The 202,943-nt window shown below is 40.8% G+C and overlaps 2 protein-coding genes, 1 long non-coding RNA gene and 2 pseudogenes across 8 annotated transcripts; 2 read left to right on the forward strand and 3 right to left on the reverse strand.

The window, feature by feature from the left end:
- Window positions 1-55,617: 55,617 nt before the first annotated feature.
- On the reverse strand, window positions 55,618-57,104 carry LOC103889849 (uncharacterized). The gene is made up of 2 exons (XR_654212.3): window positions 56,718-57,104; window positions 55,618-56,394 (listed from the first exon to the last, which is right to left on the reverse strand). It is a non-coding gene; the product is annotated as an uncharacterized LOC103889849 (long non-coding RNA).
- Window positions 57,105-57,397: 293 nt separating this feature from the next.
- Window positions 57,398-159,787, forward strand: FBXO11 (F-box protein 11). 5 transcript variants are annotated; one of them, XM_002812048.6, is made up of 23 exons: window positions 57,398-58,213; window positions 123,740-123,867; window positions 124,009-124,090; window positions 124,504-124,648; window positions 127,462-127,591; window positions 128,625-128,708; window positions 128,784-128,916; window positions 130,433-130,539; window positions 130,623-130,734; window positions 130,825-130,931; window positions 131,017-131,154; window positions 143,296-143,513; window positions 144,352-144,437; window positions 146,213-146,307; window positions 147,598-147,720; window positions 147,809-147,894; window positions 152,839-152,915; window positions 153,333-153,476; window positions 156,288-156,398; window positions 157,011-157,118; window positions 157,450-157,558; window positions 158,285-158,383; window positions 158,465-159,787. In XM_002812048.6, exons 1-23 carry the CDS (start codon window positions 57,985-57,987, stop codon window positions 158,592-158,594), a joined length of 2,781 nt encoding a protein of 926 aa, XP_002812094.1. In that variant the 5' UTR covers window positions 57,398-57,984; the 3' UTR covers window positions 158,595-159,787. The 5 variants fall into 5 exon arrangements, with proteins under 5 accessions (XP_002812094.1, XP_054404184.1, XP_009235601.1 ...); XM_054548209.2 differs by having other exon boundaries at window positions 57,981-58,213; window positions 124,507-124,648; XM_054548210.1 differs by lacking the exon at window positions 57,398-58,213 and adding an exon at window positions 58,347-58,593.
- On the reverse strand, window positions 79,248-81,226 carry LOC100459964 (ubiquitin-ribosomal protein eS31 fusion protein-like; annotated as a pseudogene).
- Window positions 111,968-112,039, forward strand: LOC112132159 (U6 spliceosomal RNA; annotated as a pseudogene).
- MSH6 (mutS homolog 6) lies at window positions 159,754-184,946 on the reverse strand. 2 transcript variants are annotated; one of them, XM_002812046.6, is made up of 10 exons: window positions 184,250-184,946; window positions 175,449-175,645; window positions 170,554-170,723; window positions 165,496-168,040; window positions 162,974-163,239; window positions 161,639-161,756; window positions 160,960-161,049; window positions 160,334-160,488; window positions 160,039-160,238; window positions 159,754-159,924 (listed from the first exon to the last, which is right to left on the reverse strand). In XM_002812046.6, exons 1-10 carry the CDS (start codon window positions 184,513-184,515, stop codon window positions 159,843-159,845), a joined length of 4,089 nt encoding a protein of 1,362 aa, XP_002812092.3. In that variant the 5' UTR covers window positions 184,516-184,946; the 3' UTR covers window positions 159,754-159,842. The 2 variants fall into 2 exon arrangements, with proteins under 2 accessions (XP_002812092.3, XP_054404183.1); XM_054548208.1 differs by having other exon boundaries at window positions 184,273-184,460.
- Between the last annotated feature and the right edge of the window lie 17,997 nt (window positions 184,947-202,943).

Genomic DNA, 202,943 nt, shown 5'->3' on the forward strand with positions numbered 1-202,943 from the left:
TTATTATTGCTAAGTAAAGACTTACTACTGCCATTTTGTTATTTGTTTTCTGGTTGTGTTGTGGTCTTCTCTTCTTTGTTTCTTTCCTTCCTGTCTTAAGGGTGATTTCCTCTGGTGATATGATATAGTTTCTTGCTTTTTATTTTTTGTGTATCCATTGTATGTTTTTTGGTTTGAGATTACCATGAGGTGTGCAAATTCTATCTTATAACCCATTATTTTAACCTGATAACAACTTAAAACTATTTGCATAAACAAAAGGAAAACTAATAAATACCCTATGCCTTAACTTCCTTTCTCCACTTTTTAACATTTTGTTGTTTCTATTTGTATCTTATTGTATTGACTATGTCTTAAAAAGTTGTTGAAGTTATTATTTTTGATTGGTTCATCATTTAGTCTTTCTACTTAGGATACTGTTACAATGTTATAATATTCTGTGTTTTTCTGTGTACTTACTGTTACCAGTAAGTTTTATACCTTCAGGTGATTATTTATTTCTCATTAATGGCCTTTTTAGGTGATTATTTATTGCTCATTAATGGCCTTTTCTTTCTGACTGAAGTACTCCATTTATCATTTCTTGCAAGACAAGTCTGGTATTGCTAAAATCCCTCAGCTTTTGTTTGTCTTGGAAAATCTTTATTTCTCCTTCATGTTTGAAGGATACTTTCACTGGATAGGGTAAAAGTTTTTTTCCTTCAGCACTTTAAATAGGTCATGCCCCTCTTTCCTGGCCTGTAAGGTTTCCACTGAAAAGTCTGCTGCCAGACATAATGAAGCACCATTGTATGTTATTTGTTTCTTTTCTCTTGCTGCTTTTAGGATTCTTTCTTTATCCTTGACCTTTGGGAGTTTGATCATTAAATGCCTTGAGGTAGTCGCTTTGGGTTAAATCTGCCTGGTGTTCTATAACCTTTTGTACTTGGATATTGATATCTTTCTCTAGGTTTGGGAAGTTACCGCTTTGAATGAACTTTCTACCCCTATCTCTTTCTCTACCTCCTCTTTAAGGCCAATAACACTTAGATTCGCCCTTTTGAGGCTATTTTCTATATTCTGTAGGCATGCTTCATTGTTGTTTATTCTTTTTCCTTTTGTCTCCTCTGATGATGTATTTTCATGGTGTTTTTTTTTTTCACTTTTATTTTAGGTTTGGGGTATATGTGAAAGTTTGTTACATAGGTGAACTCGAATCATGGGGGCTTGTTTTACAGATTATTTCATCACCCAGGTATTAAGCCCATTGCCCAATAATAATATTTTCTCCTTCTTTCCTGCCTCTCACCCTCCACTCTCAAGTAGACCCCAGAGTCTGTTGTTCCCTTTGTGTTCATGAGTTCTCATCATTTAGCTCCCACTTATAAGTGAGGACATGCAGTATTGGATTTTCTGTTCCTGTGTTAGTCTGCTAAAGCTAATAGCCTCCGGATCCATCCATGTTCCCACAAAAGACATGATCTCATTCTTTGCTATGGCTGCATAGTATTCCATGGTGTTTATAGACCACATTTTCTTTATCCACACTGTCACTGATGGACATTTAGGTTGATTCCATATCTTTGCTATTGTCAATAGTGCTGCAATGAACATTCGTGTGCATGTGTCTTTAGAATGATTTATATTCTTCTGGTATGTACCCATTAATGGGATTGCTGGATTGGATGGTAGTTCTGCTTTTAGCTCTTTGAAAAATCACCATACTGCTTTCTGCAATGGTTGAACTAATTTACACTCCCACCAACAGTGTGTAAGTGTTCCCTTTTCTCTGCAATCTCACCAGCATCTGTTATTTCTTGACTTTTTAATAATAGCCATTCTGACTGGTGTGAGATAGTATCCCAATGTGGTTTTCTTTTTTATTTGTTTGTTTCTTTTGAGATGGAGTCTGACTCTGTTGCCCAGGCTGGAGTGCAATGGCATGATCTCAGCTCACAGCAACTTCTGCCTCCCTGGTTCAAGCAATTCTCCTACCTCAGCCTCCCGAGTAGCTGGGACTACAGGCATGCATGACCATGCCTGGCTAATTTTTGTATTTTTAGTAGAGATGGGGTTTTACCATGTTAACCAGGCTGGTCTCAAACTCCTGACCTCAAATGATCCACCTGCCTCAGCCTCCCAAAGTGCTGGGATTACAGGCATGAGCCACCACACCCTGCCCCATTGTGGTTTTGATTTGCATTTTTCTAATTATCAGTGATATTGAACTTTTTTTCATGTTTTTGGCTGCAGGTATGTCTTTTTTTGAAAAGTGTCTGTTCATGTCCTTTGCCCACTTTTTAATGGTGTGGTTTGTTTTTCTCTTATAAATTTATTTAAGTTGCTTACAGATGCTGGATATCAGGCTGGGTGCAGTGGCTCACACCTGTAATCCCAGCATGTTAGGAGGCCGAAGTGGGCAGATCACTTGAGGTCAGGAGTTGGAGACCAGCCTGGCCAACATAGTGAAACCCTGTCTCTACTAAAAATACAAAAGTTAGCTGGGCATGGTGGTGGGCACCTGTAATCCCAGCACGTTGGGAGGCTGAAGTGGGCAGATCACTTGAGGTCAGGAGTTGGAGACCAGCCTGGCCAACATAGTGAAATCCTGTCTCTGCTAAAAGTACAAAAGTTAGCTGAGCATGGTGGTGAGCACCTGTAATCCCAGCTACTTGGGAAGCTGAGGCAGAAGAATCACTTGAACACAGGAGGCGGAGGTTGCAGTGAGCCAAGATCCTGCCACTGCACTCCAGCCTGGGTAACAGAGCAAGAGTCTATCTAAAAAGAAAAAAAAAAAAGAGCTGGATATTAGACCTTTGTCAAATGTATAGTTTGCAAATATTTTCTCCCATTCTGTAGGTTTTCCGTTTACTATGTTAATAGTTTCTTTTGCTGTGCAGGAGCCCTTAAGTTTAATTAGATCCCATTTGTCCATTTTTGCTTTCATTGCAATTGCTTTTGGTGTCTTTGTCATGAGATTTTTGCCCATTCCTATGTCCAAGATGGTATTGCCTAAGTTGTCTTCCAGGGTTTTTATATCTTGGGGTTCTACATTTAAGTCTTTAATCCACCTTCAGTTGATTTTTGTATATGGTGTAAGGAAGGAGTCTAGCTTCAATTTTCTGCATATGACTAGCCAGTTATCCCAGCACCATTTATTGAATAGGGAGTCTTTTTTCCATTGCTTGTTTTTGTCACTTTGTTGAAGATCAGAGGGGCATAGGTATGTGGCCTTATTTCTGGGCTTTCTATTCTGTTCCATTGGTCTATGTGCCTGTTTTTGTAGCAGTACCATGCTGTTTTGGTTACTGTAGCCCTGTTGTATAGTTTAAAGTCAGGTAACATAATGCTTCCAGCTTTGTTCTTTTTGCTTAGGATTGCCTTGGCTATTCAGGCTCTTTTTTGATTCTCTGTAAAAAAAAAAAAAAAAAAAAAAAAAAAAAAAAAAATTTTTTTTTTGAGACAGAGTTTCACTCTTATTGCCCAGGCTGGAGTTCAATGGCACGATCTCGGCTCACCGCAACCTCTGCCTCCTGGGTTCAAGCGATTCTCCTGTCTCAGCTCCTGAGTAGCCGGGATTATAGGCATGTGCCACCACGCTCAGCTAATTTTGTATTTTTAGTAGGGGTTTCTTCATGTTGGTCAGGCTGGTCTCGAGCTCCCGACCTCAGGGGATCTGCCCGCCTCAGCCTCCCAAAGTGCAGGGATTACAGGTGTAAGCCACCAAGCCCGGCCATTCCCTGTAAATTTTAAAATAGTTTTTTTCTAGTTCTGTGAAGAATATCATTGGTAGTTTGATAGGAATAGTATTGAATCTGTAGATTACTTTGGGCAGTATGACCATTTTAATGATATTGGTTCTTCCTATCCATGAGCATGGGATGTTTCTGTGTCTTCACTGTTTTGATGCTAGCACTCCCTTGGCTGCTCCAGCTGGTGTCTCAGTATGTTACATGTCCCTCAAGTCCACTGTCTCTTGGCCTGGTTCAGCACTAGGACTCACCTGAGTTGCAGCCATTATGGCCTAGAATGCCTTTCAAATTTACTTGGGGACACAGAGCACTGTAGTCCTCAGTGGCAAGATTTGCAGACACTCAAGTTCAGACACTGGGATTGAGGAGTCCCCTCTGGCTAGGGCTGGTTTAAATGTTACCTCCATGAGCAGGTGCCAGCTGAGTTTGGTCCGGTTTTCCTTTCTGCTCTAACAGGACAGCATTGAGTTCGATGCCTCACAATTGCTGTGTTCTTCCTCCACCAGTGCCCAGGATGCTCTCCAACCAGGCTGTCTCTGCCGGGCATGGGGGAAGAGTGGTGTCAGTGATTTGGGACTGTTTTTTCTATCTTCAGTACCTCTGTCAGCAATATGAAGTTAAAACCAGGTACTATGAGTGCTCACCTGATTTTTGGTTCTTATGAAAGTATTTTTTCTGTGTTGGTAGTTGTTAACTTGGTGTCCTTGTTGGGGGGATGATCGGTGGAGGCTTCTATTTTGCCATCTTGCTCCATCCTTTATCCTATTTTTTGATATTCTTAATTGATCTAATAGATAGCTACTTGTTCCAAAATAACAACACCAACAATGTGTTGGGTGATTATAGCTTATGAATAAGTGAAATGAATGACAACAATATTATAAGAGATAGGAAGGCAGAATTGGGAATATTCTATTATAAGGAATATTATACCTATTCGACCTGTGAAGCAGTACAATGTTATTTGAAAGCTGACTTAGATTAATTGTAAATGTATATTGCAAACTCCAGGGCAACCACTAAAGAAAATTTTTAAGAAATGTAATTGATGTGCTAGAAGGAAAGAGAAAATGGAATCACATAAAATACCCAATTAAACAGAAAAGACAGAAAAGGAGGGGAAGACAAAAGGGAAACCAAAAAACAAATGCAATGAATAGAAAACTGTTAAAAAATATGGTAGATATTATTCCAACTATACCAATAATCACTTTACATATGAATGGTCTAAACACATCAATTAAAAGACAGGCTGACAGAGTGAATTAAAACCATATCTTGTCTACATGAAGCACACTTTAAATACAAAGATGCAGACAGATTTAAAGGGATGGAGAAAGATACACTATGGTAATATTAATGAAAAGAAAGTTGGCATAGCTATATTAATTTCAGACAAAGCAGATTTTGCAACAAGGGAAATAACACGGAAGAGGGGCATTACATAATGATAAAGGTGTCAATTCTCCAGGAAGACCTAACAATCCTTAATGTGAATGCACCTTGCAAGACAGCATCAAAATACATGAGACAAAAACTAAAACAACTGCAAGGAGAAATAGATGAACCGATTATTGTAGTGGGAGACTTGAACACTATTCTGTCAGTAATTGATGTATCAGGTAGGCAGAAAATCAGTAAAGATATAGTTGAATAGAACAACACCATCAGTTAACTGCTCTTAATTTATATTTATAAAAAATTACATCTAACAACAGCATAATAGATATTGTTTTCAAGCTCATGTGGAACAGTCACCAAGATAGACCACATTCAGGGCCATGAAACACACGCTACCAAATTTCAAAGAATATAAGTCTTACAAAATATGCCCTCAAGCCACAGTGGAATTAAACTAGAAATCAATAAAAGAAAGATAGGTGGAAATCCAAAAATATTTCTAGATTAAACAAAACATTTTAAAATAGCATGTGGGTCAAATACGTCTCAAAAAAATTAAAAATATTATGAATTAAATGAAAGTACAACTTATCAAAATTTGTGGGATGCAGCAAAAGCAATGTTAAGAGGAAAATTTATAACACTGAATTTATACATTAAAAAAGAAGAAAGGTCTAAAATCAATAATCTAAGTTCCCACTTCAAGGCAGTAGGGAAAAAAAGGGCAATATAAACCTAAAGCAAACAAAAGACAAAAATAATAACAATTAGAGCAGAAATCAATGAAATTAAAGACATGAAAACAATAGAGCAAATAAAAAAAGCTGATTCTTTGAAAAGATTAATATTTGCCTTTGGAATATTTCTTTTTAAGCTCTTCTGTCTTTTTGCCAAAGGATAGTTTACATATCATAAATGTACCATTGTGAGTGTACAGTTATATCAGCACTTTCAATAGAATTTTGTGGTGGTAGAAATATTCTATGCAAAGTATAATCAGTAATACTAGCCACATGTGGCTAATGAGCACTGAAAATGTAGTTAGTGTAGCCTAGGAAATATATTTTTTACTTGTACGTTTTTTATTGAGATAAAATTCATAGAACATTGGCTGGGCACGGTGGCTTACACCTGTATTCCTAGCACTTTGAGAGGCTGAGGTGGGTGGATCACTTGAGCTCAGGAGTTTGAGACCAGCCTGGGCAACATGGTGAAACCCAATCTCTACCAAAAATACTGAAAAAAATTACCTAGACATGGTAGCACGTGCCTGTAGTTCCAGCTACTGGGGAGGCTGAGGTGGGAGAATTGCTTGAGCCTAGGAGGCAGAGGTTGCAGTAAGCCAAGATCATGCCATTGCACTCCAGCCTAGGTGACAGACTGTGACCCCGTCCCCCCAAAAAAATTCATATAACATAAAATGTATAATTTCAATCATTTTAAAGTGTGCAATTGAATGGCATTTATTGCATTCCCAATGCTGAGTAACCATCACCTCTGTCTTAGTCTGTTTTCTGTTGCGTATAACAGAATACCTGAAACTGAGTAATTTGTAAAGAAAAAGAATTTATTTCTTACAGTTATGAAAGATGAGAAGTCCATGGTGAAGGGTGTGCATCTGGTGAGAGTCTTCGTGCTTGTTGGGACTCTCTGAAGAGTTACAAGGTGGTGCAGGGTATCACACTGCAAGGTGGCTGAGCATGCTAACATACTAGATCAGGTCTCTCTTTCTCTTCCTATAAAGCCACTAGTTCCTCTCCCATGATAACCTATTAATTCATTAAAGCATACATAGATTAACCCATTTATGGGCAGAGCTCTCATGATCCAATCACCCCTTAAAGGCCTCACCTGTCAATACTGCCAAGTTGGGAATTAAATTCCAACATAAGTTTCGGAGAGGACAAATATCCAAACCATGGTAGTCTTTATCTTGTTCCAAAACTTTTTTTTTTTTTTTTTTTTTTTGAGACGGTGTCTCGCTCTGTCGCCCAGGCTGGAGTGCAGTGGCGCGATCTCGGCTCACTGCAAGCTCCGCCTCCCAGGTTCACGCCATTCTCCTGCCTCAGCCTCCGGATTAGCTGGGACTACAGGCGCCCACCACCACACCCGGCTAATTTTTTTTGTATTTTTAGTAGAGACGGGGTTTCACGTGTTAGCCAGTATGGTCTCGATCTCCTGACCTCGTGATCTGCCCGCCTCAAAACATTTTCATCACCTTAAAAGGAAACCCTGCACCCAAAAAGCAGCCACTCTCCATTCCTTCCTTCCCGTAGTCCCTGTACCACTAATCTGCTTCCTGTCTCTTGATTTGCCTATTTTGGATATTTTATATAAATGGAATCATACAAGATGTGACCTTTTGTGACTGACATCTTCCGCTTAGCATAATGTTTTTAAGGTTCGTCCATGTTATCACACGTCAGTACTCTGTTCTTTTTTACAGCCGAACAGTATTCTATTATATGGATATACCTCATTTTGTTTATCCATTCGTCAGTTGAACATTTGGGTCATTTCCACCTTTTTGGCTGTTGTAAACAGTGCTGCTATGAACATATATGTACAACTTTTATTTAAATGCTTGTTTTCAATTCTTTTGGATATACTATATGTATAGGAGTGAAATTCCTGGGTCAATATGGTAATTTTATGTTTAACTTTTTGAAGAACTGCCAAACTGTTTTCCACAGTGATTGTACCAGTTTACATTTCCAGCAATCTACAAGAATTCTAAGTTCTCCACATCCTCACCAACACTTGTCATTTTCCTTTAAAAAAAAAAATTATAGTCTTCCTAGTGGGTGTGAAGTAGTATCTCATTGCGGTTCTGATTTTCATTTCCCTGATGACTAATATGGGCAACTTTCATGTGCTTTTGGCCATTTTTAATGTCTTTGGAGAAATGTCTGTTTGGCTTTTTGCCCATTTTGGAATTGGGTTGTTTGTCTTTTTGTTGTTGAATTTTAAGAGTTTGTTATATCTCCTAATTACTACACCTTATCAGATACATGATTTGCAAATATTTTCTCCCATTGTTTGTTGTCTTCTCACTCTTGATGGTGTCCTTTGAGGCACAAAAGTTTTACATTTATGATGCCCAATTTATTTGTTTTTTCTTTTATTGCTTGTGCTTTGGAATCATATCTAAAACTCCATTGCCAAATCAAGAGTCATGAAGATTTACACCTATATTTTCTTCTAAGGGCTTTATGGTTTTCACCTTTACATTTAGGTCTTTTATCCATTTTTGAGTTCATTTCTGAATATAGTATTAAGTAAGAGTTCGACTTCATTTACTCATAGGTGGCTATCCAATTGTCCCAGAACCATTTGTTGAAGAAACTGTTCTTTCTTCATTGAATGGTCCTGGCATTTTTGTTGAAAATTAATCAGTTTATTTCTGAACACTCAATTCTCTTCCACTGGTCTATATGTATATTCTTATGCCAAGTACCACACTGTTTTGATTGCTGTGGCTTTCTAGTAATATAATTTTAATAAATTTATTTGGTTTGTTTTTTTTTGTTTTTTTGTTTGTTTGTTTGTTTTTTAGACGGAGTCTTGCTCTTGTCTCCCAGGCTGGAGTGCAATGGCACGTTCTTGGCTCACTGCAACCTCCACCTCCTGGGTTCAAGTGATTCTCCTGCATCAGCCTCCCAGGTGGCTGGGATTATAGGCGACTGCCACCACACCCGGCTAATTTTTGTATTTTTAGTAGACACAGGGTTTCACCGTGTTGGCCAGGCTTGGTCTGGAACTCCTGGCCTCATGATCCACCTGCTTCGGCCTCCCAAAGTGGTGGGATTACAGGCATGAGCCACTGCACCCAGCCAATTTTAATAAATTTAAATAACCACATGTGGCTAGTGGCTACCATTACTGAACAACACAGAATTAGATGATTTTAGTTAATTTAGACAGTTATAAAACCATCATCACAATTCAGGTTTAGAATACTTTCGTTATGAAGTCCTTTTAGCTTTTAATTTCTGTTAATACTTCTTTCCATTCTCATAATTCTTAGTATTGTTCCAATTAGGGTTTGACCATTATCCAGTCTCTATATGTACCTATAACTTTAAAATTCTTATCAGAATTCATTACATTTTAGATTAAATTTGCTCGCTCTTTTTCCTTTGGGCTATTGGCTGAAATCAGGTCAAAGAGAAAATGAGAATTTTGCTTGAGAATTGGGGTTCAGATAGAGAAGAAATTAGGGAGTAAAGGGTATATCCTAGGTAACAGAGAGGACATTAGGGGCACAATGGACACAACCAAGCCCACTCTTTCAGGTCCAGAAGGAAAAGCGTTCTTTTTTTTTTTTTTTTTTTTTTTTGAGACGGAGTCTGGCTCTGTCGCCCAGGCTAGAGTGCAGTGGCGCGATCTCGGCTCACTGCAAGCTCCGCCTCCCAGGTTCACGCCATTTTCCTGCCTCAGCCTCCCGAATAGCTGGGACTACAGGCGCCCGCCACCACGCCCGGCTAATTTTTTGGTATTTTTAGTAGAGACAGGGTTTCACTGTGTTAGCCAGTATGGTCTGGATCTCTGACCTCGTGATCCACCCGCCTCGGCCTCCCAAAGTGCTGGGATTACAGGCGTGAGCCACCGCGCCCGGCCTGGAGGAGAGTTCTTAGGGCCAAACCTTTTCTAGTCAGAGCTCTTTTAGTAAATGTTGAGTTTTGCGGGGAGAAAATGTTCAGTATTTCAGATTTCTTCTCCTTCCTCCTGCTCCCTTCTAAGATAACAAATGGCATGCAGAGCTGGAGTATAACTTGCATGACCACATGGCAGCGGAGGCATTACTGGGATCCATGCGATGTCCTTTGTTTGGTTTTTGTTATCGTTTGGTTTTTTTTGAGACAGAGTCTCACTCTGTCGCCCAGGCTGGAGTGCAGTGGTATGATCTCAGCTCTCTGCAACCTCTGCCTCCCAGGTTCAAGTGATTCTCGTGTCTCAGCCTCTCAAGTAGCTGGAGCCACAGGTGTGCACCACCATGCCTGGCTAATTTTTGTGTTTTTAGTACAGACAGGGTTTCGTCATATTGCCCAAGCTGGTCTCAAACTCCTGGGCTCAAGCGATCCACCCGCCTTGGCCTCCCAAAGTGCTAGGATCACAGGCATGAGCCACCGCGCCCGGCCGCGATGTCCTTTGGCTCCTTGTGGTCTTGGTTGTAGAGTGACTAGACCAGACAGTTTCCTGTACTGGAGATAATAGGAAAGGGAAAACTAATCCTATCTGACTCTTGGGACTGATACGCTGACAACTACAACTGGGGCTCCAGGTCCCAAACATGTGCTCTTGGTCCCACCTGCTGGGGCTCTTTTTATTCTACCCTCCATTCTTCTTAAATACAATTCTCCCAACCCCTCTCTTTCCCCACCCCACTCCCTACCTCCCCAAACACTGGCACTGGTGTTCTCTGGACTCCTTACTGTAAGGCAGCAAGCTTTGGGTAGAAGTATTCTTTGCATTATGGAAAAAATAGTATGGTGTAAGAGTCCTTCAGTGCCATTGATGTGTAAAGTAATTTCAAAAAATCTTTTTTTTTTTTTTTTTTTTAAATGACACAAGGCTTTTACCACAATTTTCTTGCTGGAGGAAAAAAGGCCGAGTAATGACTTAGGGGGAAAAAAGCAGGTATCTATTATTTTCCTTAGGCTGTGAAACTCACTGCTGCAGTGGATAGGAAGTCCCATGGCAGTAAGATTTACAGAATAAAGAAATACATCTGACAGTATTTCCAAAATGTCTCCTCTGTTTCATTCTCTCTTCCCCATATACTCTATAAATGAGGGGCTTCATGTACCTTGTTTACTGCTGCACCTTAGCTCCTACAGCAGTGCCTGGCACATGGAAAGGGCATCCCTGTTTCCTGGGTTGGGGTATGGATGGGGCACAACCTCACCCCACATCAGTTCAGAGTGACTTTAGGAAGTCAATTATGCTGCTACTAAACAATTATAAAACCAAGCGGGAATTTGTTTCTAACCACCTATGTCTTATGTTTGCTCATGCCACTATTTTCTCAGAGTTCAGAATTAACTGCTTCATCTAGTTATTGATCAATGCTATGTACTAATACAAATAATCCTTCAATCTCTGTTCTTACTAAGAGGAACTACTGCACAGATAATTCAAAACATCAGATAAATTTGTACCCGATATGCATATTCCTTTTAGGTTGAAGAATTTCTAGCCCTAAGGTTAATTTTAACCAGTTGGACTTGGTCTTGCAAATTACATGTGTTCAATACCTCTGCTGCCTAGAGAAAAATTTCCCCAAACTGAACTGCTATGAGTATTCATAATTTTCTGATTCTCAAAGTAATATGAATTTACTATAGAAAATCTGAGAATTGCTTATAACAAAAATTTTTGTTTTTGCTGAGTGGAGTGATAGATGTATGCATATTTGGAGAAGTAAATTGTACTCCATTAAGAAAGGAAGATCCAGCTGGGTACGGTGGCTCACACCTGTAATCCCAGCACTTTGGAAGGCCAAGGCAGGCAAGTCACTGCACTCCAGCCTGGGCAACAGAGCAAGACTGTCTGGCGTGGTGGCGTGCACCTACAATCCCAGCTACTCAAGAGGCTGAGGCAGGAGAATCACTTGAACCTTGGAGGCTGAGGTTGCAGTGAGCTGAGACCATACTACTGCACTCCAGCCTGGGCAACAGAGCAAGACTGTCTGGAATAGAGGAAGCCAGAAACCAGCCTGTCTAGGTGCTGCCCAAAAGAAGGAAAACAAAGGGAAAGCCTTGTTTGGCTTGTAGCTTGAAAGAATTGAGAGATGAGACACAACTGAAGGAAATATAGGAATTTCCCTGGACTGGAAAATATTCCTCTGTCTTTCTTACAAAACCTTCAGTAAAAAAAGCATCATTTGGGGGCTGGGAGCAGTGGCTCACACCTGTAATCCCAGCACTTTGGGAGGCCGAGGCGGGCGGATCACCTGAGGTCAGGATTGCCTGGCCAACATGGTGAAACCCTGTCTCTACTAAAAATACAAAAATTAGCCAGTGTGGTGGCAGGCGCCTGTGGTCCCAGCTACTTGGGAGGCTGAGGCAGGAGAATCGCTTGAGCCCAGGAGGTGGAGGTTGTAGTAAGCCAAGATCAGGCCACTGCAAGCTCTGCCTCCCGGGTTCACTCCAGCCTGGGCAACAGAGCGAGACTCCATCTCAAAAAATAAAAAATAAAAAAAAGAGGCAGGATAGAAGCCCAGCTGATGTGATGGAAATATGGTTTTCATTCTAGATTTATTTTGATCCTGTGCTCATTTTTTTCTTTGCGAGAGGAGAAAAAGGAAAGGCATAAAACCTCTCTTGGCACTATGTGTGTTGTATTTAGTCCATGGCCAAAGAGAGTTTTATGGGAAAGTTTGCTTGTGCCAGCAAAGCATTTTCTTTTCCTCCATCCATAGTTTTAAAAACAAAAACAAAAACATTAACTAAAACAAAGTCTGCCACCTCCTCCAAAAAAAAAAAGAAAAAGAAGAAAACCTACAGAAGTACTTGCACTAATATGAAACTTTTCCTAGTTTAGTCTTTCCCAAAAATTAATGCATAGGACTGATTGCAGTTATGAAACATTGAGAACTCTGGCTTTTCAGTAACTTAGTGTCCTGTTCAGACATCCTTGGAAGAAAGCCAAACGGGACTGAAATAATCTTTTGCAAAGCTAAAAGATGATTATCTCCTTTGGCTTTACTATTTGACTCTCTAAATATCTAGCTTTCAAAAAAGCTAGAATAAACCAGTTTAGATGGTGACAGATTTTTCCTTCTTCTTAAAGTTATGGTAAATTATGTTCATATATTCACATACAGTCTCATATTTGAGATTAACTGCAGCCTTGGTAGATGGTTATTTTAATGGTGCAAAGGGAGCTCTACTGCCCTTGGATGACTTCCCTATCTACTATCTAAAACCTGAGAGTTTCTACTGGAGTTTTGCCTTTTAACAAGATTTTCCTGGGATAAAATGCAATACTCTCAAAGGTTAATACTAACTATTGTTACCTCTGCATGAATGGCTTTACCAGGCATTCTCTCCAGGGCTATTGGGTTTTTTTTTTTCTTCTTCTTCTTCTTCTTCTTGTTCTTTATTTTTGCTTCCATCTCCCTTTCCTGGTACCCAGGGCTAGCTTTGACAGTAAGAAATTACACATTCTGCTGGGAGCCAGCCTCAACTTAGGGGATCACAAAGGAAGAAGAAAGCAGCTGGGAAGAAGCACAGAGCCTGTGACACAACCAGAAAATAGGCACAATGGCAGTCTGCTCTACACCCCTGCAAAACACACCTGTGTTTTATGCCGTCTTTCTTCTTCCAACATGATAAATTGATTTTTCTCAGCAAGGATAACGTTGGGGTAAGGAAAGAAAACCATATTTTGGAATGGAAAAGGCTGGGAAAATGAGAGACAAGGAAATATCTCTTGGCTGGAGACACACACTCAGGGTTCCTTAAGACTGGGAAGTCATCTTGCATTGCCTTTGCAGAGGGAGCCAAAGGCTTCCAAAGATTGTGTTGAGCCTCATCCTGGCCCAGCTGCTCAGCCCACCCTGGGCCTTGTAAATCAGGCAGAGGCACAGCTCAACTTCTGCCACTGTGAGTGTTTTTACTACACATCACTCTCTCTGAACTTTTTTTTTTTTTTTTTTTTTTGAAATGGAGTCTTGCACTGTTGCCCAGGCTGGAGTGCAGTGGCGTGATCTTGGCTCACTGCAAGCTCCACCCCCCGGGTTCATGCCATTCTCCTGCCTCAGCCCCCCGAGTAGCTGGGACTACAGGCGCCCGCCACCACGCCCGGCTAATTTTTTATATTTTTAGTAGACATGGGGTTTCACCGCATTAGCCAGGATGGTCTCGATCTCCTGAACTCGTGATTGCCTGCCTCAGCCTCCCAAAGTGCTGGGATGACAGGCGTGAGCCACTGCACTCGGCCCACTCTCTCTCAACTTCTATGAAACAATTGATGTTCTATAAGAAACAATTGATATCTAATTGGATCTTTCCTAGAAAACCAAGATTACAAGGTTTTTATATACTGGCTGGGCACAGTGGCTCACACCTGTAATCCCAGCACTTTGGGAGACCTAGGTAGGCAGATCTCTTGAGGTCAGGAGTTTGAGACCAGCCTGGCCAACATGGTGAAACCTCATCTCTACTAAAAACACAATAATTAGCTGGGTGTGGTGGCAGGTGCCTGTAATCCCAGCTACTCGGGAGGCTGACGCAGGAGAATTGCTTGAACCTGGGAGGCGGAGGTTGCTATGAGTGGATCGTGCAACTGCACTTCAGCCTGGGCAACAGAGCAAGACTCTGTTTCAAAAAAAAAAAAAATGATTTTTATATACTAAGGATAAGAGTCTTTGGTTAAATATAAAATACATTTGGTCTTCTCCTGAAACCAAATATTAATTAACAAACATCTCAAGCTTTTCTTTTTGAAAAACTGAAGTCATGAGTCTTTTTTTGTTTTGTTTTTTTTTTTTTTAGACAGTCTTGCTCTGTTAACCAGGCTGGATTGCAATGACACAAACTCAGCTCACAGCCGCCTCTGCTTCCCAGACTGAAGCAATCTTCCCTCCTTGGCCTCCTGAGTAGCTGGGACTACACATGTGTGCCACCATGCCCAGCTAATGTTTAAATTTTTTGTAGAGATGAGGTCTCATTATGACGCTCAGGCTGGTCTCAAACTCCTGGGCTCAAGCAATCCTCCCACCTCAGCCTTCCAAAGTGCTGGGATTTCAGGTGTGAACCACCATGCCCAGCCAAAGTCATAATTCTTGAAAGGCTGAATTATGAACATAGCGTTGATATACTTTGCATGTATGTTTGAAAACTCTTTGGATCCATATAAAATAGATGATCACAGTGCTTTGTGCATAGCAGGTATTCACTTGAGATTAATTGATTAAACATGTTTATTGACTCCATTCCCTCTTGCTGTGCTACATGTTTCTGAAGGGAAGTGAGACCACTACCCAGAGCTCAATTACACTGTCAGCTTTACCAGAGACACAAACTCCCAAAAGGGTCAAATCAAATTACAAAGACTAGAAAGGATTATGCGAATTTTTAATGTTTTGGATTTTTTTTATTTGGTTTGGTTTGGTATTTTGTTTTGTTTTGTTGTTGTTGTTGTGTGTTTTTTTTTTTAATCTTCTCCTCTACCCCTCACAGCCTACATGCATGTGGAAACACTTCAGGTGAGTGAGGGCTGGATTTTTTATCTCTATTATTTTATGACCTCACTGCCTGATCTCCTTTAGGTTCAGCCTGATTTCTTCAAGTGCTTGAAACTATGATCACTTTTTTCTTTTTTGGAATGGAGTCTCACTCTGTCACGCAGGCTGGAGTACAATGGCATGATCTCGACTCTCTACAACTTCTGCCTCCAGGATCAAGCAATTATCCTTCCTCAGCCTCCTGGTAGCTGGTATTACAGGTGTGCGCCACCACGCCCTACTAATTTTTGTATTTTTAGTAGAGATGGGGTTTCACCATGTTGGCCAGGCTGGTCTTGAACTCCTGACCTCAGGTGATCTGCCTGCCTTGGCCTCCCAAAGTGCTGGGATTACAGGCGTGAGCCACTGCGCACAGCCAATGATCACTTTTTAAAAAACCAACTAACTCTTTTAAAAATACTAAAATTCTTAACTTTCTTACTTGTTCTAAAGAAGCAATATCAAAACTAATGCCTGAATAATTTTTTAGAAGGTCCCAGTTTCTGTGAGGAGTAAGTATGGCCCTGACCCTCACTTAAGGTGGCAGAGAACATGTCTTTTCCCTCTACCTTCCCTGGAAGCATTCTTCTATCCCCTGTCTTGACCCAGCATTGCAAGGTAAAAGCTGACACCAGAAGAGAAGACTAGAGGGCACAGGAAAAACAGAAAGCAAACATACTAATGCATGTCACTATACGCATGAACATCACATGGCCATATGTGGCTTTTTATTTCTGAGAATTTAATCTCAGAACTAATCAGGGATGCCCATCCTCAACATCCTCATCTTGGAATGGGAAAGAAAATTCCTTCAGTTCAAGTAGATCCCTAGTGAACTGTCCTGAAAAGTTTGGCAAAGTACAACTCCTTTCTGGGAACAATTTGAAAATACAATATCTTGATACAAAGCAAAGTTGTTTAGATTATGTTGTGATAAAGCTAAAGTAGGGCTCAATCTCCATTTAGGCCAGGAGTCACCAAACTTGTTCTGTAAAGGGTCATTTCATCTTCACTGATGAACTCTACCTTTGCAGTGTGAAAGCAGCCATGGACAATATATAAATGAATAGACATAGCTGAGTCCCAACAAAACTTTACCTATAAAGATTACAAAGATGGAAGGGGGCTTGGGTTTAGCCTACGGGCCATAGTTTACTGACCCCTGATTTAGACTATAATGATAATGATAAATATAATAATCATAATAAATATAACAATAATGAGTATTTCCCTCATTTAGTTATTACAATGAACTCCCATGAAGTAAATCCTCATATAAATGGATGATATTGAAAATAATTAACAATTGATATGACCAATCAGAACACACAAAGCATAGATGTATACGGTTGAAAATCAAACTGCTGTGAAGACCCCAAGTTATAGATTTTGGAACTGGGGCTTAGAATAGGGGCGTAAATTAACCTAGATATACAAACAGTACACATAGTCGAGCTGGGCGTTTCATGCATGCAGTCTAACTCTAGAGCCCATATTCTCAGCCACCTGATACATGCTGCTGTAGGCCAGAGAGACTTTGCTCCAGATGCATGTGTAAGCCCCTACCAGCTGTTCAATCACAAGCATGTCTTGCTAAGAGCAATCTGTTCACACTATTTCCAAAAATATTCAAAACACAGGTGAGCCATGATAGTTTAGAAATATTGGGCAACCCACTTGGGTCCCCTTCCACACTGTGGAAGCTTTGTTCTTTCGCTCTTTGCAATAAATCTTGCTGCTGCTCACTCTTTAAAAAAAAAAAAAAAAAGAAATATTTCAGTACGTTAATACTTACATTGAACATAAATTGACAGAAAATGTGAATTCCTTTGGCTTTCTCTAACTTGAGTTTTTCTCCTTCTCTATCCCTAATGGCTTATTCCCACACTTTCTTCTCTGCTCAGGTCTCTGCTCAAATGTCTTACTGTGAGGGCTTCCTGACTACCAACAGATTAATAAAATAGCACCCACTGCCCTGCCCTTCTTATCTCTCTTTCTCTCTTGCCTTGCTTTATTTTCATCCATAGCATGTAACAGCATCTGTTATACATCAGGTCCTTGAATAATTTCTTTCAATGTCATTTCATTGCAACATTAATGAGAAAAAAAAATGCTTCCCAGCCTGGGTCATTGTATGCAATTTGCAGGTTCTCCCCATGTCTGTGTGGGTTTTCTCCAGGTACTCTGGTTTCCTTTCACATCCCAAAGATGTGCATGTTAGGTTCATTGATATGTTTAAATTGTCCCAGTCTGAGTGAGTGAGCGTGTGTGTGTGTGTGTGTGTGTGTGTGTGTGTGTGTGTGTGTGCTGCGAAAGAATGAGGCCCTGTCCAAGGCTGGTTCCTACCATGTCTCCTGAGCTGCCATGATGGACTCCAGCCACCAGCAACCTTGAACTGGAATAATTGAGTAAATGTCTTACTTCTTCTTATTCTTTCTTAAGTGTATTTATAGCTCACATTTATTTCAATCTTTGACATCAGAAGTGTTTTGGTCCTTATGTAAAAGTTTGGGCAGAGCACGGTGGCTCACGCCTATAATTGCAGCACTTTGGAAGGCTGAGGAGGGAGGATCACTTAAGCCTAGAAGTTTGAGACCAGCCTGGGCAACATAGTGAGACACCATCTCTATTTTGTAAACATTTATTTTTATATAAATAAAAAATGAAAGTTTGGTGATGTTTTTGTAACCAGAAATATGCCATGGGAACTTAACTGATGCACACTACTGTTTACATCAATTAGCCTATAGTAAAATTGATTTTGTTATATATCATTTTGCTTAAAGTTGCAGTTTCCAAGAACACATGGACACATTAAGTAAAGACTTACTGTACCATGTTTTGAATTTATTTATTGCTTGTCTCCACTAACTAGAATATGAGCTCCACAAAGTTAAGAGCTTTGTCTTGTCAGTTACTATATCCTTTAGGACCCGGAACAGCAATTGGTAAATGACTGAATGAATATTGTTTACAGTAGAAAGGCCATATGGTACACTAATTAAAACACTGAATTTAGAATCAGAGGTGGGTTGGAATCCCAGCTCTGCCACTGACTAGTTGTGTGATCTTGGGCAGGTTAACCACTCGAAGCTTCAGAGGCTGCAGTGAGGCCCTGGCATAGGAACATGCTCATCATGGGCATGTTCACACAGCAAAGCAGCCAGCGTGACTGCAGCACAGAGTAGGAAGGGTGTGGAAGGAGATGAGAGAGGTGAGTACTGAGAGGCAGATTGTATAGGTCCTGTGGGCTATTTTAAGGACTGAGAGTTTTTCTCAGAGTGACAGGAGAAGCCAATTGGAGAATGTCAAACAGATAAATAAAGTGATTTGTTTTGACTATTATAAAGACTGCATAAGGGTAAGGGCAGAGGCAGAGAGATTAGGAGGCCACTGCAATAATCTGGGTGAGAGATAATGGTGTCTTGGGCCAGGCTGGCAGCAGTGGAGGTGGTGAAAGACTGTCAGATTCAGGATATATTTTGAAGACAGCCAACAAAATTTGCTGATGGTTTGAGTGTAGAATGGAGAAGAGAAGAGTCAACAATGATGCCAAAGATTTGGGGGAGGATTGTGGGAGAAGCAGGTGTGGTGTGGGGGAATCAGGAATTTGGTTTTGGTTAAGTTGGAGAAGCCTATTCAATTCTCAAAATTCTCAGCCTGCTTGCTATTAGATGTTCAAGTAGAAATGTCAAGTTGGCAGTTGGATAGAAGATTATGGCATTTATGCAAGAGGTACAGGGTAGAGATATAAACTTTAATATGGTCAACAGATAGATCAGAAGTTTCTATCCTGGCTGCTCTTAAAAATCTAACACCTAAGGAACTTTTTCTTAAGAAAAAAAAAAGAGAGAGAGAGAGAGAAAAAAAAAAGCCTGAACAACAACCCAGATCAATGGAATCAGAATTTATTTGGGTAGGGACTACCAGAATTCTCAACAAATTACTGAGTGTTTAGATTCAGGAAGATGAAGAGAAACTATAAAGGAATTAGAAAAGAAACAGCCATAAAATAGGAGGAAACCAGAAGAGCAAGATGTCCCCGAACTCGCGTGCAAAGAGTATTTCAAGAAGACAGTAATAAACTGTGTCAGATGCTACTGATGGGCCAAGTAAGATAAGGACTAAAAAATGACTACCAAACTTAGCAAAATGTAAATAACTGTTTTCCTTGACAACTCCTCTTGGGATAGGGTCAAGAGAGATTTTACATTGATGGGTGTTATCAAGTTTATTTATACTAAAAAGAATATCTCAGCCTGGTGTGGTGGCTCATGCCTATAATCCCAGCACTTTGGGAGGCCAAGGTGGGCAGATCACTTGAGTCCAGCAGTTTGAGACCAGCCTGGGCAACATGGTGAAGCCCTGTCGCTACAAAAATACAAAAATTAGCTGGGCGTGATGGTGCACACCTATAGTCCGAGCTACTTGGGAGCCTGAGACGGGAGGATCACCTGAGCCCTGGGATGTTGAGGCTACAGTGAGCTAAGACCACTGCACTCCAGCCTCGATGACAGAGCAAGAACCTGTCTCAAAAATAATAATAATAATAATAGTAACATCTTGTAATTTAAAATAGCATCTTTGGACATCAGAGCTCATTAGAAGTTGTTTGTCCTGCTGTGTCTTGTGACAACATCACCTATAACTCAATATTCAGGAAAAGGTCAGTTGGAGATTTGGTCCCAGCCTGAGTCTGCTGCAAATGACATGGTCCGGCATTTTCTGCTATGAGCTAGAATGAAGAGGGAATCTTTGAACTTTATTACCAAGGAGATGGGATGATAAATCCATCCAGCCACTCCAAGAAGCCAAGTTAAAGTAAGGTAGAAGAGGACTACATACAAATAGGACAAACCAAAGCAGACACTAAGAAAACAGAACCCCTCCTTGTTTTTTATTTGAGAAAATGCCCTGTCTCTTCCCTGGAACAATAACAAACAAATGTTTAACTTATATAATGCTTTAAAGATTAGCAAACTTGAGGCCAAGTGTGGTGGCTCACACCTATAATCCCAGCACTTTCAGAGACCCAGGCAGGAGGATCACTTGAGTTCAGGAGTTCAAGACCAGCCTGGGCAACATAGTGAGAACCCCATCTCTACAGTGAATTTTTTTTTTAATTAGCTGAGCTTGGTGGCACGCACCTATAGTCCCAGATACTCGGGAGGCTGAGGCAGGAGGACCAGTTGAGCCTGGGAGGTTGAGGCTGCAGTGAGCCATGATCATGCCACCACACTCAGAGACCCAGTCTCTTAAAAAAAAAAAAAAAAGATTAACCAACTTGATTTTGCCAGACCCTGCAACAAAGGGAATTTGAAGACTTGAGCTGTCCATTGAGAACGATCTGCTGCTTAAGTTCAAGTTCAAGTTCATGTCCTCCAGATGTTTCCCCCATCCTCCAGGGTCACTGCCTTCTTGTCAAACTTGAATCTGCCCTCAATTTATTAATGGATCTGGCTGGAGGCATCCACTTTTTACCAAGAGCCTTTCTACAACCCACACTAATGGACTAATGCTTTCCCCTACCTCACTCTACTCTCAAGGGATAGAAGCACTGATGAAGAGCAAAGACAGAATCAAGTGTACATGCAGAACATATGGTAACCATATAAGGGGATGATGTCAAAATTCTCAGCCTCCTTGCTCTTCAGTAGCTTCTTCCCCTTTACCTCGTCTGGAAGGTATATAATGAAGAGGCACCTAGCGGTGCCTCCTGACTCTAGAGTAAGATTTAAGGGAGGATATATAGGCTTCTCCATAGGGTCAAGAGGTTTTCAAAGGCTGTGTTGTCTCATCCAGCTACCAAAACAAGAGACAAAATTGTGACCTGGAGTTGAAACTCCAGTGAGTGATAAAGAGGGGAAGTTTCCTAAAGCAGAAGTTCTCAGTCTGGGGGCTATCTGTGTGCTGTGTACTGAATTTTGTGTCCTCCCAAAATTCAGACGTTGAAGCCCTAATCCCCATTGTGGTTGTATTCGGAGGTGGGGCTTTGGGAGGTGATTAGAGTTAGATTAGTTCATGAAGGTGAAGCCTTTCTGATGGGATTAGTACCCATACAAGAAGAGACACAAGAGCTCTCTACCAATTATGCTAGCTCTCCTTCTCTCTTTCTCTCAGTTTCTCTCTCCACCATCTGGGTTACTTCAGGAAGATGGCTGTCTGCAAACCAGGAGGAGGTCCCTCAAGTACTAAATCTGCTGGCACCCTGATCTTGGGCTTCCCAGCCTCTAGGACTGTGAGAAATCTTTGCTGTTTAAGCAATCCCATCTATGGTATTTTGTTACAGCAGCCCAAACTGACTAAGACACTGTGGATACCTTGCATGCCTGGGAGGCTTGCACATCCTTGGACATTACAAGTAATATTTTTCTGAAAAGGGGCCATAACTCTCATCAGAGAGTCAAAAGACCAAATCTATGACTCCCAAAAGATTATATACCACTGACAGAGTGGCCCTTGTGTTCTTATCCTGTAGGACCACAAGAAACTTGAGGACTGGGGATCCTAGTCCTAGCCTTCATTCCCTACTTGCATGACCAACATCTAAGAGTACTAACAAATATGATGAAATAAGAAAGATTCAAGAGGATACACATATTTTCTTTGTCCAATGTTGCTAATATCCACCTGAGAGTTTATTATCCATAATAAAATGTGGAATCCAGTCTGTACACCATGATCCTTAGCATGCACTTGTACCGTTTCCTATAAGCTTTTAATAATATCAGCCTTAGATTCCAAGAAACCTAAATCACTGGGCCTAACACTACCACCGATTTTCTCCCCACTTCCCCTCCAGTATTATGGTGTATTCCAAAGCCAAATATAATTTTTTAGTGGCTCGTTGTGATTAATTTCTGTTCCACTGAGCCTATCCATAGAACAGGCAATGCAACTTTGGAAAAAAGGATAGTCTAACTTATTTTTGCATCATATAGACTGTACAGCAAAGGTCAAGGGACCAATATGAGTATTACTGGGGCACTGAGGGAAAACATTTTCAGAAGAGATCAAGAAAAATGTAACTCAACATGAATGAACCTTGAAAACATTATGCTAAGTGAAAGAAACCAAACATGAAAGACCATACATTGTATGATTCCATTTACATGAAATGTCAAGAATAGGCAAATCCAAAGAAACAAAAGTAGATGAGTGGTTGCCAGGGGATAAGGGAAGAGAGAAAGAGGAGTCACTGCTAATGGACATGGGCTCTCTTTTTGGGGTAATGAAGATGTTTTGAAATTAGATAGTGGTAGTGGTATACAACTCTGTGACTGTACTAAAAACCACTGAGTTGTACATTTTTAAAGGCTGAATTTTATCATATATGAAATATATCTCAGTTTTTAAAAAGAGGAAAAAAGATATGATTCAAAAAAGGATTCCTCACTGTTACAGCTCAGTCACTTATTTGGCAATTAATTTGGGGGGCACAGTCTTGAGATAGTTCTATGTATAGGTCCATGCTGCTTAAACTCCCTGACTCCACCCCAGCCAATGGATATTATTTTACTGGCTTTTCCATTTACAAAACTACACACACACACACACACACACACACACACACACACACACACACATATATGTATACTTTTTAAAATTCAGAAAATACAAGAAGATAAAGCTGGGCACAGTGGTATGTGTCTGTAGTCCCAGCTACTTGGGAGGCTGATACAGGAGGACTGCTTGAGTCCAGGGGTTCCAGCTTGGGTGACACCATATTTTTAAATAACAAACAACAACCAAAAAAACCCACAAAAACAAAAACAAAAACAAAACAAAACAAAAAGTCCAAGAGGATATAAGGAATAAAATAACTTGAAAAACCGCCACCCAAAGAAGACTACTATTAACATTTTGGTTTATATTTTTTCAGGTTATTTTTCTATGCATATGTAACAGGGAAAATATTTTTGAACTATATTAATGTGATTTTCTCTGTTGCTCTTCCTTGTATGTTACCACCTCTCATTCTGTATGAAGCATCCTTTTTTCTTACAGCAGAAATGCAGAGTGGAAAAAGAGCCAATATTCAGATTTTACTTCAAGAATAAGATTTCTGAGCAAACATTAAGAGTTGTGAGTGCTTTGCAGATGCTGCTGCCCAAAGTCCCCTGGCACCAGCCAACTGAGTTCTTTGACATTGTGGTCAATGGCAAGTCCTTGGGCTGTGTCTCCTTTGAGCTGTTTGCAGACAAATTTCCAAAGACAACAGAAACTTTTGTGCTCTGAGTACTGGAGAGAAAGGATTTGGTTATAAGGGTTTCTGCTTTCATGGAATTATTCCAGGGTTTCTGTGCCAGGGTGGTGACTTCATACACCATAATGGCACTGGTAGCAAGTCCATCTACAGGAGAAATTTGATGACGAGAACTTCATCCTGAAACATACAAGTCCTAGCCTCTTGTCCATGGCAACTGCTGGACCCAATACAAATGGTTCCCAGTTTTTAATCTACACTGCCAAGACTGAGTGGTTGGATGGCAACATGTGGTCTTGGAAAGGTAAAGGAGGGCATAAATTTCATGGAAGCCACGGAGCACTTTGGGTCCAGGAATGGCAAGACCAGAAAGAAGATCACCATTACTGACTATGGACAACTCTAATAAAGTTGACCTGTGTTTTATCATAACCACCAGACCATTCTTTCTGTAGCTCAGGAGAGCACCCCTCCACCCCATTTGCTTGTAAAATCCTATAATCTTTGTGCTGTCACTGCAGTTCTTTGAGTTTCATATTTATCTTATTCCCTTCCATGTCTAGCTGGATTACAGAGTTAAGTTTATGATTATGATATAAAAACTAACAAAAAAAAGAAATTCTGAAAGCTAAACTTTGAGAACAGAGAAAATAATGTTTAAAATGACTTTATTTCCCATTAACATAAGAAGAGGAAGAACCAATCAACTAAATCATAGTTTTACTAAAAGCCAGGAGTAGAGAAATCGCAAGATGTAGGAAGTGTACTGTGCCAGTAGGTTGTAGCTTTTGGCTTATGGGATTATGGTGAAAAAGAAGGAAATCCAGAAAGGGGAACCAGATAGACACATATATTCTGACTTCCACTTTCTGGACTGAATACCTGAAAGGGGAAATCATGTTGGAAAGATTAAGGGGTACGTTAAAAGGCAAAGGAGACTTTGCCTCACTCCCTAAAAGAAATCCGGGAGGAAACTGGATCTCAGGAAGATCCCAGGCCAGAATGAGGGTGGGGTTAGAAGTGACAAAGCAACAGTGGGAGAGGCTAGACAGATGAGGCTGAATAGCAATCCTAAACTGGCTCCCAGTTTACTTGGGAGACTGAGGCAGTGTGGTAGAAGGGACCCCTCCAGGGGAATCTAAAAGTAGGCCAGACTGGGCGTGGTGGCTCACGCCTGTAATCCCAGCACTTTGGAAGGCCGAGGAGGGCAGATCACTTGAGGTCAGGAGTTTGAGACAGCCTGGTCAACATGGTGAAACCCCATCCGTATTAAAAATACAAAATTAGACAGGTGTGGTGGCAGGTGCCTGTTATCCCAGCTACTTGGGAGGCTGAGGCAGGAGAATCGCTTGAGTCCAGGAGGCGGAGGTTGCAGTGAGCCGAGACTGTGCCATTGCACTCCAGCCTGGGCAACAGAGCAAGACTCCGTCTCAAAAAATAAAAATAAAAAATAAAGATTAGCCCAGCCTCAGTTGGGAAGCAGCTAGTGCACATCGACCAGATTAACCTCCCACCGTGAAAACCAGCTCTGCCACCACCCCCACCCCTCAACAACCCCCACCTCCCTGACTCCAAGGCCAGGAGGACTGGTAAGTACCCCCAGGCATAGAAGCCAGCTTGGGAAAGAGGAGGAGGAGGGGTGAGAGAGCCTTGTTAGGGAATTGAATTTTGAATTGACTGAATATTTACCCAATAGAGATCTTTTAAATCAAAATAGACTGTTAAATCAACAGAGATTATTTAATCTAGAGGAGACTCAGATAACTTTAATTAGAAGGGTGGGAGAAGATTAGATCAGTTAAGAAAAATGAAGAACCCATATGTCCTTGCTTCTGAGTAGATTAGAGAATAGTCTGTGTTCCCACTACTGATAATATAAATATTTTTAGCAAAATGAAATAAATGAAATGAATAAAAATTCATAAGTATTTTTAGCATACACACTTTTGTAACTTGTTTTTCACTTTACAATATTGTTTCATTTTTTTGTTTGAGTATATTGTCTTTCTCTCAACTAGGCTATAAATATCTGGAGGACTAGGGCTGTGTTTTACCTTTCTTTGAATCTATGTCAGTGCTTGAGCACAAAGCAGACACTCCATATCACCGCCATATAAGACATTTCTAGTGCTTTCTCTATACACGTGCAATTAAATGACAGCAACAACAGTAAAACAAAAACAAAAACAAAACAAAACAAGAAAACCTTGAAGCAAGCAGAAGATAGTTTGGTAGAAAGGGCCAATGCAACAGGTACCCAGTTCTCATCCTGATCAGTCACTGACTTTAGGCAAGCCACCCACTTCTCTTGCTGTCTCATTTTCTCCACCTGTAAATTGGAAATAGTGTCCTCACTACCTTACTTGCATTTCATGGAACTCAAGGAAAAGTACACAAAATCACTTAGAAGAGAATGCAAAATTATCAAATACAAAGTTTAACCCCAATATAATTTCACTAGTGACCCCTGACTAGAATGCTGACGTGCCTGAGATCTGGCTTTTTTTGCGGCTTCCCTCCTTGCACAATCTTCCTTCCCAGTCTGCTACTACAGCATCCCCCACTCCCACCCAACTACCACCATCAGCTCTCTCTGACTGCCCCAGCCAGACCCTAATCAATGATCTCTCAGTAAATACTTGTTTTTAGTAAACAACTGAAAGAGTTTTATTTAGTTGACATGTGACTACTTCCTGGACACTGATGGAAAAATGTTATTTAAAGACAGGAAACCAATAAGGGCATTTTACATTCAAACAGTGATTAAAGATCTTTATTCTTTTCCACTTCACCAATTAGCAGGGCTTGCAGGTCATGATAGAAAACAAACAAATAAAAATAGGGATTTTCTCTACATACCAGTAGTCTTCATTTATGATGTAAGCAAGCTGTGTAGCTGGAAGACCACCAGGTAAACACTGCACCTTGATAACTGACCAGGCGCCCTCTCTGTCATGTTCTGTGACATGTGGAAAATGGTGCTAAAGCCTCAATAAAACCCAGAGCCTGGCTGGGCGTGATGGCTTATGCCTGTAATCCCAGCACTTTGAGAGGCCAAGGCAGGGATCACTTGAGCCCAGGAGTTCAAGACCAGCCTGGACAACATAGTGAGACCTTGTCTCTACTAGAAATCAGAAAAATTAGTTGGGTATGGTAGTGCACACCTGTGGTCCCAGCTACTCAGGAGGCTGAGGCAGGAGAATCACTTGAGCCCAGGAGGTCGAGATCGCACCACTGTACTCCAGCCTGAGTACAGTGTAACAGAGCAAGACCTTGTCTCAAAAAAGAAAAAGAAACAAAAAAGCCTGCCTCCAGTGGTTTTACAGTCTAAAGTAAGCATGATTGCTTTTGTTGTTTTCAATCAAATTCGAATTTAAGTATCATTTACTGTTTAAATCAATCTCTGAGAAGTATCTTCTTAAAAAAATAGAAATACTTTTTAATGTTGAGCAATTATTCATTCACTTAGGAAACATTAAATGAGTATTTATCATGTACCAAGATGTGTGCTAGACACTGGGATACCAAAATAAACCAAGTTCAGATTAGAAGGGCAAATAGATATGTCAAACCAATCTGTTTAGTTGTTTTTTTTGTTGTTGTTGTTGTTTTGAGACAGAGTCTTGCTCTCTTGCCCAGGCTGGAGTGCAGTGGTAAGATCTCGGCTCACTGCCACCTCCATTCCTGGGTTCAAGCGATTTTCCTGCCTCAGTCTCCCAAGTAGCTGGGATTACAGGCATGTACCACCACGCCCAGCTAACTTTTTGTATTTTCAGTAGAGATGGGATTTTGCCATGTTGCCCAGGCTGGTCTCAAACTCCTGAGCTCAGGCAATCCACCCGCCTTGGCCTCCGGAAGTGTTAGGATTACAGGCCTGAGCCACCGCCACGTGGCCACAAACCAGTCATTGATCTTCACTGTAGTAAATGCGGTAATAGATAGATGTTCACTGGCACAGAGGAAGGAGGGAGTAATTCAGCTTGAGTGCTTCAGGAAAGGTTTCATGGAGGAGGCCCTTGAGTGAGATGTTTTCATTAATTCACTCATTCCAAAAATATTTACTGCACTGTCTGTGTCAGGAGTACAGTAGTGAATAAAACATGAAAATCCCTGCTCTCATGAAATTTATGATCTTGTGTAAACAATAAAGAAGATAAGTGGCCAGGTGCGGTGGCTCACGCCTGTAATCCCAGCACTTTGGGAGGCTGAGACAGGAGGATGGCTTCAGCCCAGGAGTTCAAGACTAGCCTGGGCAACATGGCAAAACTCCAACTCTACAAAAAAATACAAAAAAAAAAAAAAAAAATAGCTAGGCGTGATGAAGCAGGCCTGTAATCCCAGCTACTTGGAAGGCTGAGGTAGGAGAATCACCTGAGCCCACAAAATTGAGGCTGCAGTGAGACCCTGAAAAAAAAAAAGCAGGGTGCGGTGGCTCACACCTGTAATCCCAGCACTTTGGGAGGCTGAGGTGGGTGGATGACCTGAGGTCAGAAGTTCAAGACCAGCCTGGATAACATAGTGAAACCCTGTCTCTACTAAAACTACAAAAAATTAGCTGAGCCTGGTGGCAGCTCCCTGTAATCCCAGCTACTAGGGAGGCTGAGGCAGGAGACTCACTTGAACCCGGGAGGCAGAGGTTGCAGTAAGCCAAGATCATGCCATTGTTCTCCAGCCTGGGCAACAAGAGTGAAACTCTGTCTCAAAAAAAGAAAAAGAAAAGAAATATTAGGTATAATGTCACTAGTACATGATATGCACTCAATAAATGGTAGATATCATTATTAATTTGATGTGTCATAGAAAGAGAACTAGAGGACAACTTTAAGGAAGTGAGATTTATAGTCTAAACTGGGACCTACAATCATAGGATGTAGCAATAACTTAAACAAGAGAAGGAAGAGGATAAATGGGGCGTTCACTGAAAGGGGATGGAGAATGACTTGAAGGGCCCCGCAAGTATCAGCAAGATATCTCTCGTAATAGGTACTATATAAATGCACACATGGATGATGAGATGTATTGATATGTTAATTTTGCAAAACATGCGTGAAAACTCATTGGGGTTGCAGGCATGATCCATTTGCAGCCCATGAACTAAGATCTTAAATCATTAAACAGAAAGATACTTCAGAGCAAATGAATCATGTTTCTGTGATATTAGAGCTTCTTTCATTATACTGCAGCTGGCCAGGCACAGTGGCTCACACCTATAATCCTAACACTTTGGGAAGCTGAGGCAAGGGCAGATCGCTTGAGCCCAGGAGTTTGAGACCAGCCTGGGCAACATGGCAAAACCTTATCTCTACAGAAAATAGAAAAATGAGCTGGGAATGGTGGTGCACGCCTGTAGTCTCAGCTACTCAGGAGGCTGAGGTTGGGAGACTGCTTGAGCCCTGGATGTCAAGGCTGCAGCGAGCCATGATCAGGCCATTGCACTCTAGCCTCGGTGACAGAGAGAGACTCTGTCCGTCCCCACCAAAAAAAGCATATGCAAGCTTATTAAACCAGAGATCATCATGCTGTACTGATATTTGACTTAAAATATTCCTACCCTGCTCAGAATCACCAGGCAGGACACAGGTTGTGCAGTAAAACGAACTACCAGTTTTCACCCCCAAACTATGTCTACACCAGTGGGCCGAAGGTTAAGTTTACTGTTGTTCTGTGGCTTACTGGCTGGGTGATCTTAGCCCAAGCTCTTAACTTTATAGAGCCTCAGTCTTTTCTTCTATAAAACGAAATTAATAATATATTGACTCATTTGACAGCTGGAGACTAAATTATTTACCTTTTGGTTCCTTTCAGTAAATTTTTTTTTTTTTTTTGAGATGGAGTTTCATTCTTGTCACCCAGGCTGGAGCGCAATGGCGCAATCTTGGCTCACTGCAACCTCTGCCACCCGGGTTCAAGCAATTCTCTTGCTTCAGCCTACCGAGTAGCTGGGATTATAGGCATGTACCACCAAGCCCAGCTAATTTTGTATTTTTAGTAGAGACGGGGTTTCTCCATGTTGGTCAAGCTGGTCTCGAACTCCCAACCTCAGGTGATCCACCTGCCTTGGCTTCCTAAAGTGCTGGGATTAAAGGCGTGAGCCACCACGCCCGGCCCCTTTCAGTTAATTTCAATTAAGAAAATAAACAAAACCCTGACCAGTGATCTGGCCTGCATGATCCTCTAATTACCATTATTTTAAAATAAAATTGTTTTTTTTTTCCAAGACTGTATCTTGTTCTGTCTCCCAGGCTGGAGTGCAGTTGCACGAACATGGCTCACAGCAGCCTCAACTTCCTGGGCTCAAGCAATCCTCCTGCCTCAGCCTCCATAGTAGCTGGGACCATAGGCATGTGCCACCACACCCAGGTAATAATTTTTATTTTTTGTAGAGATGGGGGTTCTCGCCATGTTGTCCAGGCTGTTCTTAAACTTGGCCTCAAGCAATCCTCTTCCATCTCAAAGTGCTGGGGTTACAGGTGTGAGTGACCACGCCCCACATATTTTATTCTATTATAGATGTAAGATATACTCATTTAGAAAATATGGAAAATACTGAAAAGAAGAAGTATGGTCACATGGAGTGGAGAATCAACTCCATACTCCAAGAAACTCACTATTAAAATTTTGAAGTATTTGATCTTTGCCTTTCTATAATTATTTTATTTATCTTTGATTTTATTTTATTTTATTTAGACAGAGCCTTGCTCTGTCACCCAGGCTGAAGTGCAGTGGCACAATCTTGTCTCACTGCAACCTCTGCCTCCCAGGTTCAAGTGATCCTCCTGCCTCAGCCTCCTGAGTAGCTGGGACTACAGTCACCCACCACCATGCTGAGCTAATTTTTGTATTTTTAGCAGAGACAAGGTTTCTCCATGTTGGCCAGGCTGGTCTCAGACTCCTGACATCAGGTGATCTGCCCACCTTGGCCACCCAAAGTGCTGGGATTACAGGTATGAGCCACCATGCCTGGCCTTCTTTCTATAATTATTACATTTTAAGTTTCCAAAGTTTTTGCCACCACAAACTTTCAGCTCTCAGCCTGTCATAAAAATAACCTGAAAACACTAGAATATATTAAAATTCTATAACACATATTTCTTCTTCAGTACACAAAACAAAAACCTCATAGTCCACCAACAATATATGATTAAGATTCTTGAGGATGTGCTTCAGGAATGTTCGTTGAATACTTAAAAATAAAAATCAGCATTCCACTTTTAAAGAATAGCTGGCTGTGACTCCTCTGCAGTTTTTGCTTTATGGTCCCTTCTGATTCTTAGCTGTAATTAATTTACTGGAAAGATTTTATGGGACTGAATTAACAATGCAAACACACAGTCATACGATAAAAGTCTGTTTTGTTATTTTTCATGTCTCCATATTTTTTTAAATCATAACTATTTTTCAAAAAGGCTATCAGATAAGGATCAAATTATATTACAAGGTAGCTATAAAACCCCTCTTTAACAACAATAAAAACATTCTCAAGATCATCCGACAGCCTGCAAATGAACTTTAAGGAATATTTGACAAAATAAAAATTCTAGTCCAGCAAAATATTGTCCCTTAAATATTGTTTAAAAATGTCTGGGTGTGGTGGCTCACACCTGTAATCTCAGCACTTTGGGAGGCCGAGGTGGGTGGATCATCCGAGGTCCGGAGTTCGAGACCAGCCTGACCAACATGGAGAAACCCAATCTCTACTAAAAATACAAAAATTAGCTGGGCATGGTGGTGCATGCCTGTAATCCCAGCTACTCGGTAGGCTGAGGCAAGAGAATTGCTTGAACCCAGGAGACAGAGGTTGCAGTGAGCCAAGATTGCACCATTGTAATCCAGCCTGGGCAACAAGAGCAAAACTCCATCTCAAAAACAAAAAACACTGTTAAAAAGGAACTAGAGCTCTAATAGTGAATTAACAAACAACTATTGAGGGCCAGATATGGTGGCTCATGCCTGTAATCCCAGCACTCTGGGAGGCTGAGGCAGGCAGATTACCTGAGGTCAGGAGTTTGAGACCAGCCTGGCCAACATGGTGAAACCCAATCTCTACTAAAAGTACAAAAATTAGCTGGACGTGGTGGCTTATGCCTGTAATCCCAGCTACTTGAGAAGCTGAGGCATGAGAATCGCTTGAACCCAGGAGGCAGAGGTTACAGTGAGCCAAGATTGCGCCACTGCACTCCAGCCTGGGCAACAGAGTGAGACTCTGCCTCAAAAGGAAAAAAAAAAAAAAAAAAGGCTATTGAGCATTTCCCAGCTGTTGTGTTTTCCCCTTCACAATATTTTTGTTGTGATGGGGAAAGGTACACCTAGTTAATGACTTCTGTGCCTGTTGTTTTGCCCATATTCTCCAGAAAACCCTTTCAAGACCATTCTTTGGAATCAGGTTTTACATGTGCACTGCAAGTGAAAGTTTGTCAATTGTCACCAGCCGGGAACCCTTCTGTGAAAGGCAGGTTGAGAGAAAAGAGCACTGGACTAGGGTCTTGGGTCTTAATTCTGACCCTGTCACTTTTTAGCTTAGTGTCTCTTGGCAATTCACTTAGACTAAATGAGCTTTCATTTTCTTGTCTGTAAAATGAAGATAATAATTGACTTGCCTACCTTGCTGAGTTGTATGGAACAAATAATGCAAGTGAAAAGTGCTTTACAAACTGTAAAGTGCTAAGTAACTACCAAGTACTTTTATTTTTATTTTTTTTTTTTTTGAGATGGAGTCTCACTCTGTTGCCCAGGCTGGGTTGCAGTGGCATGATCTCGGCTCATTGCAACCTCCACCTCCCAGGTTCAAGCAATTCTCATGCTTTAGCCTCCCAGGTAGCTGGGATTACAGGTGCACACCACCATGCCTGGCTAATTTTTGTATTTTTAGTAGAGATTGGGTTTCACCATGTTGGCCAGGATGGTCTCAAACTCCTGACCTCAGGTGATCTGCCAGCCTCGGCCTCCCAAAGTGCTGAGATTACAGGCGTGAGGCACCACACCCAGCCTATTTTTACTTTTTTTATTGTAGCAAAATATTTTTAACATAAAATTCACCATTTTAGCCATTTTTAGGTATACAGTCCTGTGGTATTAAGTACTGTCATATTGTGGTGCAATCATCACCAGTATCCATCTCTATAGCTTTTTCATCTTCCCAAACTGTAAATTCATTAAACAATAACTTTCTATTCCTCCCTCTTCCTATCCCCTGGAAACCACCATTCTACTTTCTGTCTCTAAGAATTTGACTGCTCTAGGTACGTCATATAAGTGGACTCATACAGTATTTGTCCTTTTGTGTCTGACTTATTTCACTTAGCAAAATATATTCACAGTTCACCCATGTTGTAGCATATGTCAGAATATCCTTTCTCTTTAAGGCTGAAAAATATTCCATTAACTATATATACCATACTTTGTCCATTCATCTGTCAATGGGATATTGGCATTGTTTTCCCCTTTTGACTATTGTGAATAATGCTGCTATGAACATTGACGTACCAATATCTGTTCAAGTCACTACTTTCAATTGTTTTGGGTACATACCCAGTAGTCAAATTTCTGGATCATATGGTAATTCCATGTTTAATTTTTTGAGAAACTGCCATACTGTTTTCCACAACAGTTGCACCATTTTACAATCCCATCAATGCATCCCACAAGGTGTCCTATTTCTCCAAATCCTTGCCAACAGTTGTTATTTTCTGGTTTCAATTTCGTTTTTGTTTTAATAACAACCATCCTAATAGTTGTGAAGTGGTATCTCATTGTAATTTTGACTTGCATTTCTCTAATAATTAGTAATATTGAATGTCTTTTCATGTGCTTATTGGCCATTGGTTTTTCTTCTTGGAGAAATTTCTATTAAGACCTTTGCCTATTTTTAAATTGAGTTGGTTTTGTTGTTGCTGAGCTGTAGGTATTCTTTATATATTATGGATATTAATCCATTATCTGACAGATGATTTGCAAATATTTTCTCCCATTACATGTGTTGCCAAGTATTTTTATTTTTATTCATGTACCAGATCCTAAAAAAATTATACTCAACTCTTCACTATGGAGCTTTATGAACTAAGAATACCCCTTGAACAGGCTTCCTCTATGGTATCACGTAAACATGATACCACAGTTTAAAGTCCAGTTAAGAAATCATTGGCAGCTGGGTGCTGTGGTTCCCGCCTGTAATCCCAGCACTTTGGGAGGCTGAGGCAGGAGGATCACTTGAGGTCAGGAGTTTGAGAACAGCCTGGCCAACATGGTGAAACCCTGTCTCTACTAAAAATACAAAAATTAGCCGGGCATGGTGGTGCATGCCTGTAGTCCCAGCTACTTAGGAGGCTGAGGCACAAGAAACAGAGAATTGCTTGAACCTGGGAGGCAGAGGTTGCTGTGAGCTGAGATAGTGCACTCCAGCTTTGGCAATAGAAGGAGGCTCTGCCTAAAACAAAAAACCAAAAAAAAAAAAAAGAAAGAAAGAAAAGAAAAGAAATCATTGGCAAAATTTCTTCTTCAGGGTTAAATAATAAGAAAAAAATATTTCAAACTTCCCCTATTTACAATTTGTCTCAGTAAGATATTTAATTTAGTAGCAAACTAGAAAGTGGTTTTTCTCTACCTCCTGACATAAAAATTATGTAGATTAACAGATTTGACAACAGAAAGCTAAAGCTGAATATGCCCAAGGGGAGAATGTAGAGACATTTTTAAAAAATAACATTTCCTGCTTGTGCCTATCCATTCATCATACACAAATGAAAAGGCAACAAGCCATGTCCTAGCAGAGAATAAATGCCCTCTCCAGTGGCAAACTGTTAAAGTGCATAAATGGAAAAAACATTTTAAAAAATATTGAGTACCTACAGGTCTTTCATTCATTCCTTTATTTTACAAACATGATGGGCTTTGTGTTAGACAGGCCCTGGAGACACAAAAATGAGTAAGCAGTTCCTGCCTTCAAGGAGCTCTCACTCTGGAGGGAAAAAGGACTAAATAGTTGCAGCACAATATGGTGAGTACTAAGGAGCTCTAATGAATGCTTCCATCATGGATAATTCACAGCTAAGTGCTGTGAAGATTACCTCTGAGTATCATGCCAATTGCTAACATGTAGGGGCTTATAAAATCCATTATGAATATAAAACCTCATAAAATATTAATTACTGTTATTACAGTCTCAGTACTCTTTTAGTACTAAGAGACAAGGTACATAAACCACCTAAGATTTTGTGTCAGAAATTTTTTAAATTTGTTTTCATTATAAAAGTAATGCATTCTTTTTATTTTTTTATTTAAAATAAAAATTAACTTATTTAATGCAAATTTAAATTTTCTTTCTTTTTTTTTTTTTTTTGCTTTGAGACAGGCTGTCACTCTGTCGCCCAGGCTGAAGTGCAGTGGCGCAATCAGCTCACGGCAACCTCAACCTCTCAGGCTCAAGAGATCCTCCCAAGTAGCTGGAACTACAGGTGTGCACCACCACACCTGGCTAGTTTTTGTATTTGTTGTAGAGATGGGGTTTCACCATTTTGCCCAGGCTGGTCTTGAACTTCTGAGCTGAAGTGATTCTCCTGCCTTGGCCTCCCAAAGTACTTTTATTGCAGAAGGTGTAAACAATACAGAATTCCCCAGAGGCAACCATCATTGACAGTTTGCTATATTCTATGTCATCTAAGATGCCATTGACTGTAAGACGCATCCTAAATTCAAGGGTGCTGAAAAGTAGAGAACAAAAAGGACTTTTGTAAGCATTTGAAGTCTTGAATCTGTATGAGCAAAAAGTAGAGGCAATGAAGTAGGCCTGAGCAAACTGTACAGGGGAATCAGCAAGAAAAGAAGATTCTATTCATTTTCATGCTAATGTTTTGTACTTCCAGGCGTACTTCTAAGTATATGGAACGATGAGGTAACCATTCCAGAAAGCTCTGGCTCTTAGAAGATACTGTTTATATTCCCAAAGTTGTACTTAGTACCTTATGAGTAAGTTATAGAATATGATCCTCACCTTTTGGAAGATTTGTTCTGTATTACTCAAATGAACCTTTTCCTGGAAGAAGATAAATCTCTAGTTTCTGAAACATTGGTCAATATATATATTGGTCCCACGTGGGCTGAAAAGATATGAAAGAGCATGAGGCTTTCTTTTCTTTCATTGTCCTATATTTATTTTCTCCACTAAAATCCCAGGGGTTTTAAGGAATAAAAATGTTGGGATGCAACCTGTCCAACTATTAAGTCTCATTGTTTCAGAAGCATTATGTATAGCATAGTATAACAGGAAGACCTGGCGGGCCATGGTGGCTCATGCCTGTAATCCCAGAACTTTGGGAGGCCAAGGCGGGCGGATCACCAGGTCAAGAGATTGAGACCATCCTGGCCAACATGGTGAAACCCTGTCTCTACGAAAAATACAAAAATTTGCTGGGTGTGGTGTCATGCGCCTGTAGTCCCAGCTACTTGGGAGGCTGAGGCAGGAGAATCGCTTGAACCCGGGAGGCAAAGGTTGCAGTGAGCCGAGATTGTGCCACTGCACTCCATTCCTGGCGACAGAGTGAGACTCGGTCTCAAAAAAAAAAAGAAATTAATGCCTGTAATCCCAGCACTTTGGGAGGCCAATAAGGGCGGACCACTAGGTCAGGAGATCGAGACCATCCTGACTAACACAGTGAAACCCCGTCTCTACTAAAAACACGAAAAATTAGCCGGCCTAGTGGCGGGAGCCTGTAGTCCCAGCTACTCGAAAGGCTGAGGCAGGAGAATGGCTTGAACCCGGGAGGCGGAGCTTGCAGTGAGCCGGGATCGTGCCACTGCACTCCAGCCTGGGCGACAGAGTGAGACTCCGTCTCAAAAAAAAAAAAAAACAGGAAGACCTGTGTTTGGAGAGATCTAGGTTCTACTCTTAGTTCTACCACTAATTAGATGTGTAATTTTAGATAAATCACTTAACCTCTCTAGACCTCTGTTTCTCATCTGTAATTAATCTAGTCCGTAGGTTATAATGAAGATCAAAAGGAATCATATGTATGGAAGCACTTCAAAAAATGTAGCACATGCATATTATAAGGTATTATTAATACTTATATTTATTATTGGTCTGCAATGCCACTCTTAGACTTCAGCAAGAGGGGCGCCTGCCCTGAGCCTTGTACTTCAGAAGGCCCTGCATAGCACAAACACAAATGCCCAAAAATTGATTAAACATCTGTCAATATGTTCCTAGGAGACATGGCCTCAACTCTGACAATAGCAATGACATTCTTTGAAGTGATTCAGTGATTATATATAATATTTTCTAGATATGCCTCAAAATAGATCAATTTGTTTAAACACATATCAAACATAATTTCATAGCCACTCTTGGTTAACAATGGAGATGTCATTTAAATGCTGTTAGAGCAGTTAGGTTTAACTTAAACAAGATAGTGAGCTGCACTAGGACAGTTGTGTGAAACAATAGAGGATCTTCAAAAAAACTAAGGAATTGTGGTCTATGGTGGGAACTACTTTTGATTTTGGGCTAACCACAGCTATTTGGTACGGACTATTGCTTGCTATTAATAATGTTAGCAAAAGCTTACAAAATACACAGACTACTTAAGTTTGCCTAGTTCGCTTTTTAAATCACTTAAAATACTTTTTATTGCATTTGGCTGTTCTATGAAATGAAAGAAAAACATAAAAGAACAAAAGAAAAGCACAATTTTTAAAAAGTAAAGTACTTTTTAAATTTTGAAAGAAAATGATTTTTCTAAATAGAAAGATACTAAAAGAAGCATAAACAATGAAATATTCCACAAAATAGAAACAAGAAAACAAAAATGATTGCATGATTATAAAGTTCACGTACAAATCTGTATATATGTATTATATATACATATTATTTTCTGTTCTTTCCAGATAGCAGTATAGTCTCCTTAAAGAGAGATTTGAACAAAATGAAGCACATATTATTATCTCTATTTTTCTTTATGATATCCCAGCATTGGAAAAATTGAAAGAACAACTTAATACTATATAAATAGATATTGCTTTAAGGGCTGGCAAAAAAAAAATCACAATATAAGTAATAGAATTAATGTGATAAAATTAAAAATTTATAATATTTTCTATGACAATTATCATTATTACAGTCCTATTACAATGTCTGAATATGATATGTAAAATTCATGGTTCATTTCCAAATGTAAGTATTGATTTAGACATTCTATTAACAATGCCTGTTGCTACTGCCTCCACAGAATAAAATATTTCCAATTCCATTGAAATTCATTTTTAAATCAAGAAATAACCATAAAAATGGGCAACCAGCAGCCCTCAGGGCTACGTTGTCTATTAGCCATTCTTTTATTTCTTTACTTTCTTAATAAACTGGCTTTTACTTTAAAAAAAATTCATTTTGAAAACATCTAATATTAAGGATTATTTTTTGGAGACAAGATCTCACTATGCTGCCCAGAGTGGCCTCAAACTCATGGACTCAAGTGATCCTCTCACCCCAGTCTCTGAATAGCTGAGATTATGGACACACACCACTGTGCCCAGCTTCAGTATTTTTTCTTTCTTTCTTTCATTTTTTAGATGGAGTCTTGCTCTGTCACTCAGGCTAGAGTGCAGTGGTGCAATCTCGGCTTACTGCAACCTCCACTACCCAGGTTCGAGTGATTCTCCTGCCTCAGCCTCCTGAGTAGCTGGGATTACAGGCACGTGTCACCACGCCCAGCTTATTTTTGTATTTTTAGTAGAGAGGGGGTTTCCCTATGTTGGCGGGGCTAGTCTCAAACTCCTGACCTCAGGTGATCTGCCCACCTCAGCCTTCCAAAGTGCTGGGATTACAGGTGTGAGCCACCATGCCCAGCCCAGCTTCAGCAGTTTTTTATGTGAAAATATTATTAAGGAAAATTTTTAAGAGTTTTTCTTTGCTAGAAATGTATATTGATATGCTCATAGATAAAATTACAAGATATCTAGGATTTACTTCAAAGTAATTGAGAAGGCTGGGCGCAGTGGCTCATGTCTGTAATCCCAGCACTTTGGGAGGCCAAGGCAGGTAGATCACTTGAGGTCAGGAGTTCAAGACCAGCCTGGCCAACATAGTGAAACCCCATCTCTACTAAAAATACAAACATTAGCGGGGTGTGGTGGCGCATGCCTGTAATCCCAGCTACTCAGGAGGCTGAGGTGGGAGAATCACTTGAACCCAGGAAGGAGGGATGCAGTGAGCCAAGATGGCACCACTGCACTCCAGCCTGGACAACAGAGTGAGACTGTGCCTCAATTAAAAAAAAAAAAAGTAATTGGGTAGAGAAACTTGGGGAATATAAATGAAGCAACATTGACCATGAGTTAATAATTATTGGAGCTGGATGGTAAGTACATAGGAGTTCTTTATACTCCATTATATACATTTGTGAATGTTTGAAATTTCCCATAATAAAATGTTAAACAAAAATTTAAGAAGCATATGGAAGAGGAAAAAAATATTCTCCTCTACCCTCACAGGTTCTGTAACTGGAGACTGCCAATGAAACTGCCAAAAGGCAGATTAACAGGTGAAAAGACCTACAGACTTCATCTGATGTTAACAGTTTAATTTTTACATGCATGGAGGGCTTCATAGAAAAGAAGTGAAGGCCTAAAGAAGTGATTATAACCTGGGGCTTGTATATCATTTTAACAAAGAGTAATAAATTGTGAAAAGGGGTTTGTCTTCTAAGAGCTGTTAATTGTGAGAAGGAAAATATATGGGGGAAACTAATGGAGGATAAGGGTTATTTTAGTAAAGTTTGTGCAGATCCATTTTAGTGCTTTCTATCTCCAGTGATGTTATTCTCCTGCTGGTATGGAAAAAGGGATGGAGAATACCTTCACAAAGGGAAATTTATGCCCTATTTTAGGAAGATAGGAGGACAAACAACTCTTTTTGTGTTTGCTGCTTCTTAATTGCCTTCAGCTCAAAATAAATCCTTATGCCAAAGTAGCACGTTTTTGGTGGCATATTCTAATCCCCTTCAAGTACACTGATTCAAGAAAAGTTGTTTATTTTGCTATTATTGTCAACTGAACACAAAGTACATGAAAGTCTGAATTATAACAATATGATTATTTTGCTAAAAAAAGAAAATACAACATTTTATTATGTAATTAATATATAATTTATGAATTATGTGCATATTTATCTTATTAGTCATCCAACATTACCAGTCCATCAATGGAACACCCAAATGCACAAAAATAACTAAGTCCAATTATTTTTGCTGTCTAGCTGACTTTCAATTATATGAAAACCATTGCTTTACACATATTTTTTAAAATTTTGAGACCAGGCGCAGTGGCTCACGCCTATAATCCCAGCACTTTGGAAGACCGAGGCAGGCAGATTACCTGAGGTCAGGAGTTCAAGACCAGCCTGGCCAACATAGTAAAACCCCATCTCTACTAAAAATATAAAAATTAGCTGGGCATGGTGGTGGGTGCCTGTAATCCCAGCTACTCAGAATGCTGAGGCAGGAGAATCGCTTGAACCCTGGAGGCGGACGTTGCAGTGAGCCAAGACCACACCACTTCATTCCAGCCTGGGCAACAAGAGTGAGACTCTGTCTCAAAAAGAAAAAAAAAAAAAGATTTTGTCATCATAAAGGTATACTTGACAATTTGTCAAGGAAGGTGGATAGAACGTATTTATTTAATAGTTTGTTAGCTTCATTTATAATCTTAATGATTTAGACCTATTGTACATAGCCCTCTACTTGAACTCTTGTCCTGGGTACAGCAAATGTTAGGGACATGCATGTTATTCTCAGATTTTCCATTTTATTCTTAATTTTAACAACTAAGAATGTTTGGGTGAGGATTCCCAGTATAATAATTTTATTTAACTTAAATTTGTCTTCCCCAAAATATTTTAGAAAAACATTGTATAATTTTACTGGGTATTAGATCCATATCTGAGATATCTGGATCTCAGATATCTCTGAATATTTTACCCTCAGCAGGAATCATGTATATTCATGATTGTGTTGATACTGTACCCCCTTTTTACCCCCAAAACAGCCATCATCTCTTTAGCAAGAATAGATGAGATCAAGTTACAATCCTTTCAGGGAAGACAATAGGGGTGATTCGAGATAACTGGTCATCCACATCAAGAATGTTTTGTAAAGTGCTAGGAGTGGTGGCTCAAACCTATAATCCCAACACTTTGGGAGGCTGAGGCGAGAGAATTGTTTGAGGCTAGGAATTTGAACCCAGCCTGTGCAACATGGTAAGTCCCTGTCTCTACAAAAAAAATTAAAAATTAGTTGGGCAACGTGGTGCATGCCTATAGTCCTAGCTACTCAGGAGGCTGAGGTGGGAGGACCCCTTGAGCTCAGGAGGTCATGGCTACATTGACCTGTGATCTCGCCACTGCACTCCAGTCTGGACAACAGAGCAAGACACTGTCTGAGAAAACAAACAAACAAACAAAAAGAATGTTCTGTAGATAATTTTGTTTATAATCCCGGCCTCATGTTCAATACAAACATTAGGAAACATTAGGCCTTAGGGACCGGGCGCGGTGGCTCACACCTGTAATCCCAGCACTTTGGGAGGCCCAGGTGGGTGGATCACGAGGTCAGGAGATCGAGACCATCCTGGCTAACACAGTGAAACCCCGTCTCTACTAAAAATACAAAAAAAATTAGCCGGGTGTGGTGGCGGGCACCTGTAGTCCCAGCTGCTGGGGAGGCTGAGGCAGGAGAATAGCGTGAACCCGGGAGGCGGAGCTTGTAGTGAGCCCAGATCGTGCCACTGCACTCCAGCCTGGGCGACAGAGCGAGACTATCTCAAAAAACAAACAAACAAACAAAAATTAGGCCTTAGGACATTAATGTAGAGACAGAGTTGGAGATCCCTTATCTTCTGTATGATGGAGACGTTTAGAATCATATTTCCTTTGCATGTGATCCGCAAATTAGAAAATGCAAGGGTATACAGAGGCCAAGGTAATTATCTGGACAACAGTTTATCCAGATAACCAATGAGCAACTAGTTAGTTTGTTTTACCTAAACTATCCATATATTCATACCCCTAAAACCCTTTTTCTGCTGCGTGATGACTAAAATCTCCATGAGAGGCAACATTTTCTGACTCTTGAAAAAACTAGTTATTTCCAGTAAAGTACATTAATATTGCATATCTCCAGTTCCAAGATACTTTTGATCATAGCATTGGCCAAAAATGTAGTAATCACTTTTTTAGGAGAAAAATAAAAAGACTCTACAGTTAATTCTAATTTCAGGAACACCGAAATGTGAAAAAAAAGTATGTACTAAAAGTCTTAGAATTGAGAAAACACTAAAAATATTTAAGTATGCATTAGAGTTATGAAAGTTATTCTTATGAAGGCCTTAGGGAGTGACAGGAGTCAGAGAAAGGTATACATGTGGGTCATTATGTAGGGATAGTATGGTGGCCCTCAGCTCTGGTCACAAAGATGTAGCATTCAAGCTCAAGGACATGGGGGAAGAATACTAAAAGCAGAGAAAGGAAGCTTGAAGGCAGCCCATGGGTCATGCAGGGGTGGGGCACAAAGATACATGACATCAGGAAACTGGTCTAGGTCTGGCTCTGACCCCAAATCATCATAAATAACCAGAAACCTACAAGAAGTTACTAGGGTGGGCTCTCAAACGTCTGAAACTTTTCCTGGCTTATTGTTAACATAACAGGCAAAAGCACATGACCTTTCAGTTAGCCTGCTTGAGAAATAGGGCTGAGTGTTCCACCTCCTTGAAAACTTTAAATTATATTTAATCCCATTTTAGTGTAATGTTAAAATATTTTTAATTCTATGTGTTAAGAAATGCAAAATGTTTTGAGACTAAATATCGGAGGGTATAGTCATTAGGTGTTACTGTGTTAGCCCAATAATTGGCTCCTTTCCTGTAATGGATGAATCTGCTTCAGAATGGAAAAAATAAATTAAACAGAAAACAAATTCTCTACATAAAGGTCATATGAGCTTTTTGTAAAGAGGAATGAGGTATTACAAGAAGTTTACTGAGTACCTGGTATTTAGTTCTGGTGGCTTGCTTCACTCTGTAAATGCCAATAACTAGTGTTTGTAAGTCTGAACTATTATAATGGCCACTTTCATGTAATAATCACATCCTTATTCTCTAACTGGAATAAACACCATAAAAATTGTGGGTGCTATGTGACTAAATAAGTGAAACAAATATCTTTTAACAGTTTGGGAGTAAGAACAGTGTTTGAAGATGAGAACAGGAAAAAAAAAGAGGCATTTTGGCTGGGCACGGTGGCTCATGCTTGTTAATTCCAGCAATTTGGGAGGACAAGGTAGAAGGATTCCTTGAGGCCAAGAGTTCAAGACCAGCCTGGGCAACATAGTGAGACCTTGTCTCTGCAAAAAAACAAAAATAAAAAAATTAGCCAGTCATGGTGGTGTGTGCCTGTAGTCCCAGCTGCTCAGGAGGCAAAGGTTCAAGGATCACTTGAGCCCAGCAGGTTGAGGCTGCAGTGAGCAGTGATCACACCACTGCACTCCAGCCTAAGAAACAGGGCAAGATTCTGTCTCCAAAACAAACAAACAAAAAACACCAGAAAGGAAAGGCAGCATTTTGAATATTTTTGGCAGTTTTGATTCTGCCTTCAGAATTCACTTTGGAATCTACTTTCAAAGACTTAACTGGATACAAACGGTTATAAAACATCTTCAATGTGTCTCTGGATGTCTCTTTCCAAGCCCCTTTCTAGGTAGAGAGGCCAGACTGTCCTTGGGTTGAGAAACACTTTGGGTTTTATGTATCATTCTATTCTGAAGCTTTGAGTAAGATGATATCAGATAGTAACCAAAGGAACTGCCTCCATTCACTGAGCTCACACTATGCACCAGGCACTGTGCTGGGCATCATGGAACCAAAGACAACTTAAAAAGTCCTTGCTTTTCAGAAGCTTTAATGTGATGGTTGGGGAGAAGTCAGTGGTTGGGGTCAGATGAGTAAACAAATCATTAGGCTATCAGGTATTGATTACCAGCAGGGAGTACAAAACAGAATTACTTAAATCAGTTTGCAGTGTGTGTCTTGGAGGTGGAAGATGGGATGGCAGTGGTACACAGGAAGGCCTTCCTGCAAAGGAAAAGTCAGAATTTAAAGTCTTAACTAAGGAATAGAAATTAGCAAGATGAAATGTGGCAAAGGAGTATGGAAGAGCCTTTTTGGCAGGAGGAACAGAATAAAATAGGCAGAAATTGGCAAGTCTTCAGATGGGGGCTGAGGCAAAAAGAGAAAGAGGAATCTCATAGATGGGCAGGTAGAAGCTGTGAAGGGATGAATAGAGCAGTCAAAATCATATTTAATCAGGTTTCATCAGACAGCTTCTGTTAACTCAATTTTGGGGAAGGTTCCTTCCTCTCATTAATTGGTCCCTTTGTCCTAACACATGTCATGACTTCTAACCTGGCCTCAGTAAAGAACAAGTCAATAACTAACCTCACTTTTCTGGGTTTGGCTTTTTGGCAAGTCACTGTCTTTCTAGCTTTCTTCCTGTACTCCATTCCTGATATTCATTCCTGTTCAACGGCTCCATTCAGTGCATTTTGTTGCTTGTTTGGCCAGTGGTCCAGGTAGCTAACAACTAGTTAAACTTAGTTTATACTTGTTGATCTTTCTTTGCTAGAAAGACTACAGTTACTCAAAATAAGCACGCTCTTAGTTTTTGGGGTTAAAAAAATGATTTTAAAAAAATTGCTAAGAACCAAGGGCTAAGGGCCAAGAAAGCCAATAATAATGATAATAGCTACATAGTGGACATTTGTTGGTTGTTTCCTCAGTGTATTAGTCCTGCCTTCTCTTCTCCATGGCACTTTTATTTCATTCCGGGAATCCACTCCTCCCCACACAGCCCATGTGCTTCCAGGGAAGCTGACCCATTCCCTGGTTCGTTAAATCTAACCATCATATTCCATCTTCCTATGCACGACTTTTGGTTCCAGGGGAGGCATGTGATTTAACCAAGTAAATGTCAGGATATTTTGGGACCAAGTTATTCTCTCTAGATATGGACAAGGGAACGTGAACTTCTATGGAGCTGTTGGCAGCCATCTTGTGATCATGAGGATTGCTGGCTTTAGAATAAAGCTGTTGCTACAGAAGGCAGAGTGGAGATGGAAGGAAATTGAGTCCTTAGTGATAAGGCTGAGTTCTTAAGGACGTAAGACTTAAAGAATCTGAATTCTTAGTAACATAAACTAACACCAAAGTGTACACTACCTCTTGATTTTTCAATTTTATGAACCAACATATTCTCTTATTGTTTAAGCCAGTTCAAGTTCTACTTTTTCTGTTACTTGGAATATAAAATATTTTATGCTATATAGTTACTATTTGTTGAGAGCCTACTATGTGCTAGGCATTGTAATGAGTGTTCTACAAAGAATAATTCTCACAACCATTTTGGTGTTTTTTGGCTTTATTTTTTTTTTTTTTTTCAGTCAAGGTCTTGCTCTATTGCCCAGGCTGGAGAGTGCAGTGGCACGATCATAACTCACTGCAGCCTTGAACTCCCAGGCTCAAATGATCCTCCCACCTCAGTCTCCTAAAGTGCTAGGATTACAGGCATGAGCTGTCAGGCCCCAATTGTGGCAAAATACACACAACATTACATTTTCCATTTTAATAATTTTTAAGTGTACAATTCTGTGGCATTAAGTACATTCACAATGTTGTAGAACCATCACTACTATTTCCAATCACAATCATATTTTGAGGTAGGTATAATTATCCTCATTTTACTAAAAAGGAACTTCCTCAGAGAAGTGCATTGCCCAAGTCAGACCACCAGTTAGTAGCATAGTCTGATTTAAACCCAAGTCTGCCTGCAAAGCCCATGTTTTTCTGCTTCATTATAGTGCCAAATTAAATTATCAAGCAAGGAAACAGGAAATCTTGATCAAGTTACCAGCTCAGGGTCCACAACGTAGAGATTAGGATCTTGGGAGGAGCAGATACAGCAAATAGGAAACAAGGTAAGGAATAAAAAGTGATCAGAATCCAAGTCATCAAAGGTAGGACACGAGAGGCTGGAGTCAGGGGGAGAAGGGAAACCATTTAAGTTCATGAAGTAGTGTTAGAAAGGGGCCTCATCAGTGGCGGCTTCAAGAATATCTGGTTGTACTTGTTCACCCTACTCTGGTTTGTAGGTGAACAATTGTTGCCCTGCCTGCTTACTTCCCCAAAGGATCCTGACCTGAAGTCTAATAACAAACTATATTTTAAAACAAAAATACCCTCAATTTTATGTTAAGCATTCATTAAAATAAGTCACTTAATAAAGTTGATCTGTATCAAGAGGGAGACACATCCTGTGGTGGGGCCTGGTCCTTTAAATGTGGTCTGTAATGACTAGAGAGCTCCATTTCCTTCTTGTTAGGACAAGATGGATCCAAATAGAGTTTCCCCACCTCCCTCACTGTCCCCACACCCACCCCAAATCACAAGCTTCTGGGCTAAAAGCTATCCGTCTTTGATGAGTATCTCATAATTATTTACTTTTTAACTAAAGCTATTAGAACTCTAGAAGGTGTTTAATCTGTTGATCTGTTTGTTTTCAAAAGTCTGACTCCTTTCATTTGTGATTCTCGGTAAGTAGCAGCTTAAAGGGTTTTACTTAGACAAAAAGATCAGTTCCCTAATTTTCAATTTCCGTAAGTGTAAATTTCTACAGTGTCAGAGGCTGTCTTGAAGTGGGGGAGGGGAAGTTATGAGAATGGATTGGGTAAGACACCTTGATGTTTTCACACCCCAAAACCTGGAACTCTATACCAAGGCCTCTTCTCCAGCTATGTACAAAAACTACTAATATTTTCTCAAAAATTATTTTATATATAAATATATGTACTGACCTTAATGATTCACTCACTGTCCACTGAATAGCTAGGAGACAGAGACAAAAATCCTATGGAGCTGCCGGGCATGGTGGTTCACGCCTGTAATCCCAGCACTTTGGGAGGCTGAGGTGGGCAGATCACCTGAGGTTGAGAGTTCGAGACCAACCTGACCAACATGGAGAAACCCCATCTCTACTAAAAATACAAAATTAGCTGGCCGTGGTGGTGTGTGCCTGTAATCCCAGCTACTTGGGAGGCTGAGGCAGGAGAGTCACTTGAACCCAGGAGGCGGAGGTTGCAGTGAGCCGAGATCATGCCATTGCACTCCAGCGTGGCCAACAAGAGCAAAACTCTGTCTCAAAAAAAAAAAAAAAAACCCTATGGAGCTGATGCCATTTGACATGGTTGCCACATGTATGTGGCTAATCAGCCTTCTCCTCTAGAGTAGCATTTGGGGATTGAATGTCCATCATATGTGTAAACAGTCTCTTCAGTAATATAGTTTTTCTGGAAAACAAAACATAGAAATCTTAAATTTTTTTCTCCTTATCTTTTCAGTTTTCACCCTTTCCTTCCTCTCCATGACCACCACTCCTTGCAGTAGCCTATCTTGTTTGGAGCCATGGGAGATAAGGGCTGTGCCATGCTGCACAGCAGGTAGCCCAAACTAAGCAATAGGATAAAAGAGAAGCTGAGAATGGACTGACTCAATTCACGCAGGAGTCTTGGGAAAAGAAGTGATCTGGCACTCCTTCAAACCAATATTCTTTAAATAGCTGAGGGCAGAGAGAAATTCATTTTCTATTAATATAAAATATATAGCTCTTTATGGTCAAAATAAAGAATTTATTATGTGCACTGAATATCACAGTATTTCCACTTATTTGGAATTATCTTTCATTTAACATTTGTCTCATCACTGATCACTCGAATAGCAATAGTTACTCACTCACCAAGCAGAGAGGTAAATTATACTTTCAAAATCTTGCTCAAAAATCTACTTACAAGTTCTTTTTTTCCTCGAGTTTTTATGCCCTAAAAACAGTTCCAACTTTTCCAAAGTACTTATTCTTTCTTCATTTTTCTTTTGGGAATTTCTGAGCCAGACAATCTCATGTAGACATGTTCTGGCTTTAAAATGTAGAAAATAACCAACTGTCCCCCAAAATAGTGTTACAATTTTGGGGTAGAATTCCAAACACAAATCCTACCACCACCTCTTTTTCTAACCAGTTTTCCTGAGGGAGCATGCACACCTGTATCTATACCCCAATGAGAGAACTCCAGTACCATTTTATTAGTAAGCAGTCAAACAACCAAATTTAAAGTGAAGCTTGGGTCATGGCTGGGTACAGGCTAGAAAGCCAACGTGAGGCCTCTTACTTTTCCAACCCCAAAACAAAATCTTAGGACCCCTCCAAGCGTGCCAGAACTCAGAGTGACAGTGAGGATAAGATAAGAACAAGATTCAAGTGGAGAGGTATCAAGAGCTGAGCACAAGTCCACCTACCTGACCAGGTATCAGGATGAGGTTGGCCTGCCAGACCCCTGTAGTTGGGAACAGAAAGGGGAGAGGAGGAAGACTGGAGCTTCTCACCAGAGGTGCCCATCTGCCTCTTCCCCTGTGACCCCCACTGCCTCTCTATTTACCTACTACGAGGGGGGAAATGTGCAAAACAGCCTGTTGCTCCTAGGAGTATGAGATGAAAAAGCAGGCATTAGATCCTGTCCGAGATGAAAGTGAGTGCCTTTCAATGTCATGATCCCTTTCTCTAGTGAACTGTCCCCAGTGTCTCTGACCAGACTAGTCACTTCTTCCACGTGGAGGATTTAATAAGAGGGTAGATAGAGGGGCAGAAGGTTAGGTGGGGGTTCCCTTCTTTATGAGCTCTGGCAGAAATGCAGGGAGAAAAGCTGAATACCCACCAGCCCCCCACTCTCCAGACCCTCTTATTCTGTCTTTAACAAATGGGCTAAATAATCAAACCTTTGTTCAACTAAGACTGTCCAACTAAGAGAGATTAGCAGTTCCCTCGGTTATTGCCATTGCTCCACTGTAACTTCCTGAGACCAATGAGATGCACAGTTAAGCTGTTCTTCCCAAGATTTTCTTATGGATCAGGATAGGTCATTAATCAACTTAACTTCAAGACCATACTGCATCCTAGGCCAAATATTCACTCCCTAGTCTATTTTCCATCAGAAATTATGTCATCATATTGTCCAAAATTGGTCAACAGAGATTACTTTTGAAAGTCCAAATAAAACAACAGAGTGGCTGAAAATGGAACAATGTGAAGCCCTTCCCATTATTAAATTCCTGGGGAAATTCAAGTCCAAAATGAATTCCTCTTCCTATTGTCAACTGAACTCCAAAGACCTTAAAGCCCAAGATACTATTCTCTCTAGTTTCCTGATATTTTCAGTACCTGTCAGAGGGCTCTCCCTCAAAGGCCTTGGGATTCGGAGTCCTTCAGCAGCCACTGCATCTTCTTCCATTACAATGGGTGTAGCACTTTTAGTACCTTCAAAATTGAAGTAATCCACCAAAATCTCTCATGTCTCAAAAATGCAGAAGCAGATGTGACTCCTATAGTAACAGCATTGTAAAACAAAATGATGTTCCTAGAACCCAGTGTTTAAACCCTTGTTGCTGTCACCTATCAAAGACTTCAGCAGGCTTAGTGTTCTCTTGGGTAAGAAGAATAATGTAGAGGAAACAAAAATGGAGAGAGAACATCTTCTTGGTTTCCTTATTGCCATGATGCCTTTTAGAACATGTCCATTTTCCAACTGCTACATGTGAATTTAAATTTAGTTGGGATAAATTTCTCATCAAGAGGTTAATTGTGACACTATGTTTTCAATAAGGACATAGCTGACTTCCTATGAAACATGTTCAAATGTATTTTTGTAAAAAATACAAAAAGTAGCCTGGCGTGCTGGCATACACCTGTAATCCTAGCTACTCAGGAGGCAGAGGCTGCAGTGAGCTGAGATCGTGCCACTGCACTGCAGCCTGGGTGACAGAGTGAGACTCGGTCTCAAAAAAATAAAATAAAATAAAATAATTAACCGGGTGTGGTGGCACGCACCTATATTCCTGACTACTCAGGAGGCTAAGGCAGGAGAATCACTTGAACCAAGGAGGTAGAGGCTGCAGTGAGCCGACGTCGCATCACTGCACTCCAGCCTGGGTGACAGAGCAAGACTCCATTTCAAAAAAAAAAAGCATACCTGCTTCCTCACATACAATGTCCATGTAATCTTAAAATTCATTAAGGCTTGGGAGATTGCAGTGAGCCAAGACCACGCCACTGCACTCTAGCCTGGGTAACAGAGTGAGACTTCGTTTAGAAAAAACAAATCATCAAAGCCTGAAATGACACCACCACCACCACCAACAACAGTAACAATAATGGCCAGCAGTTTACTGAGCCCTGACTATGCACCAAACACTGTTCTAAGCACTTTATAGGTATTAATTTGCTTGATCCTCACAGCAATCCCACAAAATGAGGACTATTATCACCTCCATTTTACAGATGCAGAAATAAGCACAGAGAGGTTAAGGAACTTGCCCAAGGTAAGTGGCAAAGCTCCCTGTTGGTTTTCCACTCTCACATCTGCCCAAACTTCTGTCACCTACCAATCCTTTCCTAATATAACATGCTTTTATTGTTTTGGCCTAGTCTTCTCTCAACACTTAGAAATTGGTTCTGCTCAAACTGAAGGAGATAGAGACACAAAAAACCCTTCAAAAAAATCAATGAATCCAGGAGCTGGTTTTTTGAAAACATCAACAAAATTGATAGACCGCTAGCATGACTAATAAAGAGAGAAGAATCAAATAGACGCAATAAAAAATGATAAAGGGGATATCACCACTGATCCCACAGAAATACAAAGTACCATCAGAGAATACTATAAATACCTCTACACAAATAAACTAGAAAATCTAGAAGAAATGAATAAATTCCTGGACACACACACCCTCCGAAGACTAAACCAGGAAGAAGTTGGATCCCTGAATAGACCAATAACAGGCTCTGAAAATGAGGCAATAATGAATAGCCTACCAACCAAAAAAATTCCAGGACCAGACGGATTCACAGCCGAATTCTACCAGAGGTACAAGGAAGAGCTGGTACCATTCCTTCTGAAACTATTCCAATCAATGGAAAAAGAGGGAATCCTCCCTAACTCATTTTATGAGGCCAGCATCATCCTGATACCAAAGCCTGGCAGAGATACAAAAAAAAAAAGAGAATTTTATCCCTGATGAACATCAATGCAAAAATCCTCAATAAAATACTGGCAAACCGAATCCAGCAGCACATCAAAAAGCTTATCCACCATGATCAAGTGGGCTTCATCCCTGGGATGCAAGGCTGGTTCAACATATGCAAATCAATAAATGTAATCCAGCATATAAACAGAACCAAAGACAAAAACCACATGATTATCTCAATAGATGCAGAGAAGGCCTTCGACAAAATTCAACAGCCCTTCATGCTAAAAACTCTCAATAAATTAGGTATTGATGGGACGTATCTCAAAATAATAAGAGCTACTTATGACAAACCCACAGCCAATATCATACTGAATGGGCAAAAACCGGAAGCATTCCCTTTGAAAACCAGCACAAGACAGGGATGCCCTCTCTCACCACTCCTATTCAACATAGTGTTGGAAGTTCTGGCCAGGGCAATCAGGCAGGAGAAATAAATAAAGGGTATTCAATTAGGAAAAGAGGAAGTCAAATTGTCCCTGTTTGCAGATGACATGATTATATATTTAGAAAACCCCATCGTCTCAGCCCAATATCTCCTCAAGCTGATAAGCAACTTCAGCAAAGTCTTAGGATACAAAATCAATGTGCAAAAATCACAAGCATTCCTATACACCAATAACAGACAAACAGCCAAATCATGAGTGAACTCCCATTCACAATTGCTTCAAAGAGAATAAAATACCTAGGAATCCAACTTACAAGGGATGTGAAGGACCTCTTCAAGGAGAACTACAAATCACTGCTCAACGAAATAAAAGAGGACACAAACAAATGGAAGAACATTCCATGCTCATGGATAGGAAGAATCAATATCGTGAAAATGGCCATACTGCCCAAGGTAATTTATAGATTCAATGCCATCCCCATCAAGCTACCAATGACTTTCTTCACACAATTGGAAAAAACTACTTTAAAGTTCATATGGAACCAAAAAAGAGCCCACATTGCCCAGACAATCCTAAGCCAAAAGAACAAAGCTGGAGGCATCGTGCTACCTGACTTCAAACTATACTACAAGGCTACAGTAACCAAAACAGCATGGTACTGGTACCAAAACAGAGATATAGAGCAATGGAACAGAACAGAGCCCTCAGAAATAATACCACACATCTACAACCATCTGATCTTTGACAAACCTGACAAAAACAAGAAATGGGGAAAGGATTCCCTATTTAATAAATGGTGCTGGCAAAACTGGCTAGCCATATGTAGAAAGCTGAAACTGGATCCCTTCCTAACACCTTATACACAAATTAATTCAAGATGGATTAAAGACTTAAATGTTAGACCTAACACCATAAAAACCCTAGAAGAAAACCTAGGCAATACCATTCAGGACATAGGCATGGGCAAGGACTTCATGACTAAAACACCAAAAGCAATGGCAACAAGAGCCAACATTGACAGATGGGATCTAATTAAACTAAAGAGCTTCTGCACAGCAAAAGAAACTACCATCAGAGTGAACAGGCAACCTACAGAATGGGAGAAAATTTTTGCAATCTACCCATCTGACAAAGGGCTAATATCCAGAAAGTACAAAGAACTTAAACAAATTTACAAGAAAAAATCAAACAACTCCATCAAAAAGTGGGCAAAGGATATGAACAGACACTTCTCAAAAGAAGACATTTATGCAGCCAACAGACACATGAAAAAATGCTCATCATCACTGGCCATCAGAGAAATGCAAATCAAAACCACAATGAGATACCATCTCACACCAGTTAGAATGGCGATCATTAAAAAGTCAGGAAACAACAGATGCTGGAGAGGATGTGGAGAAATAGGAACACTTTTACACTGTTAGTGGGAGTGTAAACTAGTTCAACCATTGTGGAAGTCAGTGTGGCGATTCCTCAAGGATCTAGAACCAGAAATACCGTTTGACCCAGCCATCCCATTACTGGGTGCATACCCAAAGGATTATAAATCATGCTGCTATACAGACACATGCACACATATGTTTATTGTGGCACTATTCACAATAGCAAAGACTTGGAACCAACCCAAATGCCCACCAATGATAGACTGGATTAAGAAAATGTGGCACATATACACCATGGAATACTATGCAGCCATAAAACAGGATGAGTTCATGTCCTTTGTAGGGACATGGATAAAGCTGGAAACCATCATTCTCAGCTAACTATTGCAAGGACAGAAAACCAAACACTGCATGTTCTCACTCACAGGTGGCAATTGAACAATGAGAATGCTTGGACACAGGAAGGGGAACATCACACACACTGGGGCCTGTCATGGGATGGGGGGAAGGGGGAGGGACAACATTAGGAGATATACCTAATGTAAATGACAAGTTAATGGGTGCAGCACACCAACACAGCACATGTATACATATGTAACAAACCTGCACATTGTGCACATGTACCCTAGAACTTAAAGTATAATAAAAAAAAGAAATTGGTTCTGCTCTTAAAAAACAAAAATAAAGATTTACCACTGTCTATCACAGTCCAGCCTAAAACTTGAACAAAATTAATTTCTTTTAACAGTGCTCTGTATTACTTCACAGAGAAAGGTATTAAAGTCAGATTCTATAATTTTTTAAAGATAACTTCTGGGTATCATTGGATTGTGTGCTTATGAGGTTTTCCCACACATACATTAAATTTAAATCCTTAGTTCCGAGTTAATTTTCACTACCTAACTGATAAAAAATTATCTGGGCATGTACTGAAGAATGAATTTTTGCAGCTTAGTGAGATAAGTCATTCATACTTTAACAAGAATATTTTAAACAGAGCTGGTTATTCCTGCAGGGAAACCATATTCAGATCAAACTAATTTCTTAAATGACATAAAAGGAGTGAGCAGCTTTGAGGTGTCTTATGTAACTGACTAAGTGCTGACGGCTTGGGACTAGATGATAGAATGACAGAGGAAAGGGAAGCTGAATCTTTGAAATGGTAAAATTATAATTTAAGAATCACAGTAAATATCACCTGCCAGCTATTAAAATGATTAAAGAGCTTATTTTTTCCACACTGCTATTGTGATAGGTTTTATAAACAAATAATTTTAAGTACACTAACCTTTTAAGCACCAGTAATTAGCTGAGAAAAACAAACACAAATGTTCTTGAAGAGAGAGCAAACCCTGAGGGAATTCAGTCCTCTGAAATTATGCTAAGTATTACTGAAATAATTCTAGGTGGCTCCCACCCCTAAAAGAAATCCTTTTAAATTTTTCTCCTGTTTTCTAACATATATAACTTTTATGACAGCTAATTGACAGAATTATTTACTAATATAGGTGGATCTGCCTAAGGATAAAACCTTCCAGGATATTTTGGGTTCTCACCAGAACTCAAAATATTGTCTACAATGCTTCTAAATGGAAAGGGCCCTGGATTGGCAGACAGTGGCTTTGCTACCAAATAGTTATGGTTTTGTCACCTCCCTTCTTTGGAGTTTAGTTTCCTAGTCTGTTGAATACAGAAATGAGATTTAATGATCTCCAAGGTCGGTCCTGACAACTCTTAAGTTCCACAATTGAGTTTGAACACTTTTACACAAAGATGACTTCAACATTTAATCCCTGAAACAAACTAAACATATGTAGAAACCAGTAATGTAGGGATAGGATATTTTTTAATATCTCCCAATAGGTGTTCCATTATTGTTAAACTGGGTTCTCTCTTGAGCATTTCATCAGCTATCATGGCTCCAAGAAAGGGAGCAGAAGAAATGCCAAATCTCAAAAATGAAGAGGATACAGTACATAAGGAAAGTTCCTGACATATGGGAAGGAGAAAAATCTATTCCTTAAAAACCCTGGGGCATGATGGAAAGAAGAAAAGGGTACAAGGAAGAGGTAATCAGACCCAGTGTGCTTACTTTCCATCCCCTCTCAGGGTGGAAACTAGAATTGAAGGTATGTAGTTCACATATGCACAGAGACATAGGGAAATCTAAGAAAGTTGGAGATAGTGGTTTGCTTCCCTGGACATGTCTGTGAAACACTAAGACCTCTAGGAGTTCTACTTTCAGCCTGCCAGCATGTTCAATATGACACAGGGAGAAAAATGCAACATTGTTGGACAGTGGCTCAACAACTAGTAAGCCCAAAGCTAGGCTCCTGGCTCATCAAGGCCTACATATGGTATTCGGGGAATCCAGAAGTACCCACGTGTCTCAGTGAGAACCATGAGGATCAAGGGAGACTTGGGGTCAGTACAAAGAGGTTATAGTGTATAGGGCAAATGGCTCATGTATGGATTTCAGCAAAAGAAATCAGCCTCAAAAGTACAGAAATGACCAGTTTTATCAGTAATAAATGATAAATGACATCAGACAATACTAGCCACTCCATGCCAGAAGACAACATAAGGACTGGCATTAGTGGCTTAGATGCCCTTGTAAACCTCCCTATCCCTCAGGGATGCTACCACACCCTACCAGTTACTCTGTGAATTTGAAAAAGGTGCTCCCTTTCTCAAGACACTTTACTACCATCTATCAGGAAATTGTCATAATATACTAATTTTGCTAAAACAAGGCATTTTACTGCCATATGTCACAGAATTGTTGCAATAAACTTAGAAATCTAGGGTATATAAAAGATACCCCTTATACCACATATAACAACCCTAAACCCCGCCCCTCCCATTAATATATTAGAAGGAGAGTTGGGGAAATAAAAGGTGAAAGCAGTTATGTTTTTTAAAAAATTGAGATGATGTGGGGACTCGAAGTTAAAATTACAGAAAATAAACAAGCTACATTTTCTTTACATCTGAATTAATGTAAGTAAACCTTCAACTCTGCCACAAACTCTTTATGCCCAATATTTTCCTTTTATTAGTATTTCCCATAACACCTTATATACATATTAATGCACACACACAAGGAGCCAAAAAGTACTTGTTAAATAAAAAAGTAAATTTTTAGAAAAATCAGAAATGATGCACACACTTATATGTATAATGTAATTTTCCTGTACTTTTACTTTTCCCCTGTTTATTTCAACAAACCTAAAATTGTACCCATTTGCACCTAGCTAACAACCATAAAAATTTGGAGTTCTCCAGCTGTTTTGTAACAGCTGTCCTCCTCAAATTTTTTTTGAGAAACAAACATAGACCTACGTTTCTCCATTTTTCTGGACTAAGGAGAGATCATCTCAAAATCACAGAACTCTTAAAAATTGAAAACAGGATCATGTAGTCTAAAATAAGTTCTTATTTAAACTTGGGAGGTGAGGGGGGCGGGGCTGACGTCTAGAAAGGTGAAGTACTTTTTGCCTGTAGTCACACACCAAGTCTGGGACTCAACACACAGGCTCGCCTCTGTGCGTCTCTCCCTCCTTCCAAAATACACTTTCCTCCCTCTCAAAAGCTTTATCACGCTTTGTAGTTGCTTAATTATCGATGTCAAACCTAGACAGCAACTGATGACACTGAGAGACATCGCCCAAAGTTCTGAAAACCAGGTAATCAGATAAACTGCCAGTTTTACCACATCCAAAAAATGCAAAACAAAAGAGAGAATGGGGAGAATCGAGAATACATTTTCAGTCATCGTAACAGCCGCAAGGGAATAAAAACAAGTTTCCCTTGGAGAGAGATTATGTTGGAGGCATCAGGTATAAAGGTAATTCCTCTTGAGGGTTTTTCTTTTCCTTGCAGTTTGTGGGACCTAAAAAAAAAATTAAAAAGTAAATCACATAAACAATCACAACATCAACACATTTACTTCTCTCCTCTCACATATTATTTTCCCACACATTGCATACACTTCTTCAAAGAACAAATCAAATTGGCCAAAGGTCAAAGCCTTTTCAAGGTTTAGATGATATACGATTAGGCACCGACTCCAAACTTCGGTTACCAAGCCCAAAGCTCGGAGAAGGAAATCTCCAGGGTTTGCAAATACCCTCAGCTTGGCTAAAGGGCACGAAATCTCTAGCGCTCCCTACAGCTCAGATTTCGAACCCACCTACCACAGAAAACCCGAGTTACCAAAGATTGGCTCCCTCGTTCCACTTTTTTTTCTGCTCAAAAAAATCGGGTGAAGGTTGGGGTAGAGGGGGAAGCTGAAACGGCGAACCGAAGGATTAATCACTTCTCCCCATTACATCAGCAACCCCCGCCCTTTCCTCCGAGCACCTCCTCTCCCAGAATCGTCGCTACGCACTGGCGCTCTCTTCGCCCACCCCCTGCTCTATTATTTGCCCTGATACCTCCCCATTATCACCCGCCCCGCCACACTCCCCCTTTCCTCTTTCCCCCTCCTAGGCGGGGGAGGGAGGAAACCCGAGAGAGGAAACAGGGCGTTGAAAGGACTTCGCGATAAGAGCGGAGGCCCCATTGGCCGGAAGGTTGTATGGGCGCCTTAGATTGGCCGCCTGGCGGAATCCCCGCCCCTCCTTTCCCCGCCCATTCACCCCTCCCCCCCGCCGCCCCGCGGCCCTCCCCCGCGCCCCCGGCCAGCCCCGCGGCGGGGAGGGACCGACTGGGCGAGTGGAGGCTCCGGCGGTGTCAATGGCTCCTCCTGCCACGGAGCAGCAGCAGAAGCAGCGGCGACAGGGCTGACGAGGAGGAGGAGGAAAGGTTCCTTTAAGGAGGAGGAACGACGACGCCTCTTTTTCCCCCTATCTCCTCCCTTCACACTCATTTCCCCTTCGCCGAGGAGAGAAGGGGGGGAGGAGAGAGAAGAGGCCGAAGAAAGAGAGAAAAATTCCTCACAGAAATCTCTTTCAGGGGGTGTGGGGGGGAGGAAGAGGGAAAAAAAAGAGCCGGGCGCCCCCTGCTCCCTCCCTCCCTTCTCTCCCTCTCTTTTTCTCCCTTCCTCACCCGCCCGCCCACTCCCCCCGCTGCCGGAGACGCCGCTCGCGAGTCGGCGGGACCGGGATCTGTCTCCTCAGCCGCCGCCGCCGCCGCGCTTCGCCTCGGGATCCCCAAGCGGCGGACGCCCTTTCTTTCTTTCTCTCTCTCTGCCCGTCTTTCTGCCTTCGTCCCTCGCGGCCGCCCCGCCCGGCGGCCTCGGCCTTCCCCGTGCGTCAGGCCCGCCCGGCCGGCCTCGCTCGGTCTCCGTCTGTCTACCTGGGCCTTTCTCCGGACTCGGGGTCCCGCTCGCCCCCTCCGCCCTCAGCGTCTCCCCTTCCCCTCGCCCCCTCTCCCTCCTCCCCCCTCTCCCACTCTCCCCACCCCCTTCTCCTGCCCCGAAGCTCGCTGTGCGTGTGCGTGTGTGTGTCCCTCCGCCAACGCCGCCACCTCAGCCCGGCAAATGAACTCCGTCCGAGCCGCCAACCGGAGACCCAGGCGAGTGTCGCGGCCGCGCCCGGTGCAGCAACAGCAGCAGCAGCCCCCGCAGCAGCCGCCGCCGCAGCCGCCCCAGCAGCAGCCGCCCCAGCAGCAGCCTCCGCCGCCGCCGCAGCAGCAGCAACAGCAGCCTCCGCCGCCGCCACCGCCGCCTCCGCCGCTGCCTCAGGAGCGGAACAACGTCGGCGAGCGGGGTAAGGCCGCGCTCCCTCCCAGCAGCCCGCCGGCCGGGGCACCGCGGGAAGGGAGGCCGGGGCGGGCGGGGGCGGCCTGCGCGCCCTGGGGGTGGGAGACCCAAGCTGAGCGGAGGCGGGTCCCCCGGTGCCGCAGTGTCAGCCCGGGCCGGGCCCGGCCGGCAGGAAAAGCCGCGGCTTCCCTTCTCGCCTGGGCTCTCACTCAGGCCGCGCTTTGTTTGGTTTCGGGGGCTCGGCACCCTCCACCCCCGCCCATCCCTTTGGCTTCTCGGCTCGCTCACAGACCCCGCGGGCGTCTGTTGGTGGCTGGGGGGAAGGCGAGCGGCGTGATTTCTCCCTTTTCTGCCGCCTTCCATGGTTTAGTCTGCCTCTTTCTAGTGGTAGGTGGGGGGAGCGACTGGGAGCGATCGGGTGGTGGGGTTGGCTGGGGAACTTGTTTTCCCCCTTTTTTCTGTGTTAGCCTACCCCTTCCTGGGGAGGAGCGGGAGAGGGGAATCGGGGTGGTCTGTGGTGTTGGCAGGGGAACTTGTTTCCCCCGCCCCCCCGTCCCTGGTCACGGGGTAGGGGGAGCAGCGACTCCTCTCCCAACCCCACAATGTTTGCTGCGCAGTTTGTCTTTAGTTACAGAACCCCTGGGAAGGACCCGTTAAATCAAGACCTTTAAATAAATAAATATAGAATCCATCGGCCATTTCCAGCCCCCTCCCTCGTGTGCAGTGCAGTTACCCTTCCGCTCTATCGACACCCCCTCGGCTGTCCTCCTCTAGCGACCCCCCATGCCGCGGTGCTACTCTCCGTCTCCTAGTGGGGTTTGAACGCCCCTTCCTTGGAACTGGCCCCTTGGGATATTGTGTGTGTGTGTGTGTGTGTGTGTGTGTGTGTGTGCGCGCGCGCGCGCGCGTATGTGTGTTGTGTCCAAGGCCTAGTGAAATGTGTCATTTGGACCCAACTGTGCAGCACTGTCTGGTAACCACCATTGTCTAAGGGCTGAGGCTCCCCGGGGTTGAAATCCTGCTTTAGCAAAAATAATGTTCAGTTCTACTTGGATGATGTGGTTATTTTGGGAGGTTTATGAGATGGGGGTGTAGCACCTTGGTCTCCAAACATAACCATTCTCTTTATTAATTAGCTGTTCGCAGTAGTGGTGGAGGTCAGAACCGTATTTATGTGTACTGTTGTTGTTTTAAGGAGGAGGAGAATTGTTAGGAGACATTTTGCGTGTTTTAGTTGGCGGATTAAGGTTAATTTTACATGCGTTGGTTGTCACACCTCCATTGATTAAAGGGATTGAGATTAAATGTTTTTTTAAATTATACATTATTTCCTTAAAAACGGTTTCATTGTTGTACTTGATCACAATATTTAACAAATGAAGGAGGGAGATGTTCATCGGAAAATAGTTTAAAAGGCTTTCACCAGTCACTGTTAAAGGTAGTCTTAGAGAAAGCAGTTTGCTATATGTTGCTTGAAAGAATGTGATGTTTCAAGGCAGTTGGACATCTTGTGCAACATAATTGGTAAAAGTGTTTTATTTCTTTGATACATTTACCATTTTGGGGGTAAATTTTAAAAATCTGTAGTCTCATTATTTCCTTTCACATATGTGTATCAGGGTTCTTCTGATGTTCCATTCAAATAATGTTCGTCTTCTTCCTGAATTGGCATTATATGTAGTACAGTTGACAAATATTTTTGAGAAAACAATGACACTCGATTGAAATTCTAGCATTTAATATTAAGGATTCTATTGCTACAGTAAGCTTTTTCAAGATGTGGTAATTGGTTAATAATATTAGCATTGGATCAAAACGTGTCAGGCAAACAATTTAGTCTTATTGTGTATTTTAAAATGTTTACTCTGAATTTTCATTTCAAGATTTGTGTGTAATTTCGAACTTAGTTGATGTAATTTTGTCTTAGACACTTTTATTCATTTGTTCAAAATTATTAGCTACTGAGGTCTATTTTCATTTCTATTTGAAGTAAAGTGACTTGGTTCTCGGCAGTCACATGCCAGAGTATCAGTTTTCTTCTCATTGATGTCCATAAACTGTCAATATTCATGAATCCAAATTTCAGTATGTACCCAACCAAATGGTAAATGAAATTCACTGTAGAATTGTTGCTTCTCTGCAGCTAGTAGAAACTGTTCTGGAGATTCTGTGTTGGCACAGAGGGGAAAAGAACTTTAGGGAAAATAGTATGAGTCTTAAAGAGGGCACATAAATGGCCTTAAAATGAATAAAACATTAAGATGAATTCGTAAACTAAAATAATAAAGATGTTGCCAGCCATATGTAAAAATATGTTATTCTTTGAAAAATTGACATTTTAATTAAATTTTTTTAAATGTCCAGTTCATATAATGATCAGAAGTTAGCTAAGAATACTCTATTTCGAAAGTTTTATGGAGCACGCGAAGCGTCATTTTCTAGTTTGGAAAGAAAGGAGGGATTTTGTTGTTGCTAGTTTAGGAATATGCTGGGTTTAATTATTACAGGATAATTAAAGAACTAAAGCTAAGAATGTATGTGTGGTGTTTTTGTTTTTGTTTTTTTTTTTTTTACCTTTTACTAACTCTTAATGGATATGTAACATTTGCATTAGGATCTTGGATAGAGTTACTTAATAGTGGATCAGACAACTTTCCAGATAGGGAATCAAAGTGAGACTCGCTGTTTTGAGACAAACTAGTTCAGACTGTATATAAAATCATTTGTTTTATATAAAGATGCATTTTAGGTTCTTTAGTGGTAATAAAATAGTTACAGTATAATACGTTTTCAGGCAAAAAGTCTGTCAGAATGGTCTTTAGCTGCTTCATTGCCCACAGGTTAATTGGTATAAAAACTTCCTTGACACCACTTTCAAATATATTTACGTACACACGTGTGTATGTATGTGTGTGTGTGTGTGTGGGTATATTTATGTATATATATGTTTGTACATACATTATGTGTGTGTGTGTATATACACTTTGTCTTATCTGTAATGGCCAGTGTTTGAAGAAGAGAGAAACTAGACCCTATAGATTAAAATCTTTGAGGATTTTTCAAAGGTTTCCATGGGGGAGCATTTCTTACACCCCACGTAAGGAGATATTGGTCTGGATATTTCATGGAATATTGTGTTCACTCGTTAGCTGAAATGATCAGCTATCCTAAGACTAAATACTAGCCTAATCATTAGCTTTTTTAATTTCTTAAATTCCTGAGATTGGGATTTCATGTACTAGTAGAATTGTATTTTACAGGCCCAGAGTGATGGCTCACGCCTGTAATCCCAGCACTTTGGGAGGTCGAGGCAGGCGGATCACGAGGTCAGGAGTTCAAGACCAGCCTGGCCAACATAGTGAAACCTCGTCTTAACTAAAAATACAAAAATGAGCCAGGCGTGGCGGCTCACGCCTGTAATCCCAGCTACTCAGGAGGCTGAGGCAGGAGAATCGCTTGAACCCAGGAGGCGAGGTTGCAGTGAGCTGAGATCACACCATTGCACCCCAGCCCAGGTGACACAGTGCAAGACTCTTGTCTCAAAAAAAAAATCGTATTTTACGCAGTGACAGTTCGGTAATATAGTCCATGATTTAATGAAACAGTAGTGTGGGATTGGATTTTTGATATTTGTTTTGTTTTAAAATTCTAGAAGGAGTTAGCTTTTGCAACCTGTTCTGATGAATTTATTGTCTTTACTGCAGGAATGTATTTTGTAATATTTTTTAGATATTACAAAGTATGGGGAAAGCTTACAAGTCTACAAAAGTGCTGTGTGTTCTCATCAGTAGTTTTTAGTTGTTAAAATTAATTACTTTGAACTGAGATTGCACCACTGCACTCCAGCCTGGGTGGCAGAATGAGACTCCATCTCAAAAAATATATAATAAATAAAATAAAATTAATTACTTTGAATAGGTAATATTTACACATAGTTTAAAATTCAAAAGTCCCCTTCGTACACCTGCCTCCAGCTACTAAATTCTTCTACCTGGGATCTAATAACTGTTATTAGTTTCTCATTTATTACCTTTTAATAAAAGATGAATTTGGGTTCTGGAAATAATCTTGACATGCGACTTTTTGAAAATAGATGTAATTTTTTTCTAGTTATTGGAAAAGTCACAGGACTGTTTTGAAGTGCTGAAAATTTAATTGTGATATTTATAGTTCAAGAAATTTAATGAATGCATTAATAGATTTTGCTATTCATTTCTACTCTGAACTAATCTTGTAGAATAAAAACCTAGTCTCTCTAATCCCATATTTGTGGGATAAAAATCTTACCTATGACAATGGAATTACAGGGTTTTTAAAAATTGAAATCATTCAGTACGTATATTACATAAAATATTCCTGGTGGGGAGATATATATATATACACACATATATATGTATATATATAAAAGTATATATGTGTGTGTGTGTGTGTGTGTATATATACTTTTTTCTCGACACTGTACGAATGAGGAATGAGCTATATATTTATAATATGCAGCAGCCAGGAGACACTCCTTGCTGTTCTAATCAGGAATGCTAGTTATACTTTCTGTGGCATTGTTCTAGCATGTGATATTTTACCTTCATGGATCCTCTGCAGTCTTAATAGAGGAGTTCTGGACAAGGAACATGATTTTTCCTGTTTTAGGAAGTAAGTACTGTGGGGTACTACTCTGTCATCTGGTGGCTAACCCTTCCAAATGTATCCCATGAGAGGAGACAGTGCCACTCAACCTTTTGGGGGCAGGAAGTATGGGAGCTGTAAAAAGAGCCTATTTTCTCAAAGCTTGGAACTTACTTGAGGGATAGAAACAGAGTAGTGTTGCTATTAGTGTTAAAGTTCTGCTGATGAGGCCTAAGAGCTCTTCTTATCCTGCTTTTCTCCCTTTACTGGAAATTCTGACAAACCCAAAGGAAGGCCAACCAGCTTGGAGACCTACTAGGTAAGGCAGGAACCACAAGTAGTTCCTGATCTGTTAGTGAGAACCCCTGGTTTGAGTATTTTCTCAAGTCCCCCTGCCCCCCGCCGTTTGTTTTAACTTTGAAAATAACCAGTTTACAGTAATGAGCTATTTCAACATGAGGTCTTTTATTGTCCCCCTATTTATCCCTGATATTAAAGTTACTCTTATTTTGTTTCTATCTTGTACCACTTACCTTTGAAGTATTACTCTGTTTTAGACCTTCCAATTCACTGATTTATCAGACCTTTGAAATAATTCTTATCTTCCACAGAATTATAGTATGTGACTTTGTTGGCAAAGTATTCAAATTGCAGTTGCTACCCTGTGAAAATAAAATTATGAAGATACACTGTAAGGAGTGTAACAGTATGATGTAAAGAGCTCAGAGTTAAAGCTAGCTAGATCTGGATTCTAATCCTGACTACACATCTGATTAGCTATTTAACATTTGGTGAGCCATGTTACCTCTCTGAGCCTTACTTTGTAATCTTTCAAGTGGGAATCACACCTGCCTTATAGAACATTTGTAAGGATGAGAGATAGTAAAGTACCTAGCACATGACAGATATTTCATAAATGATAGGTCTTTTAAATTTAAAAAATAAGGGATTGTATCAGCTGTATATAAAATTAAACCCAAGAGATAAAATTCAATCTGTATGACTTGTTATAACCTCAGAGAAACTGATTTGTTGAATGCTTATACCAATTCTTTTTTTTTTTTTTTTTTTTTTTGAGATGGAGTCTTGCTCTGTCACCCAGGCTGGAGTACAGTGGCGCGATCTCGGCTCACTGCAAGCTCCGCCTCCCGGGTTCACACCATTCTCCTGCCTCAGCCTCCCAAGTAGCTGGGACTACAGGTGCCCACCACCATGCCCGGCTAATTTTTTGTATTTTTAGTAGAGACCGGGTTTCACCATGTTAGCCAGGATGGTCTCGATCTCCTGACCTCGTGATCCGCCCGCCTCAGCCTCCCAAAGTGCTGGGATTACAGGCATGAGCCACCGTGCTTGGCCCCCTTATACCAATTCTATAAGAGATTTTATTACTTTTTTTTTTTAAATAAATGAAGAAATAGAGGCTCAGCTATACAACAATGAAGATGCATAGTAAGTAGCAAAAAAATTTCAAAATTGATTTGTATCACCTAATCTTTCTATAAACAAGGGAAGATACCAAAATACATTTGGCAGAATGTCTGTATAACTTTCAGGGGATGCAATAACCTGGCCCTTGAAGCAGATCTATCCCCTGTCCTATTCCATCTGTCCTATTGGAGATGGCTGCACTAGTCTGATGCTATTGATTGTTGACTTACCTGGTTTCACATTTTTCAAGTAATCTGATTATAATTTTACCTCTCATGTAGATTTGTCTCAAGATGAGACTGTACTGATTGACCAGCATGTTTTTCCAGTGTGTTGATGAGATCATTAAGCATTCATTATACAAAGAAGGGTAGATTTCCCCTGAATTACTCATAAGTTATGAATAAAGGGTATTAACTGATTTTAGCTCATGGTTATAGGCTGGACTGTTTCAGGAGGAGAAAAATGTGCGTTAAACTAGTTTTAGACTTCAGTGGTAATTTTGACTGGTTTGTGGACTAAATATTCTTTTCTCACTATGGTTTGGTGTGTTTCTTATATGTGTAGCTTGGAGTTTTTATATATGTTTGGTTAGCATGAAAAATGTGCTTAAACTTAATCCTTAGAAAATAGAGAAATGAAACCAACTAACTTCCTTTACATGATTTATTTCAGTTGAAGGCAGATATCAAAAATATTTATTTTCCTTTGAAAATGAATGCATTAATTGCATTTAAAACATTTTTTAAACACCCCAAATAAGATAGCATGTTAAAGCCAGTGTGAGTTCAATATGTTAATTGCTTGCTCTCCCACTTTCTAAAAACCCCGTTGTTAAATGTTTTGTTCTTTTTAACAAATGAAGATCATGGGGCTATGTTCAAAAAGGGGAGAAAATTGTTTTCTTCCATGTGGTGACTAAACCTTAAAAAACATTAAGGAATATTTTCACATCTCATGAGAGAAGAGTATCATTCATCCTTTTTTTTTGTATTTTCTCGTACTTAGAAATTATTTGAAGGCTAGAAATGGAGTAAGAATATGTACTTTTAGTTATTTTTCTGATAATAGTGATAAACTCATTTTTACTGTTTTTCCCTAGTGAACAACACTCCTTTTCCAGATGGTTGAGTTGAATTGTGGCAAAATCTTTGTTGGAAATTTTTCTTTTTTCTTTTCCCTTTTTTTTTTTTTTTTTTTTTTTGGTTTGAGACACAGTCTCACTCTGTCACCCAGGCTGGAGTGCAATGGTGTGATCTTGGCTCACTGCAACCTCTGCCTCCTGGGTTCAAGCGATTCTCTTGCCTCAGCCTCCTGAGTAGCTGGGATTGTAGGTGCACACCACCATGCCTGGCTAATTTTTGTATTTTTAGTAGAGACGGGGTTTCCCCATGTTGGCCAAGCTGGTCTCAAACTCATGATGTAAAGTGATCTGCCCGCCTCAGCCTCCCGAAATGCTGGGATTACAGGCGTGAGCCGCCTCACCCGACCAGAAGTTTTTCTTTAGTGTGAAATTAACTGGCCACTATGTGGGTTTAACCTTTGATATTGGTGTCTTTGTTACTGTAGTATAACCAACTGACTTGAATCAGTTTAGCCTTTGCTGATTTGCCAACTCTACTTGGGTTTAGATACAATAATTCTTTTTTATATCCAAGCATTGATTTTTCTGTCTTGCATTCGTAGTATATTAACATACTGTATATAGGAACATGGGGCTTTATGAGATTCTAACACTTAGGAGGAAAGGGGATGGGAAAGAGGAAGAGCATATAACTATTTTTTATTCCCTTGTTATATTTTGAGATGGACAACGTTGGTATGTATGTCACTATTGTTTCTTCCCACATAATTGGTCATAACTTTTTGAAAAAAGAAAAAAACAAGCTTTAAAGGGAATTACAAGTGAATAAAATTTAACAAATGAAAAGTAGGAGTCTTTCCAGACTTCTATCATAGTAAAGAAGAAAGATCAAAGATTTGTTGAAAGAAATACAAGTTGGAGTAAGGCACTATATTTTGAAAGCTAGTATTTTTAGCAAAGTGTTCTTATGGTAAAGGAAATTATAGACTCGCTCACTTTTTTTCATATAAGGTCAGCAATACATAAAAGTAGCCACTAAACTACTTCACACTTATGTATGAATGACTGATATCTTCATTAATTCTCTGAAAGACATCTGCATTTTTAAGAGATTGATTATGATAACTTGTCAAATTTTGGTATTTTAGGCCAAGTAAAAGAGGGAAGCGAAATGAAACAATTGGGCTGGGCATAGTGGCTCATGCCTGTAATCCTAGCACTTTTTGGGAGGCTGGGTGGGGTGGATCGCTTGAGCCCAGGAGTTTGAGACCAGCCTGGGCAACATGGGGAAACCGCGTCTCTACAGAAAATACCAAATTAGCTGGGGGGTGGTGGCCCATGCCTGTAGTCCCAGCTACTCAGGAGGTTGAGGTGAGATCATCATCTGAGCCAGGGAGGTCAAGGCTAGAGTGAACTGTGGTCGAGCCACTGCACTCCAGCCTGGGTGACAGAGTTTTAAGACCTTGTCTCAAAAAAAAAAAAAAAAAAAAGAAAGAAAAGAAACAATTTGGAGAAAGACCTTTCGGGTAGGAGTGATTCATCAGAGGCAAATAAGGTATTGGGGGAGGGGGACAGTAGAGGATTCCTGCAAGAATCACTTAACATTACATGTTTATTTCTTTTCCTGATCTTTTTCTGACTTTTAAATTTTTCTCTTAAAGTTTCACTTTTTAAAAAATACTCAAAAGACTAATTTTGGGTTGAGGATTGTGAGGGAGAGAAGTCGAGTATGTATGAATCATTTGCATTAGCAATAGTTGTTTGAATTAGAAACAGTCTATGGTTTTTAAAAAATAAGTGGGCTATGTACATTTAAAACTATATAGTTATGGCCGGGCATGGTGGCTCATGCCTGCAATCCCTGCACTTTGGGAGGCTGAGGCGGGTGGATCATGAGGTCAGGAGTTCGAGACCAGCCTGGCCAACATGGTGAAACCCTGTCTCTACTAAAAATACAGAAATTGGCTAGCTGGGTATGGTGGCAGGTGCCTCTAATCCCAGCTACTCGGGAGGCTGAGGCAGGAGAATCGCCGGAAACCAGAAGGCGGAGGTTGCAGTGAGCCCAGATCGTGCCACTGCACTCCAGCCTGGGTGAAAGAATGAAATTCTGTCTCAAAAACAACAACAACAACAAAAACTATATAGTTATTTAAACTGTGGAAATAATTTCTATAAATCTTTTAAGCTTGTAATTGAAATATATAAGTGCACAAATCATCGTGTACAGCTTGATTACTTTTCATGAAGTAAACACATCTGTGTAACCAAAAATACCTACAGCAAGGAATAAAGCACTACCAGTATCCCAGAAGTATCCCCCTTGAAGGGCCTTCCTAGTCACTGCTCCCAACCCCATCTTTCTGATTGCTTGGATTACTTGTACCTGTTCTTTAACTTGATGTAAATGTAACCCCCCAGTATGTACTCCTATGTGTCTGACAGAATTCTCCCTTAATATTTGTTGTGAGCTTCATCCATATTGCTGCTTGTAGCATTAGTTTTTTCATTGTTCATTCTTGTTGCTGTTTAATATTACATTGTATGAATATACTACAGTTTATCCATTCTACAGTTGATGGACATAGGATTGTTTTTGTGTTTGGATGTCAGGAGTAGTGCTACTGTGAGCATTCCTTTTTTTTTATTTTTCTGCATTTTTTTCTTTGCATATGTGAGCATTCTTACACATTTGCCAGATTCCATATGAGTTTTATACCTCAGCATATATCATTGCTGATACTTTCTCAAAGACAAAATTTCCATTTACTTTGCAAGAAATGGAAACTAAAACAGCTTTAAGGTGTGTGAATATGGCATCTCATAATTATGTTACTAAAATAATTGGAAATTACTTTATTTTAAATATTGGTGTTTTTCTTGAGTCTCTTGGTATCAACAGTTCAGTCTTGAGGCTTACAGTTTTAACCTTTTCCACAAAAAACAGAGGAGGAGACTGCTGTGTTCCTTTCCATTTTCATTTTTTTGCAGATAGCCACATTTGTTATTAAAATATGTTGGGTTATTGTAAACATTGTTTTTGTGCTAAAATTTTTTATCCACAGATTTGATTCATTTAAACTTTGGACACATAAACATTTAATAGTTCTTTTAATTTTAAGTTTTTGCAAGTATACAGTCTAAAAATCTAAGGAACTTTTTTCCCAATAGTCAGAAAGTGTATTCACTAACTTAATATCACTTTGATTTCCCCTCAAAGATTGTAGGTTGGGTTGCTTTGAGGAGAGGAAGACATCTTTTTTGTGTTTAAGAATTTCAAAAAATACTGTGGACTTTAATATGTGATTCTGGGCCTTCCTTCCAAAAACTTGCTTCCTTTTGCTGCTGAAGTGGCGATAAGTAATTTTGTTTCTCCACTTAAGTTTGGAACCTGTTTCTTACGCCTTTAAAGCTTATCTCTTTAACTCTTATGAAAATATTTTGCTATTATTTGGACAATTATTTCATTTCTAGTTTTCTGTGTATTCTTGACTACCCTTTATTGTCTTACAATAAGCTTATTTTAAAATTGTGAAACTTTCACAGAAAAATGGAGGCATATTTTGCTTTTAGAGATGTTTTTCTGGTCCTTGACTGGACCTTTCTGTTCCTGGTGTATAGGAGGAAGGTGAAAAAGTGCCTCTGCCCAGCATCCTTGATAAGTTCTTCAAGTGAAAGCTTGTACTAAAGTGCTAGTGGCATATAAACTTGTATTCCTCATGATACAGGTATCCCCTGAGAATGACAGATGGGGCTCTGTTCATCAGGAACTACTTGCTTGAAATTAATGATATAGTAGCCTTAGATAGCAAAGGAGGAACGTTTCATTATTTCACATTTGCTCTTTCAGCACTTAACCAGTCCAGTATTGATGCTAACAGTTGATCTTTCTTATCCACAAAAAGCAGTGTGGAGGAGACTGCCCTTGCTTTCCATTTTCTTTTTTCAACACATAGCCACATTCAGTAAATGTTGCCATTTACTGAACATTATCCCTAAGTTTGGGGATAAGGAGCCTGAGCTGCTTCAGGGTGACTTTTATGTCTTCCCTTTTTCCAGAGTGGTTTCTTAATCTTATCTTTAAATTAGAGGATTTTTGAATAAGATGACTTCTGAGATGCTCTAAAATTCTGTATCATTTGGGTTGCCAGTATAAATCAGCAAGATTTGAATTTGTTAGGTTATTACCGTAAAAACGTAGTTCTTGCCCTTGTGGAACTTAAAGTTAAGAAACTGAGTTTAAATAAAATTTGAAATTAGTATTAATTGCAAGTAAGCTTGTTGGTTTTATTTTCATTGTCTTCTGGTTTTTAATTTTTCTTCTAACAAGTATAAATCAACTTTTGTATTGAATAGATTAATAATTTATCTCTTGAGCCACCCCATGTTTTTCTGCCTGAATAAGATACATACATATTTCTAAGGATAGAGATACATAGATCTGTCTATCCTTATATCTCCAGTATGTGTATATATATGTACATACACATGTGATTTATATATATTTATAAAACACTGAAGCTTCATTTGTAACCTTAACCTTAGACTGTTTGCAAGACCAGCAGAGTGTGTTAAAAGAGTTTTCTGTGAAATGTGAATAAGATGAAGGCTTGTTTTGACCCCCACGGTCTGGTATATGTTCTGCCATTTATTTATTTATTTATTTATTTATTTATTTAATTTTTTTTGAGACAGAGTATCACTATGTCATCCAGGCTGGAGTGCAGTGGTGCAATGTTGACTCACTGCAGCCTCTACTCCTGGGTTCAAGCAGTTCTCGTGCTTCAGCCTCCGGAGTAGCTGGGATTACAGGCACGTGCCACCATGCCTGGCTCATTTTTTTATATTTTTAGTAGAGACAGGGTTTCACCATGTGAACCAGGCTGGTAATGATTTATTGAATTACCTTTGGACCACACTTCAAAAGTTGTTGCAGCCTAGCGATTATGTTATAGCATTTTGATGTAAATGACTTGAAAAAAAAAACCCCTAGATAAGAAAATTAACAGCAGAGTTGGGGTTATTAATCTTGTTTTTGTGGTATTAGCTTTTTTCATTATATTCATTGTTTTGGCTGTTACATTCATTGTTTTGGCCATGTATCTAGAAATTGAAGGTAGGAGGACAGGTTTAAATTAAATTATATGTTGCTGGAATCTAAGCACCTCAATTGCAAAGATAAAACAACATTTTGTTTCCTCATAAGCATGTTTAATCCCACATAACAAGTACTAGTTGTAACTCCCAGGATGCCTTTATGAATCTTTCTGATTCTGCATTGCAGCATGTCAGAGGAAACCTGTACTCTATTTCTGCATCATGTGAGAACCTTGTAGCTGAAATATCTAGAGTTGAAAAACTGAGCTGGAAGATCTGGATATAGGGAGGTTGATCACAGTGTGTAAAGTTAAGTCCCTGGTTTTAGGGGGCTAGGAAAGTGTTACATACCAATCAATGACATGTGTTAATAACACATGCAGTGAAACAGAATATATACCCTTTTGGGTGAAATATCTAAAAATTTTTGGTGAAATGTTAACTAATATCTTGGGATGGTGGTGGTGAGTTGATTTTGGTTTTCTTTTACATTGCTTTTCAAATACTGTGTATGGAATCTACAGGGAGGGAGGCTTCATGACATTGTCTTTGGCAGTGATTTCATGGATATAACACCTAAAGGATAGGCAACAAAAGTAAAAATAGACAAGTGAGACATCAAACTACAAAGCTTCTACACAGCAAAGGAAACAGTCAACAAAGTGAAAGGACATCCTATGAAATGGGAGAAAATATTTGCAAACCATATATCTGATAAGGAGTTAATCTCCAAAATATTTAAGGAACTTCTACAACTTAGTGGCAGAAAAACTAATAACCTATTTAAAAATGAGCTAAAGACTTCAATAGACATTCTCCAGAGAAGACATACAGATGGCAAGCAGGTATATGGAAAAAGACTCAACATCATTAATCACCAGGGAAATGCAAATAAAAACCACAATGAGATATCTTTTCATCCCTATTAGGATGACTGTTAAAAAAAACACAGAAGACAAGTGTTGGTGAAAATATGTAGAAATTGAACCCCTTACACACTGTTGGTAGAAATGCAAAATGGTGTAACTATTAGGAAAACAGTGTGGAGGTCCTCAAAAAATTAAAAATAGAACTATCATGTGATCCAGCAATTCTGCTTCCAAGTATTTATTCAAAAGAAATGAAATCAGGAACTTGAAGAAATACTAGCACTCCCATGTTTATAATAGCACTATTCACATTAGCCAAGATGTGGAAACAGCCCACAACATGTCCATTGACAGATGAAGAAATAAAGAAAATGTGGCATATACATGCAGTGGAATATTTTTCAGTCTTAAGGAATTCTGCAGTGTGCAACATTGATGTACTTTGAGGACATTATGCTAAATGAAATAAGCCAATCACAGACAAATACTGCATGATTTCACTTAAATGAAGTTATCTGAAATAGTCAAATTTATAGAATCAAAGAGTGGAATCGTGGTTGTCAGGGGTGAAAGGGAGGGGAGGGGGAAATGTGGAGTTACTAGTCCGCAAGCATGAAGTTTCAGTTAAGCAGGATGAATAAGTTCCGCCATACAATATTGTACCTATAGTCAACAGTACTGTATTGTACACTTAAACATTTGTTAAGAAGGTAGTATTCATGTATGAGAATAAAGTAAAAAGTAATAGTTTGGCAGTGGCTCATGCCTGTAATCCCAGCATGTTGGGAGGCAGAGGCAGGAGGATTGCTTGAGCCCAGGAGTTTGATACTAGTCTGAGCAACGTGGGGAGACTCCATCTCTACAAAAAAATTAAAAAAAAATATATCCTGGTGTGGTGACACATGCCTGTGGTCCCAACTGCTCAGGAGGCTGAGATGGGAGGATCACTTAAGCTCTAGAGGTCAAGGCTGCAGTGAGCTATGATTGCACCACTGCATTCCAGCCTGAGCAGTAGAGCAAGACTGTGTGTCAATAATAATAATAATTTTTTTTTCTTTTTTTTAGACAGGGTCTCGCTTTGTCGCCGACTGGAGCACAATGGCGCAGTCTTGGCTCACTGCAACCTCTGCCTCCCGAGTTCAAGCAGTCTCCTGCCTCAGCCTCCCAAGTAGTTGGGGTTATAGGCGCTTGCCACCATGTCCAGCTAACTTTTTGTGTTTTTAGTAGAGATGGGGTTTCGTCATGTTGGCCAGGCTGGTCTCAAACTCCTGACCTCAGGTGATCCACGCACCTAGGCCTCCTAAGTGCTGGGATTACAGGTGTGAGCCACCGTGCCCTGCCAATAATTTTATAATTCTGATTGTGTCGTGAACTCATGCTACTTGATTGATGATACAGTCCCCATGTAGGGCATTTTAAATTTGAATAAAACTTAAATGTTACATATTTTTAATGTTGGAAGTGTGCTTTAAGTGCTTATTAATTTATAGACATCTATATTTTTATTCACAGCAACTTTAGGATGATAATTGACTATATTATTTCTAGTAAATGAGGATAACTGATAATTAGGAAGCCAGTTAAGAATTAAAATTAGTCCACTCACCATGGCTCATGCCTGCAGTCCTAGCATTTTGGAAGGATGAGGCGAGAGGATCCTTTAAGACCAAGAGTTCAAGACCAGCCTACCAACATACTGAGACCCTGTCTCTGAATAAATAAATAAATAAATAATAAAAATTAGCCAGGCCTGGTGGCATGTACCTGTAGTCCTAGCTACTCAGGAGACTGAGGCAGGATTGCTTGAGCCCAGGAAGTTGATATTTGGGACTCTGAACCAGTGATTCTGTCTTTCCAGCATAAGTTTGTGACTGTAGCATAAAATTCTTTTTGCATCAGATAATTTGATTATGGTAGTAAATACGTAAAAATATTTTGCTCACAAGCCTGTTGAATGATGGAAGATGAAAAATTTAGTGTGCAAATGAACTGGATAATTAGAAAAGAGGAATTTAATGTTGATTACAACAGGTGGCTATTTTTTCTGAAGGTACCCTAGTGGTATGGACTCACGTCTGTTTAATAATTTTATGTGGGGAATATTTTATTTTCGTAAAACTTGAGTTTACCTGTGAAGAAATTAGTCACTGTCAGTTTATTAGGTGTTGAAACAGATTGCTAAGGGAAATAATTTCATCATTATTGGTTAAAAAAAAAACCCCGCTCACTTTCTGAGAGGATTTCTAAGAAGAATGTGTTTGGGAATAAGTAGGAACCATTTTTTTAAAAATGTAGGACTTTGAAACAAATTTAGTTTAGATTTTTAATTGACTCATCTCACACTCACTTGATTAGTTGTCGGACCATCTTACAGGCTTCTTATAAACCTAAACCAAGAGAAAACAAGTGTTTTCCTGAGAAAGCACACTAAAAAACCTTCATTAAAGAGATCAAGTAAATTTTTTTGCTTTTTGTTTTTTAAGTGGAAGCTACTGATGTGGTTAAGGAAAAATCAGTAAGTATAGATTCTAGGGAATAGTCTACATGGTTTTATGAAGAGCCAATCACAGATTTATTTAATGTATTTCTCTGAAACTGACTTTTAGTAGCTGAAGAAGGAAGAAAAGCAACATAACCGGATTTAAACAAAGCTTTTGTTTTTTCATGAAGCAGTCATATTGGTGTTGTGTCAGTTGGGGGGAGATTTTTAAAAGTTATGTTATGGAAACTGTAACTTATAAAAAAGTACTGCTAGCCATTTGCACATAGACACTTAGTGAATGATTGTTTCTGTTTTTCTTTATCTTTCTTCTCTAGTCCAAGGTGTGTTCATATAATTACTTATTTACATTATTGAGCATATTAAATATGTTCATAGATGATTGAAAACTGGGTGAGGTTAAGTACTCAACCAAGAACAAATCAAATTACTTTGAATAACCTGTTATAAAAAAAGCAGATGTGTTTTAATCTGTGTGGAAAGAAAAAAAATGAGCAGACTCTTTGAACTATCTAGCTAGAACCAAATATAGCAGATAGGGGCTACAGTTGAGGTTCTGAAGTGTGTGTGGTTTGGGTACTTGGGTGTGTATAAACACATGATACTGTATCATAGCAATAAGATTTGTAAAACATTGCAATGGCTGAAAAACTGTCTTACAGGAAATTTTAAGTGTTATTCCAAAGAGGAACAAGCCTAAAAGTAAGTTAACCTTTCAGAGTGGTTGAAAGTAATTTTTAAAAGAAAAAGGTTGCTCAGCTATTTTTTTCCTATTATATACTCAAAAGATATCTAAAGAAAATGAATTTAAATTATTAGACTGACATAAAGAACATCTGGTAAATTCTAAAATGGGGCACTAAAGAAGATTATATCCTTTCTTTTTTGGTGTCAGCTTAGTTTAGATACTTTAAAATTATCTTGAAGATGGTAAATTAGTCAGGAATGGTATTATAGAATGTTTGAAATAGAAGGAACCACTGTCCCAATTCTTGAGGTTTGTTCAGAGTGATGTTTGGATTTAGAGCCCAGGTCTCCAGATTCCCAGTCAGTAATGATAATGTTACCTGTTCTGGTTCCAAAATTGTATCATCATTCTAGTCATTTTTCATTTTAGTGAGTTGTTGGACCTATTGATCTGTTTATGGTTCCAAGGGGTAGATGGGAGCATGGAATACTCTCTCAAAAGAAATGCGTAAGTGCCAAGTGAGCGGTGTAGATCATGAGTGCCTGGCACCCTAGAAATTCTTAAGTGAATTAAAGAATACATACATACATATATATATCTTTTATTTTTTAGGGATTTTTTTTTTTTTCAGACAAGGTCTCACTGTGTCACCCAGCAGGAACACAGTGGCACAGTCACTGCTCTCTGCAGCCTCGAACTGCTAGGCTCAAGGGATCATTCTGCCTCACCTGTGCCAGTAGCTAGGACTACAGGTGTGTCCCACCAAGCCCGCTAATAGGTTTTTTGGGACAGAGTCTCAGTCATTCAGGCTGGAATCCAATAGCACAATCTCGACTCATTGCAACCTCTGCCTCCCAGGCTCAAGTGATCTTCCTGCCTCAGTCCCCCAAGTAGCTGGGACTACAGGCATGTGCCACCATGCACCACTACTTTTTGTATTTTTTGTAAAGACGAGATTTCACCATGTTGCCCAGACTGGCCTTGAACTCCTGGGCTCCAGCAGTTCGCCCCCCCTCAGCCTCACAAAGTACTGGGATTACAAGCATGAGCCACCATGCCTGGCCCCACAAAGTGTTTTGTAGAGACAGGGTCTTGCTTTGTCTCCTAGGTTGGTCTTGAACTCTTGACCTTAAGCGATCCTCCCACCTCAGCCTCACAAAGTGCTGGGATTACAGGTATAAGCCACTGGCACGGGACATAGAATTTAAGGGGGAAAGTCAGTTATTTTGTTTTCCCTGTTCTTTTATTCCCCAGACGTAGCTCTTAACCGTTCTTTTGTGTTGGTTCTTTTGGAAAAAAAAAAAGTTTCGAGATAGGGTCTCGTCTCCCCCCCCGCCCACTTTTTTTTTTTTTTTTTAAACGGAGTTTCGCTCTTGTTGCCCAGGCTGGAGTGCAATGGCGCTCACCGCAACCTCCACCTTCTGGGCTAAAGTGATTCTCTTGCCTCAGCCTCCCGAGTAGCTGGGATTACAGGTATGCACCACCATGCCCATCTAAGTTTGTATTTTTAGTAGAGATGGGGTTTCTCCATGTTGGTCAGGCAGGTCTTGAACTCCCAGCCTCAGATGATCTGCCCATCTCAGTCTCCAAAAGTGCTGGGATTACAGGCATGAGCCACGGTGTCTGGCCTTGTTGCTCTTTTACCCAGACTAGAGTGTAATGGCTTGATCACAGCTTACTGTAGCCTCAACCTCTGCCTCTCGATTAGCTGGAACCACAGGCATGTGCCGCCATGCTCAGTTAATTTTTAATTTTTTTTTTGGTAGAGACGGGTCTCACTGTGTTGCACAGGCTTATTCTTTTTAATTTTTTAAATGCATGTGTATATAAACACACTTTTTTTCATTAAAAACAAACCACACTGTGTGTATTATTTTGTAACCTAAGTTTCATTTTTTGCTTAAAGATATCCTGGGCATTTTTCTGTATCAGTGTAAATAGAGGATTACCTCATTCTTTTTTACAGTTGCAGAGTAGTCTTTTACATGAATGTATCACAATGTATTAAATATTTATCTGTTAACATTTAAATTCTTGTATGCTGTTAAAGAACTGCAGCAAACAATCCTATACAAATATCTTTACATGTTTATATCACAATTTTAGTAGAAAGATTCACTTTTTTTTTTTTTTTTTTTTTTTTTGAGACAGAGTCTCGCTCTGTCGCCCATGCTGGAGTGTAGTGGCGCGATGTCAGCTCACTGCAACCTCCACCTCCTGGGTTCAAGTGATTCTCCTGCCTTAGCCTCCTGAGTAGCTGGGATTACAGGCACACGCCACCATGCCCTGCTAATTTTTGTATTTTTAGTAGAGATGGGGTTTCACCATGTTGGTCAGGCTGGTCTTGAACTCCTGACCTTGTGATCTGCCTGCCTTGGCCTCCCAAAGTGCTGGGATTACAGCGTGAGGCACCGTGCCTAGTGAAAGTTTCACTTTTTAAAAGTGGGTTATTGGGTCAAAGGGTTTTTCTGTTTTTAAGCTTTATTGAATTATAATTAATATATTTTAAAATGCCCATGTTTAATGTATACATTTTGATGATTTGGAGGGATATTTGTATTTTAAAGTTTGGTAAATGTTGCCAAATTTGTTTTCAAAAAAAAGGTTGCATAACTTATAATCCCATCATTAATGCATGAGGTTAAGTATTGAATGAATGAATACATGAGATGCTTGAGAGTAAAGAGGCAACTAGTGTTAGGGCTGAAATGATTTGGAAGGACTGTTCAGAGATAGTGAGGGTACTTAAACTATACCTTGAGGGATGAGTATGCCACAGATAGAGGAAAGGAGGGGAAAAAGGATATTCTTAGTGAGAGAGAATGGGCCAAAGGCCATAGAAGATTTATCAGGACAGAATTTTTATTCTGTTGTCATACCCCTTTCGTCTCTCGGTTCACTTTACGTTGGCATTTTTTTGGTGGGGGGAAAAGGAACTAGGCACTCTCTTGTCTTCAAGGCTTTACTGTACCTCCTGTGGAACAATCTTTTCCAAGTCTTGTATGCTTTGGCTGTTTTTCTTTTACAAAATTCTTCCTGAGACAAACTCATCTACAAGTTGTTCTTTTTTTATTTTTTTTTATTTTTTTATTTTTGAGACTGAGTCTCCCTCTGTTGCCCAGGCTGGAGTGCAGTGGTGTGAGCTCGGCTCACTGCAGCCTCCACCTCCTGGGTTCAAGCGTTTCTCGTGCCTCAGCCTCCCGAGTAGCTGGGATTGCAGGCATATACCACCACGCACTTGGTAGAGACAGGGTTTGCCATGTTGGCCAGACTGGTCTCGAACTCCTGACCTCAATGATATACTCACCTCGGCCTCCCAAAGTGCTGGGATTACAGGCATGAGCCACCGCACCTGGCTTACACATTGTTCTTGAGTGAGCCATATGCCATACTACTGCAATTTTCTTTTTTTTGACACTGTAGTAAAATTGTGAACTCAGTGGTTGCTTGACTTCAGTATTTGATCACTTCCTTTTATGGGTCTTATGTCTTCTTGATAGCTTTTCCATATCCCAGCCTCAGGTGTTTGCTGTCATTTACAGTTGTTGTTAGGCCCATTTATGCTTAATGAAGAATTACCAGTTAATATTTATTTGATAATGTTTTACATAGTAAGCTCATCTTGTTCACTGTCCTGAATGCTTTCTTTATAATACTGTTTGGTAATGAAGTTTCTATATTCTTACCAGAATGTATTTCCTCATTAATAGTTGTCTGATATCAGTATATGGACTTACGATGCACAATAGAAATGATGTATAATTAATATATTATGCGTAACAAGAACCTGTTTTACAGTAAACTTCTGTTTACTGAATTTAATTCACAAGAGTTAGTAATTGGCAACCTTAGGATTAGAATCCATGTTTTTCTGATTAAACAGCCAGAATGAAGTTTTAATTACTATATTATAATGCATCAATAATCATCTCCCATGTAAAAGCTTTTAAAAAATACTTCAAAAATACCTGAAGTTACACTGTAAGGATCAGCCATCAGGATGGTGCTGTGAGCATTGAGATTCTCTGTCTCTTCAAAGACAGCAATGATAAACATAAACACAATTAATAATCGTACTTTTAGAATGAATGTAGATGCATAAATCTGCATCTTCTCTAGAAATCATAATCAGGAAAAATGCATCAATCTCTGTTTTCAGTGAACTGAAAGACATATGTCAACTCCAGATTATGTTATTTGAGGGCTATCAAAAACATCTGAAAGGGACAGAAGCTATTAATTTAAATATACTTACTGACAGTAAGGGGTTCATGTTGAAGTTCAAAAGGTAAATCTCTTGTTTGTAATGACGGGAGTTGGTGGCGAAGTACCTGATTATATTCAGAAAAGAGAAAGTAGAGCTGTACACATGTGCACACAGAGCGACATGTACAGGAACCAGCTTTTCTCTGTATTTTTTAAAAATTTTTATTTATTTATTTTTTGAGACAGAGTCTTGCTCTGTCTGTCACCCAGGCTGGAGTGCAATGGCACAATCTCGGCTCACTGAAACCTCTGCCTCCCGGGTTCAAGTGATTCTGCTGCCTCAGCCTCCCGAGTAGCTGGGATTATAGGTGTGCATCACAAGCCTGGCTAACTTTTTTATTTTCAGTAGAGATGGGGTTTCACCATGTTGGCCAGGCTGGTCTTGAACTCCTGACCTCAGGTGATCCACCCACCTCGGCCTCCCAAAGTGCTGGGATTACAGGCGTGAGCCACCGCGCCCAGCCAAAAAATTTATTCATTCATACACAATTACTTGTCTTCTGGTTTGTTGAAGCAATAAGCCAGACATTTGCCACAGTAATGTCTGTCAAAGTGGCTTGCTGTAAACATTCCAGCACCACATTCATCTGAAGGGCACTCCCGACTAAGACGACTAATTTTACCATTCTCATCCACCTTATAGTATTTAAGGACAGCCAACTTAACCTTCTTTCTCTTGTGCTTATTCTTCTTGGGAGTTGTATAAGACTTCTTCCTTAATATCACCACAAAGTCTCAACACAAGATGAAGAGTAGACTCCTTTTGAATGTTGTAGTTAGATAAAGTACGTTTATCTTCCAGTTGCTTGCCATCAAACATCAGTCTTTGCCAATCCAGACGAATTTCTTCCTTATCCTGGATCTTGGCCCTTACATTTTCTGTTGTATCCAAGGGTTCAATCTGGAGGGTGATGGTCTTCCCCATAAGGGTTTTTACAAAAATCTGCATTTTGGTGGTGGCTCTGAGGTTGAGTGAAAGAAAGAGATGAGTTAGATTAGGGGATACAGGAGAAGGCAATGCACAGGGCACTGGTCGCAGAGCAGCAGAAGAGCACACACTCTCTTTATTATTTATAGCATCAAAGGAGTAGAGAGTCTTTGGACTGTGAAGCCTGTATTTCCTTCCCTTCCCACTCCCAGGAATCTATGTAAATAGCGGCTTCAGGAAAATTCAGTTTATTCTGTTACGCAAAATACAAAAGAAGCTGATATGGCAGCAAAACTTCCCAAACACAAAGAACAGTCATTAGTGAAGTGTTGCTACAGAACAGATGGAAATTGTGACCCAGCATTTCACCGTCTATTTTTTAGACTTGAGTAAAGCTTGTAAATAGTTCTACAAAAGAAGATTACAAAGCAGGAATGGTAAGAACTCAGAAAAGAGATGGCAGGGCAACAGGAGGAGATAAAATGTGAATTCAGGGAACTTGGGAAAGAAGTAGAAGAAAGCAAACGGCTGGGCATGGGGGCTCATGCCTGTAATCCCAGCACTTTGGGAGGCTGAGACAGGGAGATTGCTCGAGCTCAGGAATTTGAGACCAGCCTAGACAACATGGCAAAACTTGTCTCTAAAAAAAGTACAAAATTAGCCGGGTGTAGTGGCTTACGTCTGTAGTCTCAGCTACTTGGGAGTCTGAGGTGGGAAGATGGCTCGAGCCAAGCAGGCAGAGGTTGCAGTAAGCCAAAATTGCGCCACTGCACTTGAGCCTGGACAACAGAGGGGAGACCCTGTCTCAAAAAATAGTACAGAAATACAGATGAAATAAGAAGGAGCACAAGGAGCAGACTAGCCCCAAGGAAAACATAGTAAGAGATACAGGGATTTTAAAAAATGGAAATAAAGATTTTATTTTTTTAAGTTTTAGAAAATACAGTAGATCCAACAAACTTAGAATTGAAACCCTTACAGAAGAAAACCAAAACATGACAATAGAACAAGTGGTTAAAAACACAATTGAAGAAAAACTAGCTGAGATGAAACTTACATATTAAAAGGGCATCTGTGGCAGGGAAAACTTGACCAGAAAGATCTTAAAGATTTCTTTCAATAGCCAGAAACCTTCCTAACTACCCCACTCCAAGTTGTTGATGAGACATTGAAATCTGGCTGGCCTTAGAATTCTCCACAACATTCAACCCCAGTCGAACAACATTTATAACATAAGAAAGTAAAGTGGGAGCTAAAGATTTTATATCCAGTCACATTGTTCTTAAGGAACAAATAGTACTCAGAGAATATTGTTTATGTGAGCCCTTCTTGAGGAAAATACTAGAGTATAAACTTCAGCTGATAGACATGGGGAAATGATCGGTGTGTAAGCAGTGAATTTATATATAGACATAAAGACCAAAATGTGGGCTGGGCGTGACTCACATCTGTAATCCCAGCAATTTGGGAGGCCAAAATAGGCAGATCACTTGAGGCCAGGAGTTCAAGACCAGCCTGGCCAACATGGTGAAACCCTGTCTCTACCAAAAATATAAAAATCAGCTGGGCATGGTGGTGTACACCTGTAGTCCCAGCTACTTGGGAGGCTGAGGCACAAGAATCACTTGAACCTGGGAGGTAGATGGTTGCAGTGAGAGATTATGCATGCCACTGCACTCCAGCCTGGGTGATAGAGTGAGACTCTGTCTCAGAAAAAAAAAGACTAAAATGTGGAGATCATAATGACAGAATATAATGTTAATATTGTATACCCTGATGATATACAAATGATCAAACTAATAAAATTTGAGAGAAGGAATTGCCCTATGGTAATAACTGGTATTGAAAAAGATGTTTAAACATCACAGATCAAATAATAGAAATATAAACATATTCAGCACTTTAAAAGAAACATTAAAATAAAACTAAAACACTAAAGATAATGCTATTAGTTTCAATACTATTGATTAAATCGGGTAGTGGGAGAGGAGGCATGCCAATTTTAACATTACTCATATTGAGGAACTAATAGGTATTGTCTAAAGAGGTAGAAATTATAAAGGTAACCATTAGAACAAAGCTATAAACCTTCCTAAATATTGAAAGAACTACAAACCCGTTAAAAATAAAACATCATTTAGTGAAAAAATATTCATATATAACCACATACATAACAAGACAGCCCTAAGACCAAACATGCCTTTCTTTCTTTTTTTCTTTCTTTTTTTGAGACAGAGTCTCATTGTGTCACCCAGGCTGGAGTGCAGTGGCGCAATCTTGGCTCACTGCAACCTCTGACTCCCGGGTTCAAGTGATTCTACTGCGTCAGCCTCCCAAGTAACTGGGACTGCAGGCACCCGCCACCACGCCCGGCTAATTTTTGTATTTTTAGTAGAGACGGGTTTCACCATGTTGGCCAGGCTTGACTTGAACTCCTGACTTTGTGATCCGCCCACCTCAGCCTCCCAAAGTGCTGGGATTACAGGCGTGAGTCACCATGCCCGGCCCAAACATGCCTTTCTTAACAAAAGATATTAATATGCTTAACTCACCTTTAGAAGGAAAATATTTTTAGTTTAGATTCAAGGCAAAACCCACTCTGTGGTTTATACAAGGTACACACCTAAGGCAGTGATTGTGAAAGATTGGTATTTTAAAAGATAGAGAAAAGGTATAAGATACAAATGCAAATGAAAATAATTTAGGAGTGTCATGATTTTAACATACCAGCTGGAGTTCATACTAAAAAACAATAAAGAGTGGCACTTATTTCTTAAAGGATACAATGAAAATTTAATAGTTATGAATAGCAATATGTCAGATAACATAGCAGCCTTGGGGAAGCAGAAATAACCAAAAATACAAGGAGAAATGGAAATACATTCATAGCAGGAAATGTTTATGTGAAAGACGCCAAACAAGCTTCAACAAATGAAACAATACAATGTTTTTTAATTTTATAAGTTAAAACACTGGACATTCTGATTCCAAAGTTCGTAAGGAAAAGTAAACAAGAAAGAAGAGCCAGGAAAACTGAAAAAATGAAATTGGATGTTTTTCACATACCAAACGGATCAATGAATAAAATAAAGCCATGAAAATACTAAAAGTAGAAGTCTTTTTAAAATTTTAGTATGGGGAAGACCTTTTATACTGACTCAATCCAGAAGTGATGAAATAAATGATAAATTCTACTACATTAAAACACTCTCAGGGCACTCTGGGAGGCCAAGTTGGGTGGATTGCCTGAGCCAAGGAGTTTGAGACCAGCCTGGCAGCGTGACAAAACCCTGACTCTGCCAAAAATACAAAAAAATTAGCTGGACATGATGGCATGTGCCTGTGGTCCCAGCAACTCGGGAGGCTGAGGTGGGAGAATCTCTCGAGCCTGGAAGGTGGAGATTGCAGTAAACCGAGATTGCACCACTACACTCCAACCTGGGTGACAGAGTGAGACCCCGTCTCCAAAAAAAACCTTCTCTGAATGGATAAAGAAAATGTATATACATACAATGGAATATTATTCAAACTTTAAAAAGGAAATTTTGTTGTGTGATACAACCATAGATGAACCTTGAGGATATTACACTAAGTGAAAGCCAGTCACAAAAAGACAAATACTGCATGACCCCACTTATATGAGATATCTAAAGTAGTCAAACCCTTAGAAACAAAGTAGAATGGTGGTAGCTAGGGGAAGGGGGAAAAGGGAATTGTTCAGTGGATATGGAGTTTCAGCAAAACTGGTAAAACTTATTTGCAGCCAAAACTTATTTACAGTTAGGAATTAGGAAAACTTATTGGTAATTTTAATCATAGACAAAGGGTAGCCTTCCTGATATACATGTACTAAGTACTTGGAAACTTGATAAGAAAAAGATCTTGCAACTGCATAAAAACCGAGCAAAGATATGAATCGATAATTCACAGAAAATTAAGTATAAGTGGCTTTTAAGCTAATGAGGCCAGTACCTCATTCACAGTAAGAGAAATTAAAATTACAATGATTATAGTTTCCTTATTAGGCAAAAACAAAAGTTGGGCAACATACTCCGTTGGTTGTGAAGCTTTGGGGGAAAAGCTGCTCATACACTGATATTGAGAATACAAATTGAGATAATCCCTGTGGAAGGCAATTGGTCAATATCTGCCAGAGTAAAAATGTATTTACCCAGCAGGTTGAATTTTCTGAAATTTATCTTATACTTCACACCACATGATACATCTATCAGATTATTTTGTACTATGGTTTGTAATAGCAGAAGGTGAGAAACAATCCAGATGTCCATCAGTAGGGGATTAGTCAAAGAAATTATGGAAAAACCATATAATGGAATACCATGCAGCTGTAAGAAAAAGGCAGAATTCTGGGGCTGCTTAATTTATATTAATATGTTTTTTTACACTCACAAACTTGGAAAGGATGGACAAGGAAATCTTAACATGCGTTACCTGGAGAAAGGGGAGAGGAACTGAATACCTAGAAAGATTGGGAGGGAGGCTTTTTTGTTTTGTTTTGTTTTGCTTTGAGACAAGAGTTTCGCTTGGAGTGCAGTGGCGTGATCTCAGCTCACTGCAATGTCCGCCTCCCCAGTTCAGGTGATTCTCCTGCCTCAGCCTCTCGAGTAGCACCCCACCACACCGGGCTAATTTCTGTATTTTTAGTAGGAACGGGGTTTCACCATGTTGGCCAGGCTGGTCTCGAACTCCTGACCTCAGGTGATCTGTCGTCCTCTGTCTCCCAAAATGCTGGGATTACAGGCATGAGCCACCGCACCTGGCTGAGACCTTTCATTCCTTTAAAAAAAAAAAAAAAAAAAAAAAAAAAAGGCTGGACGCAGTGGTTCACACTTGTAATCCCAGCACTTTGGGAGGCCGAGGTGGGCGGATCAAGGAGTTCGAGGTCAGGAGTTCAAGACCAACCTGGCCAACATGGTGAAACCCCATCTCTACTGAAAATACAAAAATTAGCCGGGCATAGTGGCAGGCGCCTGTAATCCCAGCTACTCGGGAGGCTGAGGCAGGAGAATCGCTTGAACCCAGAGACAGAGGTTGCAGTGAGCTGAGATCGTGCTACTGCACTCCAGCCTGGGTGACAGAGTGAGACTCTGTCTTAAAAAAAGAAAAAAAAAGAACAAAAGGCAAGGTGTTAAATAGAGACTAAATACATGAATCTATCAAAATCTGTTTTGCAAGCAGGAAGATGCCTCTGAGAGGTCGTCTGCAAAATAGAGACCAAAACTCTACTGTATATTGGTAGACAGATTGGAGCAGGGAGATGAACACCCTGTTTTTATTACCCCAGAAACTAAAGGGCTGAATCAGGAAAAAACTGAAAAAGAATGTATGACTGTTGCTTAGGGTTATGGCTTATATAAATTGCAGGTGCAGAGTGCTGGAAGGAAGCAGTGACAGCCTTCTGGGTAAAAGCTGGGCCTACCTGCCCATGATTTAGGTACTGGATCTTCAGGAGGAGATATATGCAGCAATTATAAGACCTCATTCTGGGCTGGGTGCGGTGGCTCACGCCTGTAATCCCAGCACTTTGGGAGGCCGAGGCAGGTGGATGATGAGGTCAGGAGTTTGAGACCAGCCTTACCAACATGGTGAAACCCCATCTCTACTAAAAATACGAAAATTAGCCAGGCGTGTTGGCATGCGCCTGTAATCCCAGCTACTTGGGAGGCTGAAGCAGGAGAATCGCTTGAACCTGGGAGTCGGAGGTTGCAGTGAGCCAAAATCGCACCACTGCATTCCAGCCTGGGCGATAAAGCGAGACTCCGTCTCAAAAACAAAACAAAACAAAACGAAACGAAAAACCTTATTCTGGGGTGGGAGGTTTGAGTGAAAGATGGAGAAAATGAAAAATCGTTAGGGTGAGGTAAGCACACAAAGATACACACACACCATGCAACTTAGAGTTATAATGAACCTGCCAAACAAAAATTCGAAAATATAGAAGAAAAACTAAAGCTAAAATAACCAAGTCAACACCTTCATCAGAAAGAAAAGAGAATGTTTTCTGTGTACTGATACAGAAATATCTCCTAAGTTTTGTTGCTTAGTGGGAAAAAATGGGAATCATGAAACAGTATTTATAGTATGTTTTCTTTTTTGCAGGAGTGGGAATAATTGATATTCAAGTGAATCCTTAGTCTATAAGTGTAAATAATAGAACAATTTTAAAGTGTATGTTTAAGATCCTCAGGGAGGTAAAGGAAGGAATAATTGCCATAAAAGAACAAAAATTACCAGTGTGGTCAACATAGCAAAACCTCATCTCTACAAAAAATAGAAAAATTAGCTGGGTGTGGTGCTGCACACCTGTGGTCCCATGCTACTCAGGAGGCTGAGGTGGGAGGATCGCTTAAGCCCAGGAGGTTGAAGCTGCAGTGAGCCATGATTGCACTACAGCCAGGGCAGCAGAGCCAGATGCTCTCAAAAAAAAAAACAAAAAAAACCCTGTATTAAGTAAGATGTCATTAGATGTGTACTAGACTGAACATGGTCAGTGAAACAGTGATTTGGAAAATAGTATTAAGGAATTCACCCAGAATGTAGTAAGAGAGAAGTGGAAAAAAAAATTGAATATAGATTGAGAGATTCAAACCTAAGTTCAACATTCAAAAGAAATTTTAGGAGAGATTAGACAGAGTAGTAGAGAAACAGTATTCAATGAGATAATGATTAAAAGGTTTCCAGAATTTAAGGTTTCATATTGAACTGAGTTTTCATATTGAAATAGCACACTGCTGAACAATTGCTTACCAGGATAAATTTTTAAAATCTTCTAGATGCTCAAAAGTGAAATTGCAGATCATAAAACATAAAAGCTTTTCAAAATGAAAAATGCCACAGTCCCTACACCAAAATATTAGTTAAATTAACAACATATTTACCAGAACAGTGTCTTCCAGAAGATAATAGGATCTTCTTTCCTCAGAATGTATAAGGAATATAACTGTTGACCTTGATTCTATACTCATTTAAATTATTATCTGTCAGCAAGAATGAGGCCCAAAGTGAGGAAATACAAAATGGAGAGCTCCTCACTTACAAAAGCTTGATGCGAGAACCAAAGATTGTACTTCAGCAAGAAGAGTAAACTAGGGAGAAGGAGGAATTGCAAAAAAGAATACAGTGGCAAACAAAGAATTGGCAAAATATGTTGATAAATCAAGTTGAATTGATTGCAAATATATAATTTTTTAAAGTAGAATCAAAACTCTAGACAATAACAAGAAAGTTGGAAAATAGAGTTCGTTGAGTCAGGATTGCTGCTATTCTTGCTTTGTTCCCAAAAAGTAGCACAAAAAGAGACACTGACCAACTTCAGGGTGTTTTACCAAAACTAAATAGCTATTTTGTGGCTCTGCAGCCAGACTACCTGAATGAAAGACTAGCTTATTTCTAACTGTGTGACATTAAGGAGTTATTTCACCTTCTTGTGCCTAAATTTCCTTATGTATAAATGGGGATGACAGTAATACCTTCTCATAGTTGTTGTGGGGAGGATTAAGTGAAATACCTATAAAGCCACTGATTAGTACTACTCTGTACATGTTTACTGCTGCTGCTGCTTTTCTTTTTTAACCTGAGTAACCACAAAAGGAATGGAAATAAAATAGATGTCTTCCAGACCAGCAGAACTAAAGGAATGAAAATAAGAGAATGAAGAAAGCTAAACCCTTGGTATACCATCAGGGTCAGTTGGAATAATTTTCATTTTTGATTTTCATTTTTGAGCAGTGCTAACTATTTAGAAGGGTAGATATTTTATGACTTGTATTCTTAGAGATCTACCAAAGAACAAAGAGAAAATTTATTTTAAAAAATTATTCTATCTTACAGTTACCATATGAGTCCATTAGACCCTTTTTTATAAACCTAACATCCATTATGAGATCTTAATAATCTTGGCTTTTCCTATATATTGAAATATTTTACTACTCTAGGAATTTTATTATTACTTATCAATTATTTATACTGTGCTAAAAAAAAAAAAGACAAAAGAAAAAGAATGATAGAATCTCCTAGAAGGAAGATGGAAGATGTAATAAATAGTCATTTTTCAGTTTTCTCACTGCATTGCTTAAATACTACATCCTACTTCAAAAGGTATAAAAAAATTTAGGAGACATACGAATTAGAAGATAAACACGAAGAGAAATAGCACTCTAGACCTAAGTTGTCCAATATGGTAGCCACTTGCCACATGTGACTATGTATATTTAAATTAATTAAAATTAATAAAATTTAAAATTGCATTCCTCATCACAATTTTAAGGGGTTATGTAGGAGAAAAATACAACTTACAATTACTCTCACTTCACGGTGGCTGGCTGCCATGTTGGACTGCCCAGATACGGAACATTTTCATCGTTGTGGAAAGTTATATTAGATATTGCTGTTCTATATGCCAATAATGATAGTGAAATTGAGCATATAAATGAAGTCTCAGACTATGATTCTTGAGATGATCACATCCTGTATGAATTTTCTCAGACTTAAGAATTGAATGCACAAGATGTTTTGACAGAAAATACGGTATTTTTATCCAGTTAGTCATTCAACAGGAATATTTCACAACATGAACCTGAACCATCCCTTTTTGCTTTAAAAAAAAAAAAAAAAAAAGTCCTGAGACAATGTTTTTTAAATTTTGTATGTGGCCAGGCACGGTGGCGCATGCCTATAATCTTAGCACTTTGGGAGGCTGAGGCGGGTGGATCGCTTGAGGTCAGGAGTTAGAGACCAGGCTGGCCATCATGGTGAAATCCCATCTCTACTAAAAATATAAAAATTAGCTGAGCATGGTGGTGCATGCCTGTACTGTAGTCCCAGCTACTCAGGAGGCTGAGGCACGAGAATTGCTTCAACCCAGGAGTTGGAGGTTGCAGTGAGCTGAGATTGCACCACTGCAGTGCATCCTGGGCAACAGAGCAAGACTCTGTCTCAAAATTGTTTTTTTTTTTTAAATTTTGTACGGTGTTTGTGTGTTAAACTTAGTACAAAGAGATGTTTGCTGTATTTAAGTTCCTATTAAAATTTATTTTAAAAGTTGTCTTGCACTGCCTCTGTAAATTATTTGTAAAACAACCTAAAAAAATTTTTAAGGCATCCTTTGGACCCAGGTAGTAAATGATATGTTGAGGGTTAAAGCATGAGAGGAAAAGGGGGAATAGGAAATAAAGGAAAATCAGGATAAATGTAACATGACAAAATAGAAATATAATTACAGTGGATTAATGTATATTTTAAAGTTATATATTTTATTTATTTATTTATTTATTTTTGCGACGGAGTCTCGCACTATCGTCCAGGCTGGAGTGCAGTGGCGCAATCTCTGCTCACTGCAACCTCAGCCTCCCAGGTTCAAGTGATTCTCCTGCCTCAGCCTCCCAAGTAGCTGGAATTACAGGTGCCCGCCACCATAGCCGGCCAATTTTTTCTTTTTAGTAGAGACGGGGTTTCACAATGTTGGCCAGACCGGTCTCGAACGCTTGACCTCGTGATCCACCCACCTCGGCCTCCCAAAGGGCTGGGATTACAGGCACAAGCCACCGGGCCCAGCTTTAAAGTTACATATTTTAAAAACAAGCCAGCTGCCCTTACAGTAGTTATACTCAAAGCAGAGGGACACAGATTAAATGTAAAGGGATGAAAATGTGGTAAGTTGAACACATATATATCTTTGTTTTTAATTGAAATCATGTTACAGTAATATAATTTTTAAAAGGCATAAACCCACAAGAACAGAGAAAAGGGTAAGAGGGACAAAATAAATCAATTTGGAAACTGAAAAGTGAGTGAATAGGTAGCAACTTAGTGTACCCAATAAAGTTGAAACAGCCAGCAGGTATGGAAGCTACAAGAAATAAGCCAAATCATGCCAAAGAACCCCAAAAGACTAAGGAATAAGAGACACAGGTGCCTTTGAGGGCCATGTGTAGGGCAAGGATAAAACCCAGGAGCACTGGGCAGGTATGGAAGCTACAAGAAATAATCCACATCATGCCAAAGAACCTCAAAAGACTAAGGAATTAGAGACACAGGTGCCTTTGAGGGCCATGTGTAGGGCAAGGATAAAACCCAGGAGCACTGGTTATAAGACTTTAAAAAGAGCAATTAGACTTTTTAACTTCCTTTCTGTGTCCTGTGCAACCAGGTATTTGCCTCTTTACCATCAAGGCGGAAAGCTGAGGTTTATTGTGGGAGAGAAATACCAGATACAGATAAGATAAGGGAAGGGCCTTCAAACCTAAAATGTTGATTAAATGGAAAGTCTGCATATGAAAAGTTGAGCATCCCAGTGCTTTAAACCTCTGCCTCCTTGAATACTAGCTTCTAGATTTACACCTTTCAAGAAGAGGCTAGAAGAGTACTTTCTGGGAAAACCTGTCTAAAAATAAATCCATAGACTTACCGGTAGTGACACTGAAACTTAATGTGTTCCTACTTTATTACTCTACAATAGCAGTTCTCAAACTTTTTTAAACAAGACCCTTTTAACTGCTTGTGGAGCCCTGTGCCCTAGTAGATTTTTTTTAATGTGGGTTATAGCTATCAATATTTACTGTATTAAAGAAATAAAAATGTTAAATGTCCCTTTAAAAGCATCAGTAATCTGTTAAATATGTTACATGACATAATTTTTGTGGGAAATAACTATTTTCCAAAACAAAAATTTAGAGTGAATTATCATACTATTTTATTATACTATTATTATACTACTATTATAATAAAATATATTTATTATATTATTATTATACTATTATGTAAAAATAATAGTTTTACATATTTGTGAATCTACTGGCCAGCTTAACAGGAATTCACTAAATTTTAATATCTGCTTCTGCATTTGGGCTGTCGTGATATCCCATGTCATGTATGTGGCCTCTGGAAAACTCTACTGTGTACTTGTAAGAAAGTGTGCAAAAAAATATAATGTCTTAATGTCTATTAATAATGAAAATAAGGCCAGGCACGGTGGCTCATGCCTGTAATCCCAGCACTTTGGGATGCCGAGGCAGGCGGATCACCTGAGGTCAGGAGCTTTAGACCATCCTGGCCAACATGGTGAAACCCTGTCTCTACTATAAAAATACAAAAATTAGTCAGGCATGGTGGCGCACGCCTGTAGTCCCAGCTGCTGGGGAGGCTGAGGCAGAGAATTGCTTGAACCTGGGAGGCAGAGGTTGCAGTGAGCCAAGATTACACCATTGCAGTGCAGCCTGTGCAAGAAGAGCGAAACTGTCTCACACACACAAATAATACAATAATGAAAATAGTTTTGACTTTAATACTTTACGAAAGCCATCCCTTGATGACTGCCAGGAATTCCCAGACTACACTTTTTGAGAACAGCAGCTCTGCACTAAATCCTACCAGTTAAAAGCTCAGACAGAATTTCCAAACAGCATTTTGTGCCTTAACTCTAATACATTTATGGATAGCTGGAGATTACCAGACAATTGAGGTAAACTTATAACAGGAAAGATGGAAGCCAGAGCAGAAAGATGGAAGTAACTTGGAAGCAGCAGAAATGGTGCAGGAAGAAGAAAACGTGAAAGAAACTAAGATTCAGAGGGATAAAAGAAGCTACTGTTATTTGTGAAGTCAGAACTGGAGGTTATAAATAAGGAGCATCAAAGAACAAAAATGAGCTCTTGTAAATTAAAAACATCAAAATATATATGACATGTGGAACATATAGAAATGTTGACAGATTATCCCCAGTAGTGGGAAAAGACTGTTTACAGAACTTTAAAAGCACATTGCTCGTGTCAAAAAGTGGAATGAATTTGTTTATGTCAGAATTAGAGTTCTGTGCATTGAAGGGACATCATGATAGAATGGGAAAAGATGTTTTCAAAATGTGAAATCTAACAAGGGATTTAACATCTACAGTATTCAAGGAACTCCTGGAAATCAAAAGGAAAAAGATAGCCACCCTAATATAAAAATACACAAAGGTTCTAAATAGGCAGTTTATGGAACGAATCTCAAAGCTAGTAAACCTATGAAGACATGTTCAAATAATTAGTTGTCAGAAAAAATGTAAATTAAAATGAGATCTCATTTTATACCTGTTAGTTTGAGGGGAAGAAAAACCAGAAAACTGAATGAATGCATTTAGTTATCTTTCATGACAGATTACCCCCAAATTTAACATCTTTATCAAAGTCTCATTAGGTTGCACTCAAACTGTCGGCCAGGGCTATAGTCATTTGAAGGCTTGACGGGGGCTGGAGTATGTGCTTTCAGGATGTCTCATTCATGTAGCTGTTGGCAAGAGGCTTCAGTTTCTTGCTAGTGGTTTGCAGAAGGTCTCAATTTTCTGTTGCCTGGGCCTATCCACAGGGATGCTTGAGTGGATTCATAAAGCGTCTTCTTGTGATGGGGCACGTGTGGCTTTGTCCAGAGCAAGTAATCCAAGAGAGCAAGCAGGTAGCTACTGTGTTTCTTTTATCACCTACTCTCCCAAATTGCATACTATCACCACTTCCTGCTTGTTAGAAGCAAGTCACCAAGCTCAACCAATACTTAAGGGGAGGAGTATCAATACTCAAGAGGAGTATCAAAGCATTTGTGGACTTTCTAAAACCCCTGCGGAGGATGCAAAGTGTTAGTGAGTGTAGACTTTGCAGCCATTCTAGAGCTCAACTAGTAGTAAGTATGTGCATGTCCTGTGATCCAGTAATTTCATTTTTAGACATCTCAGAGTATTTGTAAGAGTTTCATAAAGGGATATGTACATGGGTATTCATTGCTGTATTATTTGTAGTGGCAGGAAGTTGGAGACAATCCGTGTGTTCCACATATCAGTCTGAATGTAGATAAGTAAAATTTGTGAGTGCTCATACTAGCTTTTCTAGTGCTACCATATCAAACTGCCACACACTGGGAGCTTGAAACAACAGAAATTTATTCTCTTACACTTCTGTTTAAAATCAAGGTAGCAGCAGCACCATGATTCTTTGAGAATCTGGGTAGAATCTTTCCTTGCCTATTTGTAGATTATGGTGGTAGCTGTTAATCCTTGGTATTCCTTGGTTTGCGGCTGCATCACTTCAGTCTCTGCATCTTGTCACATAGCATTCTCCTTCTGTGTTTGTCTTCACATTGGCACTTTCCTCTTTTTATAAGGACACTAGTCCTATTGAATTAGGCCCCACCCTAAAGACCTCACCTTAACTTGCATTTTCAAAGATCCTATTTCCAAATATGGCCACGTTCACAGGTATCAGGGATTAGGACATAATACCATTTTAAGAGGCACAATTCAGTCCACACGCACAGACTATGTAGGAATCAGAAGCAACTCTTTAGATTTATCTGTAGTACAGAGCAGAAAACATAAGCGGAATGAGATGGTAAGTAGCAATAACACTAATTTAAAAATCCATGTGTATTAGGGTACTGTGGAGAAGCAGAACTCAATAGGCTATATTCATAGGGAGAGAGAGAGACACTCAGGAGAGCTGATAGTACAGATGAACACCAAAGGCAGTTGACCGGAGAATTCCTTCTTGCTTGGGGAGGCCTATCTTTGTGTTTTATTCAGATCTTCCACTGACTGGATAAGGCCCACCCACTTGGGAGGCAGTCAGTTTACTCAGAGTTCACCAATTTAAATTTCAATCTTGGCCAGGCATGGTGGCTCACTCCTATAATCCCAGCACTTTGGGAGGCCAAGGTGGGTGGATCACCTGAGGTCAGGAGTTCAAGACTAGCCTGGCCAACATGGTGAAGCCCCTGTCTCTACTAAAAATAAAACAATTAGCCAGGTCATACTTCCACCTAATAGGATATGACTTTCCTGTTTATGACCAAAAGTGTACTGACCCTTGCCCCAGAAAAGGATGCAAAACACTTGGGTGGGGTTTGCTCTTCTTGAAATCCTATAACTTACATACTATGTGGTATTTATAACTACCTTCTTTATAACTTCTTTATAACTACCACTACCCATTCTGTACTCTTTTTTGCCTTCAGCAAGTACTTCAGCTGGCCATGGATCTTTACCTGGTGGGGTAACCCAAACCTTCATTCCTGATGTGTCTGGGCCATTAGTAGTCCCACCTGAAATGGGTTGTTGTAGTTTTCCGTTGCATTTGATTAGAGGGCATGGTACTGCTAAGAGAGTTGCCTTAGGGGATCTCCTGTATTTCAGACATAACTTTTCCTTTCCTTCATTGTAGAGTTAGTTACCCCTTGGTTGTCAAGATCAGTCACTCCAGCCAGCACAATAACACCCTTCTTTGCCTGTTGATTCAAAGGCATAAGAAGTCCAAAATGGCCAGGTGGCAGTCTTAACTTCCAGTGAAATCATTATTGTGTCTCTTGATAAAAGCCTAGAAGTAAAACTTTTAGGCCAGCAGAGCATAAGCTCACAGAGACAAGAAGCAGAAATTTCGTTAGTGAGTTACTATGGGTAATAAGTGGTGTCACTCCTATTTCCACCGTTTGTTTCCTGGACCTGTGAATTCTGGCCGTGGAAGAAATAACACTGTATATAGGACACTGATTCAGAACACACAGTCTCCTGTAGAAATTTGCCTCAACCCTACAAAGTGTTGCCACCTAGCTAACGTTGTAACTGAATCTTCAAAAGGCTACTTCTTTGTTCTATGAAGCCAGCTGCTTCGGGATGCTGGGAACAGGGTAAGACCAGTGAATTCCATGAACATGGGCCCATTGCTGCCTTTCATTTGCTGTGAAGTGCCTATGCCAGTGAGAACAAACGCTGCCTTTTTCATGATGGAAATGGTCCAGTGTAATCCACCTGCCACTAGGTACCTGGCTGATCACCCCAGGAAATGATACTATATTGGGGGCTAAGTATTGGCCTCTGCTGCTACCAGATTGGACACTCAACAGCAGCCATAGCCAAATCAACCTTGGCAAGTAGAAGTCCCTGTTGCTAAGCCCAGGTATAACCTCCATTCCTCCCAGTATGGCCACTTTGTTTATGAGCCTACTGGGCAATGACAACAATGGTTGGGGAACTGGAATTTTAAAACAAAAATATGGAATGTGGGCAATTAAAGTAGAGAGCTGTCAGTCTGGGAGGTCCAACTCTCAAATATTAGGAGTTCCAGAAATAAAAAATTGAGAAGTAATTCAAACAAATATTTCAAGAAAATTTCTCAAAAATAAAGTACATGAATTTGCAATTGGAAGGGCCCACCAAGCATTCATGACAGTGAATGTTAAAAGGCCCACACTGTGGCATATTGTGAGATTTCAAGGTACCCAGGAATAATGAGAAGAACATGAAAGCTTCCAGAGATTTCACATAGTCTTGATTCCCAGCTTTTTTTTTTTTTTTTTTGGAGGCAGAGTCTTGCTCTATCCCCCAGGCTGTAGTGCAGTGGCGCGATCTCGGCTCACTGCAACCTCCGCCTCCCGGGTTCAAATGATTCTCCTGCCTCAGCCTCCTGAATAGCTGGATTCCCAGCTTTTTTATAGATTTTGGACCATCCAGTAACACTGGCTTGAATTCTAACATGGCAGTAATTGTCCAGGGATTTGCACTGGGTAAGGATTGTGTGGGCCGTAAGTTCTTCAGTTCTCTGCATCCTCTGATGTTAATGTTTTACTTCACTCAGTTTTCTTTACCTGTGATCTTCAGGCATTTAAGTATATGACCCTTGCTATTTGGCCCATATTCAGAGACTTAAAAAAAATTGTTGTTTCTAATTATTGGACATGAGAAACTAACATGGGATGAATTAATGGGTTTTTTTAAAGCCTCAAATTTGGGCTGACATTGTCATCTCTATTTCCCTGGAAATGTACTATGTCTTTAGGAGAATATGTATGTTTGTATGTATCCATGTCTACATAGATAACTATATGCAGATAATGTGTGTCAGTTCTTTATTGACTCACTCCAGGCATTTGATATAGATTCCCCTGGAATCTGGAAGTTTATGTTTGTGAATTCAGTGAAGCTTAAGGTCCTAATGTTCTTAAGTGATCAAATGGCCATTAGAATTAATAATTTCTCAAATCTATATCACTAAAAACATTTATTTAACCTTTTTCATATGTGTCATTAGACTGGAACTTAGAGTAATCATTTATACTGCTTAGTAATTATTTTTGGCTCTCCTCCATCTGGCGCTTCCTCACCCCTTTGTCATTGGGCCGTGTGAACAGTTCTGACCAAAGAGTTGTGAATGGAAGTTGGTGTGTCACTTCCAGGCCAATCATTTAATTGCCAGTATGAGAACTTCCAGAACTCTCTTTTATTTCTGCTGCTGCAACTAGCAGTGTTTCAAAAGAATAGCTGCTCCATAAGCTGAGTTCCAGTGGAGGACGATTCTATGGAGCAGAGCTCTTCACTAACTCATGATAAACATGTAAAGTGAACAACAAATAAATCTTTGTTGTTTTAAGCTAGACTGGAGATTTTGGGGATTTGTTACTGCAGCTTAAACTAGCCTATCTGACTGATAACTGCACTGTACCAATAAAGAGAAGAGAGAATAATGAAGTTAAGTAATTAAAGCAATTAATTAAATGAAGCAATGTTAGACAAAATCTGGAACCTGGGAACAATTAGATTTTTAGTTTTCAGGTAACTTATTTATAAGTTGTGAGTATCATCAGAGGGCCTTAATTCTTAGATATTGCAACTCTGTTTTAGAGTACATATAAAAGATGCCAGAGAACACAAAACATTTCGCAGAGTCAGAACAGTGTTACATACTTAAAAGTAGTCTGAAGATGATCAAGGCACATCATGGAGAATCCTGGCTGTTATCAAAGTATGTTTGGAGAGTGGGTATTTTTTCTCAAAGTGACATGGAGCTGAAAGGTTTCAGGAAAACTTGCTAGCATAGGCCGGGCGCAGTGGCTCACACCTGTAATCCCAACACTTTGGGAGGCTGAGGTGGGTGGATCACGAGGTCAGGAGATCGAGACCATCCTGGCCAACATGGTGAAACCTCATCTCTACTAAAAATACAAACATTAGCTGGTCATGGTGGTGCGTGCCTGTAATCCTAGCTACTCAGGAGGCTGAGGCAGGAGAATCGCTTGAACCCGAGAGGCGGAATTTGCGGTAAGCTTAGATCACACCACTGTACTCCAGCCTGGCAAAGAGCGAGACTCTGTCTCAAAAGAAAAAGAAAAGAAAAAAAAAAAAACACTTGCTAGCGTAGATATGTGTAACAGAACACATAATTTTGGGATGCAGTTTTTAGTGCTGGAAGAACCTTTAGATACCATGTAACACAACACCCTCATTTTGTAGATGTTGTATGTTATAAAAGATGAGATAGAGTATATTTGAATTACCTGCTTTCCACATTATTTTTGGGTTTTGAATCATTTTTATTTCCCTTTCCCACTTTTTTTTTTTTTTTTTTTTTTTTTAAAGCAGAAGGGGTCTGACTGTTGTCCAGGCTGGAGTGCAGTGGCAAGATCCTAGGTCACTGCAGCCTCAAACTCCTGGGCTCAGGAGTTCCTCCTGCTTCAGCCTCTCAAGTAGCTGCTACAGTTGTTGTGTGCCACCATGCCCAGCCAATTTTTTTTCGGTAGAGATGGGAGTCTTGCTGTGTTGCCCAGATTGGTCTTGAACTCCCGGCCACAAGTGATTCTTCCTGCCTCAGCCTCCCAACATGCTGGGATTATAGTCATGAGCCACTGTACCTGACCCTAGCTAATATTTTTAAAAGTATCTTTGCTGATTATTTGTTTTTCCTTTGCTTCCTTCTTTCTCCATTTATCATATTTAATCCTCACAGTGGTTCTCAGAAGTAAAAATTTTTCTGCCATTTTACCCATGTGGAAACTGAGGCTCAATGAGGCTGAGTGTCTGCCCACAATCATATAGCTAAGTATTGGGGCTGGTATTTGAACATATTTTGTTGACTCTAATAATATCCCATGTTATTTCCACCAATGTCTTAAATTTATTTAAGATTTTTACACAAATGTAGAGAGTGTTTTTACTTTGTATGACTATTAATTAAAATCAGATCTGTCAGAGTGACAGGAAACCCAAAACAACAGTTGTTTGACAAGATAGAAGTTTATTCCTCTCTGTTGTGATGAAAGTCTACAGGTAAGCATCTAGAGTTGGTATGAAGGCTCCACTATGATATTAGGGACCTAGGCCCCTGTTTTATTTATTAGTCTGCAGTCTGTAAACACAGCCTTTATGGTTCAAACTATTTGTTCACTCTCCAACATTCTTCCTAGCAGGAAGCAGAAAGGGTGAAGAAGGGCCTTCTTCCTTTCTTTTAGAACATATCTCAGAAGTCATACAGGACACATGTAGCCCATTGGCCATGTATCCCATTGGCCAAAACCTAGTCAGATGGCCAACTCAGTAATAAGAGCAGCTGAGAAATGTGAGCTTTATTCAAGATGTTCATCTGCGCAGGTTAAAATCTGGGTTCTATCACAGAAGGGGTAAATAGATTTGGGGTGATAGCAGTTTCTGTCACAAAGATACAATCAGGTTCTGCTGCAGTTTGTTTATTGATGGGTATTTATTGAGCACTTATTACCTGCCAGACACTGTGGTTCATATATATCTACAATTAACACAACTCTGTTAATCCTGTGGAAACAGGAAAGAGTTCAGGAAATTTTTAGTTTAAGAAAATTTTACTCTATAAATAGGTTTAAACTAACGAGTGCCCAGGTGTTTTGTTTGTACACGTAGAATGAAAGTCTTGTCAAGTGTTACACTAATATTTTACTTAAAGTATTGTTGGCAAATAAATGAGGAAAGAGTGTTCTTGTCTCACATAACAGACTATTGTAATACATGTTGATTCATTTAGTAGAACTAAATTTCAAGGCTTTGCTTCTTTTCAATTCTGTCACTTGATGTGGGTGAAAATACCTAATTCATAGATGTGTCATTGCCCTAGTGAGTAAGTTAGTGATTTACCTGACCTCTGTGGACTTTTATTCATCTTGACAGAAGCCTCTATTGTTTGTTTATAACATAAATAATTTATTAAATCTAGGCTCTTATTTACCATTATTTAATCTAGATTCTTGTTTATTTTTGTCTTTTTTTTTTTTGAGATGGAGTTTCACTCTTGTCATCCAGCCTGGAGTGCAGTGGTGAGATCTTCGCTCACTGCAACCTCTGCCTCCCGGGTTCAAGCAATTCTCCTGCCTCAGCCTCCCGAGTAGCTGAGATTACAGGCATACACCACCACACCTGGCTAATTTTGTATTTTTAGTAGAGATGGGGTTTTGCCATGTTGGCCAGGCTGGTCTCGAACTCCTGACCTCAGGTGATCTGCCTGCCCTGGCCTCCCAAAGTGCTGAGATTACAGGCGTGAGCCACCACGCCCAGCCAATTCCTGTCTTTAATTATGAGTTGTTCAAAGGTAGTTTCTGTTTCTTTCATTATCTTTATATGGTTTCTTATGAAATACCATGAGTACTTAATAAATGCTTTTTTATATTTAATGAATACGAACATTTAATTAGGAGGGATTCTGTTTAACTACCATAGTTATGTTAGTCTTATAACTGTGAAGATCAGTGAAGTCACATGCCTTTGTAAACATGACCAAATTACCAGCTTTTTAATGGAAATAAATTAAAAATTCCAGCACGTATGCCGTGTTGTAACTTGACTACCATTTTGTTCAAAATAGCAAGACCCTAAATCCAGCTTTAGATTTATCGATTTATCTTTATGGGGTTTTGGTTTTTTTTTTTTTTTGAGACAGAGTCTCACTCTGTTTCCCAGGCTGGAGTGCATTAGCACGATCTTGGCTCACTGCAACCTCCACCTCCAGGGTTCAAGCAGTTCTCCTGCCTCAGCCTCCCAATTAGCTGGGATTACAGGCATGTGCCACCATACCCAGCTTATTTTTATATTTTTAGTAGAGACGTGGTTCCACCATGTTGGCCAGGCTGGTCTCAAACTCCTGACTTCAAGTGATCTGCCCACCTTAGGCAGGGATTATAGGCATGAGCCACCGCACCCGGCCTTTGTGTTCTAGAGGAGGATGCTGTATTTCTTCAGATTTAACCAGTTCCTTGAAAAATTGTTATGCCATAACCCCAAAATATTAGGTCTAGTGAGAACTAGGGGAAACTTTTGAAATAAAGTTCCCACTTTTATTTAGGTACTTCATAAATTAGGAGCTGTCTGTAGACCCTTTCTTTAAAGAAGAGTTTATTAAACTAATGCCCTTATGATTTGATTATAGGTTTCACTTAAGTTTTCTTTAGTTGGGTTGTTTCAGAGCCATGTAAATGAGCTGTTTAAGAGTACTTGTAGAAATTAAAGTATATTTTTATTTAATTCTGTTTCTCTATTGGCTTGGAAGCAGAATATCTTTTATAAAATCAACTAGTGATTATTCCTAACAAGAAAGTGTAAATAGAATTCTAATTTAATAATTAGCTCATTAGCTCTCCTATAGCATTTTTAACTTGAGACTACTATATGTTGAGCTAATCTAACAACAATGTTTTGGTTTTATTTTCTATATTGAAATAGATTTGAAGGCAAGGGGAAAACTTTTGTTTCGTTTTGTTTTGTGTGTGTATGGTGTTTGTTTTTTTTTTTTTTTGAGACACAGTTGTACGCTTGTCACCCAGGCTGGAGCGTGATGGCGCGATCTCGGCTCACTGCAACCTCTGCTTCCAGGGTTCAAGCGATTCTCCTGCCTTAGCCTCCCAAGTAGCTGGGATTACAAGCATGTGCCACCACGCCCAGCTAATTTTTGTACTTTTAGTAGAGATTGGGTTTCGCCATGTTGGCCAGGCTGGTCTCAAACTCCTGACCTCAGGTGATCTGTCCACCTCAGCCTCCCAAAGTGCTGGGATTACAGTTGTGAGCCACCACGCCAGGCTGAAAACGTTTTTGAAGCTGCTGTAAGTCTTTGGGCTAATTGTTCTTAGATTTGTTACAGTTATTATACAGCATTTATGTACTTGTACTGTGGTGATCACTGCTAAAAGATGATCCAGAGAAATAATTATACATTGTGCATATTTTGAGATTTGCACTTACATTTTTATGATTAAACATTTGCCCTTTTAGCCAGGCGTGGTGGCACAATAGTCCTAGCTGCTCTGGAATGCTGAAGCAGGAGGATTGTTTGAGCCCAGGAGTTCAAGACCAGTCTGGGCAACATAACAAGACATTATCTCTAAAAAAAAAAAAAAAAAAAAAAAACAAGTTTGCCCCACAGATTAGATTTTGATTCTTATTTTCATTTTCCTTTCCATTTCTTCATATCTCCCCCCCTTTGTTTAATTTCTTTTGAATTTCAGGCTATTACTGCTCTAGTCCAATGGCTTTCAACCCTGGTTATGTATCTTGAACAGTGGAGCTTTTTCAGATTTCAAGATGCTTTTGGATGTAACTTAAATCTGATTTAAATTGGCTTAAACTATAAGAAAACTGGCCAGGCACGATGGCTCACACCTGTGTAGTCCCAGCACTTTGGGAGGCCGAAACAGGCGGATCACTTGAGCTCAAGAGTTTGAGACCAGCCTGGCCAACATGGTGAAACCCCATCTCTACTAAAAATAAAAAATAAAAAAAATTAGCCAGGCATGGTAGCGTGCGCCCGTAATCCCAGCCACTTAGGTGGCTGTGGCAGGAGAATCGCCTGAACCTGGGAGGCGGAGGTCATAGTGAGCTGAGATTGTGCCACTGCACTCCAGCCTGGGCAACAGAAACAGAGCAAGATTCTATCTCAAGAAAAAAAAAGAAAAAGAAAAGAAAACTTAAGCTTACATGACAAGAAGTTTTGTCTTTGATTTTATGCTGTTGTCTTAGCTGTGCCCTATTCATTGTGCCAACATGGGCCTTAGGTTAGTTCTCCTTAAGGGCCTAGGATGGCTGCCTTCTTTAAATAATGCATCCGTCATCCTTGTTTGTATCTATCAGGAGAAAAGAGAGAAGGATGTCTCTTTCCCAGAAGCCAAAACCAAGCAAGTTAACTTCTTGTGTCTCATTGGGCCACATTGGCTTGGACCTGCCAATCCTAGGGTATGGAGTCACCATAAATGGGCTGGGTGCTGTGGTTCACTTCTGTAATCCAAGCACTTTAGGAGGCTGAGATGGGAGGATTGCTTGAGCCCAGAAATTCAAGACCAGTCAGGGCAATACAGCAAGACACCATCTCTCCAAAAAAAATTTTTTTAATTAGCTGGGCATGGTGGTATGTACCTGTGGGCTCAGCTACTTGGGAGGCTGAGGTGGAAGGATCGCTTGAGCCCAGGAGATCGAGGCTGCAGTGAGCCATGATTGTGCCACTGCACTTCTGCCTGAGCAAGAGAGCAAGATCTTGTCTCAAAAAAAAAAAAAAAAAAAAAAGGGTCAGGCTATTCATATGGGATAGAATGAATATTATGAAGTCAATTACAAAACCAGCCTAACCAACATGGAGAAACCCCGTCTCTCCTAAAAATACAAACTTAGCTGGGCATAGTGACTTTACTAAAAATACAAACCCAGCTACTCCAGAGGCTGAGGCAGGAGAATTGCTTGAACCCGGGAGGTGGAGGTTGCGGTGAGGCGAGATTGCACCGTTGCACTCTAGCCTGGGCAACAAGAGCGAAACTCCGTCTCAAAAAAAAAAAAAAAGTAGGGGAAAACAACTAATTTTTTTTTTTTTTCCTATTTTCCAGTGGAACAGTTATTCTATGTGACTGTTTGGTTTGACTTTCTTTCTCTCTCTCTCCTGCAGGAAAGAGTTTTAGCCTTAGTTAATAACCCAGGGTAGGCTGGGCGTGGTGGCTCACGCATGTAATTCTAGCACTTTGGGAGGCCGAGGCAGGCGGATTTTCTGAGTTCAGGAGTTCGAGACCAGCCTGGGCAACACGATGAAACCCTGTCTCTACTAAAATACAATTAGCTGGGCGTGGTGGCATGCGCCTGTAGTCCCAGCTACTTGGGATGCTAAGGCAGGAGAATTGCTTGAATCCAGGAGGCGGAGGTTGCAGTGAGCTGAGATTGTGCCACTGCGCTCCACTCTGGGTGACAGAGCAAGACTCTGTCTCCAAAAAAAAAAAAAAAAAAAATCCAGGGTAAAATAATTCTTAAGGCTAAGCATTGAAAACTTACATTCAAAATTGTTGTTTAAATTTATTAGCTAGCCATGAGAAATATAGCCAATTTCTCATGCCCTGGCTGTTGGAGATTCTTTGGTTCTGTGCTCTCTGGCAAATGAGTTAGCTAGTCAGGGCACAGTGATAAAATGAGTAGTTTAACTATTTGGAATAAAGTGCCCAGCAGTTTCATTTAACACTAAGAAACAGAAGCAGTAAAGACTTCTGAGCAGCATAGCGTAGTTCTAAAACCCATGTTCTTTCTTGGAAAAAATCTCTTAAGCTCTCATTTAGTGCCTGTTTACTCTTACTTTAAAAACAGACATGTCTAGTAAGCTTATTTTATCGGTTTATCAGAGAATAGAGGATTTTATAGTTAGGCCATGGACAGCTAGAAACAGCAACATGACCGCAAGAAAGGGGGGAAAAGTCTATGAACTTTTCATGAGAATCTCAAACTAAACATTTAGGATAACTTATTCTAGAAAATAGCTTTGTACTGATAAATGGGGCCTCAGAATCTCAGGTCTCATCCTAGCACAAAATAATAGACTATTTCATGATCCTAATGCTTATCTTATAATAAGAAAGTATTAATATTATTTTAAGAATATTCTTGTCTTAAAAGACAACATAATTGGCTTTGAAAATATTTTTAATCAAAATGATTAAGGTTAAAATTCTGTTTCGGTGCTTGAAGGGTGTAAACCCCCGGCTACCTTGAAAGCGTAACTGTGAAAACACTTAGAGGGCTACAAATAAGAAAGACAAGAGTAAAGCTTCAGCTATTTGTATACAAGAGATTGGAAGAGAATCTTTCTTGAGGTCTCATCCATTTATGAAAATGTACTCTTTTTGTGTATGTATGTAAATCATCTAGAGCCTGTTACTTTTAAATCTTTGCCAAGTTTTTCCCTACCTCTCTTCACAGCACCAGTTGGTGAAATTAGTTTAATCTTTTTTTAAAAAATCCTCCAAGACATCTGAAATTGAATTCAGTCTTAACTCCAATATCATGATAAAAGTGAACCATTGACTTTGGCACAAGTTCTCTAAATCCTTAATTTTTTTTCATTTTTTATTTTTGTATTTTAATATTTTGAACTCTGGATGATCTTCAGATTAGTTGGGTACATTTTATTGTAGTGTTTCTGCTTATACATCGCATCCTAGAATCAAGAAAGGAAATACGTATCTCTGAAGAGTGGCTTTAAATTACCTGTATTGCTCATCAGTTCTGTTAGTGCCATTAAGAGTTGAAGTAAATGTTGATATGAATTCCTTTAATTTTATAGCTATTAATACTTTTCTTTTCTTTTTTTTTTTCTTTTTTTTGAGACGGTCTTGCTCAGTCACCCAGGCTGGAGTGCAGAGTGGCGCGATCTCTGCTCACTGCGACCTCTGCCTCCCGGGTTCAAGCCATTCTCCTGCCTCAGCCTCCTGAGTAGCTGGGATTACAGGCCCGTGCCACCACGCCCGGCTAAGTTTTGTATTTTTAGTAGAGACGGGGTTTTACCATGTTGACCTGGTCTTGAACTCCTGACCTCGTGATCCAACCGTCTTGGCCTCCCAAAGTGCTGGGATTACAGGCATGAGCCACTGCGCCCGACCCTTTTTCTAGATAAGTCAGTTCAGGTTTTTGCATTTGTATTACGTTTTTTTTTCCTTTTCTTTTCTTTTTTTTTTTTTTGAGACAGTCTCACTCTGTTGCCCAGGCTGGAGAGCAATGGCACGATTTCAGCTCACTGCAACCTCTGCCTCCCAGGTTCAGGGGATTCTTCTGCCTCAGCCTCCTGAATAGCTGGGATTACAGGCATGTAACCCCATGCCCGGCTAATTTTTGTATTTTTAGTAGAGACGGGGATACACCATGATGGCCAGGTTGGTCTCGAGCTCCTGACTTCAGGTGATCTGCCCACCTGGGCAGTGCTGGGATTACAGGCGTGAGCCACCACGCCTGGCCTGTATTGTTTTTCATTAAGTACTCATTAAGTACTTATTAAGTACTCATTAAGTACTCATGCTTTAGAACATTGTTATTGACATCAGTCTGTAGATTTATTACATGAAAACTTGGATAATTTGTATTTTTTTTTCTAGTTTACACTCTTTTATAGTGACCCAAGGCAGTGATTTTTTTAAAAAGATATTTTGGCGCCATCTGCTGTTCTTTAATGCGATATTTCATCTACTTTGGTAAAGATTTGAAATATATGTATGTGTGTGTGTGTGTGTGTGTGTGTGTATATATATATTTGCCCATATAAAGCACAAAATAATGGCGATTTTTAAAAGTCTGCTGCATCTGCCTTATGATTCTTGTATTTCCAGCCGCAAAGGCTATCTTGTAATTTTGGTGGGAAGAAACAGGCTTGCCTAAAAAATATTTCTGTAGTCCTGCGTCTGCCAGTTTTGTATATTCATTCAATGACTTTGAGTTTCTGAAGACTTCCTTCTCGAGTTTACTGTGGCTTCTCGTGACAAAGCTCCTGAGTTAGCTTTGCTCATTTGTTAATGTCCCTTCTCTCTGAACATGCAGTTTTTCATCTTTCATGGTCTGTCCTTATATTACCCTTAAACCACATCCCTATCCCTGCTATGAAATCTACCCCCAATGATTACTTTTATTGATTTTCTAAGCTTCTATGTAGATCAGTTGTACTGCAGATACAGCATCTTATTTTATATTTGTAGTCTTTACTTGTCTCACATGATCTGGTTGTATATATAGTATAGCTATATATATGTCTGTATGAGACCATAAAATTACTGGCCAGGTATGGTGGCTCTCGAGTATAATCCCAACACTTTGGGAGGCTGAGGCAGGAGGATCACTTGAAGCCAAGAGTTTGAGACCAGCCTGGGCAACAAAACAAAACCCTGTCTCTGCTGATTTAAAAAAAAAAAAAAAAAATACCTTTTTGCTCATTAATGGCTTTGTATATCTTTTCTCTCCAAACAAATGGCATGTTGTTTATGGGGCAATTTATATACTGATTTTGTAATCTCTAATAAATCCACATGCACTGTTAGGTATGCAAACTTGGAAATCTGGTGCCCTAATTAAAAGAATTGTGTGCAAAGTAAAGATCCTGAGTGGTGAACTTTGAATAAAGTAGATGAGTTTCTGTGCATAAATAGTGTAATGTCTATATTGGCTGCTCAGAGTTTATCCCATTTATCACATTTAAACATTGTCTATTAAGTTCTGCTGTGATGGTCTACATACAACATTCTTAACCATCCAACTCATCCCAGTATAGCTTTAAATCATATACTTAAAGCTTAATTTTATGTTTCTTCCACTTGGATAATATCTATAGACTCCGTCCTTTGTATTATGACATTCATGGTTCTTGCCTTTTACACTGTGCTGTTTCAGTTCTACATTTTCATTATCACAGTTGGTAACATAATTATCCTACTGTTAGTGAAGTTTTCTTCATTGATTTATATGTAGGTTGATTGTTGAAGTTAAAAAGTAAATGTTCACCTTACGAATATGGACATTTTACCTCTGTAGTGCTGAATATGTGCCAAAATTATGTTTCGTTCTCCACTAACTGATACAACTGTTCGTAGGCCACTGAAAAGATTATTTCTAGCTGTTTTGATGGATTCTTTTTTACATACCACTTACGGTCTTTTATGTCCTCAAGTTTTTCCAAGTTCCCTACTATCTAATCTATTAACTGTTTTTTTCAAGGACATTTCATTCCCAGAGCCCTCTTGCAATGTATACTGGTTTCTTTGGACCTATTTTATACCCTTTATCATGGGATTCCTTCTCTTTGTTGCTTTCCTGAGATAGTCCATTAATTGCTGCATACCGTGTCTTCCTCTTTTGGTGTTTACTCCTTAGTTTTGCTGAAATATGTCTTCAAGTAATTTCTTAAGAAAGATTGTGGAGAAGATTAACTTTATAAGTCTCTGTGTGTCTGGACATCTATTTAATCTATCTTTATGCTTGTTTGGTGGTTTGATGAGATTTGGCTTGTTTTGAGATCCACATATCACTGTGTCCTTTGTTGTACTTGCATTTTCTGAGTTGAAAGCTTCTCTGAGGTTTTTGTTTGTTTTTCGTCTTTAGAGACAGGATTCCACTTGGTTGCCTAGGCTTGGAGTGCATAATGCAATGATAGCACACTGCAGCCTCGAACTCTTAGGCTGAAGTGATCCTCCTGCCTCAGCCTCCTGAGTAGCTGGAACTGCACGTGTGCACCCCATGCCTGGCTTTTGCTCAGGTTTTGAAGGAACTTGATATCTCTGTCTTCTGTTGTAGGCTCATCTATATTTTACCAGGCAATATAGCTTTTTCTACTTTGCTTCACCAGGCAACATTCCTTTTTTTTTTTTTTTTTTAAACTGTTTGAGATGGAGTTTTGCTCTTGTTGCCCAGGCTGGAGTGCCATGGCACAATCTTGGCTCACTGCAACCTCTGCCTCCCAGGTTCAAGCAATTCTCATGCCTCAGCCTCCCAAGTAGCTGGGATTATAGGCATGCACCACCACCACGCCCGGCCGATTTTGTATTTTTAGTAAAGATGGGTTTTTACCACGTTGGTCAGGCTGGACTCGAACTCCTGACTTGAGGTGATCAGCCCACTCTGGCCTCCCAAAGTGCTGGGATTACAAGCATGAGCCACTGTACCTGGCCACATTGCTTTATTTTTGTGTGTTCCAGAAATCTGTTGAAATTCCTTATGTACACTAATGGTGTCCATCCTGTTTTCTTTGTTGTAGGGGTTTATATCTTTTTATTTTCTTACTAATTACATTAAATAGTCTTGGAGATAAAATGAGTCTACCTACAAGCCTGGGAACGTGGTGAGACCATCTCTACAAAAAACAAACGTGCGCCTTTGGTCCCAGCTACTTAAGGAGGCTGAGGTGTGGGAGGATCACTTAAGCTCCAGAAGTTGAGGCTGCAGTGAGCTGTGATCACGCCACTGCAGTCTATCCTGAGAGACAGAGTGAGACCCTGTCTCAAAAACAAAAACAAAAACAAAAACAAAAAAAAAATGAGTCTACCTAGTCTGTCATTTTCACCCAGATTTTTAATTTTAAACATTAGAAATTGAAATGTACTAAGAAAGTAACTTGAACACTAAATCCCTAAAAGTGATATAGTGATCTCACAATTCTAGAAAGTGATTCCTGATTTCATGTTCTATTTTGTTCCTGTTCTTACTACCACCACCCTAATCCAGGCCTTTTTCTCATTTATTGCTGATATTGAAGGAGTCTTTTTTATTGTGCCTTAGTTTCTTATATGCACATTGCTGCCAAAGCCATCTCTTAATAAAAGGTTTGATGAATATTACAACAGTAATTGAAATTTTTCCACTAAAAAAAAAAAAAAAAACAAACAGCATAAAGATCAGTTCTTTTACCTTGGCATTCAAAGACTTTTCTTTGACTCCCATGGTTCTCAAAGCGTGATCCTGGTCCACCACCATCAGCATCCCTGGGAATGTGTTAGCATTGCAAATTCTCATTCCTCCCTAATTTTCTGAATCAGAAATTACGGAGGTGGAGCCCAGCAATCTGTTTTAACCACATTTCCACATAATTCTAATTAATTTATGCTTTGAGAACTGCTGATCTAGTTTGTCCCTCTCATTTTGCAGGCAAAGAATTGAATTCTAGAGAGGTTAATTGACTTGTCCAGTCATACAGCTAGGTACAGTTTTCTATTATTTATTTATTTATTTTTATTTTATTCACTTTACTCCCAGTATTCATAGTTTTCTTTCTAATACTCCATATTTGACTTGACTTTTTACAAGTTGTAATTACAAATAAGTCTAAGATGGGAAAGTTGTGGAAAACTTTATAGAGAACATGAGGTTTGACTGAACAGTAAACATTAAGTAGAGAGAAAAGAGAGGGGTGTTCTAAGCAGCAGGACCACAGTGAATAAAGGTATAGATAGGTAGGTTTAAAAAAAAAAAAAAAAAAAAGTCCTGGGGACAGAATTGGTAAATTGGACTAATAACACCTAGGTTTTCCTTTATAGGAATAAATTAATTATTACAGTGCCTGGTATGTTAATAAATGTTAACTGCTCATTATTATTGTTGTTGGCTGGTATTATTGATTGTGTTATTGATTTTGTTATTATCATTACTAGGGAAGCCAGACAGAACTGAAATTAAGACTGTGGGTTTCTGAATCAAATATCAGCCCTGCCACTTACTGTTTGACTTCCAGAAAGTTAATCTCTCCTAAACTTCATTATCCAGATTTGTAAAATGGGAATAATAGTAGCAATCTCATAGGGTGGTTATAACAAATGAGAAAATGTATGTTGATGCTCTAACTGCTTTATAATAAGTACTTTAATGTCAGCTATTATATGTCTTGGCTTGATAAGTCATTTGATTCTGAGTGAGTTAATGTCAAAAATCATATTTATTCTAAAGGGTAAATTTGTCATGATTGAAAGAATTCACAACTATGGCCAAGGCAGAAAACCTTAATAACAGGGGACTAGTTAAGTAAACTTTAATAACAAGGGACTGATTAAATAAATTATGGGACATTGATATCCTGTAGCCATTGAAAACTGTGTTTCAGAAAAAATTTTATGACATGCATCATGAACTTATTTCATATTTCATATTCATGATATATTAACAATGAAAAAGAAAGATACCAAGCAGTACATAGTGTCTCAAATTACATAATTTGTTTAAAACATTGTTCAAAGAATGTTCTTTGAGCATATTCTTTGGTGGCTCACGCCCATAATCCCAGCACTTTGGGAGGCCGAGGCGGGCGGATCACAAGGTCAGGAGATGGAGACCATCCTGGCTAACACAGTGAAACCCCATCTTTGCTAAAAATACACAAAAATTAGCCGGGTGTGGTGGCACGCGCCTGTAGTGCCAGCTACTTGGGAGGCTGAGGCAGGAGAATCACTTGAACCGGGAGGCGGAGGTTGTAGTGAGCCAAGATCGCGCCACTGCCCGCCAGCCTGGGTGACAGAGCGAGACTCCGTTTAAAAAAAAAAAAAAAAAAAAAATTCTTAAACTGAGACATTAAGTATAACTGTCTTCTCTTTTGTGTGTTTTTCTTTATTCAAATTTTCTAAGTGAACATACTTTTATAGTTCGGAAAGAATTAATGTGATACATACTTTGAAACTGGCAGGATTGTTGGAATAGTTTTATAGTCTCTCCAAATGACTACTGATACTTTAAAGGGAACAGTATTCATTTTTATCTGTGGTCAGCACTTGGCATTTGTGGATTTAACATTATCTTCTAAGCTTCTAGAACCATTCTAAATACCTGTCATGAGTAATATTTTGTAATAGAAATCATTATTTCTACCTCATAGAGTTTTTAGAAGATGAAATTGGATAATTTTTTTTTAAGCCTCCAGGTGGAATTTGAAATATATTTTGAGTGGACCTTGGTAACTTTCAATGTCCCATCTCAATTATGATGATAGCTAACGTCGAGAGGTCATCTCTGCCAGGTACTGTTAAGTATTATCAATCTTACTTAATCTTCACAATAATTTTATAAGGTAGGCACCATGATTATCTCCATTTTATAGATGAACTGAAAATCAGTTGAGGAGCTTAAGCTAAAGAGGCTAAGGTACTTATGCAAGATAACAGGGTGGCTACTAAGCCAGGAATGTAACCAAGAGCCAGGTTTTTTTTGAGCCTGTATCCTTAGTCATTGTGCTATACTGTCTCCACATATTACTATTTACAATACTAAAACATCTGAGGAGCTACCTATGAATAAAATAAAGGATCTGATTTAATATTTTGGTATTTTTATATATTTGAATAAAATATGACATGGACAAGTATTTTTTTTTTTTTTTTTAATTCCTGGGCCAGGCACGGTGGCTCATGCCTGTAATCCCAGCACTTTGGGAGGCCGAGGCAGGTGGGTCACGAGGTCAGAAGTTTGAGACCAGCCTGGCCAACGTGGTGAAGCCCCGTCTGTACTGAAAATACAAAGATTAGCTGGGCTTGGTGGTGCGTGCCTGTAATCCCAGCTACTGGGGAGGCTGAGGCAGGAGAATGGCTTGAATTCAGGAGGCGGAGGTTGCAGTCAGCCAAGATGGTGCCACTGCACTGTAGCCTGGGTGACAGAGCAAGACTCCATCTCAAAAAAAATCTTCAAATTAAACATTTCCAAAAGGTTTATGTCCTGTTCCATGGTATTCTTTTATAGGCTAATATACTCCTAATAAATATATCCAGTATTATTTAGCAAAATTAATTGTATGACAGAGATTAAGAGTAGGGGGCTCTGGAGCTTAACCATCTGATTTAAAATTCTGCCTCTGCTGCTTAATACCGTGTGACCTAGTGTGAGTTGCCTAACCTCTCTTTGCCTGGTTTCCTCATCAGTAACATAGGAATAATAATATGTCCCTTATGAAGTTGATGCAAGGATTCAATGAATTGATACACGTATAAAACACTTGAAACAGGAGTGCCTGTACATGTAGGTTTTCAGTAAGTGTTAGGTACACTGTTAGCAATAATGGCACTATTTATTTGAATTACTGTCATTATTATCATCCATCATTTGTATTGATACAATAAAGTTTTAAAAGACACCCAAATTACTTCGTAGTGAAAAGTAAAAATGAAAACATCATATCTAGAGTCCATTGACTTAAAAATTATTTTGCTACTGTTTATTGGCTTTCTAACCTTAAGCATTTCACTTAAGCTTAATGGCCTGAACTGCCTGTCAATAGAACAAATTAATACCTTTCTTGTCGGTGATTACTTGATTTGTAAAAAACATTACTAGAAATCATGTTGCAGTACCACAAATTATAGTCAAAGTATGGAACTGGGAAAGAGCTGATGATGCTGAGCCCCTTCCCCATCCTTTTCTGTCTCTGGTGAGGTCCATTTTTCTTCTTTCAATAAAATGGTTGCTGGCTGGACGCAGTGGCTCACGCCTGTAATCCCAGCACTTTGGGAGGCCAAGGCAGGTGAATCACCTGAGGTCAGGAGTTCGAGACCAGCCTGGCCAACATGGTGAAACCCCGTCTCTACTAAAAACACAAAAATTAGCCGGGTGTGGTGGCAGGTGCCTGTAATCCCAGCTATTCAGGAGGCTGAGGCAGGAGGATCGCTTGAAGGAGGCAGAGGTTGCAGTGAGCCAAGATAGCGCCATTGCACTCCAACCTGGGCAACAGAGCAAGACTCAAGTCTCAAAAAAAAAAAAAATGGTTGCTTGATACAGAGAATATTAGCATGGCCCCTGCCCAAGATTGACACGCAAATTTGTAAAGCATTCTGTATTAAAAAAAGTTGTTTCTTGTGTGAATTCACAAAGGAAAGGTTAAGCATTTAATGCTTATAAGAATATAGCCATATTTTCATTTTGCTTTTCATACTTCACACTCTTGCTCTTAAACTCCTGGCCCATAAACTAAAGGCATTTCTAGAAATTTCTAAATTTTATGTGAAAATACATTAGGGATAGGCTAAATTGTTTTCTTTTAAGCTGTGTGCATATGACGATTTGTGTGTCCTATTTTATACTTTTATAACACCTGCGTGTGTCCTTGGTATGGCACTTACTATATTGCTTTATTTGTTTACATATCTCACTCCCCTACTAGAACAGTTCCCTCAGTGACGGACCTTTATATTCACAATGACTAGCAAACAGATGAAAATTAATAGGCCGGGCGCTGTGGCTCACACCTGTAATCCCAGCACTTTGGGAGGCTGAGGTGGGCGGAGCATGAGGTCAAGAATTTGAGACCAGCCTGGACAGCATAGTGAAACCCCATCTCTACTAAAAATACAAAAATTAGCCAGGCATGGTAAAAATACAAAATTAGTAGTCCCAGCTACTTGGGAGGCTGAGGCAGGAGAATCGCTTGAACCTGGCAGGCAGAGATTGTGGTGAGCTGAGATCACACCACTGCACTCCAGCCTGCGCGAGAGTGAGACTCTGTCTCAAAAAAAAAAAAAGAAAAAATTAATAGCATTTAGTTAATGACATCTGTGAATCCAAGGTTAGGCTAAAGCTAGGTTTGACTTAATTGTTAATTTGGGGCTGTGGTCATTCTGGTCTTGAATTAATGATATATTTGATAAGTCTGGCCATATCAGTTTCTACTTGGACGTAACACTACTTTTGAATTACATTGTCCAATTGAACTTGGATTGAACTTAAGTATTTTAAATCTTTGGAAGTTACTAACTTTAAAAATTTTTTTCTTGCTTGTTAAAATAGAAAATTATTGTTTGTATTTTATGAATTTTGACTCTTAGGAAATATTGAATGTGAAAAACTACGGGAACAAATATGAGAATGGAAGAAAACATTTTTAAATGTTCCATTCTGGGGAGAGACTTTTTTACACTCCTTTTCCCAAAAGCAATGAGAGAAAATGTCTTGGGAGAACAGAACGTGATACATAACAGAAAAGAATTAAAATAAAGTTAAGCTATTCTCAAGAGACTTTAATCCTTGAATTAGTAGTTGTCAGTTGGAGATTTTCTTTGAAATCAAACTAAGTTACGAACTTTGGTCAATTCTGGGCCCACAGACATTTTTTACTTATTTTTAAAATTCATTTCAAATTCATGAATCTGTGGACATTTTCTGTATAGAGTATTGTTAATTTTTACATGAACAGATAACAGTCCACTTTACATCATATGGCTACCTCTCAAAAATTGAATGGCACGTCTACCATGAAACAGTATTGTACCATATGTACATTAGGATAGCTATGATAGCTAGTCTGTGCTTTCTGACTCCCCATTCCTAGTGTAGCATATTTTCTGAGTGACAAAATTCTCTTATTTCTAACCCAAATTACTCACTAATGCTTGAGATCTACATATTTAGTTTTATGTTGGGTATTTCCACTTGAATGTCTCACAGGTACCTCAAAACTCAAAATCCAAACCCTTCATTCATCTTTTTTCCCCACCTTCAACCTCCAAAGTCACTGCCTTAGTACATGGCACCACCATCCATTGGATTGCCCAAATCAGTATTAATTTGGTTCCAACCTCTTCTCCATCCCCAGCTCACCATACCCACTCATCAAGTTTTATGAGCTTTATCTTGTATCTCATATATCCATTTCTTCCATATTTATTACTGTAGCCATCTTCCTCTCTGAGTTGTATTGTGCTGTAGCTCCCTTACTGATCTCCTCCCGCCAGTGCTATTCATTTCCAGTTGTTTTTGCATTGTTTGGGTGATCTTCCTAAAACCAAAATCAGAACACATTACTGTTCTTTTTAATACCCTTCAGTGACCATATTTTGTTTTTAAGATAAAGTCTAAATTATTTTAAGTGTTTGTAACAGCCTTTATAATTTGGCCTCTGCTACATAGTATAGCTATACATATGGAGCAGCTGGCAGTTCCTTGATACCTGTGCTGGAGATGAGCACCTTCAGGTCTTCACACACACTATTCCTTCTGCATAGCTGACTCTCAGTTGTCATCCATTTCTCAGCTTGGACTTTCTTCAGAAAACCTTACACCAATACTCACATCATCTAAGATTGGATTAGATGTTCTTAAATATTCCCTCAATACTTTCTGCTTATCCTTATCAGCATGTGACACACTGCATTATTACTGCTTGTTTAGTTGTCTGTCTCTTAGGCTCTTGAAGAGCAAATACAATATTCTGTTTGATTGACCTGTTTCACCAATACCTAGCACAGTATATGGCAAGATTTGGCTTTTGAAGATTGTTACTAAGTAAGGAAAATGCACATTTTTTTTTTAGTCATTTTAAGTATAATCCTGTAGTGGCAAAAATTCAATGTAAGAGTGTATGTGTGTTAATAACTGAATACATTAATGGAAGTATTATGTAACAGTATCCTAAATAAATAATTTTAAAATGTAACTATAAAATCAGAAACATTTGCTTACAGCAAGTCAAGCTTTTAAAAAGTTTTTTTAATTATAACTTTACTTTTGGGCTATTATAAAATATTTAAATTTTAAGTAAATCATGTAACTTTATAAGTATTTAAATTTTGTCTTGATTTCCATTTGTGAATTTTTTTAGCAGTTAGGGAAAAGCTGTGGTAGTTTCCAACTGTGTTAGAAACTGTTGTCAAGTGTGGTTCCTTTACGCCATGAGACTGGGAGCTGTTTCTAAACACAAAGTTGTTAGTAGCACAGATTTGCCTAAGTTTCCAATCTGATCTGTGACTATGGGTAAGTAAATTGGAATTTGTATATTTGTGGGGAAAAAAACTTGTGTCAATTAAATTCCATAAACTACTCTTAACTTTATAACCTAAAATGTGTAGACTTTAAACCCCAGCCAATCAATAGTATAGTTTTTTGCAAACTTTCAAGGTAAAGGGTATATAAAAATCAAGGTATTCTGCTAGCCTCAGAATAAATATAGTCAAGACAGTTAGGAATCTTATTTGAATCCTGAAATAAATTTTCAGTGCTACACTTATTATCAAAGGTGTCAAAGATTATTTTTTAATTAAAGAAACTTGTTTATTTTCCGGAAGCCTTTACTTATTTCTGTGATTCCTATTAATAGTGAAGATTGTAGTGTATTTATAGCATAGGATTTGTAGTAAAATCTAGAAATTATAAAATAAATTTTGATATTATATATGTGTGTGCAAATAGCATACTTTTAAATTGTATATTAACTTTTTATCCTTTAAGACAGTGGTCCCCAACCTTTTTTGGCACCAACGACTGGTTTTGTGGAAGACAATTTTTCCACGGGCTCAGAGGGGTGGGTGGTTTCAGGATGAAACTGTTCACCTCAGATCATCAGACATGCACCACATAATTAGATTCTCATAAGAAGTGCACAACCTAGATCCCTCGCATGTACAGTTCACAATAGGATTCACACTGCTATGAGAATCTAATGCTGTGGCTGATCTGACAGGAGGCGGAGCTCAGGCAGTATTGCTTGATCGCCTACCACTCACCTCCTGGGTGGCCCATTTCCTAACTGGCCCCGGGGTTGGGGATCTCTGTTTTAAGAGAACTGATAAAGGTTTAGTGAAAGGTAGGTGTGTGTGTGTGTGTGTGTGTGTGTGTGTGTGTGTGTGTGTGTGTGTGTGTGTGTGTGTGTGTGTGTGTGTGTGTGTGTCTGTGTGTCTGTGTGTCTGTGTGTGTGTGTCTGTGTGTGTGTCTGTGTGTGTGTCTGTGTGTGTGTCTGTGTGGTTTTTTTTTTTTTTTTTTTTTTTTTTGAGATGGAGTCTCGCTCTGTCGCCCAGGCTGGAGTGCAGTGGTGCGATCTCAGCTCACTGCAAGCTCCACCTCCCGAGTTCACACCATTCTCTTGCCTCAGCCTCCCGAGTAGCTGGGACTGCAAGCACCTGTCACCACGCCCAGCTAATTTTTTGTATTTTTAGTAGAGATGGGGTTTCACTGTGTTAGCCAGGATGGTCTCAATCTCCTGACCTCATGATCCACCCACCTCAGCCTCCCAAAGTGCTGGGATTACAGGCATGAGCCACTGTGCCTGGCCATATGTGTGTGTTTTTATATACACACACAGTCTGTCTAACACAGTCATGTACCACATAACAATGTTTTCATCAACAACAGACTGTATATGATGGTGGTCCCAAAAAATTATGATACCATATTTTGTTTATTTATTCGTTTGAGACAGAGTCTTGCTGTGTCACCCAGGCTGGAGTGCAGTGGGTGTGATCTTGGCTTACTGCAACCTCCTGGGTTCAAGCAGTTCTCCTGCCTCAGCCTCCTGAGTAGCTGGGACTACAGGCGTGTGCCACCACGCCTTGCTAATTTTTGTATTTTTGGTAGAGACAGAGTTTCACCATGTTGACCAGGCTGGTCCCAAACTCCAGACCTCAAATGATCCTCCAGTCTTGGCCTCCCAAAGTGCTAGGATTACAGGCGTGAGCCACCACACCCAGCATGATACTATATTTTTACTGTACCTTTTTACTTTCTTTAGATAGGCAGTTATTTACCATTGTGTTACAATTGTCTACAGTGTTCAGTACAGTACAGTAACATGCTGCACAGGCTTATAGCCTAGGAACAGTAGGCTATACCATTATATCCTAAGTGTTTAATTTCTTTTTTTTGTTTGTTTGAGACAGAGTCTCACTCTGTCACTCAGGCTGGAGTGTAGTTGTGCAGTGTCAACTCACTGCAGTCTACACCTTTCAGGTTCAAGCAATTCTCCTGGCTCAGCCTCCTGAGTAGCTGGGATTACAGGTGCCCACCACCACACCTGGCTGATTTCTTTTATTTTTAGTAGAGATAGGGTTTCACCATGTTGGCCAGGCTGGTCTTGAACTCCTGGCCTCAGGTGAACTGCCTCCTTGGCCTCCTAAAGTGTAGGGATTACAGGTGTGAGCCACCACGACCAGCCTTCTCAGAACGTATTCTTGTCTTTAAGCGATAAGTGACTGTCTGTGTCTACATTGTCCAATTAAGGGTAGCCACTAGCTGCATGTGGCTTTTGAGCACTTGAAATATGCCTAGTCTGAATAGAGGCATGCTGTGTTACACATACGTACTATTTTCAAAGATTTAGTATGAAAAAATGTATGATTTAGTATTTAAAAATGACATTAATTATTGGCGTTAATATTCTATTAGATATAAAAATGAAAACTATAAAATTAAAAATTTTTTTAACAAAAAATTTTTTTTTTTTTGAGACAGTTTCACTTTTGTTGCCCAGGTTGGAGTGCAATGGCATGATCTCCGCTCACCGCAGCCTCCTCCTTCCAGGTTCAAGCGATTCTCCTGCCTCATCCTCCTGAGTAGCTGGAATTACAGGCATGCGCCACCAAACCTGGCTAATTTCGTATTTTTAGTAGAGATGGAGTTTCTCCATGTTGGCCAGGCTGGTCTAGAACTCCCAACCTCAGATGATCTGTCTGCCTGGGCCTCCTAAAGTGCTGGGATTTACAGGCATGAGCCACCGCGCCTGGCCAAAATTATTTTAAGGTCTTGCTTTTGGACTTGTTGGCACAAAACCATAACTAATCCATGATTTCGTGTTTCTTGGGTTGGAGCCAGTTTGCCGCATCTATCATGGATCATTGGCTTTATTCATTTTTATTTAATGTAACAAATATTTTTTGTTTCATGTATGCTAAGTCTGTCTTGGGGAATACTTCTCCATAATTTCAGGAGGGAACAAAAAATAATGGATCTACATGTAAATGCATTTGTGGATTTGAATGTTGGAAGGAAGTTAAGGCAGTTCTTGTTTGGCTTTTTTTTTTTTTTTTCCTCCTGTAAAGTAGGACATAAGGTCATCATAGCCACCACTAGTGATGGCTTCTACGAAGAACTCCCTGAATTGAGTAAAATTAAAGGGTTCTCCATTGATGGGAATCAATATTTATTGAGTACTGATTGGGTACCAAGCTAAACACTGAAGAATATAAAAGAGGGCACCCTTTTTACCCTGCTTTGCTCTCAGAGCTTATAATTTTGTTAGGGAAATATGGCCTATAATAAAAAAAGTAAATACAACATAAGGCAGCTAAGGTATAGTAAGGAATACACGGTATATATTCAGTACTACAGGAGTTCAAAAGATGAAGCGAACCCAAATGACTGGAGATTTCTTTTAAGCTTTGTCTTTCGCTGCTTATCACAGTAGTAGCCAACTTATCTTCCCAGAATGATCCCTTTTTAAGTAACTTCTGGCACTGTACTTGATTCTCAGAACAGTCAGTAGTAATTTAATATGAGAACTGTAGAAATTAGCACATATTCTTCAGCGCAGAGTTCAAAACAGTAATTTTATAACTCATGAACACTTTAGGACAGTGTTTACAAGTGGGAAGTTGAGATTTCTGTGGTATTAATGACTTAAATCATGTAGCTTCTTGAATTTATTTGCTGTACGTTTTAGGATGCAAATGAATTAATCAGCACCTTCTCTTTCCTGTTATGACCTCTGAATTCCTTACTTTTCAGTCTTTACTATTTGCTATGTCGATGGTGAGAAGGAAAGGATTCCAGGGTGGGGTGGGTGGGTGTCTGTAGTAATAAGGTCTACAGATTTTAAAAAGGTGAAGGTGAGGAAGGGAAGAGGGAGTTGTGTAGGATGAAAAGTTTGAGAATGTACTTTTGAGTGTTGTAGAATTGGACTGACTACTGAAGACAATGGCAGACAAGCTGATAGAGACATTAACCCACATGCATGTATACTACAAACATATCAAAATGAAATATGCAATAAGGGCTGGGCACAGTGGCTCATGCCTGTAATCCCAGCACTTTGGGAGGCCAAGGCGGGCGGATCACTTGAGCTTAGGAGTTTGAGACCCATCCTGGGCAACATGGCAAAACCATGTCTCTACAAAAATACAAAAATTAGCCAGGCATGGTGGCGTGCACACCTGCAAACTGAGGTGGGAGAATTGCTTGAGCCAGGGAAACGGAGGTTGCAGTGAGTTGAGATCCCACCACTGCACTCCAGCCGGGTGACAGAGTGAGACCCTGTCTCAAAAACAAAACAAACAAAAGAAATACGCATTAAGAACAAAACTATAAACGTATAACTAAACTTTTAAGGAAGGAAAGAGGAGGAGGAAAATTTGTAGGTATCAGAAATCAGAGAAATAAAATCAGAACAGTAAGCGGGAGCTAGTGTTGCTGTATATAGCACAGGGGGCTTTTGGTCCTGCATATGTTCTAAGGGGTCTGGGGTTGAATTTTATTGCACATATGGGGATAGGATATATGAACTTGGGCCTTTTCAAAATATATCTGAAACAAAGACCCAGGCATGTGGCCTAGAGCCTGAAATAACTTCCCTAATTATGCATAGAGATTAGAAAAAGTGCCCACTAGTCAAATGCTCACTCAAGAACAAAGTCAATGATAGAACTATCTAAGAGAGAATATAAAAAGTGAGTGAAATGATTGAAGAGACAAAAGAAGGAAATGAAGCAATGAGGTAATAGATCAGTGTGAAAAAGAAACAGTAAAACTTGGAAAAAATTAACTTTTTAGAAATTAAAAATATAATCATGGAAACTGGCTGTAGATGGGTTAAATTTCAGATTAGACAGATACTCTTGCCCTGGCTGAAAAGGAAAAGTCTAGCAATAAATGGTTAAGAATAAGCAAATCTAGGCCAGGCACAGTGGCTCATGCCTGTAATCCCAGCACTTTGGGAGGCTGAGGCAGGCAGATCACCTGAGGTCAGGAGTTCGAGACCATCCCAGCCAACGTAGTGAAACCCCGTCTCTATTAAAAATACAAAAATTAGCCGGGCGTGGTGGCGCATGCCTGTAATCCCAGCTACTCGGAAGGCTGAGGTGGGAGAATAGCTTGAACCCAGGAGGCAGAGGTTGCAGTGAGCCGAGATCACGCCATTGCACTCCAACCTGGGCAACAGAGCAAGACTCATCTCAAAAAAAAAAAAAGAAGAAGAAGCAAATCTAAAATGTAATCCATAAAAGTAAGAAATTGAAAATAAAGGATTTAAAAAATACTAGACTGACACAAACCGAAACAGAAAGCTGATAGACCAAAAATAGATTTTTAAGGCAGAAAGCATTGTTAGTGATGAAGAAAGCCATTACATAATGAAGATGATGAAGAAAGCCATTACATAATGAAGAATGGAATAATTCACCAGGAAGAAATAGTTATCTTGAAGCTGTGTGTCCAAATAATATTGTCTCAAAGCACATAAAGCAAAAATTTGCAGGCAAAAAAAAAAGACTAACTACAAATATAGTGGGAGATTTCAGCACATTTCCTTCAGAAGCCAATGAATAAACCACCACCACCCTCAACAAAAGTGAAAAAATGAAAGTATAGAGACTATTTGAACAACACAATTAACAAGCTAGATCTTTTAGACATGTTTAAACCATACTCTAAAAATTAGTGTTGATGTTCCTTTCAAGCACACATAGGACATTTACTAGTCATGTTATTAATATACAAACATTTACAGAATTACACATATTAGACCTCAAAGGGAGAGAGTTCTACAAATGCCTAGGCATATCATACTGGCTACTTTTTGTGATTCCTGCAGTACATGGAAAATTTACAAGCTGGGCACATTGACTCACAGCTGTAATAATCTCATCACTTTGGGAGGCCATGGCAGGAGGATCACTTGAGCTCAGCAGTTTTGAGACTAGCCTGCACAACATGGTAAGACTTTGTGTCTACCAAAAAAAGTTGTTTTAATTAGCCAGGTGTGGTGGTTCGCATCTGTAGTTCCAGCTATTTGAGAGGCCAAGGTGGGAGGGCTGCTTGAGCCCAGGAGATCCAGGCTGCAGCAAGCCATGATTGTGCCACTGTATTCCAGCCTGGGTGACAAAGTGAGACCCTGTATCTTTTTTTAAAAAAAAAAAAAAAGAAAAAATTATTTGAAAGTGATGTTAATCAAATAATATTTAAATATAATAGTAATTGAAATACTTCTTGAACTCTGCATATGAGCCCAGGCATACTGTGTGTTTTACATGTATTTAAGTTTTTAGCAGCTTTCAATTATAACATACTATTAACTTTAATAGATGAGAAAATGTAGGCTTAAAAATGTTAATTAACACCCAAGGTTAGCTGACTGGAAATCTCTACTTTTAAATATTACACTTTTACAAACTCTCCCCCCTTTTTATACCTTTGTTAATATGAAATATAGCTAGGTAGAGAAACCTACATAAAACACAAATACAGAGCTTGTTGAGTTATTATTAAGGTATTATCTTTGTAATACCAACAAGTCAAGAACTAGAACTTTGCCAGCCACTACTAAGCTTTTTATGTTTCCCATTCTAATTATATTCTCCTCCTGCTGGGCGCCAGTGGCTCACACCTGTAATCCCAGCACTTTGGGAGGCCGAGGCGGGCGGATCACAAGGTCAAGAGATGAAGACCATCCTGGCCAACATTGTGAAACCCCGTCTCTATCAAAAATACAAAAATTAGCTGGCCATAGTGATGTGCACCTGTAGTCCCAGCTACTCGGGAGGCTGAGGCAGGAGAATGGCTTGAACCCAGGAAGTGGAGGTTGCAGTGAGCTGAGATCACGCCACTGTACTCCAGCCTGGCGACACGGCGAGACTCCATCTCAAATAATAATAATAATAATAATAATAATAATAATAATAATAATAATAATAATAATTTGAATACCAAAGTGTACATTCTTAATGTGTTTTGTAAAGTTTTCCTTATTTTTCTCTCACTGTTTTTGTCCAATTTATTTGTTAAGAAACTGGTAGTTTGACCTGTAGAGTTTCTTACAGGTTTGATCAGATTCAGGTTTGATGTTTTTGGCTAGACTTTATAGGTAGTGGTATAGGAGATATATACACTACTGTACAAACTATTGATACTCATTGGTTAAATCTGTTAACTCGTTAGAGATAGCAAAATGGTGATTCTCTAATTTTATTATCTCTTCATTACTGGAATGTTTTTATAGAGAAGCGTCCCCTCATCTAATACTTAGCTACCTGGTGATTCAGTTTATGTAAGAGAGGAATAATAAGTGTTTGCTTATTTCGTGTTATTTACCAGTTTTGTTTTTTGATTTTTGGTTTTTAGGTTTTTTTTTTTTTTGAGACGGAGTCTTGCTCTGTCGCCCAGGCTGGAGTGCAGTGGCACAGTCTCGGCTCACTGCAAGCTCTGCCTCCCGGGTTCACACCATTCTCCTGCCTCAGCCTCCTGAGTAGCTGGGACTATGGGTGCCCGCTACCACACCAGGCTAATTTTTTGTATTTTCAGTAGAGACGGGGTTTCACTGTGTTTGCCAGGATGGTCTCGATCTCCTGACCTCATGATCTGCCCACCTTGGCCTCCCAAAGTGCTGGGATTACAGGCTTGAGCCACTGCGTTATTTACCAGTTTTCAACATGATGGATTGGTTTCCACTAGCATCTTTGAAATAATCTTTTTTTTTTTTAATTTTTAAAGTATTATTATGAACTCATAGATGGATGGATTGACTGATTTTGAGACAGGGTCTTGCTCTGTCACCCAGGCTGGAGTGCAGATGTGTGATCATGGCTCACTGCAGCCGTGACCACTTGAAAGCACTTTGGAGGCCAAGGTGGGAGGATTGCTAGAACCCAGGAGTCTGAGACCAGCCTGGGCAATATAGTGAGACCCCATCTCTACAAAAAAAAATTGTTTTTTAATTAGCTGGGTGGTGGTGCATGCCTGTAGCCCCAGCTGCTTGGGATGCTGAGGCAGGAGGATTGCTTGAGCCCAAGAGGTTGAGGCTGCAGTGAGCTGTGATCGGACCACTGCACTCCAGCCTGGGCGACAGAATGAGACCCTATCTCCAGAAAAAAAAAAAAAAAAAAGATGTTCATACACCAGACTACCCTCTGACACCCTTTTTACCCTACCTGGTATCTCATGCCATATATTGAGCTGTTCCTCTTCATAGACACACTCCTTGCCAAGCTGCCTTCACCATATATGGTCTCTAACCATGTAGTACCAGTTCCCTTCCCACTCCTCTCAGCAAGTGGACATCTTCCTCACCTTTTTTTTTAAAAAAAAGTCTTCCACAGCTGGGCGTGGTGGCTCACGCCTGTAATCCCAGCACTTTGGGAGGCCGAAGTGAGTGGATCACGAGGTCAGGAGATCGAGACCATCCTGGCTACCACGATAAAACCCCATCTCTACTAAAAATACAAAAAATTAGCTGGGCGTGGTGGCGGGCGCCTGTAGTCCCAGCTACTCGGGAGGCTGAGGCAGGAGAAAGGCGTGAACCCAGGAGTCGAAGCTTGCAGTGAGCTGAGATTGCACCACTGCACTCCAGCCTGGGCGACAGAGTGAGACTCCATCTCAAAAAAAAAAAAAAAAATCTTCCACATTTTATAGAAATCTAACATTTCTTTCATATGGCTATCCAGTTGGTTGGAATTTCATATAAAACTTGTATCTGCTCCCTCCCAAATTTGAAGTTTTTAAGAAAGTTTTCTGTATCCATAGAACTTTTTTTTAAAAGGTTATAATTTTTCTTATTGCTTTTGTTTATAACAGATGATGATGTGCCTGCAGATATGGTTGCAGAAGAATCAGGTCCTGGTGCACAAAATAGTCCATACCAACTTCGTAGAAAAACTCTTTTGCCGAAAAGAACAGCGTGTCCCACAAAGAACAGTATGGAGGTAACTTTAAATGTAATTGCTTTTCTTTTTGTAATGAAAGAATTTTCAAGAAACAAAAAAGGGAATGTCATCCTTTTTTAGAAGTAATGATTATGGATGATAAGAATATTTGCTTTACTAGTTTCTGTTTTGTTTTTGAAGGGCGCCTCAACTTCAACTACAGAAAACTTTGGTCATCGTGCAAAACGTGCAAGAGTGTCTGGAAAATCACAAGATCTATCAGGTATTTCCTACGGGAAAGTAAGAAATAGGGTAAAATAATTTTTTTTAATTTTGCTTGATACCAAAAAATGAAAATTAAATGTATTCGAGTATTACCTTTGGGATTCAGAAAGTGATTATTACAGAATAAACTTTAGAACCCTGACCTCTCCCTCTGACTTTTATTGTTGTATAAAAATGCTTTTTATGTATTTATTTTAACCATTTCTGAGATGGCACATAATACCTAAAAGAAGGAGTATTTTTGTTAGTTCAGGATAGAGATAAATATGTGTTACCCATGAAACCCACATGCTTATAAAATGACCATTATCCAAAAAAAAAGCTATTCATTAAATAAAATGAAAACTGTGTTCTTTAAATAATGAGAAAGTTATTGCTCGAATGATAGTTTATATGTTAATCTCTTTATAGCAGCACCTGCTGAACAGTATCTTCAGGAGAAACTGCCAGATGAAGTGGTTCTAAAAATCTTCTCTTACTTGCTGGAACAGGATCTTTGTAGAGCAGCTTGTGTATGTAAACGCTTCAGTGAACTTGCTAATGATCCAATTTTGTGGTAAGTAAAAACCTATTCCTTATTAACTTGAGATATATTATTTGTTGCCCAAAATGCTAAACATGGTAGGAAAGTCGGTGCGGTGAGTTGGTAGTTACAATTAGTTGGAACAAAATTAAAATGCTTATCAATTCCAAGTTACAAATGGGGGCTGTCAGTCCAGGTGGTATTTATAAATCAGTAAATGAAGTATTTTATCTGCTGTTTATCAGTTAATAGCAACTGAGTGATTATGGGAAATGTTTTTCTTTTAATAGCTTTTTAGAAACATAACAGTGTAATTTAAAATAGCTAATGAATTTTAAATCTGATAGATTAGAATGTAGATTTCATATATCACTTTTGGGAAACAGTTGTATTCATGAATCTTTAAATAATTCTTGCCCTTTGACCCAGTAATTCTACTTCTGAAAAGTTTTTTTTGCCTTATGTACAAATTTTTCATAACAGCTTAGTTAATACTGAGAAAAATTATAAATAATCTGAATATCCAGAAATAAGGTAATGAACTACATAAACTGTGTATTGTGTACTTGGAGAGTTGTGATATAACCACTAATAGTAATATTTACAGAGAGATTTTCATTTGTTTTTTGAGAGACGGGGTCTTGCTCTGTCACCAGTCGCGATCCCAGCTCACTGCAGCCTCAACCCTCTGGGCTCAAGCCATTCTCCCACCTCAGCCTCCTGAGTAGCTGGGACCACAGGCATGTGTCACCATGCCCAGCTAATTTTTTTTTTTTTTTTTTTTTTTCGAGACAAAGGGTCTCACTCTGTTACTCAGTCTGATCTCGAACTCCTAGGGTCAAGTGATCCTTCTACCTCGGCTGCCCAAAGTGCTGGGATTACAGGCATGAGCCACCGCACCCAGCCCAAGTTTTTAATAACGTGAAAAAAATGCTGTTATAAAAAGTGAAAAGAGGCCAGGTGTGGTGGTTCCTGCCTGTGGTCCCAGCTACTCCGGAGGCTGAGGCAGGAGGATCATTTGAGCCCAGGAAGTCAAGGCTGCAGAAAGCCGTGATCATGCCACTGCACTCCAGCCTGGGCGACAGATGGAGACCCTGTTTTTTAAAGAAAAGAACAGAGTACAAAATTGAATATGCTATGTAATCACAACTATAATAAATGATCTGTAGATAAAATGAGTGGAAGCAAATATGGCAGACTGTTAATAGTTAATATATTGAAACTAGTTCTTTACACTTTTTTGTTTTACAACAGTTATATGTATTACTTTTATGATGCACAAAAGGTGCACCATATATATATATGTTTTTGTTGTTGTTTTTGACGGAGTTTCATTCTTGTTGCCCAGGCTGGAGTGCAGTGGCACAATCTTGACTCAGTGCAACCTCTGCCTCCCGGATTCAAGCAATTCTCCTGCCTCAGCCTCCTGAGTAGCTGGGATTACAGGCGCCTGCCACCATGCCCAGCTTTTTTTGTATTTTTAGTAGAGACAGGGTTTCACCATGTTGGCTAGGCTGGTTTTGAACTCCTGACCTCAGATGATCCTCCTGCCTGGGCCTCCCAAAGTGCTGGGATTACAGGCATGGGCCACTGTGCCCCGCCCACACCTTACATTTAAGAGAAAAATTACAAAGGAGAAATGAGAATGAAGAGCAGCAGAACAAAACAGCATTGCTCACTGTACCAGAAATGATACTCCATTACTCCAGTTTGAAGATTTGACTGTTCTTGATAGGATATAAATGGACTGAAGATATAGGACAAATTAAGTTTGAAGTATTTTTACTGAAAATTATCTTTTTAGGCTAGGCGAAGTGGCTCACTCCTATAATCCCAGCACTTTGGGAGGCTGAAGTGGGCAGATTACTTGAGCCCAGGAGTTTGAGACCAGCCTGGGCAACATACTGGGACCTCATTTCTACAAAAAAAAATCAAAAAATAAGACGAGAGGATCACTTGAACCTGGGAGGTTAAGGCTGCAATGAGCCATGATCATGCCTCTGCACTCCAGTGTGGGCAACGGGAGTGAGACTCCGTCTCAAAAAGAAAAAGAAAGAAAATTATCTTTTTAAGTGATAATCATGACGTTTTTACAGTAAGGATAACTTTTTTTCCCCTTCCTGAGTAAACAGTTTGTAAGGCAATTGAAACTTTTTGTTGTTCTGTGTGGACTAATTTTCATACGCAGTTACATTGTGAAAATTTTCACAGGAAAACTAATTTTCGGCCAGGCATGGTGGCTCACGCCTGTAATCCCAGCACTTAGGGAGGCTGAGGTGGGTAAATCACTTGAGCTCCAGAGTTCGAGACCAGCCTGGGTAACATGTGCCTGTAGTCCCAGCTACTTGGGAGGCTGAGGTGGGAGGATCATTTGAGCCCAGGAGGCAGAGGTTGCAGTGAACTGAGATCGTGGCACTGCACTCCCGCCTGGGTAATAGAAATAGACTATGTCTCAAAGGAAAAAAACATAATTTCCATATGCAACTACACTGAAAATTTTAAATGTGAAAAATACATTAGCACGTTTTAAATCCTGTTTTTAGCTGGGCGTGGTGACACATGCCCATAATCTCAGCTACTCAGGAGGCTGAGGCTGAAGAATTGCTTGAACCTGGGAGAGGGAGGTTGCAGTGAGCCGAGATCGTGCCACTTGCATTCTAGCCTGGATGACAGTGAGACTCTGTCTCAAAAAAAAAAAAACTCCTGTGATTTAACATTCATTTTTGTCTATTCTTACTTTCTTACTCAAGTTTTTGAGGCCTCAAATAATTGTTTATAGTTGTTCAAAACTGTATTAATCTAAAGGACATTTTATCAAGAAAATTTTAATTCCTTTCTCTGTTCAGGAAACGATTATATATGGAAGTATTTGAATATACTCGCCCTATGATGCATCCTGAACCTGGTAAATTCTACCAGATTAATCCAGAAGAGTATGAACATCCAAACCCCTGGAAAGAGAGTTTCCAGCAGTTGGTATGAAATATAAATAGAATATATTGGTTTATATTATACATTTGTAAATAACTTTCTTTTAAGAAATAAGTTTAGGCTGGGTGTGGTGGCTCACACCTGTAATCCCAGCACCTTGGGAGGCTGAGGTAGGGGAATTACCTGAGGTCAGGAGTTCGAGACCAGCTTGGCCAACATGGCGAAACTCCATCTCTTCTAAAAATACAAAAATTAGCCGGACGTGGTGGCGCGCGCCTGTAGTCCCAGCTACTTGGGAGGCTAAGGCAGGAGAATCGCTTGAACCCAGGAGGCAGAGTTGCAGAGAGCTGAGATTGCACTGCTGCACTGCAGCCTGGGCGACAGAGTGAGACTCTTGTCTCAGGGAAAAAAAAAAAAGTTGAGTAGGTTTTAATGAACATTTATCAACCAACAGAATATTCAGCAATTCTTTTCACTACTGACATATCCATTAATAAGTTAGTACAGTAAGCATTAGTAGCCTGAGAGCAGTTGTGATGTCAGTGGGTCTGTTTGAACTTGTATTTAAATTACTAGTGTTCAGCAGTTGTTTTTAAGTTCCACATTTAGCTTAATTGTTATATGGCCCTTCATGAGTGGGTCTCAGCTGGAGATGATTTTGCTTTCTGTGGGACATTTGCTGGAGATGATTTTGCTTTCCTGTGGGACATTTGGCAATGTCGGGAGACATTTTTTGATTGTCACAATGGGAGGAGAGTATGCTGCTGCTATTTGGCTGGGTGAGGCCAGGGATACCTCTATAAACATCCTACAATGCACAGGAAAGCCCCCATAACAAAGAATTAACTGACCCAAAATATCAGTAATGCTGAGATTGAGAAACCGTGTTCTTTGTTTCTGGATATTACCGGATCATAACTTGTTTTAGATTTTACATTGTACTCTGACAGAAAATTATTTGGAATAGTTGAGAATTATTTTTGATTTGTAATAAAAGTTGTTCATGCAGTTGTACATTAATTTAAATATAAGGTTTATGTTAGTAGTCACTGGTTTTGTTTTGTTTTTGACATTTTAGTATAAAGGTGCCCATGTAAAGCCAGGATTTGCTGAACATTTCTACAGTAACCCTGCAAGATATAAAGGAAGAGAAAATATGTTGGTATGTTTGATTTTTATTTTTATGACTTAAAATGGTAATCTTTCAGTTCTGTACTGACACATTTTTTTTTTCTAGTATTATGATACTATTGAAGATGCCCTTGGTGGGGTACAAGAGGCTCATTTTGATGGACTTATCTTTGTTCATTCTGGAATATATACTGATGAATGGATATATATTGAATCTCCAATCACCATGATTGGTGCAGGTATTTTGAAATGCATTGTCATTAAAATTTTAATATTTTACTCATTTATGTGATAGGATTTTAAAAATGCTAGTGGCTTAAAATCCAGTTTTATAATATCCTGCTGGTAAAGTAGGAATGAAGATATCACACATATTTTAAGTGAAGGGAATGAAAACATAAGAGTTCAGAAATTATAGCTGTATATAAATTTCTTTCTCCCCGCTCCCCCAACCTTTTTTTTTTTTTTTGATGCAGAATCTAGGTATGTCACCCAGGCTAGAGTGCAGTGGCACAATTTCAGTTCACTGCAACCTCTGCCTCCTGGGTTCAAGCAATTCTCATGCCTCAGCCTCTCAAGTAGCTGGGATTATAGGCATGCACCACCATGCCTGGCTAATTTTTGTATTTTTAGCGGAGATAGGGTTTCGCCATGTTGGCCAGGCTGGTCTCAAACTCCTGGCCTCAAGTGATTTGCCCACCTCAGCCTTCCAAAGTGCGGGGATTACAGGCAGGAGCCACTGTGCCTGGCTGTATATGTTTCCTGATGTTAGTACTTTCTCCAATTGCCTTCAGTTATTCATTAAACAAAGAAAAATAGTTTTTTCATCTTTTATTTGAAAATAAAGATGCGGCCGGGTGTGGTGGCTCACACCTGTAATCCCAGTACTTTGGGAGGCTGAGGTGGGTGGATCACTTCAGGTCAGGAGTTGAAGACTGGCCTGGCCAACGTGGTGAAACCCCATCTCTCCTAAAAATACAAAAAAAATTAGCCAGGTGTGGTGGTGTGCACCTGTAATCCCAGCGACTCTAGAGGCTGAGGCAGGAGAATTGCAAAGAAAGATGCTAATGTTTCTATTGCTATGTTTTTAAAGGAACTGAAATAGAATTTTTAAATACTTTTGTACTATTTCAAAGCTATTTATGGTCAGGTTTCTAAGAATAAATGTAATATCTGTCGAACACTGAGTCATTTGAAGATTTGTGTTCTTTTTTTTTTTTATTTTGAGGATACAGTACATAGAACATTTTAAGATAGCTAGTAATTATTATTTGCTAGTGAAATTTGCATTTACAGCCTCTTTTGCTTTCTTCCTCTATCTCCTCATGAAGATGGGGAGGATAGATTAGAGCAAATTTTTGTCTGGTGATTTTATTACTTTCTAAATTGAGGCCACTGTTGGAAATAAATTTAAATAGAGGTCTCTTCTCTTCTTGAGCTTTTGTTTCCAGTGCTGCTACTGGAAACAGAATGGTTTCCACAAGAAACCATTTTTTGTTTTTGTTTCCACAAGAAACCATTTTTTAATATGCCATTGCATTTTATATTCATAGTATTTATAGTTAAATGTTACTAGAAGTATTACTGTGCATGGATTTGAATATAGTAAAGGCTGATGATGAAACATAGTTAACTGATAGTGAATATTAGTCCTACTACTCAGTACTAATGTTTTTAGTAAGTTCCCCCTCCATAAAGATACCCATCTGTTGAAATCGAATAAAGGTAATATTCTTTAAAATATCTTCTCCACAGCACCTGGGAAAGTGGCAGACAAAGTTATAATTGAAAACACTAGAGATTCAACCTTCGTTTTTATGGAAGGCTCTGAAGATGCTTATGTTGGATATATGACAATAAGGGTAAGAAATGTGAAGATTTAAAATATACATTGAAATCATAAAGGCAGTAATTGTTTATTTCAAACAAAATTTTTACTTTTCAGTTTAACCCTGATGACAAATCTGCACAACACCACAATGCACACCACTGCTTAGAGATTACAGTAAATTGTAGCCCTATTATTGATCACTGTATCATCCGAAGTACATGTACAGGTTAGTGTTTTCTTTATATTTTACAATAAAATTTTGAGTCACTGTATGTTGCCCAGTAGGTTTTTACATAAATAAATAATTTTTCTACAGTTGGTTCTGCAGTATGTGTTAGTGGTCAAGGAGCATGTCCCACCATCAAGCACTGTAACATCAGCGACTGTGAAAATGTTGGACTATATATAACAGATCATGCACAGGTATTTTTTAATTTTGTGGGGTTTTTTTCTTTTTAGAAAATGTTTAAAAGCTCTACTGATGTTTGTTTCTGATTACTTGTTGTAGGGAATATATGAGGATAATGAAATTTCCAATAATGCGTTAGCTGGGATTTGGGTTAAAAATCATGGAAACCCAATAATTAGACGGAATCATATTCATCATGGACGTGATGTTGGTGTGTTCACATTTGATCATGGCATGGTAAGAACTCTTATTTTTAATAGAAAAACCTACTTCTGTATCAGTTAAATTCTAAGTATGTTTCAGCATTATTTTCTCATCACCAAATTATCTGAATTTAAGAGTATAGGTTTAAAAGCAATTTCAGCATTATATTTTAAAATCAATATGAAATATTTATTCTGTAAATTTATGCATCAGACATATCCATGTAGAGGTGATAGCGTTCTTAGGCAATATATGTGATCTTTGAGGGGAGTAAGGTATAACTTGTTAATTAAGTCTCAAATGTGTGTTCATAAAAGCCACCCAAAAGCTTTCTGTTTTAATGAAAATTCCTGTATCCTCAGGTTTAATAAATCAAAATTTCCAAGGATGGGGCTTAGAATATGTATTTTTAATAAACAACATAAGTGAATCTAACACAGTTTGTAGAGTATACTTTGAGAAATAATGGTTTCGTTGTTATTTTGCTTTTCATTTCATTCCTCTTGAAAATTTTAAACTGGCAGAACTTTAATAGGAGATAGTGATAAAATATCAATTTTAAAACTATTATGCAGCAGTTAACGGCGTCCTTATGGAATATACCGTGTTTTAAATGTTACTATATAGTTTTACGTAATTTTCTAGAGACATGACTTTTTGAGCTCTGAGATCACCATTTCAAAATAATGTGTTGAATGTCTTTTCAGATTTTTTTTCATTTAATGTCAAATTTTCCTTGAGGTAATTTTCAAGTCCTAATACAGCATTGGTAAAATTTTCTGTTGCGGAGTCCGAGATGGGAGAGAGGGTCATCACATTGTAGCAAATAGGATTATGGTGAGGTTTTGTTGCCTATTATACAATATTAAGCAATCCTAGGAATGTTGGATTCATCTATACAAATTTTCAACGACAAAGAAATTTTTTTATTTTCATTGTTTGTTCTTTTTTTTTTTTTTTTTTTTTTTTTGAGACCGAGTTTCACCCTTGTTGCCCAGGCTAGAGTGCAGTGGCAATGGTGTGATCTTGGCTCACTGCAACCTCCACCTCATGGTTCAAGCGATTCTCCTGTCTCAGCCTTCCAAGTAGCTGAGATTACAGGCATGCACCACCACGCCTGCCTAATTTTGTATTTTTAGTAGAAACAGGGTTTCACAATGTTGGTCAGGCTGGTCTTGAACTCCTGGCCTCAAGTGATTGACCTGCCTCGGCCTTCCAAAGTCCTGGGATTACAGGCATGAGCCTCCGCGCCTGGCCAAGGCAGAGCTCTTTTTTTAAACTAAACTAGACTATGGCCGGGTGCAGTGGCTCACACCTGTAATCCCGGCACTTTGGGAGGCCAAGGCAGTTGGATCACTTGGACTCAGGAGTTCAAAGCCAGCCTGGACAACATGGTGAAACTCCGTCTCTACAAAAAATACAAAAATTAGCTGGGCATGGTGGCTCACACCTGTAGTCCCAGCTACTTGGGGGGCTGAGACAGGAGGATCACTTGAGCCCAGGAGACAGAGGTTGCAGTGAGCCAAGATGTAAGATGTGTGCCATTGCATGGGATTTCAGGCGTGAGCCACCACACCTGGCCAAGTTCATCATTTTTGAAAGACCTCTGGTGATGGGATGGTCCCTTATTAAAGTTCACCATAGTAAGTTACTCCTCATCACACACACGCTCCTTATACCATTTTAAAGAATAGATTTGGGCTTGTAAATATTACAGCATTTTTAAAAATAAGTCTAGGCAATGCTGTAGATAGATATTTCCGTTAAGGATTAATGAGATTTATACATTTTAAGATTTATAAAGTATTTCAATCTATCTCCACCCCATCATTTTTGTTTTTATTTTGCAAAGGTTTAAAATATTTACATTCCTACAGTTATTGGTCTATATTTATTCTGTATTTATTTATCATTAGTTCTTTTGTCATGGTTTCTCCATTCTTGAATTTAAATTTTGATTCATTCTTGGTATGGCTAGGTTTTGTCATCCAGCCATTTTTTGTTTTTTTTTTTTTTAAGAAAGCCTTATGGGTATTGTAGCGTGAATTCTTGCCATGCGAGAATCCCCCTCCATTGCCTTTTAACTTAGCTGAGTTTATTTCTTTTCCTCACAATTCTGGAGACATTTTTCTATTCTAGCATTGAGCATGGCTGAGTACTCTGAGATCACACTGGGTTTTTTTCTTTCTTCTTTGCTTGAAAGACTGCTCTTCTACCTCAGTATCCATATTTTGGCTTTTGCTGATGTTGTATTGTTTTACTATTTTTCTGTTCCATATGTTCCTTTCTTTAGAAACTTAGCTATCTTTCTTGTTATTTATATTGCTATGTTCTGTTCTGTTTAGTGTTGTGTGAGTTCCTCAAATCTGTGTTCCTTACCACGTCTCCATAGTTTTGTTTTTCTGTTGTTATTTTGCTTCCAGTGTGGGTCTTGCCTTTAATTTTTACATTTTTTTAATGAAATATTTCTAATGTACACTGAAGTAGAGAGAATAGTGTAATGACTCTCCAGGTACCTATTGTCTGCCTTCAACAACAATCATTTCATGGCCAATTTTGTTTAATCTATACCTCATTCGTATTACTACCTTCTTTACACTCTGGATTATTTTGAAGTAAATACCAGACTTCATCATCTCTTTTAAATATTTTACCATATGTCATCATCTCTTTTAAATATTTTACCATATGTCTTTAAAAGATGGGTGTTTTTTTTTTCTTTCACATAACCACAGTGCTAATCCACTCCTCAATAATTAGGAATAATTCCTTAATATCATCAAATTTTCTCTTAATGTTCACATTTCTCCAATTGTCTTTTGTTTGTTTAATATTCAATTCAGTGCAGAGTTGTTACTTTTGTAAAATAAGATTAAAATGTCATAGCAGGCCAGGTGTGGTGGCTCATGCCTATAATCCCAGCACTTTGGGAGGCCGAGCAGGCATATCACCTGAGGTCAGGAATTCGAGAACAGCCTGGCCAACATGAAACCCTGTCTCTACTAAAAATACATAAATTAGCCGGGCGTGTTGGCACATGCCTCAAGTCCCAGCTACCCGAGAGGCTAAGGCAAGGGAATCGCTTAAATCCAGGAGGCAGAGGTTGCAGTGAGCCGAGATCGCGCCACTGCACTCCAGCCTGGGCGACAGAGCAAGACTCTGTCTCAAAAAATAAATAAATAAATAAATAAATAAAATGTCATAGCAGTGCCAAATTGCTATAAAATTTTTTGAGGCCGGGTGCGGTGTGTCATGCCTGTAATCTTAACACTTTGGGAGGACAAGGTAGGCAGATCCCTTGAGCCCAGGAGTTCAAAACCAGCCTGGCCAACACGGTGAAACGCTGCCTCATGGTGGCGTGTGCCTGTAATCCCAGCTTCTCAGGAGGTTGAGGCATGAGAATCACTTGAAGTGGGGAGGTGGGAGGTGGAGGTTGCAGTGACCCAAGATCATGCCACTGCACTCCAGCCTGGGCGACAGAGGAGTGAGACTCTGTCCAAAAAAATAAAAAAATTCATGGCATATTTATGCTATTAGATTTCATCACTTTAGTCAGAAGATAATAATAAGCTAAGCTTATTATAGCCTTTAGTTACTTGGGGAAAACTACACTTCATTGAAAGTCTAAGGTACTAACATTGGTTAGTTCCCAGCACCCTCCTCTTTCTTATCCAGATTTCACAGTATTTGGTAAGTGTTTTTATAGATTAGAATTGTGGAAGTTTATTTCAATGAAGATAGCATTTTTCTCTTTTTTAATCTGGAGAGTTTCTTGTGAAACTCTTGAATGCCTTTTATTTTGTCTTTTTTTTTTTTTTTTTTGAGACAAGAGTCTCACTCTGTCACCCAGGCTGGAGTGCGGTAGTGCAATCGCGGCTCACTGCAACCTCCACCTTCCCAGGCTTCAAGCAATTCTTGTGTCTCAGTCTCCCGAGTAGGTGGGAGTACAGATGCCTGCCAGCACGCACAGCTAACTTTTGTGTTTTTAGTACAGACAGGGTTTCACCATGTTGGCCAGGCTGGTCTAGAACTCCTGACTTCAAGAGGTCCACCGCTCCTGGCCTACTTTGTCATATTTAATAAAGAATCTTTTACTTCAAAAAATTTATACATGTTGGAACTTTTGTGGTTTGCATTAAAAGAGAAAGCCGAGGCTGGGCACAGTGGCTCACACCTATAATCCCAGCACTTTGGGAGGTTGAGGCAGGAGGACTGCATGAACCCAGGAGTTCAACATCAACCTGGGCAAGACAGACTGTATCTCTACTAAAGAAATGTTCTAAAAATTACCTGGGCATGGTGGCACACACCTGTAATCCTAGCTACTTGGAAGGCTGAGGCAAGAGGATTGATTTAAGCCTAGGAGTTCAAGGTTGTAATGAGCTGTGATAGCTCCAGCTTGGGTGACAGGGAGATTCCCGTCTTCTTAAAAATTTTTTTCTAGCTGGGCTTGGTAGCTCTGTAATCGCAGCACTTTGGGAGGCTGAGGCAGGTGGATCACTTGAGGCCAGGAGTTCGAGACCAGCCTGGCCAATATGGCAAAACCATGTCTCTACTAAAAATACAAAAATTAGCTGGGCCTGGTGGCACCCACCTGTAATCCCAGCTACTTTGGAGGCTGAGGCACGAAAATTGCTTGAACCTGGGATTTGGAGGTTGCAGTGAACCAAGATCACACCACTGCACTCCAGCCTGGGAGACAGTGAAACTCCACCTCAGAAAAAAAAAAAAAAATTCTAATTTGTTACAGTTCTGTATTATTGATTTATTTTGTACTAGAGGTATCTCTTAACAAAATAGTTGCATTTTATTAAAATATGTCTTGAAGCAGGCCGGGTTTAGTGGCTCATGCCTATAATCCCAGCACTTCAGGAAGCTGAGGCGAGCAGATCACTTGAGGTCAGGAGTTCCAGACCAGCCTGGCCAACATAGTGAAACCCCATCTCTACAAAAAAATACAAAAATTAGCTGGGCGTGGTGGTTCACACCAAAAGTCCCAGCTCCTCGGGAGGCTGAGGCAGGAGAATCACTTGAACCCAGGAGGCAGAGGTTGCAGTGAGCCAAAATTGCACCACTGCACTCCAGCCTGGGCGACAGAGACTCCATTTCAAAAACAAAAAAACAAAAAACAAACAAAAAAAAATCTTGAAACAAAATTACATTAACTGAATCCATAATAAAGATAAGTTTCCTTGCAAAATTATAAAACTATAAGTCAATCAATCTTTGTCATTTCTAAAGGTAGTAAAATCATTGTTGTGCCAATGTAGAGGCTTCTCATTTTAAGGTCATTGAGAAAAGAAAACTTTTTGCTGCTCTGTTTTCTTGAAAGTTACTCTGAAACAAAAGATACAGATTATAAACTCCGTATTTGATGGAATTAGGTGACATATTTAATCCTTAACCTAATTTATTAATACAATGTGGTAAATGACTGCATGCCTGTGGCCAGGGCAGCCAACCAGATTGGAGCAGGTTAAAGCTCCAATAAAGCTGTTCAGAAAGATAAATTGGTAAATCTAATGTAAATGTAAATGTATTAATAGGTGATTTATAGGAGATGATGCAGGAGAATCACTTGAACTCGGGAGGCAGAGGTTGCAGTGAGCCAAGATTGGGCCACTGCACTCCATCCTGGGCAACAGAGTGAGACTCTGTCTCAAAAAAATAAAAAGAAGAGGTGATTTAGACAACTAGCAACAAGTTTAGGATAGAGTTGTCACTAGAAAACTAAGCAAAGGAGAAAAAAATCTAAAAAATTGTGCAGCAAAGAAGTCATATTTTATGGCTCAACTCTGAATAGCACACTAATCTAACCAAAATTAAGGTAAAACTACACTGAAAGGATACAATGTGTGAGTATATATTTTGGGGGATAGAGAGATAGGAGAGCTAAATTCTGCTCTCCCATAATAGAAGTCAGTGGATAATACCTAAAACTGGAAAGTCAAGATTAAGTACAGTGTGTTACTTAATAAAATAAAGGTGACTCAAAAGAATCAGCTAAAAGAATTAAAAGTGGGGGCCTCTGGATACAGGAAATGAGGGAGAGGGCTGCTATTTGCCTTAAAAAACTTGTGGATCGGCCGGGCGCAGTGGCTCACACCTGTAATCCCAGCACCTTGGGAGGCCGAGGTGGGTGGATCACGAGGTTAGGAGATCGAGACCATCCTGGCTGACATGGTGAAACCCTGTCTCTACTAAAAATACAAAAAATTAGCTGGGCGTGGTGGCGGCGCCTGTAGTCCCAGCTACTCGGGAGGCTAAGGCAGGAGAGTGGCGTGAACCCGGGAGGTGGAGGTTGCAGTGAGCTGAGATCGTGTCACTGTACTCCAGCCTGGGTGACAGAGTGAGACTCCGTGTCAAAAAAAAACAAAACAAACAAACAAAAGCTTGTGGATCTAGTTGAGTCTCTTAACCCTGTAAAATCAAAACCTAAAGAAAACAAAAAGATTATCCCTTGCATTTGAATACTGTTTAGTCAGTGTATATCAATTTTTTTTTACTGGATCACTGCATTCAGAGGTATCAAATTTTGCTCGCAGCGCTGTAAAAGTTTACCAGTCAGATTTGTCAGCCCGGCATGGTGGCTCACACCTGTAATCCCAGCACTTTGAGAGGCTAAGGCGGGAGGATTGCTTGAGGCTGAAAGTTTGAGATCAGCCTGGGCAACATGATGAAACTCCATCTCTACTAAAAACACAAAAATTGGCCAGGCTTGATGCCATGCACCCGTGGTCTCAGCTACTTGGGAGGTTGAGTGGGGAGGATCGTTTGAGCCCAGGAGATTGAGGCTTCAGTGAGTGATTGCACCCTTACACTCCAACCCAGACAACAGAGTGAGAGCTTGTCTCTTTAAAAAAAAAAAAGAAAGAAAAAACAAAATCCACCAGATGTGTCGTTCAACTCTTGGCAGAGAGAGACTAAGAGTTATACTAATTGTGCTCCCTCCTCATGGGTGAAAACATCTGAAATGGTGAATAATCCTAATCTAGTATTAAGGTCTCTTTGTCTAGCCTCTTTTTGTTTTTTTGATGGTCAGTTTTGCCATAACAGTGTATTTATACACCCAGTGTCTATTCACTTTTATTCTGTATAAAATCAAAGAAAAAAGTTTTATATTTGAAGACGCTATCTTTTATATAGCTCCTGATTTGTTTTAAAAAAGAATAAGATTATAATCCAAATGTAGAGATATAATTTATAGATAATTTGTTCTTTATTAGAAAATGAAGTCTGAAAACTACTTCTGTATGTTATTCTTGGAGGCCTGTTTTCTTGAAGAGTTAAACATGTAGTATACTAGAGTATTCAGAATATCCCCTTTTAACCTCTACTAAATTTGGCAAAAAATTCATCAAATCCTGTTTGAGTACTTACTGTGTGTGAAGTCTTACATACATGCTCCAGAAGTTAGAATAGTCCAGACAGGAGCTTACGATGGAGTAGAAATGGACATATATAAATATAGAAATAAAATAAGGCAATACATGGAAGTAACATGAGAAAAATACTTAGTGCTGAAAGGATTTTAAAGAGGAAAGAGAGTAAGCACATTCAGTTTTTTCTTAATATTCAGTCTGCATTGAGTCTTTGGCCTTAGGATATCAGAATTATGGTAACTTCATTATCATTATAAAAGTAAAACATGCCCATTATATAGGAAATTTAAGAAATTCAAAGTATGAAGAAAGACATAATTATCCATAATTCTACCACTCATAATCATCTCACATTTTTGTTCCATCCTTCAAATTCCCTTTAAACAAAATTGAGATTATACATAATGTATACTACTTTAAAACTTGTTCTTTTCATTTAACATGTGTAGGATGAACATAAGTCTTCAAAAACATTGTATTTAGCCAGTTCTCTATTAATGGGCTAAGGTGAACTTTTTTAAAAAAATTGCTCTTATTGTAAGACTCTGATTGTGTTGTTTGGTCAACCTTTATTTATTTTTGAGACTCTGTTGTCCAGGCTGGAGTGCGATGGTGTGATTACGGCTCACTGCAGCCTCAACCTCCTGGGCTCAAACAATCCTCCCACCTCAGCCACCCTAGTAACTAGACCTATAGGCACATGCCACCACACCTGGCTAATTTTGTTTTTAACTTTTTCTGTAGAGACAATGTCTCACTATGTTACCCAGGCTGGTCTCGAGCTCCAGGGCTCAAGCAGTCCTCCCCGCTCGGCCTTCCAAAGTGCTGGGAGGCCCAGCCACAACTTTTAGAAGCTGACTTGTTGGGACATTTTTAAGGCAGCCAGGGTTTATATTCTTTTTTTTTTTTTTTTTTTTTTTTACATTTTTTTTTTCTTTTATTATTATTATTATTATTATTATACTTTAGGTTTTATGGTACATGTGCACAATGTGCAGGTAAGTTACATATGTATACATGTGCCATGCTGGTGCGCTGCACCCACCAACTCGTCATCTAGCATTAGGTATATCTCCCAATGCTATCCCTCCCCCCGCCCCCCACCCCACAACAGTCCCCAGAGTGTGATGTTCCCCTTCCTGTGTCCATGTGTTCTCATTGTTCAGTTCCCACCTATGAGTGAGAATATGCGGTGTTTGGTTTTTTGTTCTTGCGATAGTTTACTGAGAATGATGATTTCCAATTTCATCCATGTCCCTACGAAGGACGTGAACTCATCATTTTTTATGGCTGCATAGTATTCCATGGTGTATATGTGCCACATTTTCTTAATCCAGTCTATCATTGTTGGACATTTGGGTTGGTTCCAAGTCTTTGCTATTGTGAATAATGCCGCAATAAACATACGTGTGCATGTGTCTTTATAGCAGCATGATTTATAGTCCTTTGGGTATATACCCAGTAATGGGATGGCTGGGTCGAATGGAATTTCTAGTTCTAGATCCCTGAGGAATCGCCACACTGACTTCCACAATGGTTGAACTAGTTTACAGTCCCACCAACAGTGTAAAAGTGTTCCTATTTCTCCACATCCTCTCCAGCACCTGTTGTTTCCTGACTTTTTAATGATTGCCATTCTAACTGGTGTGAGATGGTATCTCATTGTGGTTTTGATTTGCATTTCTCTGATAGCCAGTGATGGTGAGCATTTTTTCATGTGTTTTTTGGCTGCATCAATGTCTTCTTTTGAGAAGTGTCTGTTCATGTCCTTTGCCCACTTTTTGATGGGGTTGTTTGTTTTTTTCTTGTAAATTTGTTGGAGTTCATTGTAGATTCTGGATATTAGCCCTTTGTCAGATGAGTAGGTTGCGAAAATTTTCTCCCATTTTGTAGGTTGCCTGTTCACTCTGATGGTAGTTTCTTTTGCTGTGCAGAAGCTCTTGAGTTTAATTAGATCCCATTTGTCAATTTTGGCTTTTGTTGCCATTGCTTTTGGTGTTTTAGACATGAAGTCCTTGCCCATGCCTATGTCCTGAATGGTAATGCCTAGGTTTTCTTCTAGGGTTTTTATGGTTTTAGGTCTAACATTTAAGTCTTTAATCCATCTTGAATTGATTTTTGTATAAGGTGTAAGGAAGGGATCCAGTTTCAGCTTTCTACATATGGCTAGCCAGTTTTCCCAGCACCATTTATTAAATAGGGAATCCTTTCCCCATTTCTTGTTTTTGTCAGGTTTGTCAAAGATCAGATACTTGTAGATATGTGGCATTATTTCTGACGGCTCTGTTCTGTTCCATTGATCTATATCTCTGTTTTGGTACCAGTACCATGCTGTTTTGGTTACTGTAGCCTTGTAGTATAGTTTGAAGTCAGGTAGTGTGATGCCTCCAGCTTTGTTCTTTTGGCTTAGGATTGACTTGGCGATGCGGGCTCTTTTTTGGTTCCATATGAACTTTAAAGTAGTTTTTTCCAATTCTGTGAAGAAAGTCATTGGTAGTTTGATGGGGATGGCATTGAATCTGTAAATTACCTTGGGAAGGATGGCCATTTTCATGATATTGATTCTTCCTACCCATGAGCATGGAATGTTCTTCCATTTGTTTGTATCCTCTTTTATTTCCTTGAGCAGTGGTTTGTAGTTCTCCTTGAAGAGGTCTTTCACATCCCTTGTAAGTTGGATTCCTAGGTATTTTATTCTCTTTGAAGCAATTGTGAATGGGAGTTCACTCATGATTTGGCTCTCTGTTTGTCTGTTATTGATGTATAAGAATGCTTGTGATTTTTGCACATTGATTTTGTATCCTGAGACTTTGCTGAAGTTGCTTATCAGCTTAAGGAGATTTTGGGCTGAGACAATGGGGTTTTCTAGATATACTATCATGTCATCTGCAAACAGGGACAATTTGACTTCCTCTTTTCCTAATTGAATACCCTTGATTTCCTTCTCCTGCCTAATTGCCCTGGCCAGAACTTCCAACACTATGTTGAATAGAAGTGGTGAGAGAGGGCATCCCTGTCTTGTGCCAGTTTTCAAAGGGAATGCTTCCAGTTTTTGCCCATTCAGTATGATATTGGCTGTGGGTTTGTCATAAATAGCTCTTATTATTTTGAGATACGTCCCATCAATTCCTAATTTATTGAGAGTTTTTAGCATGAAGGGTTGTTGAATTTTGTCAAAGGCCTTTTCTGCATCTATTGAGATAATCATGTGGTTTTTGTCTTTCGTTCTGTTTATATGCTGGATTACATTTATTGATTTGCGTATATTGAACCAGCCTTGCATCCCAAGGATGAAGCCCACTTGATCATGGTGGCAAGAAATAACTAAAATCAGAGCAGAACTGAAGGAAATAGAGACACAAAAAACCCTTCAAAAAATAAATGAATCCAGGAGCTGGTTTTTTGAAAGGATCAACAAAATTGATAGACCGCTAGCAAGATTAATAAAGAAAAAAAGAGAGAAGAATCAAATAGATGCAATAAAAAATGATAAAGGGGATATCACCACCGATCCCACAGAAATACAAACTACCATCAGAGAATATTACAAACACCTCTATGCAAATAAACTAGAAAATCTAGAAGAAATGGATAAATTCCTCAACACATACACCCTCCCAAGACTAAACCAGGAAGAAGTTGAATCTCTGAATAGACCAATAACAGGAGCTGAAATTGTGGCAATAATCAATAGCTTACCAACCAAAAAAAGTCCAGGTCCAGATGGATTCACAGCCGAATTCTACCAGAGGTACAAGGAGGAGCTGGTACCATTCCTTCTGAAACTATTCCAATCAATAGAAAAAGAGGGAATCCTCCCTAACTCATTTTATGAGGCCAGCATCATCCTGATACCAAAGCCTGGCAGAGACACAACAAAAAAAGAGAATTTTAGACCAATATCCTTGATGAACATTGATGCAAAAATCCTCAATAAAATACTGGCAAATCGAATCCAGCAGCACATCAAAAAGCTTATCCACCATGATCAAGGGTTTATATTCTTAATGACTTTAACCTTTTGTTGAAGGATATGTACTTACTAGTTAATGGTATTCATCTACATTTATCGAATAGATCTTTTGCTGTTTTTCCTTCATGCCTTTGAATGTACTTGGACATATTAGAGAATGTATAGTTCTTTGTTTTGCTAAAACATTTAAGTCATTAGCCAGACATGGTGGTGTGTGCCTTTCTATAGTCCTAGCTACTCAGAAGGCTGAGGCGGGAGGATTGTTTGAGGCTGCATGAGCTATGATTGTGCCACTGTACTCCAGCCTGGACAACAGTGAGACCTTGTCTGTTAAAAAAAAAAAAAATTAAAACATTTAAATCTTTTTCTTTCCATGATTATTACTTGAAGCTTAGTATATATACCTATTTTTTATTCTTAAACTGTTTTTAAATTTTTTTTGAGACGGAGTTTCGCTCTTGTCACCCAGGCTGGAGTGCAGTGGTGCTGTCTCGGCTCACTGCAACCTCTGACTCCCGGGTTCAAGCAATTCTCCTGCCTCAGCCTCCCAAGTAGCTGGGATTACAGGTGTGAGCCACCACACCCAGCTAATTTTTGTATTTTTAGTAGAGACGGGGTTTCACCATGTGGATCCTGACCTCAGGTGACCCACCTTCCTAGGGCTCCCAAAGCGCTGGGATTACAGGCGTGAGTCACTACGCCCAGCCTTAAATGTTTCTAATACTTAATTTTTAGATATGCATTGAAATGTTTTTTAAATGGCATTTCTTTTTTTGTAAAGTAGCCTTTACCTACAGATTTAATTTCTGTATTTTTCAGGGTTACTTTGAAAGTTGCAACATACACAGAAATAGGATAGCAGGCTTTGAAGTAAAAGCCTATGCTAACCCCACAGTGGTTCGATGTGAAATTCACCATGGGCAGACTGGAGGAATATATGTCCATGAAAAAGGAAGAGGACAATTCATAGAGAATAAAATCTATGCAAACAACTTTGCAGGTGTATGGATTACCTCAAATAGTGACCCAACAATAAGGTATTTACATATAATTATGGGTGAAAATTACTTTTTCACTTCAAGGTTTGTCTGAAAAGTCAAGATATTGAGCTTTAACTCTTAAAAGTTTTTGTTAGACATTTGACTACTATAAAATAGATTTTCCTAGTTAAAGTCTGTGCATCTGAATGAGCCATAGCTATTGCAGATTTATTTTTTGGTGTTTTTTTTTCTTTTTATTAGGGATATAAACCATATGTGATATTATGAAAAATTGCAAATGCTGTGATTTTTATTTTAAATTCATCAAACTGCATTATAGATGAGTAAATAGGGCTGTTACCTCCCCTTGGAGCTTGAAGGACTTTGTCTTCTTTTTTCTGATAGTTAGCAAATAGAATAACTCAGGAAAAATATCTCAAAGATTCTTGGCCAGAAAGACTAAAATTATCAAAAAGTCAAAAACTGCAAGCTGTCATTTTCCCTTAATAAGGCAAAATTGTAGAACCAGAGGTATTATAATTTAACCAAACACTATGAATTATTTTTAATTGTCAAATTTTATTTTCCATTGGCTTTATGGAAGTAGATTTTGGGATTTCCATCTTGTTAATATTCATCAAATGTTTCTAGATCAGCTAAAAAATTGTTTTGAATGTATTAGCTGTTTTGAGGGGAATTTTTAAGAATGCTACATATGTTCTTTCAAAGAGTAGTCTGACTTTTCCAAAGCCTTAGGCCTTAGAAATAATGAAGAAATTGAGGCCTTGGAAGTTATGTAATTTGTTATATGACCATGAGGGGCCTTACAGTTGTATAAAACAAGTAAGTTTGGCTGAATAGATGTCTTCTTTTTTTTTGTTTCACATAATTATAGGGGAAATTCTATATTTAATGGAAATCAAGGAGGAGTTTACATCTTTGGTGATGGACGAGGCCTTATTGAAGGAAATGACATTTATGGTAAGCATATGGTTTTGTTCTATAAAACTTACAGATTTGTATGTCTTCTTGATATTAGCAAAATGATGGAACATTTTGAAACTACCCAAGTGGAAGCACTGATCCAACTCTTTAATTTTTTTCTTTTTTAAAGAGATGAGGTCTTACTCTCTTGTGCAGACTGGAGCGCAATGGCACAAACATGGCTCACAGCAGCCTCAGACTTCTGGGCTCAAAGCGATCTTCCTGCTTCAGCCTCCCTGGTAGCTAGGACTACAGGCATGTGCCACCATGCCCCACTCATTTATTTGTGGAGGCCGGGTTTTGCCGTGTTGCCCAGGCTGGTCTTGAACTCCTGGCCTCAGGCGATCTTCCCACCTTGGTCTCCCAAAATTCTGGGATTGCAGGTGTGAGTCTCATGCGCTGCCCTTTAATTTTTGTTGTTGTTGTTGAGACAGAATCTCACTCTGTTGCCTAGGCTGGAGTGCAGTGACACAATCTCAGCTCACAGCAACCCCTGCCTCCCAAGTTCAAGCGATCCTCATGCCTCAGCCTCCAGAGTAGCTGGGATTACAGGTGCATGCTACCATGCCCGGCTCAATTTTGCTTTTTTTTTTTTTTTGCGGGGGGGTATGGAGTCTCACTCTGTCACCCAGGCTGGAGTGCAGTGGTGCAATCTCGGCTCACTGCAAGCTCCACCTCCCAGGTTCATGCCATTCTCCTGCCTCAGCCTCCCGAGTAGCTGGGACTACAGGCGCCCACCACCACGCCCGGCTAATTTTTTGTATTTTTAGTAGAGACGGGGTTTCACCGTGTTAGCCAGGATGGTCTCGATCTCCTGACCTTGTGATCCGCCCGCCTCGGTCTCCCAAAGTGCTGGGATTACAGGTGTGAGCCACCGCGCCTGGTCATTTTTGCATTTTTAATAGAGACAGATTTTGCCATGTTGGCCAGGCTGGTCTTGAACTCCTGGCCTCAAGTGAGCTGCCTGTTTCAGCCTCAGCCTCCCAGATTGCTGGGATTACAGGTATGAGCCACCACGCCCGGCCTAAATGCTTAATAAAGATTATTCTGTGATATTTATTCACAGGCACTATGCCAGATACCAGGGATGAAAATATAAATAAGACCTTAGTCCCAAGGAGTATCTGCAGTTTCCATAGTTTCACTCTGTTTTTTAATAGTTAATAAATTGTTTCTGTGGTAGTTTAATATATTTTGTACTAATTAGAGAAAGAAAATATTTATTCCTCATTAAAGTTTTAGGAACATTAAATCAGCAAACAATCAGTAGATATCTGTGTGCCAGACACCAATATGTGCCTGGGCTTTCGCTTCTGGTAACTCTAACCTGGTTAATACTTACATAAAGCTTTACTAAGTGTAGGCACTCTGCGGAGCATCTTAACCTGAGTTAAGTCATATAATACTCACATCAACACTGTGAGGTAGATACCATTAAATATTGATAAGGATACAGAGGCACAAAGATACTTACTGATCAGTATACAGAGGCACAAAGAGGTTAAATTACTTACTCAGGGTCACACAGGAAGTAGAATTCCTGGGATTTGAAATGTGGCAGCTCAGCTCCACAACTGTAGCATAGCATAGCACAACTATGCTATACTGCCTGCAGCTCTCTGCATCTATTTACACTTCTAGTTCTCCTAATTTTGTCTTGTAATGGTCACTAAAATTCTAGTGTAAGAATTTTAACCACTACCTAATGTAAAATCCTTACTGTATTCCCTAGGCTCACAAATGTTGACCTTGTAACTTTTATTTTTAAATAGGCAATGCATTAGCAGGAATTCAGATTAGGACAAACAGTTGTCCAATTGTTCGGCATAACAAAATTCATGATGGCCAGCATGGTGGGATTTATGTGGTAAGTTAATGTATATAGTTCCCTATAAACTCATGCATCAAAACCAGGGGGATAAAGTGTTTCTCCTTAAGCTTTTAGGTAGGCCATATTCAACTTTTGAAGTATGAATTTGTGACTGTCTTTAATAGTTAGACAATAAATAACGTTCTTGTTCTCCCTGCCAGTATCTTAATGACTTCTGATTTTAAGTTTGTGTTTAATTATATAAAATTTAATCAGCAGCTGACTAAATTTAGGCATAAGAGATACACCTTTTTATTAAAGTCTTTATTATTGGCAATATGGGCTAGCCTCAGCAGCAGTTCATTTGCAGTCTTTTATATTTGTTACACCAGAATTTTACGAGTATGACTACTGTATGAGTCTCTGAAGTTCTGCAACTTTTTCATTTGAATTTATGTTAAAATATAATTAACTTCCAAAATTTCGAAACCTGTGTATTAATCGTCTTCACTCATGGTATCTAAAATTTTGCAACTGATTCAAGTAAAAAAATGTAGGAAATTTCAAAAACGTCCATATGCAAGGCATGACTTTTAATTTTCATTTATGGTTCTAGAGATGCTCATGTCCTCAGTTACCTGCTAAAAGTAAAAATTTTGGGAACGTGAAGCCATATCATTTTGAATTGATTTCTCCAGAAATGGGTTTGAAGTAACTGTTAATTTATTACTAAATGAGAGGTCATCAGTTTGTTACACATCCTAGGGTGAATTAATTTCTTTTGCTAAAGAAAATTGAATGCTACTACTACTCTTACTGTGATATTAAAAGTATAAAACCACTTAAAGAACAGTATAAAATTTTTGAAAGCTTGAAACTCAGGTAGAGGCTACATAAAAAGAATGTTGGCCGGGTGCGGTGGCTCACACCTGTAATCCCAGCACTTTGGGAGGCCAAGGCGGGTGGATCACGAGGTCAGGAGTTCAAGACCACCCTGGCCAAGATGGTGAAACGCCATCTCTACTAAAAATACAAAAATTAGCCAGGCATGGTGGCGGATGCCTGTAATCCTAGCTACTCAGGAAGCTGAGGCAGAGAATTGCTTGAACCTGGGAGGCGAAGGTTGCAGTGAGCCAAGATTATGCTGCTGCACTCCAGCCTGGGCGACAGAGCGAGACTCCATTTCAAAACAAAACAAAACAAAACAAAAGAATATTGCCATTACCTCCTTACTCAGATGAAAAAACAAAAATGGAAAAATTTTTAACTATCTATAAAGGGGGTAACAGACTATAGATGCCTTGCTTATAGAAGATAAATATTATAACCAGTGTAACTTTTATTTAGCATGAAAAGGGACAAGGAGTAATAGAAGAGAATGAAGTTTATAGTAACACTCTAGCTGGAGTCTGGGTGACAACTGGCAGCACTCCAGTACTGAGAAGAAACCGGATACACAGTGGCAAGCAGGTAGGATTAGCCTGGACTCTTGGATGGGAAATATATTGTTTCGTAAATACTTGTCCCTTGAAAAAGCTTTTTGTTTTTTTAATTTTAGGTTGGTGTTTATTTTTATGACAATGGACATGGAGTGCTAGAAGACAATGATATCTATAATCATATGTATTCAGGGGTTCAGATAAGGTAAATGTTTTCACATTTGGCTTTCTTTTGGGAGGGAGTTAGGAGTATGTGGGGTGTGTAGAAGAAATTTGCTTATTGTTTAATGCCCAATCTTTATCCCCCTATTGTATATATATTCACATTCTTAAAATAATCTTGACTTAAATTGTTAGAATGTAGCTTTCCTTGGTCTAGGTGAGGACAGAAGCCAGTGGCACATGTGCCATAAGAGGTCACTTCCACCGTTCTGCTTTCCACTATGAGAGTCACATCAGCTGCCAATATGATCCTTCTTATTTGGAGAGTGGAAGTCTGTATTAAAGTACTTGTGCATTATGACTGGCATATCATTGGCACTCAATAAAATGAAGCTTCTGTTTTATGCTATTTCTGTAAAATTAATAGTTTTTGATACCCCTCTAATATTGTAGGTTTTTGGAATTCTAGTAGTACTAATGATCATATACTGGCTTACCTCTGTTTATTACACTTTACAGTTCATTGTGCTTCACAGATACTATGTTTTTTCACAAATTGAAGTTTTGTGGCAGTACTGTGTTGAGCAGATCTCTGCCATTTTTTTCCAGCAGCATGTGCTCACTTCCTGTCTCTGTGTCTCATTTTTGTAATTCTTAGAGTACTTCACATTTTTTCATTATCATTATGTCTGTTATGGTGATCTCTGATCAGTGATCCTTTTTTTTTGTTTGTTTGAGATGGAGTTTCAGTCTTGTTGCCCAGGCTGGAGTGCAATGGCACGATCTCGGCTCACCGCAACCTCAGCCTCCCAAGTAGCTGGGATTACAGGCTTGTGCCACCATGCCCGGCTGACTTTGTATTTTTAGTAGAGACGGGGTTTCTCCATATTAGTCAGGCTGGTCTCAAACTCCTGACCTCAGGTGATCCGCCCGCCTCGGCCTCCCAAAGTGCTGGGATCACAGGCGTGAGCCACCACACCCACCCTGATCAGTGATCTTTGATGTTACTATTGTAATTGTTTTGGGACACCATTAACTGCGCCCAAGACAACAAACTTCATCTGTAAATGTTGTGTGTGTTCTGACTGTTCCACCAAGCAGCCATTCCCATCTCTGTCCCTCTCCTCAGGCTTCCCTATTGCCTGAGACACAATAGTATCGAAATTAGGCCAATTAGTAATCCTCAAATGGCCTCTATAAGTGTTGAAGTGAAAGGAAGAGTTGCATATCTCTCACTGTAAATCAAAAGCTAGAAATGATTAAGGTTAGTGAGGAAAGTATGTCAAAAGGCTGAATAGCCCAAAAGCTAGGCCTCTTGTCCAGTTAGCTAAGTTGTGAATGCAAAGGAAAAGTCCTAGAAAGAAATTAAAAATGCTATTCCAGTAAACACATGAATGATAAGAAAGCAAAGCAAAACAACCTTATTACTTAGTTTCTCAGGGTTCAAAGCAAAATAAAATAATAACAAAAAAAATGGACTTATGCTAATATGGAGAATATTTTAGTGATGTGGATAGAAGAACAAACCAGCCACAACATTCCCTTAAGCCAATTCCTAATCCAGAGCAAGGACCCAACTCTCTTCAGTTCTATGAAGGCTGAAAGAGGTGAAGAAGCTGCAGAAGAAAAGTTTGAAGCTAGCAGAGGTTGATTCATGAGGTTTAAGAAAAAAAGCTAAGTGCAAGGTGAAGCAGCAAATGCTGAGATAGAAGCTACAGAAAGTTATCCCAGAAGATATAGCTAAGATCATTGTTGAAGGTGGCTACACTAAACAGATTTCAGTTGTAGACTCAATAGCTTTATATTGGAAGAAGATGCATCCAGGACGTTCATAGCTAGAGGGGAGAAGTCAATGCCTGACTTCAAAGGGCAAGCTGATCTCTTGTTAAGGGTTAGTTCAGCTGATGACTTTAAGTTGCAGGCAGTGCTTATTTACCATTCTGAAAACCCTAGGGCCCTTAAGAATTACACTAAATCTACTCTGCCTGTGGGCTATAAAGGGAACAACAAATCATGGATGATAGCATATGAATTTACACTACAGTTTACTGAATATGTTAAGTCCACTATTGAGACCTAGTGCTCAGAAAAAATATTTCAAAATATTACTGCTCATTGACAGTGCACCCAGTAACCCAAGAATTCTGATGCAGATGTACAAGGAGATTGTTGTTTTCACGCCTGCTAATACAGCATCCATCCCACAGTCCATGGATCAAGGAGTAATTTCAATTTTTAAGTCTTTGTATGTAAGAAATACTTTTTAGAAAGCAGTAGTTGCCATAGATAGTGATTCCTCTGATGGATCTGGGCAAAGTAAATTGAAAACCTCTGGAAAGGATTCACCATTCCAGATTTCATTAAGAACATTAATGATTCCTGGGAAAAGATCTGAAAAAGTGCTGTAATCCAAGCATTTTGGGAGGCTGAGGTGGAAGGATCTCCTGAGGCCAGGAGTTCAAGATCAGCCTGGGCAACATAGCAAAACCCTGTCTCTGTAAAAAATAGAAAAAATTAGCTAGGCATGGTGGCATGCACCTGTGGTCCCAGCTACCCGGAAGGCTGAGGTGGGAGGATTGCTTGAGCCCAGGAAGTCGAGGGTGCAGTAAGCTATGATCATACCACTGTGACCCCTGTCTCAAAAAAAAAAAAAAAAAAAAAAAATTGCAGTTATGCCCTGAGCCAAATGTTGAGCTTTTCTGCCCACAAAGTGCAAAATTCTAGTACTGGCAGAGGTGCAACCCAAGGGGTGGCCAGGGTTCTCACCGCCTTTGGCCATGGGGCAGGCTGGTCTAGACAGCAGGGGAATGTTTTCAGGGCTGAAGTTTCCCCCCTACTTAGTCTTGAACACATCGGGTGCTGGAGCACCTGTGTTCCCATGAGGCCAGCGTGGGCCACGCATGACTTCAAAAGGCCCTCGAGGCTTGACTAAGTGCGCCAGTTTCATTCTGAACATGCCGCTCTAAAACACATCCCTGCTGAGCCACAGGAGGATCAGATATTGTGAGCTTCTGGCCTGTTGATGCTCAAGAGCTGGGGCATGCGGGGAAGACTCCGGAACTTCTAACTCTTGCTAACCTTACATCTGGGATTCTTAACGCCCTCAGCTGAAGAACTCAATGAATTTCAGCTTTGAAGAGGTTCTTCTAACACTTGGCCAATTTCAACCAGGCTTTGCTAAAGTCCTCTGAAATTGGGGGATTGAAAGCCAGTTACTTGGATCACAAGTTACCTGTGAAATCTGCAAGGACCTGCTGTCAGGGCTCATGAAGCCCCGAAGTATGGCACCTTGGCATGCGGACTACTCTGACCCAGAGGAGACTGGAAGGCCTCAGAAGCCAGGTCTTTGTCCTTCCCTCCTGGTTCCTCCTTTTCTCCCCCAAATTGAGTCCCGGAAACCAGAATTCCTTTTCCTCAAAGCAGGTCTTAGAAACTAGAATTCCTTTCTCTCAAACCCAGCCATAAAACCTAGCAAGGTCACTCTCTCCCTTCTCCCCGCAAGATCCTCGTTCCTGAGGGGGGTACCCAGGGGAAGGGGAATTGTACAGAGCAGCTTTGCTGGGTTTCCCGACTCTGTCCATCACTGTTAGGCCAGATCCTTTGTGTCCAGTCACATTTCTGCATGGCTGTTCATTCATCAAACCTAAATACAAAAATAAATGTTTTTATGGCCAGGACCAAAAAAAAAAAAAAAATTAACGGGGGTTTGGAAGAAGTTGCTTCCAACCCTCATGGATGACTTTAGGGGTATAAGACTTTGGTGGAGGAACTAATTCCAGACGTGGTAGAAATTGCAAGAGAAGTAGAGTTAGAAAATGGAACATGAAGATGTGACTGAATTGCTGCAACCTCATGATAAAACTTGGACAGATGAGGAATTGCTTCTTACGGATGAGCAAATAGTGGTTTTTCTTGAGGTGGAGTCTGTTCCTGTTGAAGATGCTGTGAACATGGTTGAAATGACAACAAAGGATTTAGAATATTGCATAAGCCTGTTAATGAAGTAGTAGCAGAGTTGGCAAGGATTGACAACAATTTTGAAAGAAATTCTACTGTGAGCAAAATGCTATAACAACATTGCATGCTACAGAGAAATCTTCCGTGAAAGGAAGAGTCAGTCTATGTGGCAAACTTAATTGTCTTATTTTAAGAGATTGCCAGTTAGTCAGGTGCAGTAGATCATGCCTGTAATCCCAGCACTTTGGGAGACTGAGACAGGTGGATCACTTGAGCCCAGGAGTTTGAGAACAGCCTGGGCAACATGGCAAAACTCCATCTCTACAAAAAATACAAAAATTAACTGGGCATGGTGGTGTGCACCTGTAGTCCCAGCTACTTGAGAGGCTTAAGCAGGAGGATTGCTTGAGCCCAAGAGTTCGAGGCTGCAGTGAGCTATGATCATGCCACTCCAACTCCAGCTTGGGTGACAGAGCAAGACCCCATCTCTTTAAAAAAAAAAAAAAAGACTCCCTGAAGGCTTAGACTGTTATTAGCATTTTTAGCAATAAAGTATTTTTAAGTTAGGGTATGTGCTTTTTTTTATGTAATGCTATTGCATACTTAATAGACTACAGTATAATGTAAAGACACTGGGAAACCAAAAAATTCACGCGACTCTCTTTATTGCAATACTCGCTTTATTGTGGTGGTCTGGAACGGAACCTGCAGTTATCTCCAAGGTATGCCTGTAATTCATTCCTTCATTTTACATATGAGGGGAATATATAATATAAGTCACTTAATATAACCCCATTTAGTTAACATGTTAGGAAACTCTACAATAATAATCTGTAGTAAAGTATGTTCTGTGGGAAATACAGGATTAAGCAAAATTAAACCACTTTCTTCTCAGGGCATCTTGGACTCCATTGTATAGTTAATTCTTACTACGTGACTTATGTGGATTTCTCCACTGTTTACCTCACGTAACATGAAGATATGGGAGTAGAAGCTATTGAAATGGTATTATTTTCTATTCTATTTACAGGACTGGAAGCAACCCCAAAATTAGACGCAACAAAATCTGGGGAGGACAGAATGGTGGAATTCTAGTTTATAATTCTGGTATGTTTAATCTGTCATCTTTTTCTCTGTGTTAATAAACTTCAGAAATACACCTTCTAGGCCGGGCACGGTGGCTCACGCCTGTAATCCCAGCACTTTGGGAGGCCGAGATGGGTGGATCACCCGAGGTCAGGAGTTTAAGACCAGCCTGGCCAACATGGTGAAACCCTGTCTCTACTAAATACTACAAAAATTAGTTGGACGTGGTGGCACACGCCTGTATTCCCAGCTACTTGGGAGGCTGAGGCAGGAGAATCACTTGAGCCCCGGAGGCGGAGGTTGCAGTGAGCCAAGATCACGCCACTGCACTCCAGCCTGGCAACAGAGCGAGACTCTGTCTCAAAAAAAAAAAAAAAGAAAAAAAGAAAAAGAAAAAGAAATATACCTTCTAGATAACCTACATTTTTGCATTTATAGGTCTAGGCTGTATAGAAGACAATGAAATATTTGACAATGCAATGGCTGGAGTCTGGATTAAGACAGATAGTAATCCTACACTAAGAAGAAATAAAATCCATGATGGAAGAGATGGTGGCATCTGTATATTTAATGGGGGTCGAGGTATTGTTGTTAATTTTGCATTAGTGAAAAATCCAGTTTTCCATTATTCTTCCATATCTTTAATGATCAATGACATTGCTAACTAAGTTATAAATTGAGTGAATCTCAAGTCTTTTTCCTTATCAAGTTGAGCTGGTTTAGGAGATTAGTGCCTAGAGTTAAGAGACAAATGTTTACAATACTTTTCCTTTTGTAGCCACTTTGAGTCTGCAGTTGTCAGTAAGCCTTTTTAAAGATAGAATTTGTTTACATTCTCTGGACCTTTTAAAATTCAGAATAGTAATATGATTATAATAAACTTCAAAGTCAAGTTATAGAAATAGGTGTGAGAAATTAATTGATCTGTAAATATCTGAAAATGTCTTTAGTAAACGGGTATTGCTTTTGTAACTGTTTTCAACTGTGTTTGTTGGAGAGTGGAATTAATGAAGCCAAGATGTGCCTGGTTTGGTATTCAAAAAGGTCAACTCACTTTGCATTGAGGCAAAAGTTCCATAGTGCCTGCCCCTTACAGATGCATGTATACAGAGATTCACAGAGCTGCCAAATGCAAATCTATCTTTGTTCCTGAAATGTCAATAACCCAACATTTGTACATATCTTACATAGAATAGCTAGTTATTACTCTAACATACCAAGATTTAATGAACAAAGTTTACTACTACAGCCAAGCAGTGATGATTCCATTGACAGACTCTCCAGGAGCTTATAATCTAGTAATTCAGTAAAGTGACATGTCTCAGATAGTTTTTACAAAATATAGTGAAGACACACAATACAGAATGGTTTATTTGCAAGGTGCTGAGAAATGGTTCACACAAGTCAAATCACTTTTGAGCCGTGTTTTGAAAAATGAATAGATATTTACTAGCAATTGGGTTTGGGAGAGGCGAACAGACCATTCCAGATGTTATTTCACTTTTATTCTTTAAATACTGATTTAACACCTCTGTACCAACCACTATGATACAGATGCTAGAGATATGCTAAATGAAACAGCACTACATCCATAAAATGTATAGTGTGATGGAGTGGAGCACACTGTAAACAAAAATCTAGAGGAAACTGAAAGTAAGGGAAGAGGTACAGAAAGTTGAGGCTACAGAAGGGGCAAGGCCCAAATCATGAGGTTTTCTATATGCAGTAAGGAGTCTGGACTCCATCTTAGCAATACCACTTGAGGTTGTAGTGGAAATAATCAAGATTAGAGACAGGGACTTGGAATAACTCAGGCAATAAATAATGAGAGCCTAAACTAAAATGATAGCATAAGGGTGTGAAAAGGTTGGGGGGGGGGCGGGGACATGTTAACGATATTTAAAAGGACAGAACCGGCTGGGCACAGTGGCTCACACCTGTACTTCCAGCTGCTCTGGAGGGTAAGGCAGGAGTATCACTTGAGTCTGGAGTTGGAGACCAGCCTAGGCAATATAGCAAGACCGTATCTCTATAAAAAGGGTGGAACCAACAGGACTGGGTCATTTATTTAATATGGAGGTTGAAAGAAAAGTGAAATATGATGGATGCTCAGGATTCTGATTTGGGTGGGTGACTACCTTTCACTGAGGTAAGATATAGGAAATGGTTTCTGGAAAACATTAGTAAGGTCAGTTTTTAAACATTGAATCCAAGGTTGTCTTCTGGAATATCCAAATTGGTTATGACCAGAATGTGATTAATTATACTAAGCTAAAGGAATAGATTTAAGAATTAGCAACAGTGGCCGGGTGCAGTGGCTCATGCCTGTAACCCCAGCACTTTGGGGAGGCCCAGGTGGGTGGATCATTTGAGATCAGGAGTTTGAGACCAGCCTGGCCAACATGGTGAAACCTAAAAATACAAAAATTAGCCAGGTGTGGTGGCAGGTGCTTGTAATCCCAGCTACTTGGGAGGCTGAAGCAGGAGAATTGCTTGAACCTGGAGGCAGGGGTTGCAGTGAGCCAAGATCGCACCATTGCACTCCAGCCTGGGTGGCAGAGTGAGACTCTTGTCTCGAAAATAAAAAAGCAACAGTGTATATGTAATAGTTGCAAGATGTAAGATCACCCAAAGAGTATGCAGAGGGAAATGAGGGACAGAACCCAGAAATATTAATACCCAGAGAGTGAACAGGAGGACCCCAAGAAGTCACTGAGTCAGATTTTTCCCACTCATCCAGGTGAAAGTTTAGGTCAATAATGTGAAATACCAGAGGGATTAAATGTCTACAGAAATAAAACCATGTCTCACATTAAGACAAACAAGTAGGTTGGAGGGGTATTTTGAGGGGCAAGGTGATATTAAACTTTATTCTGAAAGTAGTTTGTTAGAGAAAGAGGCATGATAAGAGTTGCAGTTAACTGATTGGAAACTATGCAGCAGATGAAACTGGAATAAAGGAAACTCATCAGGAAATGATTATAGTAATAAAGGCCAGAAATAAGGGCTTGCTTGCCTGAACTAAAAACAAGAGGATACAAAGGTTCTAGAAATATTTCAAAGGAATTAACTTTAATTCAGCAATACTCATTGAGAATCAACTATGTACCTGGCTCTGAAGATGAAGTGGTGAGTAAACTTAGACATGGTCCCTGCTATCATGGAGATGGCAGATTATTGGTCAGAATGCTCTTACCTGTTATTTTAGCAATTTTGTTAGATCCTTAATACCTCTAAATTGCTAATAAACTTTGGTTTTGGCTGAAAAAACAGTCCTGTGAATTTTACCATGCAGTTAAATAAGAAACTAAAAGCAAACCTAAATACCACCAAAAAGGTTAGTAGAGTCTGTCATATGCATTAGCCTTAATCTAAGGAAATATTTTATTATAGGTCTCCTTGAAGAAAATGATATTTTCAGGAATGCTCAAGCAGGTGTTCTCATCAGCACTAACAGTCATCCAATCTTAAGGAAAAACAGAATATTTGATGGATTTGCTGCAGGTTTGTGTTTTCTTTTCTTACCTGTGGCTTATATGTAGTTCTGCAAAGTGTTTGATGTGGAGTATATTCATTCTGTTTTGCTTATTAACTAAAATGTGCAAAGTGTGCTGAAGTGGCTGAATGCCTGTTTATTCATTCACTTACAAGAGCACCTAATCAAGTTCTGGATTCTTCTACTCTAAGCCAGACTCCTAAGAAATGTTGCTCTCATTGCTTAGTCGTGATTATGAAACATTTATTGGGATAGAATAAACGCATTCTTGTATTACCACTAGGAATACAGATAGATTCAATTCCTCAGATGAATTTACCAATTTAAATCTGCAACAGAAACACAGATGTTAAAATGGATGCCAGTGAAATCCAAGTATCATGTATTTAAACTTTAAGACAGTTAGGTTGGTGCGAAAGTTAATTGCGGTTTTGACCATTATCATTGATAAGTGAATGTTACTGTTAATGGTTGAAATAAGTATCTACATTTTATTCAGTAGACATTAAGAGGGTTAATGTACTTTTATAAAAGCAGCAGTTTACATTTGCTTGCTAATTTCAGGTTTTTAAGAAGCAGTATAAAGTGATGTATCTACTTGTTTGTAAATTTTACTTCAGGTATTGAAATTACAAATCACGCAACTGCAACACTAGAAGGCAATCAGATTTTTAATAACCGGTTTGGAGGCTTATTTTTAGCATCTGGGGTTAATGTGACAATGAAAGGTATGTTGGAGTCTGTTATATCTATAAATATATACAATATGCCATGAAAGATAAATAATCAGAAGCCGTTTTATAACTTGATTCCTTACGTCACTCTCCAAGTTAGCAACAGTTTAAGATAGATTTTGAAAGAAACAGAGCTTTGGTTCTAAATGGTTGGAGTATCTTATACAAGGAAAATTCTATTCTTAGCTGATTTCTTAGTTACTTCATTGGTTAGCTTCAAGGCTCTTAAAAATATTGGCTCTTCTGTTAGGATAATCCTATAATCTTTAGTTTTTAAAATATTAACAGTCCTGTGGATTTTTACTTATTCTTTCTTTTATTACAGATAACAAAATAATGAACAACCAAGATGCCATAGAAAAGGCTGTTAGTAGAGGCCAATGTTTATATAAAATATCAAGTTATACCAGCTATCCCATGCATGATTTCTACAGGTAACTTAGAAATAAATATTTGAGTCCTGAAAAGAGGAAGTCTCATTTCCTTTTTAAATTAGCAATGCCTAGCATTTTTGGCTGTTTGCCAGTGTTGAGACTATAACTACTGAAAATTTTATAATCAATCTACTTGAAGATCGTGTTTAAGACTGTAACTGTGGGTAGGCATGGTGGCTTATGCCTGTAATCCTAGCACTTTGGGAGGCTGAAGTGGGAGGATCACTTGAGCCCAGGAGTTCTAAACCAGCCTGGGCAACACAGGGAGACCCTGTCTCTACAAAACAAAACAAAGACCATAACTATGGAAAAACCTAATACTACAGTAACTGATGTCATGTAACTCGTGTAATGTATTGTTTTCCTAGAAATTTCAAGGTAAAGATGTCGGGGTTTAGTGTTTGATATATCCCAATCACCGTGACAGTTTTGACTCTTCACTCCTCCAAATTGATTCAGCCCAGAAAGATTTGAGAGGCTTTTAAAGTGGAAAGAACTGCCTTTATACAACTTACAAATCATTTCTCTTCCCTCAGAAGACACAGACGATAGGAAAATCACTTACTCCATTAAAGTTCCTTTTCAGAATTAATCTGGGCTGGAGCCACAAAGAATTTTGTTTTGGTCCTCTTAAAGCCAAAGGTCATAGGGTAATATATAAACAGAATGGAATGTTTTGCATTAATGACATGTTTGAGAAAAGTAATTTAAGCTTTTGCTTTTTAGATGTCATACTTGTAACACCACAGATCGAAATGCCATATGTGTGAACTGCATTAAGAAGTGCCATCAGGGACATGACGTAGAGTTTATTAGACATGATAGGTATGTAGCACACTTGCTTGATATATTACCCAATTACTTTCCCCCTCACTTTTCTAATATTTGGGTTTCATTTTGCTTTAGGTTTTTCTGTGACTGTGGTGCTGGAACACTGTCTAATCCTTGTACATTAGCTGGTGAGCCTACACATGATACAGATACACTATATGACTCTGCTCCACCTATAGAATCTAATACATTGCAGCACAACTGAATTCCTTCCCTAAAGAAAAAGTCCTGCCATTGTAACATCATAACTTAAAACATTTTTTTGGAAGAAGATTTAAAATATTTGCCCATGCTACAGGAAGAGACTGTATTAAAAATGGATACACAAGGTCAGTTGACACTATGAAGCTCAAGCTACCAAAAAGAAAGTGGCAATATATTGACTCAGGATCTCAAAGCTGGGTGTTTTAGCATTACTGTGTAAAGACTTGAAGGGACAGAAGTGAAGAAAATAAGCTGCAATTTTGTACAGATACCAACTTCTGAAAAGCTGGTGTTTTTACAACTAGCATTGAATGCAGTCCAATTTGCAGTAGTAATCTTCAATAGACAAGCAGCTTTGTTGCTGCCTTTATGGACATGGGTACCAATTGCTTTTGTAATATGGTAAAAATGTGAGCTAGCACTTCTGCGTTCCTTTTGATTTTTTTTTTAACATGTATTCAGATTGAGAAATATGATTTTAATGCTTTAATCTCATGTAGTTTGTTTTTAATTTCAAGCAAAATCTTATTGTACTTGAATGTGCCCTGTTTTGTTAGCACACCTAGACTTGCTGTAACTGTACTCATGTCCCAGTATGTACGTTCTTTCTATGAAAGAGAAAACACTAATCTTAAATTATATCCAGCAATGTTTCTGGTATCCTTTAAGAAAAGTTAAGACTATTATTTCCTTCCCTTCCCTGTGCAGCATTCAAAATCACCCCTAGAAAAAGTGAGTGTTTTAATGAGACTTCCTAGGAAGGGATGCACTGTAAAACAAAAGTATTCTTGTAACTCAGTTTTGTGAAAGGTAAAAAACTACTATGTTTTAAAGTACACTTTAGAAAGTCTCTTCAAAACAGTCCTGTATTTGAACTCTGTTCATAGTTTTTTTTTGAACAGTTTAGACAAAACTGCTGGAAATGAAAACAGTTTCCTGCATTAAGCTGAGACAAGTATATATACAGCCCTATACAGTTTCATAGCTTTTCCTCCCCCATTTATGTGTATTGGTGACAGTGGGTATAAAACAGCCTGAAAGTGTATGCATGTACCATAACATCTAGACTTAATATATTGTGGAGTATTCAATAACCATTATGTAGAAGGTAGATAAGAATTAAAAGGGTTTAATTTCCTAGAAAGAAAATGGAAAAATGGTCATTTTTAAAAAATAAAGTTTATTAGATCATAATGTTGTCTGAATTTACCACCTTTGTCAGAAGTCAACTCAAAGCTTCCAATGTAGTCTATAATTCCTTAATCAAAGTCAGCAATTTATGGACAGCTTCAGCATCTACAGTTGACCTTTCACTAGCCAGGCAAACTTCCCTTAAAATTAAAAAAAAAAAAAAAAAAGTTTTTTGTTTTTTCATAGTGCATTATCCCTTCCCCTTTTACTATTTCTTTGAAACTTAAGGTCAGTTATAATTCCATTATAGTTACCGAAATACTCGTAGTGACTGATTCATCTTCTCAAATTCTCTTGCTTTTCTATGTCCCTTTTGAATAACTTCCTCTGGGAGATTAGCAAGCCTTGCTGCATTAAAACCATAGCTTTTAGGACAAGCTCCCTTAATGAATTTATAGAGGAAGGTAATAGTCTCCTGGCTGGGGTCTTCACATTCATTTTCTACCATGCATGCCTTAAGAAAGAAAAATATTAGCGATACATGTGCTAGCAACAGAGAAGTGCCCTCTCAAAAAACCAAATTTGTGGAAAAAAACAATTTGCACATACCATATGTCCTAGGCGCACAGCAACATTTTGAGAATAATCTTCTACTAATGAATGGTAGTGAGTTGAAAATAATGTACGACATTTTATAGTCTCAGCAAGTTCTTTAACAACTGCATTTGCTATTGCTGTCCCATCAAATGTTGCAGTACCTCTTCCTGTTAAAGTAAAATATGCATAAGGATATAACTCAAAGGAATTAAAAATGCTAGGACAGAAAAACAGCATCGGTTAGTACATCCACGTCTAAAAGCATTCTATAAATAGGCCTCGTTTAGCCAAACGAGTCTGCTTAGCAGCTCATGGGGAGTGAGGCTTCTTTTAAAAAAAATACAGTATCGCTCAAGGTCATAAACTTCCTGAGTCCTCCTATTAGTGTTCTCATCCCCGTATTATAACAAATGTTTTATTATAACTAAACAGTGTAAGGCCTAATAATTAATGGGTAATCAAAAACCTTTCACAATATCACCTTTTATCTCCCAACTGTGGGTCTGTGCCACAATGGTGAGTGCATGCTCTAAAGACATTGATATTGTTTAGATGTACTTCAGATAATCTTCTAGAAAAATAGTTATTTGTACAAATGTTTTTAAGAAAGTCTTCAAATGAGAAGTTTAATGTCTTACCTAATTCATCTACAAGCACCAGAGAATGTGCTGTTGCATGCATGAGTATGCTGGCAGTTTCACTTAATTCAACAAAAAATGTACTTTCACCTAAAAAAAAAAAAAAAAAATCATAAATGAATACTCATTTTGCAAATCATATTACATAAATTCATCTTCTAGGTTATATAGCTATCATGAGCTACACATATTGGTATAAAAGATTAAATCTCATTAAGAGACTATGCAATTATTGGCCGGGCACGGTGGCTCACGCCTGTAATCCCAGCACTTAGGGAGGCCGAGGCAAGCAGATCACCTGAGGTCAGGAGTTCGAGACCAGCCTAACATGGTGAAACCCCGCTTCTACTAAAAATACAAAAAATTAGCTGGGCATGATGGCATGTGCCTGTAATCCCAGCTACTCAAGAGGCTGAGGCAGGAGAATCACTTGAACCTGGAAGGAGAGGTTGCAGTGAGCCAAGATCGTGCCACTGCACTCCAGCTTGGGCAACAAAAGGGAAACTCCATCTCAAAAAAAAAAAAAAGAGAGACTATGCAGTTCTTAAAAAGTGATGTTTTTAAAGTAACACCAGAAAAATCAAATATTAGATTTAAAAGGCTCATGTACAAGAAGCAAATATCTTTTATCACATCTAAATGAATGAATGAGAACTTAGGTGGGAAACAAAAAACTCACCTGACATTATTCTGTCTGAGGCACCAAGTCTAGTAAACACTCTATCAATTGGTGTGAGCCTGCACACTTCAGCAGGGACGTAACAACCCATCTGGGCCATTACAGCTAATAAGCCAGCCTGTGAATGAGGGAGGAAAAGGTCTTTTATGACTGGTAGTAACAGTTTCAGAAACTTTTGTCTTTCTTATGAACCCTTACGTAAGAGCTAGGCACTCTAAAAAAACTTTCACAATCCCGTCTAAGTTGGTTCTGTTCTGAAATCCATTTGCTAACATGGAGAAAGTTGAGGCTAAGAGAGACAAGAGGCATAGGGCCTCACTGGCCTTTAAAACATCAGAGCCTGCTTACCAACCCACTACCCTAGTGATTCTCAATGCTGGCAAGAATAGAATCACCTAGGAGCTCTTTAAAACTACTGAAATGCCTAGAATCAATTCCAATCAAGTGAATCCATTTCAGGATGGAATCTCTGCACTTTTTTTTTTTTTTTTAACACGTTGTCACATTCTTTCAGGTGATTCTGATTTAAAGAAAAAGTTTGGAAATCACTATACACACTATATTGCCTCTCTCTAGCAAACTAGGTGAACGGAAGTATACTATAATGCAGGAGAGCAGCGGGGACCAGCCAACTACTACTATTTCTCACAACCTTTTAAAAATATAAAAAACTTTACAAGTTCTGTGGCTGGTCAACCCCTGGTTATAAAGAGAAGATCAATACAATGCCATAAAAAATTTTTTTAAAAATGAGCTAGGCATGATGGTGCACATGTGTAGTCCCAGCTACTTGGGAGGCTGAGGCAGGAGGATGGGTTGAACCTGGGAGTCTGAGGCTGCAGTGAGCTGTGATGGTGCCACTGCACTTCAGCCTTGGCAACAAAAAAAAGGGCCAGCATGTCATCCCTAAAGAGCAGTTTTCAACAGTTGCTAGAGGTCATGAACTATATTTGCTTTCTTACCTCATTTGCGTTTCTGCAAATGAGTCTAATTTAAGGATAAACCTGTAACATTTTCATCTTTTCATACAGCCTTTGTATTTTTGTTCACTATGAATGTACCTACCTTCTGAAGAAATGAATTCAAGTCAAAAAGCCTCATGACCTGAATGACTGACCTCCTTCCCCTTTTTAACATATATTCCCCTTAACATTAAGCAGCAATGTTTCAGGTAAATATAATTCTCAATTTTATAACACAGGGAGTATTTCCCTTTGCTTCCTATTAAGTCACTGGCTGATTTTTATGTAACTGGTTTGGAAAGTGATCACCTAAGTATGTTATTCCTAATGTCACAAATGACTTTCTGATAACGAAACTTTAAGAATCAGTTACCTGTCTCATAAGCGTAGACTTGCCCCCCATATTTGGTCCAGTAACAAGCACACAATAGGCTTTGCCATTTTCCTGCTCTTCTTCCTCACAGCCTATTAGAATGTCATTAGGAATAAAATCATCTCCAAAAAAAGTCTTCGTAATGCAAGGATGGCGTGATCCTTTAAGCTCTAAGAAGGGGCGGGTATCTTCTGGCAACAGAATTACTGGGCGACACATAGGACCATCACCCCCTCGACTATAGTTAGCCAGGCACAGTAAGACATCTGTTAAAAGAGAGGGTAAAAGTGAGGCTTCATTGTTTGGGGGTTTTATAGGTCTTCATTATAACACATTTCATTATAAGAGAGAGAACTTTCAATTACAGTCCAAAGATCTGCCCCCTCAAAATACTTATCCTCTAACATCTGGACCAGAGAAGTGCCAAGGGAAAGCTAAAAGATAGAGCAGAGGCCAAGCACAGTGGCTCACGCCTGTAATCCCAGCACTTCGAGAGGCTGAGGCGGGTGGATCACAAGGTCAGCAGTTCGAGACCAGCCTGACCAACATGGTGAAACCTCGTCTCTACTAAAAATACAAAAATTAGCGGTGCCTAATACACGTGGCATATGCCTGAAATCCTAGCTACGCGGGAGGCTGAGGCAGGAGAATCACTTGAACCTGGGAGGCAGAGGTTGCAGTGAGCCAAGATCGCGCATTGCAATGCACTCCAGCGTGGGCGACAGAGACTCTGTTTCAAAAAAAAACAAAAAAAAAAAAACAGCAGAGACATGCTACACTTAAGCCTCTTACTTAGCAGAATGTGCCAAAGTTGGCACACTGATATTAAAACAATCTCTGAAGACTGGTTTTTGAACACCTGTGCTGAGGAAGGATTTTAAATTACCCAGTAACCAAATGCAACACACTAAACAGAAGTATATTATTCTGTTCCATTAGATACTTGCATTCAGATCAAAATAGTTTTGTGTTACTGTGTTACAAATTCAAGTAAACTACGGTTATTTAAAAAAAAAAAAAAAAAAAAAAAACAGGGCTGGGCACAGTGGCTCATGTGTGTAATCCCAGCTCTTTCAGAGATCAAGGCGGACAGATCGCTTTGAGGTCAGGAATTCAAGAACAGCCTGGCCAACATGGGAAAAACCCTGTCTCTACCAAAAATACAAAAATTAGTCAGGTGTGATGGTGACCACCTGTAGTCCCAGCTACTCGGGAGGCCGAGGCAGGAGAATCGCTTGAACCCAGCAGTTTGAGGCTGCAATGAGCTAAGTCATCCCATTGTACTCCAGTCTGAAAACAGCAAGACCCCGTCTCTAAAAAATTTAAAAAACATATACGACATAAACCTAAACTATAAAACAGCAATGGTTCCAGGTAATGTTGGCCATGACATTTAAAGAACAAAATTGCTTATGAAGTTGAGATGGTTGCCAAATTGTAAATTCCTAACTCAGGGCTTTGAAAAATCAACTGCAGGAAAGAATCTTTGACAATTTGGCTACAGAAAAAAGGAATGATTGACCTTTTAAAATTGTATGCAGATGGATTCACTGAAATGCAAACGTTGTAATAAAACAAAATTTTAAAATGATGGATCAACAGATAGTGTAATAAAGCACCTTGAAACAGTATTCACCAAATAATAAAAAGCTCAACTTTTTATTGATAAATAAAATTTGATCTAAAATAAAGCCTGTCTCATGAAATATAACACATTTAAAAATCTTTTGGGCCAGGAGCGGTGGCTCATGCCCGTAATCCCAGCACTTTTGGGAGACTGGAGGGTCACTTGAGGCCAGGAGTTCAAGACCAGCCTGGGCAACATAGGGAAGCTTCAACTCCCTACTCCCTTCCCCCTTCCCCCAACAAAAAAATAAAGCGGGGCACGCCGGTGCTTACCTGTAAATCCTAGCTACCTAAGAGGCTGACACGAGAGGTCTGTCCTGGGTAACAGAGCAAGACACTGTCTAAAAACAAAAACCTTTTGTTCGATTATTAAAGACTGAAGGGCCAGGCGCAATGGGTCATGCCTGTAACCTCAGCACTTTGGGAAGCTGAGGCAGGAGGATCACCTGAGCCCAGGAGTTCAAGACCAGTCCTGGCAACACAGTGAGACCCCATCTCTCTACAGACATTTAAATATTAGCCATGCATGGTGGTGCGTATCTGTAGTCTCAGCTACTTGGGAGGCTGAGGTGGAAAGATCACTTAAGCCTGGGAGGTCGAGGCTGCAGTAGCCGTGGTTGTGTCACCATATTCTAGCCTGGGCAACAGAGCAAGACCATGTCTGAGAAGAAGAAGAAGAAAAAAAAAAAACTGAAGAAAGGCCAAAGGGCTACTAAGATAAAAGGGAGTTTCAAGTAACTTAAACTGCTGTGGGCAGCCTAGTCAGGATGCAAATATGTATATGCATGTCAAAATATGTACCATATATACCTTATTACTTATGTTTAGGGATAATATACAGCTGGCACAAAGCACTACTTATCAAAGCCTGAGAACAAGCTTGTTCAAAGTCTTACCCAACACTGCAATACACTCTACAGCAGACTGCCAGTCCTTGTAATTTTTATCAAAGTTATAGAACAGTCGCCGCATGCAGTCCTTCAATGATACATCTCTCCGTTCTTCAGCATTTATGAGATTAGCCAACTTCTTTTCAATAGTTTTGGTCCAGTATCGTTTACAGCCCTTCTTGGTAGATTTCAATTCGTATTCTTCTGGCAAATTGCGAGTGGTGAAATTCTCAGGAATTTCCAACTGGTAACGGTTCCTACCAATCCCCCAGTAGACTATGGTCCTACAGCCAATTCTGTTGCGCTGTTTCTCTAGGTATTCCAGGAGGCTCTGTTCATTTTCTCTTATGTCAGCAAGAGCTTGGTCATAATCAGAGTCAAAGCCTGCTTTGGGAGTAATAAGTCCAGTCTTTCGAGCCTTTTCATGGTCAAAGGCTGTATCCCATCGGTTCAATTCTACAGTCAAATCAGGAAAACGACCTTCAGGATTTTTTGTCTGCAGAGAGATGACCTGCTTAAGGATTTTAGACTTAAAACCATCAGCGACTTCTTCCATGATCCCTATAATTTTACACATTACTTTGAATCCTTCCAGAGCAGAAAGAAAATCAATAATCTTCTTTTTGCTGTATGTAGTTTCTTCATACATTATAGCCCTGCTGTCTGGGTGGTTCTGACTCTTCAGGGGAGACCCAACATTATGAATTTTACTGAGTAGTCTCTCAAGATCTGGAAGCCTCTTTAGAAGCTCTACAACTTCGGAGATTTTGTCAGGCACAACCATGAGGTCTTCTATGGCATCTAGACGATCATTAATAGCAAAAGGGTTACAGAGTGGGGCACAAAGCCATTGCTTTAGGAGCCGTTTACCAAAAGGAGTATGGCAAGTATCAACCCTCTCTAGTAGGGTTCCTTCAGTAGAACCATTTGTTCCATTCAGAAAAATCTCCAAGTTGTTTAATGTCACTGCATCTAGCACCATTCGTTGATAGGCTTTGGTGAAGATAGCACCAGATCTTGTAGTGCTGACTGTGTCAGAATCCAAGGGAATATATTCTTCAAAATTAGCCATTGATAAAAGCTCCTGATCAATAAGGCATTTTTTGAGGTAGAAGACACAACCACCTAGAGCAGAGAGGGCCAATTCACTTTTCTCTCCTGGTGTCAACCCAATGGAATCAGACTCTGAAGTCATACCTTTAAGCACCTGGGGTAACATCACCCCAATGTCATCACTTAGCTTTTCCCTAAAATAGCCTTCCTCAAGGAGAGTTCTCAAAGTTTTGGATGCATCCCAAAACTGGGAGCCAGGTATCAGACCTTCCTGAAGAGAAGAGGACAATGAACTCTTTAGAATTGTTTTAGTTTCCTTTGAGAGATTTCCTTTTTCAAATAAGACTTGTACCGGGGGATAGTGTGCCACTAGAGTCCTAAATCTCGAACAATGGCGATCATCTGAAAACTGACCTATGAAAAACTTTCCCAGTGAAGTATCAACAAAGCACACACCATATGCACGAGTATGGCCAGAAGAATCTTCCTCTTTTTCTTTGAGGCTAAGAAGATACTTACTGTAGTTCTCAGAGGGATCACCTTCCAGCACACTGTAAGTCTGTGTACCCTTGGTAATGATCCTACAGATCTCCCTCCTCACCACTCTATCATACTTGGATATATGTGCCATCTTTCTACATCGTGCCTCCATCATTTCTGGAGTCTCAGTCTGTTCCACTCGTGCTACTTTATAGCCCTTCTGCACCAGGGAATCTGAATAACGGCCAAATGCAATTTCAGGAAAGCCAGAATGGGCCCAGTTGCCTTTCATGAATACCAGCCCCAGTTCAGTGACTCCAATAAGAGCATCCATGTGGTACAGCTCATAAAATTTCCCCACCTTGTAACAGATGACAAGATCAAAGTTCTGAGACTTAATCTGCCACCACTTCCTCATCCCAGGAGTACAGGAATTGAGGAAATCCTCAGGCACATAGAGTGTAGATGCATCAAAATCGGGGTGATCAGGCCTCCTCCTGTGCTCATCTCTTCTCTTTTCCTCCTTAAGCCATTCTAAGGTTTCATGATACCACACAGTAGGGCGACTACTGTCATCACCACCTCCACTAACGTGGGCTTGGGATTCAGAATTTTGAGGGGCAGAGAAAGCTCTCAAAGTATTCTTGGTTTCTGATGAAATGCTAGTTGCTTGTTTGGTGGCTGAGGGCGTTTCCTTCCTAGAGCTTTTCCTTTTAAGAGAGCCATTTCCAGTCACCATTCTCTTCCGCTTTCGAGCAACTTTGACAGGGCTGTTCAGGCCTTCACTCTCACTATCCCCCACGCCACTGCTTATTTCATCACTGCTTCCTTCCTCCTTAGTGTCTGGCTTAAATTCCACATCAGAGCCACCAATGTCACTCTCAGAGTCTGATATGACCCTTCGTTTTTTTATTTGGCGGCTACTTCGCCTAGATCCTTGTGTCTTAGGCTGTACTTCCTCTTCACTCTCAATTTCATTATCTTCTTCACTCTTATCTGTTACATAAGTTGTGCCTACCTGCCAGGCAAGGAAAGAGTATTTAAAAACAAATCAAAATTTGGAAAACCATAATATAGACAGTTCAACTTACGATTTTTTGACTTTATAATGGTACCCGTGCAGCCACTGTTTTTCATTTTTAGTACAGTATTCGATAAATTACATGAGATAGGCAATTCCTTATTATAAAATAGGCTTTGTGTTAGATGATCTTGCCCAACTTTAGGCTACCATTTAAGTGTTCTGAGCATGTCTGAGATAGGTTAGGCTAAGCCCAAGCTACAATATTCAGTGGGGTAGGTGTATTAAACACATTTTTAATTTATGTAACCCCATCATAAGTTGTGGAGCCATCTGTACTGCTGTAAATTCTCTTAACATGCTGCAACTTCATATGCCAAAAAAAGAACCCACCTCTAGAAATTAGCAACTTCTCAATGAACATCAACTTCAGTTTCACCTGACATTAAAACAATTGTCATTTTCCATGCCAATAGTTCTCCTGCAAACATGGTGGAAAAAAAATCTCTGGACTTGCTGTAAGTGTGGCAGACACCAACCCCACAAAGTGACATAATACAAGAAGGGCAAGGATTCTCTGCCCAGGGAAAGCAGCATTATGAAGGAAGCAGAGTGGGTATGGGGGGTAAGTCGACTCTCTGGCTAAAAGACTAAAACTATAAAAAAGATTGTGCTGAGGCTTGAGTTTGAGCTCAAGTGCAAAATCCAAGGGAATGCTAGCTATTAAGAGATGCAAGCATTTTGAACTGGGAGGAGGTAAGAAGAGACAGGCAAAGTGATCCAGTTCTAAGCCTTATCTTTTGTTTTACTACGAAGACAATAACATCTTCAGGTTATGTTCAGAAACACAAAGTGCTGCACCGGGCACAGTAGCAGGTGCCTGTGGAGAGAATCGCTGAGCCCAGGAGTTCAAGGCCAGCTTGGCAACATAGTGAGACCCCATCTCTAACTACACGATTAAGTGATTGCTGCCATGGGAGTTCTATTTATGACAAAGCTGTTGGCATGACCATTTATCATAAATATCAGGAGGCAACGTGCTCATTAATAGCATAAGAAAGCAGTAAGCAACTTATACTGGTTCTAGTGTTTGCTCTTCCACAATTGGCTGTCTCATCTCAGGCCTAGCACATTCACGTATCATGGATCTCCCGGATCATTTGTTAAACCAGTATTAGGCTAAATGGATCTCTGTAGCTGCCATCCAGTTCTAGACCTCTGATAACGTTATGATCCTTAGTTTCAACCTTAAAATTAAAATACCCACTTTGTTAACTTGCTCATTCCCTATCTCATCTATTGAAAAAGGAACAAACATGAAACTGAGCTTAGTTATAGATGAATGTCTTTTAGGATGCAGCACATTAATTTGATAGATCAGAGAATAATGATCTTTTGGCTTCCCTGGGCCACACTGGAAGAATTGTCTTAGGCCACACATAAAATACACTAATGCTAATGATAGCTGATGAGCTAAACAACAACAACAACAACAAAATCACAAAATGTTTTAAGAAAGTTTACAAATTTGTGTTGGGCTGATTTAAACGCCATCCTGGGCCACAGACTGGACAAGCTTGTTCTAAATTAATCAATTTTTTTCACTTCCATAACAATTTTTTTTTTTTTTTTTTTTGGTGACAGTCTTCTTGCCTCTGTCACCCTGGCTGGAATGCAGTGGTGCGATCTTGGCTCACTACACACTCTGCCTCCCAAGTTCAAGCAATTCTTATGCCTCAGCCTCCCAAGTGGTTGGGATGTGTGCCACCACACCCAGCTAATTTTTGTATTTTTTATAGAAACAGGGTTTCACTGTGTTGGCCAGGCTAGTCTTGAACTCCTGTCCTCAAGACATCCACCTGCCTCAGCTTCCTAAAGTGCTGGGACTATAGGCATTAACCACCACACCTGGCCCCTAACACCATAACCATTAACGTTTGAGCCAAGGTTGTATTTCAAGGTTTATTTAACATCTATTCTTATCAATGCAAAATACAACAAAAAAAGTTTTAGAATTAAAAGCATAAAGCTGGGGCTGGGTGCTGTGGCTCACGCCTGTAATCCCAACACATTGGGAGGCCAAGGTGGGCAGATCCCTTGAACTCAGGAGTTTGAGACCAGCCTGGGCAACATAGGAAGACCCTATCTCAGTTTTTTTATAAAAAGCATAAAACGGGATAATTAATTTCTAGGGCCTGACTATACCCTCATATATATATTACTCCATCTTTACTGTCCCTAGCTCTCTACTTCTTACCAAAATGGTACTACCTCTTGCCTACCCTGCCAGTAGGCTTGAAAACTAAGTAAAAACGATGCTAGCTGTTGAGATTCTAAGTAACCTAACTTATCCTACAGTCCAGGGAAGTACAGAAGTATGCATGTATGTATAATAAAATAATACATATACACACACATATATAAAACAACGTATCTTGTTAATACACCCTCCCCCTTTCTTCCCCCATCACCCTAACATAAATAACAACTGAATGCTTGCAGTGTCCCACCTCCATCTCTTCTTCCTCTTCTGGCTCTGAGGGCTCATCACAAACTGCCAATTCAAGCCTCTTAATCTTGTCTTTATTTAAGGCTTCATCTGCACGTTGCATTGCTCTCAGTATTTCAGGCTTTGCACTGTAAAAATGACCTCCCTTCTGGGCTTCCTTTGATTTCGAACCTAGAAAGAAATGTATTCATAAATAATAAGGGCCGGGTGCAGAGGCTCACGCCTGCAATCCCAGCAGTTCAAGACCAGCCTGGGCAACATAGCAAACCCCATCTCTATCTTAAAATATATATATGCCAGGTGCGGTGACTCATGCCTGTAATCCCAGCATTTTGGGAGGCTTAGGTGGGCGCACTACTTGAGGTCAGGAATTCAAGACCAGCCTGGGCAATGTGGTGAAACCCCATCTCTACCAAAAAAAAATACAAAAATTAGCCAAGGGTGGTGGTGTGCGCCTGTAGTCCCAGCTACTTGGGAGGCTGAGGTGGGAAGATCACTTAAACCTGGGAGGCAGAGGTTGCAGTGAGCCGAGATTGCACCACTGCACTCCAGTCTGGGCGACAGTGCAAGACCCTGTCTCAATGGAAAAAAAAAAAAATTATGTATATATATGTATACACACACACACACACAAAATAACTTGTTGGCTGGACACTTGACTCAACCTACAACATTTGCCCTAATGAACAAGAATGACAATTAAGTTATAATTTGTAATGCCCCATTACTTTTTATTGACATAGATAAATCAATAAAGCACAAAAGGAATAAATATTCAGGGAAAAACTACCAGTGAAACTAAAATCACCAACTTTACCTCCTTGAAGGTGCCCTATGGGTTCACTCAGGACTACTTTGTCTGTCTTCTAATGACCTGAGTCTACAGCCCTAAACAGGTAGGGCATACCTCTTCAAGTGAGGCAGAAGATTTAAAAGGGGTTTGAGAATCTTTCTGAAAAACTTACTAGCTGGGCACAATGGCTCGCACCTGTAATCCCAGCACTCTGGGAGGCCGAGGTGGGCAGATCACGAGGTCAGGAGTTCAAGACCAACCTGACCAATATGGTGAAACCCCATCTCTACTAAAAATACAAAAATTAGCTGGGTGTGGTGGCACATGCCTTTAGTCCAAGCTACTCGGGAGGCTGAGGCAGGAGAATCACTTGAACCCGGGAGGCAGAGGTTGCAGTGAGCCAAGATCGCACCACTGCACTTCAGCCTGGGCAACAGAGCAAGACTCCATCTCAAAAAACAAACAAACAAACAAACACTTCAGGAAGACAAAGACTACACTGTCAGTTACATGCAGCTATGATATTAAATATGAGTTTGTCCCAAAGACAACTAGATCAGATATATCTAAATACATAAAAGAATATCCAACCAATGTGCTACTTTAAGGGGCCTTCACATTTTGAAAGGGTAGCCCAGTTCAGACTCAACGCGTTACAATTTATTTCTCAAAACAGTTCATTCCATCAAAATACAACTTTAGGGCTGGGCGTGGTGACTCACACCTGTAATCCCAGCACTTTGGGAGGCCAAGGAGGGTGGATCACTTCAGGTCAGGAGTTTAAAGACCAGCCTGGCCAACGTGGTGACATCCATCTCTCCTAAAAATACAAAAATTAGCCAGGTGTGGTGGTGCACACCTGTAGTCTCAGCTACTATGGAGACTGAGGCCGGAGGATCACTTGAACCCCAGAGACAGAGATTGCAGTGAGCCAAGATTGCACCATTGCACTCCAGCCTGGGTGACAAAGTGGGTCTCCATCTCAAAAAAAGAAAAAAGAAACTGACTCCCGGGTTCAAGCAATTCTGCCTCAGCCTCCTGAGTAGCTGAGATTACAGGCATGTGTCACCATGCCTGGCTAATTTTTGTATCTTTAGTAGAGACAGGGTTTCACCATGTTGGCCAGGCTTGTCTCCAACTCCTGACCTCAGGTGATCCGCCTACCTCAGTCTCCCAAAGTGCTGGGATTACAGGCGTAAGCCACCATGCCTGGCCTTACTGATCTCTTTTTAAAAGTGATTCTGGGCCAGCCCAGTGGCTCACACCTAATCCCAGCACTTTGGGAGGCCAAGGTGGATGGATCACTTATGGTCAGGAGTTCAAGACCAGCCTGGCCAACATGGTGAAACCCCAACTCTACTAAAAAATACAAAAATTAGCTGGGCCTGGTGGCGGGCGCCTATAATCACAGCTACTCGGGAGGCAGAGACAGGAGAATCGCTTGAACCCAGGAGGCAGAGGTTGCAGTGAGCTGAGATTGTGCCATTCCACTCCAGCCTGGGTGATAAAGCGGGACTCCATTGCAAAAAAAAAAAAAAAAAAAAAGTAATTCTGCCAAATTTTTTAAATCTCGAAATTGGTCCTAAAAGAGACTTCATATATCAGGTTCAATGAGAGATCATTTTATTTATTTATTTATTTATTTTTGAGATGAAGTCTCACTCCGTTCCCCAGGCTGGAGTGCAGTGGCGCGATCTCGGCTCACTGCAACCTCCGCCTACCAGGTTTAAGCAATTCTCTGCCTCAGCTTCGCGAGTAGCTGGGATTTCAGCTTATTTTTGTATTTCTAGTAGAGACAGCGTTTCACCATCTTGGTCAGGCTGGTCTTGAACGCCTGACCTAGTAATCCACCCGCCTGGGCCTCCCAAAGTGTTGGGATTACAGGCGTGAGCCACCGCGCCCAGCCTTTTTTTTTTTTTTTTTTGAGACAGTCTCGCTCTTTCACCCAGGTTGGAGTGCAGTGGCATGATCTCGACTCACTGCAACCTCCGCCTCCTAGGTTCAAGCGATTCTCTTGCCTCAGCCTCCCAAGTAGCGGGGATTACTGGCATGTGCCACCACGCCCAGCTAATTTTTGTATTTTTAGTAGAGACGGGGTTTCACCATGTTTGCCAGTCTAGTCTTGAACTCCTGACCTAAGGTGATCCACCTGCCTTGGCCTTCCAAAGTGCTGGGATTACAGGCGTGAGCCACCATGCCCGGCCCCAGTGCAACCCCAATGAGATTCATTTTAAATATAAGTAAACAGTATCAGAAAATAAGTTACTTTAGCCGGATCACCCAACTACTTGGGAGTCTGATGCAGAAGGATCACTGGAGGCCAAGAATTCAAGACCACCCTGGAGGCAACATAGCAAGACCGTCATCTCTTTAAAAAAAAAAGAAAACTATTTAAAAATTAGCCAGGTGTGGTGGCAGACACCTCTAGTCCCAGTTACCGAGGAAGCTAAAGCAGGGGGGAATCACTTGAGCCCAGGAGTTCAAGGCTCCAGTGAGCTATGATCCCAACGCTATACTCCAGGCTGGGTGACAGAGTGAGACCCCCATCTCTTGAAAACAAAACAAAAAAGTTGGCTGAGACCAGGGGCATGGTGGCTCATGCCTGTAGTCTCAGCACTTTGGGAGGCTGAGGTGGGCAGACTGCTTGAGCTCAGGCAGGAGTTTGAGACCAGCCTGGGCAACATGGCAAAACTCTGTCTCTATTTCTTTTAAAAAGATTAAAAGAAAAAACAAGTTACTTTGCTTGGCCAAGATTATATGGCAAGTTGGTAGAAGACAGAACAAAACTTCCCAATTCTCCACCTGTATGTCAGATCACCATTTAGATTTAATTTTAGACAAAATGCCCCTAACCCTTTTGTGTAGGATGAGCATTATGATGAAAGAGTATGATTCTGGGAACTTCCCAGTTACCTGGGAAACTGACCCTTGTTTGGATTTTACAACACCGAGTACAACATACTAGACTGGAGACTCTTGGGAGGCGGAAGTGGGCAGATCACCTGAGGTCAGAAGTTGGAGACCAGCCTGGCCAACATGGTGAAACCCCGTCTCTACTAAAAATACAAAAATTAGCTGGGCGGCTGGGCACAGTGGCTCACGCCTATAATCCCAGCACTTTGGTAGGGGGAGGTGGGTGGATTATTGGAGGTCAGGAGTTCAAGACCAGCTTGGCCAACATGGTGAAACCCCATCTCTACTAGAAATACAAAATTAGCTGGTCTTGGTGGTGTGCACCTGTAATCCCAGCTACTCGGGAGGCTGAGGCAGGAGAATCACCTGAACCCGGGAGGTGGCGTCTGCAGTGAGCTGAGATTGTGCCATTGCACTCCAGCCTGGGCCAAAAGAGCAAAACTCCGTCTCAAAAAAAAAAAAAAAAAAAAAAAGCCAGGCAACGTGGCGTGTGCCTATAAATCCCAAGCTACTCGGGAGGCTGAGGTAGGAAACTCTTGAACCCAGGAGACAGAGGTTGCAGTGGGCTGAGATTGCGCCACTGCACTCCAGCCTAGGCAACAGAGTGAGACTCTGTCTCCAGAAAAAAAAAAAAAAGAAAGAAAGAGAACTTGTACAAGAGACGATGGGGTGCACCTAGCCCAAGTGAGGCTAAACATGCCGGGCTGTTGATGTCTGTGATAAATAAGACTAGATCTGGGAAAAGAAAGTTATGGTTCCAGGAGTTTGGTGTGAAATTCAACTCAGATGTGTTCATTAGTGAGTAGTTTGGAGGCCAGGTAGTATGCATCTCTCCATCTTTCCCTAAAGAATGTCGCTATCTATAGGCTATGTATCCTGATGACATTAACTTTCTCTTTGACCCTTCAAGATAGGGGGACAGTTTAGTTTACCTTTATTAACGGTATAATATTGCTGTAAGTCACTCAAAGGACAGAAATAAAAATTCCATTCTACAAAACAAACCAGCTAAAGACTACGTTACATGCCTTTCCCATGCCAGAAGCTTTCACAACTGCCACCCCTTGCAATTTACTGGGGTAAAATACACTTAATTTCATCATATGGAAAAAAGTCTGCCTGTCTCTGTCTGTCTCTCTCTCTCTCACATACACACACAAACACACACACACGGCAGTAGTGACTCTTACCTGTATAGGGCTTTAAAAGCCTTTTGCTAACCCAGCCCCTTGTTGGGTTGTCATCAAAAAACTGTACATGAACACGGACTGATTTCCCTTTCTCGCGGATGAATGTTCCATCAAACGGGTGGTTGTAAACCAGACAAGGCCACCAGGGGTAACCCTCCATCTTGGCCCAAACCAAATCTCCTGGTGAGAAGTCACAACTGTTGTCAAAAGGAAATACATAACTTAGTTAATATTTGGTCAAGTTTCCTTAAAGGCACTTACCTACAAATAAACAATTCCAAGTCTTCTGGCATTAATATTGAAGCACAGAAATTCTAGAATAATTTTTAAAGTCAGACATTCAAGTCATTTTAAAAAAGTATGCAAGCTGATATCATAATGCATATTTAACTATGAAGACAAACACAAATATAGTTATGTTATTAGAGTGAGAAACTTCTCAGAATCAAAGTTTAAAAACCATGGCAGAATTCTGGTATAATGCTGATGGCAGGAAAAAGGCATGGACTCACTGTATATGCTCTCCAAATTAGTAGCACCTATACAATATGGTATGTACATATCAGAAACAGGATCTAACTCACAATATTATTATAAAGCATACTGATTATATAATTTACTAATTAGGTAAATTATCTAATTAATTAGACTTGCTTGGAATCTTTTTCCAGTTACACTCCTATGTATTCCAAAAGCTACCTAACACTCTATTACCCTCCCCCTACAAACTAGTTATGGAAAAACTCAAGTCAACAACTTAGGGCCTAACGTGCCAAAGTATATATTGCTACAAAATCAAAAACAGATTTTGAATCTTCACAAAAACAGATTTAGCCCTGTGAGTTTTCAGGAGCAGGGGGGAGGAATCTAACAGAATACAGAAGAGCTGCCCATCAGTGATGGGGAGGCCACAAACTGCTGATAATCCCTGCCTAAGTATTAGATACCTAGGCCTGCTTAAAGGTTTCACTGAATAACTTCAAAATTAAAAGAGGCACATAACAAGAACATTTTAGACATTTTAGAATAACAATTAGCCAGTTGAAACCACATGATTTAGACCCAATCATGAAATATAAAGTATCCGTTTCTTCAAAAAATGTAAGTATAGGCCGGGCGCAGTGGCTCACGCATGTAATGTGAGAATTTGGGAAGCCAAGGAGGGAGATCACTTGAGACCAGGAATTCAAGACCAGACTAAGCAATATAGTAAGGCGGGGTCTCTACTTAAAATTTTAAAAAAATTAGCTGCTTATGGTGGCACACACCCCTGTAGTGCCAGCTACTTTAGAGGCCAAGGAGGGAAGATCACTTGAGCCCATGAGTTTGAGACCAGCCTGGGCAACATAGTGAGACCTTGACTGTACAAAAAAATCCAAAAAAATTGATGAAGTGTGGTGGCACACACCTGTAGTCCCAACCACTAGGGAGGCTATGGCAGGAAGATTAGCCTGAGGGGGTTGAGACTGCAGCAAGCCACAATCAGGCCACTGCACTCCAGCCTTGGTGACAGAGCAAGACTCTGTCTCCAAAAAAAAAAAAAAGTAACTCAAGTTTCTGACTGAGACCTGAAAGATATATGCAAAAAAGACCTCATTTTAAAAGTTTTATACTGATAACTATAATATGTAATCGAGTTTTCTTTTTTTTTGGGCGGGGAGGGGGGGGAACAGGTTCTCACTCTGTCACCCAGACTGGAGTACAGCAGCAGCGTGATCTTGGCTCACCACAACCTCTACCTCCCAGGTTCAAGCGATTCTCCTGCCTCAGCCTCCCGAGTAGCTGGGATTACAGGTGTGTGTCACTACTTCCCAGCTAGTTTTTGTATTTTTAGTAGAGGCGGGGTTTCACCATGTCGGCCAGGCTGGTATTGAACTCCTGACCTCAAATGATCCAACCGCCTCAGAATCCCAAAGTGCTGGGATTACAGCGTGAGCCACCGCACCTTGCCTTCTTTTTTGTGTGCATGAGACAGTCTTGCTCTGTCGCCAAGGCTGGAGTGCAGTGGCGCAATCTCGGCTCACTGCAACCTCCGCCTCCCCGGTTCAAGCGATTCTTGTGTCTCAGCCTCCTGAATAGCCAAGACTACAGGCACACGCCATCACACCTGGCTTATTTTTGCATTTTTTTGTAGAGTCAGGGTTTTGCCATGTTGGCCAGGCTCGTCTCAAACTCCTGACCTCAAATGATTCGCCCGCTTTGGCCTCTCAAAGTGCTGGGATTACAGGCATGAGCCACCACGCCCGGCCAAATAAAGTATTTTTAACATACAAGTTAAGCATTCTAGTTTTATTCCAAAGTAAATACAGTAAGCTCAACAAACATATCCTTGGGTTCCAGTCCAGATTCAACCAACCTAAAAAAATTTTAAATCAAAAATTTAAAACCAATAAAAAACAGTGACCAGGTATAATGGCTCACGCCTGTAATCCCAACACTTGGGGAGGCTGAGGCAGGAGGACAGCTTGAGCCTGGGAGGTTAAAGGTGCAGTGAGCTGTGATCACTGTACTGTACTCCAGCCTGGGCAACGGAGCAAGACTCTGTCTCAAAAAAAAGGAAAAAAAAATACAAAATTTAAAATATAGTTGAACAACTAATTTCAAAGCATTTACATTGTATTAGGTATTGTAAGTAATCTAGAGATAAAGTACAGGGGAAGATGTGTATAGGTTATATGCAAATACTACATCTCGTAAGGGACTTGGACATCCAAGGATTTGGGTATTCACAGGGGGGTCCTGCAACCAATCCCCCTCAGATACAAAGGGAGGACTATAACTTTAGTCTTAGAAAAGGGCTGTTACCTTAGAACTTTGTCATGTGTAAAATACAGTATAAATTGTTTTAAATGATGTATGAGGTCTCATGCTTTAAAAGATCATTAGAAAAGAATTATTTCATTTCTAAGCAAGCAATTAAAAAAATAATGTCTTCAATTTGTTTACAGGATAAATGTGCATCCTCACTAGGAAAAAAAAAGTTTGTGTGAAAAGCTGGATCCAACCATTATCAGTTTTGAAATAAATTCCTTTTTGAAATAAAATATTAGAAATATAAGCATCATTTTATCCTTTATATACCATTATACTTACAGAATCTCACACATAATTTTTCTGCTGTTAAGAAATAGCAGTATGGGCCAGGTGTGGTGGCTCAGGTCTGTAATCCCAGCACTCTGGGAGGCCGAGGCAGGTGGATCACAAGGTCAGGAGTTCAAGACCAGCCTGGCCAAGATGGTGAAACCCCGTCTCTACTAAAAATACAAAAATTAGCCAGGTGCAGTGGCAGAGGCCTATAATCCCAGCTACCTGGGAGCCTGAAGCAGGAGAATCACTTGAACCCAGGCAGCAGAGGTTACAGTGAGCCAAGAACACGCCACTGCATTCCAGCCTGGACGACAGACTCCGTCTCACAAAAAAAAAAAAAGAAAGAAATAGCAGTATGCTGGGCCGGGCGCGGTGGCTCACGCCTATAATCCCAGCATTTTGGGAGGACAAGGCAGGCGGATCACCTGAGGTCAGGAGTTCAAGACCAGCCTGGCCAACATGGCGAAACCCCGTCTCTACTAAAAAAATTCAAAAATCAGCTGGGCATGGCGGCAGGCGCCTGTAATCCCAGCTACTCGGGAGGCTGAAGCAGGAGACTCCCTTGAACTCGGGAGGTGGAGGTTGCAGTGAGCCCACATCATGCCACTGCACTCCAGCCTGGGTAACAGAGCAAGACTCTGTCTCAAAAAAAAAAAGAAAAAAGAAAAAAGAAAAAGCCTGGGCACGATGGCTCATGCCTGTAATTCCAGCACTTTGAAAGGCCAAGGCAGGTTGACCACGAGGTCAGGAGTTCGAGACTGGCCTGGCCAACATGGTGAAACCCCATCTCTACTAAAAATATAAAAATTAGCTGGGTGTGGTGGCGGGCATCTGTAATCCCAGCTACTCGGGAGGCTGAAGCAGGAGCACCATTTGAACCCGGAAGGCAGAGGTTGCAGTGAGCCGAGATTGTGCCACTGCACTCCAGCCTGGGTGACAGGGCGAGACTCCATCTCAAAAAAAAAAAAAAAAGAAAGAAAAGAAACAGCAGTAAGCTATAAAATGCTAAGACTAAAAATTTTAGTAACATGCAGTTCCCCCAGTGCTAAAAAGCTTGAAGAAAAAGAGTACCACTAAACATCCTGGGCCCAGGAAACTGGTTTCTGAGCCAAAAAAGATAATTAAACAGGTAGTAAAATGTATTGTGTAACAAAACTAAAAATTTTAAACATTTCTCAAAATTTTTCTTCACTCAGTGCTAACCAAATTTTTTTTGTGTGTAAACTTGAATTCTTTAAAGGTAATTTTAAAATTTTATCTGTGGTAATTCTGCAGTTTTCAAGAATGCCAAAATAGGCCAGGTGTGGTGGCTCACACCTATGATCACAGCACTTTGGGAGGATCTCTTGAGAGTCCAGGAATTCGAGACCAGTCTGGGCTACATAGTGAGACCTTGTTTCTACAAAAAAATTTACAAATTAGCCAGGCATGGGGTGGTGTGCACCTGGGGTCCCAGCTACTCAGAAAGCTGAGGTGGGAGGATCACTTGAGCCGGATAGGTCGAGGGTGCAGTGAGCCGAGATCTGCCACTGTACTTCAGCCTGGGCAACAAAGCAAAACACTGCCTGCCACCATTGCTCCTGCCCTCCAAAAACACCTTAAATTATGATTTTAGGATTTTGCAAGTGCCTTTAAAGCTTTAAGTGAGTCTTAAATGTCTGGTATTCTTGGGGTTTTTTAAGACAGTGGGGAAAAATGTTAAGAGGAAAAGCTGACAGCTCACAAAATAAATGTTAAAACTTTGATATAATAAGTAATGACTTTGTCTAAACATACGCTAAACGGATCTTTTGAATTCTGGTTTAAAATCACATTATTTTTGCTTTCTCTTTAGCCCATAATTTTGGTGTCAATTACTAGTTGTTCCTAAAATATATAATCAACATTTTCACCAACTTTTATTTTATTTTTTGGCAGACAGGGTCTGACTCTGCCACCCAGGCTGGAGTGCATGGCATGATCTCTTTGGCTCACTGCAGCCTCAACCTCCTGGACTCAAGCGATCCTCCCATCTCAGTCTCCCAAGAGCTGGGACTACAGGCACACACCACCATGCCTGGCTAATTTCCTTATTTTTTGGAGAGACAGGGTCTAGCCATGTTGGCCTGCCTTGGCCTCCCAAAGTGTTGGGATTACAGGTATGAGCCACTGCACCCAGCCTCCCTGTGGATTTCTTAAATAAAACCTATAGAAACACTAACCACAGAGAAAATAAAAGGACAAATTCCACATTATAATCAATAATTTGTTCATCAAAAGATGCCATAAGGCTGGGTGTGGTGGCTCACACTTGTAATCCCAACAGGTTGGGAGGCTGAAGTGGGAGGATCCCTTGAAGGCAAGAGTTCAAGACCAGCCTGGGCAACATAGTGAGACCTCTATTATTCAACAACAACAACAAAGCCATAAACTAAATGAAAGAACTCATTGTGAAAGAAGACATTTACATCACACACAACTGACAAAGAACTAGGGAAAAAAAAGAAACAGCAAAAGACAAACACTTCAGCACAAGAGGAAATCTAAATGACAAACATTAAAAGATGCTCGGCCAGGCACGGTGGCTCACGGCCAGGTGAGGTGGTTCACGCCTGTAATCCCAACACTTTGGGAGGCTGAGGTGGGTGGATCACCTGAGGTCAGGAGTTCACGACCAGCCTGGCCAACATGGTGAAACCCCGTCTCTACTATAAATACAAAAATTAGCTGGGCGTGGTGGCAGGCACCTGTAATACCAGCTACTTGGGAGGCTGAGGCAGGAGAATTGCTGGAACCCAGAAGGCGGAGGTTGCAGTGAGCTGAGACCACACCACTGCACTCCAGCTCGGGCAACAAGAGTGAAATTCCGTCTCAAAAAAAAAAAATACGCTCAACATGTTTTAAGGCTTAAATGATTCATGGAGTAAGTCCAAATGTCTCTGTAGCTCATCACACTGTTCATGATTGGATCTCTGCTTAACTTCTCCAATGCTCCCTCCTCCTCCTTTCATCCTACCCACAATTTGCAGACCTTCCTCTTCCTGAACCAGCTTCCCACTCTCACTATGATCTGTCTAACCTTATTTGTCCTTCTGGTTTCGGTTTACAGAGCTGAGAGCCTAGCCTGACCCGCATCCTCTCCGTCCCCTTTCCACTTGGAGTCTAGAATTGCCTCTTTGCTTTGTCCTGTTCATGGTTGTATCCAGGATCCATAATGCCTAATGCTGTGTTGGGCAGAGTGATCCAGACACTGCAGTCTCTTTAGAAACCTAGTATTAAATGCCCATCTTTCTTGAATACCCTGGAATCCTCTCCATAATGGGGGGTGAAGTGTATACGTTTTATTTTTACAAGTCTCTTAAACTCAACCTCAAGAAACAAATAACATACGCTATTCAATATGAACGTAAAGTACATCCTTACGATAAATACACCCGTTTGGTTTGGATTCAACAATCAATTCATGCTCAAGTAAACAATACGTCATGCTTTTCTAACCAGGAGTTTGTTATTGCGGATGCTGGCTCTGTTCCCTACAAGCATATGCTACTAATGCACAACTATATATATTTAAACTGCGGGAAAGGGTCGCTTAAAGAAGGGTAACACTATAATTACACTTAGAAAAATCTCAGAATTCCTTTAGGACACTTTAAACTGGATTTAAATGGATTTGAAATCCATTACTCAAAATCACTAACTAGCAGCCGGGCACGGTGGCTCACGCCTGTAATCCCAGCACTTTGGGAGGCTGAAGTGGATGGACCACTTGAGGTCAGCAGTTTCAAGACCAGCCTGGCCAACATGGTGAAACTCCATGGTGAAAAATTAGCCGGATCGCGGGGGCGCACACCCGTAATCCCAGCTACTCGGGAAGCTGAGGCAGGAGAATCACTTGAACCTGGAGGGCAGAGGCTGCAGTGAGCCGAGAAAGCGCCACAGCACTCCAGCCTGGGCGACAGAGCGCGACTCCATCTCAAAACAAAAAACACTAACTGGCTCTTATCTTGAATGAGTTATTTTTTCTGAGCCTCTATTTCTTCGTTTGTTCAAATAGCGACCATTAAACTTTGTGTTTAATATCTGACAAACGGCCGGGCTCGGTGGTTCATGCCTGTAATCCCAGCACTTCGGTAGGCCAAGGCGGGCCGATCAAGAGGTCAGGAGTTCGAGACCAGCCTGGCCAAAATAGTGAAACCCGTCTCCACTAAAAATACAAAAATTAGCCAGGCGTGGTGGGGCGCACCTGTAGTCCCAGCTACTTGGGAGGCTGAGGCAGGATAATCTCTTGATCCCGAGAGGCAGAGGTTGTGGTGAGCCAAGAACGCGCCACTGCACTCTAGCCTGGGCAAAAGAGCAAGACTCCGTCTCAAAATATATATATGTATCTGGCAAACAGTAAAAGCAAGCTTTTCAAAATGTCGCCAGCTGCTGGGATAAAAAGCCCTAAACAGACCGGGCGCGGTGGCTGGCGCCTGTAATCCCAGCACTTTGAGAGGCCAAGGCGGGTGGATCACCTGAGGTCGGGAATTCCGAGACTAGCCTGACCAACATGGAGAAACCCCATCTCTACTAAAAATACAAAATTAGCGGGGTGCGGGGGCGCATTCCTGTAATCCCGACTACTCGGGAGGCTGAAGCTGGGGAATCGCTTGAAGCCGGGAGGCAGAGGTTGCGGTGAGCTGAGATCGCGCCACTGCACTCCAGCCGACTTGAGCGAAACTCTCTCTCAAAAAGGGGGGGAAAAGAAAGCACTTAACTGCCCATAAAGTGAGGACAACTGCCCACAGGCTTCCCCGGAGTCACGTCCACACATCTTTGCCCAGCGCCCGATTAAGGCCTCTAAAAGCCCAGTGGTGCCCCATAAAAATTACACTATTTCATAAAATAAAATATTTTCCACTCGACACGAATTTCCACATACGTCAAAATATTCTATCTTCGTCTCGGTGCACGTGCAGCCTACCTACCGAAGCACCCAGCCGGATCCTAGCACTTCGGCTCCCCACGGCCCCGCCCCGCCCGCACCCCGCCCAATCAGGCCCCGCGGTCCCCATGGTGACACGCCCCCCCCCCACGCGATCGCAGCTCGTGGCCCACCCCCTCGGCGGCCCCTCACCTAGGCCGAAGGCCCGCCGTCCCCAAGGCGTCTCGGCGACCGCGGCTCTTAACTACCTCTAAGCGTCTACCTCGATCGACTACTGGAGCCCCAACTCACTATCTCAGCGCCAGCCGAGGAACCTCCTTTCGCACCCCACACCACCGGGCTCTCGCCGTTCGGCCTCCCGCAGGCATTCCTCCTTCCCGCCACCCCGCCCCCCTCCCCGCCCCGCCCACCAAGTGGGCCCGGCGCCTTCCCCTTCTCGCCCCACCCCCAGTGCTCCCACCTCCCAGGCCCCCTCCCTACCCTGAGCTGCGCGCGTCGCCCCTTCCTTAGCCCAGCACCCCCACCTGGCGGGACGCGTCTCCTCCCTCCAAAAGGCCCGAACTCTCCGCGTCTCCCCTGCAGCCCTCTTCCTGCACAGCCTCTCTCCTCCGACCCTGTTTACAAGCTACACCCCCAAATACTCCAGACTCGACCCCTGCACTCATTCAAGCCAACTCTGCGGCCCCGCCTCCTCCGAGCCCAGGGCCAGGCCGTGCACCCCCCAACCCCCTGTGCAAGCCTCCCCTCGCCAGGTTCCAAGCGCCCCGCTGCTATGCCCCCGCGTTCGACCCCACCCCCACCCCGCTACCTGGTGGGGGCAGCAGGCGCTGCCGATCTCCGCAGCCCTCCGTTGAGGTTCTTCGCCTTGGGCGGCGACGCGGAGCGCGCCAAGGGCCTGGGCCTGGGCCCAGGCCCAGCCTCGCTCCAGGCCGCATCCCCGCCTGGGGAAGGAGAGGCCCCGGGGGCAGCGGCGGCACGGCCGCCTTCGCGTGAGGCCCTGGACGAGGCCTTGTTGGCATCACTCAGCGCCGGAGACTTGGGGAAGAAGCTGTACAGGGTGCTCTGTCGCGACATAGCGACAGCCGGCAAGGCCCAACCGTTCTGTCGGACGGAGCGCCTAAAAGCACCGCATCTACCGCGCTCCTGCTGGCGGGAAACCTGGGGGGAGGTGCGCTCCGCCGGAGGAACCCGGGCACCAGCGGCCAATCAACAGGCGCCTCGCCGTGCGCGGGCGGTGCGCGCCAGGCCCCGCCCCCGGGCGCGCGGCGACGTGGGGAAGGGCGGGGCTGGCACACTGGTGGGTAGGGGCGGGGCTGGCACGCTGGCGGTGAGGGGCCCGCCCTACCGCCGACGCCTGGGCCCCGCGCGGGGAACTGCTGAGCTCCCGTTCCGTCACGCCGCGGGGCTGGCCGGGCCGGAACACTCCGACCCGGGGTTGGTTGCGGCCGCAGGGCTAGCGGGCTCGGAAAGCCCTCCCTCTCTGGAGCGGAAGCGGGAACAGCGGGGGCGCGCACCGCCTGGGCGGGGATAACCTGGGGGACCCGAAAGGCCCCGGAAAGGGGCTCGCGGGGAGAAGCGCGTCCGGCGCTCGCGTGACCTCCTGCTGTTAGAGCATTTTCGCAAGGAGCCGGAGCGAAAGGGACCAAAGTTTAGTCAGCAGTTCACCTTCACGTTGTATTCTCAAGATTTGTACAGAGTAGGCACTTGGTAAATGCTAAATGAATATTGTAATAGCATTCGTTAGCGATGCTGTTGTGTATGGTAAAAGCCTGCAGCTGTACAAAGTTTTCCTTTGCCAGGCACTGATCCCAGCATCTTACATTTGGTAACTAAATCGATCCTCTCAATAACCTGTGAGGTAGGTACTTAAGGGCCACAGTCCGTTATCTGAGCCCTTTGGCCCAGGTGTGTCTTTACAGGATTTTTCAAATTTTAGAAAGCTAAGAGACTATGAGAGGCCAGGCGCGGTGGCTCACGCCTGTAATCCCAGCACTTTGGGATGCGGAGGCGGGCGGATCACCTGAGGTCAGGCGTTGAAGACCAGCCTAGTCAACATGGTGAAACCCCCGTCTCTACTAAAAATTCAAAAATTAGCCGGGCGTGGTGGCAGGCGCTGGTAATCCCAGCTACTTGAGAGGCTCAGGCAGGAGAATAACTTGAACCTGGGAGGCGGCGTTTGCAGTGAGCCAAGGTCGCGCCACTGCACTCCAGCCTGGGCGACAAGAGCGAAACTCCGTCTCAAAAAAAAAAAAGAAGGAAGGAAGGAAAACTAAGAGGCTATGAGAATAAAAAGGTTCTATTCAAATTCAAGAAAGAAAGTGGAAGACAGACAATTGTTTGTCCCCTTATCCCAAACTGTAAATAAATATGAAATCCAGATTGCCGGAAACCAGTCACAATCAACAGCTGTACATTGGTAAAAACGTATGTAAGATTAGTTCTTTGCCTTGTTCTTGGAGACTGTTCTGCAGGCAAGTAATAAAATCAACCTAAAAAAAAAAAGGCGGGGGCCGGGCGCAGTGGCTCACGCCTGTAATCCCAGCACTCAGCACTTTGGGAGGCCGAGGTGGGCGGATCACGAGGTCAGGAGATCGAGACCATCCTGGCTAACACAGTGAAACCCCGTCTCTACTAAAAATACAAAAAATTAGTCTGGCGTGGTGGCACATGCCTGTAGTCCCAGCTACTTGGGAGGCTGAGGCAGGAGAATGGTGTGAACCCGGGAGGCGGGGCTTGCAGTGAGCCGAGATCATTCCTCCGCACTCCAGCCTGGGCGACAGAGCAAGACTCCGTCTCAAAAAAAAAAAAAAAAGAATATTGCCAAAGGTGGTATGTGCTAAGAAAAATACGGTATGCTTCACGAATTTGCATTTCATCCCTGTGCAGGGGTCATTCCAATTTTGGTATATGTGCTACCCAAGCAAGCACAGTGAAACCAACTGTTTCAGATAATAATTGAGAGTTGGTCTCTTTCCCCCACCGGCATATGTAACACCCCCAGAGAGTCTGGGGGAACATCCTGAAATCAAACATGCAGTAAAACTTACATGCTTATTCATACAAAATAGAAAGAATACAGAATATAGACTATAAATAGCCTCAGGTCAAAATTTGCTATCAAATGAATTTACCCCCAAACTTTTGGTTTACAGAGCTTTTTGGATTTCAGAATTGCACGTAAGAGGCTGTTTATCCTGTATCTCCACATCATGGATGAAGCTGAGGCACAGATGGGTCAAGCCCATGACTGCATAGCTAGAAAGTGGTGGAGTCTGGATTTAAACTCAAGGAAGCTGGTTCTGGAGCCCTATGTTGTTAACAGAAATACTATAATGCTTCCAATTTAACACCATTTTATCTCATTTAGTTATTACAACCACCTTGTACTAGGTTGAACTATGTGAAATTGCCAAAATTTGCCCTTTTTAAAATTTTTTTTGAGACAGGGTCTGGCTCTGCACAGAGGCTGGAGTACAGTGGCGTGATCTTGGCTTACTGTAGCCTCAACCTCCCAGGCTTAAGTAATCCTCTCACCTCAACCTCCTGAGTACCTGGGACCACAGGCCCGCACCACAATGCCCAGCTAATTTTTTTTTTTTTAATTGAGGAGTCTTATTCTGTCACCCAGGCTGGAGTACAGTGATGCCATCTTGGTTCACTGCAACCCCCGCCTTGCGGGTTCAGGCAATTCTCATGCGTCAGCCTCTTGAGTGCTAGCATTACTGGTGCCCACCACCATGCCCGGCTAATTTTTGTTTTTTAGTAGAGACACGGTTTCACCATGTTGGCCTGCCTGGTCCCAAACTCCTGACCATAAGTGACCCGCCTGCCTCAGCCTCCCAAAGTGCTGGGATTACAGGTGTGAGCCACTGTGCCCGGTGCCCTGCTAATTTTTTAAAAATTTTTTGTAGAGCCGAAGTTTCACTATGTTGCTCAAGCTGGACCTTTTTGGTTTTTTGGTTGCTTTGTTTTGTTTTGTTTTGTTTTGAGACAGGGTCTTACTCTGTCTCCCAGACTGGTGTGCAGTAGTGCAATTCTCAGCTCACCACAGCTTTCACCTCCCAGGCTTAAGCAATTCTCCTTCCTCAGCCTCCTGAATAGCTGGGATTACCGGCACGCGCCACTACTGCCCAGCTAATTTTTGTATTTTTAGTAGAGACAGGATTTCACCATGTTGGGCAGGCTGGTCTCGAACTCCTGACCTCAAATGATCCACCTGCCTCAGCCTCCCAAAGTGTTGGGATTATAGGCGTGAGCCACTGCGCCCAGTCAAGCTGGACCGTTTTTGAAGTACAAATATTAATATTTAATTCATTTTGGTTCAACTGAATATAACGTTATTCTCTTTTTGTTGTTGTTTGTTTTTTTGGGGACAGAGTCTTGCTCTGTCACTGAGGCTGGAGTGCAATGGCGTGATCTTGGCTCACCACAACCTCCGCCTCCCAGGTTAAAGCAATTCTCCTGCCTCAGTCTCCTGAGTAGCTGGGGTTACAGGCACCACCAGACCCAGCTAAGTTTTGTATTTTTAGTAGAGATGGGGTTTCACCATGTTGGCCAGGCTGGTCTCAAACTCCTGACCTCATGATCTGCCCATCTCTGCCTCCCAAAGTGCTGGGATTATAGGTGTGAGCCACTGCGCCCGGCCGATGTTATTCTTTTACGGGGAGGAAATGGAGGTTCAGAGGGGATACGCCAGTTGCAAGAGGTTAAGAGCCTGTGCTTTGGGTTAAATGGAGAACTGAGCTCTAATCCTAGCCAGCCAAGCAGATAACTCAGAGCAATTCTATTAATACTTTTCTGAACTTGTTTCCTCGTCTTTGATGAGGACAGTAGTACCTATGGGCCTAATTTTGGAGGCTACAGTTAGATGCCTCCCACAAACTTCATTAAAAGACAAGAGAACACATATATTATGTGGGGACCACTCAGACCCCCAGAATTGGCATGAATGTTACTTGGAACTGAAGACATTTGAGCCAACAGATGCAGAAAGATGCCTTTTCAAAGCTTCCCTTATGTGACTGACAGCAGAAATTTCTGGGAGTGAAGCTGCCGTAAATCTCCTTTCTAGGGGAGTTTTAGTGGCCAGAAAAAAAGACAAAGACCCAAAGACCACTTATACCTGCAAAAACAAACATTCTTATCTCCCATTTGTTCCCCTAGAAACCTATTTGTTCTTCCCATAGAAGCCTTTTTCTCCCTCCTCTTCCCCTATTAAATGGTATATATAAAGTAGATTTTGAGATTCAAGAAAATAAAAGTTGTATAAATGCCAAATAACAGCCTCCTGGACTCACATTTTTTTTTCCTGTGACCTCCTGCATGCATATCTGAATAAAAGTCTGTCTTTTTTTTTTTTTTTTTTCCGAGACAGGGTCTCACTCTGTTGCCCAGGCTGATCCTCCTGCCTCAGCCTCCCAAGCAGCTAAGACTGCAGGTGTGCATCCTCACACCCTGATAATTTTATTTTCTGTAGAGACTGGGTCTTGCTATGTTGCCCAGGCCGGTCTCCAACTCTTGGGCTCAAGCCCTTCTCTCTACTTCCCCTCCCAAAGTGCTAGGATTACAGGCCTGAGCCACCGTGCCTGGCCCTAAACTATCTTTAGTCTGCAGTGCCCAACCAACACATACATTCCATGACTACATATGGGTTATTTTGAAAACTGAATAAAAATATTTTTCTTCTATATGTATTTTTTTTTTCAAATGGCTACACTTAGTAAATTGCATAACAATCAATGGAGTTGTTTTGGCCTAGGATATGTGGCGGGAAAGTACTAAGGTAGTAAATATACTAGGTGTTTGGGAACCTCTGGCCTACTGGTTAAGAGCTCTGTATTCAAAGTTTGTGTTCACATCCCAGCTGAGCTGCTTACTAATGAGCTTGTTGGGCAAGTTATTTAGCCTGTGCCTCAGTTTCTACATCTGTAAAACAGGGATTATATTAACACTACCTTCTTCATGGGTTGTGCTAAGCATTGAGTGAAAGGGCATTATGAAGCCCTCAGCCCAGTGCTTGGCATGCCATACGTATTCAATAAATTGGACAGTTATACAAATAAATCACCAACTGGCCAGGGACAGTGGCTCACACTTACAATCCCAACACTTTGGGAGGCCAAGACAGAAGGATCACTTGAGGCCAGGAGTTCAAGACCAGCTAGCGACATAATGAGACCCCCTTCTCTACAAAAGCATTTAAAAAATTTAGCCAGGAGTGGTGGCGCGTGCCTGTAGTCCTAGCTACTCTCTACTCGGGAGGCTCAAGGCAGGAAGATTGCTTGATCCCAGGAGCTTGAGGTTGCAGTGAGCTATCATCAGGCCACTGCACTCCTACCTTGAGACCCTGTCTCAGAAAAAAAAACAAAAACACACACACACACAAAAAAAAAAACAGAAGAAAACAAGTATTCTCCAGAAGAATACAGTGCCCTGTGTTCCCCTCTCTGCCCGTCCAAGGAACAGCGTGACCCAGCAATCTATGTCTTTGTCTTGGGCCTTGGGAGATAAAGTCAAGGATGAAGAAAGGAGGAGCATGTTTTGTGAGGGTTCCGTCCTAGCCCAAGCAGCTCACGATCACCAAGGACAAGCCTGTAGTCTGCCAAAGTCAGGGTTTGTTTTGCTGGTTGCAACGGGGGAGCCGTTTGGTGAGATGGGGCATCTCACCAAACTACAAAAGGGAGGGAGAGGGTGGAGTTTAGGATAAATTTACCTGAAACAGTGTTTTGAAAGCTCAAATCTAGCTGTGTGTAAAGACAAAGCTAGACTACAAAGTCCACCCAAGGTCGCATTTCCTTGGAAACAACAAAGTTAAGATAGATGTGAAATAGTGTCCACAAATCCCATATCTGAAGTTATACACCTGGGTTGTAAATCAAAGCAGTTTCTGTGTCAAAGTAAGACGCTCCAGGCAAGAGTGAGATGTTTCATTTTTGCTGATATAATTTCAAACAGCAAGGCCAGGAGAGGTGGCTTACGCCTGTAATCTCAACACTTTGGGAGGCCGAGGTGGGAGGATTCTTTGAGCCCAGGAGTACAAGACCAGCCTAGGCAGCAGAGTGAGACCCTTTCTCTACAAAAAAAAAACAAAAATTAAAAATAAACCAGCTGGGCATGGTGACACATGCCTGCAGTCTCAACTACCGGCGAGGTTGTGGAAGAATCACTTGAACCTGTGAGGTCGAGGCTGCAATGAACCTTGATCGCACCATTGCATTCCAGCTTGGGTGACAGAGTGAGACTCTGTCTCTAAATAAATAAATAATAACAATAATTTCAGCCAGCAAAGTTTCTGAAAGCCTATGACTTTAGAGAACAAGATTTCTGAGATTGCCAAGAGTGAAAAAAACAGTTTTCCTTATGCTACTTTGGGATAGCAGTTTATCCTTGGGAGAGATTGTGTTTCCTGTTTAACTTTGTAGCTGACTTTATCTTTGTTATCCCAGCCAGATGAACGGCACGGAATGTTTCAAATTTCTCATTCCTTGCTTATTTTAACTTTCTCAATTCTCAGGAAAAAGGAGGGGAGAAACTTTGTGCAAGTCAGGTGGAAAGAAATAGCACTTGCAGTCTGCCTTTGGTCAGCTAGGGTACAGAAATCAAAGCCTCTTGTATACTCCCCTAAGTACACAAGATGTGGTGGAGGCTCTGGGAGACTGGCTGGGGAAGACAGGCCCAGAGTCCACTTGGAGAGAGGGAAGATGGGCCTGAGGGCTTCCATAGCCTGGAGGCAGTCTCCTCCCCCACTCCAGTTATCTTCTCCATCCTGTGGCTAACATCCATTATTATTTTATTTTTTGAGCCAGGGTCTGGCTCTGTCACCAGTGGTGCGAACATGGCTCATTGCAGTCTCAACCTCCTGGGCTCAAGCAGTCCTCCTGCCTCAGCCTCTAGAATAGCTGGGACTACAGACACGCTACTACCATGCCTGGCTAATTTTTAAAAATTTTTTTGTAGACATGGGATCTCCCTATGTTGCCCAAGCTGGTCTCAAACTCCTGAGCTCAAGCAGTCCTCCCACCTCAGCCTCCCAAAATGCTGGGAATACAGACATGAGCCACCTCGACTAACTGGCTGGAAACTTTCATTATCTCAGACCACAAATGGCCCTGGGGAATAGAGAGGTGGGGAGGGCTAGCACCAGCATTTCTCTAGCTCTCCAAAGCCATCCTAGGTGGAATTGCCAGGTACTTTTCTAATATGGTCTCAGCTTCTGATCTCCAAAGTCTGGCCCCAGTCTTGCTTCCCAACTGACTGGCCATTCCCGCCCTCTGCATTCACTGTTCTGGGATCAGCCCCGCTCTGAGGCCACGCAGACCTGTTCTCAATCCTGGCAACCTTGGGTACAGGTTGGGCACCCTGGGTAAATTTTTTGCACTTGAGCCTTGGTCTCCTAATCTGATAAATGGGGATTCACTAATATTTGCTTATGGAGGTATCGGGAGGATGGAATGAGATGAGGTAAAAACTGCTGCCAGGCGTCTAATGTATGCACTATAAATATAAATCTTTCCCTTCCCCTCAGGCTGCTTTTGCCCCCTTTGCCATTTCACAACGAGCCAAAGTATGATGGAACTGGATAAGCCCTGTGGGGAACCACTCAGAATCCCTGATTTGGTGTATAAAGATTATTTTAGGCTGAAGACATTTGAGATTCAACAGATGCAGAAAGAAGCCTTCTCGGAGCTTCCTAAATCTGACTAAAAGCAGAAGAAACTTTTTTTTTGAGACAGGGTCTTGCCATCATCCAGGCTAGAGTGCAGTGGCACAATCATTGCTCATTGCAGTCTCGACTTCCTAGGCTCAAGCCATCCTCCCACTTCAGCACCCCACCTCCACCCCCAATAGCCAGAGGTACAGGTGCAGACTAATTTCTGTTTGTTTATTTGAGAGAGAGTCTCACTCCATCACCCAGGCTGGAGTGCAGTGGTGTGATCTCAGCTCACTGCAACCTCTGCCTCCCAGGATCAAGCGATTCTCCTGCCTCAACCTCCCGAGCAGCTGGGATTATAGGCGCCCGCCACTACGCCCGTCTCATTTTTGGTATTTTTAGTAGAGATGGAATTTTGCCATGTTGGTCGGGCTGGTCTCAAACTCCTGACCTCAAGTGATCCACCTGCCTCGGCCTGCCAAGTGCTGGGATTACAGGAGTGATTCACCATGCCCAGCCAAGTGCAGGCTAATTTTTATAAGAAAAGCAGAAACCTTTGAGAAATGAAGACTGCTATATATTTCTTCTTCCAGAAGCTACCAGGAAAGAGACCAAGAGTAAACCTACTTCAGATTCCCTCTCCAGGGGAGTTTCATGGCTATGAAGATATAATAGAAAGACCACGGGCCCCTGCATAAGCAAATGTTATCACAAACTTTATCTCCAGTTTGTTTTCCTAAAAACTCACTTGTGTTTCATAAAGAAACCTATGCATTCTTCCCATAGGAGCCTTGTCTTGCCCCTTCAACTTCTCCTACTACGGTGTATAAGCCGCAAATTTTAACCAGCCCTTTGAGCTGTGCATCATAGAGCACTCCTGTGCATATGGGCATTGCATGCATAAACAAATTTGCAAATCTGTCTTTTGTCACTTCAATTTGCAAATATCCAATACTTGAACTTAACAGTATAGAGGAAAAGTTTTTCCCCAACATCCCTTATCCTCTGGGCCAACCCCTTCAATATAAGGAGAAAATGAGAAGTTAAGCAGCTAAGTGAGGGAGGGAGGGATTCAGAGTTTGGATGTAGGGGCCCAGATTTCCCACTTACTAGTTGTGTGACCTTGAGTGGATTACTTAACCTGTCTGTGCTTAGGCACATCTATGACATTGGGCAAATAATAGTACTCATCTCACGGAGTTGTGCGAATTAAATGAGTTAATGCCCATAAAGTGCTCAGAGCTGTTGGACGTAGAGTAAGCACTGTATAATCATTACTTTTATTATTAAAGGGTGCTTGCCTGAAGAAAAGATTCTTGCCTGAGAACACTTAGTTAATGAAGCTTAGAACTGAAATGAGGCCGGGCACGTTGGCTCATGCCTGTAATCCCAGCACTTTGGGAGGCCAAGGTGGGTGGATCGCTTGAGGTCAGGAGTTCAAGATCAGCCTGGCCAACATGGCGAAACCCCATTTCTATTAAAAAAAAAATACAAAAATTAGCCAGGCGTGGTGGTGCGCACCTGTAATCCCAGCTACTCAGGAGGCTGAGGCATGAGAATTGCTTGAACCCCAGAGGCAGAGGTTGCAGTGAGCCGAGATCACGCCATTGCACTCCAGCCTGGGCAACAGAGCGAGACTCTGTCCCAAAAAAAAAAAAAAAAAAAAGAACTGAAATGAACAAACTTTCTTCTCCCTGTGTTAAATAACACTTAAGACCAAACAAAAATAATTTGGCTGCTTGCTCCAGGAAATATCTGCTCCTGAAAGAGAACATTGTAAACTAACTAAACAGTTTACCTATCAAGGCTAATAGCTTATCAAGACATTTTCAAGCCCTTACCTTGCTGGACTCACCCCCACCAATCCATTATGTCATGAATTCTGCCCCACCCAAGTAGTTTCCTTCTTTGCAAGACCCAACGTCAAATGACATGGAGGGGAAGGTAGTTCCAGACGCCCCTAGATCCAACTGCCTGGTTATCTCTCTGGCATCTCAAACTTAACATATTCTAAGCTGAACTCTTTTTTTTTTTTTTTTTTTTTTTTTGAGACAGGGTCTCACTCTGTCATCTCTGTCATCCAGGCTGGAGTGCATTGGTAAAATCTCAGTGCACTGCAACCTCCGCCTCCCAGGCTCAAGCAGTCCTCCCACCACAGCCTCCCAAGTAGCTGGGACCACAGCTGCATGCCACCACTCCTGGCTAGTTTTTGTATTTTTTGTAGAGACAGGGTTTCATCAGGTTGCCCAGGCTGGTCTCGAATTTCTGGGCTCAAGACATCCACCCACCTAGGTCTCCCAAAGTGCTAGGATTACAGGTGTGAGCCACTGCACCTGGCCTTAAGATGAACTCTTGATCTCCCCTCCTCTAATCTGTCCTCCACCATCTTCTCCATTTTCGGGAGTGACACACCTCTATTCATCCAGTTGCTCAAGTAGTCAGACTTGATACCTCCTCTCCCTTGCCCTTCGCATGCAAAGCCTCAGCAATGTCGGCCAGTTCCACCTCCACACATAGAGCAAAACTGTCTCCTCTCTTCTCCCCATTACTCACAGAATCCTCCTAATGTGGATCTCTGCTTTTGCTATCATCTTCCTAACATTCCTTCATTTCCTTTTTTTTTTTCTTAGACTAAGTTTTGCTTTTGTTGCCCAGGTTGAAGTGCAATGGCGTGATCTCGGCTCACTACAACTTCTGCCTCCCGGGTTCAAGCAATTCTTCTGCCTCAGCCTCCCAAGTAGCTGGGATTGTATTTTTGTATTTTTAGTAGAGATGGGGTTTCACCATGTTGGTTTCACCAGGATGGTCTCGAAATCCTGACCTTAAGTGATCCACCCACCTCGGCCTCCCCAAGTGCTGGGATTACAGGCATGAGCCACCATACCTGGCTCTTTTTTTAATCTTTAATTTTTTTAGAGATGTGGTCACACTCTGTTGCCTAGGCTGGTGCAATCATAGCTCACTATAGCCTCAGACTCCTGGCTCAAGCATTCCTCCTGTCTCAGCCTCCCAAGTAGTGGCACTACAGGCACAAGCCACCATGCCTGGCTAGTTTTTAAATTCTTTGTAGAAGCAGGGTCTCACTATGTTGCCCAGGCTGGTCTCGAACTCCTGGGCTCAAGTGATCCTCCAACCTTGGCTTTCCAAAGTGCTAGGATTACAAGTGTGAGTCACCACGCCCAGCCTTCATCCATCTTCTGTACAACAGCCAGAGCACACATCAGATGGTGTCACCTCCCTCTCCCATTAGAACTTCCCAGTGGATTCTCACCCATCACATAAGGAATACAATCTAAACGCCTTACTGCTGGTCCCTGTTACTTCTCCAGTCTTACTTTATGCCTTCACTTTCCTCATTCATGGTACTCTGGCCAGGCTCAGAGCGTCTTTCCCATCTCAGAGCCTCTGCACTGGCTTTGCCCTCTGTCCAGTGCTCTCTGTCCCCGACTTTACATTGCTGGCTCTTTCTCATCCTTCATGTCTTCGGCAATCTAAAGTAAGTCTCCCTTGTTGCTCCCTTTTTTTTTTTTTTTTTGAGACAGAATCTCATTCTGTCGACCAGGCTGGAGTGCAGTGGCACAGTCTTGGCTCACTGCAACCTCTGCCTCCTGGGTTCAAGTGATTCTCCTGCCTCAGCCTCCCTAGTAGCTGGGATTACAGGCGCCCACCACTATGCCCAGCTAATTTTTCTATTTATAGTAGAGACGGGGTTTCACCACGTTGGCCAGGCTGGTCTGCAAATCCTGACCTCATGTGATCCACCACCTTGGCCTCCCAAAGTGCTGGGATTACAGGCGTGAGCTACCAGGCCCAGCCTCACTTGTTACTCTCATCTGTGCACCAGTCACTTGGTCCACAAGTTCATGGAATCAACTTCCTAATTTTACTTAGTTATTTGTTTACGTATTGCTCTTCTCCACTGCACTTCCGGTGTTAAAGGCTTGTCTACCACTGTACACTCAACACTCAAGAACAATGCCTGTGTATATTTAGCCCTTATGGCAAGCTGATTGCCTTAATGGCCCCCAATTCAATAGCCTTCTTTCTTCCTGTAATTTTGTAAGTCCCTCCCACTTTGTCTCTGGCTCACCATGTGACTTGCTTTGGCCAATAAGATGTTAGCAGAGGTTTGAACTGCACATGTGAGCTTCCTCTTGCCTTCCCACACAACTGGGCTTGTTTTTTGTTGACCTTCTGCCTCTGTCATGAGAGCACACCCGCTAGTCTGCTGGAAGGATGAGGAATGGGAGAGGAATATGGAGGAGATCTGAGTCAGCCTAGCAGAGCACATCCAGAGCAGCTGACCCTCAGATGTGTGAAGGAGCCCAACCAAGATCAGCAGAGCCATCTGCCTGACCTGCAGCTGAGACACATAAATAAGAAACCTCACAGCCGGGTGTGGTAGCTCACACCTGTAATCCCAGCACTTTGGGAGGCTGAGGCAGGAGGATCACCTGAGGCCAGGAGTTCCAGACCAGCCTGGCCAACATGGCAAAACCCCATTTCTACTAAAAAATACAAAAATTACGAGAATCGCCTGAACCTCAGAGGTGGAGGTTGCAGTGAGCCGAGATCGCACCACTGCACTCCAGCCTGGGTGACAGAGTGAGACTCTGTGTCAAAAAAACAAAAACAAACAAAAAATTAGCCTGGTGTGGTGGCAGGCACCTGTAGTCCCAGCTACTAGGGAGCCTGAGGACCAAGAATCGCCTGAACTTGGGACATGGAGGTTGCAGTGAGCTGAGATCACGCCACTGCACTCTGGCCTGGGTGACAGAGGGAGACTCCACCTCAAAAAAACAAACCAACCAACCTGAGACCAGAGGAACCATAAAGCCAACCTACAGAATTATGCACAACAATAAATATTATTATTTTAGGCCACTATGTCTTAGTCCATTTTATACTACTGTGACAGAATACCACAGACTAAGTAATGTATAAAGGGCTAAAATGTATCCCTCACAGTTCTGGAGGCTGGTAAGTTCAAAATCAAGGCAGCAGCAGGTTTATTGTCTGGTGAAGGTCCAATCTCTGCTTCTGAGATGGTGCCTGGAACACTGCATCCTCCACAAGGGAGGAACACTGTCCTCACATGGAGGAATGTGGAAGAGCAAAAAGAGATGAATTCCCTCTGTCAAGCCCTCTTATAATCCAATCATAGCTGGGCGCAGTGGCTCACACCTGTAATCCCAGCACTTTGGGAGGTCGAGGCGGGCAGATCATGAGGTCAGGAGATCAAGACCATCCTGGCTAACACGGTGAAACCCCGTCTCTACTAAAAATACAAACAATTAGCTGGGCATGGTGGCGGGCGTCTGTAGTCCAAGCTACTCGGGAGGCTGAGGCAGGAGAATGGCGTGAACCCAGGAGGCAAAGCTTGCAGTGAGCCGAGATTGTGCCACTGCACTCCAGCCTGGGCAACAGAGTGAGACTCCGTCTCAAAAAAAAAAAAAATCCAATCATCATTAATCCATCCAGGAGGGCCAAGCCCTCATGGCCTAAACACCTCCCAAAAGGTCCCACTTCCCAACACCATTGTGGGGTGAGTGGATATGGGAGGGCAGAAGGGAGGTGAACATCCTAGGGACCATGTGTGGGGCCTTCAGAGTTCTACAGGGCCCTGGGCCATACACAGAGACTGCAGGGTGAGTTCTAACCAAGCTGGCAAGGCCAGTGAGGCATCCAGCACCAAGTACACAAAGAGTGTGAAAAGCCGGCTGATACAGGAGGGCCCTGGAAAGACTGCCTGCGCATCCCACAGGATTCTGGGCTCTGCAGTTCTCAGAGGAAAGGGCCAGCAGGTGGGTTTCCTTAGGCCCTGGGGTGGGAGGTGGGACATGCCTCTTTGGCACTCTGTGCTGTGTGACTGTTTTTGTTTTTGATTTGAGACAGGGTCTCACTTTGTCACCCAGTGGAATGCAGCGGTGCAATCTTGGCTCACTGCAACCTCTGCCTCCCAGTTTCAAGCAATTCTTCCTCAGCCTCCTGAGTAGCTGGAATTACAGGGACCCGTCACCATGCCGAACTAATTTTTGTATTTTTTGTAGAGATGGGTTTTTGCCATGTTGCCCAAAGCTGGTCTTGAACTCCTGAGCTTACGCAATCTGCCCACCTCGGCCTCCCAAAGTGCCAGGATTACGGGCATGAGCCACCGTGCCCGGCCGTGTGTGACTATTTATGTCCACCCCTGTCTCCTCAACAGCCCCAAGAAAACAGGGCCCATGTGGATCATGTTTGCCTCTGGGCTCAGAACATGATGCCCCAAAGTATGGCACCTTGGAATGCAGGGTATTTTGAGCCTCAGGAGATTGAGAGGGCTGCAGAAGCAAGAAGTTTCCTCTGAACTCCTGACTTCCTTTCTCCCATTCCCCTTTCTCTCCTAAAGTGGGTCAGAGAAACTAGAACTCCTCTTCCTGGAAACAAACCATAAAAACTAGCAAGGTCACTCTCTGACCTCCTCCCTTCTCCCTTGAAGATCCTCCTGTGACAGGTGTCCTACCCCATACCTAAAGAGAAGGAATATCATACAGAGACACAAAAGAATTTGAACAAACAGGCCTAGCTGAGCTCCTCCTAATCTATTACTCTTAGGTCACACCCCCTTTTGTCCAATCACATTTCTATGTGACTGTTCTTTTTTTTTGTTTTTTTTTTTTTGAGACGGAGTCTCGCTCTGTCGCCCAGGCTGGAGTGCAGTGGTGCGATCTCGGCTCACTGCAAGCTCCACCTCCCAGGTTCACACCATTCTCCTGCCTCAGCCTCCTGAGTAGCTGGGACTACAGGCGCCTGCCACCAAGCCCAGCTAATTTTTTTGTATTTTTTTAGTAGAGACAGGGTTTCACCATGTTAGCCAGGATGGTCTTGATCTCCTGACCTCGTGATCCGCCCACCTTGGCCTCCCAAAGTGTTGGGATTACAGGCGTGAGCCATGACTTGGTCCAGCCTTCCCTGGCCTTCCCTGGGCTTCGGGCCTTCATTCCAAAGGCTTCCATGTCACTAAAACTTTGGTTAAATAAACGTATGGGCCAGGCGCGGTGGCTCATGCCCGTAATCCCAGCACTTTGGGAGGTCGAGGCAGGTGGATCACCTGAGGTCTGGAGTTCAAGACCAGCCTGGCCAACATGGTGAAACCCCATCTCTACTAAAAATACAAAATTTAGCCGGGCATGGTGGCACATGCCTGTGATCCCAGCTACTCAGGAGGCTGAGGCAGGAGTATCACTTGAACCCGAGAGGCGGAGGTTGCAGTGAGCCGAGATCATGCCACTGCATTCCAGCCTGGGCGATAGAGTGAGACTCCGTCTCAAAAAAACAAATTTATGATGCTTTTCTCTAGTTAATGTCTTTTGTTATAGGCATGAACTTCACGATGGGTGAGGCAAATACACTTTTTCTCCCCTACACAACCTTCACACCTTCAGAATTTGAAATATCCTGGGGCACAGGGGGGCACAGTGAAAGTCTGGGGAAGGAATGTGTCCCAGAAGGGGTACATGTGGACCCTGTATGATCAACCCGATTCACACCAGTCTTCCGCCCCAGAAAGGGACTCACACTGGCTGGTTTTAATAATGAGTTCCCTCCTGGTACTGCCCTTCGTCGTTTTGTTTTTTCTTTCCTTCTTTCTTTCTTTTTTTTTTTTTTTGAGATGGCATCTCGCTCTGTTGCCCAGGCTGGAGTGCAGTGGCGTGATCTTGGCTCACTGCAGCCTCCACCTCCCGGATTCAAATGATTCTCCTGCCTCAGCCTCCCGGGTAGCTGGGACTGCAGGCGCATGCCACCACACCAGTCTAATTTTTGTATTTTTAGTAGAGACAGGGTTTTGCTGTGTTGGGCAGGTTGGCCTCGAACTCCTGACCTTGTGATCTGCCCACTTAGCATTCCCAAAGTGCTGGGATTACAGGCGTGAGCCACCTCGCCTGGCCGTTTTTTCTTTCCTAATTGTATTAATTCATTTATTCACCTCTTTAGAAACAGGGTCCTGCTGTGTTGCCCAGGCTGGAGTACAGTGGCTGTTCACAGGCCTGATCACAGCGCTCAGCAGTCTGGAAGTCCTGGGGTCAAGCGATTCCCACCTCTTTCCCACTCCTTCCCGTGTGGCTGGGACGACAGGCACGTGCCACTGCGGCGGCTTGCCCTCAGTTTTGATTTGACTTCCCACACCCAAGAAGTGAGCAGAGGGGCCAGGAGGGTGGTGGGCAGCGAGAGGTTTGAGGTAAAGCAGATATCAGCGGTTTGCTCCTTCGGGCCTTGAAAATTCAGGGGTATGAGGATCTTGCAGATCAGCCGCCTCGGCAAGACAGAGTGGCTGACCCTTGGCAGGGAGCGGATCAGAGCCTCCAGTCGAGACGACTGGTTTGAAAAATCTATCCCAGGTGGCTCTGAATTTGTCCTGTCCTCCCGGCTTCCTTCTCTACAGTCCCGGAGCGGACTTGTGCTCTTAGTAGAGGTCAGAACCAAGAACAGGTGTCCGCCTCAGAGGCCGGGTCCCCACTGCTTGGGCTGCGCTGGCTGCGGGTGCAGGGCGCCGTGTGGCCACCAGAGGGCACTCTTGGCCAGGCGCCAGAACAAGCTCGCGCGACTGGGCTTTGCAGCCCCTCTTTCATCTTCCCACTGTCCCTGGGCTCCAGGGTCTGGCCCCTGGTCTTCCAGTTCAGTGGCCGGCACTCCCACACCCCTCGCCCTAATCCCAAAGGCAAGCACCACGCAAGGTCAGAGAAGGAGTATTGAAAAGAGACATGCACTTAAATTTGAATTTCAGATAAACAAATAGTATTTTTTTTCCTAGGCCACCATCTTTTGTGGAAAGGTATAGGTTTTTTTAGCATATGTCTAGTGCAATAGTTTTGCTAAATCTGGCAACCCTATTTTGGAATCACACCTTTGCATTGGGATTCCAGCCTCACTTTTGACAAAAATTCTCTACTTGACCCAACTCTACTCAGGCACTTCTGAGCTCTTTTCCAGCTAGGCTTGACTTTTGGGTTTCTGTGTTATCTCTGCAGCCTCAAACCCCTGGGCTCAAGGGATCCTCCCACCTCAGTCTCCCGAATAGCTAGGACTAAGGCTCACATTACTACATCTAGCTAATTAAAAAAAATTTTTTTTTTGGTAAAGATGGGAGTCTCACTATGTTGCCCAAGCTGGTTTTAAACTCCTGGCCTCAAATGATCCTTCTGCTTTGGCCATGGTGCCCGGCTTGCATTATCCAATGTTTACAAGAATCCTAAGTCAGTTGAGCAAGAACTCCCCACCCTTGATATCTGATCACCTTTTTTCTTTTTTTTTTTTTTTTGAGACTGAGTTTCGCTTCTGTTGCCCAGGCTGGAGTGCAGTGGCGTGATCTTGGCTCACTGCAACCTCCACCTCTGGGGTTCAAGCAATTCTGCCTCAGCCTCCCAAATAGCTGGGATTACAGGCGTGCACCACCATTCCAGGCTAATTTTTGTATTTTTTTTTTTTTTTTTTTTTTTTTGTAGAGATGGAATTTCACCATGTTGGCCAAGCTGGTCTCAAACTCCCGACCTTAGGTGATCCTCCTGCCTCAGCCTCCCAAAGTGCTGGGATTACAGGCACAAGCCACTGTGCCTGGCCAATAACTGATCACTTTTATTTTTTTTGAGATAGTATCTCCCTCTTTGCACACAGGCTGGAGTGCAATGGCGAGATCTCAGCTCACTGCAACCTCCGCCTGCCAGGTTTAAGTGATTCTCCTGCCTCAGCCTTCCGAGTAGCTGCGATTACAGGCACACACCTCCACGCCCAACTAATATTTTTGTATCTTTAGTAGAGATGGGGTTTCACCATGTTGGTCAGGCTGGTCTCGAACTCCTGACCTCAGGTGATCCACCCGCCTCGGCCTCCCAATGTACTGGAATTACAGGCATGAGCCACGGCGCCCAACCCTGATCACTTTTATTTTAGGAGGTGAGTTCTTTTAAATTATCACTCCCAGAGAGACTCTAAAATGAGACAAGCAATCATGCCCTAACTACCCTCTTTGAGCTATGCCTTCATCTCTTGAAACGGCTTGCTATTGCCATAAGTAGCTATAAATTAACGTAATAATGCCATCCTAGACATTGTTACCACGCCCTATAGCTTAACAATGTATAGCCAATCACTAATCAATGCTATTTCTGTCAAACAATGAGAAGAATTCCTGACAACTTTGTGTTTTTGTTTTTGTTTTTTTTTTTGAGACGGTGTCTCGCTCTGTCACCAGGCTAGAGTGCAGTGGTGCGATCTTGGCTCACTGCAACCTCCGCCTCCTGGGTTCAGGTGATTCTCCTGCCTCAGCCCCCCAAGTAGCTGGGACTACAGGTGTGCACCACCACGCCCAGCTAATTTTTGTATTTTTAGTAGAGATGGGGTTTCACCGTGTTGGCCAGGATGGTCTCGATCTCTTGACCTGGTGATCTGCCCTCCTCGGCCTCCCAAAGTGCTGGGATTACAGGCATGAGCCACTGGGCCTGGTCCACAAACAACTTTGTATCAGCCTGCTCCCTAGCCTCCGTTTTTGCCTTTAAAAACTTGCTTGTGACAAAGATCAAACAAGCTCATATCCAAGGGTTACTTGGGTCTGAGTCTTCCAGGCAGCTGTCCTCAGTTTGGCTCAAGTAAACTCTTTATATTTTGTGCCTCAGCCTCTTCCTTTTAGGTTGACAATATCTAATCAGGTTCCTCATCCTCCACCGCACTCCAGGTAATATCTGATCACCCTGCTTGCCTTCAACAAGAATCCTGTCAGATCAGTTTAGCCAGGATATCCCCTTCCCCCAATGTTTCCTCTTAATAATTTCCATGCATCACCCACCTCTGCCCGCCACTGCTCCTTGGCTATACATTC

This window comes from Pongo abelii, chromosome 12 (genome assembly GCF_028885655.2).
Source record: "Pongo abelii isolate AG06213 chromosome 12, NHGRI_mPonAbe1-v2.0_pri, whole genome shotgun sequence".
Classification (NCBI taxonomy): domain Eukaryota; kingdom Metazoa; phylum Chordata; class Mammalia; order Primates; family Hominidae; genus Pongo; species Pongo abelii.

Excerpts from the sequence above, each read along its gene's own strand:
- MSH6 (XM_002812046.6), bottom strand. The coding sequence starts at position 184,515 with ATGTCGCGACAGAGCACCCTGTACAGCTTCTTCCCCAAGTCTCCGGCG. Across the intron at positions 170,724-175,448 it reads GCTTTTAAAGCCCTATACAG|GTTCGAAATCAAAGGAAGCC; the intron begins GTAAGAGTCACT and ends ATTTCTTTCTAG. Across the intron at positions 168,041-170,553 it reads AAGAGGAAGAAGAGATGGAG|GTAGGCACAACTTATGTAAC; the intron begins GTGGGACACTGC and ends CTTGCCTGGCAG.
- FBXO11 (XM_009237326.4), top strand. The coding sequence starts at position 57,985 with ATGAACTCCGTCCGAGCCGCCAACCGGAGACCCAGGCGAGTGTCGCGG. Across the intron at positions 131,155-143,295 it reads TCACATTTGATCATGGCATG|GGTTACTTTGAAAGTTGCAA; the intron begins GTAAGAACTCTT and ends TGTATTTTTCAG. Across the intron at positions 147,721-147,808 it reads GGATACACAGTGGCAAGCAG|GTTGGTGTTTATTTTTATGA; the intron begins GTAGGATTAGCC and ends TTTTAATTTTAG.